Below are 288,358 nucleotides of genomic sequence, written 5' to 3' on the forward strand. Positions count from 1 at the left end.
TTTTACATTAGCTTTTGAATATGTGTACGGATGTTTGTGCTACTTTCTCCAGATTATTTACATCTGACCAGGCACACATAGGCTTCTCCCAGCCTATTAGTAAACCCTTTTTGCTTTGCCATCTCCATCTCATTTCTTCCCAAGTGAGTTCTCCTCCATACACAGGGTAGTCAGTTTTTTCCTCTGGGACCGAGTACCTACATTTAATGTTGAGATTGAACTCATATAGGATCTAGACTTTTTATTTTAGGCTACAGTTTCTATTGATTGATGTTTGATTTTCTGACATTACTAATCGTATTTCATGAATGATGTGACCATTTCAAATTGATGTTTTTGGCTCTTCCTCAATGACCTGCTAATTTGTACATATTGACCTGTATGTTGTTTCCATGCCTAGTAATACCTCCTTGGTTGAGGCTAGCGCGGTCCTAGGAAGTTCTATCTCCAAAATATGGAATGGTAAGCCCTTCCATTTATTTTTATATGTGGCACTCTGGGGTTGGATTTACTGTGATTGCACCGTTCTTTATGATGATTTGCACGTTGGCACTAATTTTTACTTGTCTTTCACTCTCATGCAGGGCGACTGATTGACCAACTGACTCTGACAATTTTGTCTTCAGTTTGTAGGTGACATTCCAGCACTTTATAATTTTTTGAATAGGAGAAGTAGTTTTCTGGGTCCTGACGAAGCATCACGGGACCATTTATTGACCAAAAAAAGACGCAAAAAATGTTAACCATGAATAGACAGGATTAGGTATACTACCCTTCCTTCTTTACGGAGTACAGCGGGACATTATTCCCGCTAAGACTGTGAAGGATTTTAATCTTGGCCTGAACCTTTCTTCTGATTCATTAAAGAGATGTTTTAGGCTCAGAGCTAATTTTATCTTGCTTACACTCTCCTTCACTCACACACCCTTCTCTATCCTCTTAGTCAGTTTTCGTTCCAGACCTCCACCTGGCTAATTGCCTTCGGTTAAGTACCATCACAATTTTTGGGTGGTCTGCCAGACATTGCAGCACCGGTCTGACGAGGAGATAGCCCAATGATGAAACCTGTCACCCTATTGGGTGCTTGAGGGCTCTCCTGATATTAATTATATCCCTGACTCTCTTCGCCCTTATTTTCCTATATAGTAAATAGGTTTGTTGTCTTTTGGAACAGTGTACTTTTCTATATAACAGGTATTTTTGGGAGACCGTGCACTGGACCAGTAATCTCCCTGTCCCTCGCTTGTATTTAATAGTAATAATGATGTCCTGCAACTATTCTGTAACCGAGACAAGAGGCTTTTGGTCACACCTGCAGACTCCAGGCATATGCCTGGAACATCTGGCACTCCAACCTAACAACAGTACCCACTCGACAGCCACTCACACCAGTATAACCAGGGCATGTATATGCCACATACCAGAAGCATCTCAGGACTATCCAAGTATAACAAGTGGTGTTATCCCAAGGGCGTGAATACCTCTAGCCAGCTCTTTTGCATATGTAATGCATCTAGTTAATGCAAAAGCATAAAACACGTGTATCACCCTACAAAGTGACGTATGTGTATGACATGTAATTTTCACTCTGAATGCACAATTATAAATACACACAGTGAAATCTGCTTGACTAGTAATGTGCTCTGGGGTCACTCTGTGAACAAAGTATGTGGGCATAGAGTGAATATGTGTAGCTCTACTCATATTCAAGAACATCCGACACAACAGTCCTACAACAAAAGACATTCTGATACACCAAAACCTCAAGAACGACAGAGACAAGGGAATGTCTTCCAGCAATATGCTTGGGGAAAGGTGTGATGGCACTGAAACAGAAAAGGTTTGAAGATTGTAAATGTGGCTGGACATCATCAAAAAGAAAAGATAATCAAAACATTTCCTTAACAGGGAGCACATAATCCCTTAGGAGAGAGGGAAGATATAAAACTCTTACAAAATAGGTCCGAAATAATATATGTCAAAAATCAAATAGTCCAATAAACCATATGTAACCCAAAAGAAATAACAATTCTGTTTCAAAACAGCTAATGACTTTCATAAAACAATTGTCCAGCATGCAAAGGGTAGTCTGCTGACTGGAAAAGACTCCTTCCTGGTTGTCTTCCTGTTCTTCAACAATAAAAGACACCACATGCTCCGGCACTGGTAAGCTTAAAGGAGAGCAAGGCCCAGAATCGTCCTGAGCTGGTTAAATCACAAATGGAGAGGAGTGATATGTGAAGGGCTTACAAATTTTTGGATGATTGTGGGATTGAGTGATAACAAGAATGCAGTCCAGGGTGACAAGAGGCAAAGTATACTCCTATGACTGACAGCTGGTGACTCTGCATATATTTAGTTTGTCATGTCAGGGTTTTAAATTAGCATATCATTCTAATGCATCGGTGTGAAGTGGACAATGTGTCACAGAATGATGTGTATGGTTTAAGTATATACCGTGTCATCATAGACGCTACACGGTCTGCGCAGTATAGTTCTACCATCAAACATGTACCTCAGGAGAAGTGTGAGATTATGATTTGGTGGAAAGCATGCAGGAAATGGCCCCTGTCTACTGGCATGCGCCAGAGAGCTGAACTGGGTCAAATTTTGGGATCTATCAATGAATTATTGCAAATGCAATATCGTGAAACATGCCATAGGCCAGGATTATCTTGCACGCTGCTTCTGCTGAGTACAGCAGCACTCCATCTGAATTGTTTCTCAATTAGCCAAATTTCCACACTCTGATGCCTCTGGACTGTGAGTGTGCTATGTTGTAACTCAATAGTGGCACAGTAGTGGGACTACAATCCCGGGTCATGACATGGTAAGATACAGCATATGCAGAATTACCTGTAAAGATGACAGTAAATAGGCTTGTTTGCACAATCACATACAGATACCTTCTTCATACACTGTGAAGTGATATCAGGGATGTGAAGGGATGTGTGTTATGATGAGTACCATTCCCGACCATGGTATGCCTCAAGTGAACATCCAATTCCTATGTGGAATTACTATATTAGCCAGGAAGGTTTCTGTAATTCTCTACAATAAAGGGAGGAGAGTTGATTACTGACAGAACATTACGCTATGATATTTTGCACCAAGAAACCTGCCATTCATACATGTATAGTGACTATTGGCATTGCAGAATGCTTTAGCACTGATGGACCGGTCTGCAGTGTCAACTGTGATAAAGGTGTGCAGCATGCTGAGATCATTATTGTGTATTGCGCTGTCAATGGCTCCAAGTACTCATGGAAATGGGAAATGTTATAAAGCTGCAATGGCAGAATTTAACTGTTCTGACATTATTGCATATGATGATGTACTCCTGATGTACTGCTGTAGAATCAAAATGCCTTGTGCAAACAAGCAAGTGGTTTGTCTTGGTTGTAAGATGCCAGCCAAGATGTCTCTGGTTTGCTACCACTTATTACCACATGGTCCACTTTATTTTTAATTACTTATTTTATGTGTAGCTGTTGTGTCATTGACTACATCCTCTAGTCTTTGTGTAATTCTGTTGCAGATACAGAGAGTGGCCGGTGTGAAGGTTGTGACTTACTTCCATGCTCGGCAGTTGTAACTTTGAGCCTGAGTGTCTTGTGGAACTACTTGACCAGATATGGGGTTTTCCATGCTACTTTACACTGTTGTGGGTGTCAAAGGCTTTGGTTGCCCTCTCAGTGGCCATATGTCACATTTCCCCTTGCTACACCATTTTTATGAGGAAGTATTTCCCATTATTAGTTCAAGCACCTGGAAACACCAGCCTTGACACCATGGCTTTCTTCTGCAGACTATTATGCTGAAATGACTGTCAATCCCATGGCAGATGTCCGGCTGCTACAGCATGCCTCTCCCCCAATGGGGTTTAGTGAATTTAAAAACTTTCCATTTAAGATACACTGATGAAGTATGCCAAATGTATTAGCATGCATTGTTAGAATAGGCGCTGTGAATGAGGCAAGTATAGTTACATAACAAAATAGCACCCTAAATGATCAGACGGATTCACAAAGCTTTTTATGTGAACATTTGTATCTTATTTTAGCCTTAGTTCAAAGAATATGGCTTGTGAATCACAAAACGTTTTCCCTTCTGTGGTCATGTCCTACTGTCATAAATGCCTAAGTGAGTCACAACAAGCCAGAAAATGAATGGTGAATCATGCCATGCTATTCAGGTGCAATTTACATAAATGAGAGAGGCAAGACACAAATGCTCCAAAAAAGCACTGAGTTTGGTGCATAGTTGTAGGAGGCTGGCCTGGCTTATAGTGGGTACTTTGTGGTACGTACACCTTGTGCCAGGTCTAGTTATCCCTTATTAGTAGATTAGTAGTGCTCTAGCAGTATAGGCTGATAGAAGTAGCTATAGCAGAGCAGCTTAGGCTGAAGTAGGAGACATGCAAAGCTCCTATTATACCACTTATATCACTTAGCACTATATCATAAGAAAACACAATACTCAGAGTTACCAAAAATAAAGGTACTTTATTTTAGTGACAATATGCCAAAAGTATCTCAGGGGATATACTCCCTTAGGAGGTAAGTAATATACACAAAATATACACACAGACCAAAATCAGGTAAGTAAACAGTTAGAAAAGTGCAAACCCTGTAGAACACAATAGAATGCAATAAGAGATAATAGGCCTAGTATTCCAAAAGTGGAATGCAAACCACAAATGGACCCCAGGCCTAGTGTGTAGAGGGTCGCTGGGAGTATAAGAAGACACTAAGGGTGTCCAAGATACCCCACCCCAAGACCCTGAAAAGTAGGAGTAAAGTTACCCTACTACCCCAGAAAGACAGTAAAGTCGAGATAGGGGATTCTGCAAAGGCAACAACTGACTGCAAAGCACTGAAGACGGATTCCTGGACCTGGGAACCTGTAAAAGAAGGGGACCAAGTCCAAGAGTCACACAAGTGTCTGGGGGGCAGGAGCCCACTAAACCCCGGATGAAGGTGCAAAAGTGCAGCCTCTGGGTGGAAGAAGCCAAAGATTTTGCACCAACGGAAGGTGCCAGGAACTTCTCCTTTGGTCAGAAGATGTTACACGGCATGCTGGAGGATGCAGAGTTGTTTCCATGCAGAAAGACTGCAAACAAGCCTTGCTAGCTGCAATAGTCGTGGTTGAGGACTTTGGGTGATGCCAGGGCCCAGGAAGGGCCAGGAGGTCACCCTTTGGAAGAAGAGATAGAGGGGGCACTCAGCAACACGGAGAGCCCATGCAGAAGCAGGCAGCACCTGCAGAAGCACCTGAACAGGCATTCAGAAGATCTGAGCACGATGGTCGTCTCAGCACAACAAAAGAGGGTCCCACAAAGTCGGAGTCCAACTCAGCGAGTTGGGCAATGCAGGACAGAGTGCTGGGGACCTGGGCTAGGATGAGCACCAGAGAAGTCTTGCAAAAGTGCCCAGGAGCCTGAGCAGCTGCAGTTCACGCAGTACACAGGATTACCGTCTGGCGTGGGGAGGCAAGAACTTACCTCCACCAAATTTGGACAGAAGGGACACTGGACTGTCGGGTACACTTGGATCCAGCTCCTGTGTTCCAGGGACCACACTCATCAAGATGAGAGGGGACCCAGAGGACCAGTGATGCAGAAGTTTGGTGCCTGCGTTGGCAGGGGGAAGATTCCATCGACCCACTGGAGATTTCTTCTTGGCTACCAGTGCAAGGTGAAGGCAGACAGCACTCAGAGCATGCACCACCAGGAAACAGTCGAGAAAGCCGGCAGGATGACTCGCTACAATGTTGCTGGTAGTCTTATTGCTACTTTGTTGCGGTTTTGCAGGCGCCCTGGAGCAGTCAGCGGTAGATCCTTGGCAGAAGTCGAAGAGAGAATTGCAGAGGAACTCTGGTGAGCTCTTGCATTCATTATCTGAAGAGAAACCCACAGGAGAGACCCTAAATAGCCCTCAGAGGAAGATTGGCTACAGAAAAAGGTAAGCACCTATCAGGAGGGGTCTCTGATGTCACCTGCTGGCACTGGCCACTCAGAGGTGTCCATTGTACCCTCACACCTCTGCATCCAAGATGGCAGAGGTCTGGGACACACTGGAGGAGCTCTGGGCACCTCCCCTTGGGAGGTGCTGGTCAGAGGAGTGGTCACTCCCCTTTCCTTTATCCAGTTTCGTGCCAGAGCAGGGATGGGGGGTCCCTGAACCGGTGTAGACTGGCTTATGCAAGGAGGGCACCATATGTGCCCTTCAAAGCATTTGCTGAGGCCAGGAGAGGCTCTCCTCTCAGGCCTTTAACACTTATTTCCAAAGGGAGAGGGTGTAACACCCTCTCTCAGAGGAAATCCTTTGTTCTGCCTTCCTGGGACTGGGCTTCCCAGGCCCCAGGGGGGCAGAAACCTTTCTGAGGGTTGGCAGCAGCGGTAGCTGCAGAGAAAACCACAGAGAGTTAGTTTGGCAGTACCTGGGCTCTATGCTGGAGCCCCAGGGATGCATGGAATTGTCCCCCCAATCACAATTCCATGATCCTAGACATGTTGCATGGCCATGGTCGGAGTTACCATTGTGACGCTAAATATAGGTATTGACCTATATGTAGTGCACGCGTGTTATGGTGTCCACGCACTCACAAGGTCTGGGGAAATTGCCCTGAACAATGTGGGGGCACCTTGGCTAGTACCAGGGTGCCCTCACACTAAGTAACTTTGCACCTAACCTTCACTAAGTGAGGGTTAGACATATAGGAGACTTATAAGTTACTTAAGTGCAGTGTAAAATGGCTGTGAAATAACGTGGACGTTATTTCACTCAGGCTGCAGTGGCAATCTGTGTAAGAATTGTCTGAGCTCCCTATGGGTGGCAAAAGAAATGCTGCAGCCCATAGTGATCTCCTGGAAACCCAATACCCTGGGTACCCAGATACCATATACTAGGGAATTATAAGGGTGTTTCAGTGTGCCAATAAGAATTGGTGAAATTAGTCACTTGCCTGCAGTGACAATTTTAAAAGCAGAGAGAGCATAACCACTGTGGTCCTGATTAGCAGAGCCTCAGTGATACAGTTAGGCACCACACAGGGAACACATACAGGGCACACTTTATGAGCACTGGGGTCCTGGCTAGCAGGATCCCAGTGACACAGGCAAAAACAAACATACATACAGTAAAAATGGGGGTAACATGCCAGGCAAGATGGTACTTTCCTACAATAGTTTTTTAAACCATCCTCAACTTCTTCCACAAAATTAGCAGGAACGTTTGTGTTTGTATGTGCACGTGTATGGGTGTCTGTGTGAGGGGTTTGCCTACATAGATTCATCACAATTCATTTATTTCAGTAAGGAGTGATATTTAGGGCACAGAAAGAGAAGAAATAGAACATGACGATGGCACCATTGTGGATAAAATGCCCATCACAAACTCCTATTAATACCCATCTCTAGATTTTAAAAAAACACTGCAAATTTATCCTACACCATCAGAAGACTATCAAGCATGGATGGAGGAGGGTTATTTTATAGAGTTAAGAATTGTGTGTTAATTATTTATACCAATTTGAAAACCGACGGAGGATGTGTAGACACCGAGCTCCACCTTGAATGGGATTTAATTCACATCTTGCAGAGATTTAAAAGCTGGTTTAACCTTAGCAACTGGAAACCCAGGGAAGGAAAATAACCACACCCTTCCTCTGTGCTTGCTGTCAGAGAAATTTGTCGTGGCCAGTGCTAACTTGAAAGAAGATTTGAAGTTGGGTGCTCTTATCTTGGTGAATGTTGATAGATTCCCACGGTAGAATCATGTGCTTGAATATTGGGTAAAGTAAGTAAAGTCCCTCCTCTATCTATATCTCTAGATTTCACAAATTACCCTTCATGTGAAGTAATTGGCCAAATGAATGTATCAGATATTCCTTCCCAAATCAATGGCCTTATCTTATAATGTGTTTCAACACTTTGAGGCAATATTCCTTACCCAACTTAAATAGATCTACTTGATGCAGTTGCCCTTAACATGTGTGATACCCTGAATGATTGAATTCTGTCAACTCTATGTTTATGCTTTGGCTCTTGTGATCCATGGACCTCACCATGAGCATATTGCATGGGGAGCAGTTACACAAGGGAGACCTATTAGGCCCAATACAGATTACCTTCTGAAGTATTTAGTATCAGATGTGATTCTAAGATTCCAATTTGCTTATATCTTATTTGCATTAGTAAATAAACTGCTTAAACCTATCTATCTGAAGTAATTGTCACCTGAACATTTTAATGTTACAGGTATAGTTATGATTTTGCTACATGTGACCATCCGCTTGCTTGATGTTAGAGATTTCATCATGCCCTAAAATAAAAATAAAAGTTAAAAAGAGGACATCCCTGGATTACATTTTTATTTATTAAGTCACTTAAGTAGTTAAACATGTAGTTTCTCACCCTTTACTTGAAAGAACACTAAATGGCTTTAGATCTCTAGAGATGCAGGAGAGCGGTGAATAGAAAGAAATGTGTAGATCCTATAAATTGGTAGCACTTCTCATGCTAATCACCAGAATTACTAATTTTAAACCATGTTTTTTTACATGCTAGTTACCTTATGGAGATTGTGACACTGATCCAATTTCTTTGAAAATATCATTGTTTAAGTAATTATCACTAGTTAATTTCTAACCAAGTTTTTGATCACAGTGGAAAAGTTCATGATGTTATTTTCAAGCTTGTTTGTGTAGGAGACTCCATCCAAACCTTGAGAACGAGAGTACAGGGAGAAGGTGGAATGAAAACAAAGGCTGGGAAAGGGCAGAGCAGCCAAGAGACAAGTGCTGATAACATAGCTAGAAAATGCCAGAAAGAGATAGAATCCAAGCTTCGAGTTATTTAAGCACTGAAGTCCGGGTGAGGGATTTGAAGCTCGCAGATGGGGTTGTGAAAGCTGCCATCTCCAGACCCAGTGCTGCCTCCCTGTTTGCTGTTCAGAGACCGTGATGCTTGAGAGGGGAGAGGTCCAAGCGGGCGGTAGAGGGCTTTCCAGCATTTTGTGAACTAAGTTAAGTTCCACACAGGAGTGAAAGGCCTTTGTTTCTCTGCTCTATTATTACGATTGATTATTATGCTTGCACTGTGTTTATAATCTGAAGTGTTCAGCTCATTTATATTTTTGCTTTCTGAACATTGTAGTGTGAGCTTGCTGCAGTAAATAAAACATGCATTTTGGTATGCAGTTAATCAAAGCTAATCTGAAGTATTCAGCTCGTTTATATTTTGCTTTCTGAACATCGTAGTGTGAGCCTGCTGCAGTAATTGAAATATGCATTTTGGTGTGCAGTAAATCAAAGCTTATCTGAAGTATTCAACTCATTTATATTTTGCTTCCTGAACATAATAGTGTGATGCATTTTGGTATACAGTTAATCAAAGCTTATATCTGTCAATGAACTCTTTGCTTATATATATATGCATAGATGCTCTCTGTAGTGTACTTATATATAAATAGATGCTTTTCATTGCTATTCTTATTCTACTATTGTTGATGTGCTAAAATGCATACATTTACCTGAAATTCTAGTAAAGCTAAATTGTATTCATAATTTGCTTGTGGTCCTTCATTAAGCTTCCTTATTGACTTATACCGAACAAGTGTCAACCAGTCGCCTGGATAAGACACATGTGAAGTAGTAGCCCAGCGGATTCCTACACTACTGCATTTATAGAAGCAAAGCCAGGGAGATGTGAGGTTCCAGTGGGCGCGGTAAAGTGAGTTGGGCACAAAGTGCTGATGCATTTACAACTAAAAAATGGATATCCGCTTGTCATGAGACCATGAAGTAACACCAGCTTTTTCAATGAGTGTTTGAGTAACATCATCAGAGGTTTGGATTAAGAGGACAGCCTCATAAATGGGTGCCTATGCAAGACATAGGCCCTCATTACAACCCTGGCGGACGGGGGAGAAGTGGTGGAAATACCGCCAACAGGCTGTCGGAAAAAAATGGAATTATGACCATGGCGTTTACCGCCATGGTCATCCGCCACTTCTCCATTCTGACGGCCAGGGTGGTGACGACCGCTGGGCTGAAGACTTCGATCTCCAGCCCGGCGGCCGTCACCATACCGCCGGCGGTATCAGGACCCTGCATACTGCCATGGATTTCGGGTGGTTTGGAACCACCACGAAATGCATGGCGGTAGGCACTATCAGTGCCAGGGAATTCCTTCCCTGGCACTGATAGGGATCTCCCCCACCCCTTCCTCACCCCTAGTCCTTCCCCCACATTCCCGACCCCCCTAGCACCTCCCAAAGGTGGCAGGACCCCCCTCCCCACCCCACTCCATCATTACCACACACACCCCCTCCTCACCCCCACCCCCAACATTAACACACACCCCTACACGCACACATACACTACAACACATTCCCGCACACAGACAGACATTGAAACAGACTGACCCACCCACATTTTCCAGATACACAACACACCCATGCATTCATACACGCACTCATACACCCCCTCTACATATTCACATGCACACCCCCATGCACGCACACAACACAAAACACCCACCACCCCCTCCCCTAACGGACGATCACCTTACTTTGTCCGGTGATCCTCCGTGAGGGAATGGGATCCATGGGGGCTGCTCCTCCACCAGAACACCGCCACACCCAATCCTGGGTTGGGATTCAGTGGGCGGTGTTATGATGACTGGGCGTTGGAGGTGGAGCAGCCTCCACTTCCCCGCTGACCGCCAGTATGGCTGTTGGCGGCTCTCTGTCCGAAAAAGGACGGAGGGCTGCCAGCAGTCATGATGCGCTGTGCCGAAAACCGCCTGCACTGGCGGTCTTCAGCACAGCGGTACCTCGGCGGTCTTGGAAATAGACCGCCGAGGTTGAAATGAGGCCCATAATCTTCCAGTCAGAATTGCCTGTTTAATCCAACTCTTGGAAATCATAGAAGAATCACTGCCATTTTAATAGGCATGAAAGCATAATGACAGGTTACCCCCAGATTAACTGTAGGCTGGAGTATAACTACATAGGAGCCTTTCTGACCTTGATACCTTGAAGAACTGAATCACTGCCGTCAATGAAACGATCCAGACAAAATCTTACTTGAACATCTGGGAATTGCGCAGGTCTTAGGAAAAAGACTTTTGAGTCTCATCAATGTTTCAGAGGAAGACAAATTGCCTGAATGTTACTGAGCAGCAAGATGTGTGAAGCACAAAGTATGAAATAATAAAAGAATAATGAAAAATGAAAAGTAATGATTGATATGCATAGTTGGATACATTCCTGGCAACTTGGGTCTGTTTTACACAGGTTTTGAAGTAGTCACAATTGTAACAACTATAAACCAGAATGCAGGGGCGTAGCTTGGTCAGTCAGATTGGGGGGGGTGAGCTTCATATTTTCCGACAATCAGTCTGACATATAATGTTTAAGTACCTGATAGGACAAGCAGGATGCATGATAAAGGCCTGTGGGCCAATGGAAAGGGAGAGGATGCGGATTGGTAGGAGCACTAAGAGAGAAAATACAATATTTGTAAAATAACTTATATTTCTGAAGACTTTCAAAACAGAGAGAGGGGTAGGGGTGTTTGTGCATTTTTGTCTGTGTGCATGTTAAATTTCTTGGAGGAACCCGACAGATATCTCACCATACCTGACTGAGAGCACCTGAATCCAACTATTTATCATAAAATATGGGGGTGTAGCACACCATGCACCTGCGCTCCCGCCGAAGATACGCCCCTGCCTGAATGGTTTGCTTTTGTTAATTTAAAACACCAACTGGTGTGATTATGGTTGGGGCCATAAGGTGTTATTTCAAAACTTGGTAGATTCTACATTTCTTTTGTGCTTTTCAATTTTTCAATCACCTTCTGGTAAAGAAATAACGATTCGTTTTTCGTATCCGTGGCCTACCACTGCGGCACTTGCTTATCGTGCATATTTTTAAAAAATCTATAAAATGTGTTATACGGAACAAACGATTCGTGTGAGACAGAAGTAGATGTTTTTTTCACTCAAATACAGCCACGCATACGCACGGTCGAGTCTGGTTAAAAATATTTGAGACAAGTTGCATTTTTATTGCAGAAGACATGCTATTGTGGTGCTGCTGATCTCTGGAAAAACGAACTGCTTAAAACTGTACTACCCTGAATGTGTTTTTAAGAAGCATGCTGCATTTAGCAACCGAGGCGTTTCCCTATGTCTCCAAAAGTCCTTTACAAGCCAATATTTTACTGTTTGCTGTGTGGATTCATTATTTTTCTTTCAAAACAATGCATACTATTTCCGCTAAATAATACATTAGTGAAAAGGCGTTGAGTGCAAAAGCTAAAATATTTGAGGGTCTTCATTTCTCCCTGTTGCTATGAAGAAGATGTGTTGACATATTTACACCACGGTCTCAGCAGAACCAAGCACGAACATCGTGCTTGTGGTTAGATGCGCATCGACGGTACTTCCTCTTCTGGAGTCATCAAGTACGAGACGCGGTTAATTTATAGCGATTATAGGACGACAACGGCCATCGTGCTCAAAGAGCAACCGACGCAATGTGGCGGGATAGACAATTTCACAAATCAACGGCTGTCTGGCTATGTTTCACTTTTAACTGGACATTACCGTGAGGTAAGATGCCTTTTATGAAGCCTTCTATTCTTCTGCAGATAAAGATGTAAAGCAACAACTTTTAATACACATAAATAATGTTTGCAGATGATTGTATTTTACACCTAGACTGTGGTATGCATCATTTACTGGAGCTGCTTTTCATTAAATCGGAAGTTGGTTAAAAGTCAAAGTTGATTTGATAAATCATTGTTTTATCTTGCCTTAATATTCAGCGAGTCGAATTCCTCTAATTTAATAATTACTTTTAAATGACAAACTCTGTATTATAGCAATAAATAGCAATGCCGTTGCCGATACGTGGAAGATTGACCTAAACTCCAGGCACTATAAAAACAAGAGTACGATTTTCATGTACACAAGTACAGATGCCTTGTGGAGTTCTCCTACTCTCGCGTTGGAACTAATCCGGGCGAGCCAAAATCGTTTTTTTTGGCTCAGTTTGGAAGTGCTTCCCACTTCAATATATATTTTTTTGTCCCATGAGTTTCGACAAGGCAGATTTATAGGAGGTGCCACGTAACACTTAATTATTTGTAATCCAGGAGATTATATATGATTAAATTGGAGGGGTTTAATAACTTTTTGTGGAGATTAAATATTTTTAATCTCCTTTGGCTGTGCGAATAATACGGGTATTCAAATAAAAAAAATGATGGCAAGTTGGCACCTGCCAACGTTGAAAGTACAGGAAGTGCTGTCATAACACCTTGTTTCTTGAGGTGCTGGTATTAAAAGGGCTCATGTTAATCCAAACTTCCAAAGTTAGAGAAAGCTGGTGCTGTACTGGTTTTTTTCCTGTGTCTATGTGAGATAATTAGCGTATGGCAAGGAGAACAGATAAATTAGGGCGGGTGTGAGGAAGCTGCCGTGAGTAGTTTGCTGAAATATCGTTTTCCCTGAAAATCAATAAGGTATTCACGTTAAAATGATTTCAAGCATTACAAAATTGACATGTTTGCAGAAGTAAACAACTTTGTGAATTGAAGATCCTTGAAAATCTAAGAATTGTAGGACTGGACAGTCATTTGTTTAAAGTAAACTGACAATTGACAGATGTTGTTCCTTTTTGTCTAATACAATTGTGTTCAAAATGTAACACGGAGTTACTCCTCCACAGCGTAATAAAAACACCACGAGAAACGTCAAATTATATTTTCTGATCACGTTACATATCATTGGTGTCGCCTAAACCATTTCCTTATTTATACTTCATACAGTCAGTTTTAGGCAGGAATTATCAAATTAGGAAATACACATCTAAATAGGTCACATCAAAAATACATGCATGAGAAAGTGAAATAAGTTAGGAAATGGTTTGTTGCTGATAAAGTGCATGATAAGGAACGTTGTGGGAAAGTGTTTCGTCATTTCACAAAAAGACCAAGTTTGGGTGAACCACAAAGCCCCTTTTGCAATACCCAATGTAAAACTTTCTTTGGAGAGGGTGTGCCTTCACAAAACGGTATTTACTCACCTACAGCCGTTTCCGCTTTCATATAAACGAGGGGGTGTTTATTGTCCCTGCATATGCTAAACTTACAGAAGCAAGTGAATGGGCAATTAGGCCCTTGGGATGTCCCCCGTGTTGGTGTACTGTGATTTAAGTGTGTGGCAATCTCCTATTCCATGGAGCAATGCCACAGCACGAAAGCATTGAAGCTAAAAGAAAGACTGGGTCAAGGTTTGATTAAAAAAAGAGAATACACACAAATCTGTGTTTTAGGATGAAATTTAAGGGAGACAGTCAGGAGGTGAGGTGGCAAATCAAGCAATTAGCAATGCAATTGGATAGGGAACTTGGGGCCAGATGTAGCAACCCGTTTGCGACTCGCAAACGGCGAAAATCGCCGTTTGCGACTCGCAAACGTGGGTTTGCAATTCAGAAATGCATATTGCGAATCGTTACCGACTCGCAATATGCATTTCTGACTCGCAAATAGGAAGGGGTGTTCCCTTCCTATTTGCGAGTCGCATTGGGATGCAATACCATTTGCGACCGCATATGCGGTCGCAAATGGCATCGCAGTTACCATCCACTTCAAGTGGATGGTAACCCAATCGCAAATTGGAAGGGGTCCCCATGGGACCCCTTCCAGTTTGTGACTGGACCCCAAAATATTTTTTCAGGGCAGGGAGTGGTCCAAGGGACCACTCCCTGACCTGAAAAAAACCCGTAACTAAAGGTTTCGTTTTTTTTTGAAGTGCAGCTCGTTTTCCCTTAAGGAAAACGGGCTACACTTAAAAAAAAAAAAAATGCTTTATTTAAAAGCAGGTCGCTAACATGGAGGTCTGCTGACGTCAGCAGGCCTCCATGTTAGCGAGTGCCTATACTCGCAATGGGGCCGCAATTTGCGACCCACCTCATGAATATTCATGAGGTGGGTCATTGCGACCCCATTGCGAGTTGCAGTCGGTGTCTGAGACACCGTACTGCATAGCAATTTGCGACTTGCAAATTGCGAGTCGCAGGGACTCGCAATTTGCAAGTCGCAAATTGCTTTTTTGCTACATCTGGCCCTAGATCAATGATTACGCTGTGTCTTGGTTGGAGTGTTCAATGGAATAAACCTGAGTGCAAAACATATGATTCGACAATTTATCCAATGTTATGGACTGGAACTCTCAGAAAGTACTAAGAAATCTAGTCTAGACACTGTTGTGAAGCCATCATAAGTTTATCGAGTAAAGATAGTGCAACTTGTAAGCAGCATATGGAGACACCTTATAGACTCCATTTGGTAGGTATTTGAATGATAGCTAAATAGATGAGCTAAGGTAGAGGAGACTTGAAAAGAGTTTGAAATTATACATTGCATTTTTCATATTGTGTTCCAGCACGGCGTTTGTGTTCAAATACATGTGAGAAGTAGTAACTGAAAGTGCTGTAGTTTAACCCCAAATAGTTAGCTGTACACATTAACGATGAAAGGTCTACATAACTTTAATCAGTGCTGTGAGAAATTGGGATGTTGGTTAACTGGAGTGTGAATCCTGGTAAAGGAACAGCCATAATCCATTGCAAGGTGAACCACATATAGTCACCAAATTAACCTGTGCTTAACTCTGTGTAGCTTGGCACAGAAAGCAGTCAGGCTTAACATAGGGACAATGTGTAAAGTATTTATGCAGCACACAAACAATAGTCAAGTGAAAACACAATACAAGAAAAATTCCAAACCAATTTAGAAGAATAGAGTACATTTAATACATTATTTGGCACCAACACAAAAAACAATCCAATCAGTATAACCAGAGTTATGGTTATGGATTTTTGAAGAATCAACTGCAATATAGCACCTAAAGCAGAAACCGCCAACTCAACTATCTGGTCACATTGGACAGGGTCAAAGCCAAAGGTTCAGGCTGACAGCGATGGAGCGTGGGTCGGACACAGTCCTGGATTAATCCAAGTGAAGGTTTTCGTTGTCAGGTTCTGTGGCAAGATTCCTGTTTGCATGGAAGAAGGTTGCGAAGGCAAGGAGGGCGTTGTGGGCGGCAGTTGCCACAGTGCAAAGAGCAGGCCATGCATCTCAGACAGAAAAGTATGGGGTTCACCAATGATATGGAGCTCTAGTCACGAGAGATTATCTGTGGGCTCGTAGACCTCGCTAGGTTTAAAGAACGGGCGGTGTGAGTGCTGTGTAGGGTGAGTGAGGGAAAGGGGTATTTCCTTTATGGACTTGGTGGTCTCACACACTATATAGTGTCATGCTTCCTCATTTGACCACCTAGCCCCACCCAGGTAGGACAGTGCCACCTGGGGCATTAAAAGAACGGGAGGGAGTGCGTAAATATATTAATCTGGAGATAGTGGGATCCAGCTAAACTACGAGAATATAAAAACACCTAGGCAGTTACCTGTGTGTGATCTACACTTTTAATAGTGGTGTCTGCTGGTGTATTAAAAACAATGACGGGACACCTCAGTGAGAATGAGGACTCACTGGGTCACCTATCTAAAAAATAGCCGACATGTTTCTGCCCACTACTACGAGCCATGGAAGGTCTGGGGGCATTCTTCAGGGCCTAGGATCCCTAAACATCATGCAGTGTGCAGATAGATAAATCTCCCCTGATACGGGGGGAAAAGGAATTAATTAGAAGAAATAAGGGGGCCTACCTGTAGCAAGGGACTACCTCGCGGAGGCCTAAAGGAGTAGAAACACGGGTGACGTTAACTCAACAGCACAACACAGCAAAACACACAATAATCAGGGGTGCCACAGCAAGCCAAAGTCATGCAAAAACACAGTGGAAACAGATATCTACCGATGAAATAATACCTTATCCTAATAACTAAGGCTACTGGCCTCAAATACCAGGAGGGGGAGTGTCCCCTTATAGTCACACTCTGGGGAGGGGGAGAGATAAAGACATAGACAGCGTTGGGGGTTATATATCAAGAAAAAAAATCTCAGTCCGAGAGGAGAAACATGCAGTTCAAACATGCTTGGGGGGAACCCAAACAAATAAATAGTACCCTCTTAGCTCAGAAGGGTGCAGTGGGTAGCAAAGTCATGAACCAGTGGGAAGCTGGGGTCAGGAGAAATTATCTACAGTAAAAAACATGGGGGAAATGCACTGCAGGGAGGAAAGTGGAAGCAACCTGATTACAGGAGATAATAGCAAGTGGCACGCAATGCAAAAAAGCAAAAAAGCACAGATGCACATATTACTGCTGGCAACACACACACACACTAATATCCAGTCAACCAAGCGATCTTATCTGTAGCGTGGCTGGAGGTCAAATGGAAGTCCACCAGAAGGAATGGTTGCAAAGTAAGTGCTCCTGCACTAACTACGTCAAAGGAGGCGCTCGCTGTGCACCTAGACCACCCCTCGCTGGACCGCTTAAGGTATGTGGTCCATCGCGGGGCGGCATAAGTAGTGTGGCTTTGATTGGATGCACCCGTGTGTGCTTAGTCGTACCGGCTCCATCCGGAATCGGCAAACCGGGAGCTGTAGAAATGACGCGGTTGTGCAGGGTTCTCAGCGTCCCTGTGGGAGGTGCAGCATCGAGTCTGCGCTGCGGGGGCTGGGGGATATAGTCCCCAGCCTCCGGTAGGCTTACAGTCGCATCACATGACGCGGAGCCGAGCCGGCGCTGGGGAGGCTTGGGAACTGAGTTCCCAGTCTCCAATAGGCTTCGTAACGCATGTAGCGTATGTGCCCGGAAACCTCTCTCTCCCTGGGGAAAGGGAGGGGAAGGTGCGAGGGAGGGGTGGAGGAGGAGGAGGGGGGGAAAAGAGTGGGAAAAAAGGGGGAAAAGGAATAAAGGAAAAAAGAGGAAAAAAAGGAAGGAAAGGGGGGACAAGAAACATGGAAACAACGTCAGGGAAACAGCAGAAGGACAAGCAACAAAAGAAAAGAGGGGGAAAACAGAATAAAGGAAAAAATAATAAATAAAGGAGAAAAAGGAGGAGGAGAGAAAGAAACAAAGGAACAACGTCAGGTAGAAAAATAGAAGATAAGAATAAACAACAGTAAGCCAGGATAAACAGGGGAGATGGATACGAAGGGGGCAATGAGAGGAGAAAACAGCAGAGGAACAGAGGGGGAACAAAAGAAAAAAGGAAATGGGAGACAGAAGAGAGAAAGCAGTGGGAGGGGTGGGTTAGGGTTGGGGGTGGGGAGAGAACTTGGGAAAAGGAGAGCTTGGAGAAATAGAAGGGACAAAAGTAGGGGGAGGGGAAGGGGACAAGGTGGAGAGAGATAGAGAGGGATAGGGAGTGGTCACTTGTTGAGTGAGGACCAAGGGATATCATCATTCAACCCGCTAGTGTCTGTGTGTAATCTCCAGACCCAGCGTTGCTCATAGTAGAGCAACTTCTGTGGCATATTCTTGGTTGTGGGTGGCAGTTGTTCTAACACAGTCCATCTCATGTCGTCAGGGGATTGGTTTTTGGCGACATAGTGGCTTGTGAGTTTTGTAGCGTCCCGTTTGCATCTTATAGTGCTCCTGTGTTCACAGATACGGGTACTGACCTTTCTTGTTGTCATACCGATGTACTTGAGTTCACACGGGCATTTAATCATATAGACCACATTTTTGCTGTTAAAATTTGTGAGTGCCTTTAGAATCCATGGTGTCTTGAGACCGATTTCTACAGTGGTGGGCTTCTGGGTGAATTTACACACACTGCAGTTACCCCCTGGGTGGTGGCAGGCTGGTGGTGGTAACTGCCAGAGGGTCAGCTGTCTGGTAGGGAGTTTAGTAGTGGGTCTGGTGTGAACTACCATGTCACGTATGTTGGTGCCTCTTTTAAATGCGTGCAGAGGTTGTTGGAGAGGGAGACCGCCTGATGTCAAAATCTCCCAATTATCTCTGATGATCTTTTGGATCTTATTAGATAGTGGATTGAATGTCGTCACACACACTATCTGCTCCGTCTTGGGTTTGTTGATCCGGGGTAGCAGTAGCTGGTCTCTGTTGTTATTTCGTGCTCTTTTATAAGCTCTCCTGATCAGGTGTGTGGGGTACTCTCTTTCTTGAAATTTTGTGGACAAATTACTTGCGTGTTTGTTATAGTCAGAAATATTTGAGCAGTTCCGTCGTAGTCGTAGAAATTGTCCCACAGGTAGATTCTCTCTCAGGGATCTCAGGTTCCTTTGTTTCTCTCTCCTCCTCCTTTTTCTCCTTTATTTGTTATTTTTTCCTTTATTCTGTTTCCCCCTCTTTTCTTTTGTTGCTTGTCCTTCCGCTGTTTCCTCTTATTTTTTATTCTTCTTTTTCTGTTTCGTGATGTTGTTTCCATGTTTCTTTTCCCCCCTTTCCTTCCTTTTTTCCCCCTTTTTTCCTTTATTCCATTTCCCCCCTTTTTTCCCACTCTTTTTTTCCTCCTCCTCCTCCTCCCCTCCCCCCTCCCTCGCACCTTCCCCTTCCTTTCCCCAGGGAGAGGATGGTTTCCGGGCACATATGCTACACGCGTAACGAAGCCTATTGGAGACTGGGTACTCAGTTCCCCAGCCTCCCCAGCGCCGGCTCAGCTCCGCATCGTGTGGTGCAATTGTAAGCCTACCGGAGGCTGGGGACTACATCCCCTAGCCCCCGCAGCGCAGACTCGATGCTGCACCTCCCACAGGGAAGCTGAGAACTCTGCGCAACTGAGCCATTTCTACAGCGCCCGGTGTGCCGATTCCGGCTGGAGCCGGTATGGGTAGCACACACGGGGGCATCCAATCAAAGCCACACTACTTATGCCGCCCCGCGCTGGACCACATACCTCAAGCGGTCCAGCAAGGGGTCGGTCTAGGCACACAGCGAGCGCCTCCTTTGATGTAGTAAGTGCAGGAGCACTCACTTTGCAACCATTCCTTCTGGTGGACTTCCATTTGACCTCCAGCCATGCTACAGATAAGATCGCTTGGTTGACTGGAAATGAGTGTGTGTGTGTGTTGCTAGCAGTAATATGTGCATCCGTGCTTTTATGCTTTGTTGCATTGCCTGCCACTTGCTATTATCTCCTGTAATCAGGTTGCTTCCACTCTCCCTCCCTGCAGTGCATTTCCCCCATGTTTTTTATCGTAGATACTTCCTCCTGACCCCAGCTTCCCACTGGGTCATGACTTGGCTACCCACTGTACCCTTCTGAGCTAAGAGGGTACTATTTATTTGTTTGGGTTCCCCACCAAGCATGATTGAACTGCATTTATTTCCTCTCGGACTGAGATTTTATTTCTTGATATATAACCCCCAGCGCTGTCTATGTCTTTATCTCTCCCCCCTCCCCAGAGTGTGACTATAAGGGGACACTCCCCCTCCTGGAATTTGAGGCCAGTAGCCCTAGTTATTAGGGTAAGATATTATTTCATCAGTAGATATCTGTTTCCACTGTGTTTTTGCATGACTTTGGCTTGCTGTGGCACCCCTGATTATTGTGTGTTTTGCTGTGTTGTGCTGTTGAGTTAACGTCAACCGTGTTTTTACTCCTTTAGGCCTCTATGAGGTAGTCCCTTGCTACAGGTAGGCCCCCTTATTTCTTCTACTTAATTCCTTTTCGCCCCCTGCATCAGGGGAGATTTATCTATCTGCACACTGCATGATGTTTAGGGATCCTAGACCTTGAAGAATGCCCCCAAACCTTCCATGGCTCGTAGTAGTGGGCAGAAACATGTTGGACGTTTTTTAGATAGGCGACCCAGTGAGTTCTCATTCTCACCGAGGTGTCCTGTCATTGTTTTTAAGACACCAGCAGACACCACTATTAAAAGTGTAGATCACACACAGGTAACTGCCTAAGTGTTTTTATATTCTCGTAGTTTAGCTGGATCCCACTATCTCCATATTAATATATATTTAAGCACTCCCTCCCGTTCTTTTAACGGTGAGGTTGAGTCCGCCCAGGTGGCACTGTCCTACCTGGGTGGGGCTAGGTGGTCAAATGATGAAGAATGACAATATATAGTGGGTGAGACCACCTAGTCCGTAAAGGAAATACCCCTTTCCCTCACTCACCCTACACAGCACTCACACCGCCCATTCTTTAAACTTAGCGAGGTCTATGAGCCCACGGATGATCTCTTGTGACTAGAGCTCCATATCATTGGTGAACTCCATACTTTTCTGTGTTGACCCGTTTGTAGTCATGCCAAGGGTTCTTGAACCCAAGAGGCATCTCTGGGGGTCACTAACTCTCTGAAGATGGGTCCAGGAGCTTTTGGGGAGTTTTTTATATCACTGAAACTCAGATCAGAGTGTCAGCAGAATAGCCCTTTAAGTCACTCTGGGGTCCAGAGGGGCCTCCCTCGACCAGAAACAAGCATCCTGGGACCAGTTTTTGGGTATCATACTTCTTCAGCCAGGCTAGCTTGAATCTGGTGGCATAGTGAGGACGGGAGCCACATCTGGGCATACCCTTCCCACTAGGGGTGACCACTGCAAAAAGAACAGTTGATGGACGGAATGCAGACCAAATCAAACATTCACCCTTAGTAACAGATCTGGATTTAATCCATCAGTTTTTTTAATAAGACAAGTTATGTGTGTAGAATATGTTGGGGTACATGGTGGTTGTGTTATTGAATGTAGAGTTTGTATCTTAAAATGCCAAAACAGTAAATAGTCAAAACTATGTAATGCCTTCATACTGGTTACTGCAAGTGTGTACATGTGATTAGGTGGTTTACACCATGCAGGTGTAGAAAGAAAAGGTGATACAGGATTGTTAGCATATACAGTATTCTTTGATTAACTCAGTAAAGTCTGACAATCCACGTGGTTACCGTGAAGATGTTTCAAAAGTTTACATAGTAGTTTCATGTGTGTAGTAGCATCTAGGTAAGTTAAAAAGAGCAACCTTAATTTCCTGATATATGGGCAAAGGGTCCAGTTTATTTGATTAATTACATTATCCATACAAAGAATAGGAGAACAGATGGAGAATTCTAACAGGTGCAAGAATCGTATATATCACCTTCACAAGTCCACTGGCTTTTATAAGAAGATCATAGACCAGCTTATTCTAAAGACTGACAAAACAGTTATTCAAAAGAGGAAACTGTTTGCAAAATATCCATAAGTTCAAGGAATTGAAAGGGTACGAAAATGGAGAACATGTGAATGCAGTGAAAAATGTCATTGACACGTGTGTGTGTGAGTAGTGGATGTGATTAAAAAAGATGCAACTAAGCCGCGTAGAAGGATCCATGCAGAAGCTAATATATTTTGTCACAGATTTTTATAGGCGTCACAGATTGAACATTTAAAGCAGCATCCTGCACTGTAAGGAGCCTATTAGCGACCTATGTGGGTTTCAAGTAGGGGTGGACTGAGCTCACAGAATTCTACTCTGCAGAATTCCGTGGAGTTGGAGAAAAACTTCCATGGAGTTTTGCATGCCCCACCGCACTGGCTTAAATGCACCTGATCTTGCAAAGTTCTAAGCAGGGTCAAGCAGCCCAACCCTGCTTAGCGCTTCTGAGATCAGGCGCATTCAGGCCAGGGTGGTATGCTGTAGGAAACTAAAGCTGCAGTTTCAGGCCTTTTGCTCAGACACAGACCACAGGCCGAGAGCCTCCTGCTCTCCAAACCTGCACACTTCCCTTCTTCAACTGCCCTTCTTCACAAACTTGCTACAGAGGGCCAAGCACACCCCCTGTCTTGCACCAGCCTTGCAATTGCTTCCTCTGCACTTACAGCCTTTCTTTGGGGCCTAGCACTAGCAGCAGCAAACAGCTGACCACCAGCAGCCTGGTATTTTCAGAAAGTGCCTAGCCTGGCTTGCCACAGGCTTCTAAGGCACTTTCTCAAGCCAAACACATCTCTATGTGGTGAGGGCTGCTGGTCTACCATTCGGCAGCTGATGCTCACCTGGTCTCCAGCTCTCCCTGCTGGCCTCAGCACTGCATCCCAACCACCACTTCCTTTCCCAGGGACTCCAGGGAGACAGATTCTTTTCAAGTGGAGCTGTGACTGCATGTGACCTTTTTAACAAGCACAGACACCCCTCATATGCAAATACTGTCTGTGCCCAGTGCCGCCCACATGTGCACATAGAAGAGAAAGTGAAATGAGGGTTTGACCTGGGTCCAGGAGGGTCCCCTTTGCCACAGCCTCGCTCTCTGCCTCCCTCTGCTTCCTGCTCCTGGGCTGCAGAAGACAGTGAAAGGATGGGGGTCTGGATCCAGAGCTGGCACCGATGCAGCCCCTCAACAGCATCTTGCTGCGGCTCCACGCCGACCAGCAGAAAGTAAAGCCTGTTATAGCAGGGCTAATGTTGATTTGGGCTGAGTTTAAAGTGCAGCCCAGTTATGGGCCACACAGCACAATCGTAGACTGTCTGAGCTTGCCCTGTGTGGCCCATAACTGGGCTGCAATGCTAATGCTGTTGAGCTCTGCTGCGCTGCCAGGCTAGCAGTGTTTTTGGCTGAACTCCATGCTGCAAGCGGAGCGCAGAGTGCTAAAAAACTCTTTTAACTTTGTCAGTGGAGCAGACCTCCCCGCCCACCCCTAGTTCCAAGGTGTGTCCAGCAGTGCATGATCAGTGCGGAAGAAAGGCATTTAATTAAAAATATTTTGAAGAAGCCAGGTAACTATCTACCCTAATTTGACTAGATATGCTTGACAGAACTGAAGAAGAATAAAAGGTACATTAGACCTGGCTTTGACTTAGGCTGTAGTTGAAGAGCACAGATGTCTGTACAGCAGTACAGAGAGCAAATTTTGAGGTTTGGGGAAATGTCAGTGCGAGTTAAAGAACAGTAGGACAGAACCAAAGCCTCCCTTTGACATGCAATTATGAGGTGGTTTACAGTTGGGTTAGAGAATAAGATAATTTAACTTTGTTAGAAATGGGTGTGAGCATGCTCGGGCCGAGCAATTTGAAAATGGGCTTATTTAGCTTAGCACAGGGGCTCCAGGGGTTGAGAAGGAAGGCCAGAAATTGAGGGTGCTGTGAGGCACGCTGATAAGGTGGGACAGGATATGGTATTGCACATTTATTTCCACATCGCTCTCTTAGTACATGTTCCTTTTTTCACCCAGATGCAACAATTGTTCTCTGTGGTTGTCTGCTCTGAGGCTCTTAAATGTTTCTACAAATGCTGCAACTTTAATCCATATACAATAGCTGACAACATCAATCAATTGTACACCACCTGGTACTTGCCCTGAGGAGTTTTAATATTATGGTGCAAGTCTCCTTTGCTCAGGTTTGGGAATCACACTACTGGCTGTTCTTTGCTTTGTAGCATACTTTGTAGCATACAAGAAATATGCCACATCACTGCACCCAGGAAAATACAAAAATGATCACCACACTGATGTCCTATGCTACCAAGAAGAAATGATAAGAAATAATTTAACTGGAAAATTAATCACAGGACAGAAATAATACAGAACGCCAAAAAGCCAAAAAATGAATAACTGGGACATTCTCCAATGCTGCTTCACCATCTTTGTGGCAAATGTATAACTGATCAGAATTGCATAGTGGGTGGAAATTTCTATGTACAAAAACCCAGCATTTACATTGAGGCAGGAAGGCTGAGTGGAACAGAAAAGATACATTAAGGTTTAGTCTGATACAATCTCCTTTTCTGAAAAATCATTACCTCAACTCTTCATTCTTATGTTTACCACCCTGTTAGTCCTGACCTTGTAATTTTATGAGACCTAGAACTGACAGTGGCAATACAGGTAGAGGAAAGAAGGTCCCAAGTAGTACATCATGCTGGGTCGTTGGAGATGGATTTGATAAAAAAAAGTGCTCCTCAAGATTTTGTGTCTTGTGAGTATGAATGATGGAACCCTTTTGGATCCTGAAGGACTCAACAGCATGATGACATAAGTGGTCAGTGAATACAAGTTTAAAATGTTGAGTTTGCGGTTCACACTGAAAAATAAAGACATGTAATAAATAGCTCTGTGTGTGGCAGATTTATTAGTGGGTATCCAGGCTGAGCAGAACACTACAACTGCCATTGAGATAGGTGATAACTAACCCGAAGATTGACAGTGCTCTCCTGGAGAGTTTGCCGTGGTACAAGAAAACTGCTTGTGCGTGCCACATGTGCCTTTGCCAAATTGTCAAATCGATTGTTGGTGCATGTGGAGTCAAAGTGGAACACCAGTCAATGTAAAGCTTTTGAAGATAAAAAAAAGCTTTACTGAGAAGTCTGTGAATCTGTGGTCAAGAAACTATGCACAATGCCATACAGAAAGGCACCGTGTTACTACACAATAGAGAGCTCTACAGCATACAGAATTTTCCAGCTGAAGGCGGATACAACCAGGTTTTAAAAGTGGAGCAATTAGAACAGCAGGATACGCAATAATACTGAGATCAGAAGTGCTGCAAGGCAGAGCTCACTCAGGTGTTAAAAAAACAAAAAGAGAGACTGAAAATTTGACCCATCAAGTACATGAAAAGTTCATCTGCTTACCTGAACTGATTAAAGACCATCATCATACTGCTACGGAAGGTGATTCTAGGAGAAGTGCTTGGGGTTGTGCTTATGGAGCCGTCCATAACTGCAGTGACGAGAGGTCCAGCAGAAAACCGTTCTGCCAATGGAGATCATAAAAGATTACCCTAAGGCCTTTGCACATTGCAGGGCCGGAGCATGGTCGCGAATGGAACAGATCCTGCTTTCTGGCACAGAGAGAACTCCAGTTGCGGTGTCAAAAACTGTTGTAAATGCTTTCAACTATAGGAATGACATATTGGTTTTCAGAGCTACACAGAAGGAACATGACAAAGCTTTATGGCAAGTGTGTTGTTTACTTGTTGATGCTGGTTTAACACTAAATGCAGAGAAATGTGAATTCAATTAAAAAAAGGTAAAATAATTTGCCCATATCTTTTATGATGGGGGCATGATACCCGATCGAGCTAGGGTACAAGCTAAGGTACAAATGTTTTCAACCACCAGTCCCCCATAAGATGTTTCCATCTTGCGTTCATTTCTTGGCATGGCAAGTTACTGTTCACGATTAGTTACTGTGAGTGCTCAACTGAGAATGTTGATGCAAAAGAATATTCCATTTCATTGGTCATATGAATGCGAGCAGAGTTTTAAGAGCATTAAACAAGCTATTGAAAATGCTACTGAAATGGCATGTTTTGATCTGAAGTTACATACTGAAGTTGTTGTGGCTAACCCTGTCAGTTTAGGCGATATTCTCGCTCAAAGGCATATTCTGACCTATACAAGTGAGAGTTTGTCCCAGACTGAACATGCTTATTCACAACCAGAAAAAGAATGTTTAACAGTGGCGTGGGCTTGTGAACATTTCCATGTACTCCTGTATGGAAAACATTTCTTGCTTGTGATGGATCATCAAACATTGCTGACTATCTTTGGCAATCCAAATGTCAAGATGCCTCCATGAATTAAACGTTGGGGTCTATGACTGCAAGAGTACAACTACAGAACTGTGCATGGCTCAGGGAAAGATCAAAACCCTGCTGACCTCTTCTCAAGAGTGCCTATATATTGACCTGGTATCCCATCTAAGACTGCTGACGCCTACATAAATTTCATTTTGAAAACAGACCAGCTGCCTTTTCATTGGAACAAATTTTCACTGCCATGATCCAAAATAGTGACAGTTGAAATTGAATGACATTAATACCAATAACTCTTGGAATCGACATACTCAAACTCTTACAGTGGCAGTGAGTTTTCAGAAATACAAAAATGTCAAAGATGAACTGTCAGTGACACAAGAAGGAAATATTAGGAGGGATTCAAGAATTATCATTTCAAAGAGTCTGTGACAGCAAGTGATTGAACATTGTGGAAATGTTGCCACTAGCCCGTGGAGATTTCAATCTTGTCATTACTTCTACATCTCCAAGGCATATCATAGACACTCTGATTATTGATTCCCAGTTTCCAAAGACATGATCCAAGTGAGTTATATAAGAAAAAAAAGACTCATTGAAGAATTATATTATGTATATGTTGTAAAAAAATAGCAATTTGTTTATTTAACAGAGTGGGAGATGTTGTGTTTTATGAGTATGAATGATGGAACCTTTTTAGATCCTGAAGGACTCTGTAGTATGAGGACTTAAGTATTAGAATATGGGGCAGTGAATGCAGGTTTGGAATGTTGAGTTTGCTGTGCCACGCTGACGAATAAAGATGTGTAATTCATAGCTCAGTGTGTGGCATATTCATTAGCAGGTACCCAGGCTAGGGAGGACGCTACAATGGAGAGCACAGAAGCAAGAGGGAGAAGAAGTTAGATTTCTGTCTTTAAACATACATACATTGTATCCAGCTAATACTCAGGATATAGGTTCAACTATTGAAAGTTCTCACACTTCTTACCCTGTAAGAGGAGAGGCTACAACCTTCAAAATAATAGTCACTCTTACGAATGGCCAAAATAGCAGAATACTAGTGATAAGGACAGCTACTGCTCCAACTTTCACAATGATTAAATGATCAATGATTAAAGAGGTTTTGAGAAAATAAAAATAGAACAGCTTTACACCACACCCTTTGAATGTGAACCAAATTAAAAGAAAATGCAGAAATAAACTGTGCTAATTTAAATATCAAGATGATGGGGGGTGGATTTATTCTGGCAGAAGATAGATAGTCATTGATTTGGCTCTGTGATGGTAGAGGAAAGAGGATAATATTTGTGTGTGGTATGCATCTGTCAACAGCCTTTAATTTAGGAAATGCATACATTGAATTTAATTGAGTTAATTGAATGGCACGAAGTGTACCCTTAGATGAGAACTCACAACTACTGTTTTAGGACTTTAGGACAGGTGCTTGTTATTTCCCATTGTGTCCTTGTCAAAGCATCAGAATCTACCAGTTGTTTTCTGCAGCACTCCTTTAACTACAAGAACATTTTCATATCCTCACAATAATGAAAGTGGGGGAGGAAAGGAGCGGTGCAAAAATGCCACATCAGATCGTGGGGGACTCCGACCAGCTAGCCAGCCATGTTGGATCAAACCTGAATCCGCCATGGTCCATTGTTCTCTTATTTTTTTGGAGGTCATATCTTAGTGGGAGTGTCCAGAACGAGAGCAGCAGGAGTAGCCAGAGTGAAATCCAACTCCCACCATCGCTGCCATAGTTGTCACATCTCCCTACGTTAACAAGGAAGAAGAGGAGGTGAGACGGGCTCCTTGTAGAGATGCAGAGTGGTGCCACATTTTCCTTCTGCCACCCCCGTCTCGATTGTGAAGGCAGCCAGGTGTTCATGCCACAGTGGGGAAGGGCAGGTGGGTGGCATTCAGACTGCAACATCCAAGCCACCACTCACCATACACTCCCACCAGGAGAGGTTCCTTGATTGAAGGCAACAGGTAAGTCCTGTGGGGAGGAGAGGGGTGGAAGCAGTGGCGGCTGAGGGAGGAGGTGCTGTGTTTGTTGGCTTGGGTGGGAGTATATACCTTGGCTGCCTGTTGTCCTAAATGTCTAGCGGCCAAGTGCCGGCTGTAATATAACAGCAAGGCAGTGACTGCCTAATTACCCCCAGGGTTGTGCGCAGCTGGTCTATTACAACCTGCAATAATAACAATTATACTCATAATCAAATATTTATTGACTTTTAAAGCCCGAAAGCTGCTTGGCAGCGTTGTGTTCTGTTCTAATGAACTAATTATTAATGATTGGGCATGCACTGCCTGGTTGAGCTCAGAGTCGCTCAGGCCATGCGTATGTCCCCCCTTCCAATATTGCACCTGCAATTAACATGCAGACGCCAACCTCTGACAAATAACGTTAAGAACATGAAGCCCGGCTCCACCAGGCAGAAGTCAACTTACCAACACCTTTAAAAGATCATGGGCTCACAAATTTCTCAAACACCTTTTGTCCTTTTCAAGACACGGAGGGTGCCAACTTCAGCACACACTAAGGGGGTCAACTTGCACAGCCAGTTTGACCCTGTGACACAGTCACTCCCCCCATAGCTAACATCCAGGTGCCTGATAACAAGTATGTAGTGGGTCATGGAATGGATCGGGCCCATCTCTACAAAACAGACTTCTAGGCTCCACAAGTCTGGAGCTCTCATTCAGGAAGGAAAATAGGAGCTTGTCTCATTCCAATCTTTATGTGCAACCAGCTAGTATCAATTTTTCATTTTGCGTGGCTTTACTTCCAAACTTTGCGCCATCAGCCCTGCAGTAATTAAACCTTTGAAGGCTGTATCACATACATTGGCGCAGGAAAGCGCCTCCAAAATCCTTAAAAAGTGGGCCTATCTCAGGAAGTGGACTTAATGATAGTGTTCACCAAATTATTGGATCCAGAACAAGTAGCAATTTAGGGTACTCAGATCCCCTATTAAGGACTCTTCAGGCAGTAGTAAAAGCCATAGACTACCACTTGATGAAGCTGGATATCCAGGTGAAACCTACAAATACGCTACCTCATTTTGTCTCAAACATCGACTCAGTATTAGAGAAACTAAATCAGTTTGTCTCCAGAGCAGTCTAATTTTGCAAGCTCTCTCTGGTCCCTAATTATAGACAAATTGAGCATTTTACTTGAGGTGTTCCTAACCACCTTAATGTCGGAATAACAGATAAGTGGGTCTCCAGGCTGCCCAGCTATACATGAAACTCTACCAGCGAGGAAAGACGTACCGCTACTACCGTCCGCAAAAAAACGGGAGGATCCCAAAAAATATGCAACCACAGGGTGCAGCCAGGCCAACATTGAAACACTAACTCACCCAGTCTCAGCCCACACAAGTCAACAGGTTAGACTATGTAAAGAAGTACCCATTTAAATATGCAAATATGAAAGATAGAGCGTGAATCATCTAAAAAGTCCACATGTGGTGTCTCAAGGATTCCCAAGCTGTGGCTGATGACATTCAAATTATTACCGGCTCAGCAGGGAGCACACTCGACAGAACTGAAAGTGACTCCAATGAGCCACACTGTAACAGCATAGCCCCCTCAAAATTGAAGATAGTCCATAAGATGCCGCATAAACAGAGCAAAAATACGTTTTAGCTGCCTCTTGGGCCAAAAACAGCCCCAACTGCAAGTGTTTCCAATTTTTAGCAAAAAGACAACCAAGTTGAATAAGGGAAAGAACGGACCAAAAACAAGAAAAAATTATGCTATTTACAGTTCAACCAGTTCCCAGGCAACTACTGTAGAACCATAGTGCGGAAGACATGTAAATCATCTCCTACACAAACAGAGACAGCGGCTGCTGTTGATACTCCAATTGGCCAACCCACAGTTTCACCTAGGGTAGTACAGAATGGAAATGGCAACCCAAATCTTCTGAATCCACCTGAGGTTTACACAGAGATATTAAGGTTGTCACAATGCGGAGCAAAAATTAACAAGGACTCCCCATGAGCTATACACTACAGTATAATGTGCACCCAGATCGTAGTGTAACAAATAGCAAGGTGATGCATACGGTCTTCATTGAACCGCAGGAAGGGGAATTTTTGAGACAACACCCAAGTACCAGTATTTACCTGTGCAACCAAATTTGACCTAGGCAGTGCCCGGTCAGTCCTCAACTTAAGGAACACGAAACCTGCACTTCAAAATCAGCACAGTTTTCAGGACAGCCAAGCTCTGCCTCTGTATGATGCAGTAGTGAACTGGGTCAGAGGGAGTTCCAGACTCTTAGAGGGTGTCTATTATACACCCCATCTATAAAGGAGGAGACAAGAGTAACCCTAGCAATTATCACTTTATATCCTTGTGAGAAATTGGGTTACTTGTTGAGGGGGATGAACCCTACTGAGCAGGATCCACTATCCCTGTTAGCGTGAATTCACAAGTAAACCCTACAATAACCTGTGCTCATCCCTCGGATAGCTTGGCACTGAGCAGTCATGCTTAACTCAGAGGCAATGTGTGAAGTGTTTGTTCAATACTTCAAACAGTAATTCAGTGGAAGCACACACACAAAAGGATACCATATCAGATTAGAAAACTAGAGTAATGTTTAATAAATAAAACAAGTCCAAAATGACAATATTCCAGTCAGTAGAATCGGAGATATGCAGGTTTAAAGATTTCAGTAAAAATAGCACGAAAAAGCAAAGCACAAGATGTGGCTATCTTGTTGTGTTGGACTGGGACAAAGTCACAATTTCAGGCTGACCCTGGTGGAGTGTTGGCTGGCTACAGAGATCCAGTTAGGCCTACTAAACAAGAGTACCTTAAATCCTGGTTGCAAGCTTTGTGAGGTCCCGCATTAAGGATGTGTTGTGCAGCCAAGGCAATGTGCAGATTCAGAGGGGCTCCAAAGCCTGATGCAAGGCCCTGCTTCTTTATCAAGGAGTCCGTTGAGGGCTTTCAATGTAAAGTCCAGTGTCGAGGATGAGTTGTGCAGTCGAGGCAAAGCATTGTTTCTGAGCAGCTGTGAGGCTGCGATGCGAGAACCTGAGTCATAATTGAAGCTCCCATCGACAAGAGGTTTGTGATGCGAGGAGCTGTGTTGGGAAAGCTTTGCACAGGCAGCAGTTCTGATGTGGGCTGCAAGGTCAATGTGGATTGTTTGCGCTGAGAGAACCCTCACAGCAGAGGCAATGCATCGGTTCTGCTCAGAATTGCACTGTCCAGCAGAGGAGATGCCTTGGTTCTGCTGGGTATAAAGATTAGCTGGCAGAGCACCTTAAGACTGACTTCCGAGGGTCCCAGAGTCTGGTGGCCCTATTGGACAGGGTAGGATACACAGATGGTAGAGTCCAAGTGCTGGGTTCAAAGTTGTTGGAACCTTTTGTCACTGAGCATCTAGTCAAGAGGCCAGCAAGCTAGCCCTTGGAGGCATTCAGGGGTTCTGAGTTCAACAGATGCAGGTCCAGTCCTTCTCACCCAGGCAGGAGAGCTGCAGGCAGCAGGTCAGCACAGCAGGGCAGCAGTCCTTCACAGAATCAGTCTAGCAGACTGGCAGTCCTTTCAGGCAGCACAGCAGTCCTACCTGGCTAAAGTATACACACACTCCAGAAATGTACTGAAGAATTTGTGTCAGAGGTCCAATATTTATACCCAGTTTTGTCTTTGAATTGGAGGAAGCTTTGAGGGGATCCTGTTTGAAGTCCACAGCCTTCCTGCCTTCCCTGCCCTGGCTCCAGACTAACTACAGAGGGTATGTAGACCTTTGTGTTGAGCAGGGCAAACCCATTCAAGTGTAAACAGTGCTGTGCCCAGCTCCGTTCTCACATCCTGCTAGTGATGGCCCATCCAGACACACAAATCCTCTCTATTGTTTGTGGCTGTCTAGGAGGAATTCACACATCCCAACTGTAAGCTACCCCTAGTCATGTGACCCAGGAACAGGCTACAGACACTAAATGAATACAGCAGGAAAATATAATTTTTTGGGAAAATATAATTTTTTTCAATTACAATTCATGAACTGGTTACCGGTTCCCAATTGGAAAGTACAGCTTATTAAATTCGATAATGTAATTCCGATGTTATCCTATGGGAGAGGTATGTCTTGCAGTAGTGAAAAACTAATTTAATATTTTTTCACCATCAGGACATTTAAATCTTTAAATTACATATCCTGCTCTTTAAATACACTGCGCCCTGCCCTCTGGGCTGTCCAGGGCCTAACTTAGGGGCGGTATATGTATGAAAAAGAAAGATTTGGGCCTAGTAAAAGGTTTATTTTGCCAGGTCAAAATGTCAGTTTAAACTGCACAAACAGGCTGCAATAGCAGTCCTGAAACATGTTTAAATGGCTACTAAACCGGGTGGCTCAATATGTGCTGCAGGCCCGCCAATATCATTTAATTTACAGGCCCTGGCCACAGTTAATACCACTTTACTGGGGAATTAGAAGTGAATTTCAATATGTCCATTAGGGATAAACCAATGTAACCATGTTTTAAGGAGTGAACACATGCACTTTATCCCCGGTTAGCAGTGGTGTGCAGAGTTCTAAGGCGAGCAAGAACAAAATCAGCCAAAAGATGAAGGAGGAAGGCAAAAAAGTTTAGGGGAAAACAACCCTAAGGCTGACTGGTCTAAAAGCTCTTCTGGACAATGAGGTAAAGCATTTTGCAAGCCTCCTGATAAAAAAAACTGTGCAAGTGATAATGAAACAGTTTCAAGGAACCAGACAGCTTTCTGTTGTGGATCAAATCTCAGTGTGCTAGCCCTGTGTATGGATTTGTTTTTGCAGCTAAACCTTTATTATATACATCCATTATATACATGTTTTATTGATTTTAAAGCCAGTTTTCACAGTGTGCAAAAATATATCTTGTGGCAGAAACTAGCAGACTGGGACACCCTGATGAAGCTACTCAGGGCTATCCAGATGTTCTACACTTATACCTGCTACAGGTAAAACTTGGCATCAGAAATAAGCTGTCAAGGAGAGTACACAGCATATCAGGCCCAAAGCAGGCTTGCATCTTGACACCTCTTCTTTATAATTGGTTCATTAGAGACCTTTCAAGAAAGCTGAAGCAAGTAAGCATCCACCCACCAAAGCTGTCGGTTAAACTGATTTCAAGCCTTCAATAAGCTGACAATCTACTCCAGATGAGTAAAACTAGGATAGGTTTTCAAAGGTTGCTAAATGGACTGTTGTCCTTCACCACTGCTAATAGGATGGATACTAATCTGAAGAAAACCAAGATGCCTAGAACTGGTAAAAAAAAATAAACCTGTGTCTGGTGCATCAGTGGATAACCAACAGTCAATATAAGGGTTGTAGTTGACACCAGAAAAACCTTTAGTCAACAAAAGCTCCAGTTGAAAGCCAAAGCCTGTTCCCCCAATTCTGCATTTTGTCTCCTCTCAAAGAAATTGAAAGGCTCAACTTCAGGCCCTCTCTTGAAAATGTGTAATGCCAAATTGGTACCTTCTATAAACTATGAGAGTTAAATAATGAGAGGGAAGAGTTCCGACCTCCTAGACAGACTAATAGCTAACATGCATCTATCCACCTTTTGTTTACCTAAATACGCCTCTCAACTGCATGCTCACCTGGAGTTTGGTCTCACCAAGCAAAGCTTGGCCAGGTAAGGAGCATTCCTTAAAGCCTTCCATTAATTTAAAACTTCCTCACATTGAACCCTGAATAATCTGATCTGGCATGAGCTAAACTTCCCTGATGGGTGTCTCACCATATAGAGACAATATGATCTCCTCCCACCACATACTACAAGCATCAGCACTGTTTGCTTTTCCTACTACATGACATTATTCAAAAAGTTTATAAATAGCCAAATCTGCATGATCTCCTTCCTGGATGACAAGAGGGATTTGCCCAGGCAGAAAAACTCCTGGCAAGTTACCAACAATTACCTTTTATTTGGACTGCAGCCATATTTTCCGTGTGTTACTCGCAGTTCATAAAGAGTATTTTCCCCTGAGATATAGGTTTGGGGCTCTGCCGACATTGTATATGTTATCCTCTTGGCTAAAACATCAGAAAACCTGTTATGCCATTTGCGTGGCAAAGTAGAAGAAATCCTGATACATTTACTATGCATTTGCTCTAACCTTTTAATTAAATGGAGACGTTTCCTTGTGAAGCCACTATTCAGGCTAGGGGTCCTCACTTGCAGGCATGCAGTCATCGAGCGTATGAACCCAGCTAACATTAAACTAAATGTAGGGTTCAACAAATTCTTGGCATCATTCCCAGATCTGATTGAGGGGTCTGTTTTAGTAGAACCTGACCCAACACGTGCCGATCTACCTATCAGAGTTGTCTATTTCTCAAGTTGAAGCAATGACAGTCCAGGTGTTAAACCTCCGACTGTAACATTGGATCACTGAATTAATACCATGATGAAAAAAGATCTGTTGGTGGCAGCTTCACCAACTGTGCATTCAACTACCATACAGGAGTAATAGAGGTTACAAAGCTTTCAACCACCCATTCGCCTAGGCTTATTTGTTTACACTTTATCTCCTGTATTTCACACAGCATGACAAGTCATTTTCAACATAGAGAGGAAGTCACTTTTTCTGTGCTTGTTATTCGATCAGCACAGTCCGGGTTCTTAAAGTTCTTAACTTCTTCTATGTTTTGTATTGTTATTTGCACCTTATCTTTCATTTTCTCCCAGCACAACAACTATTTCACTCTGTTTATTTACACCATACATGGGTTTAAAAGATGTAGGGCCCTGAAGTCTACGTTTAGGTGTAAAGTCTCAGTTTAGACCAAAAGTCTAACTTAAACCAAAAGTCCAACTCTACTACTTTTCTACTAGTAACTTTACTAGCAGTGAACGTACTTGTAGTAACTTACCTTTGTGAATACCGAAAAGTAGTGAAGTTAGACCTTAGACTTCAGATGTAAAGTCAGACTTCAGATCCAAAGTTATACTTCAGGTGTAAAGTTGGACATTAGTTTGAAGCTTAGACTTCAGGTCTAAAGTTAGAATTCAGGTCTAAAGCTAGACTTTTGGTCTAACTTTATCTTGGTGAGTCGGGCCCTTACTCTTTTGCATGTTTTGCACTCTCTTGTCTGCACTTTACTCCTTATCGTGACATAGCATAACAACATTTAAATCTAGCTCGTTTATACCATATGGCTTTTTTGCTGTACAGTACATTATAGCACTTCTCTATCTGAGGCCCTCTCGCAGCATAAACACTCTTCCCTTTGGTACTCATACTGGATTGCATGCATCTCTCAGTTGGTAGCAGACAATGCACGAGAAATACTGCTGCAGCACGTAAAAGACCATATGACCTCTTGGCACTCATGCAGTGCTGAGTTTATACTGAAGTTTGCTTATGCAGTACCTAGTAGAGCATTTGTTTGCTTTTCAATAACGGCAGCTCGCTCTCTGTATTTTTGAGTCTCAGTTCTGAAAATCACAGATGTGCTCATGTGTAGCTATACCTGTATCCGACACGACCTACATTGTTTTAAATTGTCTGATTTATGTCTTGTAATAGCTTTAACTATGCATGGAAGATAAATAATTTGAATTTGTATTTGAAAGCCTCCATAATCGTCCTCGGAGAGATGATTTCACTCTAATGTATTGCTTGATCTTCAAATTTTTTGAGCACCATAATCTGATAATGTTAAAGATTTTCTGTGGCGACAACAATAATTAACTGAATGGCTTAGCATTGTGTGTTGAGATAAGAAATTGCTCTCTCCATTTCAAATTTCTCTTGAAAAGCACTAATAATATTTACTGGTAAGCTTATCAGAATGCTGGCTGTAAATTATCTTTGCTAAAACAAGCTATGTTGACAGGAAGGTTTTTCTCTTTATGCACTAATGTGAACTGCTATTTGCCTAATTGAATAGACTTTTTCAATTTGAGCTTCACCCTGTCTGAGTGTCTAACACCTTCCATATTTATTTGTACTTCACTTCCATATATCTCAGTTCCTGTGCTGCAAGATCCTTACATTGATACTCCTGGCACATACTTTTAGTTAATTGCTAAGATTTTAGTAGAGCTCATATACATTCACATACAATTTGCTTCTGCTCCCTAATTTTAGTTTATAAGCAAAACAAGGGCCAGATGTAAGTAGCTTTTTCTTAGTCACAAACGGTCCGATTTACAGAATCGGGCCATTTCCGACCAAGAAAAAGCATTTCAATATGTACAAACACAAATTTGCGATTTGGTAATCTATTTACAGAATCGCAAAATGGGTTTGCGACTCACTGTTAGGAAGGGGTGTGCCAATAGTGTCCCTTCCTAATAGCGGCTTGCAGTGGTATGTATGATTGTTTTGCGACCGTGAATGTGGTCGCAAAACAATCACAGTTACCATTAGTTTCAAATTTGTGGTAACTCATTCACAAAAGACAAGGGGCTCCCAAATGATCTTTTTGTGAATGCATGCAAAAATGTCTTTTTAAGAGCAGGCAGTGGTCCCACAGACCACTACCTACTCTTAAAAAATGAAAATGAAGCATTTCGATTTTTTTGCTTTTTAAATACATCCCAGTTTCCTTTAAGGATCACGGGACGCATTTAAAAAAATAAAAAGATTTACTTTTTGGAGGGATTCCCAGTGAGTCACAAATTGTGACCTACCTCATTAATATTAATGAGGTAGGTCCATTTGCGACCTACTGGGAATCGCAAAAGAAAGTCAATGGAGTTTTCAACATTTAAAAAAGTTTGATTTCCTAATTGTGATTTGCATGGAATTGCAATTAGGAAATCACAATTCTAAACGTTCATACATGTGGCCCTAAGACACTTAAGGCTAGTCACACCATCTTCAGTGTTTTTTTTCAAATACGAGTGCACATTTTTTTATTCTTAACATTGATCACTGTGAACAAGCAATATGGATAAAAACTTTTCCTCAACAGGATCCCCTCTTAAAACTGCCAGTGTTATTACCACCTCCATCCATTACTATGCTGTTATTTTCTATTCCTTCAGGTGTTGTTACCATATTTGCTGCTTCTTGTTCATCACCATGTCTTTTGTTTGATCTCCCTCTAAAACCTGTTCAAAAACTCCGACGCACAATCTTTGTCATGTGGTTTCACCATCCTCAACTACTTGTTTAGGACTTAGATATATCCTTCCTATTATTCATTTATTTTTGTTTATTTGCTTTTGTGCTTCTTCTTTCCTCTCTTCATCTGTTTTTTTTTTCCCGTTTATAACTCATCAGTCTACATTTGAGCTATGTTATTTATTGAAATCTTCAATAATTCTTTCTCTGCTGCCTTTCATTACATTACATTTGTTTTAATTGTAGACTATCTCAGTTTGAGAATTTGGTCATGTGATGTCGCTTACAGTCATATATTAGAATGTCAAGGGGGTGGGTTCTCCTATCAAGAGATGAAGAACTTTATCACATTCATTTCTGTTCAAAGCAGCTGTTGAATTTGTGCAAGGCACTTGCTTAATTAACACTGAAGCTAAAGGGCTGAAAAAGTTTTGGGTCTTTTCCCAGAGTTCAGTGAAAAAAAGAATGGCATTATAATTTCATGCAGCAAAGCCTTTGGTATTAAATTGTTTTCCAAGAAACTGACTACAATGTAAGATGGATTAAAGTTACATTATTAATTAACAACATTCTCTCATCTATCTATATTGAGTATGGTCTTACTCAACATGATAAAGTATTTTGGAAAGTTATGACTAGCATTTAATTGACTTTTTCAGTTGAGTATTTATCTTTGGAAATGATTGTAATCTTGTTATGGATCCCATATTACATAGGAAAGTCTAAGGTTTTCTACACATCAGATGTTATGCAAACCTATTCAACAATATTTTAAACAAAAGACCTCATGTGCATACCTGGAAACTATGTAATCCTTCTCTGGGGAATGGCACCTTTTCTCGCCAGTACATTTTTCTCAATATAGAATTAATTATGCACTTGTTAGCATTGATTCATTTTAACAGATGCTAAAGTTTGCAATTTGTATAAGTTTAACATCTTACAATGCTCCTGTCATTTTAGATTTGGATTTATAACCACCTTCCAAAGATAATAAAATATGGAGATTTAATAATCCTCTTTTATTAGAGATCTCCTTCACTGAAGCCTTTTAACCCTTTACTCATTTATTTTGTTTTTTAATTCTGAAATGTACTACAGACATCTCTGCACAAATCTCTGCACAGATTGTTTAGGGCACTTATAAGGCAAATGCCAAAGATTGTGGTCCTCATTATGACATTGGCTGTCCTAGGACTGCCAATGCCGTGGTGGTGATTGGATTGCCGCACACCATATGGTCCGACCACCGAATTATGACTGCCAGGAACAGCCATGCACGCCAGAAACTTAGTTCCCAACAGGCTGACAGCAGTCGGAGTTGCAGAGTTCAGCCCTGCCGTGCTAATCACAAGTCCAGTTTCCGCCAACCTTTTCATGGCAGGGACCCCGCCATGAAAAGGCTGGTGGAAACACAATGCAGGGTGTTACGGGGGGCCCTGCACTGCCCATACCTGTGGCACGTTGCAGACAGTGTGCACTCCAGCGGTGCTGGTGCCCTAAGCTATTTGCCTTGGCTCCCTTAAGGAAGCTGAGACCAATACCATAGCACTGTTCCCACTGGGTTGACTGGTGGCAAACACGATGTTCCCACCTATCAGCCCAATGGGAACATCATAATACGATGGGGGGAGAGGCAGCCAGGTAAACTACCACCTCATCTCTGCAAATTTTGTGGACGACTCGTCCAGCTGTCACACTCGTAAGCAGGACCTTTATCATTCACTTTTTAGCAAAGTAAAAGAAGACAAGGACTAAAAAAACAAAAGAAATTATAAACAAAATTATTAAAGTACTTACGCAACACTTCAACAATAATAAAGTGAGAACACAACACAAGGAAAATCCCTCACTATTACAGAAAAGTAGAGTGCATTTTATGAATTATTTGACACCAAATTGACAAAAATCCAATTACTAGAGATGGAGATATGCAATTTTAAAGCTTAAGGTAAAAATAGTGCTTAACAGCACTAAGTACCTAATGTGGTTATCTTGTTGCGCCAGACTGGGACAAAGTCACAAGTTCATGCTGACAGTGATGGAGCAGTAATAAGGTTAGTTGAAACTTAGAATTGTACTTTATGTCCTTGATGGGTATTGCACTGCACATCAGCAGTTTCACAGAACAATGCAGTGCCCTGCTTTGAGTTGGGTCATGCTGCATCGGTTCTGATGAGGAACTGTGAGGGCTGCAAGGTGAGGTCTACGATGATTTGTGTTGCGCTATGTAGGTTCCAGCTCAGCTGGAAGAGCACCTTTATCCCTGGTTCCTAGGATAGGACTGGGGAGGCACCATTTGGAGGGCTTGGACTCACAGCAAGCAGAGTTCAGATGAAGGGATCAAGAGTGTTGGAGCTTGTTGTGTCCCTGTAGCTCAGAACAGGATGCCAGCCTCCTCTGGTAGTCCTGGGTTGAAGGTACAGGTCTAGTTCTCCTTTCACAGATATCACAGTAGCAGAGCAGTCCTTCTTGCAAGCCAGGCCGCAGGGCAGTAGGGCAGCTGTAGGAAAACTGGGCTGGTTGCAGAAGCCCCCTCACTTTTTCCCCATTTTTAGCCGATACTGGTGTTTTCTGACTCTGACTGTGCCCTGGGCAGTGCTAACCAGTCCCAGGTCAGTGCAGTGCTCTGGTTAAAATGGTATATGCAAATTAGGCCTAATTGTAATTGGCTCTGACAACATACCTATAAGTCCCGAGTACATAGTAGGGCATGTAGGGTTAGGGACTCCAGTATAGTTAATGTACCCATAGCTGCTCTGTTGTGGTGTCCAGTATCATTTTAAAGGCAGGCCTGCCTTGCTAGCTGCTTGTTAAAATTAACCTCAAAGTTGACTTTGGAATTAAAAGTACTTCCAAGCATTCAAGCTACCTTATTTTCGCAGATAAGTCAACCCTAAGGTCTGCCCTAGGTGCCCCAAGGGTTGGGAGCTAGTGTGAATATAAGCAGGGACTTTATAAAAGATGTTTTATAAGCCCTGGTAAGGGTGAGACAGCTTTATTTTAAAAAGTCTTATTTCCAAAAGATATGAGCTAAATAGATCACGTTTGGTACAAATTAAATGGTATAATAATGCCAACAACTTGCCAATGTTGAATTTAATATAACTAGCATAGGGAAAAAGGTTTTAGAACTCTTTCTGAAAGTTACCAGATTTAGCCAGGCTACCTTAATGAGGTGTGAAGGGTCCTGGGCTGAGACAAAGGAAATATCTGGTGGATGGAAAACTGCTGTAGCAGATGGACGAGGGCTGTAATAGGTGTGTTAAGGGAGACTTAGCCACACCAGTGAGTGAACTCAGCCAGATCTAACCTAATTTTTGCCATCTTGGATTTTTAAAGAACGTTGCTTTCTGGGATTGATTTTGCCACACTTCACAGAAAGTGGTTACCCCAGAGGGTGGTGGCCTGCTCCCAATCGGACAGGATCACCCCTTCCCCCAGCTTTCCACCCCAGGAGCAAGGATAAATATGGCAGAGCTGCCCCATAATTCAGATCCCTGCTGGAAAAAGATACTGGAAAAGAAGGACTGCCCTGTTGAACTTCTGGTCTGCACCTGAAGAACTGCACTCACAAGGACTGCACCAGCTGCACACTTTGAGCTTCACCAAGACAAGGATTTTGGTTTGCTTTGACAACTCCAGGAGTGAACCCCCTGTAAGCTCCAGGTACAAGGAGCGGCCGAGAGTCCCCTGCATCAAGTCCTGCAAGAAGAACCCAGCTGACCAGCGTCCAGTGGCCATTTGAGGATTCTGACTAGGTGTATTCTGGGAACTGTAGCCCTAACTCCCAAAGAACAAATCAGAGTTTCAGGAACCTCAGATCAAGTTTGTGGATGCTTCATGGACACAAAAGGACCTCTAGAAGAAGATGCAGAACTTTGGAGAAGTTTGGAGGAACTGTTGCAAAAAGCTCCATAATTTGAAAAGGTTCATAGTGGGAGTTGCAGTACCAGACCCTTAGATGCAAACCAGAGCTGGTGAACCCCTGGCTGAAGCTGTGGACTTCTTTCCTGAATCAAGAAACACTTCTGAATGTAAGTGTAACAGTGTTACATTGTGGGTGGCCTGAACTCTGGACTTTGTCCCTGTCCAGTGCGACCCTTTTTTTTTAACCCTTTGAGCACTGTTTGCTTCTAAGCACTAGTTTTACTTTCAATCTTTAAAAATTCAGATGTCTGATTCCCTACATTGGATGTTTGTCGTTTTGGTGTCATTTTAAAGATACAAACATTTCCAATTTTTATAAATTGGTGTCAGATTTTTATTGTGTGTTGTGTTTTACTTATCTACTGTTTTGTTGATGTTAAATGCTTTACACACCTGTCTCCTAAGTTAAGCCTAACTGCTCATGGACCAAGCTACTAAGGGTTGAGCAAGGATTAATTTACTGAGACCTTGACTGGACATGGTAAAGGTTTGTGGCCTATTGCTAAGTGTAGGTACCTACCTGCCCTTACCAATAATCCACTTTCGAACAGCGGCATTGCAGCAGAGCAGCTGGGCAGTCCTTCTTGTAGCATAGCAGCAGGGCAGCCGGGCAGTCCTTCTTCTGAGACTTCCACAGGTCCAGAAGTGATCTGAAGAGTGGATCTAAGGGTCCTATTTTTAAACCTAGTGCCCCCTTTGAAATTAGAGAAGCTTTTGGAGTTTCCTCCTACCGATGTGTGGGAAATTTCTTGCCTCTCTGCCCTGGGCCCAGTCTGAAAGGGGGCACAATAGGATCATATGATCACACTTTGTGTGTGATGGGCCAGTACCTTTGAAGAGAGGTAGGCCCCACATCCTGCCAGAGATTCACCGTACTGCCATCACCCAGACCCTCTTGTTTTGTGCTATGTGAGAGGAATACTCAAAAGCAAACTGCCAACTATAGATAGTCATGTGAACCAAGAGTAGGCTGCAGGAACTAAATGGTTAGAACAAGAAAATGCCAACATACTAGTTGCTTGGAATTTCCTGCCTCCCCACCCTGGCTCCATCCTGGCTACAGGTACTAGTGTGAATCCATTGTGTGTGAGCTGGTCTAGTGCCTTTGAAGTCCAAGCATGGTAGGTGAAACCTCTGCCCCTCCATCCTGAAAGAAACTGCCCATGCTGACAACACCCTTTCCCTCTATTGTGATGCTTTCTCGGAGGAATACACAAGGGCAAACCTCCACTCACTCCTAGTCATGTGATTCAGGAACAGGCTGCAGTCACCAGATAGTTGGGACAAGAAAATGCCAACTTTCTCAAAGTTGCATTTTTGGAATTGTGACTTAAAATCCAACTTCACCATTAAGGAGGGTTTTACATTACAAATCCCCAGATACTAACCATGACTTTTCAACCTTTCCCAGTCAAATGTTATCACTTTTTAGATATGATAAGTTATCCCACAATTATTCTATGGGAGAGGTAGGCCTTACAATAGTGCAAAAGGAATTTGAGAGTTTGTCAGTACCAGGATATGCAAAGTACATGTCCACTTTTTTAAATACAATGTACCCAGCCCTATGGGCTCTTTAGGGCCTACCCTGGAGGGGGTGGGGGGACTATATTTGTTTAAAAAAAAAGAAGGTTTGGACCTGTCAAAAGTTTATTTTGCCAGGTCAAAGTGGGAGTTATAAACCGCAGACAGCCTACGATAGAAGACTTACAACATATTTAAAAAGACTACTTAAGTAGGTGGCATAATAGCAGACCCACTAGTGTCATTTAATTTATAGGCACTAGGACATTGTAGTACCATTTCACTAGGGACTTAAAAGTAAATTAAATGTGGCAATTGGGTATAAGCCAATTCTACTATGTTTTAGGGAATGAGCACAAGCATTTTAGCATTGGTTAGCAGTCCCAAGGCCAGCAAAAACAAATTCAGAAAAATAGGTGGCTGAAGGCTTGGGAGAAAACCACCCTAAGACTGGCAGGTTTGAAATCAACAATACCCAGTAAACTGCTGTTCTCATGAATTATTTAAATTCAATGATTTTCATCTTGTCCAGAAGTAACATCATGTGTCAACAGTATTCTGTGAAGAAAACCAAAATCTAATATAGTCTTTACAGACTTTACATCATAAATTATAGATAAGCAGTCATATAAAGAGATAGCTTTGAATGCTAAGTATTCACATTAGCATGGATAATTAATAATGACTCATCCAAATTCAAACCATTTATTACTTTTGCGTCCACTATTGCAATATATTGCGATTTCTGTCTCCTCAAAGTCCATTCTCTGTTCCTATTATCTCTCATTACCTGATCTAAGACAAAGGGGGTCATTCCAACCCTGGCGGTCGGTGTTAAAGCGGCGGCCAACCCGCCAACAGGCAGGCGGTAAAAAAAATGGAATTCTGACCCTGGCGGGAACCGCCAACACAGCCCGCCACTTTAACACTCCGACTGCCACGGCGGGACAAACAAACAGCGCGGCGGTCACCGCCAACAGACAGGCGACAAACAATGTACCGCCCACCCTATCACAACTCACCAATCCGCCACCTTTTCCGGGGCGGGAGCCCCACCGATAAAAACACGGCGGAAACAGACAACGAACGGGAAAACGCTCACCTCTATACACTCCACAAGGAATCTGGACAGCATGGACCCCGAATTAAACATCGTACCAGCTATTGTCTACCTGCTCCTCTACCAGGAGCACGAACGCCGGCGCAGACGACAACGGTGAGTACTGCACCTACGACACAGTGGAGGGGGAGGAGAAAAGGTTACGGGCACACACATACGCGACACACCCACCCCCCCACTCCCTCCCCAAATCCCTACACACCAATGCAGAGCAACAAGTCAGAGTGACACCCCCCAAACCCTACGGAATAATGCAAAGACAAAATAAAATGATCATTAAAATTGAAGTTTATTATAGCACATTTGAAGTTAAGTGAAATATGAAATATATAAATAAAATAAATAACAACATGAACAATATATACATAGCCCAAAAGTCCGGCACATTTTGGCAACCTTCCATTGTTCGTGGGCCAATGTGCATAAACACATGGGCAAAGCCCACACATGAGACCCGATTCCATTGGAGAGAACACTGCTGGGGCATCAGATAATAAAACTACAGGCACCTCAGGGGGAAGGGAAGGGGGGGCACCTCAGCCACATGAGTCCACGACGCCAGATCCACGAGGGGCCTCCATGCCCATTGTACCATCCTGGGGAGTGCAAAGCCACAGTCTCTCAAGTCTCTACAGTGGGTGGATTGCCCACTGCTTTATCCTGGGGAGTGCAAAGCCACAGTCTCTCAAGTCTCCCAAGTGGGTGGATTGCCCACTACTTTATCCTGGGGAGTGCAAAGCCACAGTCTCTCAAGTCTCTGCAGTGGGTGGATTGCCCACTACTTTATCCTGGGGAGTGCAAAGCCACAGTCTCTCAAGTCTCTGCTGTGGGTGGGTTGCCCACTGCTTTATCAATCAATCAATCAATCATATTTATAAAGCGCGCTACTCACCCGTAAGGGTCTCAAGGCGCTGGGGGGGGGGTCAGTGCTCGAAGAGCCAGGTCTTGAGCTGCCTTCTGAAGTGGAGGTGGTCTTGTATGGCGCGAAGGTGGCTGGGAAGAGAGTTCCAGGTCTTCGCTGCTAGGTAAGAGAAGGACCTGCCTCCGGCGGTGGCTTTGCGAATGCGAGGTACGGCTGCCAGGGCTTGTCCGGTCGAGCGTAGGGTGTGAGGAGGAGTGTAGAAGGAGATGCGGTGGTTGATGAGTTTTGGTCCGAGGTTGTGCAGGGCTTTGTGTGCGTGGGTGAGGAGTCTGAAGGTGATCCTCTTGTTGACTGGGAGCCAGTGGAGTTTCTTCAGGTGTCCGGAGATGTGGTGGTGGCGGGGTATGTTCAGGATGAGTCGTGCGGCAGCGTTCTGGATTCGTTGAAGTTTCCTCTGCAGCTTGATGGTGATGCCGGCGTACAGAGCGTTCCCATAGTCCAAGCGACTGGTGACGAGGGCGTGGGTGACGGTCTTCCTGGTGTCGGTGGGGATCCAGCGGAAGATCTTGCGGAGCATGCGGAGGGTGTTGAAGCATGCTGAGGTCACCGAGTTGACCTGTCTGGTCATGGAGAGGGAAGAGTCCAGGATGAAACCGAGGTTGCGTGCGTGGTCGGTGGGTTGGGGAGTGCTGCCTAGGGCGGGAGGCCACCAGGAGTCGTCCCAGGTAGGTGTAGGGCCGAGGATGAGGACCTCCGTCTTCTCTGTATTCAGTTTAAGCCGGCTGTCTGTCATCCAGTTCGCTACTTCCTTCATGCCTTCGTGTAGTCTGGTTCTTGCTGAGGTGGGGTTGTTGGTGAGGGATAGGATGAGCTGGGTGTCGTCTGCGTAGGATATGAGGTCGAGTCCGTGTTTGCGTGCGATGTTCGCCAGGGGGGTCATGTAGATGTTGAAGAGGGTGGGGCTGAGGGAGGATCCCTGGGGGACGCCGCAGATGATCTCCGTAGCTTTGGATCTGAAGGGGGGGAGGCGGACTCTCTGAGTTCTTCCGGAGAGGAAGGAGGTGATCCATTCCAGGGCCTTGCCTCTGATGCCGGCGTTGCTGAGGCGACGTATCAGGGTACGGTGGCAGACCGTGTCGAATGCTGCAGAGAGGTCCAGGAGTATGAGGGCCACGGTTTCTCCTTTGTCGGTCAGGGATCTGATGTCGTCCGTGGCTGCGATGAGGGCGATCTCGGTGCTGTGGTTAGCTCTGAAGCCGAACTGTGAGGGGTCGAGTGAGTCGTTGGTTTCCAGGGCGGTGGTGAGTTGAGCGTTGACGATTTTCTCAATCACTTTGGCGGGGAACGGTAGGAGCGAGATGGGCCGGAAGTTTTTGAGTTCGGTGGGGTCTGCTGTTGGTTTCTTTAGGAGGGCGTTCAGTTCGGCGTGCTTCCAGTTCTCCGGGAAGGTGGCGGTGGAAAAAGATGTGTTGATGACGTCTCGGAGGTGGGGTGCGATGATGTTGTCGGCTTTGTTGAAGATGTGGTGCGGGCAGGGGTCGGATGGTGATCCTGAGTGGATGGAGTTCATGACGCGGGTGGTTTCCTCAGTGGAGGTTGGGTTCCAGGTGTGGATGGTGGTGTTGTCGGTGGCGGGTTCCGGTGGAGGGCTCGTGTTGGTTGTGGTGAAGCTGTTGTAGATGTCGGTGATCTTGTGGTGGAAGAAGGCTGCGAGGGAGTCGCAGAGGTCCTGTGAGTGAGGGATGGAGTTGTTTTCGGCGTCGGGGTTGGAGAGCTCTTTGACGATGCCAAATAGTTCCTTGCTGTTGTGGGCGTTGCTGTCTAGTCTGTTCTGGAAGGCTGATTTTCGTGCTGCGCGGAGGAGTTGGTGGTGTTTGCCGGTGGCGTTTTTGAGGGCAGACATGTTCTCGTCGGTCTGGTTGAGGCGCCAAGTCTTCTCGAGGGTGCGGCATTCTTTTTTGGAGTCCTTGAGGTCGGGGGTAAACCAGGAGTTTTTCTTGTGGCTGTTTCTGTTTGCTTGGGTCTTCAGGGGGGCCAGGAGGTTGGCGCAGTCTGAGATCCAGCTCGTGAGGTTGTTGGCGGCTTCGTTGGGGTCTGTAGTGCTGGTGGGTGGGTTCTGAGAGAGGGTCGATGCGAGTTGTTCCAAGGAGATTCGGTTCCACTGTCTTCTTGGTGGTTGTTGGGCGTGGTGGTGTACGTTGGTCTTCTTGAAACTGAAGTGGACACAGCTTTGGTCTGTCCAGGGGAGTACGGTGGTGTTGCCGAAAGAGATGTGTTTGCTGGAGGAGAAGATGGGGTCGAGCGTGTGTCCGGCGTAGTGGGTGGGGGTGTTGACTAGTTGTTTCAGTCCCAGGTTGGCGAGGTTGTCCAATAAGGCGGTGTTGTTGTCGGTGCGATTCTCCAGGTGGAAGTTGAGGTCCCCTAGGAGGATGTAGTTGGTGGACGGGAGTGCGTGTGGGCTGATGAAGTCTGCGATGTCTTCGCTGAACTTTGTGCGTGGTCCTGGTGGTCTGTATATGAGGGTGCCTCTGAGGGTGGTCTTGGGGTCGCTGTTGATTGAGAAGTGGAGGTGCTCGGCGTCGGGCAGTGAGTTGTCGGTGTAGGTTGCGATGCGGATGGAGCTCTTGTGGGCGATGGCGATGCCTCCTCCGGTGCGGTTGGTGCGGTCTTTCCTGATGATTTTGTAGCCGTCGGGGATGGCTATGGCGATGTCGGGTGCCGAGGAGGGGTTCATCCAGGTCTCGGTGAGGAAGGCGATGTCCGGGTTTGTAGAGTCGATGAGGTTCCACAGTTCGATGGCGTGCCTGTGGACGGATCTGGTGTTGACCAGGATGCAGTCGAGGTTGTTTCCGGGTGAGTCGTTCCTGGGGAGTGCAAAGCCACAGTCTCTCAAGTCTATACAGTGTGTGGGTTGACCACTGTTACATCCTGGGAAGTGCAAAGCCACAGTCCATCAGGTGGATTACAGACTCCACTGGTTAAGGAAGAGGCATGTTGGCCAGAGTGCTTCGTGAAGCCCTGCCCGACACAGATCCGGCCCTGCCAATGGGCCAGCGGTGCTTGAGATGAAGGGCCCAGCGGAGCAGTTCAGAGACGGCGGTGCCCAGCGGAGCGGTGCTTGACAGGAAGGGCCCAGCGGAGCAGTTCAGAGACGTCGGTGCCCAGCGGAGCGGTGCTTGACAGGAAGGGCCCAGCAGAGCAGTTCAGAGACGGCGGTGCCCAGCGGAGCGGTGCTTGACAGGAAGGGCCCAGCGGAGCGGTGCTTGACAGGAAGGGCCCAGCGGAGCAGTTCAGAGACGGCGGTGCCCAGCGGAGCGGTGCTTGACAGGAAGGGCCCAGCGGAGCAGTTCAGAGACGGCGGTGCCCAGCGGAGCGGTGCTTGACAGGAAGGGCCCAGCGGAGCAGTTCAGAGACGGCGGTTCCCCAGCGGAGCGGTGCTTGACAGGAAGGGCCCTGTTCAGCGGTGCTTGTCTTGAAGGGCCCTGTTCAGCGGTGCTTGTCACGGCGGGGCCCTGTTCAGCGGTGCTTGTCACGGCGGGGCCTGTTCAGCGGTGCTTGTCACGGCGGGCCCTGTTCAGCAGTGCTTGTCACGGCGGGCCCTGTTCAGTGGTGCTTGTCTTGAAGGGCCCTGTTCAGCGGTGCTTGTCACGGCGGGGCCCTGTTCAGCGGTGCTTGTCTTGAAGGGCCCTGTTCAGCGGTGCTTGTCACGGCGGGGCCTGTTCAGCGGTGCTTGTCACGGCGGGCCCTATTCAGCGGTGCTTGTCTTGAAGGGCCCTGTTCAGCGGTGCTTGTCACGGCGGGGCCCTGTTCAGCGGTGCTTGTCATGGCGGGGCCCTGTTCAGCGGTGCTTGTCACGGCGGGGCCTGTTCAGCGGTGCTTGTCACGGCGTGGCCCTGTTCAGCGGTGCCTGTCTTGGCGGGTCCCTGTTCAGCGGTGCCTGTCTTGGTGGGGCCCTGTGCAGCGGTGCTTGTCTTGTGTACCTAGGGAACCAGATCTGGCCAATATTTCCCGCTCAGTCGCCATCCGACCTTTCGCTTGCGGGGCCCTCCTGTGCTGGAGTCCTGGGCCCGTGGGTGACCTCCGTCACACCCGAAATGGGGCTGGTGGGGCCCTCCTGGGCAGCTCGCCTGCTGCCGGACTTGTCCGCCCTGCTGCCCTTGCCCTCCTTCGCCGAATCTCTGGGGCCCTTGCCTCCCTTTGTGGATGTGCCAGGTGACGGTGCAAGGGTAGTGTCCTTGGGGGCAGCCGTCTCAGGCCTGTCGTGCCGGCACTTCCCTTTTTTGGTTCTTTTCCCAGGGGGTGGGCTGACTGTCCCCTTGCAGCTGGCCGATGTTCCTGCCCTGGGAGCTGGTGGACTCCAATAGCCCTGACCTATGGTCATAGTAGGTGCATGGCTTGTGGTGGCTGAGGTGCTGTTTGGACTCTTACCAGATGGAGGGGGTGGGTCAGGTGATGCAAAGAGGTTAATTTTGGAGAGGAAAAGTTTTTTAGGAGCAATGGGAAGGGTAGGTGCAGTGGGTATGGGAGTGGAGGAAGAGGATGTGGTTGTAGGAGAGTCAAGTGTGCTGTCTTTGGGTGCAGGTGCTTGTGACGGAGGCTGTCGTGAGGTGGATGGCTGTTGGGTGGGTGGCTGCCTGCGTTTGTGTGGTTTGGAAGAGGGGGTGACAGACACAGTGGGAGAGGACACAGGGGACGTGTAAATGGCAGTGGGGGTGGTGTCTGCATGTGTGCGGAGTGTTCTGGAGGGTGTGCTGGTGATGGACGTACTGGCTGATGGTGGTGTGCATGCAGGTGTGAGTGGAGACGTCACAGGGAGGGAGGAGGGAGACGAGGAGGAGGGGGACACAGAGGAGGCAGTGGCTGTTGGCATGTCTGCATGTGGATGTTGCTTGGGTGAATGCTTGTGTGATCTGTGGTGCTTATGTCTGGATGAGCTGCCCTTGGGTGGTGAGGTGTGTGCAGGCTGGTCTGTAGGTGTGGTTGGGATAGGCAGAGGAACAGGGGAGTGGGACTGGGTGGAGGGAGTTGGAGGAGGGAGGCTGGAGACAGGGACAATGGCTGCCGTCAGTGCTGAGGCCAGAGCGTTGAACGATCGCTGATGGGCAGCCTGACCCGAATGAATGCCCTCCAGGTATGCATTGCTCCGATGCACCTCCCTTTCTACCCCCTGGATGGCATTCAAAAGGGTAGACTGCCCAACAATGAGCGTCTGGAGGAGGTCAATGATCTCCGCACTGAGGGCAGCAGGGGTAACTGGGGCAGGGCCTGAGGTGCCTGGGGCGAAGGAGATGCTCGGCTTCCTGGCCGAGCGGGCACGGGGCGAACGCTGAGGGGCTGCTGGGAGGGCGGAGCTGGTGCGCTGGGTGGCAGCTGTACCTTTTGTAGCGGTGGGCACGGATGTTGCCGCCACCACAAGGGAGCTCCCTTCCAAGGACGTGTCGGTGTCGCTGACGTCTCCACGGGTCCCCGTTGTGGAGCTCCCCTCGCCCTCCGTCTCACTGGTGAACTCGGAGTCGGTTGCATGGCCCTCCGGGGCCATGTGAGATGCAGCTCCCTCGTGCGCCGATGCCACTTCTCCTCCGCCTGATGATGCTAATGCACACATGAACAGGAAAACCCAAAAAAAGGGGGGGGAGAAGAAAGAAAGACATGTTGAGTGCATGCATTGGCGACACTGTTGGCGGAGACGACAGACACAGAAGCCCCCTGCACTACGCCGCGCACACGGGGTACACTACTCAATTATTGTGACTATGGACGACAAATGCACACATAGGTGAGTCCAGGCCATGGATAGCTGTACTTAGCACCCTACAGAGGTGGGGGGCGGGGCACAGGGCCATGCCTTATGGAGGGGCCTACCCTACAGAAACCGCCCTGGCCTAGAGATAGCCACAGCCCTCCTCCCCCACCCAGACACCTCCACTGTGCGCTAATATAGCAGAATGTGCTGATACTCACCCCCTTGTGTCTGCTGTGATGTCCTCACGAGCCCATTCAAATCGGGGTAGGCCACCGCCAGGATCCGGGACATCAGGGGGGTCAATTGCCGTGTGGCACCCCTCCTAGGTTGGGAGGCCATCCCCAGCAGAGCCTCGGCGGTCTTTCTGATCCCGCGGCGGATGTCCTCCCACCTCTTGCAGCACTGGGTGCCCCGTCTGTTGTGGACCCCCAGGGCCCGGACGTCCTTGGCGATGGCAAGCCAAATGTCGATCTTCTGATGGGCGCTGACCTATGTGACATGTACAGGGTGGGAAAAGAAACATCATCACTTTTCTGCATGGTCGATGTGAGTGGCCCCCCCTCCCCAACCTTGCCATGTGGCACATGCTCTCATCTGTCGTGCGATGCATTCCTCATTCGCTCCCCTCCCCACCATCGTTCATTCACCCCACTCAACCCAGCCATTGCCCACTAAGCATGGTCCCAGTGTACTCACCTGTTGGTCTGGAGGACCGTAGAGTAGCGCATACTGGGGGAGGACCCCATACACGAGTGTCTCCAACTCTTCTGAAGTGAAGGCAGGGGCCCTTTCCCCAGTCGCAGCAGCCATTGTCACTTCCAGACCGAGGTCACAGCAGCACTTGCAGTATAGGTCCTCTCCTGTGGATGATCAGGTCTCGAGTGATTAAGCAGATAGAAAATGGCGGTCACGCCCGCGGCGGTGCGTACCGCGGCGGTGCGTACCTTGACCGCCGGCGCACATTCTCATTGGTTCCTGAAACCCATAGGGTTCAATGTTAACCAATGCGGCTTTGCACCGCGGTTTTTGACCGCCTACCTCCACGGTGTGCCACGCCATCGCAATGAGCTCACATCCCATTGTCACACTTCACAGGTCAGGCAGCCGCCATTTCAAAGGCCCACATGGATTAATTTCTACTGCGTCACACAGGCCTAGGCCTTGCATTGCCACTCATACAAGCCATTCAATGCATAGAGAATCGTGTACAGTGCAAGCTGTGTGAACGTACCTGTGGGTTGATTGACTCTGTGCTCCATGTTGTCCTTCCTAGGCACCGTCGGCAGGGACTTGTGAGGAGATAGAGGGCTGTTCCCGTGTACAGACCGCTGGTGGACCTGTCGACAATGGAAGAACGACATGTCATACTCACCTACAGACTTGACCGTGCCACTATACAGGAACTGTGTGCCCAGCTGGAGCCAGACCTGATGTCACCCATCCGCCAACCCACAGGGATTCCCCCTCTAGTGCAGGTTCTGTCAGTACACCATTTTTTGGCAAGTGGATCATTCCAAACAACAGTGGCCATTTCATCTGGGATGTCTCAGCCTATGTTTTCTAAGGTTTTATCCAGAGTGTTGTCTGCCCTGATGAAATACATGCGGAGCTACATTGTTTTCCCTGAGGTGGAGGATTTGGCTACAGTGAAGGGTGATTTCTATACCCTTGGACATATTCCCAACATCATTGGTGCCATTGATGGGACCCATGTGGCTTTGGTACCCCCCAGAGGAAGTGAACAGGTGTACAGGAACAGAAAAAGTTATCATTCGATGAATGTCCAGGTGGTCTGTTTGTCAGACCAGTACATCTCCCGTGTAAATGCCAAGTTCCCTGGGTCAGTGCATGACGCGTACATCATGCAAAATAGCAGCATCCCTTATGTGATGGGACAGCTACAGAGACACCGTGTGTGGCTAATAGGTGACTCTGGTTACCCCAACCTGTCATGGCTACTGACCCCAGTGAGGAATCCCAGGACCAGGGCAGAGGAACGGTACAATGAGGCCCATGGGCGTACTAGGAGGGTGATCGAGCGGACCTTCGGCCTCTTGAAGGCCAGGTTTAGGTGCCTGCATATGACAGGTGGATCCCTAATGTACTCACCAAAGAAGGTGTGTCATATCATCGTGGCCTGCTGTATGCTTCACAACCTGGCTTTGCGACACCAAGTGCCTTTCCTGCAGGAGGATGGTCCAGATGGTGGTGTTGTGGCAGCGGTGGAACCTGTGGAGAGTGAAGAGGAGGAAGACGACAGGGACGACACAGACAACAGGGACACAGTGATACTACAGTATTTTCAATAACACACTGGTAAGAATCAACACCGGCATTTTACAATTACTTACAGTCTCCTGCCTCTCTACTGTCTGTCCTATTCCCCCAGTGTATGTTAACTGAGTTGTGACTTTCCCTTCAAATTTCAGAGATGTGGCCCCCACTGCGTGACCTCTGCTTTGTTTCCCCATGGACTACAGCTGTATGACAGTGGTATGTTTTCATCACTGTGTAACTGGACATTTTGGCAGCATTATGTTTAATACATTTGTTCACAATACAGGCAGACTCCAGATTGTTTTTGTGCAATACGTGTTTTTATTAAAAATTATATTTAGGGACATGGGCCCTCATTCTGACCCTGGCGGTCGGTGATAAAGCGGCGGCCAACCCGCCAACAGGCCGGCGGTCCAAAATATGCAATTCTGACCCTGGCGGGAACCGCCAACACAGCCCGCCGCATTAACACTCCGCCCGCCACGGCGGAACAAACAAACAGCGCGGCGGTACCCGCCAACAGCCAGGCGGCAGACAATGTACCGCCCACCCTATCACGACCCACCAATCCGCCACCTTTTCCGGGGTGGGAGCACCGCCGATAAAAACACGGCGGAAACAGACTACGAACGGGAAAACGCTCACCTCCACATACTCCACGCGAGATTCCGGCAGTATGGAACCCGAGTTGCAGGTCATCCCCGCACTCCTATACCTGCTCCTGTACCAGGAGCACGCCCGGCGGCGCAGAAGACATCGGTAAGTACTGCACCTACGACACAGGGGAGGGAAAAGATTACCGGCACACACCCACCCACCCACACCCACTACAACACACACATCAATGCATTCCCACAGATCACTGTCACAACCCACAAACCCCCCCCTCCTAAATAATGCAAAGACCAAAAGAAGAGATCTTAAACGGGCAGATATATTGAAAAATGGACAGCAGTAATCCCAATAAATAAATAAACTATGTACAAAATATATACATCTACTAAATGTAGTCCAACCACTGTCCGTGGACCACAGGGGTCCTGAGCAAAGGGGCAAAGCCCAGTCCCACGACAAGAACTCCACGGAGAGAACACTGCAGGGGCATCAGAAAGAAAAAAGGACAGGCACCTCAGGGGGAAGGGAAGGGGGGGCACCTCAGCCACTTGAGTACACGACGCCAGATCCACGAGGGGACTCCATGACCACTGGCCCATCCTGGGGAGAGCAAAGCCACAGTCCATACAGTCCATACAGTGGGTGGCCTGCCCACTGGGCCATCCTGGGGAGAGCAAAGCCACAGTCCAAACAGTCCATACAGTGGGTGGCCTGCCCACTGGGCCATCCTGGGGAGAGCAAAGCCACAGTCCAAACAGTCCATACAGTGGGTGGCCTGCCCACTGGGCCATCCTGGGGAGAGCAAAGCCACAGTCCAAACAGTCCATACAGTGGGTGGCCTGCCCACTGGGCCATCCTGGGGAGAGCAAAGCCACAGTCCAAACAGTCCATACAGTGGGTGGCCTGCCCACTGGGCCATCCTGGGGAGTGCAAAGCCACAGTCCAAACAGTCCATACAGTGGGTGGCCTGCCCACTGGGCCATCCTGGGGAGTGCAAAGCCACAGTCTAAACAGTCCATACAGTGGGTGGCCTGCCCACTGGGCCATCCTGGGGAGAGCAAAGCCACAGTCCAAACAGTCCATACAGTGGGTGGCCTGCCCACTGGGCCATCCTGGGGAGTGCAAAGCCACAGTCCAAACAGTCCATAACAGACTCCACTGCCACTGGAGGAGGCATGTTGGCCAGAGGACATCCTGCAGCCCTGCCCGAGACAGATCCTGCCCTGCCACGTCTGCCAAAGGGCCAGCGGTTCCTGCCTGGAAGGGCCCAGTTCAGCGGTTCTTGCCTTGAAGGGCCCAGTTCAGCGGTTCTTGAGACAGCGGTCCCCAGCGGAGCGGTGCTGGAGACGGCGGGCCCAGTTCAGCGGTTCTTGAGACGGCGGTCCCCAGCGGAGCGGTGCTGGAGACGGCGGGGCCCAGTTCAGCGGTTCTTGCCTTGAAGGGCCCAGTTCAGCGGTTCTTGAGACAGCGGTCCCCAGCGGAGCGGTGCTGGAGACGGCGGGGCCCAGTTCAGCGGTTCTTGAGACGGCGGTCCCCAGCGGAGCGGTGCTGGAGACGGCGGGGCCCAGTTCAGCGGTTCTTGAGACGGCGGTCCCCAGCGGAGCGGTGCTGGAGACGGCGGGGCCCAGTTCAGCGGTTCTTGAGACGGCGGTCCCCAGCAGAGCGGTGCTGGAGACGGCGGGGCCCAGTTCAGCGGTTCTTGCCTTGAAGGGCCCAGTTCAGCGGTTCTTGAGACGGCGGTCCCCAGCGGAGCGGTGCTGGAGACGGCGGCCATTCTATGGCCAACTGCTCATTGCCTGGTGGTGCCCTCCTGGGCAGCGGGGATGGTGCTCCTTCAATGCCCACCTGAGCTGTGGGTGGTGGGGCCCTCCTGGCCAGCTGGGCTGGGTCCTCCCTGGGCAGCGGCTATGGGGGTGGTGGGCTCTCCCGGGGCAGCTGTGCCGGTTCCTCCCGGGGCAGCGGCTATGGGGGTTGCGGGCTCCTCCTGGGCAGCTGTGACGGGTCCTCCATGGGCAGCAGGCCTGCTGCCTGACTTCTCCGCCTTGCTGCCCTTGCCCTCCTTAGTCGGGAGTCTGTGGCCCTTTCCTCCCTTTGGAGCTGTGGCTGTTGACGGTGGCTGGCTAGTGTCCTGGGGGGATATAGAACCCGGGCTCCGGCGGCGGCCCTTCCGCCTTCTGCTCCTCTTCCCAGGGGGTGGGCTGGCTGTCCCCTTGCTGCTGGGCGAAGATCCAGACCTGCGGGCTGGTGGGCTCCAATACCCCTGCACCCTTGTCAAGGGGGCTGCAGGGCTGGTGGTGGCTGAGGTGCTCTTCTTACCCCGACGAGAAGGAGGGGGGGGCTCAGGGTCAGGAAAGAAGGTAGCAGTAGAGAGATAGATTTTTCTGGGACAATGGATAGTGGTAGGTACAGTGGGAATGGGAGTGGAGGGAGAGGATGTGGTTGTAGGCGAGACAACTTTGCTGTCTTTGGGTGCAGGTGCAGGAGCGGGAGGCTGTCGTGAGGTGGATGGCTGTTGGGTGGGTGGGTGGCTGCGTTTGTGTGGTGTGGAAGAGGGGGTGACAGACACAGTGGGAGAGGACACAGGGGACGTGTAAATGGCAGTGGGGGTGGTGACTGCACGTGTGCGGACTGGACTGGAGGGTGTGCTGGTGATGGAAACACTGGCTGATGGTGAGGTGAATGAAGGTGTGAGTGTAGACGTCACAGGGAGGGAGGAGGGAGACGAGGAGGTGGGGGTCACAGAGGTGGTAGTGACTGTTGGCATGTCTGCATCGGAATGTTGCTTGTGTGAATGTCTGCGTGATCTGTGGTGCTTATGTTTGGATGAGCTGCTCTTGGGTGTTGAGGTGTGTGCAGGCTGGTCTGATGGTGTGGGTGGGACAGGCAGAGGAACAGGAGACTGGGAGGAGGGAGTTAGTAGAGGGAGGCAGGAGACAGGGACAATGGCTGCCGTCAGTGCTGAGGCCAGAGCCTGGAACGATCGCTAATGGGCAGCCTGACCCGAATGAATGCCCTCCAGGTACGCATTGCTGCGATGAACCTCCCTCTCCACCCCCTGGATGGCATTCAAAAGGGTAGACTGCCCAACAATGAGCGTTCGGAGGAGGTCAATGACCTCCTCACTGAGGGCAGCGGGGGTAACAGGGGCAGGGCCTGAGGTGCCTGGGGCGAAGGAGATGCCCGGCTTCCTGGCAGAGCGGGCACGGGGCGAACGCTGAGGGGCTGCTGGGAGGGCGGAGATGGTGCGCTGGGTGGCGGCTGTACCTGTAATGGCGGGGGGCACGGATGGTGCCACCCCCGCAAGGGAGCTCCCTTCCGAGGACGTGTCCGTGTCGCTGCAGGGTCCAGTCGTCCCCGTTGTGGAGCTCCCCTCGCCCTCCGTCTCACTGGTCCAGTCAGACTCTGTGGCATGGCCCTCCTGGGCCATGTGAGATGCAGCTCCCTCCTGCCCCGATGCCACTTCTCCTCCGCCTGATGATGCTGATGCACACAAGCACAGAAAGACAAAAAAGGGGGGGGGGGAGAGAAATAAAGAGATTTTGAGTACATGGATCACCGGTACAGTTAGCGGACATGACAGACACAGATGCCCCCTGCACTAAGTTGCGCACTTGGGGTCCCCTAAGCATTCCGTGGAACATGCCCTACACGCCTAGAGTTGACAACTGCACCCATGGATGACACGGCCCAGGGATGGCTGTACTGGCACACTACTGAGGGTGGTGGCTGGGGACACAGGGGCTTACGGGGGTGCCCAGCCTACAGATATCGCCCTGGCCTAGGGGGACCCACAGCCCTCCTCCCCCACCCAGACACCTCCACTGCGCGACAACAGAGTAGATAATGCTTGTACTCACCCCCTTGTGTCTGCTGTGCTGCCCTCACGCGCCCATCCAAATCAGGGTAGGCCACCGCCAGGATCCGGAACATCAAGGGGGTCAGTTGACGGCAGGCACCCCGCCTAAGTTGGGAGGCCATCCCCAGCAGAGACTCAGCGGTCTTCTTGGTCCCGCGGCGGATGTCCTCCCACCTCTTGCGGCAGTGGGTGCCCCGTCGATGGTGGACCCCCAGGGTCCGGACTTCCTTGGCGATGGCACGCCAAATCCCGATCTTCTCATGGGCGCGGACCTATGTGACACGTACAGGGAGGGAGAAATACCACGTTCAAGTTTGTCTGCATTTTCGTTGCCAGTGGCCCAACGCCCCCCATCCCCGCCAGGCCCCCCGCTAGGCCAGCCGCCAGGCCCAACATGCCCCCCATCCCCGCCAGGCCCCCCGCCAGGCCCAACATGCCCCCCATCCCCGCCAGGCCCCCCGCCATGCCCCCCGCCAGGCCCAACATGCCCCCCATCCCCGCCAGGCCCCCCGCCAGGCCCCCCGCCAGGCCCAACATGCCCCCCATCCCCGCCAGGCCCCCCGCCATGCCCCCCGCCAGGCCCAACATGCCCCCCATCCCCGCCAGGCCCCCCGCCATGCCCCCGCCAGGCCCAACATGCCCCCCATCCCCGCCAGGCCCCCCGCCAGGCCCCCAAGCCAGCCAGTGGCCCCAAATCCATATTGAATTAAACTCACTTGTTGGTCTGGAGGACCGTAGAGTAGCGCATACTGGGGGAGGACCCCATCCACAAGTTTCTCCAACTCTTCTCCAGTGAAGGCAGGGGCCCTTTCCCCAGGCGCAGCAGCCATTGTCCCTTCCAGACCGAGGTCACAGCAACACTTGCAGTATAGGTCCTCTCCTGTGAAAGTTCAAGTCGCAAGTGAATAAGTAGATAGAAAATGGTGGTCACGTCCGCGGCGGTGCGTACCGCGGCGGTGCGTACCGCCACCGCCGGCGCCCTTCGCCATTGGCTCCTGAAACCCATAGGCTTCAATGTTAACCAATGCGGCTTCGCGCCGCGGTCTTCGACCGCCGACCGCCGCGGTGTGCCACGCCAGCGCATTGACCTCACATCCCATTGTCACACTTCACAGGTCAGGCAGCCGCCATTTCGAGGGACCACATGGCTCAATTTCAACTGCGTCACACAGGCCTAGGCCTTGCATAGCCACTCAGACACGCCATTCACTGCATAGAGAATCGTTTACTGTGCAAGCTGTGAGTACATACCTGTGGGTTGCTTGACTGTGTGCTCCATGTTGTCCTTCCTAGGCACCGTCCGCTGGGTTTGGCGAGGAGACGGATGAATCCTCCCGTGTACAGGCTGCTGGTGGACCTGTCGACAATGGAAGCACGCCACATTATCCTGACCTACCGGCTTGACCGTGCCACTATACATGAACTGTGTGCCCAGCTGGAGCCCGACCTGATGTCCCCCATCCGCCAACCCACAGGGATTCCCCCTCTGGTGCAGGTCCTGTCAGTACTCCACTTCTTGGCAAGTGGGTCATTTCAGACAACAGTGGGAATTGCTTCTGGGATGTCTCAGCCCATGTTTTCGAAGGTGTTATCCAGAGTGTTGTCGGCCCTGATGAAATACATGAGGAGCTACATCCTTTTCCCTGAGGTGGGCGAATTGGCTGCAGTGAAGGGTGATTTCTATGCCCTTGGACATATTCCCAACGTCATTGGTGCCATTGATGGGACCCATGTGGCTTTGGTTCCCCCAAGAGACAGGGAGCAGGTGTACAGGAACAGAAAAAGTTACCATTCCATGAACATCCAGGTGGTGTGTTTGGCTGACCAGTACATCTCGCATGTAAATGCCAAATTCCCAGGGTCAGTGCATGACGCCTACATCCTAAGGAATAGCAGCATCCCTTACGTGATGGAACAGCTAGAGAGACACCGTGTATGGCTATTGGGGGACTCTGGGTACCCCAACCTGTCGTGGCTACTGACCCCAGTAAGGAATCCCCGGACCAGGGCAGAGGAACGGTACAATGAGGCCCATGGGCGTACTAGGAGGGTGATCGAACGCACCTTCGGCCTCCTAAAGGCCAGGTTTCGGTGCCTGCATATGACAGGTGGATCCCTAATGTACTCACCTATGAAGGTGTGTCACATCATCGTGGCCTGCTGCATGCTTCACAACCTGGCTTTGCGCCGCCAGGTGCCTTTCCTGCAGGAGGATGGTCGAGACGGTGGTGTTGTGGCAGCTGTGGAACCTGTGGAGAGTGACGAGGAGGAAGACGACGGGGCTGAAACAGACAACAGGGACAGAATCATTGAACAGTACTTCCAATAGGACACAGGTAACAATTCAAACATAATTTAGTAAATGTGAACTACTCTCCTGCATCTCTGCTGCCTGTCTATTTGCCCCAGAGTATGATGACTGAGTTGTGGCTTTTCCCTCCCTATTTCAGATCTGGGGTCACCACTACGAGTCCTGTGCTTCGTTTCCCCATGGACTACAGCTTTGTGGCAGCTGTTTGTTGACTTCACTATGTACAAGGACATATTTGCACTGTCATGTCAATTACAATATTTTGAAATCACAGTCAGACTCCAGATAGTTTTGTGCAAAATAGGTGTTTATTTCAGTGCTCAAAATGGGATGGGTGGTTTCAAGTGGGTGGGGGCTATGGTGAAGGAATGTCCATGGCAGAATCCAGAGTAACAGTCACACAGGTGCATTGTCCATAGGCCTGTGGAGAGATGGAGCATGGGCAGTTCAAGGATGGACAGGGTGACAATGTGGGACAGTGGGATGACATCAGGTGGTATCCTTTTCTGGCAGGGGTCTTGACATCCTACTCTGTCTTCTTGCGAGATCTCAGGGCCCTCTTGCGGGGTGGTTCTTCTCCTGCAGGAGGTGGGGGTCTGGTGGGCTGCTGTTGTGCGGGGGCCTCCTGTCCACTAGCGCCGGCGGAGGTGGTTGGCTGTTCTTGGTCCAGGCTAGTGGCAGGGGCCCTTTGTTGTTGTTGAGTGTCCGTCCTGGTGTTGATGAGTTCCTGCAGCAGCCCTACCATGGTAACCAGGGTGGAGGTGAGGGCTCTGATGTCCTCCCTGTACCCCCGATAGTGTTCCTCCTGCAGTACCTGGATCTCCTGGAACCGGGCCAGTACCGTCGCCATCGTCTCCTGGGAGCGGTTGTATGCTCCCATGATGGTGGTGAGGGCCTCGTGGAGAGTGGGTTCCCTGGGCCCGTCCCCCCCCTGTCGCACAGCTGCCCTCCGAGTTGCCCTGTTTCCCTGGGCCTCTGCCCCCTGGCCTGTGTGCCCACTACCACTGCCCCCAGGTCCCTGTTGTTGTTGGGGTGGTGGGTTATCCTGGGTGCCCTGTAGTGGTAGACACACCGCAGATTGACGCGCCCTGGAGACAGAGGCATGGGCCCGCTGGGTGGGAGCTGTGCTGGTGTTCCCAGAGGGGTTTGGGTCTGTAGTGGCCTGTGCCTGTGTGAGGGGAACCGACTGTCCAGAGGTCCCCGATCGTCCGGGCTGGTCATCAGTGTCCAGGTCGACAGAGCTGCTGTCATCGCTGACGGCCTGTTGGGTGGGGGGTGTGGAGAATTCTGGGCCCTCCGTGGTGGTGTGTTGACGGTCGGGTCCTGCAGGGGTATAGAGGTATGGTTATAGTTTCAATGTGTGGCATATGGGTGTATCTGTGGGTTCCCGTGTCCCCAAGTGCTGGCATTCGTGTGTGGGGGCTTTGGTGAGGGTGGCTTGTGGGGGGGATGTGTATATGCATTGGGCATGCTTTGGTGATGGGTGTCCATGCTTAGTGGACGCATGCAGGCCTAGGTTTTGGGATGTGTGGGTTGTGATGGTGAGACATAGGCAGGGAATAGGTTTGCTGGGGGTGGGGGTGAGGATGGTGGTGGGGGTGAGGATGGTGGTGGGGGTGAGGGTGGGGGTGAGGATGGGGGTGGGGGTGAGGGTGGGGTTCGAGGATGGGGGTGAGGGTTGGGGTATGATTTGGCATGCAGGTGGGGGGGAAGCAGTAGTGAAGCTTCAACTTACCAGAATCCATTCCTCCGCTGACTCCTGCGAGGCCGTCAGGATGCAGGATGTTCAAGACTTCCTCCTCCCATGTTGTAAATTGTGGGGGTTGAGGTGGGGGTCCTCCGCCAGTCTTCTGCACGGCGATGTTGTGCCTGGATACCATGGAACGCACCTTCCCCCGTAGGTCGTTCCATCGCTTCCTGATGTCTTCCCGATTTCTGGGGTGCTGTCCCACAGCGTTGACCCTGTCGACAATCCTCTGCCATAGCTCCGTCCTCCGGGCAATGCTGGTGTATTGGATCTGTGTGCCGAAGAGCTGGGGCTCTACCCGAACGATTTCCTCCACCATGACCCTGAGTTCTTCGTCTGAGAAGCGGGGGTGTCTTTGGGGTGCCATGGAGTGGTGTGTATGATGGGTGGGGTGGAGTATGTGTAGTTAAGTGTGTTGAGTGTGGTGGTGTGTGTTGTTTTGTGTGTGGATATTGTGTGGGTGATGGTGTAGTGTGCCTCTGTGTGATGGTATTCTGTGATCGCTGATGTGTCTCTCAGTGCTTCTTTTCGGATTTTGGTCGAAGGGGTTTGTGGGTGATGTGGGTGTGTGTTTTATATTGTATTGTGTGTGTGGGAGTGGTGTGTGTATGTGTATCAGGTGTGTGGAATTCAGATCGGCCAATGTGGCTGAGTTTTGTTCGTTTGTGTGTATTCTGACCGCGGCGGTGTGTACCGCCAATGGAAAACCGCGTTTTAAAGACCGCCGCGTGGATTCGTGGGTCGTAATGGCATGGGCGTATTTCTGTTGGCGTGACGGTGGAGGTTTGGTCACCTCCACTTTTCCGCCGACCGCTGGTCTGGCGGTCTGTTGTGGCTGTCGGATTTTCTGAGGTTTGGCTGCTGCGGGTCAGAATGACCGTGGCGGGTTACCGCGACCGCGGCGGAATTATGGAGGATTTCTGACCGGCGGTAGGCGCCTTTTACCGCCGAGGTCAGAATGACCACCATGGTGGGAAATTGGATCGGTGATGGGTGATGGTGGAGGAATGTCCATGGCAGAGTCCAGCTTTTCAGTCTCACAGGTGCATTGTCCATATGCCTGTGGAAGGTGGAGCAGGGGCAGTTAAAGGTTGGACAGGGTGACAATGTGGGACAGTGGGATAACATCAGGGGTTATCCTTTGCTGGCGGGGGTCTTGACATCCTACTCTGTCTTCTTATGAGATCTCAGGCCCCGCTTGCGGGGTGGTTCTTCTTCTGCAGGAGGTGGGGTTCTGGTGGCCTGTTGTTGTGTGGGGGCCTCCTGTCCACTAGCGCCGGTGGAGGTGGTAGCCTGTTCTTGGTCCATGCTAGTGACAGGGGCCCTTTTGGTGCCACATGGTCCCGCAATGTGGTGACAATCTGGTTGAGTGCCCCTACGATGGTGCCCATTGCGGAACTGATGGTTCGAAGTTCTTCCCTGAACCCCATGTACTGTTGCTCCTGCATGACCTGGATCTCCTGGAACCTGGCCAGTACTGTCGCCATTGTCTCCTGGGAGTGGTGGTATGCTCCCATGATGGAGGAGAGGGCCTCGTGGAGAGTGGGTTCCCTAGGCCTGTCCCCCCCCTGTCGCACAGCAGCCCTCCCAGTTCCCCTGTTTCCCTGGGCCTCTGTCCCCTGGACCGTGTGCCCACTACCACTGCCCCCAGGTCCCTGTTGTTGTTGGGGTGGTGGGTTAACCTGGGTGCCCTGTAGTGGTGGACACACTGCTGATTGACGTGTCCTGGAGACAGAGGCATGGGCCCGCTGGGTGGGAGCTGTGCTGGTGTTCCCAGAGTGGGTTGGGTCTGCTGTGGCCAGTGGCTGTGTGAGGGGAACCGACTGTCCAGAGGTCCCCGATGGTCCGGGCTGGTCATCTGGGTCCAGGGAGACAGAGCTGCTGTCATCACTGGTGGCCTCTTCTGGGGGAGGGATGGACATTTCTGGACCCTCCTGGGCGGTGTGGTGGCGTTCGGGTCCTGCAGGGGTATAGAAGTATGGTTATTGCTTCAGTGTGTGCCATATCGGTCAATGGGTGGGTGCCCGTGTACCCCAGGGCTGGCATTCCTGTGTGCCGGCGTTTGTGACGGTGGCTTGTGGGGGAGATGTGTATGTGCAGTGGGCATGCTTTGGTGATGGGTGTCCATGCTTTGTGGACGCATGCAGGTCCAGGTGTTGGGATGGGTGGGTTGTGATGGTGAGCCATATGCAAGGAGTAGGTGTGATGGGGGTGGGGGTATGATTTGGGATGCAGGTGGGGTGGGGGTGGGAAGAAGTAGTTAAGATTTGACTTACCAGAGTCCATTTCTCCGCCTACTCCTACGAGGCCCTCAGGATGCAGGATGTGCAAGACTTCCTCCTCCCATGCTGTAAATTCTGGGGGAGTAGGTGGGAGTCCGCCGCCAGTTCTTTGCACCGCGATGTTGTGCCTTGATACCATGAACGCACCTTCCCCTGTAGGTCGTTCCAGCGCTTCCTGATGTCGTCCCGATTTCGTGGATGCTGTCCCACAGCGTTGACCCTGTCGACTATCCTTTGCCATAGCTCCATCTTCCTGGCAATGCTGGTGTGCTGCACCTGTGTCCCGAAGAGCTGGGGCTCTACCCGAACTATTTCCTCCACCATGACCCGGAGTTCAGCGTCTGAGAACCGGGGGTGTCTTTGGGGTGCCATAGGGTGGTGTGGATGAAGTGTGGGGTGGTGTATGTGTTGTAGAGTGTGGTGAGTGTGGTGATGTGTGGTGTTTTGTGCGTGGATATTGTGTGGGTGATGGTGTGGTTTGCCTCTGTGTGATGGTGTTGTCTAAGCAGTGCTGTCTATCTCTGGCTTTCTGTCGGGTTTTTTTTTCATAGGGGTTTGTGGGTGATGTGGGTGTGTGTTTTATATTGTATTGGGTGTGTGGGTGTGTTGTTTGTATGTGTATCAGGTGTGTGTATTTCAAATTGTCCAATGTGGTTGTGTTTTGTAAGGGTGTGTGTATTTTGACCGCGGCGGTGTGTACCGCCAATGGAATACCACGGTTGAAAGACCGCTGCGTGGATTCGTGGGTCGGAATGGCATGGGCGTATTTCTGTTGGCGTGACGGTGGAGGTTTGGTCATCGCCAGTTTTTCGCTGACCTTTGGTGTGGCGGACTTTTGTTGATGTCGGGTTTTTGGCGGTTTGCCAGTTGCGGGTCAGAATGACCGTGGCGGTTTACCGCGGCCGCGGCGGTGTTATGGCGGTCTTCTGACCGGCAGTAAGCGCCTTTTACAGCCGAGGTCAGAATGACCCCCAAAGTATTTAATCAAATCATTATTACCAACATGATGTTCTTAGAACTGTCGTCTGTCTGGGTAACATTCATTCAGATTTCAAATTTCCCTTTTTTGTTGCAACATTCATTGATGTTCAGGTATAGTGCTACTTCCTACTGTAAGATATTGGATTATTATTTGGGTGAGGATGACTACCCAATGTCACTATTTTAGTTTCAGCTCAGAACCTCTGCAAGTATGGAGCAGAGCAGACAGTCTTAATTTAGCGCAATGTGTAAACTATTGATGGTGGATCAGAACAGTAATAAAGTCAAAACACACAATTAAAACCCCAAACTGAACTAGCAGAATTGAGTAAATAAAATGACACCACATTGATAAAAAAAACAGCAAGGGGAAGTGAAGATATGAATTTAAATCTTTTTTGGCAATTGTAGCACCAGAAAGGGTAAGGAACCAATAGTAGACAATGGTCATAGTAGGCCCTGGACCTAGGTGCAATTTCATGCCGATTGCAGTGGAGCACATGTCAGATGCAGGAACCAGGTTCAACCTATGTGGAGGTTTTACCTTGGGACTTGCTCTCGAAAATGGTAGTTAAATTACTTAATGGGGCAAGGCAGCAGGCTGTAGCTGAAGAGGGCTTCATAATGTTGGATAGCTGTGGGATAATGCTGTTGGTTTTAGACAAAAAGTTCAGAGCAATTTTAGTTTCATACACAGGGAAGTCCTCTCACTGTCCGAATACTGTTGGTGCCTTCGATCAGTCATGATTTCAACTTTCACACATGGTCACTTTTTTTGGTGCTCAGAATCCTTCAGCGGGGCAAGGCTGCAGGCTGTAGCCAAAGAGGGCTCAACTAGGCTCCATACCATCTTCGGTAAGTACTGCTGAACTGGATTTGCTTCTGCAAAGAACTCTGAGAAGGTGTACCCTGATTCATCAGCCCAGGGGAAACAAACATGAGTGAATCAGCTTTGCAGGTTTGTCCTGCTGATCTTCCAGAGGTCTTGTTGTTGAAAGGGTTTCGAAATTCTGGGTTTTCAGGGGTGTTAGAAGAAGACCAATCAGAAACAACCAAGAGTTCCAGGACTCAAGAAAAGCAGATAGGGGTCAGGATTTACTCTAGCAGAGGCCATCAGTTTGCCCTTGTCAAAGTTAGTTGACAAAGGCAAGGGAACCTGCCAAAACGCACTATACCATGGAGAGCCTGCCTTTCTTGAATTGTGGGGAGGACGTTTGAATGTGGAGATGCTGCGCATAGCGTCTCAAAAGGCACCCCCAATGATCAGGAGGCTGACCTGCAGCGCTGTTTAGGAGTGTAGATATATATATCTATTCACTCAATGAACCAAAGGTTAGAGGAACAGTATAGTTAGGCTCACATTTCAAGCGTACAAAGCCATCGAAATTCAGCAGTTATAGCTACAGTTACCTCAAGTAACTATAACTTGTGTCCTGGGGTGCCTGAGGTAACTATAACTCGCGCCCCCGCCATACACAGTTTTTTTGTCAAATTTGTGCAGTAATTAGCGCTGCATGGGAAGGGCGCGAGTTATAGTTAACTCAGGGTACGAGTTAGTTTTATAGTTATAGGTTTTGTACACTTGAAATGTGAGCCTAACTATAACGTCCCCCTAGCCTTTGTTTTTTTTCAGTGAATTTCAGTTTAAAAAAAATCTTTTTCCTAACTATAACGTCCCTCTAACCTTTGTTTTTTTAAGGGAATTTCTTCTTTTTTTTAAAAATATAGTAATTTTCATTACCCCGTATGCGGGGTATGGTGGCAATTTTCATTACCATACGTTAAACCAACCACTGCCATGCACAGGCTTTGGCCGTGCATGGAGGTGGCTGGCCACAGGGCCAGCCCCCTATAAGCACCCAAACTTGCACCATGTACGGCCTTTACCCGTGTGTAGTCGAGGTTGCCCCAAAGACCTGACCTGGAGCCAGTCCCTGCAGCCAACACTCCCTAACCACTCAACTCCATGGTGTACATGGGCCTTTGGCTGTGCACGGTGGGAGTTGGCCGGGGTCTGGCTGTGAGGTGGGTCCTCTGAGCTTCAGTCAAAGAGCCAGGTCTTAAGGTCCTTCCTGAATTGAGGTACGGATGGTGACTGCCTGAGGTAGATAGGCAGGTTGTTCCAGCTCTTCCTCCAGCCAAGGTCTGCCGTATGCAGGGTATGGTGGCAACTGCCTGTTGAGAGGAGCGGAGGGGTCAGGCGGGGGAGTAGAAGGAGATGCATTGGTTGAGGTAGGTGGGCCCCAGGTCATGGAGGGCCTTGTAAGAGTGGACAAAGAGTTTGAAGTTGATCCTCCTTTTGACAGGGAGCCAGTGGAGATCTCTCAGGTGTCCAGTGATCTGTTCGCGACATGGGACATTCAGGATGTGTTGTAGTTTTCTCAAGTTGTTCTTGGTGGTTCTGGCGTAGAGGGCATTGCTGTAGTTGAGTCTGCTGGTAACCAGGGCGTGGGTTACGGTCTTTTAAAAGTCATTTTGGATCCATCTGAAGATCTTCTGGAGGAGGTGGAAGGTGCGGAAACAGGTGGAGGTGACAGAGTTTACTTGTCGGGTCATGGTGAGTGATGAATCCAGGGTGAAGCAGAGGTTACGTGTGTGTGTGTAGGGGTGGGGACTGCCTATTGTGATGGGCCACCAGGAATCGTCCCAAGCTGACATTAAGGGTCGAGGGATGAGGATCTAGGTCTTCTCAGAGTTGAGCTTGTGGCAGCCCTCCTTCCTCCTGATTGCAATGGCTTCCATCCCGCTGCGGAATCTCTTCTTGGGTGTTATAGGGTTTTCAGTCAGAGAGATGATCTGCTGAGTGTCATCGGCATAGGCATCGGCATGTGGCTTCCGACGATGGATGTGAGAGGGGCCATGTAAATGTTGAAGAGTGTGGAGCTCAAGGAGGATCCCTGAGGTACTCTGCTGCTGATCACCGTGGGCTCTGACAGATATGGCGGGAGTCTGGCTTTGTGTGTTCTGCCAGTCAGGAAGGATCGTATCCACTGTAGGGCCTGGTCCCAGATGCCTTCTGCGTGGAGTCTGGAGCAGAGGGTGTGATGGGAGACTGTATCGAAGGCAGCCGATAGATCCAGAAGTATGAGGGCTGCTGTTTAGTAACGGTCAAGGAACGAGCAGATGTTATCTGTGGCAGCGAGGAGGGCAGTGTCTGTGCTGTGGTTGGTCCCGAATCCTGATTGGGAGATGTCCAGCATGTTGTTGTCCTCGATGTGTTTGCGGAGCTGAGCGTTGATGGCTTTTTCGATGACCTTGGCTGGGAAAGGCAGCAGCGAGATGGGGCCATAGTTCTTGCGCTCCATTGGGGGTCAGCCATGGGTTTCTTCAGGAAGGGGTGGATATTCCAGCCCTCGATGAAGGTAGCCGTCTACAAGGAGCTCAGGTGCGATTGAGGTGCTGGCCTTGTTGAAGATTTAGTGGGGGCAGGGATCAGTCAGGGGTCTGGAGTCGTTGCTGCTCACAATGGAGCAGGTCATGTCCATGGTGAGGTGGATCCAGTGGTGCAGGATCTGTGAGGGTTCAGCAGATCTGAGCTGGAGGATTGTTGGTGGGTTAGGAGAGTCTTGGTGTCTGAAGCTATCATAGATGTCTTTGATCTTGTGGTGGAAGAAGTAGGCTAGTCTGTCGCAGAGGTCCTGAGATGTTTGTGGCTTCTATTTGGGGTTTGGCAAATTCTATGGCCACGGTGAAGAGATCTTCGGTGTTTTGTGCAGCGGGGTTGATACAGTTCTACAGGGTGGCTTTCCTTGAGGGTCTGTTGTGATGATGGTGGGATTTGGTGGCAGATTCCAAGGCCCCTAGGTCCTCCAGGGTTTTTCTGTTTCACCACCTTTTTCTAGACATCTGCAGGTGCGCTTGGAGTCCTGGAGCACGGGTAAGAACTAGCTGGCTTTCTTGGTGTTGTGTTTACCTGAGTTCATCCGGAGTAGAGCTAGTGTGTTGGTGCACTCGGAGAGCCACTGGTGGAAGTTTCATGCTGAGATGTTTGCATCTGTGGCACTGGGTACTCTGTGAGAGAGTATGTATTAATCTTGGTGGGTCTCTGAGTAAGTGCAACAGGGTCTCACTGGCTGTGTGAGTGAGTGCTTGAGAGTCTCATTGGCTGTATGAGTGAGTACAGATGTCAGTGAGTCTCTCACTCAGTCCATTAGGGTCTGAATGAATATGTGAGTGAATACAAGAGACACTAAATTGGTCTTTAACTGTGTGCAAACACTATGAGTTGGTTTCTGAGTGAGTGCATGAGATGCTGAATAGGTGTGTGAGTGAGTGTGTGATAGTCTAAGTGTGTCTATCATTCAGTGCATAATGGTATTAGTGAGTCTCTTAGTGGCTGCATGACAGTCTGATACAATCTGTGAGTGAGTGCATGAGAGTCTCACTCACTCTGTGAGTCACTGCATCAGGTTCCCTGTGTGTCTATCATTGTGTAGATCAGTATCCGAGTACATTTGTCAGGGCAAGCATGAGTGTCTCATTACTGCTATCACTAAAGAAAATGAGCTATTTGACGCTTCCCAAATTTCTTTTTTTGTCTCCGTCATTTGCGAATTCATTGCGACGTTACATGGGGGTCCATGCAGAGCATTTGCGACATATTTGCAAATATCCTGTGTCGTCCCAAAAAATATTTATTTCCATATTAACTTCACCTACAAACAGTTCTTTATTATGGCCCAGGGGTCAGACTAACTCCACTCTCACCAATTATTTCAATTTCTAAAACCACTTTTCAGACCCAGGTACTGTGTCCTGGTATATAAAATGATGGCCACAACTTTCTGATCAGGTTGCAGCCAGCTGAATAGAGAACTCCCCTTTTCACATGTATTCATGAATACTTCACGGTGTCCGTGAAACAGTGGGTAAATCGCCGCAGACAGAGATATACAAATTTTAATTTCCCTAAATTTTCCAAAAACTACTGAACAGATTCAAACCAAATAGCCAAAACCGTGATCTGAATACCGACAGCTAGCTTTCTGCCAAATTTAATGTAAGTCCTTCGAGTGGTTCGGCCTGTAGTCGTGTCTAAAAAAGTCCTATAGAAATGCAACCTTTTTTCAGCCCCCTTTTTCTCGGCCCCCATGTGACAGATCACCCTGAAACTTTCCATACACAGCAAGAATTACTGTGACACGGTTTTAGGAACATTTTTGTTAAGATTCATCAGACAGCACCAAAGACATAGGAAAGTCAAAAAGCGCTTATCCTATGAAAACATGGTCCTAACTATATCTACCTACTGGTGAACGCCACTAGGTAATATATATATATATATATATCACCAACACAGGTGTGTGTTTAAATAAGTATGTATATTTACATATATATAGCATTAAGTATTAGTGAAAGAAATTTAATTTACATTATATTCAATGTATACGTTAAAATATTTAACATGTACCACTTTAAAGTATATTTATAATGAAATCAATCAAGGGAGCTTAATCATACGGTATTATCTGGAACATTAAAAGGTTGCAGTTAGAAACCTATCCAGTATGTAATTAGTATTGTAGGGAATGAAAGGGTTTGTGTACACTCATGTCAAAGCTTACAAGTTAGCTGAGCATATTAGTATATGACAATACACCAGAAACAAGGAAGGGGTGCATTTTATTCATTTGAGATTGCCCTATTATAGGGTATGCTTATTTAAGTTTGATTATTTTGTATGTTATGTTAACTTGGTAATCAGATATACATGAGAATTTTGGGTTGTAGGTGTAACTTGATTCTCTAGCTAAGGGTTTTTGTACACTCCTGTCAAAGCTTACAAGTTAGCTGAGCATATTAGTATATGACAATACACCATAAACAAGGAAGGGGTGCATTTTCTAGATTTGAGATTGCCTTATTATAGGGTGTGCTTATTTAAGTTTGATTATTTTGTCTGTTATGTTAACTTGCTAATCAGATATACATGAGAGTTTTTGTTTGTAGGTGTAACTTGATTCTCTAGTTATATATGAAAGGAAATGTTCAAAGTTTCTTAAGGTTGAGGTGGACAGGATGACTCAAAGCAGGAGGGAGGGGGAAAAGCAAAAGAAAAAAGATGACAGAACACCTCTCGTCTCTCACAAGCATGGTGGAAGACAGCAGGTGTTCTGAAGACAGGGGTAATTATGAGGTATGAATTCTTTGAATAATGTGTGCATATAGCTGTTCCAGAGACGGACATCTGGGCAGATCTTCAGCTTTTGGTAAATGTGAGAGAAAACAAATATAAGATGTCAATTAACCTCGTCTCTTTCAAGTAATAGATTAGTGAGACAGAACAAAAAGAACTGTGGTTTTTAATCAATTCTAATTTTGTAATACAGACCTTACAGTCTTTTACGAGACCCATGGCACATGTACAAAGCTTTTTGCACCTCACAAACAGCGAACCTGGCTGTTTGCGATGTGCAAAAAATACTTCCCGATGCACAAACCCAGTTTTGCAATTCTGTAACATTGTTACCGAATCGCAAAACGGGTTTGTGACTCGCAATTAAGAAGGGGTGTTCCCTTCCTTATTGCGACTCGCAGTGCGATGTAGGATTGTTTTGTGACCGTGGTCGCAAAGCAAACGCAGTTACCACCAGTGTCACACTGGTAGTAACACATTTGCAAACGGGAAGGGGTCCCCCTGGGACCCCTTCCCCTTTGTGAATGTCACAGAAAAAACAAATTCAGAGCAGGCAGTGGTCCGAAGGACCACTGCCTGCTCTGAAAAAATGAAACACAAAAGTTTCCTTTTTAGTTTTTGTAATGCATCTTGTTTTCCTTTAAGGAAAACGGGCTGCGTTGCAAACAAAAAACTGCTTTATTTAAAAGCAGTCACAGACATGGTGGCTGCTGTCTTCAGCAGGCCACCATCCCTTTGAGGGCCGCCATTCCCAAGGGGGTCGCAAATTGTGACCTAGCTCATGAATATTCATAAGGGGGGCATTTGCGGCACCCTGCCGAGTCGCAATTAGTGTCAAGGACACTACCCTACATTCGGATTTGCGACTCGCAAATTGCGAGTCACAAATCAGAACTTTGCTACATTTGGCCCCTAATGTACAAAACAGTGTTTCAAAGTTTTTAATATGCAGAAGAGATGGCACACATTTCTTCACTGGATACCGTCCTACTCATTGAGTCCTAATATATTGGGTTGCAATAAGATTTCATTGGGAACACTGACATAATATCGATGCATACAATATCAAAACACAAAATATAAAGAAAATATTGTGAACAAAAATATCTCCTTCCTATACTTAACTAAAAGACCACAAATATCAGGTACACAAATATTGCACTTAACTATATTCAAAACACTAGTAATATCGGAAACAAAGTATTGTCTCTTTTAATAAACATATAATAAGTCAAAACTATTGATTCACACCATATTGGCTACAATACTATCACCATAATAATTGTAATATCATTTATGAATACTTAATTAAACACTTTTTATATAAAGTATTTTTAGAAATAAACATAAAATATTTTATACATGTGTTAAAAGTAAAAATAAACATATTACATCACCAACGTATTAACAATTTCCTCCCCAAAAATGTAACTAAATTCATAACAATGTAACCAAAAGAAATATTGACAATAACTACAAACATGTATACATCAACTTAAATATTTATAAATATGTTTCTAAATCTAAATATAAATATATTCAAAACTATCAAACTTTACAGAATCATATATTTATAAAATCTAAATTAGTGTTTACCATAGAAGGGCATAAATGATAAAAAATATTTCTAACTAAACTCTCCAATAAAATCAAACGATAAACAACCTTTAACCAATAAAATCAGACAAACAATTAAATCAAAAATATAAAACCATGCTAATTTCACCAACTAAATACTTCTAAAATGACAAACACTGCAAGACGATTAAACTCTGCCAGATTCACTAAACAGATCTTTAAATAAAAAAGATACACATCTTGACAACTCCCTAACGAAGTAAGTTAGTCTTATATTTAAACTGAAACTAACCCGTAAATATACCTAAAAATAACAAATAATTAACAAAACACTCTCCAACTTCTATCTCTTTACGTGCAATTTCTAATAGTAAATACTACAGGCCTAATTACCAGTTTGGCGGTCTGAGAACCGTCAGACCCGAGGTGGCGGTTGGACTGCCACACTCCTGGTAGTCAGACTACCAGATAACTACTCTGGTGGTCAGACCGCTAAGGGACTGCCTCCTTCACCAGGATCATGGATCCTAACAGGGTGGCGGCGGTCGGAGTCGTGGTCAGCCATGGCAGCGCTGAGTTCAGTACTGCCGTGCTGATCGCAAGTTCTCTTTCTGATAGCCTTATCATGGTGGGCTCCTTGCCACGAAAAGGCTGGTAGAAAGCTAGTGCTGGGGCCACAGGGATTCCCTGCACTGCCCATGCCTATGGCCTAGTGACCCACCCGGCCAGCACCCTTAGAATGCGCACTGTCTGCACTGGAGACAGTGCACATTGTGAGGGTGCTATTGTGTTACATCATTGGCCTTGGCTCCCTTAAGGAAGCTGAGGCCTATGCTGTGGCACTGTTTCCTCCAGGCTGACCAATACTAACATCGCAATCCGACTGGGGGTAGGCCGCCGGCATGACAGCAGCCTCCTACCCTCGGCTTTGGCAGTTGGCTGGTTGTACCGCCAAAGTCATAATCAGGCCCTACGACTTTGAAAAGTGATAGCCTGCCAGAAAAAAACACCTGTCACAAACCAGCAAAAAGATATCGCAAGATTCATTGATGAATTAGAAACTCACCCCAAAAGTGAGTAAAAACAAACCAAACACCCTCAGCCTCTGCAAACTACCAACATTTTAAATAAACTAACTTATTTTTCCTACAAATAGAAGAGAAAGCACCTGCTGCACATTGCAACATCCCCAAAGGAAAAGCTGAGAAACAGTGTGAAACACCTAAAAAGAAAATTCATATAAGTATAAAAAAAATGGAACCAATTGAATAATTTTTCTGTATATAACAAAGGACTAAACTTAAAAATTATATTTATTTATACTGTTAAACTATTTTCAGATACAATGACACACGAAGCAAAATACATCAAATCCCAGAAAGGAAAGCTATTATTAAGTCATATGGTTTACACATGCAACCAAGAAAGAGTATCAACAGAAAATATTATTCTAATGTATGCTATGGGAGGGCCACCACAAAAGATGATGTTGTAATTCATGTAAGAGAACAAAACCACCCCCGAATATGACAGAAATTAAGAGTAATGGAGGTATTACAGAATATAGGAGATGCAAGCATTAGCTCCCAGGAACCCATGGCCAAAACTGTGAAAGATATAGGGCCTTATGACGAGTCTGGCAGACCAAGGACCACCAGACTCGTGGTGGCAGTCGAACCGCTGCACTCCAGGTGGTCCGACCACCATATTATGATCCTTGTAGTTGGACCACTGTCACTTCCAGGACCATGGTTGATGGCAGTCAGACTCATGGTCAGCCACAGCGGCACTGACCTCAGCGCCACCATGCTGATCACGACTCCTGTTTCCGCCAGACTTTCCATTGCGGGGATCCCGCCATAGAAAGGTCGGCAGAAACACAGTGCTAAGGGTCATGGGGGGGCTGTTGTGTGACGGTTTTGGCCTCGACTCCCTACAACACCGTGGCACTGTTCCGCTGGGATTACCGGCAGGAGCATTGTAATACGAAGCTCGTGCCGGTCAGCTTGGTGGGAACATTGTAATACAGTGGGGGTGAGGCAGCGGGGTTGACGGCTGCTTCATCCTCGCGAGTTTGAGCCCCTTATTGCCTAAAGTCCCATAGCACATCACAGGATAATTACCATCTATACCCACATTAATATGTTTAAGTGCTAGAATGAAAAAACCTACCAGCAACAAGCCTCTTGCCACTAGAAGATACCAGGAGGTAGAATACCTGAACATTTAACAATAACACATGAGGAGCCTTTCCTTTCTTATGACAATCTAAACAATGAGAAACAAATCCTAATATTCTCTATAGTAAGTAAGTTAGTAAGGGCCTCATTACAAGTTTGGCGGTCCATGGACCACCATGGTGGCATTGGCAGTCCGACCGCTGTATAACAAGTCATGCGCGTCTATGGAGCAAAGACAGCCATGGTCCCGCCGGCACTGCGGTTACAAGGCTGTAAAAACAGGCTGGTGGAGCCTGTGGTGCCACCAGAAACATTGTCAGGTTGCATACCGTGTCTGAGCAGGTGGAAACAGGGACTATTGAGGGAGACACTCACCTGCAAGAAGCCTCATATGACCGGTGCTGCTATGGAACCCATCAGACACTTCCTGACGATGTTGTTGTTCATCGATAGAGCACTAAACCCCACCCCCATGGACGCACCCGACCATAAGTGCACACAACTACATATGTCATTACCCTCACAAATTGTTCATCGCTCCGTCAGCCACATCTTATGGTGTTCACGCTATGGGCACCAAATACTCTTGACATTGTGTCCCGGGTCATAATCAGACACAAATAAGGACACATGAACAGTGACAGTACGTCCCCTTTGGGCAGGTCAGTCACACTGCACCGCAACACTACACAAAAACACATGTCTGCTCAACTCAGGCACAGGGACAGTGAGGTGGACACAAAATTGTCTCACACAACACCAATAACACATCAACATCACATCTACAAATAAAGAGAAACAGCCTTTTCTATGTGGGCGGTGGCACGCCAGCTGTAAGTAGACAAAAGCTCAGAGCAGGCATTAAAAGGAGGCTTCCATTGGTTACAATGGGTCTCTGGTTGCTTTGCAGGATTAGCGTCAGAATTTTTTAAGCTAATCCTGCAAAGTGCTGGACTAGCGTAAAAAATTCTGATGCTAGTCCCCTAACTACCGCCATGGTGCATCAGTTTTTAAATATGGTGCACATAAGAGGGTCACTAAGGGGCTCAAGAAAAGTGGGGCTGCACAGGACCAGGGTTTTGGGGGGTCGAGGTCAGGGGCAGGGTTTTAGGGTTTAGGGTGTGGAGAGGCCTGGATTCAGGCTTTGAGGTGGAGGTTTTCAGGGGTGGAAGTAGTTTTGGGCCTCAGGATGGGTGGGGGGAGCAGGGTAGTTTTGAATGTTAAGGGGGGTTTATGACAGAACCATGCATGTGTTTACCACACATACCTTTATTAGCCATGCTTTCACCGTGAAATTCATTGTAAAGGCATACGTGGTAGAGGCATGTGTAGTAAAGGCGCAGTTGTGGTTCAGACTGCGTCGTTAAGCCATGCATGGTTCTGTCATACAACCACAAATACAACTCACACACTCACATTCCTCACATGCCATGGACTGTCACACATTCAACACATGTATGTATGGATGTGACATGGAACACAAACAGTATTACCAGTAAACAGCCCAGCAATGGACACACACATCGCCCACATTGCAACACAATGGAAGGACAATGGGATGCACAATAGACTGAGAGACAAATATCCCAAGCTCACTAGAGAAACAATACTTGCACACTAGGGATGGGGGCATCAGGAGAACTCAGAGAAGGAAGCTGCGCTGAGACACATATCACTTTGCACATGCCCCTTAAACAACATTTGCACAGGAACTGGCCCTACATGTACCTCAGGGAAAAACAATACTAGACCCAAATGACATGCCTATCTGTACAATGTTGAAGTTCAAGTCAACAAAGCACATACAACTGCATGGAGCATACCCCTACATAAAGTAGCTGCAAGGTACACACAGCTAAATGGACACATGCATACTCAAATGCGAAGGATGTTTAGCACAATTGAACACACTCCATATTTGCACAAACAAAACTCAAGCTCCCATACATTAGATGAATCTACAAGCCATAGCAGGGGGACAAGTCTAACACCATACATGCTCACATGAAACAGCACAACATGGAATACATACCATGCCAAACAGTACACAAACGGTACACAATGCCATGACACCACCATTGCATTTACACCCACATATCCATACAGTCAACATAGACCCTTGTCTTGGGGGACACCAGCACTGCCCACAAACTCAGATACTGCAAACAACAGCAAATGGATCAGCAAACACATACAACTATAGGCACATAACACAAGTCACTCAGGAACAACATAAAGGTAGAAAAGGAATTGCAGAACATATGCATACCCAAAAAAGTAAACTGTTTGGGTTTATTAGCTTGAAATTTTGTTAAGTTTAAAGCCATTTGCCAGTCCATATGTTGCTGCACAGGCACATCATGGTGCCGTCACTTGATTCCTAACGGCCAGAGAACCGCTACAGGAAGGGGCATCAAGTGGGCAGGCAGGCACCTCAGGGATCATCTGGGGGGATTGGATTTGGAAGCGGTGGGTTTGAGAGGGGTTAACTACTTCTTGGTAGGGGTGGGCTTCTTCTTGGGGTGGAGGAGTAGGGGTGCTTGCAGGGGGCAGGTGTGACAGGGGAGGACCTGGAGGTGGAAGGGAGGGGGTTAGAAGGTGGGTCGGGCCTCTTGGGTTTGGCACGGGTTGGAGGGAACAGGGGAAAGGTCAAGGTGGAAGGGAGGGGGTTAGAAGGTGGGTCGGGCCTCTTGGGTTTGGCACAGGTTGGAGGGAACAGGGGAAAGGTCAAGGGCAAACAAAAAAACTTGGGTGAGTGTGTACGTTTGTGTGTTTTGGGGGCTGTGAGGTAAAAGTTCTGGGGGTGGAGTGGTGGATGTCTGCGTATGTGTTGGGTTGGTGTCTGTGGGTATGCTTGATGTGGAAGATGTCTGTGTTTCTGTTTGGGTGGTATCAACAGGTATGCTGGGTGTGTCACTGACTGTTGTGGTGGTGCCTGTGGGTATGCTTGATGTCACAAGTGTTACGGTGAGGGTGGTGGGGGTGTCTAGGAAAGCAGTGAGTGATGTGTCTGTGGGTATATGTTATTTGCTTGTGTGCAGATTTGTTTTGTGGTGCTTGTGCCTGTGTGTGCTGCTCTTGTATGTTAAGGTGGGTGGCGTGGATCAGTTTGTGTGCTTTGGGTAGGTAGGGGAGGGGAGGAGATTTGGATTGGGAAGAGGGAGGTGAAGGGGGGAAGGAAGGTGAGCGGTGACTGGCTGCCATTACTGTGGAGGCCAGAGCCTGAAAAAACTATATGTAGGTCAGACATTGCACCATGAATGCCTTCCAAGAATGCATTTGTCTGCTGGAGTTGGGTTGCCAATCCCTGGATGGTATTCACAATGGCTGTCTGACCCACAGAGATAGTTCTCAGGAAGACACTAGCATTCTCACTGAGGGCAGCAGGGGTAAATGGGACTGGGGTGGAGGTGCCTGCGGCAAAAGAGATGCCCACCCTCTTGGGTGAATGGGCACAGCTGACTGGGTGGGGAGCAACAAGGAAGGCGGTGATAGAACAGGGATGGTGGACAAAGATGTTGCAGGGTTATGCCCCAATGGTTCATTCACCACTAGGGAGTGTCCACTGGAGGAAGATTCTGATGATGAGGTTCCGGTCTCCCACGTGCATTCCCTCGCACTCTGGGTCATTGGGTCCATGTGTGTCCATGGTGTTTTCACCCGAGGTCCCATGGCCAGATGAGTCCCCACTCGGCTGTGCCCTGGCTCCTTCGCTTGTCCGTGCTGGAAATACAAAGAGAAATAGGGTCATCACATGTCCATGGTCATACTTGTACAACATCTCTGCTTAGCAAACATTACCGTGATGTCACATAGGCCCCTGCAACAAACTCCACCCAAGTGACTCATACATGTGCCATACCATATGTATGCCTGCCATCTGAACTGTCCAGAGATGCCCACAGGAAAATCAGGATGTCGGACAACTACAATTGCATGGCTGAAGTTGTGCAATCACAGTAACCATTGAACTAGTAGGAGAACTCATCGTCCTCAAAGCTTTACCCCATGGAGCACACCTCAATTACCTGTTGTCATACAACAGTAGGCCAATGCCAACTGTATTCCCACAGATCCCACACAAGGTCATGCATACATCTATTTGTCACATATATAGTGACCCAACAATAAGAAATATTGCTCCAACATCCTGTCATGTTGATGACGAAAGTACAATAACCTGGAGAAGGTGACATGGAAATGCTCATGTTACACTGGAAGCGGTTCTGCAATGTACACTTCAGCAAGTGATATTAGTCCCAATAGAGTAAGGGAGGCAATACTAATGTTGCTCAGATAGGCCACACATTTAGCATGGAAATGGACACTGTAGACATCATGTACAATAATCAGGGAGAGATGTCCCCAAAATCCTCAACACAATGAATAAGCAAGCCCCAGACTAATCGCCACTAATGTCTGGCACCCCTTACAATGACATCCTCTGAGTGTATCAGTAGACACCATTAGTCCCTTGGATGTTGGAGAGGCCCTGAGATTTGCAAATACTTGTTGAAGGCCCTCTACATGTTGCCCAATTTTAAGCTACATCATTGTCTCCATTATTCATTATAGTCATGCAGACCCAAGTATCTGCCTGTGGATGAATGCTTGTACCCAAACACATGTGATTTCAACATATCTGCAAGTCATTCCATGATGCATTCCAACAGTCAGGTTACAAACCTTACACATTACACATGTGCAGTGCGCTTTGCTACATGCTGCCACATCAATGGCACCAGAATGCACATTGTGGCTCAAAACTCAATGCCTACCTGTCATGTCCCTCATTGCTACTGCAGTTGTACATGCCAAATGACATTCTATGATGCATGAGGGGATATATTAGCCAATAAACAATGGTGACACTCCTGTATGTGGCCCAACATGAAATGTACTCCTATTGTAAATGGCTTTGTCCACACGCAGGTTGCCATGCGTATGTGAGGGAAAACAGACATCATCCCATCAAAACAGCAGCTTACTAATGTTTTGCTAATGAGAAAGGGACATGTAGGCACAAGCAATGTTGGCAGATGGCACAGAAATCATATCAATGTACATTCCCCACTTACCAAGGGAAAGTATTGATTGGTAGCTGTACCTAAACTACAATGTATGCTCGTCACATGTATGATGGGCATCTTGACATTACAGACAGTAGTGAGGCACCAGCACCCGTCCTACACTTAAGTCAAGTAGCCTCTGTGTGGCAGATGCCAAAATAGTCATTTGACCAGACACATGGCTGAGAACAGTGATCCATTACACTCACTACAACAACAAGTACTTTATTGACCACTGTACACAGCCATATGTCGTCACTGATGAGCAGGTTGTTTGTGGTTTGTACACAGTTGTGCCCTAGGCCCCCGGATAAATAGGCAAGGCACATCAGTATACAACCCTAGACATGTCTGCACAAACTATCACTCAGGTACTGTGTTACACATGGCTCATCCCTAATCATCAGGGGGAGATGTCAGAACCTAACATAGTCACTTGGCAATGTGGCAGACAGGAAAATGCCCTGTACTCACCCCCTTGTGGCTGCTGTGCAGTCCTCTAATCCCCATCAAGGTCTGGATAGGCCGCCACCAGATTGCTGGCCATTAGGGGGGTCATGATCTGATGGGCACCCCACCCACGTTGGGAGGACATCTTGAGCTAGACCTATGAGATCTTCAGGATCCAGCATCTCAAGTCCTCCCACCTTTTTCTTGCAATGGGCTCTCCACCGGCTGTGGACTCCTAGGGTCTGCACCTTCTCAGCAATGGCTCTCCATAGTTCCTTTTTTTGATGAGCATTGACCTGCATGGATGGAAAATCCAAGGATTATTATCACATGTTTTTTCGCAAATGGTTGAGCCACATACATGTCTGTAACTCCAAGCTCTGATTTTTCTATTTGGCAGCACTCCCCAAGTGTGAAACACACAAGCCAATAAGCACAGGGACATGACTACAGACATATGTATTTGCTTCTGAAGACTACCCCACTACCCTGCTCATGGCCTGCAATAACTAAACAAGCTTACTGAAATAAAGTAGCCCATGCACTAGCAACCTATACTGTTACGTGAGCCACTGTGAAACACTACACACCTATGCGGCTTCTGAAGGGTAAACTCCTTAGGCATGAATGGCCCAACACATTCATACTAAAGTGCCAGAGTACAAACATCAACATTACACATAAGTAACAATCAACGGGCTGTCATGGTGGGTACAGAAAGTGACTTCCTTGTCCATTTGTGGACATGTGGCCTACCAAATGCAAACTCATGCTACTTCAGGGGGTGGGTTCTGTGGTATGTACCTGCAACATAGAACACTCCTTTGAACATATGTATCTATCCTACAGAGATGGCATCTAACAAACAAAGGCATGCATTCTATAGTTTCTGCTTTGTGACCAAACTACTGAATCACAAATCATGGCATCCCAAATATTTGACACAAAGCCTGCACTGTGGGACTGTTAATAATTCAATACGCCTATACAGGACAAATATGGTCTGTATGAAGCATATAACAGAACTATGGGACTAACGGACATCATGAATCTGAGATACACATTGACAATGACGCTAAATGCACATATGGACTAGATTAATGATTTACATCTATACCAATCAATAATCTAGTCAAAGGATTGAGGCATTCAGAGCAGGTGTTGCCACCAGAGCATCATATTGACCAAATTACAGGGTCCTCTGGGGTACAGGGAGTGTGCACAGTGCTACAGTTGCATAGCCACTGTGATTGTCCCACAGCCTAGAATAGGTCCCATACTGGGAGATACATTTGACAGGCCCCGGCCTCAGCATGGTTAGCAGACAGAACCTACTTGAATCTCCATTTCCATCACTTCTATGCATGGCAGTACATCATGTAGCTAACAGCAATTTGGAATGTGGTGAGTAAATCATGATATGCCATCCACACAACAGTTTAGCAAGGCCAGATGTGGGTTGAACAATTGCTCACATTACTCTCAAATGACTCATACAACATGCATACACAGCTGATACTGTCATGCAAATACAGGTTGTCTGACATTTACAACAATCATGAGAATAGAGATGGCAGTGGCTGGCAGTAATGTCATCTTACCTAGTTATGTGCATCTAGTACAAGGAGGATCTACAACCCCAAAAACCTCACACAACACAATGTGACTGAACTTAACATATGGTACTGCCCACCAATACCTGCACATTCTACATCCCATTGGTGCCACACAGACTAACTGGCATACAAGGATGCATTCTAGGCTGTAAGTAGGGAAAGGATGTTGAAGTACAGAGAAAATTGTGCACATGAGTGACTTATCTGCTCCTCTGGTGAGCAATAGAGGTATCAACACAGGGGTAGGACCTCAGATTCCAGCCTCTCCAGCTCCTCTGGTGAGAGGGCAGGGGCCCTATCTCGTGCAGGACATTGCATGACTGTTCCCGGAGGTGGCACACAGCCTCTCAGGTCACGGAGGTGTTGCTGACAGCAGTGTCAGAGGTCAAGTGAGTGAATCTGCAGAACATGGCAGTGACGTCTGCCACATTTGCGGTCATCACCACCGGCGACACAGACATTGGCCTGCAACGGCCACTGGGACCAACGTTAGCTTATTGCTGTGTCTGATTCAGTTGCAACTGCCCACCCCATGACGACTTCCGCTGGCAGTCGCTTACGGTTTACAATGTCCATTGGAGTAGGTCAGGCATCCGCCATTATGGCAGCCTGAAATGCTGTATTGTGCTCTTGAAACTCTGTCACATCTGCCACAAAGGGTTTGTAACCTCACAAACATCCTTATCCTGTCTTGTCATGTAGACTCTACTACTCAAACACCATTGTAGAATGTTGCAGGGCACAGATGGCATCTAACAGTGGGGCACAATCCACCACCGCAGAAGATCATTTTGGCGGTCAAGATTAACAGTCACATTTTGAAGGGAAAATGTGTTTCACATTTCTGAGGTTGGTCCATATCCATGTTGGGTCACAAATGCTTAAGGATGTCCTTTCAGCAATGTTGAAACACCTTCACAGCTATCCGGTTTCCCAGAAGTGTGGATTTAGCCCATGTAAAGGCAGATTTTTATGGTTTTGCACACATCTCACATGTGGTGAAGACCATTGATGGCACACGTTGGCCTGGTCCCACCACAGACCATTGAACAAGTGTATTGTAACAGAAATAACTTCCATTCCATCTACATGCAAGTTGTCTGCTTGACAGATCTCTACATTTCACATTGTTGTGCCCGTTATCCAGGTTCAGTCCATGATTCCTTCATAATGCACAACAGCACCATACCCTAGCTGATGTCACAACTGTACCTAGAGAGGACCTGGCTGGTTGGTAAGTCACATCTATTTTCAAGTGCTACAGTCATGAAGTCATGAAGTCAGTGACTCATTCCTGCACATATGTCCTTTTCTTTATAGGAGACTCCACATATCCAAACTATCCTTGGTTCTTGACACCAGTAAGGAATCCAACTACACCAGGAAGAGTCTGCTGCCATGAGGCCCATGTAAGAACACAGCAGGCAGTGGAACCAGCTTTTGGGCTCCTGAAGGCCAGATTTAGGTGCCTGGGCTGGACTGGTGAAGTCCTCCTTTACTCACCCTGAAAAGTGTATCAGATCACTGTGGCATGCTGCATGCTCCACAACATCACCCTGCAGAGAAATTTTCCATACATTTCAGAGAAGGGGGAGCCTACAGTGCCACCGAGTGAGAATCCTGAAATGCCAAGTGAGGATGACAGTGGTGAAGAGCAAGCAGCTGAGTTTCGGGAATATCTCATCAACAGCTACTTCTCATGAGTGTAAGTATGTCATGTAATATAATGACTATGACTGTACAATGAACTGTAGTTGTGATAATGTGTGGAATTTGGTATATTAGCAACAACTACAGAGCTGACACTTTGCAATATTCTGGTATGTGATGAGGCTCCAGCTGCTGACAGCAACCACTTTAATGTTTGCCTAATCTACAGAACAATGTCTGACAAATCTCTTCCATTCATGGCCTTGGAGGGGGGGCTGTATCTTGGAATATGCACTCTGACTCAGTATGAGTCACACAATCTTGTTTCAAAAAGTCAATACATATGGACAGCCTATGTGCTGTATACTGGAATAAAATGTACTTCTACATATGTGTTTGTGTGAAATGGTTGCAATCCTGAACAGGACACTGTGCACCTGTAACAAATTCTTGCCCAAGTAAGTTCTGTCTTCCTCATATGATTCACATGGTATTGCATCTCTACGTAGCAAAATGTGGAAATTAAGCAAGCAGACAATTAGTTTGTGATGGGTGAATTTATTACAATGCTGATGCAGAAAAAATGGACATTTGAATTGATATGTGGTTGAGGATCAGTCAACAGAGAAAATATGTGGCACACAAAGGAGTTGCTTAAGGAAGAGGTCAGTTGCTGGCAGTGGGGGGTGTCTTGCCATCTGCATCTCCTGGATTCTTTGCTGGACGTCCCCGCTTGCGTGTTGGGGGTCTGCTGCTGCAGAGGCAGATATATCTGTGGCCGGTTCTTCCACTGGCAGGGCCTCCCCTCCAGTGGCTGGCACCTATGTAGATGAGTGACCACGGGTCTGGTGTTTGGAGTTATATATACAGTGCCTGCTGGGAGTTGTGGTCATGTCAGTCCCTGTACTAAACACACTCTACAAATGTCGTCTTCCCAAGTGAGTAAACTTCAAATGTGAGTTGCCAAATGGAGGTTTTTGAACTAGTGGATTCTGGGCTGGTGAGTAAAGTGACAGTAAAAGTGGCAAAATGTGAGCTGTGAGCATGAGTGGCAGCATTTTGGTGACATGTTTAGTGGTGTGACTTACCAGACTCCAATCCCTCAGGTATTCATTTCAAGCCTTTAGGATACCGGATGGCCAAGACTTTCTCCTCATAGGGAAAGAGATGTAATGGGGCACTGGAGGGCCACTGTCAGTTTTCTTGGCCTACAGCTGGTGTCTGGAGACCAGGGAACAGACCTTCTCCCTGGGGTCATTCCACCTCTTCCTGATATCCTCCCTTGTGCATGTGGTGTTGCCTTCAGCATTCACTCAGTCGACTATCCTGACCCATATTTCCATTTTCCTACTGAAAGAAGTGTGCTTGACTTGTGCTCCAAACAATTGTGGCTCTACTCTTATGATTTCATCCACCATGACACTTAGCTCATCTTCAGAAAATCATGGATTTTTGGAATGTGACATGGTGGAACAAAAAAAATACTTGTGACAGTGACTTACTATATAGGGGAAGTGCAATAGTGTGTGAATAGACAAAAGTGTGTGCAGGATGTCGTATGGGATGGTGAAAAAAGCGGTGCCTAGTATTTGCTGTGTGGAAAAAAGTCACCCTGGCTTGTGTGTGTTGCAGTGTAAATGCAAAGGATTGTGGTCTGTGAAGGGGTGTGTTTTATAGTGTCCTTTGTAACAAAATATTTTTAAATAGAAATAATAATCACAATGTTTTATTTCATCAGTCTAAGACACTAATTACAATTATGGTGGTCCACGGACTGCCAGGACTGCAAAACTCACAGTAGTGGTCGGACCTCCGCAATCCCGGAGGTCCAACCACTGGATTACGATCCTGGCAGTTGGACCACCAGGAGACTGGCGCCTCCACCAGGATCAGGAATCCCGATGGGGTGGCTGCGGTCAAAGTTGTAGTCAGCCATGGCAGTGCTGAGTTCGGTACCACCATGTTGATCATGACTTTGCTTTCCGACAGCCTTTCCATGGCGTGGCCCCTGCCATAAAAAGGCTGGCAGAAAGGCAGTGCTGGGGGCCATAGGGGACCCCTGCACTACCCACGTTCATGTTGTGCACAGCACAGAGGCACTTCAGCCAGCACCCTCGGATTGTGCGCTGTCTGCTATGGCAGACACTGCACATTCCGAGGGTGCTGTATGTGACAGCATAGGGAGCCCTGGCCAATGCACTGACACTGTTTCCACCAGGCTGACTAATAGGAACGCCGTAATACAACGTTTCTGCTGGTTGGTCTGGTGGAAACATCTTAATACGACAGTGGTGAGGCCACTGACTTGACAGCCGCCTCACCACCTCCATATTGGAGTTGTGGCGGTTCAACTGTCCAACTTCTAATCGGACCCCAAATACTAAATACAAGTCCAATATTAGAAAAGACTGAGGTTTAATATATATTATTTATATTAAAAGTACAAACCTACCCAACTAAAAATCTCAAATAAACTAAATCCATCACATAAAATAAATACAGTACATAAAAACGACATTTCCAAATATTAATTACATAATATTTACACAAACGATAAATCATAACATTTCCCATCCATATAAAAACTACACAAATGTAGTGTACTGTTCAGTAGCTGTAGATCTTTTGTATCCACATAGTTAAAAAGTAATAACCAACCACAAATGGAAAATATATTACTGAAAAGCCTAAAATAAAGTGCAAGCATTAAACAAATCCAATAAAGTCCGACAACCCAAGTTGTAATGTGGTGGTTGGACAGCCTGGAGTGAGGCGATCCGACCGCCAACGCGAGGTTGGTAGTCTCATGACTGCCAGCCTCAGAAGAAGCCCCTAAGAATGACACAAATAGAATACAAAAAAGGTAGTGATAAAACAAAATAACTGCCAAATAAAGCTAAAACAAAGACTATTGTATAACATGCATACAAACATTATGTTAAAATAATGTACCATATATATATATATAGCAATTTATGATTAATACGTTGAGCATCTTTTATGTAATAATACAAATGTATTAACCCCTTCGCTGCCAGGCCTTTTCCCCTCAGGTGCCAGGGCTTTTTTTGGCTATTTGGGGCAGTTCGCGCTTAGGCCCTCATAACTTCTTGTCCACATAAGCTACCCACGCCAAATTTGCATCCTTTTTTCCAATATCCTAGGGATCCTAGAGGTACCCACACTTCGTGAGTTCCCCAGAGGAGACCAAGAAATTAGCCAAAATACAGTGAAAACTGTTTTTTTCAAACAAATGGGTAAAAAGGGCTGCAGAAGAAGGCTTGTGTTTTTTTCCTTGAAAATCGCATCAACAAGGGGTTTGCAGTGCCAAAATCACCAGCTTCCCAGCTTTCAGGAACAGGCAGGCTTGAATAAGAAAACCCCATTTTTCAACACGATTTTGGCATTTTCCTTTAACATACCCCATTTTTACTATTTTTGGTGCTTTCAGCCTCCTTCCAGTTATTGACAGAAATGGGTGTGAAACCAGTGCTAGATCCCAGAAAGCTAAACATTTCTGAAAAGAAGAACAAATCATGAATATAGCATGGGGTAATTTGTGGAGATCCTACAAGGGTTTTCTACAGAAAATAACAGCTGAATTAAAAAAATATTGAAATTGAGGTGAAAAAAACTGGCATTTTTCTCCATGTTTTACTCTGAAACTTTTTCCTGCGATGTCAGATTTTTTAAAGCAATATACTGTTACGTCTGCTGGACTCTTCTGGTTGTGGGGATATATAGGGCTTGTAGGTTCATCATGAACTCTAGGTACCCAGAGCCAATAAATGAGCTGCACCCTGCAATGTGTTTCATTCCATACAGGGTATACAGCAATTAATTTGCTAAAATCTAAAGAGTGAAAAATAAGTATCAAGAAAACCTTTGTATTTCCAAAATAGGTACAAGATAAGGTGCTGAGAAGCAGTGGTTATTTGCACATCTCTGAATTCCGGGGTGCCCATACTTGCATGTGAATTACATGGCATTTCTCTAATAGACATCATTTTTACACACTCTCTTACATTTGGAAGGAAAAAATGTAGAGAAAGACAAGGGGCGATAACACTTGTTTTGCTATTCTGTGTTCTCCCAAGTCTCCCAATAAAAATGGTACCTCTCTTGCGTGGATAGGCCTAATGCTCGCAACAGGAAATGCAACATAGACACATCTCATTCTCCCAAAGAAAACAGACCTGTTTTTTGCAAATTGCCTAGCTGTGGATTTTAGCCTCTGGCTCAGCTGGCACTTAGGGAAACCTACCAAACCTGCGCATATTTGAAAACTAGACACCAAGGGGAATCCAAAATCGGGTGACTTGTGGGGCTCTCACCAGGTTCGGTTACCCACCTTTGCAAACCTCAAAATTTGGATAAAAAAACACTTTTTCCTCACATTTCTGTGACACAAAGTTCTGGAATCTGAGAAGAGCCACAAATGTCCTTCCACCCAGCATTCCCCCAAGTCTCCCATTAAAAATGATACCTCACTTGTGTGGGTAGGCCTAGCGCCCGTGAAAGGAAATACCCCAAAACACAATGTGGACACATCACATTCTCCCAAAGAAAAAAATACCTGTTTTTTCCAAAGTGCCTAGCTGTGGATTTTGGCCTCTAGCTCAGCCGGTAACTAGGGAAACCTACCAAACCTGTGCATTTTTGACAACTAGACACCTAGGAGAATCCAAGATGGGGTGACTTGTGGGGCTCTCAGCAGGTTCTGTTACCCAGAATCCTTTGCAAACCTAAAAATGTGGCTAATAAAAAACCTTTTCCTCACATTGTGGTGACACAAAGTTCTGGAATCTGAGAGTAGCCACAAATTTCTTTCCACCCAGCGTTCTCCAAATTCTCCTGATAAAAATAGTACCTCACTTGTGAGGGTATACCTATTGCCTGCGAAAGGAAATGCCTCAAAACACGATGTGGACACATCAAAATGATCAAATACAAAACAACCTGTTTTTGCGGGGGGCACCTGTGTTTTTGGTCCTGGGCTCAGCAGCCATCTTGGGAAACCTACCAAACCCAGACATTTATGAAAACTAGACACCCGAGGGAGTCTAGGGAGGTGTGACGTGCGTGGATCCCCCAAAGTTTTCTTACCCAGAATTCTCAGCAAACCTCAAATTTAGCTAAAAAAATCAAATGTTTCGCACATTTCTGTGTAGGATCACTGCACTGAGACACATTTCCTACCACCCAATGTTCCCCTCAGTCTCCCGGTAAAAATGATACCTTACTTGTGTAGGTGGGGCAAGTGCATGTGACAGGGAAGAGCCAAAAACATGTCGAAATTGAGGGGGAACCAAAGTGGGTCCAAAATGGCAGTTTGGAAAAAATCCTTTTTAGGCTGACAATTGCTGCAGAATTTTTACCGGTATAGATGAGACAATGCTGGGTGGTAGGAATTTTGTGGATTCCTGCAGATTCTGGAAGGTTCCATCACGAAAAAGTGGCAAAAATGTGTGATTTCCTGCAAAGTTGGAGGTTTGCAGGGCATTGTGGGTAAGAAAATGGTGTGGGGTGCATGTGAAGTACACCACACTGGAATCACCCAGATGTTTAGTTTTCAGATGTGTCTAGGTCTTGTGGATTTTTCTACATGGCAATGTCCTAAAGTCCAAAAAGTGCAGCCCTCATCATTCCAAGTGGGATGATTTTAAGAGTTAGCGAAAATCTCATGGCCCAAATGTAAAACCACAACCCAAAATAATCAAATGTCCTCTTGCTTGCCTTGGGATAAGATGTTTTGGTGTGCAGAGGGAGAGCTGAAAGACTGTTACCTCCTTCAGTTGGGGTGGGGGCATAACCAAGCCCATACTGGTTGGTATCCACCACCCCACTATTTTATATAATTTTTTAATTCCCTGGCATCTAGTATGCTTTCTGCCCCCCTCCCCGAGGAGTGAACCCAGGGTAATTGCCCCATCTGCCCACCGGTGGGCAGAACAACTTTGGCCCCATTTATTTAGGGTGGGGCTATGGCCATAGCCCCACCCTCCTATTTTAGAAAAAAATCTTCCCTGGTGTCTGGTGTGCTTTCTGCCCCTCTTGGGGCCAGGTGGGCCTTCCAAAAATAGGCGACCTGCCACCGGGGGGGCAGATATGGCCAAAAGTAAGGTGCCCCCCTTGCCCAAGGGCCAGCCCTTCAAACAAAACACACACATGCACACACCAATCCCTGGTGCCTAATTGGTTTCTGCCCCCAATAGAAATAGGCTGATCTGCCCCCAAGGGGAGCAGAAATGGCATAAAATAAATCCCCCCCCATGGGAGCGACTCTTGTCTAAGGTGTCACTCCCGTTGCGTGAAATTGGCGCAAAAGACTTCCCTGGTGCCTAGTGGTTTCTGCCCCCAAGGGGGTCGGAAATCGCCTCATATAAATTTGCCACCCAGGGGAACGACCCTTGCCTAAGGAGTTGCCCCCTTGCATGAAATTGACAAAATAAAATACAAATCCCTGGTGTCTAGTGGTTTCTGCCCCCCTTGGGGGCAGACTGGCCTAAAAACAATTGGCCAAATGGCCTAGAAGTAAAATTGCCCCCAAGGGAGCAACCCTTGCCTAAGGGGTCGCTCCCTACATACATAATACAAAAAAACAAACAAAAAATAAAGATCCCTGGTGTCTAGCGGTTTCTGCCCCCCCCCGGGGGCAGATCGGCCTAATTATAATAGGCCGAAATGGCCTATAAATAAATTGCCCCCCTAGGGAGCGGCCCTTGCTCAAGGGGCTGCTCCGCTTATGCTATAAAAGAAGAAAGTCTTGTGCCATTTCTGCTGCCCAATCGCGATTGGGCAGGAGAAATGCTGAGAGAGACATGAAAGGCCCCTCCACTTGACCATAACGTACATTAACATCATAATCCAAATTTAACATTAATAAAAATATTTTAAAAAACATACATTTTCAAAGTATGAGTATAAATACAAATAAACAAAATAACAAATTTTTCAACAAAAAAATAAAAATGAATTCCCACAACAAGAAAAAATTTCAATATTTTATTAAGAACATTAAATAACTGTAAAGCTATACTTTTTTGGAAAGTATTTTCAAATGTATTTATTTACTTTACATCTATTGGTAATATTGTTTAAGAAATTAATATTTTAATTTTACTATAAATAAGACATTTTAATGAATTATAAATTCATGTTTATAATGGATATTAGTGTTGCAAAACTAATGTACACATTTTAGAACATTAAGTTGTATAGCATTTAAAACATGTTTTAATTACTTTAAAATATCCACTTTTTAAAGGAAATCTCCCCACCTTATCCCCTAACAACCCAGTATCCTGCTAGTAATAATAAATGTAAATACATTATTTTAAAATATTTATTAATGCAACAAAAACACAGATGTAACCAATTTCATGATTACTAGATTATCTTAATAAAAAAGCAGACTTGAAAAAATGTATAATCATATACATACGACACACTACAATAAATTACACAAAAAATAACATTTACAAACACTATTACATACAAGAATATTTCCTAAACCAATATTTTTTACAATATTAAAACTGACTCTTGAAACAATAAATGTACCTTTGATAGTCCTGTTGATAATTTTGACATCCCCGATAGTCTTGACACAATATTTTTGTACTATAATATTTTGTTGATATATTTTCTCTAAACATCTTTCATTGCAAAAAAAGGCAACCAATGATCAAACTACATATACTGTGTTATACTAGAACTACTCTACCATGAAAATTTACAATCTGTGTATGTTTAAGCTCCAATACAGCTTATGTGAATATATATATATATTTTTGTAAAAACAGATGGTCCTAGATAGGAAACATTGTTCCAAAGGGGAAACTTTTAATATTTCTTCTTTCATAGCATAGAAAGCAGACATATACCCTACATACCCACAGAGTGGATACAAATATATTATCACAACAGTTTACAAGATGGACTTCACACCTCCCAGAGCACTATAACCTCCAGTAAACACAATATGACATGTAGCCTAGACCAGTTAACCTGCTTCCGTCGAGGTCATGCATAGTTTGTGTGGACCATGTGAAATATTTAGGGCCTGATTACAAGTTTGGCCATCCTAGGACCACCAGACTCACTATGGTGGTCAGACCGCTGCAATGCTGGCAGTCTAACCGCCAGATTACGACCCTAGCGGTAGGACACCAGGGGACCACTGTCTCTGCCAGTGGTGAAACCATAAGGAGAAGGTTGGCAGAAAGCCAGTGCCTGGGGCCACAGGGACATGGGCAGTTCAGCCCCCCCCCCCCAGCCCAGTACTTTAGGTGTGCTGGTCAGCCCCCTCTGGGCTACGGTATAGGACCCATAAGGGAGCCGAGTCCTTCATTGTAGCATTGCTCCCGCCGGACTGACCAAAGGGAATGCTCTATTACAATGTTGCTACCGGTCAGCCCAGCTGGAACATTGTAATAAGGCAGGGAGTCCACCTGTATGAAGGTGGAGTCCTCCCCACAGCATTGACCGTCGGCTGGTCCGACCACCAATGTTGTAATGAAGCTCTTAGTGGGAGTTATAACTGACCATTCCCCATTGTGTGTCTTTCTGAGGTAGATCAGTGATCTGCCCATAAGGATTTGGAAAATTCCACACAAAAAAAAAAAATATATATACACAGGGATGTGGAATTCCTATTGCCCGACACCCAGGACATCTTGTTTGGGGTCAAGGGCAACAAGTTTTTATGTTTACTTTGTCCTTGGGACAAATAGGCCCAACCCTCTGCAGCACAAACCCTTTGGCTGCCTGTTTACAGAGAGTGGAACTCTCTGCAGTTGAGGTAATGTGTTTCCAAAAGACAATGCTGTTCGAACTTGTATTTATGGTTCATTATTTGAAAGCCTTCATTATTAGGGTGAGTGCTGTAAATAAATGTTTTAAGGTCACACTTCACTACTGACGTTGGTTCCAGTACAAAAAAAAAAAAACGTGTATACACATGTTTGAAAAGTTTAGGCTATGAGGCTAAGTATAATGCTCCCAGAATGCTCTCTGATTAGATGCAAATGAAGTGTCATTTAGTAAAATGTGTTGATGCATGCTAGTATTTCCCAAACATATTTCTAATGGAAAATCAGTGTAACCATTTTCAACACGAATATGGGAAGCATGAAAATAAACAAACACTGACAAAGCCAACTGATCTGACATATTTTTAGAAGTCGTTTAGTTTCATCAATGCGTGTCTTGTTTTGACATGGCTTTTGTAACACTTTATTGTTGTGGAAGCTACCAGGCCCTCAACATTGTAACAAACACTGGCAAAAAAAAAAAAAAAAAAGTTTTTGAACTCTAAAAGCACACATTGCCACCAGTGGCATAACAAAGGCCCCGCAGCCGCCCTCCAGGGGGCCCCTTCAGCCCAGCACCTGCCCTGAGTGAGTCTGGAGAGGGGGCTCCTCCATGTTCTTTGCAAAGGGGCACCCTCCAGTTTCGTTACGTCACTGATTGCCACTGTAGTTCCTGACACTGAACAAAACTACTTTGTGTGCCAATATGCTCCTTGTGGAAGAGCAGAATGCGATCACTCACAGTAAAGCCAGCCGAAAGAGAGAGAAATAGAAGTTTAATAAAAACAAAATGTCCCACTTGTAGGTAGCTTTTTGCATGTCACAAACAGCGACTTTCGCTGTTTGCGAAGTGCAAAAAGCACATTGCGATGCACAAGCCCAGTTTTGTGATTCAGTAACCTGGTTACCGAATCGCAAAACGGGTTTGCGACTCGCAATTAGGAAGGGGTGTTCCCTTCCTAATTGCGACTCGCAGTGCAATGTAGGATTGTTTTGTGACCACGAACGCAGGTGCAAACCAATCGCAGTTTGCACCCATTTCAAATGGGTGCTAACACTTTCGCAAAAGCGAAGGGTTCGCCATGGGACCCATTCCCCATTGTGAATGTCACTGTAAAAAAAAATTCAGAGCAGGCACTGGTCCTGCGGACCACTGCTTGCTCTGAAAAAATGAAACGAAAACGTTTAATTTTTCGTTTTTGTAATGCATCTCGTTAAACGGGCTGCATTACAAAAAAAAAAAAACTGCTTTATTGAAAAGCAGTCACAGATATGGTGGTCTGCTGTCTCCAGCAGGCCACCATCCCTGTGAGGGCCGCTATTCGCAAGGGGGTCGCAAATTGTGACCCACCTCATGATTATTCATTAGGTGGGCATTTGCGAATCACAGATGGTGTCAGGGACACCAGCCTACATTCGGATTTGCAACTTGCAAATTGCGAGTCGCTCTGACTCGCAATTTGCGGGTCACAAATCTGAACCTACCTACATGTGGCCCCAAATTCTTAAAGAAAGTCACAAAAGTGCACCCATGGTATATGTCGTACCCCTATAAAATATTTGTGAACTGTATTTTAGCATGGGTAAATACGCATGTGTAGATTTGCTCATGTGAAAATCTATTGAGCATTTGAAAATTCATTTTTCCTCCGGCCACTTTCTTCCCAACCCTGGAAGAAGTTCTAATTCTGCCATTGTCAGGAGTAAATGTCCAACCTTTCTTATTATGGGAAAATATTAGAGAGAAGCTGGTGAAAATCTTTAAAACATGCAGGTTAGTAGGTTTGCAGACTCAAAGGCATTCCAGCCCTGGAACTATTGCTTACTGCTTCCTCCAGCCCCAGTACGCAGATCTGCAGAAAGGTGGCAAAATAAGGAAATTGCTATAGTAGGGATTGAAACTGCAAGTATTCAAGCCCTACTATGGTAGTAGCCCTGGCATAACCAAAGAGGCTATTATCAGAGCTCTTACATAATGAGATTGCTGCCATAATTTGTAGCCACACTACATGGCACAAAAGGGACAAGTAGATCTTTTTACAGGACTAGTAGATTTGAGAAGCAACCTGTCCCCTGGACAAGTAGATATTTTAATAAATTCCACACCCCTGTATACAGAATAATTAAAGAGAATATTGACATGAAAACACAGTTGTCAACTAAATATGGTAGATATCACACACAGTGATGTCATTGACCATCTCTTAGAGGTTAAATTATTTAAAATAATGGTGTAGCTTGGGAAAAGAGAGAGTATGTGGCTACCAGAAAATATTCATACACTGTAGTCATTGTGATGATATTGAAAGCAGGCATGATGATTACACCACTGAAGTGAGTGACTTATGGGTGTCTAGGGCCAAACTGATAACGTTTTGAAAGCCTCCTAAAAATTGCCCACTTTAATGCACAATAATTGTAGTATAACCCAGGCCAGCATTTTGTAACCTTTTGACTTCAGTGCACCTCCACTGAATCGTTACTGGAATCCAGGGACCCCCCACTGAGTCACTAATAGAAACTGGTGACCCACACCCTAAGCACCTTCCATAATTTGAACCTCGAAACAATAAACAAACAAAAAAAAACATGTATACACTCAACAAAACTCTCAAATGTTGAAATATTTTGTTTAATTGACAAGTATAGAAAAAGTTCTCCCAATTTCAATTTTGCTTCTTCATTTGTATATACTTAACCTGAGCCCTTGGACCACAGGTTAAAAACCTAGGGGATAACATAGACAATGGGGGTTAAAGAATAATGTGGCTATCAGAAGATTAGTTTCATTATTGGTACAATACATGGAGTACCCACTGTGGATCATAAGGAGATAAATAATGTATTTTATGAAAATATCTCTATTCTCTACAGGAATGGTCACAACATGGACTAGGTGTCATTGTATAAACTGATTTACATAAAGGCCAGACTATGATCTAGCGACATTGCCGTTGAGATCGCCAATACAGCAGGGGTGAGGCTGCCGTAAAGTCAGCGGCCTCACCCTGTTGTATTACAATGTTTCCACCGGCTGACTGGCAGAAACATCGTATTACAACGTTTCCATCAATCAACCTGATGGAAATAGTGCAGCAGCACTGGGGAGCCGAGGCCAATGTCATCACACACAAGCAGCCTCGGAATGCGCACTGTCTGCAAAATGGCTAAATGATTCCTCAGCTTCAGGTACTGTTGCAGCTACCCCCACAGGATACAATATCATAAGGAAAGATAGGAGGGGTTAACAAGGAGGAGCTTTGGCATTAATATTTAGAGAAGGCCTACAAATCTCCATTGGTCAGGAGACTACACAGAAGCCCACTGAATGACTGACATTTCATATATGTATTTTAGACGTGGATTCAGTATGTGGTACACTACAATGTAAAACACCAGGGGCCTCGTTATGAGTGTGGCTGTCTTTTAGTAAGACTGCTGCGGTTGCAGCTACCAAAAGACCACTATGTTGGCGGTAATCCAACTGCCATATGAAGAGCCATACTGTGAAGTCCGCCAAAAAACAGCCAAATTCCCAAAACCACCAGGACACTGGAGGATGGAAAAGAGGTGGTTCCACCACCAGCACCGCCAGCCCGACACAAATCCACCCATCAGATTATGATCCACAAATCACAACAGCGGTTCTTCCATGGCAGATAACAAATGGCGGTGCAACTCACTTATGTCAGAACACCACACCACATTGGATAGTTTGATTACCCCACACCTGATACACATCCAAATACCCAACACACTTACTCACTGCACTATATAACACACCCCCAACACAACCCACAATCCTTTGCAAACAAAACGCCACATGCAACCACACACAACCAACATCCCAGAGAGTTCAAAATAGCAAGAATAGACACCCATTGACTCTTCCCTACGCACACATCACACACCTGCACAACATACCTAACACACACATCAGTGCCACACGCAATCCACAACACTCGACACACACTCACATCACAGGACCCACTCCACGTAATTTTTCAAACTCTGCACACATTCACTTAGCACACAACCACACCCTCTGCACAACCACTATAATTTCCCCACAAAACACCCACCTTTCAAGATGAGGGGTTGAGGGTCATGCTGGATGAAATTGTAGGGGGAGAGCCACACCTGTTCGGAGCACAGGTACAACAAACATCGATTGCCAGGAAAATGGAGTTGTGGCAAAGGATAGTCAACAGGGTCAATTCTGTAGGCAGTTATCCACGCACAAGGGAGGATATCGGGAAGAGGTACAATGACCTTAGGGGGAAGGTCTGTTCCATGGCATCCAGGAACCAGCTCGCGGTACTGAAGACTGATGGTGGTTCCCCACCTTCTCCTCCATAGCTCACACCTTGAGAGGAGAAGGTCTTGAAAATTCTGCATTGTGAGGGCCTGACAGGAATACCTGGGGGAGTGGAGTCTGGTAAGTACCAACAATATTCATGTCACCTAATTGCTTTGTCTTGAATGCTCCCTCACCACCTATACCCACCCCAATTAACACTCCACCCCCCACTACAACTCTCTCCTAATCACCTAATACCCCTCCCTGGCATGCCACATGTCCACTAAACACATCTAGCCCCACAGCCCTTGGAAACGGCATGTGAATCACTGGCTAATTATGGTACTACAACTCCCAGAATGCAAAATATCAACATATTCAACACCAGCACACTGCACCAAATATTACTTGTCATGCATGTCAAACCAATATCCGATCTAACCCATCTTGATTGTGCTAGTGTGGAACAGTACATGGCAATGACAGCAATGCAATAGCTCATACACACTAACATCCCAAGCAAAACACAGCTATAGCTGAGTGCCCATATATTATGGCCACAGGTCAAAGCTCCCAAGCTACAAATATATTCATCTGGTTTGGAAAGTCAGATGGCTGAGTGGAAGCACATGCAGTACAACAAGATACAGATCAATGTCTATCATAAACCTCATATACTGTGTTCCTACAAGGATACCAGTGTACATTCTATAGCTCTTTTATGTGTCTGAAATCATGCCAGACAGTTCACTAGGTAACAGAGGTGAACAGCCATGTCAATAATCAGACAATATCAGATGCTAACAACTGTATAATCACTACCAACATCAACATAAAACATGGTGTATGGAATTGAAGTTACAGAGTTTCATGTTGTACCAAGTTACGTAGTGCATCAGCAGTTAATATCATTGCTGGGGATCATGTCAAGGCACTGTCTGCATCTCACTCAACTGCTACAATACCCCCATTGTAACCTGAACTCTGTGTTCCACTCCCTCCACAGGTGACATTGCCATTGTCAGCATGGAGAGGAAGCCAGAAACTGCTGCTACCCCTCTGGATGAAGGCCCCAGTGAGGACAACACCCTTTGATGTCTGGACACTGACGAAGAACCTGGCCCATTTGAGACACCTGGTCAGTCAACAACTGTCACCCTCACCCTGGTCACACCAACCCCTCCTAGCCGTGTTGCTTCTACATCACAGGCAACCGTCCGCCCCCTAACCTGTGTACCAAGGACTGTTTTATCCATTGTGTGCCCCACAGTATATGTACCTGAGTCTCACCTTGCCATCCCTGGCAATGATGGACCTGCCACCACTGGAACTGGACACACTGTGCCAGTGGGACAGGCACGTGGGGGCAGGGTATGTGGTAGGGGTGCTGTGGGCCAGAGGATGGAGTCTCAAAGGGACACTACGGAAACCATCTCTCAAGTCTTGGGAGCCTACCAAAGTTCCCAAAGCATGATGGGCCAATTTATCACTATGTTGGGGAAAATCCAAAAGCTACAGAGAGACAACCACCAGGAAGTCATGCAGCAGTAGCAGGCACAAAATGCCCTCTTGGCTTCTATTGCAGGGGTGCTGAGAGACCTGAATACCACACTGAGTAGGTCTTGTACGCAACATCTGGCCCCTTCCACTAGCAATGATACATCAGGCCCTCTTACATCTGCGGCTGCTAGTGGAATGGAGGCCCTGCCAGGGGAAGGACATGCCTTCTCACCCCACCCTCTATAGCTGAAGACCACCCTGGCAATTTGGACGTCCACCCAGACATCCAGCAGATGCCAAGATGAAACCTGATGTCAGGAAGTAAACCTCTCCTGAACTGGTCCTCTTCTATGCCATAGATACACCCTGTTGGCTGATCTGTAACCAATCTCCATTTTTCTATGGTGCAAGGACACTAGACCTGTGTTTCCAAATGGTGTAGCACCTACCCTGATGATGTCATCCACCACGACTAAACCTATCACCATTTTTTTGTTTGTGTTTAACATTTATAGTAACATGTTTTTGTATTTCCTCAACAAATCACACTTTAACACAGGTTCTGTTTATGTCTCATTTATCAAACATGTACAATGGTTAGGCATGCCAACTCTGGACTGGTCATGTCCCTCTGTACTGTACACCCATTGTAATGGACCTCATACGTTGACTCCATCAGCAGGAGATTCATTACAATAGGATTGTAACAGGACAGATACCAAGTAGGTTGTGAAGTACAACTACACACAATCAGTAAAATATATGCTAACAGCAAAATTAGCATGACTGAGATTAGCATCAGGATGTCTGCTAAGATTGAACACAAAGCTAAAATACACAATACAGAAGTTAGGGTCATGCCACTCTACCAACAACGCTTGAGGTACACAGATTGGTTCTTTGTATCACCTGGCAAAGCCTTATCACATACGCATACCATAGCTTTAAAATATACATATTCTATGGTGCAGACAGAGATCAATAGTCATCTATCCATACCTGGAATCTTTTACCTGCAGTGGTCAAATACCTGTAGGCTTGTCACTCATCTATTTCAGTCCACAGTGACATTCATATTGGTCTGCAAAACAGGAACACACTGACAGCTAGACTCAAGGTAGTATATATAAAAAAGTTACCATTGTGCAGGGATAGGCTATGGTACTACATGTACATGAGTCAGACACATATTTAGACACAAATGACAGCTTTTGACAACCTCATGTACCTTACATGTGACCTTGACGGGAATACATCTTTCCACCCCAGTGTCCTGACAGTCTAACAATGTCAGTCACACTCCACATAATCAAGACTCAAAGTACCCGGTATCAGCCATGTGCACTTCTCATGTCTGTCTGCAATTCCCATCTGCTTCTGACACTGTCTGTCATTTGCCAAGGTTGATCAGCCAAACAGGATCTAGGCAAATCTGTGTTTGAAAGAGAAGGGGCATGAACAGTGCAGAATACACTCCCCAAATCAGAGAAGTCATATCCAGAAGTGTAACTTTGCATCTGCTATATCAATACATTACATGATATTGTAGACCACTCTGTTCTGTACGCAATACAAATTACAGTTTGAATGCACAATTCACACATAAGCATTGGATCTATCTACAACCCCACAGGTGATGCAAGATAGGAGGTGACGTGCTACCCATCTACTTCAGGTTGCAAATTTGAACCACAACATTACATCTATTTCACATAGCTTTTAGTCAGTTGAAGTAATGATTGATGAAATCTGCCCTAGAGTATCCTGCTTCATCTTCCTCTGGCTCTTCGTCACTTGGTAAATCTGCATTTCCACCCACAGCTTCTGCTGGCTCCCCCTCATCTGGTATAAATTGTATCTGTCGTCTCAGGGCAAGATTGTGGAGCACGAAGCAGACAACTAATATTTGACATACCTTGTTGGGTGAGTACAGGAGGGCTCCTCCTGATCTGTCCAAGTACCTAAATCTTACCTGTAGGAGCCCAAAAGTCAGCTCAACTACACGCCTTGTCCCCCTGTGGGCCTTATTGTAGCTGATTTCCCCTGGCATGGTTGGGTACCTCACTGGTGTCAACCACAAAGGATGGTTTAGATGGCCTGAGTCACTGCTAAACAAATTGGTAGAACAACACACAAATATATGTGGGACATCAAACATTGTGATGGCAGAAGACATACACTACAAACACACATTTCAGTTGTAACTTACCAACCAGCCAGGCCCTCTCTGTGTTGAGTTGTGTCATCAGCAGTGGGACATTGCTGTTCTGCATGATGAAGGAATCATGGACTGATCCTGGATACTTGGTACTGATGTGTACTGTACTGGTCTGCCAGACACAACACCTGTACTTTTATGGAGTGGTAGTTTTTCCTGCCTGTTCCTATGTACCTGATCAATGGCACTGGGGGGAACCAAGGCTACATGTGTGCCATCTATGGCTCCAACCACATGTGAAATGTGTCCCATAGTATAAAACTCATATAGGCGAAATCTGCACATTGGAGGAAACCTGATGTAGTCCCTCAAAACCAGACTAAACATGGGATGAGACATTCCTGCAGTTAGGACTACTGTATTCTGAAGTGACCCAGTGGCCAGGAAGTGTAGGCGACGAGATGTGAGTGATGGGAGGTATGCTATAAGGACTGCGAATGGCAGGCATCAGATTTGGCTCCAATTGATCACAAAGATCCATGATAGTATGATGATTCAGCCGATATGTCTGGATGCAATATAGCTCCTGGTGTGCAGGTCTACTAGTGGACTGGTACACTGGTGGTTGTCGTCCTTTTCTCAGGGCAAGAAAACTATGTGAACAAATGACCAATTAGTATGTGGCATGCAGCATGCAGACATCTTGTAAAGTCAGATACACAACTCACACATATCTGCTGTCGAGCTTTGTTACAAACTCAGATATCTACAGTACAGCACATAGGTATGAACCCGAGGACACCCTGCTTGGAGCACATTTCCCCATTAACTATTGACATACACATACAAATTCCTTTGTTACTGTACATGGTTGTAAGTCCAACTGATTAGACATGTCTTACACATATTGTTGCACATTATCAATGTTTTCAAAGCACATAGGAACATCCAAGTAGGTATACATTGCTATCACCACATGTCCTCCAGTAACACAGCATTTACTGCAGTAGGGCACTATTTCACAACTAAACATGAAGGCAGTACTTACAGCTGTACTGCATGATATGGGGTATAGTTAATGACGCAGATGATAAAACTCTTCCATACATGTAATGTGCTTAAAATGGCAGCTGCCTGACCTACTGCACTAGGCACATAGGAGTGACTTAAGTCTGCCGGCGGAAGTCGTCATGTCGGTAGGTAGTCACAACTGCAGTGGAAATTGCCATTGGAAGACATTTCTGCCTTTTGCGGACTTGGGCCAATGGCAATGGTCACCGGCGGTAAAGGTCATGTATGTGCCAGACGTGACCACCATCTTCTGCAGGATTGCTCACGTGACTCCTGACACTGTTGCCAGCAAGATCTCACTACCTGAGCTGCTGTGTACTGCCTCTGGGAGCTATCATGCCACGTCCTGCGGGTGATAAGGCCCAAGCCTTCACCCCTGAGGAGCTGGAAAAACCTGTATGAACACCTATATGGTACACCAGAGGAATAGGTGAATCCAATGCAATAGAAATGTGTGATAGGTGTGGTGAACAATGGTGTATCACAAAAGTGAAGTAGTGAAGGTGTTGATGCATGCAGATGATAATTTGTAAATGTGTGTGAGTTGAGAGGATGGAAAGGATTGCCTACTTGTTGTCCATGAAGTGTACTGTCCACTACTATTGGTACGGTGCATGTGGTCATGACTTTTTCGTTTTGTCTGTGTCATCCATGCAGGCCAATGCCCGTCAGAATAAGGGAATTTTTCAGGCAATCACCAAGCAAGTGCAGACCCTGGAGGTCCACAGCCAGCAGAGCACCCACTGTAGGAAGTGGTGGGAGGACCTGAGTTGCTTGGTCTTGAAGACCACAGAGGCCCAGCTGGGTATGTCCTCCCAATGAGGGATGGGTGCCCGTCTGATTTTAAACCCCCTAATGGCCCACATTTTGGCAGTGGCCTACCCTGAGGTGGATGGGCATTTGGGGGCAGCACAGCAGCCAGAACATGGTAAGTACTGACAGAACCCACAAACTTGCCACTGATTGCTTAGGGTATGATGCCTAAATATTCCAGTTCTGACACTGTGGCAAGTGCTACAGGTATGGTGACGATTAGGAAGACATGGTACTACAGTTGCCAACGTATATACATAGATGTGGCCTTTGTATTGTGCATGGGAACATGTTGTTTACCTTTTTTTACACAATAGTATGACTGTATGTGGAGATGCACATGTGAATGTGTCATATGTGTGACTCTACTCAGCCATACATATTTGTAACCTGCTGTGTCATCCTTCCCACCTAGTGTTCCCAAGTCCATTTACCCAAATGGTTAGCTGCATAGCTCTTTGATCCCTGACAACTCCTATTCCACTGGATCTTCTCTATGTGCAACAGTGGGTCTGACAGATGAGTAACAGGGCCAAGTAATCCTGTGTCCTGTAATAGTTGGACACTTCATGTGAGGCTGTCATTCCAATCAGGCCTTTGGTATGACCAAGTTACTATACCCCCTATAAGGTTTGAGGAGGTGTCCCCATGGTCATTTCAGATTCACACATTTGGAAATGTGAAGTTTGATAAGGGTGGGCATCCCACAATGTGAATATCATGGTGACAATAAGACATTGACATTTCATGGTATTACATTGACATGTGTACAAATACCTTTCATCCTAATGTATTTGGTGTAGAGGAGGTAAGTGGCTAGGCTTCTGATCCCTTTGCCCATGTATATGCTCCATGCTACATAGGGCAATACCATACCTATATGAGTGCAACATATGCTAAATGCTGCCTACATCATGTGTCAATTGATACGTTACGCCTGATTTGATGTTGAAGCCTCCATTTTCTCAGACTTACCTTAGCAAATCTGAGGCTGTTTCGACAGCGTTGGGTATGGCTCTGCGCATTTCTGCTTGATTAAATGGTGTAGCAGGTGTCACATTTCACATATACCTATTGGTATCGTGGGATATGGTGTCATTCACTTTGCTTTACTTTATGTATGTGTCATTCATGGCACATTAGTAATCAGATGTGTAAGTGTGAGTTCTGGACCAGGGCTGGAGGAATCACATGTTTAGGTAGTTGTTAGTGATGTAGGTGTTCAGATATTGTCATTTAGAAGTTTCAAATCAGCATGTATGGTGGGATGCTATGAGCTCTTCATGCACATTGTTTGGTGTCCATTGTACTGTGGGTGTTACTGTGCTCCATGTGGTTGCTTGTGGATGTAGCCAGTGTGCTAGCTAGGCCCCTATTGCAGTGTATAGAATTGTTGTCTATTTGACAATGTATCAGATTAGTGGGTGCAGAAACTCTGAACGTATCTTTTCCTAGTATTTAGATAGATGTTTCAATGACATGCTATGACATTTTCTGATGTACACTGTTTTGTAATGCCACATCTAGTATCTTCATCTGAGGTGTTTGCCATTGTATAAGTTGTGTACAGAATGATCAGTAGAGCATGTGATTGGAAATCAACATAATTTGAAGTGAGATGAGTTTACTTTCATGGAACATGACTACTGGTGATGGACTGGGCAAGTGTAGAGTAGAGGTAGGCATGATACTGTGTTATCAGTCAACTGCATTTCCTTAGACTGATTTGATGATGGACAGTGACGATCTGTATGGGGATAGATTTGAGATGTAGCCAATCCATCTTGTGGATGATGCCTTTGAGTTACAGCTGAATTGATGGGATAGTGATGCAGTGGTCAGATGGTTAGCTTATGTTGTGGGTGAGACTGTTCATATGGGAAAGCTGGAAGTATTGTGTTGTGACATGATGTGGGCAGTGAATGGTTTCTATCTGGGTCATTTTCTTGACAAAGATGTTATGTTACTATTGTGAATGTTGTAATGTATGTGTGTGAAGAATGTGACGACTCTCTCGCTCTCTCCTTCTGTGAATCAGCATTGGCAGGCAAAGGAGACAGAGCACAGCAAAGTGGGAAGGCTGCCGGCCACGGGACCCGGAGTGCTGAGACCACCGACATCAAGGTATCTAGTGGCCCGGGAGGGTGAGGGGAGTGCCACGAGGTGGGGAACAAGATCCACGTCTTCATCATCGAAATCTTCCTCTGGTGGACACTCCCTGGTGATGGCGGAGCCATCTGGGACCACCCAAGCACCATCTCTGTACACTACCCCCCCTACTACCACCGCCATCCCAGTAACTCCCCACCCAGGTGGCCATACCCACTCACCCAAGAGGGTGGGTGTCTCCTTTATCGCAGGTACCTCTTCCCCTTCCCCTGTCAGCCCTGCTGCCCCCAGTTAGGAGGCTACGTGACCTCCTAAGGTCGATCTCTGTGGGTCAGTCGACAATCGTGAAAGCCATCCAGGGACTGGTAACTCAAGTCCAACAGAGTAAGGCGTTCCTGAAGGGCATTCACAGGCCACTGGCTGGCCTAGAGAGGTCCTTTCAGGCTCTGGCCTTCACACTGACGGCAATCAGTCACCCTTTGCCTTCCGTCCCACCCCCACCTTCATCTTCCACTTCCCAAACCCCTCTTCCTTCAACCACCCAAAGCACACAGAGAGACAAGCATGCATCCATATAAAAATCCAAGGATAGCTCAAACACAAGCACCACAAGACACACCACCAGCATGCACACAAGCAACATACACCTGCACACACATCAACAGTCACAACCTGCCCTGACACCCAACATTCACAGATCCAGCCACTACATTTATCTTACCCACAGACAGTACCACAGCAGATCCTCAGACATCCACCCCAATCACCACACTTGCAGACATCACAACCACTGACACTCCTACATGCAGCACATTGACCATACCCCCAGTCACCACCCCAACAGTCACCCACCCACCACAGCATCCCCCACCACCTCCACCCCCTCAGTCCTGTACACATAAACACCCTCACTCACCCACCCAACAGACAGTAGCCCCCATAAGCATACCTTTCACACACGCACACACGGCAACCACACTGACACGTAAGAAAACCACTCCGTCACCCTCCACTCCCAAATCCCCTTCTGAGGACCATCCCTGTGTGTCAAAAAAAGTGTTCCTTTCATGTTTTGACCTTCCCTTCCACCTTCAAGGCCTCCCTTAGCCCCGTTGCAAATACCCATGCCCCAACAACAAGAAGTCTGACCCTCCCAAGAGAACCCACCCTGCCCTAAGCCTAGACCTAAGCCCCTCTCCCAAGCCCAATCCTAAAGGATCCATTCCCAAGCCTAAACCTAACTCCTCTCCGCCTCCTCCTAATTCTCTCGATGTCCCTACCTGTAGAGGTTACATGGCAGTCAGGAGTCAAGTTCGGGGCACCAAGATGTGCATCAAGTGCATGTTCCAATATTTAAAATTGGACTGGCCTACGCTTTGGACATTATTATATGTGTTCCAAATTTTAATATATATGTGGACCAATCAGTTGTTGGTTTCACTGTTACTTGTCTGACCTGGATTTCTTTTCTTAGGGCATATTTGAAAATGGCTGACATTGTGTGTGACTATTTGTATGTAAGTGGTGCTTGTACTACCTGTATTGTCTGGGAAGCATGTGAGGTTGCGTGCAGTGCATTTGTCCTGTGTTGTGTGATGGCCATGTGTATTTTGGGAACATGTTGATGTCATGGTATTGAGTGGTGTTTTTGTTGTCATGTGTTTGTTGCAGTATTGTGTGGCTTTGTGTACTTTGACTGTGCATGTGTGTTTGTTTCATGACTGGTATGTCAGATACATTGTGATGTGTGTTTGCTGGGTATGTCAAATGCTGCATTGTATGGCTGTGTGATTGTATGTGTTTGTTCCCTGTTGGTGGTACGTTGTGTTATATGTGTGATTTTTCAGTGGGTATTGTGGATGCTTGCCAATGCATCAATGGTGTTGCAGTTGTGGTGTTGTAGTGTCAGTTTGTGGTGTTGTGCATTGTTGTGCATGACTGTGCCGGTGCTGGGTGACTGGGAGTACATGTGTGTTTTTGACATGTGTTTGTGTGTGATGTCCGTAGTGTGTGTACTGTGTATGTGCATGTTTGTATGTGGCGTGTCAGTGTCAGGTTACATATGTGTGTCTCCCTCGCCAGCTATTCCCAACTGGTATGTTGTGTGTGCATACGTACGTACTTTCACAATTTACAACAGTGACAGGTAAGGGTGTGTACTTACAATTGCTGTCGTCATCTTTGGCATTGATTCTGGTGTCTCTGGGTGAGCAGGAGTAGCAGGAAGACGTGTAGTTCTGGTTACATGGTGGCCCTGGACGAGCATGGCTTCCTGAAGGTGAGGGTCTCCTTTTATACAGTTGGTTTCTGCCTGGGTTTCTGTGGTATTGCAACCGTGGCAGAAACCTTGGCGGTGTGCAGCCTCATAATCTGTCCAGCAGAAACATGGTTTTCCGCCGGCCTGCAGGTGCTTTGGCTGTTATCTGTTGGGAATACTGCCATGGTCATAGTATGGCGGTCTTCTCCGCCAGCCTGCTGGCGGTGCGATCGCCACTGCCAACATGGCGGTTCTGGGACCGCCATAGTCGTAATGAGGACCCAGGTATTGGAGGGAATTTCTAGCTGAGATGACTGAAACTATTTCCTATTATATGTATAAGTATTGAAAGTTAGTGGTGCTAAGTGATTTCAACTACTGCTTAGAATTAGAAGTGAAATCATTAATTGAATCATTATTGACTATTTTAGTTCCATGGGGATGCCTCAGTTAGTGATGGAACAATAACTCAGTTGTGGCATACATGACATAGGATATTTGCCACACCTAAGTTAATACAAACAGATCAACCACATACTGGTTTCCCGTGGACAGATCACATGATAGTTCCATTCTGCATTAAGAACATAGTAGGAAAGATTGTTGAAAATGGAATGATGGGGAAGAGCAACTTACTTGATTCTAGTCTAAAAATGAAACTGTAGATCTCCAGAGGGCACTAAACAATAGCTGGCAGGAGGAACTTGGCAAAATGGAAGTAGAAACAATCTGCACGTTGAGGCTATGAAATTGTATTATGGCAAGGCAATCCAGACAGTTTGGAATTCTAAGAGAAAGTCATTTTGAGTAGTTAACAAATCTCCTCAACCCACAGAGCATGGTAACAGAATGTGAGCCTTCACTTGAAATGTGTGAGGAATTGTCTAATTTCTTGGAAGAAAAGATCCAGAAACTCTGTCAATCATTAGAAGTAATAGATAACTTCAGAAGTCAATCTGATAGGAAAAAGGGGTGGAAAAAAATAAATGTATGCCTTTGTTTTAGACTACTTTTAGAGGTTTGATTTAAAGAAAACAATGGATTTGGTGGGGTTCATTAAATGAGGCATACCCAATGACCCATGCCCAGCAGCAATCTTTGGAAAAGTAAAGAATGCTATTGCCCTAAACTATAGATCATTTGTAATCATTCTATTGATCTGGCCATTTTTAATGAAGTTTTGGAAAGAGTTCATGGTAGTCCCCCTATGAAAGAAGCCTACAGAAGACCCTGAGAAATTAACCAAGTACTGTTCTGTCTCTTTTTTTACCTTACCCCACAAAGGTGCTGGAAAAAGGAGCTAGTAAACCAACAGAGACTAGTTCTAATTTCTAGTATTGTATATTTGCTGTAACGGATAGGATGAAGTTTTGCGTGCTAGAGTGCATTGGTGAGAACTAAGAGGATTTGGTAGTGCTGCTATTATATGGTCTCCAGGATGGCAGCCAGAGAGGTTGTATGATGAAATATCATCAACAAAAATATCTGTGTCAAAAATATCAGCAAAAAATATTGAGGACACAAATTATGGCTCTACCTACTTTGTAAGCAATTTTGAAAATATCCTTCAGCAAATGTACTTATAATATAAACAAATGTAAAAATATTATAACTCACAAACATAAAAAGTATATATACTTTAAAATAAGTGCAAAAATAAGCATGCTATTCAAAAAATAAACGTATACAAATTATGATTACAATCACTAGACATACATTTAAAAAAAAAACATTAGCATAAAAAATGAGTTTAAATAACTACAAAAAATAAAAGAATGACATAAAACTAACTTTTAGAATTCAATTTAAATATATATATATTTAAACATTTTAAAAATATCATTAGACTGTGAGGGATCCAAATTACTATTTCCAATTCAACCTACCAAGAGTAGGGAAAGTGCAGGACTTTGTAGGGGTAAAATTGACTATTCCCACTCCAATGTAAGCAATGTTAGGAAAAGTGTTGGTCCTTGGACTCTTTAGGGACTTTAGATTTAATATCCCCACTCTTATGTAAGCAACAGTGGGGGAAGTATTAGACTCTGGCGGGTTAGACTTATGGTCTCACTACGAGGCGCGGTGACTGCAACTGTGGCGGTCCAACTGCCACAGAACGACCCTGGTGGTAGGACTGCCAGGAGACCACCATCCCCTTCAGGAACATGGCTCCAGATGGTCCAACGGCGGTCTGAGTTGTACTCAGCCAGGGATTCTGGAAACAGTAAGGAAATTGTTAGTTTGGATGGGTCAGATTTAGTGTTCCCTCTTCAACATAACTAACGGTAGGAAAAGTGTTGACATTTTGAGAAATTAGTATTAGTATTCCCATTCCAGTGCAAGGAACTGTGGGGTAAGTCTGAGACTTTGGAGGGGACAGATTTACTATTCCCACTCAATTGTAAGCAACAGTAAGGAAAGTGTTGGACTTTAGATTGGTCAAATGTACTGTTCCTACTCTAACCTAACCTGAGCAATAGAAGGGAAAGTATTGGATTTTGGAGGGGTCATTTTCTCCCAATCCATTATGAATAACAGTAGTCAAAGTGTTAGACTTTGGATGAGTAACAGTTATTATTGCCACTCCGATGATAGAAACAATAGGGAAAGTGTTGAATTTTTATCTAGTAATTCTAACTCCAGCATAATCAACAGTAAGTAGAATGTCAGACCTTAGAAAGCTCAAATGTAACTTTCCCTATTCTAAATAAATTACACATATATTTAATTAAGGTACATGAACATAAAATATATTTCAATAAACATATTTTTTATATTGTAGAATTTGAACACTTTATTAAAAATTAAAAGCATACAATTAGCATATAATGCTAATAATACAATTATATTAAAAATGATATCAATTAAGAAGATAACAATAGATTTAAAATAGTTCCCACCATATTACCCTATAATTTCAGCAGTCACAAAAACAAATTAATAAAATAAACATTACAAATACACACTATTTTAAAGAATAATAGCACTATAAAATTATTTTAATTACAAAGAACCTTACTCCTAACATAAATAATTAGCATTTAAATTAAGAAAAACAATTAAATAATTAATACAATCAATTTTCATGCTAAGCAATAACAAATAAACAAGCATTATTATATTTGTAATACTAAAATGTACATAAATATAATCAATTTAAATTGAAATGTGTTAAGAAAAATGTATTATAAAAATAAATATTTAAAACAAAACGCCCATCCTACTCCCCTACAAACCCAACAACAGGCCAAAAAATACATAAAATATATTACAAAATTAAGAACACTAAACTAATTAAACATACCTATCATTAAAATATTAACATATAACACATAACAAATCTCAAATTTGATTAATTCTCTCAGATGCTCCTGCTTCCACTACGTAAAGGTGTTGAGGAAAATCCTTTAGTACCAGAGGATAGCAGAAAGTTAGTAATTAGTGCGGTAATTTTATCTCGAGTCGACATATGCAACTCTATACTTTTTAGTACATATATACTATGAACTATATTCAGGACTCAGTAAGAAAGTAATTCAGAGCCTTCAACAAATCCAGATTGGAAGTTATAGGTCTGCTTATTTTGCTGCAGCACAGCAGATTATATATATTCTTCCCAGGGAGATAAGTGACGGATAGTTTGTCTAACATAATCTGTGGGCACTACTGCCAGGATACTTTTATTGGTAGCTGGTATGCTCTTATGCTCCATAGTGCTGGTCTAATTCAAGATTTGTTTCTCCTTTTTGTCACCACTGACTGTAATATAGATTACAATTCTGAGTAATTTAGGGCACAGTCCACATTTGTATGAGGAATTCCACCATACAAATGCAATTCCTCCCACCTGACAGAGAAGAGCACTGAACTTTGTCACTGTGGAAATGTCTCAGAAAAGTATGGTACTCTGTGACACCCATCTTCACATATAACAGAGCCCATGATATTCATAGTCATATACTAATTTGCCCAAAGGAATTTCAAATCAGGGCCTTCAATTAACTGTAAAGAATATATTAAACTGCTTCTGCTGAACAGTTCTAAGTTTGAACTGACCCATGTAGGCAACTATTCAATGTCACTACATTTTTACAAAGGATGATGTATTAATCGTTACCCTACCAATATTAAAATAATAACATATATTATCATTCTAAATTAAATTTCTCCATTTAGAAATAAATGTGGAATATAGTACAATGTTCCATCTGTCACTCAAATGGCAAAGAGACTGTAGTAGTGCCTTCCTTGTCATCTCCCCAAAGAAACCTCTGGATCAACTCCACAAGTTTAAAACATTACTGCTTGGTGATGTGTTAGAGAGCACAAACACTCACAGACTCACAAATGGAAATGACTGGGCCATTGATCATTCCAAGCCATTGGTGCTTATTGACAAAATGATCTCTACATTTGTCAAAGACTGATCATGGACCTTAAAGTATTTATAAAACACCTAAAACCTAAATCTATCCCAATGGTTAGTTCGACTGCTTGGTAGCATGGTGATACCCATGTTTAACAGTGATATAGTTTTACTCAACCTGTAACTGGAATTAGAACAAATCAATAGCTTAGGTGAAATGTTGTCTGGAATTATCTTTCATTCAAGCTGAGAAACTGAAATGGTATAATTGAATTCAGGGAATAACATCAAACAAGGTTGTTATAACCATCTGTACCTGAACATTGCCATCTTCCCTTGCTATTTAAAACCACACTTGGCACAATCTCGTTACCCTCGTAAATCCAAAGACCAATGCTCTTTACACCTTGCACAGACACACCCATGAATAGAGAGATGCTGAAAGACTCCTGACTATTTATTAGTCAACTATAGGGTCTGATAGTTAGCAGCACACTTACAAACCACACTCATGCTACTCACTGAAGAGACGAGTGAAAGGCTAGGAAATGTTGACTGCCATATTAAGTACTTTAATTGACATGATGTTCCCAATGGAGTAATTCTCTGCATAGAATAATTGGAGCTATGCTGCCAGCCAGAGATGTTCTCCCATTCTTGCACGGATTCTACTTTTGCAGATCTGTGCCATGGGACAACAGAACATCAGAATGCAGGGACTGTGACACTGTCAAAACAGTACTGTCATACCAAAATACCTAGCTAACTCACCGTGCCTTACTTGTACTCCTAACCTCAGAGTGGCAGGCAATTGTGGCTACCCAAAAAGCACGGCACTCAAAACCCTTTCAAGGAACCATGGTGAAATAGGACAGTCCTTTGCGTACATTATCTCAATCATACATATCTATAGCAACAGTAAAAAAGACACAATGATAGTACAAAGTATATTTATTGCAACTAACATAGTCTATTATGAAGCAAATTACATGTGATTACAATACTGCCAATAATTTTTTTAAAAACAGAATATCAGTTAAGCCCTATCCAGTTATTGTATGGACAGGAAGACTGTTAATATTATTATTATTAGTCATCACAGGGAGCAATTAACCCCATACGTGTTTGCATAGTCAAGTGGTCCTAACAGGCAAGTGTAAACCCAGTTTACACAGGCTGCATGCCCCAGAGGGCATATGTTCCACAGTCAGGTCAGCTCTGCTAGAATCCTCCTCTCTAAAGATAAACCCTACAATCCTTAATTTATAACATTAGCTTGATACAGTGAAAAGCTATTGTGTTATGTCTATAGGAGCCAGGAAATGATTGCTGGATGGACAGAAAACAACACCTGGCACTTGTTGTGCCCCCTAAGCAGTCGAAGAAGGTAAAAACAGAATCCGAGGAAAGTGGCTGCACAAGTAACATTACAGTGTGTTTCAAAGCAATGACATGGAAGAAAAATGTGCAATATAGGAAAGTGCAGAGCAGGAACACCATAATTACTAGAGTGCTAAGAAATGAGGCATTAGTATAGTGAGCCTATGAATGGGCCTCATTGACCGCCCACCCTTGGACGGGACAACAATATAGCAAACAAATAAAATAAAAACAAAAATAGAAGCCAAGCAAACTCAATGCAATACTAAAACCTAATATACAAAAATCTTTAAAACTATTCACAGAAGAGCCAGTGAACATTAAAAAAAATGGGCCAAATTAGTTGGGGTTGGAGGCTCTCAAGATCTCTTCCACCAAGTCAATGGTTAGTGAATTCAGGACGGATTCCATCCCTGCAGAAGATTGCTGAACAGCCACATTCAATAGATCAAGAGAACATCCTATGTCCAGATATGATCCCCATTAGCAGCCGATGTTGGGGAAATGGACGGTTGTGCTGCCTCTGTGTTTTCTAAGTCACAGGTGAGAAATGCTGGTGCCGATGCATCCCTCACCCCAGTGGGAAGAAACTCATACCAAGCCTCTTGAAGCAAGTGCAAGTTCATTGGACATCTGCGGAAATGGGCCTCTACTGAACTCATCAACCAATTTAAGTCCATCGGAACAGGAGGTTGCAGAAAAGGCATATATCCTGTGTCCATTCAAAGGGACACCATACACAGCGAAACAGGGGTTGAAGGCAGGTAAACTAGGTCGGTCAGAATGACAGTGACCGGTCAAAGTCTAGTTCCTGGAGTAATGGGGCCCCAGGCCACTGGATCACGTACCTACAGCACTGCTGGACTGTTGGCACGTCCAGCATTAGCGGGCTTTGGGCAGGCATATCCTTTGCAGAGTAACAATAGGACAAAAATGCTGCAGATAAGGAATCACACATAGGGAATGCCTCCCCAAAAATTGGAAAATAATGAATGAATAAAAGTCGGTATAATCCCAAATATATACTGGAAGGTAGAGACCAAGTCAGTGAGTGCCTATGGTTTTAATTAAATGTGCCATACCAGCAGTATTGGACCCATTAAAGATGCATGTTACTAACTCACCGAAATGTAATGGGTGGTTCGTATATAAGAATAACTGTATTTCGCTAGACGTCCTTGCGACTTGAAGTTCAAACGTTTCTCTAGCTGAAGTTAACGATACCTCTTTATGAAACAATAAGCATTTGAGTCTGCGTAGCTTACTGAAATATGCCTTCAGATTTGGAATTGAAGCCCATAACAAACTATCAAGAACCGCATGTGTAGGAAGGAAAAGGATATTTTAACAACATTTCACTAGTTGGAAAACCGAAAGAATATATGGGATCCCAGCTTTCATTCTGCAGCATTCCTGATCATTCAAAATTAATTAACTGTCATTGGAAAGAACTATAAGAGTGGGTAAAATTGTGGGAACTGGAATTCCTTTTAAAAAACAGGCCACATTTGGAACAGACACATTACAGTAGCTGTGAATAGTAACTTTGCACGCAAGTGACTGGCAAACAAAGGAGTCACTCCTTTCCAGTAAGGAATACCTCCAGACTTAGCCGATCCCACTGATATTCAAAGGGGAGCCATATCTTGTGAATGAAGCTCCTGTCTACGGCTTCGTATCTACCCATGGGGAAATGTTTCATGAAAGAAGTGAACTGGAATGTTGCAATAGGAAGGGATATTACTCCATGTATTAACCAAACTCTGGATGGTGTTTCTGCAATGGGAGAGAGTAGCTTATCCAACTTCTTGATATGTAACATTGCATATGTGGTGTCTTTTTGAGCCACGAGTCATTGTTTACTGGTCAAATTAAATGGCAGAAATAGGTGACTCAAATTAAGTTATTGCCAAAGTACGCTGCCATTTTTAAGGACTTATAATGTCCAGCTAAATTGCATTTTAGACTTCAGCTTACTTTGCCCGTGGTACAGTACAGGCATATCATTTTGCATAATATCAATAACAGATGATTCAACATATTCAAACTGTAAATTCAAGAAGACAATGTGTTAATGCTATTATCAAAAACATTAAGTACTTTATCCAACTTATCATGATCAATTTGTCTTAAACTTGCAGTGGCTTCCATTTGCGATGATTTCCAAATCCCATTATAGGCTGCATGAATAACTCTTTTTGAACGTGGAGATCTATAACCCAACCCAACAAGAGAACCAGAGAGGTCCATGTGCTCAAATAGGACAGAAAGATGTTGTTTTACTGCAAACAGTGTGCAATGTTCTAACCATTGTTGGCATAACTTCCCCACTGAATACGTGGTGACTATGTCTGAGTGTTGAGATAGGGAATAGCAAGGGTCTGACCTGCTTGCCTTGAACCCCTATGAGGAATTCAAAAAATGAGCATGAGAACCATTTGTGTCCTGTGGCCACAATAACCACCCATTTGGACTTGCAAGTTTAGAGTTAAATGTGCAATTTTGGACCATTTCATTGACCTGTTCTTCAGTGTAATTTCATATATTCTGCCAATTATCGAAATGGCCAATAGAGAGAATATTGGTGACATTCATCCATTCATGTTCCTAATTTTTGCGAATTGCAGACATGTAGACTGTTGAACTGTATAATTCAGAAAAATCATTTGTGTAGTGATTAAACAGGCTCTAAACAAAGTGTCCGCTCCCTGAATCTGCCAAGGTTTGCTTCACCAAATAGATTTCATATCTATCGTTTCTTTCCAATACTCGTAGCCTTCTGCAGCTAATATTGTAACAAAGCAGTCTGTCTGAGTTTGGTTTGTGTCAATATGTATTTCTTAGCTGTTGTGGGGATAATTTAAAATAGAAGGATGTTGGGTCAGTTATATTTGTGGCTGGAAAAATTTTGTTTTTTGTTTTTTAGAACTGCCCTGTGAGGAAGTTGGACAGTGTTCCCACTGTGTATAATTGTCAATTGAACACTTCATGTTAGATCCATGTACATAGTGATGTAAACAATGGTTGTAACAGAGCATATCTCTGTAATTGGCTGAATTTAAATAAAGATCCTCATGTTCGAAGACAGTATATTATTCTAACTCAGACAACATTGCATTAACAGTATCAATATCCCAATCATCATATTGTTACCCAGGCACAATGACGTCACCCAGGGATACTTTGAGTGCATATGGAATCTGCAGAATATCGGTGGGGCCGAAGACATCAAAGGCAACTTTATCCCAAACAATTCCATCCATTACTGGCACAGCTGAAATGTTCACATGGGACAATTCTCTTGTCAGTCTATGGGAAGAACAGCAGTTCTGTGGATGAACGTTCGGGAAATAGTGGCTGTTGATTAACAAGAATAAGACACAAATTCAATTCAAACAAAAAAATAATCAAGACTAGGATAATCCAAATGTATAGCCAAATAACCAAATAAGTATGGTTTAGCCATGAAAAGAAAACACAAACGTTCGTAGGTGGAGTCTGAGACGGTGGAAGGGTCAAAAGGGTATGATGAAAAGTCACCCATACCCACAAAATAACCAAAACTAGTCAGTCAAAAATTAGGAGCCACTGATGGTATTAGAGAACTGGTTGAGTCACCATGGGATGGATCTGTAGAAGCCAAATTATCTTGCAGGAAGTACAGTACTCATGACTGCATTGCAGCTGGTACTCACAGAGGAAATTGGAAGTAACGGAAGTGAATCTAGGATCACCCCCCCCCCCCCCACCCCCCCAGCTGGGCAGAAACAGATTCAGTGGTGCTACATGTTGCAGAGGAATTCCCTGTATGTATGGTAGTGAGAGGAGTTAGGGAATTACTAAGGGCTTTTCATGGCCTACTGTTCAGTATATGCCACATGATGTAATTTGACTTGTTTAATGGAGACAAAATGATTGTCTTTGGAACCAGCAAGAGGTGGCAGAATTACAGTTCTTGTACCTTGTATGCCAAGGACTGGCACAGGAGAACAGTATGCTGGGCCGAACTCCTTCTTCACTGCAACCTTCTTTCTGACGAATTCTCTGACTTGTGGGATCCTGCTAGAAGGCTTTGGTTTCTCCTTGATTCCAGCAGAGGCATATGTCTTCAACTGGTCACTTGCTTGCAAGTCATGGAAGTGTTGCAATTCCTTTGAGACAGCACACAATCATTTACATTGAAGGGCATGGCAGCCACCACATGGTCTAGATCATCAAGGTCTGGAACATACATTTATATATCAAAGTCGAACAGGTATGTAGTCCAACCCCGCCAGAGATCGTTTTGCAAGATTATTAAGCGAGTGTTGGACCCCATAGATGTGGACCCAACTACATCCTGAGACTAAGCCCGAACTTTCATGAACTGCTTTAAGTCTCTGTTCATTCTTTCCATAAACAGAGTTGCCCTCAGGCCTGTATGGTGAAGAATAATGCATCTCTACCCCAAACAAAGCCATGAAGTCCATGTATGCTTTGGAGGCAAAAGCAGAGTCCTGGTCTGAGAGGAAAATACTGCATGCATATGTCTCGACAAAGGCTTTACATCTTTAATGACAGTTTGAGCATCAGCCAAACATTGTGGCCATACCCAGAGGAATCTAGAGTGTGAACCGAGTGCAAAAAGGAAACATTTTAAGGGCACCATCCAATGTAAGAGGACCAGCATGTTCCAAATAAATGTAGCCGAAAGATTTGTTCGAAATGAACAGGTGTGTCCGCGGTGGGCTTGCTCCTGTGGAGCACTAATCTGGTGACAAATGTCACAACAAAGGACATATTTCTTGGCCTGTGTGTATTCGCCATGCCACCAATAATCCTGCTGTAGCAGCAAAATTGGAGCCACCACATCAGCATGAGCAGAAGCAACACCTTCATGTGCAGCTTTTACTAAAGCTAGCCTGCGGTCTAAGTTGGGAATCAGCTTATCACCAACTCCATGGGGTGTAACATAGGTAATATTATGTTCACTTAAATGGTATGTATATTTAGCTGGAAAGCCCTTAGATAAGGGAGAGATGTTGCATGTACCATTTACTGCTTCCAGTATATCTTTGTCAATGCTTGTTTGTGAACATGTAATCACAGCTACAGTAGGTCACAACTGCTTCATCTGCCTAGAAATTCCCTGCAGCGTATGTTCCCACATGTTAATGACCCAATGTATGTACAACATGAGTCAGTAGCAACCTCTCTTCGAGGTATGCCACCTTCACCCAAAGCATCCTGTGCTTGATAGTATTACTTTTAGAGTATTTGAAAACATTCTGCGGCCAGTAATGCAAATTGTCATTAAAGGACTGAACACAAAAATACAAATCACACACTATGATTATGGGGAATTCAGGATTCTTATTTTCCATTTATAAAATCAGAGCTTTCAATTCAGCTAACTGCGCAATACAATCCCCTGGAATTTGTGTTTGAGTTTTCTGTGTTTGAAATTTACCGTCCAACATAACTCCATGAATGGAGGTGCACACCGCCAAATAACTGAGCTTAGTCCCTAAAGCAAGTTGAGCTGAACCATCGGGTGAAACTATACATTTGTACTGTGCAAGAGGCAAAATATCAGTGGCCATGGAGTAAACATGCTCGTATTGCAAAAATTCTTGGGTCTGCAAAGACAGGTCAAAGACATTGTCTACATCCGTAGCTGTTGAGGATGTTGTCCATCTAGGGTGCAGGGCTTTAGCTTTTGAAAGGCTAGCTTTTGTGACAGCCAATAAGGCCGTAACTGGTGTAATGACAATTATGCATTTTCCCTGTGCAAGAGGCCATCTGCACAGCAGTCAGCATTTTCTCAGTGGAAGCAAAATGCATGTCCACATTGAAATATAAATGCAATTTATATGTAATTTCACTGTTTTACTCTCATTGAAGGAAATGTAAGCAAACCAAATGGAACCCACAATTATATGGATGACAAAGTTTGTAGTGTTGATATGTATGTTACAAGTAAGTCAGATTGTAGTGATCGGAGAATGTCAGTGTGGTCAGATATCGAATGTGAACTAAAAAAATATGCATGTATTCATTATTACAATTGTTTTCTGTGTTGAACATAATCCTAAATAAATGTCCTGTCAAAATGAGGGAAACCCAAGACTGACTGTAGTTTCCAAAGAGTATTAGGTAGTTGTATGAGTGCACACTTCTCTAAGAAGTGAGGTGCAAGGCTTTTACCCTTGTTTGAGAGTTCATATCCTAAGAATATGACACTGAAAAATGCAATATGAGATTTCTTAAAATTATATTTGTAGCCAATGGCAGCAAACCGCAAAATAATGTGATCCACTCTGGTTGTGTGTCCAACTCATTGCCCATTAGATAGACATAATCTACAGAAGACAATGTAGGATTGAAACTATACAGACAGCAAACAGTCCTAGACTGTTCTTGTACCCCATGGCCAGGAGCGCAAAGCAACAGTGGAAGCCAAGCTTGGAGAAGGTGCTTAAGTCCCTACTCATGGGTGGATTTTGACTGAAAAAGCCTGTTGAAACTATCCAAGGTCATTTTGTATTTCCTACAGACAATGGGGTTCATTATGACTCCGGCGGTCGGTGTTAATGTGGCGGTAGTACCACTGCCACATTATGACATTGGTGGGTTGGCTGAAGCCTGCCAATGTACCTCACCAACCACCATGACAGTAGTAGCTGCCGGGCTGGAGGGAACAATCTCCAATTCGGCGGTCACTACTAGCCCGCCGGCAGCATTATGAGCCTGGATACTGCCATGGTTTTCTCGACATTCGTAACAGCACGAAAACCATGGTGGTAGGCCCTACCAGTGACAGGGAATTCCTTCCCTGTCACTGGTAGGCGGTCCACCCCCCCAACCCTCCCCATACTACCCTCAACCACTCCTCCTCCATCCACTCCCCCCTTCCAATCCCCCCATACCTGCACATTCGCAGGCACATACCATGCATTCACACACTCACTCACACAGGCATACACGCATTCAAATATGCGTGCATCCATTCATTCACGCACACATCCGTACACACATACAAACCTACACGCACTCTTTCACATTTGCATTCATACACGGTCTCACACATGCACACTCACACGCAATCAACACTACACACTCATGCGCATACATGCACACACTCACACATTCATGCATACACCCCCAAACACACAACAACCCCCGCCACCCTCCCCTGTCAGAAACCCGACTTACCTGAATCCAGGTAAGGGAGGGGACAGGACGGGCCACTGCTACCGCCAGCAGCGCCCGCCAGCAGAACACTGCCAGGCCCTAATATTTCTCATAATACGGATGGCGCCGGCCTACTGGCGTGGCGCTGCTGGTGGTAGCAGCGCCTCCTTAACACCGTTCAGCAGCATGACCACAGCCAGATTTCCACCCTTCTTGTGGCAGAACTCCAGCTGTGGTCATATTATGGCGGACGGATGTTAGCCGCGGCATTGATCTTTTGGCGGCCGTCGCCACGGCGGTAGGCGGTTTTTACTGCCAATGACATAATGAGGGCCATTATTGTTAATAAGAACAGTGCTGTGTGTGTTTTGTGTTGCAAACCTTTGTGTATGACTATTCAAATGTCTGTAGTCTAAGACAATTCTACTTGAATGATCCGGTTTCAAAACAGGAAACTGGATAATGCATTTGGGAGATGCAGGGTTCAATCACTCCCTGGTACTGTAATTGAGATAGGATATCCCTAACAGGGGCTTTCGCATTGTGTTTATTAGGATATTGTGGTTGCACTTGTGGGCTGGACCTTAACGGTATTATATGATATGGAGAGTCCTTATCCCAGACTACATGATTGCTGTATAAAGCTGGGGCTTGTGCAAGAGCCCATTTCATTTCAAAAGCTTGTTTGATTTCCTTAGGACAAGGACAGAAAAGAAGGAAGGACAAGAAGACAAACTCTGGAGGCCAATCAAACTCCGCTAAGAGAATGTCATAGGATAATGTTAAATTGACCCCAAAAAATTACACGTCTAGTGCACAGAATGTCTACATTATAGAGTTGATTGGGATGGGCAACACACCTATCAATAGTTTCAACTGTTAAATATTGATCAGTTACTTTTACTGCCAGAACTTCCTGGAGGATCTGAAGGACTATGGTGACCTCTGGCACGCTGTTGAGGAGATTCATTGTCCATGTCCCATTCAGGAGAAGGGTTGTCAGGATTTGCGGCATGTTTGGCAGTTATAGCCTCAACATTTTTCTTTTGAAACCTGGGTTTATAATGAGGTTTGACCTTCACGTCAGACAAGCGTTGTGAGTCCTTTTTCGGTTTCATGTGCCACTCCTGTCTGCAATCAGACCTTTCTCCTCTCTTGTACTTCTGTCAGAGGAGTCCTGAATTGGAACGAGAAGGACAGGTATCAATGTCCTGCCATCTGACTGGGGGGGTGTGTGATCACGCTAATTATATTTTCTCTCAGAGTTCTCCTTGAGATTTAGCCATTCCTTTAGGTTAAGTTTTGTCCCATTTTTTTTAAACAGGCTCTGGGTTCAGTTTCGCAGAGTCCTTGCTCTAGGTTTTCCAGGTTGTGGTTTAGGTGGTCTAGTCCCCAAATTATTCCGACCAAGTTAAGTATAAACTTCAGCTACAATGGTTTGCAGCTCATGTTCCCGGTCGGCAGCAGTGACTGCGGTGAGCCTCTGGCATACAGCCACAGCTGCAGCTTTGCCTTTGATGTTCGATAAAATAATCTCAGAAACAACAGGAACATTTCCCATTCATTTCATACCCAGATCAAGGGCCAGGCCCGGTCCATACTCATCCTGCACTTGCTTCAGGACATCAACTATCACTCCCAAAGACAGAATGCCATGAGTTAGGTTATTGACAACTGCAAAGACTGTTCCCCGAGTGTTACAGTCTGTTATCTGGGGTACCATCTCATTCAGTAAACACATAGTTAATATTCTATGCTTGTCCTGTGGTCCCATAAGGGGAAACACAGCCTCAATCTGATCTATTTTTTTGGCAATCCAAAAGGGAACTTCTTCATGTACAGTGGGTACTTTACCCATAATTGCATTGATAATTACATGACTAATTATCAGAGCAGCAAGCAACTGTGGTACGCCCGTCACTGCCATTCACGCAGGAGCAGCCATCAAAGTGCACATATAAAACTGAGCTAAGCATCAGTAGAGTCGAACAAGGTTAGTGTATAACTGTTGAAGATCAGCAACAGTCAAGGTATGTAAATCAAGATAAGGTGTATAACCAGGTAAGGCTGCGAAGTGGCCCCTTCATTACTATGGGATCTTGTGCGTACTGGGGCAAGTACATGTTCTAGGATGCTGCAGAACTAATTAGTGTGTTCCCAATGTGTAAGTGGTATCTCTAAGAGTGCATATGCTCTGTTTGCATTAAGTGGTGCAATATTAGTATATTCATGAAAATAATTAGCATTACCATCCACAGCTGGAAAGTTGACCCAAGAATAAAAATCATCCATTCTGTAACCATTGCGTGCCTCAACCACAAAAATAAAACCACTGGCCACATTAGTGAGGCAGTGAAATTTTATTTGTTGATACACAGTCAGCCTGCAGTTTACTGAAATTTGAAATGGTTGTGGCTGAGCCGCCATCTTAAAAACAGAAGTGGTAACAAAGCAGTAACACCAAATATGGGTAATCCTTTTAAAAGCTCAAGCAACCACCTGTAATAAAACAATACAATGTAAGAAAAGTCCCATACACCACGGAAGTCTCCGTTAATCATGTGAGGGCACTTTGAATACTGAGGAGTATTACTCAGGTGACCCATTATATAATTACCAGACACATCGTTGGTAGCACCATGACCCAGGGATTCTGCTTTAGCAGAACTGTGCCATCAGACAACAGAACATCACAATGCAGGGGCTGTGCCACTTCTACCAAATGAATACTGTCATACCAGAATACCTAACTAACTCACAGTGCTTTATATGCACTCCTAACCTCACAGAGTGACAAGCAATTGTGGCAACCCAAAAAGCACGACACTCTTGCCCTGCTCAGGGAACAATGGTGAAACAGGTCAGTCCTTTTCGTACATTATCTCAGTCATTCATTTTCATGGCAAGAGCAAAAAAGACAAAATGAAAGTACACAATATATTTATTGCAACTAATGCAGACTAGTGGGATGCAAATTAGATGTGAGTACAATACTGACAATAATTATAAAAATCAGAATAGCAGTTACAAAACTGCATAACACAAATAGGGCCACCATAATAAAAATCTAGTGTCCTAAGCCTATCCTGTTGTGTTATGCTCAGGAAGACTCTTATTATTATTATTATTAGTCATCGCTGTGAGCAGCGAACCAAATACTTATGTTTGTGTAGACAAGTGATCCTCATAGGGAACTGTAAGCCTAGTTAACACAGGCTGCATGCCGCAGAGAACATCTGTTCCACAGACGAGTCAGCTCTGATAAAATCCTACTCTCTAAAGCTAAACACTACGGGATCTAAATTATAACATTAGCTTGATACAGTAAAAAGCATTGTGTTATGTCTAAAGGAGCCAGAGAACAATTGCTGGATAGACAGAAAACAACACCTGGTACTTATTGTGCCCGTTGAGCAGTCGTAGAATGTACAGACAGAATCCCAGGAAAGTGGCTGCCCAACAAGTGACATTACATTGTGTTTCAAAATAATGACATGAAAGAAAAATGTATAATGTAGGACAGTGCAGAGCAGAAACATCATAATTACTAGAGTGCTAAGAAATGAACCATTACTATTGTAAGTCCATGAACACACGACAACAAAGGAAGATGAAAAGTCAGCATTTGTTATTTTTCAGGTTACCATGTATATCATTAAGGCCCTCATTAGGACATCGGTGGTAAATCCCACTTACCGCCATGCTGATTGCCGCCAACATACCGCCGCCGTGGCAGATATCCGTTCACCATATTATGACACACACACACCAATTTGTCACTATTCAGCCACAGACACAAGTCCACAACACCAAAGGTCAGTGATAAACTATGCAGTACCAAAACCCACACCGTTACGCCAACAGAACTACACCCATCACATTATGACCCACGAATCGCCACAGCGGACATTCAACCGCAGTAAACCATTGGCGGTACACACCACTGCGCTCAAAATACATACACACATAGAAAAACAACACCACATTGGACAATTTGAAACACATACACCTGACACCCATACACACACCACACAACCACACCACTATAAAACACACAGCCACACTACCCACAACCCCTTACGAATACAAACCATTGACATCATGACTACAGACAAGACCAGACCCATGCACCACCATCACCTATACACCACCCACGTACCTTACATCACACACCCCAACACATCACCCTGGACACCCTCACCCACACTGCTCACACAACACCCATAGCACCACAATGACACCCCAGATTCTCAGAGGAGGAGCTAAGGGTCATGGTGGAGGAAATCATCCGGTTAGAGCCAGAGCTATATGGAGCACAGGTCCAGAAGATATCCATTGCTAGGAAGACGGAGCTATGGCGGAGGATCGTGGACAGGGTCAACGTCGGGGACAGCACCCCAAACCAGGGATGACATCAGGAAGCGGTGGAACGTCCTATGGGGGAATGTATGTTCCATTGCAGCAAGGCACCAGATCGCTGTACAGAGGACTTGTGGTGGAACCCCACCTCCTCCCCCACAACTACCAACATGGGAGGAGCACGTCTTGGCAATCATGCATCATGAGGGCCTGGCAGGAGTAGCAGGAGGACTGGACTCTGGTAAGTCAACTCTATACTACTATCACCCCGCTACCTGCATGCCTTCTCATACCCCCACCCTCACTCTCATCACTCCACCACTTCCCACACCCCCACCATCACATATCACTCATCCCAATGCCAAGCCCTGCTCCCCGACCTGCATGGACACTTATCACCAAAGCATGCACACTAGAGAGAATCAGCTAGCCCACCACATAACAACTTACCCAAGTAAAAGCTGCCAAGGAAAATACAACCAAACAGGGCAACCCACTGATGCACAATATGTCACACAGAGAAACAATAACACTGCATTCACATCCCCACAGGTTCCCCAGAAGAGGTGCCAGCAATATCCAGTCCTCCCACAGAAGAGGCCCACAGAAGAGGGCAGCAGTGATGAAAGTGACTCTGGACACCTGGATCTGGATGACCAACCTGGCCCATCAGGGACCTCTGGACAGTCATAACCCAGCCACAGTCACATGCCACCACAGGGCCTCCCCCATCAGGAAACACCATCACAGTACCCACCCAGCGTACCCACACCTATGTCCCCAGGACATGTCAATCAGCAGTGTGTCACCACTACAGGAACCCCAGGGCACAGCTCTCCCCCAATGCAATAAGGGACCTGGGGTCAGTAGCAGTGTGCACACAGTTCAGGGGTCAGAGGCACAGGACAACAGGGAAACTGGGAGGAGTGCTGTGCGCCAGGGTAGAACAGGCCCAGGGAACCGACTCTCCATGAGGCACTCACAGAGATCCTGGGAGCATACCAACATTCCCAGGATACTCTGGGCCAAATCCTGGACAACATGCAGGAGAACAGGCGGCTGCAGGAGGGACTAGGGGATCAGAGAGGACTTGCGGGCCATTAACACAACCCTGGTCACCATTGCAGGGGTGCTGGCAGACATGGCCAACATTATGAGAGAGGCAGCCTCACAAAAGCGTGCTCCTGCCACTAGCCAGACATCTGAACTGCCTTCCACCTCCGCTGCCGCTAGTGGACAGGAGGCCCCACCACAGGACCAACAGGCCACCACCACCCCTCCCCTTGCAGAAGGAGAACCACCCCACAAATGTTCCCTGCGATCCAGGTAGAAGCCAGAGACTATTGCCGAGGCCCCAGCCAGGAAAAGAGACTCTCCTAAATGTTACCATTGTGTCCCACTCTGTCACCCTGTCCACCTTGAACTGCCATTGCTCCCCTTCCTATGTCCCCTTGGACAATGCACCTGTGCTACAAATAGACTGGAACTATACCCTGGACTTTCTTCCATCATCACCCCAGCCCAATGCACTTGCCCCCTACTCCTTAGCACATAAATAAACACCCTTTGAAACCAGATTCAAACAGTACATTACAAATGTACAGTAATGTTCACATTGTAAAGACCTGTAGTTGGCTGCAGTGATCACACCAGTAGCGATAGTGGGGCACTAACATCTGTAAAATTAGTTACCAAAGAGTACAATGAGTGGGCATTGAAGTGGGAAATAACAGTATGTCAGTGACAAAGATAATCAAAATAATGACAATGAAATGTGAAGTAGCACTGTCCTACCTGTGTTCTGTTGTCCTCATCTTCATCCTCTGCCTCCTCATCCTCACTGTCCACAGGGTCCACTGCTGCCACACAGCCATCTCCAGCGTCCTCTTCCTGCAGAAAAGGCACATGGCATCTCAAGACAAGGTTGCGCAACATGCAGCATACCACGATGATATGGCAGACTTTCTTGGGTGAGTAACACAGGGATCCACCTGTTAGATGGACGCACCGAAACCTGGCCTTCAAGAGGCCAAAGGTAAGTTCTGTAATCCTTCTTATACGCCCATGTGCCTCATTGTAACGTTATTCTGCCCTTGTCCTGGGATTCCTCACAGGGGTCAGTAGCCATGATAGGTTGGGATAACCTGAGTCACCTTCAGATATGAAGGGACAACATTCAGCCACACACCATCCCATATGGCCTACACCGTACCCATACACCAACATCCACTGGGTTGGAACCAGGGGTCACCTAATAGCCACACACTGTGTCTCTGTAGTTGGGCCATCACATTAGGGATGCTGCTATTCCTCAGGATAAAGGCATCATGCTCTGACCCAGGCTACTTAGCATTGACATGGGAGATGTACTGGTCCACCAGGCCCACCATCTGGACATTCATGGAATGATAGCTTTTTCGATTTTGGAATACCTGTTCATTTTGCCGGGGGAGGACAAATGCAATATGTGTCCCATCAATTGCTCCAATTATGTTGGGGATATGTCCCATTGCATAGCAGTCACCCTTCACTGTGGCCAAATCCTCCACTTGAGGTAAAACAATGTAGCTGCACATGTGTTTAATCATGGCAGTCAACACTCTGGTCAGCACTATTGAGAACATTGGCTGTGATATTCCTACGGCCAAGCCCACTGTCACTTGGAAAGAACCAGTTGCCAAGAAATGGAGCACAGATAGAACTTGCACAAGAGGGGGGAATCCCATTGGGTTGACGGATAGCAGATATCAGGTCAGGCTCCAGTTGGGCACATAGATCTGTTATAGTGTCCCTGTCAAGTCTGTATTGTTTGGCTAATGTGCCTGTCCTCCATTGTTGCCAAGTTCACCAGGGGTCTGTACACGGGGGTATGTCTCCATCTCCTATTCATCCACAGAGGTTGCAGTCTAAGGGACAAAGGAGTGAGGAGCCAGTCACAAACTGAACATTGGAGCCACAACAGTACAATGCATGATGTGAATTTTAAATGTATATGTGGCATTTGTCTTACATGTCCAATTGTGAACTGTGACGCAGTTATAATCCAGGGCCTGCCCCCCCCTCTGAAATGGCTTCTTCCTTTCCTGTGTGGAGGGACAGGTGGAAGTGAGGTAATTCCGCTGACGTTGGGCACCGTTGCGGGAGGCGGTCAAGAACCGCTGTGTTACTCCTCATTGGATAACGTTGGGCCCTAAGGAGTACAGTGGCCAATGGTGATGTACGTTGATGGTGACGGTATGCACCGCCACAGACATCACTGCCATTTTCTATCTGTTCTCTCACTTGCTACCTAACCTTCAACAGGAGAGGACCTAAACTGCATGTGCTGCTGTGACCTGTGTCTGGGACCTACCATGGTTCGTGTGACTGGGGAAAGGGCCCCTGCCTTCATCTCGTAGGAGTCGGAGTGACTGGTGGATGGGATCCTACCCCAGTATGGACTGCTGTATGGGCCTCCAGACCAACAGGTGAGTACACTGCTGAATGCACTGGAGTGGTGTGTGTGTAGGGCTCGTGTGGGGGTGTTGGAGGCATACAGCTTGTGGGCTGGGCCCTTTGTTTGCAAATGGCGATGTGAAGGGGTATGGTGGGCCAAACGTGTAACAGCCAGAATGGTCTGACTAATGGCTTTCCCTGTGTGTATTTCTCTGCAGGTCAGTGCCCATCAAAAGAAGGGTATATGGCATGCCATCGCCAAGGATGTGCGGACCCTGGAGGTCTACGGCAGGTGGAACACCCACTGTTGGAAACTGAGATGCTGGGCACGGAAGACGGTGGAAGCCCATCTGGGTATGGCCTCCCAACGAGGAAGGGGTGCCCATCGAACCCTGAGCCCCCTGATGGCCTGCATACTGGCAGTGGCCTATCCTGAGCTGGATGGGTGCTTGAGGGCATCACAGCAGCCACAAGGGGGTGAGTACAGTGCCCGTCATTACAACTTATGCCTGGTAGGGTAGTATCCAGGTGGGGGATGTGTGTCAGTGGGTGCCCCTAGGCCAGGCCTGACATTACAGAGTAGGTCCCATGTTGGGCTGAGTTCTGAACAGATATTCCTCCTACCTAGCTTGTAGGTATCCTCTACTGGGCAGGGCGGTGTGGGTCCCAGGTATGCTGCAGTTGGTGGGATGTGTCCCTCCCCATGCCCTGGAGGCTATCATAGGTACTGTTAGTGAACTGCATAGTGCGTAGGGCTTTTTCCTGTGTGTGAGTGTGTTATGTACACCAACGGTGGTGTTGGTGCAGCCATTGACCCAGTGTATCCTTTGTCTCTTGCCCCCCCTTTTTATCCTGTCCTTATGTGCATTAGCATCATCTGACGGAGGAGCAGAGGCACCGGCGATGGAGAAAGTTGCATCCCACAGGTCCCAGGAGGCAGAGCCCACTTAAGGTGAGGTACCAGTGGGAAGGAGGGCGAGGGGAGCACCCCGGCGGAGACAGGAGGGGACAGTTGGGACACATATACCTCCTCCGATGGAAGCTCCCTGGTGGTGGTGGACACTTCTGTGACAACCCCAGCAACAGGTACATCTGCTACCCCCGTACCACCACCGCCCTCCCAGCAGCCCCTCATCGAGTTGCCCGTGCCCGCTCACCCAGGAGGGTGGGCATCTCCTTCGCCCCAGGCACCTCAGGCCCTGCCCCAGTTAGCCCTGCTGCCCTGAGTGAGGAGGCTATTGAACTCCTGCGATCCATCTCTGTAGGGCAGTCAACCATTGTGAATGCCATCCAGGGGATAGCAGCCCAAATGCAACAGACAAATGCATTTCTGGAGGGTATTCACACTGGCTTGGCAGCCCAACAGAGATCAATCAAGGCTCTGGCCTCCTCTCTGATGGCAAACATTGTCCCTGTTTCAACTCTAGCCCCTCCAACTTCCTTTTCCCAATCCCATTCCCCTCAACCCCAACCTATCCCAAGCACACAGGCAGATGAGTATGCACACAGGACAACCCACAAGGGTGGACATGGCAAACACAAGCACTATACATCATCCCACAGGCACTCACACAAACATCATCCAGATGTAGACATACCACATCAACTGCCTCCACTGTGTCCCCCTCCTCCTCCTCCTCCACCTCCCTCCCAGTTGCGTCTACACTCACACCTGCATGCACTACACCATCATCCACTACCAGCATCACCACCACACCTAGCAGAACACACACCTCACTTGCAGACACCACAACATCACGTCCACTGTCTCCTCTCCCACTGTGTCTGTCCCCCCCTCCTAAGGTACACAAATGCAAGCACTCAGACGACCAACAGCCATCCACCTCAGAACAGCATCCAGCCCATGCACCTGCACCCAAACACAGCAGACAGACACCTCCTACAACCACTCCCTCTTCCTCCACTCCCTAACCTTCTCCCTCTTCCCGCCCCAGTGTCCCTAAGCAGCTTTTCTTCTCCACCTTTGACCTCTTCCCTATCCCTCCCCCCATTCTTCACGTCTGGCCAGGGTGGCAAAAACCCAGGCAAGCACATCAGCCACCCAGTCCACGGGCACAGTAGTGTCCACACCCACTCATGATGGTAAAAGATACAGGGCACCTGGCAGCCTCAAGGAAGGGTGCCATCCCCAAGTGCTGCCCAGCAGGGCAAGGAGACTGCCCCAAGTGCTGCAAAGAAGAGCAAGGTGCCATCCCCAGCTGCCGCCAGGTGGGGCAAGGAGCCTGCCCCAAGTGTTTCTAGGAAGAGCAAGGTGCCATCCCCAGCTGCTGACAGGAAGGACAAGGAGCAATCCCCAGCTCCTGCCAGGAAGGGCAGGGCGCCTGCACCAGCAGGAAGGAAGGACAAGGGGCCTGGTGCTGGGACTCAGTCAGAGCCCCCACCACCAACTATGGTTGTGCAGCCATCCGAGGCTGCAGGGGATGGGCTGGAGTTTCCCCCCGCAACCGCCACCACCAGCAGCAGCAGCACCTCCACTTTGGGCAGCCATCTGAGGCTGCAGGGGATGGGTTGGAGCTTCCCCCCACAACTGCCATCACCAGCAGCACCACCAGCACCAGTGGGCAGACATCTGAGGCTGCAGGGGATGGGCTGGAGCTTCCCCCCACAACCGCCACCACCAGCAGCAGCAGCACCACCACCAGTGGGCAGCCATCCAAGGCTGCAGGGGATGGGCTGGAGCATCCCCACACAACCACCAGCAGGAGCATCAACACCACCAGTGGGCAGCCATCCGAGGCTGCAGGGGATGGGCTGAAGCTTCCCCGCACCAGTGCCTGCAGCAGCACCACTGCCACCACTGAGCAGCTATCCCCGCTGGTGGACGGTCTGTAGTCCTGCCTCCATGGGCTGTTGTGCGGCCTGCCTCCTGCAAATCCAGTGGGTATGACATCCAGCTGAGAGACTGTGACCTTGCACTCCCAAGGATCAGAAGCACAGGGCATGATGCCCCCTCCAGAACCAGTGGGTATGCCACCCACTCACCCCATCCTCCCTAGGATCAGAAGCACAGGGCATGATGCCCCCTCCAGACCCAGTGGGTATGCCACCCACTCACTCCATCCTCCCCAGAATCAAAAGCACAGGGCACGATGCCCCCTCCAGACAATGTGGGCAAATCACCCACTTGAGAGACTGTGGCCTTGCACTTCCCAGGATCAAGCACAGGACATTTTGCCCCCTCCAGAGCATGTGGGCAAGTCACCCACTTGAGAGACTGTGGCCTTGCACTCCCAGGATCAAGCACAGGGCATGTTGCCCCCTCCAGAGCATGTGGGCAAGTCACCCACTTGAGAGACTGTGGTCTTCTGGCCTTGCATTCCCCAGGATCAAGCACAGGGCATGTTGTCCCCTCCAGGGCATGTGGGCACGTCACCCACTTGAGAGACTGTGGCATTGCATCCCCCAGAGCATGTGGGCAAGTCACCCACTCGAGAGACTGTGGCCTTGCACTTCCCGGAACAAAGCACAGGGCATGTTGCCCCCTCCAGAACCAGTGGATTTGATTCATCTGCCGGCTGAGGTGCCCCCCGTCCACTGTCCTCCTGAGGTGCCTGCCTATTTTCAATCTGATGCCCCTACAGTGTTCTCTCGGTCTTGGTGCAGGAGACAGGTGGGGCCTTGGACTTTATCATGTGGCCCTGTGGGCCACGCACATTGAGGACTAGGCAGTGTCCCTTGTAATGTACATATGTATATACTTTTGGATTGAATGATCATATTTTTACTGTTTTTATAATTATTACACTCACTTTCATCTATTCCTGTTGTCCTTGCATTATTCCTGATGGGTACGGGGTAAATATGTTGTCTTACTGCATCTGATTGTGTGTATGGTGTTGGGGGTGAGGGGGTGTTGTGCGTGTGTGTCACTCTCTTTTTCCTCCCCCCTCCTCTGTGTGCTAGGCAGCTGTACTCACCGTGGTCGTCTTCTCTGTTGTTGGTGTTTATGGTGGAGCAGGACGTAAAATATCATGGGAAATATTTGCAGCTCAGGCTCCATGGCGTTGTGGTTCTTCCCTGTATCTCCAGCGATGAGTCCGTTCCCTTCTGAGGTCTGTTTCCGCCAGGCTTTTGATGTCGTTGGTACCGCCCCAGAAATGATGGCGGTTTCAGGGGTCATAATATGGTGAGCGGAACACTGACTTCTGCCTGGCTATAGGCGGCTACCGCCGTGGTGGCTGTTTTTTCCACCCTGGCAGTTGGTGTGGTGAAGTGGCTGTCTATCTGAGTTCTCACCGCCATGGTCATAATTTGGTGTAGTTACCGTCAGGCTGTTGGTGGTATTACCGCCGCTTTATAACCGACCGCCAGGCAGTAATCCTGTGTACTGCGTGAACTGCAGCTGCTAGGGCTTCTGTGCACTTTTGCAAGGATTCCTTTGTGCACAGCCTAGCCCAGGTCCCCAGCACTCAGTCCTGCATTGCTCAACTCTTTGAGTTGAACTCCGACTTCGTGGGACCCTCTTTTGCTGTGCTGAGACGACCACTGTGCTCAGATCTTCTGAATGCCTGTTCAGGTGCTTCTGCGGATGCTGCCTGCTTCTGTGTGGGCTCCCCATGTTGCTGAGTGCCCCCCCTGTCTCCTCCTCCAGGGGGTGACCTCTTGGTCCTTCCTGGGCCCTGCCAGCATTCAAAACCTTCAACCATGACTCTTGCAGCTAGCAAGGCTTGTTTGTGGTATTTCTGCGTGGAAACAACTGTGCATCCTCCAGCACACCGTGGACATCTTCTGACCAAAGGAGAAGTTCCTGGCACCTTCCGTTGTTGCAGAATCTTTGGCTTCTTTCACCCATAGGCAGCCCTTTTGCACCTTCATCCGGGGTTTAGTGGGCTCCTGCCCCCCCGGACCCTTGCGTGACTCTTGGACTTGGCCCCTTCCTTTGCAGGTCCTCAGGTCCAGGGATCCATTTTCAGTGCTTTGCAGTCAGTTGTGGTCTTTGCAGAATCCCCTATGTCGTCTTTACTGTCTTTCTGGGGTAGTAGGGTAACTTTACTCCTACTTGAGGTGGGGTATCTTGGACACCCTTAATGTTTTCTTACACTCCCAGCGACCCTCTACACACTACACTAGGCCTGGGGTCCATTTGTGGTTCGCGTTCCACTTTTGGAGTACATGGTTTGTGTTGCCCCAGGCCTATTTTCTCCTATTGCATTCTATTGTGTTCTACAGTGTTTGCACTACTTTTCTAAGTGTTTTACTTACCTACTTTTGGTTTGTGTGTATATTTTGTGTATATTGCTTACCTCCTAAGGGAGTATATCCTCTGAGATACTTTTGGCATATTGTCTCTAAAAGAAAGTACTTTTATTTTTAGTAACTCTGAGTATTGTGTTTCTTATAATATAGTGCTATATGATATAAGTGGTATAGTAGGAGCTTTGCATGTCTCCTCGTTCAGCCTAAGCTCCTCTGCTATCGCTACCTCTATCAGCCTAAGCTGCTAGAACACTACTAACCTACTAATAAGGGATAACTGACACAAGGTGTAAGTACCACAAGGTACCCACTATAAGCCAGGCCAGCCTCCTACAGGGGGGTTTCAAGAATGCCACTAGGAAACCAACAAAAGCATTCTTTACCACCTTTAAACACTTGTGGTAAAACAACCAAATAAAAACCAATTTGCTTGCCTTCTGGGTCTTCATATTAGCGGTTTGATAGTAAATGAAAAGAGTAACACCTTCCTTTAACAATAGAAAACAATAGCTTCTTTCTTAATAAAACAAATAATTTAAAAACACTATATTTGACTCTTCTCTCAAAATTCTCCCTTTATTTCAGGCCCTTACCCTCCTGAATTTCCTAACTTCAACCATGGACCACAGCAAAATACGAAAGGGAAAGGGCAATTTAAAAGTGACAGCTGCATAACCATTGAAGAGGAAGGAAGCTTAGTCCTACCACATAACATTGACAAAATTCACATGAAAGGAACTGCTTAAAAAAACAGTCAGTGAAATTCAGTGACAACAATCTAATACTTCATTTGGTACTTTATAAGATAATCTGTCCTGAAAGTTTCTGATTGTGCATAGATTACATGAATCAGGCATCAGTTATAGGGCCAGATATATAAAGTATTCTTGAGGTCACAAGAATCAGGCCGTTTGTGACCTCAAAAATGTTCAAACTTAAAATTGTAGTTTGGTAACAAGATACTGAATCGCAATTTGGTTTGTAACCAAAAACAGAATCACTTTTTGGAAAGTGCGAGTTCAGGGCGTGCCTTCTAAATAGGGAATCTGAATGGTATGTACTAATGTTTTGCAAAAATATGCGGTTGGAAAACATTCATACTTTACAACCAATTTAAAGTTGGGGTTAACCCATTCACAAATGGAAATAGGTCACCTTTGAGAATGTTTAAAAATATATTTTTCAAGAGCAGGCAGTGATCCCACAGACCACAGCCTACTTTTAAAACATAAACATAAAAATTAAACTTTTCAGTTTTTTTTTAAATGCATACCTTTTCCTTTAAAGAATAAGGGCTACATTTAAAAGAAAGTATTGCTTTATTAAAATTCAGTCACAGACATGGTGGTCTGCTGACCCTAGCAGGCCACCATCCTAGTGGCGTAATGAATCTTGAGGGGGCCTTCCTGCAAATTCCCTGGAGGGAGCCCTCTCCCCCTGGACCCAATCAGGGCCTACCGCCCATGCACAGCGGGGGCTTTGAGGGCCCTTTGTTACGCCACTGCACCATTCCTGTAATGGCAGTGAATACTAGTGAGTCACAAAGTGCAACCTACCTCATTAAAATTGATGACGTAGGTCTATTTGTGACCCACTATGAATTTCTAGTTAGAAAATAAGGGCCAGATATGACTTCAGTACATTAGTAATAACGATTAACAACTAGCGATTCTCTATCTGGTAATCGTTATTACTCTTGTTAGTATATCTGGCCCATTGTTCATTTTGGCCATGGATTATACAGCTGTTGAAAACTTTCTGAAGTTTAATTGCTCCAAAAGAAGAGATTCAACAAATCAGGGACTACCCACTCAGGGATTTATGGCTCTCTTGCTGAGAGAGGCAGTTTAAGGATTTATGGGGTTCTGGGCACAGACATATTTTGGTGTCCCTTTTTCGAGCATTTAGACTTAGGGCCATATATACAATGCATTTTTACTGTCTGAAACAGACTGATTCGCTGTACCTGAGTGCAAAAGCACATGTAATGATTCAGTAAGAGATTACTGAATTGCAATTTGTGTTTGTGATTTGGTATTTGGGAGGGGCGTTCTTCAGGCATCCCTTGCAAATAAAGATTCGCGGTAGTATGTATGAATGTTTGGTGGGCAAATCCGTACCCCTGGACTACTGCCTACTCTTCAAAAACTTACACTTAATCTACCTACTCTTAAAAAAATAAGCTTAAACATTTCAATGTCTTCATTTTTAAGCACATCCCATTTTTCTTTAAGGAAAACAAGTTGCATTTTTTTAATTTCTGTATTAAAAAGCAGTCACAGACATGGTGGACTGCTGACCTCAGTAGGCCACCATCCCTGTGATGGCTGGGATTCCTAATGGGCCACAATTTGGGAACTACCACATTAATATTCGTGAGGTAGTTGGATTTGTGACCCATTAGGAATCACTATCTGAAATTTGAAAAGTTTCCTTTCATTAGTATTTGCGATTTCCCATTTGTTTGTACATATGGTCCTTAATGGCTCAGTTGTGCAGCGGGTGGGGTTCGCCTTGCAAGAATATGGACCTCATTACAAGTTTGGCATTCCTAGGACTGCCATGATGGTAGTTAGACTGCCAACAGGCTGGCAGAGAAGACCAACAAATTATGACTTTGGCAGTATTTCCCACGGAATACAGCCAAAGCACCGCCAGTGTGGTCAGATCACCACGGACAACTGAAGGCACCTGCAGACCAGCGGAGACCATGTTTCCATTGGACATATTTTGAGGATGTATACTGCCAAGATTTCCGCCGTAGTCGCACCACTACGGAAACCCTGGCGGAAACAAACTCTATAAAAGGAGACACTTACATTCAAGAGCCACCCTGGAACCAGAACAAGATGTATTCCCCCTGCTCCTGCTCGCCGAAAGACTTTAGAATCTTCACCACCGACGATGACAGCAATCATAAGTACACACACTTACCTGTTACTGTTGCATCTTGTTAATTTTTCTACACTTACACAACATATCATCAGGAAGGGGGTGTGAAGGCGAAACTCACATGTAACTGTACAATGACACGCAAACTCACCTATAGCCACACAGAAAATCACACATACACAGTACACACACTACAGCCAGCACAAACACGTCAAAAAGTCACACTTATGCACTGCCACACAATACAGGCTCAGTCTCACACAATAACACACAACAACACAAGATGTCACAACAAAGCCACAACCGCACCATTGTCAACACATTGGCAAGCACTCACAATAGACACTACCCAGGCATATATCACACATACAACACAACCTACAACCAACACAGAATGAATACACACAATAATACAATCAGACAAATTACCAATTGAAACACATCACACACACAGCACATCGTACCTGTCATCACATGCACAAAACATGCACACACAGGTAAAGCACACAAAGCCCCATACCACAAACCCATGTCAATACATACACCACTCAATACCATGGCAACAACATGTTTCCTACACACACATGCTCATCACACAACACACACCCTATCCCTGGGGGACAAAAACACTGCTCACACCCTCAAATACTGCCCAAACATTACAGGAAGCAGAAGCAGCACACACACAAATATTCACACATAACCAATGTCAGCCAGGAACAACTTTAACCTAGAAAAATAAATGCAGGACAAAGATCTAACCAGGAAACCGACGACTAGTTGGTTTGAATATGTATTTTAAAAAATAATTTAACAGTCAAAGGCCATAGGGCAGGCCATATAGTATGGTTTGTACACCAAAGGCACATATTGCTGCCCCGAACTTGACTCCTGACTGCCATGTAACTTCCACAGTTAGGGGCATCAATGGGGCAGGCAGGCACCTCAGGGATGATCTGGTGGGGTTGTGGAGGGATGTTTGGGCTTATGTTTGGGGGGGATGGGGGAGTATTCATGGGGGGGTAGACTTCTTAGCGGGGAGGGGCATGGGTGCTTGAAGGGAGGTAGGAGAGGCCTCGGAGGTGGAAGGGTTGGAGAGGGTAACAGCACGTTTAGGGGTTCCACTGGGGGAGAGGAGTAGGAAAAAGGGCAAACTCAGAAAGGAAAACTTTTTTAGACACACAGGGGCAGTCATAGTAAAAGGGTTTAGGTGTGGAGTGAGAGTAAGTGGTATGCTTGTGGGTGGTGGGTGTCTGTTGGGTGGGTGAGTGGGGGTGTTTATTTGTTTTGGGCAAAGGGGGGTAGAGATCCTGGGAGATGCCATGGTGAGTGTATGGCTGTCTGTTGGGGTTGTGAATGCAGTTATGGTAGATGACCTGCTTGTAGGAGTGTCAGTGGTTGTGCTGTCCGCAGTTGTGGTGACTGGGGTGGATGTCTGAGGGTCTGCTCGGGTGCTGTTTGTAGGTAGAATAGGTGTAGTGGTTGGAACTGTGAATGTTGGTGTGGTATCTGCAGATGTGTCAGGTGTGCTGGCTGTGATGTTGAGGGTGGTGGGGGTGTCAGGGCAGGGTATGACTGTTGCTGTGTGTGCATCTGAATGTTGCTTGTGTGTATGCCGGTGGTATGTCCTGTGTTGCTTTGGTTTGTCTAAGCTACCCCTGGGTTTGAGGTGGATCCTAGCCTGTCAGTTTGTGTGCTTTGGCTGAGTCAGGGATAAGGGGTTTCAGATTGGGAAGAGGAATATTGAGGGGGGGGTAGACAAAGGGTGACTGGCTGCCGTCAGTGTGGAGGCCAGAGTCTGAAAGGATCTCTGTAGGCCAGCCAGTGCACCGTGAATGTACTCCAAGAAGGCATTGCTCTGTTGCATCTGAGCTGCCAGTCCCTGGATGGCATTCACAATGGTTGACTGACCCACAGAGACGGAAGTCAGGAGGTCAATATCCTCCTCATTGAGGGCAGCAGGGCTAACAGGGGCTGGGACAGAGGTGTCTGAGGCAAAGGAGATGCCCACCCTCTTGGGTGAGCAGGCACAGCCAACTGGGTGGGGAGCTACAGGGAGGGCAGGGGTAGAAAGGGGGTGGAGGACAGAGATGGTGCTAGGATGGTCCCAGATGGGCTGCCACTGCCAGGGGGTGTCCACTGGAGGAGGATTCCCAAGATGATGAGGTAGAACCGGTCTTCCCTGTGGCGCTCTACTCAATCTGCAGGCCACTGGGTCCCTCGGTGTTGGTGGTATCATGGTTTGAGGTCCTGTGGCCTCAGCTTCCCCACTCAGCTCTGCCCCGTCTCCTTTGCCTGCTGATGCTGAGGCTGGGAAACAGGAAGATAGGTAGGGTCATCACATTCTTTTCAGACACTTACATCACATTGTATACATCATTTACATTACAGCCAGTTGTACTACACCCCCAGGTAGAAACAGGTTAGTGCCAAAACCATGTCACAACAAGCAAATATCTACACCCCTACATGACAATAATCGCACACCTACTATACCATTATATCAGTAGAGCTATCACACTAACCATTCCAAGACAACCTGACTTGGCAGCACAGTTCTGGGTCCCTATCCACAGCAACACAGTCAACCAACAGCCAAGCAATGGGAAATAGTGGTAACATTGATTTCCACATAACACATACACAAAATTCACACATTATCTGATGTCATGTACCAGGAAAGGAACCTTATCATATGCCAAACGCAAAACATCATGTTACATACAGGCCAAAACCATTTCATGTTACAGAGTCCATAATCCTTCACAATTGATAATTGCAAATATGCAACCACTATATTTGGCATTTTCTAAATTTGAGCATGATAGAGTGTAAACATGTCAACAACACATGTACCAATAGTGATGTAGAAAAAGATGATACATATGTTTTTTGTCCTACTCATCTTACTCATTGTACTCCTGTCCAGGGTTCTTCAATGTCGGTCCTGGAGAGCCGAATCCATGCCAGATTTTTAGCATATCCACATTGAGATGAATGTAGTTATCTTTAAATCTGGCATGGATCCGGCTCTCCAGGACCGACATTGAAGAACCCTGCGTAAACAAAGGTTTGAACACTCTCAGGGGGTCATTCTAACATTGGCGGGCGGCGGAGGCCACCCGCCAATGTTCCCCCGTCAAAATACCGCTCCGCGGTCACAAGACCGCTGAGGGTATTTTGAGATTTGCCCTGGGCTGGCGGGCGGCCGCCAAAAGGCCGCCCGCCAGCCCAGGGCAAATCTACCTTCCCACGAGGACGCCGGCTCCGAATGGAGCCGGCGTAGTGGGAAGGTGCGACGGGTGCAGTTGCACCCGTCGCGTATTTCAGTGTCTGCTTTGCAGACACTGAAATACACAGTGGGGCCCTCTTACGGGGGCCCCTGCAGTGCCCATGCCATGGGCACTGCAGGGGCCCCCAGGGGCCCCGCGGCACCCCCTACCGCCATCCTGTTCCTGGCGGGAGACCCGCCAGGAACAGGATGGCGGTAGGGGGTGTCAGAATCCCCATGGCTGCGGAGCGCGCTCCGCAGCCATGGAGGATTCACCCGAGCAGCGGAAAGTCGGCGGGAGACCGCCGACTTTCCGTTTCTGACCGCGGCTGAACCGCCGCGGTCAGAATGCTCGAGGGAGCACCGCCAGCCTGTTGGCGGTGCTCCCGTGGTCGGTGACCCTGGCGGTCACCGGCCGCCAGGGTCAGAATGACCCCCATAGGGGCCTAATTAGCTCATTGCATTTCCCCCCAGACAACCACAGGCAGCATAACTACTCCTTACGTATAATGGACACATGTCATGTGCATGAAGGCTACATACAATACAACATATCATGATGAGTGGTAACAACAATAGCCCAATGTTTGAGCGGGTATAATACTAACCACACTTCAGACATGAGTAATCTTACATCTGTATCGGAATTTGTCAAAGACATTAAATTGCATCTGAGGATACCATGATAGAAACATACACCTTGAGGCTCGCCAAAAGACTGACTACACATACCATTCAACCCACATGTGAATGTGAACTATAACTCCTGCACGACAATGTAGTCAGTGCAAACAATAGGTTTCCATATTAAAAGCAATGAAAACATATCCAATATAGCAAAAGAAAGTATGTCCATGATACATTACAATGTTTATTGATGACAGAACTTTATAATGTACACATGATGTTGGCTAAAACCTGTGAATAATGTAACTGTTATTAAGATGTTTTGGTCTATTTAGCTTGCCCACGACACAATAAATAAGGAAATAGCTGTGTAGCCACTTACCATTCAAATACCTTGTTCATGGTACTAGCATTCAGAGCTCTGATAACAATGTATGTTTTGCAATAGTAGTCTAGCAATAACTCCACGGTTTCCAACAAGTAGGATGTCCACTTTGATGAGACACTACAGGGGACAATGTACAGCCTTTACTTACCAAATGGGTTCACCTCCTAACAGCTCTGAGTAAGTTTAGCAAGTATGGCAAGTGAAATGTCAGATGGACATCAAAGCCTCACATAAAAAGTAGGTATGACTAAAACTTGTCAGACTCTATGTTGCACACAGACATGAATCAAAGGGCATTGGAATAGACAGTGGGCGAATACCTGAACAACTTACCATTATGATGTTGGGAGTATGGATCTGGAGATGGCAAGGGACAAACAGCAGAGTATATACAACAGTATAGTGGTACACATATGACGCAGTCACATGTGCATCATCATATGCTATTGTACAGAAGGGATAACACAGGCGAGTAATATGTCCCTATGCACAATTGTGTAACAATGTCAAGAATTTACATCTTTGTGGTCCTTGGAGATCTTTGACCCTATGCACTTACAACATTGTCACAGCTTAGATTTTATCACTTTATACACTGACCTAGAATAGGGAAGAAAATATTTTAAGCCATTATTTACCCCCTTGTGTCTGCTGTGCTGCCCTCAAACGGACATCCAAATCAGGGTAGGCCACGGCCAATCTTTGGGCCATTAAGGAAGTCAAGGTCCGACAGCACCCCTTCCTCCTTGGGGCAGCTGGGGCACGGTCTTCCAGGCCCACGTCTCAGGACCTCCCACATGCTTCCTACAGTGGGTGCTCCACCGGCTGTGAACCCCCACGCTCCACACTTTCTTGGCAATGGCACACCAGATCCCCTTTTCCTGGTGGGTGTTGACCTGGATAGATGACACAGACAAGAGGAGAAAGTCATGTCCGCATGCACCATCCCAAAACAAGAAGGGTGAAAAAAAAGGTTTGTGCAAATAGCGATACATACACTTCCCCCAACACCCCCTCCTATATGGAATGACCATCTGCAGACAGGCCATGTGTGAATTGAAGTTAGGCACACAAAATGCATATCCAGTACCAGGTCTTGGCTAGAAACATATGACCAGACCACAAGCATATCTTCAAACATGGTATAAGTATAAACCCTTTTAACCACCACCTTTATTTATCATGCTAAACAGATTTTCGGTGGGTCAGGGTACATACATCACACACTCCCTACTATGGATCCGGTATCAAAACCATCTATGCACATGCACACATGTCCATGTATCCACAGATATCATCCCAATCCTTCATTCCCCCACATTTCATCATCATCATACACTCAACATTTCATGCATTGGTATTGGAGTGTACTTACCTGCTCCTCTGGTGCCCCACAGAGCTGTTCATACATGGGAAGGACCTCCTCTACAAGCTTGTCCAGCTCATCAGCCAAGAAGGCAGGGGCCCTATCATCTGCTGGACGTGGCATGATTGCTCCCAGAGGCAGTACACAGTAGCTCAGGTCGTGGAGGTCTTGCTGGCAGCACTGTCAGGAGTCAAGTGAGGAATGAAGCATGAAATGGCAGTCACATCTGCAACGTATAGGACCATCACTGCCGGCGGACTTCCAGTGGCAATGTCCACAGCAGTTGTGACCGCCTACCACCATGATGACATCTGCTGATAGACTTAGGTCATTTCCTGATGTCCATTACAGTAGGTCAGGCAGCTGCCATTTTGAGGCTCATATAGGTACGTGAATGTTTTGAAAGTTGCGTCATTGACTAAGATTCGTAGTTGTGATAATGTGTTAACTGCTGGCTTAATGCAAACATGTAGAAATGTGCATGTAATATGTATAGGATGTTAAAATGAAGTATCTTGAGTTATGTACATGAAACAGTATTGTCAGCAGAGTAATGACAATCTGAACTTAGTATAGGTGTTCCAACTATGTTACACATGTGAAGTACGTTGATGTCACTTTTACAGTCAGTGACATGTTTCTCTATTCAAAGAACATATTAGGGGTGAGATGGATCTGATTAACGTATTTAGTCAAATGTTGCCTAGGTATGTGCTGAGTACAAATATTTTCACTGTTTAATGTGAGATAATGTAGCGTTATCTGTGATGTTGGTGTTTCATACTTATGATGTATAGATTGAGTTATTAACAAACTTTCTGGTGTTGTCCCACATAGTTACCCTGGCATGATAAGAGCAAGACAATCTCCAGTGTGCCGTGCACTTGCAGACCTGCACACAATGGAGGAGCGACATTTCATCCAAATATACCGCCTGGATAGGCAGACAATCATGGATCTCAGTTGCCAGTTGGAGTCTGATCTAATGCTTGCCATTCATAATCCCAATTGCATACCTCCCATTGTCCAAGTCATGTCAGTGCTACACTTCCTGGCCACTAGGTCCTTTCAAAATACAGTGCCCCAACTGCAGGGATGTTTCAGCCCATGTTCAGTCTGGTTTTGAAGGCTGTACTCTCTGCATTGTTGAAACACCTGGACAGCTGCATCTGATTTCCCCAATGTGAGGATTTGGCCCATTAAAAGGCTGCTTTTTTTTTATTTGGAACACATTCCACATGTGGCTGGAGCCACAGATGGCACCCATGTTGCCTTGGTTCCCCCAAGTGCTCATGAACAGATATACAGGAACAGGAAAAACATCCACTCCACTTGTTTGGCTGATCTCTACATTTCACAAGTTTGTTCTAAGTATCCTGGGTCAGTCCATGATTCTTACATCATGAGGAACAGCAATATCCCACTGCTAATACCACAATTATACACAGAGAGGTCCCCCTCTTTGGTAAGTCATATTTGTAATGTGTGTCTGTACCTTTTATCTGCTAGCACATTTGTGGATGTCCAAGATTAATGTTTGGACTGTTGTAACTGCACCTTACAGGCGACACTGACTACCCAAACTGTCCTTAGTTGTGGACAGCAGTGAGGTACCCAACCATGCCAGGTGAAGTCCGCTTCAATGAGGCCCAGGACAAGGCATGTCGTGGAGCAGACTTTTCGGCTCCTCCTCTACTCACCCAACAAGGATTTGTATAAATGTTGTTTGATGCTGCATGCGTCACTACCTTGCCCTGAGACATCAGACACCATTCATACCAGATGAGGGGGAGCCAGCAGATCCTGTGAGTCGAAATACAGATTTGCCAAGTTAGGATTGCTATGATCAGGGTAAAGCTGGAGAAATCAGGGCTGATCTCATCAATCAGTACTTCAACTGAATCAAGGTATGTGATGTGATGTAACAAAAGTGATTCCGTGGGGTACTGGTAAGGTTAAGAATGCCAGATAAGGTTCTTAATATGACCCTCAAATAGGTCATAAGTGGCTCCAAAGCTCAGTTATGCATGCAGATTGTTACTTGAAGAGTGTACAGGGCTGTTAGGTATGTTGTCTGATGTTTTCACAATGCACAAAGTACCATATGTACATAGAATTTAGCAGTGTAATGTACATGTATCAACGAGACCTGTACCTTATGTTTGTCAATTCCTGATTACAGATTGACTGTTTGGCTCATCCTCATTTGGCAATATCGGACAGTGCTGAAAAACTGACATGTCCTTAACTTCAGAAGTCTGTGGGTCAGTAGTGTTTGACACCTATGCTGCAACAATGAAATTATCAGCAGTACTTCACCATGTGGTAATTGGCATTCTCCAAATAAAGATGTGGGAATGTACAATGCAAGTGAGTTGTGTGATGTATATAATGCATTGTGAATGCAATATGTATCCTTGTTACAGTATACAGTACGTCTATAATGATCATGACAAATGTTTTACATTAGAGAGTCACATTTTGATACAAGCATTTCATACATGACAGTTGTATATGGTTGATATATCACACTAACACATGATCAGTGATTAAGTGGTAATTATTGGAGACTACACAGCAAAATGAGAGGTATGAAACTAAAATAACAGATACATAACAGTGAAGGGTTAAGTCATGGTGGATGAATTCACCTGGGTTGCTGCTACATTATTTGGAAACACAAGTCTGGTATCCTTGTACCTTGGGAAATGAAGACAGGTTTCAGAACAGTCAACAGGGTGTATCTGTGCCACACAAAGGAAACCAATCAGTAGAGGTTCACTTCCTGGCAGTGAGTTTGGTCTTGACATCTGTTCCTCCTGGATGTCTGGATAGACATCCACGTTTGTTAGGGGGGTTCTTCTGCTACAGAGGGTGGGGGGTCTGAGGCTTTCCCTTTCCCTGACAGGGTCTCCATTTCACTAGCAGACACAGATGTTGAAGGGCTTGAAGTTTCATTGCTAGTGGAAGAGGCCCGATGTTGGGTATAAAACGTACTCAGGGTGGTTTTCATGTCCCTCAGCACCCCACCAATGGAAGCTAGGATGGCATTTAGGGCCTGCCACTGTTGCATGGCTTCATGATGGTTGTCCAACTGCAGCTGTTGGATCTCCTCCATCATGGTCAGTACCTGGCCCATCATGCCTTGGGTATGTTGGTAGGCTCCCATGGCTTGGGAGATAGTGTCCTGGTCAGTTGTGTACCTTGGAGACCCCATCCTCTGGCTCAGACCATCACTCCCACACACCCTTCCCCCACTGGTGGCAGGATCATCATTGTCAGAAATGTGTTGACAGGAGGCTCAGGTACCTGTACTAGGGGGATTATAATGGAAGACACTGTCCTTGAAACACAGGTTCTAGGGACGAATGGTTGCCTGTGATGTTGGTTCAACAGGGCTGAGAGGAGTTGATGGGGGCAGGGTGAGGGTCACAGTTATTGACTGACCAGGTGTCCCTGATGGGCCAGCTTTGTCCTCAGTGCCCAAACATCCAGGCGTGTCTCCCTCACTAGGACCTTCATGAAGAGAGGTGGTGTCAGTGTCCAGTATCCTCTCCATGTTGAGAATGGCAAGGTTACCTGTAGGAGAAGTGGAACACACTGTTTCTGTAAATGATGCAACAAATGATGTTTAACGTAGACAAATAGACATGCTATTTGACATGCACACACTGCCTTTACTTGATCACCTGATATGACAATGACAGCTGCTTCCAAATCTGGGTTAGAGCAATGTAGGACCCTGAGATTTGCAATTGCATACAACATGATCCACGCTCTTGGAGTTTGTTAGTGTTTAGATGACTGCTGGTACCCTGATTTCTTGGATGAGTAAAGACATGACAATGTACATTTCTCTCCTAGTAAGGTGTATGGCATCACTGATTTAAGAGACAGCTGGACAATGCACAATGGTGAGAGAGCTGGCACACAGTATGGGAGTTACTGTTTGACCTGGCTCTCTGTATGGACGTGTTGCAAGTACATCCAGTTTCCCACTGAGTCTTCCCCCTCAGCTGAGAATATGATATTGGCAGGAAGGTTTTCTCAAAGGCCAGTTTTGTAGGGGACACAGCAGTAGCTGTGTTTAGCTTGTAATCGTACTGGTAGTGGACTGTAAGACAGCTGAGCATTCTGAAGGGGTTACATTGATTATTAGTTACACATCCAAGACATTTTAAAATGTAGTACACTGTTCTGGTTTTCTTACAGGTGGAACAGTGCCTGCTGGCAGTTGTAGTGCTGTCATTCCCTCAACTCCATATGTCAGGTGAGTTTAGTGGACATGTGGCATGCCAGACAGGGGTATTTAGACATTTGTACAAAAGGTTGGTTGGTGGTTGATTTGGGCACTGAGGTGGTGAAAGGTGATCAGTGAGCATGCAAGACCAAAAATGTTGGTGACATGAATGGTGTTCTGACTTACCAGATTCCACTCCGCATCAATTCCTGTCATGCCCTCAGGATGCAGGATGTCCAAGACCTTCTTCTCTCATGATGTGAAAGTAGGGGGAGAAGGTAGGAGTCCACCGCAAATCTTATGGAACACCATCTTATGTCTGGCGGGCTATGGAACGTACCTTCACCCTGAGGTAATTCCACCTCTACCTGAGGTCCTCCCTTGTGCATGGGGAACTGCCTACAGAATTCACCCGGTCGACTATCCTTTGCCACAACTCCATTTTGCAGGATATTGATGTTTGATGGACTTGTGCTTCAAAAAGGTATTGCTTTACTTTGACATTTTTTTCTTTACCATGACCCTCAACTCATCATTAGTGAAATGTGGATGTTTTGGTGGGGACATTGTAGTGGTGAAAGAGATGGTGGGGTAGTGAGAAATGTGCTGGACAATTTTTAGTGATGAGGTGTGGGTGTTGTGATGTGAGTGAGTCACAGTTGTGTATTGTGTGGGATACAAAATTGTGTGTTGTGTCTTGTGCAAGTGTGGGATGAGTTCTCAGTGAAATGTGGAGGGGTGCCTATTGTTTGTTTTGCTAGTTCATCTTTTTCTAGTCTCTGGCTGTGAGTGGCGTTCTGGTTGCAAAGGATTGTGGGTTATGTAGGGGTGTGTTCTACAGGGCAGTGTGTAGGTAGGTCGAGTGTGTGGATGTGTGTCAGGTGTTGGGTATTCAAACTATCCAGTGTTGTGTTGTGTTATGACTGATGTGAATTCAGACCACTGTGGTTCGCACCACCAATGGTCTTCCACTATGGAAGAACCGCTCTCGTGATTTGTGGATCGTAATTTGATCGGTGGCTTTTTGGCACGCTATTGGTTGGACCATCTTTTCTCCGTCCTCTAGTGTCCTGGCGGATTCAGCAATTGCCTATTTTGTGTCAGGCTGAGCTGTGTAACTCTTAATACGGAGGTTAGATGACCACCAACCTGGCCGTCTTTAGGCGGCTGCCACTGCAGTGGTCTTACTGTCAGACTACCAAATTCGTAATGAGGCCCTATGTTTGAGCAGCATATGTAATGCAGTCCAGCCTACAAATTTATGCTGTGATGTATAGCATCACAATAGTCACAAAACCCTGCTTCATTAATGTTTCTTTAAATGCATACCTCAAATTACCCAGAACGAGAAAGTGAATCATATGAGCCTGACCTTGATTAGGGTGGTAGTGGGGTGGTTGCTCCCCCACCAAGAAAATATTTAAAGAGGTCCAGGCTAAGTTATGCATTTTACATCAATATTTTCATGAAAGTCCAAACATTTTGCAAAAAAAAACACAAACAAAAGCTTCCAGTACTACTGTTGGTTGCCTTCCTCAGTCAGGTTGAGTCCCCACTCTCCTGAAGACAACTGTGAGAAACTGGCAGCAAAAGAGTGGCTTTTTAAGCATGCTTGCCATATTGATTAGCGTAAGGGCTATATGTATGAGAGGTGATTTTACACTCTCATGAAAAAGTGTTTTTGTCCCTAAACCTCAGCTTCTACAAGCATGTACTACTGTCACACATGGACAGATTCTGTCATCATCATCTAATACCAAGGATGTTAATTATATGGCATGCATTTTCACCAACACTCTGTCAGGAATATTTGTAGGAACTATGTCCAAAATAGCTACAATAGGTTGAGTACATGCAACATTGTGTGAGAGTAACCATTATTTGTTGCCAGGAAGGTCAATAGTATGTCAAGAATGAGCTCATAATAATAATGTAATAGACCCCATCTAATGCACATGTCATGGTTGACCCACAGGAATGGAGACACTCACTCAGAAGTGTGTACACATGACGAGAGAACCTGTGTAGATGCAGGAGAGTCCATAAGGCATGAAAGACTGACAACCCACACTCTACATTTCTTCACATTCTGACAGGTTTTTGCATGCACAGTTGAACACAATATAATAAGCCTGCTCACATCCAGGAGCCTCCCCACCTCATACGCAGGTGCACTGTAGACCGGGTTCAGATGCCCACTGCATAAGGAGGTGGGTGGACCACCGGAGCCTACATATAAAAATTCCCAAAAACAGACATTCATCTCAATATTATTTTGTGGGTCACTATGTGGAGGCCACACTGTCAAAGTGAATAAGTCCTCTGCAGACCATGCATCAGCAAGGACTTGTGGGCTGAAACTTGGTAGCGTCCTTGAACAGAAAGTTCTAGTTACCTCTTGTTTGGTGCTTGCAATAAAATTAAAATCTAATCTTACATGGATGCGTGCTCTGAAATGGTGGCACCTCCCTGAACATATTGAGTGGCTTTGGCCCTTTTGTATCCCTCACCGACCCTAGATAGTTGTTTATCCTGTTTCTCTCCTGTAGTTTCTTATGCTTCTGTGTTTCTGCTGAAAGAAATTAAAGTGTGAAAAAACACAGGGCTTTCAGCAGTGATGTCAGGTTTTCCAGCTTCCTTCATCCTTACAGAGCTACTTGGATGATGAGAGCATGGTGACCCAACAGTAAGACAATGTTCAAGAACTGCAGCAGCTAGGGGAGACCTGTGATTGGATCAGAAGCAACGGGTGGTAGATCATTATGTTGGAAGAGAGGGTCAGATGGGCAGGACTGCTGACTTCCTTGCACCCTCTCTCCCCTCAGGAGGATAAGATTGTGCTGGCCTGAGTCTGTCTGAAGGGTCGAGGGAGAAAAGTAGACCACCTGAACAACTGCTTTTAGCATGGAGGAGAAATAGAGCCCTTTGCCATGGGATAAAATGTAATATGAGAGGCAGACATGATCTCTGGGAGTGCATCCATGCTACTACACATCACATCAATAGCAGAGCACTTCTTCCAGCACCACAGCTTTAGAAAATAAAGAAACAAATATGAGAAGAAGACTTTGGTGGTCATTACAACCCTGGCGGTCAGTGTTAAAGTGGCGGTAAAACCGCCAACAGGCCGGCAGTAAAAGAAATGGAATTACGACCGTGGCGGAAACCGCCAACATAGCCAGCCACTTTAACACTCTGACTGCCACTGCGGTACAAACAAACACCGCAGCGGTAACCGCCAACAGACAGGCGGAGGACAATGTACGCCCACACTATTACAACCCACCAATCTGCCACCTTTTCCGGGGCGGATGCACCGCGAACAAAAACACATCGGAAACAGGACTTCGAAGGGAAAACGCTTACCTCTACACACCCCACGAGGAACCAGGACACCATGGAACCGGAGCTCCAAATTCTGCCAGCCTTTATCTTCCTGCTCCTCTACCAGGAGCACAAACACCGGCGGCGAAGACAACGGTGAGTACTGCACCTACGACACAGGGGAGAGGGGAGGGAAAAAACAGTGAAACACACACGCAACACACAAAACCCCCATCCCCACCCTCACCCACTACAACACACACACACAAGTACATGTTGATACATCACAGTTACACACCTCAACCCCCCCTGCAACGACAAAAGGAAATGAGTCAAATAATTGTGATATATTCAAAGACATGAATCAAAAATACATACAAATATATACATTTATACATTTATACTACATACAATTATATACACCAAGAACACAAGTCCAAGGGATTCCACCATCATAGTCCATGGATCACTGGGCCCAAAAGGCATGGGCGAGGCCCACACTCAATACCCGATCAAAACAGAGAGAACACTGCAGGGGCATCAGATAGAAATGAAACAGGCACCTCAGGGGGAAGGTGAAGGGGGGCACCTCACCTGGTGGAGTGCACGACGCCAGATCCACGAGGGGGCTCCATGCCCATTGATGTATCCTGGGGAGTGCAAAGCCACAGTCTCATAAGTCTCACAAGTCTCTCACAAGTCTCTACAGTGGGTGGTTTGCCCACTGCTCAATCTTGGGGAGTGCAAAGCCACAGTCTCTCAAGTCTCTACAGTGGGTGGTTTGCCCACTGTTCAGTCCTGGGGTGTGTAAAGTCACAGTCTCTCAAGTCTCTACAGTGGGTGGTTTGCCCACTGGTCAATTCTGGGGAGTGCAAAGCCACAGTCTCTCAAGTGGATAACAGTCACCACTGGTTCTGGAGGGGGCCTTGTGCCCAGAGTGCTTCATCCTGCCAAGGACTGAGGTAGTGGATGCCTTTCTCCACTAGTTCTGGAGGGGGCATTGTGCCCAGAGTGATTAATCCTGCCAAGTACTAGGGTAGTGGATGCCTTTCTCCACTGCTTCTGGAGGGGGCCTTGTGCCCAGAGTGCTTCATCCTGCCAAGGACAGAGGTAGTGGATGTATCTCTTCACTGGTTCTGGAGGGGGCTTTGTGCCCAGAGTTCTTCATCCTGCCCGTGGGGGACTCAGTAGCATTGGAATCATTTGCGCTGACTTGGCTGCTGGGATGCTGGTGGCGGTGTCCTGGGCCGCGGTGCTTGTGGCGGTGTCCTTGGCAGCGGTGCTTGTGGTGGCGGTGTCCTGGGCAGGGGTTCAGCTGCTGGCGGTCTTGTTCTGCCATGCGGGGCTGCTGGCGGCGGTGTCCTGCGCAGCGGTGCTTGTGATGGTGTAATTGGCAGCGGTGCTTGTGGTGGCGGTGTCCTGGGCAGCGGTTCAGCTGCTGGCAGTCTTGTTCTGCCCTGCGGGGCTGCTGGCAATGGTATCCTGGGCAGCGGTTAAGCTGCTGGCGGTCTTGTTCTGCCTTGCAGGGCTGCTGGCGGCCGTGTCCTGGGCAGCGGTGCTTGTGGCGGCAGTGTCCTGGGCAGCTGTTCAGCTGCTGGTGGTCTTGTTCTGCCCTGCGGGGCTGCTGGCGGCGGTGTCCTGGGCAGTGGTTCAGCTGCTGGCGGTCCTGTCTGTGGCAGTGGGGCTGCTGTTGGCGGTCGCTTCCTGGGCAGCAGGGCTGCTGCTGGCGGTCGCTTCCTGGGCAGTGTGGCTGCTGGAGGTCCTGTCTGTGGCAGCGGGGCTGCTGCTGGTGGTCACTTCCTGGGCAGCGGGGCTGCTGCTGGTGGTCGCTTCCTGGGCAGTGGGGCTGCTGCTGGCTGTCGCTTCCTGGGCAGTGTGGCTGCTGGAGGTCCTGTCTGTGGCAGCGGGGCTGCTGCTGGCGGTAACTTCCTGGGCAGCGGGGCTGCTGCTGGTGGTCGCTTCCTGGGCAGCGGGGCTGCTGGCGGTCCTGTCTGTGGTAGCGGGGCTGCTGCTGGCGGTCGCTTCCTGGGCACCGGGGCTGGTGGTGGTCCTGTCTGTGGCAGCGGGGCTGCTGCTGGCAGTCACTTCCTGGGCACCGGGGCTGGTGGCGGTCTTGTCCACCGTGCTGATCTTCCCAGACTTGCCGGTTTCACTGTGCCCCTTCCCCCCCTTGGATGGTGTCGCAGCTGTATCCACACTCCCAACTGTACCCCTGGGAGCAGCTTTGGTGGCTGGTTTCATTCCCCTCTCCCGCCGGGCACTGTCCAACTTTTTATGCTTGACAGGTGGGGGACTGTCAGTGCTCTGGCTCCTTGCCACACTGCCTGTCCTGCTGCCTGGTGCACTCCATAATCCGGTGACTACTGGCACCACTCGTCCCGCTGATGTTGTGGCTGAGGTGCTAGGTTGGGACCTGGAGGGTCAGGCCCTAGTAGACTGACAAGGTGGGGGAGGTGATGGAAAGAGGTCAAGGCTGGCCAGGAAAAGTTTCTTAGGAACACTGGGACGGGTAGCTGGAGGGGGTTTGGGAGTGGAGGAAGAGGTAGTGGTTGTAGGCGGTGTACGTTTGGTGACTTTGGCTGAAGGTGCATGGGCTGGAGGCTGTCATGAGGTGGATGGCTGTTGGGTGTACTGGGGGAGGACCCCATCCACTAGTTTCTCCAACTCCTCCGATGTGAAGGCAGGGGCCCTTTCCCCAGACACTCGAGCCATTGTCTCTTCCAGACCGAGGTCACAGCAGCACTTGCAGTGTAGGTTCTCTCCTGTCGAAGATCAGGTATCGAGTGATTGAACAGATAGAAAATGGCGGTCACGTCCGCGGCGGTGCGTACCGTCCACGCCGGCGTACATCGTCATTGGCTCCTGGGACCCATAGGGTCCAATGTTAACCAATGCAGCATTGCGCTGCGGTCTTCGACCGCCTACCGCGACGGTGTACAACGCCAGCGCAGTTACCTCACATCCCATTGTCCCACTTTAGAGGTCAGGCATCTGCCATTTCAAGGGCCCACATGGCTTGATTTTTAACTGCGTCACACATACCTAGGCCTAGCCTCTACACACATACAGGCCACTTTTCGGATTATGATTCGTGTACTGTGTAAGCTGTGTGTACGAACCTCTAAGTTGTTTGCCCTCTGTGTTCGCTGTTGTACCTCATAGGCACTGTCCGCTGGGACATGTGAGGAGATGGCGGCATCCTCCGGTGTACCGACCATTGGTGGACCTTTCGACAATGGAGGAGCGACATGTGATTTTCACATACAGGCTTGACCGTGCCACAATCCAGGAATTGTGTACCCAGTTGGAGCCAGACCTGATGTCAGCAATCCGCCATCCCACAGGAATCCCCCCTCAAGTGCAGGTGCTGTCAGTGCTCCATTTCCTTGCAAGTGGGTCTTTTCAAACAACAGTGGCCATTGCATCAGGGATGTCCCAGCCTATGTTTTCCAACGTAAAGAGAAGGCCCCAGTAGCCCATGCTAAAAGTGTAGGTAGCAATAAACTGTAATAAACTGGATATTGTCAAATGTTGAAGGTCAGAAGGGGTGGCAATAATGGGCTGGCACATGGAGGGATGCTCAATATCTCATCAAAGAGTTATCATAAAACAATCCTGAAAGCAGTAGGGCAACAACCGTTCCTTCTAACAAAAGAATCTCACCATCTCCTTACATTCTTCCTCAAAGCACCAAACCATGATGACCCATCATGTGAGTTTGTAATCTGTGTTCATCAGAAGCCTAATTCAACAGAATGGGGCTTCCCTGCAGAAGGTGGTGAGGAACCCCTGAGACTCCCCTTTCTCAGGGATATTAATGGGCCTTGGGCTGAATCGAAGCCCCTGAATGCTGCTCCTCTCTGCTCTGCAGGGGTTGCATGGGCCTGTCTTATGCCCCTGGTGTTCATGTTTCCTGGTCTGTGCATCTAAGTGGACGTGTTTAAGACTTAGGGTCTGATCATGAGTTTTGCAGATGGAAGCATCCATCCGCCAATCTCCCGACAGGGAGGTCATTATGGTGCTGGCCACCTCTGTGACGGCCCCATTATGGGGGTCATTCCAACCCCGGCGCGGGGGTGCCGCCCGCCGGGCGGAAACCACCCAAACACCGCCCCGCGGTCAAATAACCGCCGGGACCATTCTAACTTTCCCGCTGGGCCGGCGGGCGATCTTCAAAAGATTGCCCGCCGGCCCAGCGGGAAAGCCCTGGCAAAGATGAAGCCGGCTCTGAATGGAGCCGGCGGATTTGCTGGGGTGCGACGGGTGCAGTTGCACCCGTCGCGATTTTCAGTGTAAATCTTAATGGGGCCCTGTTAGGGGGCCCCTGCACTGCCCATGCCAGTGGCATGGGCAGTGCAGGGGCCCCCAGGGGCCCCACGACACCCGTTCCTGCCAGCCTCTTCCTGGCGGTGTAAACCGCCAGGAGCAGGCTGGTGGGAAGGGGGTCGGAATCCTCATGGTGGCACTGCTTGCAGCGCCGCCATGGAGGATTCCTTTGGCCAGGGGAAAACCGGCGGGAAACCGGCGGTTTCCCTTTTCTGACCGAGGCTTTACCGCCGCGGTCAGAATTGGCCAGGAAGCACCGCCAGCCTGTTGGCGGTGCTTCTGTGGTCGTTGGCCCTTGCAGTCAATGACCGCCAGGGTCAGAAAGACCCCCTATGACTTTTCCAAAGTTTCCACTGGTCAGACCAGTGGAAAAGGTGCAGCATTGTTAAAGTACATGTAGTAGGCAGGTCTGTACTCTTACCTGTGTCTCAATGGAAATATTGCTGGATCACTGAGTCCATGTTGTTCATATCTTCTTCCTCTGCTTCCTCCTCTTCGCTGTCCACAGGCTCCACAGCTGCCACAACACCGCCATCTGGACCATCCTCCTGCAGAAAAGGCACCTGTCGTCGCAAAGCCAAGTTGTGAAGCATACAGCAGGCCACGATCATCTGGCACACCTTCTTTGGTGAGTAGAAAAGGGATCCACCTGTCATATGGAGGCACCGGAACCTGGCCTTCAGGAGGCCGAAGGTCCGCTCGATCACCCTCCTAGTTCGCCCATGGGCCTCATTGTAGCGTTCCTCTGCCCTTGTCCTGGGATTCCTCACTGGGGTCAGTAGCCATGACAGGTTGGGGTAACCAGAGTCACCTACAAATGGTGAGGGACAACTGTTAGACACACACTAACCTGGAGTGATTTCCCCAGACAACCATTCCCACTGTCTTGCTTCCAGGTGCTCACCTAATAGCCACACACGGTGCCCCTGGAGTTGACCCATCACATAAGGGATGCTGATATTCCGCAGGATGTAAGCGTCATGCACTGAGCCAGGGAATTTGGCATTAACATGGGAGATGTACTGGTCTGCCAAACATACCATCTGTACATTCATGGAATGATAACTCTTCCGGTTTCTGTACACCTGTTCACTCCTGTGGGGGGGGGGGCAAAGCCACATGGGTCACCTCAATGGCACCTATGATGTTGGAGATATGTCCCAGGGCACAGAAGTCACCTTTCACTGTAGGCAAATCCTCCACCTGAGGGAAAACAATGTAGCTCCGCATGTGTTTCAGCAGGGCAGACAACACTCTTGACAACACGTTGGAAAACATAGGCTGGGACATCCCTGATGCTATGGCCACTGTTGTTTGAAATGAACCACTTGCTAGGAAATGGAGTACTGACAGCCCCTTCACTTGAGGGGGGATTCCTGTGGGATGGCGGATAGCTGACATCAGGCATGGCTCCAACTGGGCACACAGTTCCTGGATTGTGGCACGATCAAGCCTGTAGGTGATGATCACACGTCTTTCCTCCATTGTCGATAGGTCCACCAGTGGTCTGTACACCGGAGAATGCCGCCATCTCCTCACATGCCCCAGCGGACGGTGCCTATGGAGGAGAACAGCGAGCAGAGAGTCAACCAACTCTGAGGTACGTAAACACAGCTTACTCTGAAAATATTCATAAATCGAAATTTGCCTGTATGAGTGGGTAGGCAAGGACTAGGTATGTGTGACGCAGTCAAAAATAATGCCATGTGGGCGCCTGAAATGGCGGCTGCCTGACCTATATAGTGGGACAGGGGGATATGAGGTAACTGCGCTGGCGTTCTACACCGTCGCTGTAGGTGGTCGAAGACCGCGCTGCAATTCTGCATTGGTTAACATTGGGCCCTATGGGTCCCAGGAGCCAATGACGATGTACGCCGGCGGTGACAGTACGCACCGCCGTGGACGTGACTGCCATTTTCTATCTGTTCAATCACTCGATACCTGATCTTCGACAGGAGAGGACCTACACTGCAAGTGCTGCTGTGACCTCAGTCTGGAAGAGACAATGGCTTGTGTGTCTGGGGAAAGGGCCCCTGCCTTCAGCAAGGAGGAGTTGGAGAAACTCGTGGATGGGGTCCTCCCCCAGTACACGCTACTCTACGTTCCTCCAGACAAACAGGTAAGTACACTGTGAGCATGCTGTATGGGAAATGCCTGTGTGGAGTGGGGTGGATGAGAATGAGATGTGCATGAAACGTCGGTGAGTGCATGTGCGTCATGGCAAGGGTAAGGATGCAGACCAATGACTGTGACGGTGCAGTTGGTAATTACTTCTCTTTTCCCCTCTACAATTCCTGTAGGTCAGCGCCCAACAGAAGAAGGACATCTGGTGTGCCATCAGCAAGAAAGTCCAGACCCTGGTGATCTACAAAAGACGGAGCACCCACTGCCGGAAAAGATAGGAGGACATTCGCCGCTGGAGCAAGAAGACGGTGGAGGCTCAGCTGGGGATGGCCTCCCAACGTGGGAAGGGTGCCCATCGCACCATGACCCCCCTGATGTTCAGGATCCTGGCGGTGGCCTACCCGGAGTTGGATGGGTGCTTGAGGGCATCACAGCAGATTAAAGGGGAGTACACCCTCATTCTGCTGACTTTGCGCACAGTGGAGGGGTCTGGGTGGGGGAGGTGGGATGTGGGTTTCCCTAGGCCAGTGCGAGTTCCGTCGGCAAGGCCCCTCCATAAGACAGGCCATGTGGCACCCCACCCCACCTCTGTAGAGTGCCAAGTACTCCTAGTCATCTATGTGTGCAGATGTTGTCCATAGCCTTATAGACCATTTCCGAGGAATTGAACAACGGAGCCCAAGAGCGCGGCCTAGTGCAGGGGGCTTCTGTGTCTGTCGTGTCCGCCAATGGTAGCAGTAATGCATGCACTCACCATGTCTTTCATTTGTCGCCCCCCCCCCTTTTTGTGGTCTCCCTGTTCTTGTGTGCATTAGCATCATCAGGCGGAGGAGCAGTGGCACCAGAGCACGAGGGTGCTGCATCCCACATGGCCCTGGAGGGCGACACTACGGATTCAGAGTTCACCAGTGGGACAGAGGGCGAGGGGAGTTCCACGGCGCGGACAGGAGCTGACAGCAGTGACACGAACTCGTCCTCTGATGTGAGCTTCCTTGTGGTGGCGGCAACATCTGTGCCCCCCGCATCTACAGGTACAGCCGCCACCCCCCCTACCAGGACCGCCCTCCCCGCAGCTCCTCAGCCTTTGCCCAGTGCCTGCTCACCCAGGAGGGTGGGCATCACCTTCGCCCCAGGCACCTCAGGCCCTGCCCCAGTCACCCCTGCTGCCCTCAGTGAGGAGGCCATTGACCTCCTCAGGTCCCTCACTGTTGGGCAGTCTACCATTTTGAATGGCATCCAGGGTGTAGAGAGGCAGTTGCAACAGACCAATGCATTCCTAGAGGGCATTCATTCTGGTCAGGCAGCCCTTCAGCGAGCTTTTTAGACTCTGGCCTCAGCACTGATGGCAGCCATTGACCCCGTCTCTAGCCTACCCCCTCCAACTTCCTACACCCCGACCCACACACCTGTACCTCAGCCTATCCTGAGCACACCTACAGACCAGCATGCACACACCTCAACACACAAGGGAAGCTCTGGCAAACATAAGCACCACACATCCCACAGGCACTCACGCAAGCATCACACACATGCAGACACACCAACATCCACTGCCTCCACTGTGTCCCCCTCCTCGTCATCTCCCTCCTCCCTCCCAGTCTCATCTACACTCACACCTGCATGCACTACCTCTACAGCCACTACGTCCCTCTCCAGCACACCCAACACCACACCCCGCTCACATGCAGTCACCACCCCCACTACCATTCACACGTCCCCTGTGTCCTCTCCCAGTGTGTCTGTGACGCCCCCTCCCAAGATACACAAACGCAGGCACACACCCACCCAACAGCCATCCACCTCACGACAGCCTCCAGCACATGCACCTTCACCCGAAGTCACCAAACGTACACCTCCTACAACCACCACCTCTTCCTCCACTCCCAAAACCCCCTCCAGCTACCCGTCCCAGTGCCTCCAAAAAACTTTTCCTGTCCACCCTTGACCTCTTTCCCACACCTCCCCCACCCCGTCCGTCTCATAGGTCCAGAACTAGCACCTCAGCCACAACATCTCCGGGACCAGTGGTGCCTGTAGTCACTGGAATCTGGAGTACACCGGCCACCAGGGCAGCCAGTGTGGCACGGAGCCACAGCACAGACAGTCCCCCACCTGTGAAGCATCAGAAGTTGGCCAGTGCCCGGCAGGAGAGGAGGAAGACTCCAGCCACCAAAGCCGCTCCCAGGGGTCCCGGTGGGAGTGTGGAGTTAGCTGTGACACCTTCCAAGGTGGGGAAGGGCCACAAGAAACCCGGCAAGTCTGGGAAGAGCAGCACGGCGGAGAAGACCGCCATCATCCCCGATGCCCAGGAGGCCACCTCCAGTACCAGCCCAGCTGCCCAGGAGGCCACCGCCAACACCAGCCCAGCTGCCCAGGAGGCCACTGCCAGCACCAGCCCAGCTGCCCAGGAGGCCACCTCCAGCACCAGCCCACCTGCCAAGGAGGCCACCGCCAGCACCAGCCCAGCTGGGCCATGAATGACCGCCAGCAAAAGCCCCGCTGGGCCATGAAGGACCGCCAGCAAAAGCCCCGCTGGGCCATGAAGGACCGCCAGCATAAGCCCCACTGGGCCATGAAGGACCACCAGCACAAGCCCCGCTGGGCCATGAAGGACCGCCAGCAGCTGAGACCCTGCAATGGAGACCACCATCTCAAGCACCGCTAAACAGGACACCGCCAACTCAAGCACCGCTGAACAGGGCACCGCCATCTCAAGCACCGCTGAACAGGGCACCGCAAACTCAAGCAATGCTGAACAGGGCACCGCCGTCTCAAGCACCGCTGATCAGGGCACCGCCAACTCAAGCACCGCTGAACAGGGCACTGCTGTCTCAAGCACCGCTGAACAGGGCAACGCCAACTCAAGCACCGCTGAACAGGGCACCGCCGTCTCAAGCACCGCTGAACAGGGCACCACCAACTCAAGCACCGCTGGCCCATGAGCGGCAAGGGCACTGACATCCGTCACGGGTGAATGATGCACTCTGGGCACCATGCCCCCTCCACAACCAGTGGAGACTGTCATCCACTACCTCTGTCCTTAGCAGGATGAAGCACTCTGGGCACCATGCCCCCTCCAGAACCAGTGGAGACTGTCATCCACTACCTCTATCCTTAGCAGGATGAAGCACTCTGGGCACCATGCCCCCTCCAGAACCTGTGGAGAAAAGCATCCACTACCTCTGTCCTTAGCAGGATGAACCAGTGGAGACTGTTATTCACTTGTGAGACTGTGGCTTTGCACTCCCCAGGATTGAACAGTGGGCAACCCAACAATTGTAGAGACTTGAGAGACTGTGGCTTTGCACTCCCCAGGATATGGCAGTGGGCAACCCACCCACTGTATAGACTTGAGAGACTGTGGCTTTGCACTCCCCAGGATTGAAAAGTGGGCAAACCACCCACTTGTGAGACTTGAGAGACTGTGGCTTTGCACTCCCCAGGATTGAACAGTGGGCAAACCACCCACTTGTTAGACTTGAGAGACTATGGCTTTGCACTCCCCAGGATGGAACAGTGGGCATGTGGCCCCATCGTGGATTTGGCGTTGTGCACTCATCCGGCTGAGGTGCCCCCCCCTTTCCCTCCCCCTGAGGTGCCTGTTTAGTTGCTGTCTGATGCCCCTGCAGTGTTCTCTCCGTCATGGTCGGGGATCTTGTGTGGGCCTCGCCCATACCATGTGGTCCCAGTGTTCCACAGATTTTCTTAGAGCACTACCTGGACTACTATGCTTGATATATATTATGTATATGGTGTATATATATATTTCTGCCTACTTGCTTTTAATATATTACAGTGGTTACACTCATTTTCTATTGTCTTTGCATTCTTCCAGGGGGTTTGGGGGGTGTAACTGTGATGTATTGATATGCATTAGTGTGTGTTGTAGTGGGTGAGGTTGGGGGTGTTGCGTGTGTTTGTCCCTGGTTTTTGCCTCCCCCTCCCCTGTGTCGTAGGTGCAGTACTCACCGTGGTCTTCGACGCTGCCGTTCGTGCTCCTGGTAGAGGAGCAGGAAGACTATTGCAGGTAGAATTTGGAGTTCCGGGTCCATGGCGTCCTCGTTCCTCGTGGGGCGTGTAGAGGTGAGCGTTTTCCCTCCGGGATTCCTGTTTCCACTGTGTTTTTATATGCTGTGAATCCGCCCCGGAAAAAGTGGCGGATTGGCCTGTCATAATAGTGTGGGTGGTACATTGTCTCCCGCCTGTCTGTTGGCAATGACCGCCAAGCTGTTTTTTGTACCGCCATGGCGGTCTGAGTGTTAAAGTGGTTGTCTTTGTTGGGGGTTTCGGCCACAGTCGTAATTGCAAACTTTTTAGCGCCGGCCGGTTGGCGGTCTTACCGCCGCTTTAACAGTGACTGCTAGGTTTGTAATGACCACCATAATATTTATACCTGTTCCCAATCAAAAGTTGGACTTATTATTGTAATAAGGTAAGCCAATGTTATCCTATGGGAGAGGTAGGCCTCACAATAGTAAAAAACTAATTTGGATGTTGTTCAATTCCATGACTTGTGAAACTTAAAAACACATGCCTATCTTTTATATACAATGTACCCTTCTGAAATGGACTGTTAAGGGCTTTCTATATGGGTGACATATGTATTAAAAGGTAGTTTGGGCCTGGCAAATAGTTTTGAATTGGCAGTTCAAACTGAACACAGACTGCATGGGCAGGCCTGAGGCAAGTTTAAAGGGAGGTTTAAGTGGGTGGCACAATAGGTGCTGCATTCCCGCTACTTATAACAAGAAATGTTTGGCCCCAAGGGGGAAGTGTAGCCCTTGACTTCCATGGCAATTTTTTTAAAAAAATTGGAAACCTTTTGTCTAAATAAAGTCATTATGTAATATATACCTCTTATTCAATAAGAAGTTTCATATTGATTACCAAATAAAAGCAAGACTCAATATATTTAGGTGCTCCTAACGTGAGGATTCAGTGAAAGTGAATTACATGATAGATAAAGTTCCAAAGTGTTACATACAATATATACAAAGGAGTGGTTACAAAACAGTGTTCTTTCAAAAGACCCCTTCAATCTAGGTGTCCAGAAGTCACTATTTATCTCAACAATAATCAACAACAAATTATGTGGAAGTTTGAACCCCGCATATAAGAGCAAATCAATAGTGGGGCATCATCAGGACAGATAGGGTCTCATTACGAAGTAGAGTCACCAATACTGTGGTCCAACTGCCACATTACAATCGCGGCGGTATCGTCACAGTCGGACTGCCAGGAGTGACAGTTTTCGTCTCCACGATGGTCTGGCAGTGCTAGCAGATCTAATCCACCAGGGCAGCACTGCAAGCAGTGCCACCCTTAGGATTACAATCACATTTCCACCAGCGGTTCATATCGGTAACCCCTGGCCAGCGCCATTACATTGCTACGGGTGCTGGTGCACCTTACGCACTACAACATTACTGCCGGCTCTATTACGAGCCGGAGACAATGCTGTTTCCTGCTAGGCCAGTGGGTGGAAACTGAGTTTCTACCTGCTGACCCGGTGGGAAACTTGTAATGGCCCCGGCGGGGAGGAAGCCACAATGGCGGCAATTCCCTCGTCAGAACTTCAGTGAACAGGCTTTGTCAGTCACCTCCATTACTCATTTCTTTCATACATGTATACTAAGTTATGGTAATTTTCTTATCCATATTTGCGACCAAAAATATTTCTGGTATTTCAAGGTTTCTTAACCATCAATGATTAACTGCTTACTCCCAGATCAAAAATGCTAATGATTTTAGTGTGACTTGCTTTTGACTGATTCTTACGCCCAGTAGACGTCAACCGTCCTCCTATTAAAAAGAAAAAAAAGCCCTTATGTATCTATTATTCCACGGGGGGCAAAATCCCCTCATCCCTTTATATATGTAAACACCCACAGTACAATCACTGGGAAAATAATTTACTTTAACTGGGGAAGCAACATCAAATCACCAATGCCATACAATTCCCTGACAATTATCAGGAATTATAATTGTGGCACCATTCGCAATACAAATCAAAAGTCTTTATGGGGCGCCACATATTTTCCATAATGAATTACTCACAATAAGCCTTTAATTGTGTCTGCATTACCACTACTAGCATTTTCTGTACAGATCCCGAGTACATGTAGTATAACTTTACTAGGGACTTATCAGTAAATTAAATGTGCCAATTAGGTGTAAACCATATATATATATATATGTATATATACTGGTCTGTCAATTAACATGAGAGACAGTGCCCCCACTCATCTTTTCATTCCTTTTCTTCTTCCTTTTACACTCACTTTTTACACATGGTGTTGTTGCGCTCTCAAACCTGTCTCAGGCTTGCTAGCACAGGGCCTGCCTGCGCAGTTTACTGCCACAGGGATCTGGCATCTAAAATTACTTGCCAGGCCTGGAACTCCCTTTCTACTACATGTAAGTCACCCCTAAGGTAGGCCCTGGCTAGTCTTATGGGCATAGTGCTATGTATGTAGAAGGCAGAACGTGTGCCTGGTTATATGGCCTGTCCTGGTAGTGACAAACAGCCTATTTTGTTTCTTACTCATAGGATTGCATTGGAAATGCCCTGCCTTAGGTTCAGTGGGTATTGTCTGATCTATGAGGGGTATGGTAGGCATGTTTGGTATGGTTGTAATGGTAGTAAGAAATGCTGCTTACTGGTGTAGGTAGATTTTTTATTACCATTATAGAAATGTCACTTCTAGAAAGTGAGCATTTCTCTGTGCTTATGACTCTGGTGTTTTGCAGCTTGACTCATATCCATGTCTAGGACAGAGTGACAGCTGGGCTTTGTGCATACTTTCAGACAGGTGGAGGTGTCACAGAGGTGCATCGGCATGCTGAATGGTCTTCGTGTGATGAGAGAAGGGGAGACGGGTTATACCTGCATTTGTAAAGGCTGTACCCTGGCCTCACATAAAGGGCTTGTTTACCCCCAACTGATGTCTGGAGCCTGTGCTGGAGGAGAGAGGGAACACTCGTAGAACCAGCTGTAACTGGTTGGAACCGCTTCTCCCCCCTCTTTGTAAGCGTTGTGCAAAACTGAGTATAAGTACAGGGGATTTTCCCCATGTTTAGAGGCACCTTGAAATCAGAAAAATAACTGACCTGGACACAGAATACTGCTGCAGGGACTCACCAGGAACCGCCTTGGCTTGCTGCTGCTGTGCTTACCTGTGACCTGCTGGGTCACTAGGAGGACCTGCCTGACTGCAACCCACTTGTGCTGGCCTGTTTGGTGGGCCCTACCACCCTGTGTGTCCCTGCAACTACTTATTATTAAGCGTGAAGTCATCGCTGTGTTGGAAGCTCCTGTGCTGGAGCATAGCGCCTGATGAGTACTCTGCTTTATTTACTTAAAAGTGTGAGGAGCACTTAACTTTGTTTCACCAATTAGAGCGCTTTCTTTATCTCCACAAGGAAGAAATCATCGCCGCAACTCGGGCAGGCTGCCAGGATCGAGTGCATCCCAAACGCATTCACCAGAGTGCCCCTGGCGCACCAGAAGACGAAGGCTGAAGAAGATGCAGACCTGCTGGTGCCCCCAGGGCGAAGCGCACTGAGAGGAACACACCCGGGCACAAGCAGGCACCTGCGTTGGTGGGATCATCACTGCAGCCTGTTACAGCGGACGAGAGGAGCTCGGGCACCAGTATCAGGTGGGGGCGTACCGGATTGTGGGGGGTGTGAGACGCCGGGCCCACGAAGGCTTCTGGCACACCCCCTCCCTTTCACTTTGGGGGAGGAGATGAGGTCACGGGAGGCCTCCCACGTCCTCCGGAGAGGAGAGCTGGGCTGTCTGTCTCCCACCCGACTGCAGTAGATGGACTGCAGCTGAGCGGGAGCACAGGATTGTAACCCCAGAACCAGAAGGCTCATTAAGAATTGGAGCCCCACAGAGCTAGGAGGCTCTTGTTTGGAAGGCGGCCCTTGTGTGTCTCCTCCCCGGCCATCGTGGGAGAGGCTTGATTGTGGAGAGCATATTTTGCGGGACGGACGGAGGCCTCAATGGTGGCCCGTTCCACTGAGGCCACAGTGCTTGGAGCAAGAGGGCATCAGAATCGGGACACAGACGTCCCTGTTGCCCCCTAGTGCATGGCAGCCCCCGCTATTAGGCTCACCTAAGCCACCTTGGGAACCATGGTATTTTTATGTGCACGAGGGAGCAGTATGCTGATAATCTGTGTTCCTGACATGGGCATTTATGAGTACGTGTTCCCTATGGCCCATGCATGTATGGTGATATGTTTTTTATAACAAGCCCTTGTGCTCTCTGATGTTCCTTGTATGGGCATTTAGGATGGTATTATTACTCGGGCATGTGTATTGTTGTAATGTGATTACTGTGACCTTACACATTCACGATGATATATGTTTATTATGACATGTACATTCTTTTAGCAATGCTTTCTGACTACTGCTTATGTTGCAGAATCACAAGTAACCTATATGTTTTATGTGACTACTGCTGGCTTTCCCAGAGTAGTAGTGCTGTTTAATGTTCTGAAAACTGCTTGGGTAGCGGGGTATTACTGACATGTTTTGTTTAGTCTAATGATATTGTGTACAGTACAGTTTATTTTTATATAACTTGGTGTTGTGTTTCCTTTGTGGTGGGGATAGTGTGTCACATGTGTTGTATGTGTTGTGCAATCACTTTACACATCGCCTCTGGGATTAACCTGACTGCTCGTGCCAAGCTACCAAGGGGGTGAGCAGGGGTTATCTTGAATATGTAACTTCCTTGCCCTGACTACAGTGGGTGGGTTCTGCCTAGCTTAGGTGCATACCCTAGCCTACCTGAAAACCCATTTGTAACAGGGTAGTTATACCCTGCCCCCTTTTCTTTACTTCGGCAAGGCAGTACCTTTGATATAGGGAGTAGGCTGCAGGGCTTGGCCGCAGATATTCAGCAGTTAGAGCTGCTCAAGTAACTATAACTCGTACCCTAAGGTAGCTATAACTCACTCCATGCACTGCTCATCACCCCATATATTACAGCGCTGATGACATCTTTTATAATATCATTAATAATCAAAGCATATAAATATATCACAAAATGTTTCATACATAAGGAATAATGATTTCTGAATAGTGATTCGGATAAAGTCGCTATTTGGAAGTCGCTATTCCTTCTTTTTGGACACCTGACCTTTAATATCACCATGCATTAAAATGAATGTGGCCTTGTGTAAAGTGCTCCATTAACTTTGGAACACATTCACACTATTCATAAAACTGACATGATCTGACATAAAAAACTTAGGAATTCCTCAACAAACAATAGTGGTATTCCATAAAGTTTGCATCTGCACAAGGAGATTTCAAGGGTTTCAAAATGTAAAATAATCCTCACAGGTAATTCACCTGCACAAAGAGAACTAGGGCCACTAGGGCTTGATTGGCTGTAAAAATGCCAAATAATTTGGTAACTTGTTACTGAATCACAATTTTGTTTAGAGATTCGGTATTTTGATGTGGTGTGTTTAGGGCATCCCTACCAAATACCGAATTGCAGTGCCATGTATAATGTTTATGAAACAATTGCAGTCACAAAACAATAATTTTTTTCTAACTACTAAAAGGTAGTGGTAACTATTCACACATGGGAAGGGGTCCCCACTGCCTAATCTTAAAAAATTAAACTTCGAAGTTTCACTTTTTTCTTTTTTAAACATATCCCATTTTTCCTTAAGGAAAACAGGTTGCATTTAGAAAACAAATTGCTTTATTAAAAAGCAATCACAGTAATCGTGGTCTGCTGACCGCTGTGATGGTTGCAATTCCTAAAGTGCGCAAACTGTAACCTACCTCATTAACATTCATAAAGTAGGTCAATTTGTGACCCAAAGGGAATCACTACTTACAAAATGTACGTTTTTGTACATTTCACAATTAGGAAATGCCAATTCCTAATTCCTACTTTTTGTACTTACAGCCCTCACTGTTTTAGCTAACAAGTGAAAAGTTACAATTCGTCTGGAAGATCCAAGTGAATTATTCTTTCTTTATCATAATACATTTGCAGGACAAATGGATAACAAGTGTATTAGACTCCTGCCTACAATTAATCCACCTCCACATTCCATACCAGTAGACAGTTTTATCTTTGGAAAAAACAGGCCGAAGGGACACTAACACACTACAAACACTAGCCTGACAAACTCATTCTCTTCACTAAAGTACAAAAGCTGGGTTTGTAGTCACTGAAACAGAAGCAAACAATAGCCATCAAACCAACAAACCAGGGTGGAGACATTGCTATTCAAAATACCATAAAAGACAACTCAGAAATTAAACACCAGTTATCCAACATCAATCACTATAAATATGTATCTAGTGACCCATTACCTGCTCTCAAAAACAGCATTTGTAACTTCAGAATGACAGCGCATGGCTCCAGATTAAAGGAACCTCAATGGATGCAAGCTTCAAACGCAACAAGATGAGCATTTGTGTTACTAGTTTTGAGGAAAATTGTATTTACTGTTGCTAGTGCACCTGGTCCTTAGTAAGTAAACTTACAAGGGGACTCATACAGGTCGATTAACCTTTTGAATCGCATGGGGTATCCTAATCATGTAGTGATTACTGAACCAATAATCAATATCAACCACTTAAGGAACCAAAAAAGGATACCATATTAATCAGAAATAACTATCACTCATGAGAAGGTTAATTGTTGTTATTCCCTATTGATTATAAATCTAATCAAAACTTAATTTTGCTTATATTAATCAATCTTCATTAATGCATCAAGGAAAAAAGTATTCTCCAAAGAAAATCATAAGCAATAATACATATCAGTATTATCAGTGATTATCAACATTAATGGAATAATTCAGCAATTCAATTTGTCAGTCATTTGTCACTGCCAACGTCTCCCCTATCAGCCTACCTAAACACGATTAGCATCAGCATGTGGGTCTTCATGCGAAAAACAATTTAGATAAAACATTAATTTGGAAAAATCTATTTAAAGAGAGAAAATCTATTCAGAAACAGGGCAGTTGGCACCTAGAAGAAAAGGCAGAAATTTTGTCAGTCACATTTTCATAGCTACCTATCCAGGATGGATCAGCAACGAGTCAGTCTTCGTCCCCAGGTCAACAGAAGTCAGCTAAGTATCAGGCTCACAAAGTATAAATCCAATTATCAACACTTCGGACAGCGTCTCCTGACGTCATCAACTTTCTTCCCGCAGTTCTGATTTCACTCCCCTTGTCATGACTTTTTATTAGGGTCTCCCAGTCCGTCCCACTAATTGCTAATTGGTCCATCTGTCGGAAGTTATTACTCTAACCTATAGTTTTTGTTTACCAAATCTCTATTTCTGCATTGGCTTCAGGCCCCATAAATTTGATTGGTCCTTCTTGTGATGAGATCATCCGTCTCTTCAGGTAACAAAATTGATGCATACATAGGCCCATATTTATACTTTTTTAGCGCCGCATTTGAGCCGCTTTTTGACGCAAAAGCAGCACTGACTTACAAAATACAATTGTATTTTGTAAGTTTGCTCCGCTTTTGAGTCCAAAAATGACACAAATGCGGCGCTAAAAAAATGTATAAATATGGGCCATAGTCTTTAGTCAGTGCCTCTATTGTTCAAGTCCTGGGAAAGTACATTTAGCCTACACTACAAATAATTGCATCAAATTGTCTTCATAATCTCCTGTCCGCTGGTACATTGCAGAATGTTCTAGCTGAGCCATCTGAACTCTGACTAGTTCAAGGTCCCTTCTTCAAGTTACCAATCGTCTCAAAAGCTTTTCAAAGTCCCCACGTTGCGAACAAGCAAGGCCCAGTGAAAAGTTAAGAATATGAATTAACACAAAACATAGGTTATACATCCAGTTATGATATATTAATCTGTTTTATATAGATCTTCTCATTATTTAGCATCTGTTAATACACATGGTGACCACTCCTGTGGGCACATTTTCGATTATACAAGTTATTTTCTAACATTAATTTCTATACAAATTTTTTGCACTAATAAACATACATTAATCATTAGAAATGTCTTGAATTAGCATATCTGCTCCATCAGTTCCTCCTCTGATGACTAATAATGTCATCACACCCTTCTTGTCAACAAATTTGTCTCAGATGTATTTTGTCTTCTTCTTGAATTTTCCCTAAAAAATTGTCTCCTAGGTGGTTCTTCCCTCCTCTGATAATTTTTACCCCTCTTTAATTTTACCTGTTGCCATATTTTGCATGTACCCCATAATCCTAATATGGAAACAATCACAATTAATATTCCCTGGACAATCTTCCATAATACCCCATTCCAAATTTGACTAAACCAATTTCCTACAGAAGCAAATCCATTCCCAACCTTCTCCCAAACCCTGGTTCCTTCAGTTCTTTCAAATCCTTGCTTGAATTAGTTAAATTAGTAAGTAAGTCTCTTATCTCTTTATCATTTTCAGGTATGAACGAGCAACAATGCCTAGCATTAATCATTTTACAGACTCGGCCGTCTTTTGCTAAAATTATGTCTAAAGCAAGTCTATTTTGAAGAGTCATAGCTCTTGTCCGCAGCCAATTCAGTATTTAACAGGAGTAATGCCCCTGCAAAGTTTGCCAGCATATTATCCACAATAGTAGACAATTTTAGTATCTTGTTTGCATTCAAAAAAACTCCTACAGAAGGAATTATTGCCCCAAAAATATCTGCCACAATTGCAGAAGTGGTTTCCCTCCTCTGTCGCACATGATGTAATTCAGTCACTTTCGGTATTTTCTTTAAATCATCTATCTGATAAATCTTAGGGAAAACTATCCCTGAATAGCATGTCCCATACCACCCTCTAGGAAGACGGTAATAAGCATTAAGTCCACAAATATAATAAATCCCAGGAATCGCAGGATCCGCACCATTCAACATAAAAGTCAATTTATTCTGAAACAAAACCATATGCCTACATTCACTCATTCCCACAAGAGTCAGTGCGTAATTTTGGCCTATATATGCAAAGTTTTCCCACATGTAATGCATCTAAAGCTAATCGCCCTTGTGTTTTAATAGCAGTGTAAGCATAGTCATTTTTATAAGTTCTTTTCTCCAACCCTTTTTCTAATTTCTCTTTTAATGCCTTTCTTCCATCATCAGTATGCCCTATAAAGCTCTTTTCCAACGGAGTTAATAAGCAGGTCAGATTAATACGGTGAGCATAAGCAGTTCCAAAAGTTAGTGTTGGCTCAAAGAATCCTCTAACTAATTAACTAATACTATATCGTGCTCTTTAGCTATTTTGCTCAAATATCTAATGATGGGTACAAAAGAAAACACTAAATCGTGATTGGAGTAAAAATACTGGATATACTCTTGATTATAGAATGTGGTTAGTATCAAACTACAAGTTATGCCGTGTGTTAATGGCAAGCGATGGTATGTAACCCCTTCTTCAACAGAGGATGGAATTTGCGTACACGCAAGACAATTCTTTGCATCCATCGTCTCCACAAACTCACTCAAAAACTGATAGAAAACATTAGAAGAAAGCTCTCCTCGTAAATTACTATAGTCATGCAAATATTTTTCATCTAGCTTGAACCTCTCTAAAGCTGTTAGTGTAGTAGTCTCATGAATAGGAGTGATAGCAGCTTCTTTCATCTCATGAATAGACATACCCACAATCATTATTATAAACACTATTCCACACATAATTGCCATTCCAACACTCAAATATCTACAATATCTAATATTTGTAATGCTATTATTTAATTCAGCCATGATCTGTAAAGAATCAGAAAGCAGAATTAACTCTTAGATAAAGTGCAACAAGGAAAAAATTAAAACTGAAAAATCAAAAATATGCTTCTTTCTCACAATTCAGTTTCATACACAGGAACCATTTTTCTCCCTTTGTCAAAATTGGTTAGCAGCTTGTCACATCCAGGTTTCAAATGTCATATCAGGTTATCAATGTCTTTTCCAGGTTTATTTCAACAGTCTCTTTTTAAATTTTCCTTCAGATTAGCTCAACAACTTAGTATATTGATTCCCTTCAGGTTGCATCAAAGTACTGATTCGGAACTTCTCTGTCAAAGCAAAAGGACATGAACTCATTCTGCCATTCACTTGTTGCTAGATATGCCCACTGAGGACCTACGTATCTTCAACTTGCTACTCTCTTTCATTTCAACCTTCGTTCTCCTGCTAGTTCTCTTTTTCTTAGTTTGTCTTTTCTTGTAGTGTCTACTTCTTCCTCTATTGTTTCTTTTATAACCAATTCCTTCTTCTTGCCTATTTGTGATTCAGGCCAATTGTCTGCTTTCCTTGTTCCTTCTGTCAGTAATCGCTTTAAGATTGGACTCTTCTCTTTCCCTCTATCCATGGTGTTTTCTCTTGATGGACCTGCAACAGGTTCAGGAGGAGTCGGATCACTTTGACTTTGATCCGTCTCAACTCTTTCTGCCTCTTGGTCTGGCACTTGGTCTGCTTGTGCGTCAGCACCATCTACTTCTGGGAGAACCCCTCCTGTGCTTGGTTCTCCAGTCGTTTCCGTTGGGTTAGGCTCTTGCTCCCCTTCTTGTATTCCTGTACCCTCATCTCCTACTGGTGTAATTGACCCATCTTCCACCAGCTCTGGGTCAACTTCAGGCTCAACTTGCTCTGGCTCTGGCTCAGGAAGTGCCACTTGTTTTGCTGCTGTTGGTGTTCTCAACAACACTTCTTCATGATCTTGCAGACTCACCACTCTTTTGGTATGGCTCGCATGTCGTGGTTGTCAGCGCCAGCTGGTATGGGCCCTTCCAACGCGGCTCTAGGCAAGTCTTTCCAACATGCTTTTTGATGACGACCCAATCTCCAGGTCTTAGGTTGTGACCTGGGTCATGGATGGGTGGCAGGGTAACAGCCTGCACCTGCTGAGAGAAAGATCAAACCACATCATCCAGACCTTTGCAGTAGTCCAACACCATATCATCTGTAATATTGACAACAGCATTTGCTGGAATTGCTGGCAGTCTCATTGCTCTGCCCATGAAAATCTCATTGGGTGACAGTCCTGTCAGGTATATTTCACATTGACATTAGCACCAAAGGTAATGCATCTGGCCATTTCAGATTTGTTGGGGCACACATTTTGGCAATTCTTGATTTCAACGTACCATTTGTTTGCTCCACAAGTCCTGATGCTTCTGGACGGTAGCTGCAATGCAGTTTCTGCTCAATGTTTAATGCTGCACATAAGAGTTTGATCACTTCGTTATTGAAGTGAGTTCCCCTATCTGATTCTAAAGAGATCGGGAATCCAAACCGTGGTATTAATTGCAACTGTGAGACTATCATTCCTATGTGTGGGGTATGCTTCAATCCAGTGACTGAACACACACACAATCACCAACACATACTTCAGTCCACCACACGCAGGCATTTCAATGAAATCCAACTGCATTCTGCTGAATGGTCCTCCTGCTCTTCCGATGTGGCTCAAATTCACTACTCTCCCTTTCCCCACATTTAGTTGCTGACAGATTACACATCTATGACATACTACCTCTGCTGCTTGTCTGAACTTCAGATTAAACCAATCAACTTTGAACAATCTAACCATGGCATCTCTTCCAATATGTGCTTGGCCATGATAGTACCTGGCCATCTAAGTCAATAAACTGTTTGGCAGTACCATCTAGCCCTCCTCGGAAACCCAAATCTCATCTGGTCTTTGAACACACTTAAACTTCAACCAAAGCCTTTTCTCTTCCTTGTGTGCATTTTCCTGTAACATTTTCAATTCTTCTAAAGTGTCAATTATTTTCAAAGCAAAACTTGCACAATTTGTTTCTTCTCCAGACATTAGTTCTCACTTATCTGTAAACGATATACAGTTCAATGAGCAAAACCTTGCGACTTGATCCGCATATCCATTTCCCAAAGAAATATAATCCTGTGTCTTTTGATGTGCGCTGCATTTTACCACAGCAATTTCTTCAGGTAACTGAATTGCGTACAACAACTCTTTTATCCGGTCGCCATTTCTCACTGGAGTTCCAGTTGAGGTCATAAAACCTTGCTGTGACCACAATTGGCCAAAATCATGGACAATTCCAAATCCATATTGACTATCAGTGTAGATTGTGACTCTTAACCTTGCAGAGATGTAGCAAGCCCTAGTAAGAGCTACTAGTTCTGCCACTTGTGCAGAATACACACCCGGAAGCCATGAAACTTCTAATGTGCCTGTAATTGTGCACACAGCATATCCTGCTCTCAGTGTGCCTGTCCCATCTCTGAGACATGAACCATCTACAAAAACAATTTGGTCGTTTTCCTCTAAACACATGTCTCTGATATCAGGCCTCGGTTTTGTACACAGTTCAGTTTCTTCAAGACAATCATGTTCAATATCTTCCTTCTTTTCAATTTCAACAGTATCACTTGGAAGTAATGTTGCTGGATTCAGCACTGTACATCTTTTCAATGTTACATTTGGAGCTCCCAATATGCTTGTCTCATACCTTGTCATTCTGGCTCCCATCAAATATTGTGTTTTCATCCTTGTCAGTAAAATCTCAACAGAATGTAGTACCATTAATGTCAAAGGGCATCCCATGACTAACCCCTCACACTGGGAAAGACTTTGACCAAATGCGGCTACTGCGCGCAGACAACTTGGTAAAGCTGCTGCAAACGGGTCCAAGGTAGCTGAAAAATAAGCTACTGGGTGATAAGCACCTCCATGGACCTGTGTTAAGACAGACAAAGAACAAGCATCACGTTCATGACAAAACAATGTGAAAGGCTTTGTGTAATCAGGCATTCCCAATGCTGGAGCTCTGCACAAACTCTCTCTCAATTCGGTGAAAGCTTTCATCTGGTCTTTATCTAGGGCAATAGGATCTGTAACTTCCTTATGTGTCAACTGCTGTAAAGGTTTGGCTATTTCAGCAAAATTTGGAATCCACTGTCTACAGTACCCCACCATTCCCAGAAACATTCTGCCATCTCTCTGTGAAGTCGGGGGATTTCTCTGCAGAGTCATAGTGATCCTCTCTCTGGAAATTCTTCTCAATCCTTTCTCAATCTGATGTCCCAAATATTTCACTGACTTTTGACAACACTGTAATTTCACAGGCGGGACTTTGGCAATCATTATGAACACGGCGGGAAACACCACCGACCGCCGTGGCGGCGGTGAACAGAAGTCCGCCGTTGGCGGTGAATGGAAACCCGCCATATAATGAATGAAAATCCCAACCCTACCACAAATCACCAGACCACCACTCCCCGCCATGACCCTGTCGGCAGGAATCCCAGACCTCCCCACCCCACCACCGCCGAGCACACCCACATCCCGCCCTCCAAATAATGATGCACAAATCACCTTGGCGAACAGTGGAGGCCGGATGACCATTGGCTGTTCCGCCCGCCACGGGCGGCAAGTGAACTTAACAGCAAGAAGTGCACACATTGGATAAGCGTGCAACCCACACACCTGACACACATCCATAACCCCATAAAACACCCCTAGACATACCCCACAATCCTTTGCAACGAAACCAGGCCAAGAAGACGGAGAGCACCAGAGGCAAACACCGAACGCCACCATACAGGAGACGTACACCGACCCACAGAAGAGCACCCTCACCGCATTCCCAGCCCCAACACCATTCACCACACACACCATGTCAACCCCCAAACATCCACGCTTCACAGAAAGGGAGTTAAGGACCATGGTGGACGAGATCCTGAAAGTGGAGCCACAAATATTCGGGCCGAGGTGCAGCACACACCCATCGCAAGGAAGATGGAGCTATGGCAGACCATTGTGAACAGGGTCAATGCAGTGGGACACCATCCACGCACCCAGGACGACATCTGTAAGAAATGGAACGACCTGCGGGGGAAGGTCAGGGGCATGGCATCAAGGCACCTTATTGCAGTCCAGAAGACTGGGGTAGGGCCGCCACCAACACCACCAGAATACACAGACTGGGAGGAAAAGGTACTGGCCATCTTGCACCCTGAGGGACTCACTGGACTCACTGGAGGAATGGACTCAGGTAAGTCATCAACATATACCCCATATACACCATACCTGTAATGCATGCACCACCCCACCCACACCCACCAGGACCAACACCCCACCCAGGTAACAGTCACTAAATCCACCCCTGCATGACCACAAACCCACTAACAGGCCTACATCCCTCCCCCTGTGCAAAGCCACCTACCCATGCAAGTACCCACAATGAAACAACACCCCCCACCACAATGCAACCCCACAGTCGAAGCTAAATGCGGTGTCAACCTCACAAAGGCACCCTGTAAGGCCACTGAAAGTAACCCCAGCACAAAATAGCCCAGTCCTGTTCATATCAAACGTTCATGCAGCTGTAACAGACATGTCTATGTCCACCAACAGGCACCACCACCCATTCCACCATAACGGACAGGACAAGGAGTGGCAGTGCCCCTCGGGAGACAGAGGCACCTCACAGGACCCTGGTGAAGGATCCCTGGACACAGATGAGTAGGGAGGCCTCTCACACAGTCCTGGACTGTCACCATGCAGCATCCCCACCCAGGAAACCACTGTCACCCCTACCTCCCAGTCAAGACCAGCAGCCCAGGGCAAGCATCCCCACACCTGTGTATCCAGGCCACAGACTGGTGGAACACAGGTACAGAGGCCACAGTCTCCCACTCCCAACATGCAAGAAGGTGAGGGCCCCAGTACAAGTGGTACTACCAGACCTGTGCAGGGGACACAGGCACAGGGGGCTAGGGCAAATGCAAGGGTGTCAGTGGGCCAGGGGGAGGCCACAGGATGGATGCAGCAGCCCAGGATGTGATTTCAGAAGTATTGGGAGCCTACCAGCATACCCATGACAGGTTGGCACAGATAGTGTCCACCCTGGAGCACAGTCAGAGGATGCAGCAGGAACACCACCAACAGGCCATGGAGCAGTGGAAACAGCACAATGCCACAATGGCCACCATAGCAGGAGCACTGCTGCAGCTGGTACAAACCCAGTCTGAGACCCACACAGGACAGGAGGCCCCCACTAGAGCACCGGATACCCACCATGAGATTACACCATCAGCAGAAACATCCCAGGAACTTCCCTCACAGGAAGCCCAAGGGTTTACCATGTCATCCCCTGAAGATCAACAGCAGGTGCCCAAACGGACCCTCAGGCCAAGATATGGCACTGGAACCACGGTAAAGAACAAGGCACTCTTCTAGAAGTAACTCATCAACAATTGTCATAGCAACCATCCCACTCAATCAGCCACCACGCATTGCTAAGAGGCAATATGAACTAATGTAAGAAATGATGGACCCATCAATACTACCAACAAGGCTGCCACCATGTTGGCTTTGAGGACACCCATCCCTTACGACTTGCCATCACTGTAAATAGCACTATTCACTCCCTGCAACCATTAAAACACATATCATACCTGTAACACTGTCCCCTGTGTTAAATTGTTAACAAAGTGAAGTATGGATGCAACTGGCTGATAACTACGTTATTGTCAAATCTTTGCATGTGTGCCTAAATGTGAGCCCTAAGTAAATGCAGAAAATATCAATCTGTAACATGCAGGACTGGACCATGTTTCACCTATCATTATCAACCCTCCATATGACTGAGCATACTGACAGTATGTGTTACAAACCCCAATGTCAGCCCAAAGTACCACACAGTTACTGGAAGTAGAGTTGTATCAGTTGGGTCCTGGAATTGACATCTTCCCCTTCCTCATCATCACCATCACTCTCCTCCCCTCTCTGAGGTAGCTGGTCAGAACATACAGCACCCTCCACCTCCAAGAGGGGGGTAGAATGTCTCACTGCCACGTTGTGCAGCATGCAGCAGGCCAGCACTATTCTACACACCTTTTCAGGCCCATAGGCCAGGGAACCCCCAGAGATATGTAGACAACATAATCTAGCCTTCAGGATGCCTATTGTGTGCTCTATCACCCTCCTAGTATGTCCATAGGCCTCATTGTAATTCCTCTCTGCATCCGTCCTAGGATTCCTCACTGGTGTCAGGAGCCGACGCAAGTTTGGATAGCCAGAATCAACTAGAAAAAGGTGCAATACAGAGTAGTCATTGTTAAGCCCCTTAGTCAGACAGCCTGGCTGTCTGCTATGTGTCAGTTAGTGACAGACATACTTGCCTATGATCCACCCTCTGTCCACTTGGAGTTGTTCCATCCTCTGTGGCACACTACTGTTCCTCAACACAAAGGAATCATGGACTGAACTTGGGAACATGGCATTCACATGTGAGATGTACTGGTCTACAGTACATACCAATTGGATGTTCATGGAGTGAAAGCTCTTTCTGTTTCTGTACACCGGTTCACTGACTCTTGGGGGGATGATCGGTATGTGGGTGCCATCGATGGCGCCTATCACATGGGGTATGTTGGCAAATGCATAGAATTAAGTACTTTGGGGAAACCTCACATAGGACTGCAGGTGTCATACAAATGCATTTAGAAATCTTGTCAGTACCATGCTGAACATTGGCCGTGAAAATCCAGCACCCACGCCCACTGTCACTTGAAATGACCCCGTGGTCAGGAAATGGAGTGCGGAGAGCACCTGCACTTCAGTAGGGATGGGATGCTTATTACGATTTCCCAGAGTTAGTGCAGGATCCAGTAAAGCACAAAGTTCCTGAATTGTTGCACGTGTGAGTCGGTAATTGATTATGATCTGACGCTCCACCATGGTCCTCATATCCACAAGTGGTCTGTACACCGATGGTGCCCATCCTGGCCACAAGGGTCGGTACCTACGAGGGGTATCAAAAAGGTGTGATGAACACACATACATAGGCACACACTGTCATCAATTGTGCACTGCATATTTCATTGTAGTGACTCACATTAACTGCTTCTTGACAGATGTACATCTACACCTCAATGAGAGAACAGTGTTTTTCATGTGTGGTATTTTACGGAATGGTCACATGCATAGGTGCTTCATGTGGCTCGTAGGGCCTGCATTGTGCACATTTTTATTTATAGATGCGTGGGTCCTGCCAAAATGTCTACCCACTGTAATCCAGGCCTTTCGGTGTGGAAGTGACCTCATACCGCTAGGGGTTGAAGTCACAGTGTAAGGCAGTGTTTACCGCTGTTCGCACTGTCAAAGGTTAACATGGATGCCAATGGGGAATCCTGGTGTATCATGATCGCCGCCGGAGGTGACGGTGCACAGTGCCACGGTACGTATGCGATTTCGTCATCTATTATTCACTTGACTCCCTGATCTCGTGCGGACAGGTGCTCCACTGTGTGTGCTACTGTGGCCTGCCTCTGGCAATGGATGTGGCTCGTGTTGCAGGGGAAAGTTCAGAGGTACAGGTGAGTCTGAGTTTGGGGGGGCACTGTTTGGGTGTAATAGATGGTGTTGAATGGACATATGTGTGCACCTCTGAGCCTGCATGGGCTGTGGTGAATGGCATGCTGCGTGCGTATGGCCCGCAAGTCTGAGATTACTGTCCGTCCCATAGTGGACAATTAGCCAGCTGTACCTATCTTGCAAGTGCCTGACCTCTGTGTTCCATATCTGTGTCACCCTTTTAGGTCAGCACCCACCAGAAGAGGGCACTTTGGCATGCCAACGCCAAGGAGGTGCGGACCCTGGGGGTCTACAACCGGCGGAGCACCCACTGCAGAAAGAGGTGGGAGGACCTGCGGCGCTGGGCATGTAAGATCTGTGAAGCCAAGCTGGGGAAGTCCTCCCAACGTGGAAGGGGTGCCCATCGGGCACTGACCCTCTTCATGCGACGGATCCTGGCGGTGGCGTACCCAGACCTGGATGGGCGCTTGAAGGCTGCACAGCAGTCACAAGGGGGTGAGTACTCATGTCACAAACTTCAGTCTGGAAGGTTGTCTGTGTGTGCATTAGGGTTCATGCTGCTTAGAGGCAGGAACTCGGACTGGTGTCCATGTACATTATGGTCCCTAAAGGGTGTAGGGGTGTCTTTGTCAGGTCTCCCACACCTCGCCTCCTTAGGTAGTTCAGGGGATGGGTGTAGAGCAGTATTCTGGTCAGTAGTCAGGGGCATAGCCATGGGCATAGTGAACAGTGTTGCCTGTTTGGTGTGTCTTCTGGGTTAGTGTATGTCTGGCCATTATGTACCACCATTCAGCTATTTATAAGTGTCTCTCCTGTTTTGTCTCCCCATCCCTGTTCTCTTGTGTTGGTTTGGTACAGCAGCAACATCTGGCAAGGAAGCTGAGGCACCGGCAAGTGGGGAAGCAGCAGCCCACGGATACTCGGAGGCAGAGACATCCGACGCCCAGGGGACCAGTGGGTGGAAGGGCGAGGGGAGTTCCACGGGGGAGGCAACTACCACTGGAGGTAGTGACTCCGAGACCTCCTCCGATGGGGGCTCCCTGGTGGTGGCGGACCCTAGTGGCCACACCACTACAGTGACATCTTCCGTCACCCCATTCCATCACCGCCCTCCCTTCTGCTCCCCACTGAGTTGCCTGTGCCCACTCACCCAGAAAGGTGGGTGTCTCCTTCGCCCTAGGCACCTCCTCCCCTGCCCGAGTCAGCGCTGCTGCCCTCAAAGAGGAGGCTATTGACCTCCTGAGAACCATCTCTGTAGGGCAGACAACCATTGTCAATGCGGTGCCGTGTCTGCCCTACAGAGATCTTTTCAGGCTCTGGCCTCCTCTTGGACGGAAGCCAGTTTCCCTGGCCATTCCGTCCCCCCTCCAACCTCCTCTACCCCTTCCAGCGCCCCACTCCCTTCACCCATCCAAAGCACACATTCAGACACGCAATCAAGCACATCAACACACAAGAAGCACACTTCTAAACACAAGCACCACACCTCCCACCACAAGAATTCACACAGCCAACAGACACATGCACACACAACAACATCCATTTCCGCCAGTATGCCCACCTCTTCTGCCTCCCTGTCTGTCCCCTCTACATCCACACCCTCATGCACTGTTGCTGCTCCTCTTACTGCACTCACCACAATAGCAGGCATCCATACATGCACCCCATACACCACACCTGCACTCACCACAACTACTGTAGTTGACACATGCAGCACACTCACCAGACTTGCAGACACCCACACAACATACATCCACACTAGCTGCCTGTCTTCTCCCACTGTGTCCACCACTCCTCCAAAAACACACAAATGCACCAAGACACCCACCCATCACACATCCACCACACCACAGCATACTGTCCAGTCACCTGCACCCACTACACGCACCCCTACACCACATACATCCATTGACTTTGCCTCCACTCTTACGCCCTCATCCAGGACCACCCCAATTGCTCCGAAAAAACTTTTCCTCTCCCGTGCTGACCTCTTCCAACCCACTGGCCCACCCGGTCTTGTTCCAAAGCGTGCTCACCTCCTTGCCCTTTCTACTCCTTCCACTTCACAGCCCACCCCTGTCTGCCCTTCACATTCCTGTGCCCCTTCCCCAGGGAAAAAAGGCCCTTGCAGAGCCTAGTCCATCTGGCTCCACCCACTCAATACACCCCCCCACCTCCAAAGGACAAGCCCACCCCCTCAAGCTTCCAAATGAAAGTCCAAGGTCCACCCCCGTTTCAAATCCCACCAACCCACCACCCCTGCCCCCGTTCCGTGAGGTGCCTGGATGCCCCTTTGTTGCCCCATTAGGTAGAGTACCGTGCACTTTTGGGAGTCAGGTTGGGTCCGTTGTGGTCCATGGCCCTTGTAGCTTTATGGACTGGCCACTGGCCCTGTTTGGAGTATTTGGCTCTGTGAGCTTTAATAAAATATTTCCGTGTGGCCTGTGTTTTGGTGGCACACTGTTGAATTGTTCTTTTGTTTAATTGTTTATGGCATTTGTATGTACTATGGTCAAGTTGGATCTTCCTTGTGTCGGGTAAGTACCTCTTGCTGTGGGGTGTATGGGTTGTGCTGCTGTGAAGAGTTAGGGGGGCGTTGCAGGGTGGGTGGAGTGGGTGGTTATGTAACTGTGCCCTTTCCTCCCTTGTTTCGTAGGTTGCGGTACTTACCGTTGCCGTGTTCTTCGGCGGTCTCAGTCGTGGAGGTATTTGGAAAGGAGCAGGGCTGGCATAATCTGCAGCTCTCTATCCATGTCTGCTTCGGCGCGTTGTGAGGGCCTCCGGTGAGTGTTTCATTGGATTTAGTTCATTTCCGCCTGGCTTTGCGTGGCGATGGTTCCCGCCCCGGAGCTCGCGGCGGACTGGTGGTTCATTATTTGATGGGCGGGTTGGGTCTTTCCGTCAGCCTATGGGCGGACTCTGCCGTCGTCGGCGGCACTCCTCTACTGGCGGTGGATGGTTTTCTGGATGCCTGTGTTTCATTTGGTTCATTATTTGGCGGTCTGGACCGCTCCTCTGTTGGCGGTTTTTACCACCACCGCCGGCGGCACGGTACGGACCGCTGTGTTCATAATGAGGGCCTTTATGTCCAATCTTGCAAGAAGTCTACACACACAACTACTCCTTGGTTGACCCCTATTTGGTCTACTTACATGGATACCAACATCACCTATTTCTTCCAAACTCTACTGCACACCATGACAATCAAGCCCATTCTCAGCACACAATTCTGCATTGTCTCTCAACATCATACCACTTTTTCTCTACCAGGTTCCCTAGTTACAACACAGTCATCTTCTCCCTAATGCCAGGTAACCACTCTCATTCTACCTTAGAACACCCTTCAAATTATTCATTTTCTTACTTCCAAGGGATCAAAATGTTGCATTTTTCCCTTATGGGCCCTTTACCCAGTTCCCATTGCAAAACCATGCTCTTCTCTCGAACACTTCCTTCTTTATCACTACACATCCATACCCAATGTCAAAATTCAAACAAACCAGAACTAATTTGGGCTGGGTTCTTTCCTTTTCTCTTGGCATTGATTCTGACCCAAGACAGCATTATATGTAGTGTGATAAGCAAATAACATATTTTCAGCTGCCTCTTTTATGCCGTCCTTTCCATTCATAGACAATTTTATGGTTGCCTTATTTATTCTATTCACCCATACACAATCCCATTTGAATTAAGGCTGTATAATAACATTCTAACTTGACAAACTCCACACTCCTACAAAAACTCTTGCATTTCATTAAACACCAACTGCATGCCATTCTCAAGCACAAGTATGTCTAGGATTCCTCCCCACAGACAGTGCCTGCAAGACATTTATAATAGACCTGGTGGTAATAGCATGTATGAATTTTATTTTCAACCTCCGAGCATAAACTTCCACTACCAAATTTTACTCTTCTTTTCTAAATGTCTTCTCAACAGAAAATGATTCACCATCATGTCCTCCTTCCATAAAATCATTGTGTTTTACTCCTGACTCTAGTTTCACTCCAATTCTACATATTAATCAGAAACATAAATCTGCTCCCCTTTTTCTCCACTAATTCATGTGACACTTCCATCAAGATTACATTAGTGCTGTGCAGAGTTCCCCACAGTGGACAACACAACACAGCAGGGATATGATCCCCTGTGCAAACCAATACTGGGGCCTATTCACAAGGATCAGTTCTGTCGCAAACATATGTTTGCAACACCATTTACCTTACTGTCATATTTCACAAGTGGATCCCTGGCAGGTGTGAGCCCATTTATATTTGCAGAGATCTCTACAATGAGGATGGAGTTCTATGCTCCATATATTTTAGTCTGAGGGTAGGAAAGTGGACGTTTTAAAGTATTTAGCCCTGGAAGTTGGTAAACACCCATAAACATTGACAAGTAAATGTGTTCAGCCATGATTCAAGGGATCACTTCGTGAATTCATGGCAGGAATAAGTAAGGTACATTTGGTCATAAACATATTTACACACAAACTTCCCATTGTTAATAGATCCCTTACTTGTCAATTTTTGCTAAGGTGCTCAAGACAATCTAAAATGGCCCATAAACAAATCAACAGTGTGGAAAAATGTCTCTTTTTGCATTATCAGCCACATTTTTTACAGTCTGTCGTTACAGTACAGCTGTTGCTAGACAAGTATGTGAGCATTACTAGAGAGGGGCTTTGGCTCAGCCCACATGAATGGAGCCAGGAATACATGTTTAGATTGGGCAGAAGTTGTGTGCATCCACAAAAAAGTTATTGCCCTCCACCCAGTTGTGATCATGTTTCTTACTTATCCAGATGCCTGAGTTTGAGCTTTCAGTGGCACACACATGCCTTTACAATACTATTATGGTTTTTAGATACCTACATAATGTATGGTGTTTTCTCTGATAGTAGCACACATGGGAGTAAGCCAGTTCTTACCCAACATGAATGTTTGGGTCTGGCTTGACATTACAATTGTCACTTGATCTTTCAACCTACAATTATATTATTCTACAGTTCTTTGCTTCCATACATGTATATCTCCATTCCCATGCTATTTACTTACAATGTTTCACATTTCCATCCAACATTCCTTTAAAGTCCATTTGGAATTGCCAATGCTTGTTTGGACTGATGCTGCTGTTTTTTTTTTAATTTGTGCACTAGGACTCTGCTGACAGGCTCCAGTGCATGTGTTCTGGCCCTTAAAAAATGCTGAAATCGGCCATACTCCTAATTGACATATGTAATTTACCTATCAGTGCGCAAGTAAATGGTACAAAGGGTACCCAGGGCCCTATATCTAAATGTCACTTGTGGACTGCAGCACAAGTTGTACCATCCCAACAGTAATAGTGCAATCCGGACTGCAGGCCTACCACTATAGCTTTTCAGTGCAGTCTTAGAACTGCAATTTCAACTAGTCGAAATAACCCCTTTTGACAGGCCTAACCCCTTCTTCTACATATTAATGTCACACCTAAGTAAGTCTTAATGCACATAATGCAATATGCATGGTATTTAAAAGTAGGCCATTACATTAATGTGTCCTTTCAGTGACAATGCCCCAAAGACCATTATCACTGTAGCAGGGCTAGCTGTTCTATAAGAAAAGCATTGGCATACAATATTAAATTTAACAAAGTTATCTCCACTTATGAAACACCCACAAACTTAATTCTAGGGCTGTTAAAAATATATATTAAAAGACCAATTCCCTGGTAAAGTGTGATTTATATTACACATTTTTCAAAATGTATTTTTTAGAATGTCCCCTCTTCCCAGCTTAAAGTCTCTTTAAGCTCATTTGCAGGATTACCCAGGAGCTGAATATGTCACTTGATGAGGTATAAACGTGCTCCCAGATCTGAGAAAAAGGCCTTGGGTGTGGGGAGATGTGTTGTTCCTCTGGCAGGATGGCAATCTGAAGTGTGCCCAAAAGCTTAATCAACTAAAAATAAGCCTACCCTGTCACAAGGAGACGTAGCTAACACCTAGGCCTACCATCTACTTTGTCCTTGTAGTCAGCAAAGCACCAATATCAGTGGTAGATGAGCTTCCCCTACAACCGGTTTTGTGAACACACAGGAGGGGTTGCTCCTTTTCCTGGCCACAACTTTAGGTTGGGCACAGGAGCTCTGCACAATGGGAGTGAGGTTATGTCATGTTGGATTTAAGTAGAGAGGGGCACTGTGGTATTGCTTGTAGTAGGGCACAAAGGAACTGTTGAAAACATGATTAGGGTTACCCTGGGAACCTTTCCCTTTTGGCTACAGAGTGGCCAAGAGTTTCCCCCACCCACAGGCTAGCACTGGGCATAAATTGGCAATCCCACTATCCTCTTCAGATCACTTCTGGACCAGTGGACAAACAGAAGAGGACTAGACCTACTGCCTTTGACCTGGTAAGAGCCTTGCTGACTGGGCCTGCTATCTGCCTTTTACCTTGGACAAAGAAGTGTACTCCAAGAGGCATAAGGCTGACCTCCTGTTTTGTCTACAGGGACAAAACAACCTCCAAGTGGCCTTTTTCCTGCATCCCCCGCTAACCAGCTCCAACTTAACCAGCCAGGACCTTGCTGCTGGACTCTGCTGTAGTGAGACTTGGCCCCCTGGTGCTTCCTGGAGTCCTGTACTCCTCCTGAAGTTTCCTGAAACCAGGGACTTAGAAACTTTTTGCCAACTTTTTGCTTTGAGAGCTGATAGATGAACAAGGCCAATTTACGAAGCCAATCTGACAAAGGTGCATCGCCGCTAGGCCAAAGGTCTATGTTGCTCTTGCTATGGTCTTACCTGCAGCAGTGAATCCAATTCACTGGGACCTCGCAGACAAGGTGTGTGGCCTTGTGAAGCCCTTTTCGACTTCAGCATGAGAACTTTCCCTGCTGGACGAATCCAAGCTCCAAAAAAGTGACTAAGGGGGTCATTCCGACCCCGGCGGGCGGCGCCCGGCGCCCGGCGGGCAGAGACCGCCAAAAGACCGAACCGCGGTCAAATGACCGCGGCGGTCATTTTGACTTTCCCGCTGGGCGGGTGGGCGACCGCCAAAAGGCCGCCCGCCCGCCCAGCGGGAAAGCCCCAGCAACGATGAAGCCGGCTCCGAATGGAGCCGGCGGAGTTGCTGGTGTGCGACGGGTGCAGTGGCACCCGTCACGATTTTCAGTGTCTGCTTTGCAGACACTGAAAATCTTAAAAGGGCCCTGTTAGGGGGCCCCTGCAGTGCCCATGCCAGTGGCATGGGCACTGCAGGGGCCCCCAGGGGCCCCACGACACCCGTTCCCGCCAGCCTCTTCCTGCAGCGCTGCCGTGGAGGATTCCCTGGGGCAGGGGAAAACTGGCGGGAAACCACTGGTTTCCCTTTTCTGACCGCAGCTTTACCGCCGCGGTCAGAATTGCCCCTGAAGCACCGCCAGCCTGTTGGCGGTGGTTTCTCCGTCCCCGGCCCTGGCGGTCCATGACCGCCAGGGTCGGAATGACCCCCTAAATCTGAAAGTAAAATTCTTCTCTCTGCAAAGGTGCGAAAAGAATCTGAGCAGTGAAGGATCTTCTGTGGTTGCAATATTCAAAGTTCTGCCGCTCAGAGCTTTTCTACCAAAAGTCAATTGCTTCACCATGACCTCATCCGGTGGCTATCCTACAACTTCAAACTCTCTTTGAAAACAGTCTGCTGACTCGCCCCACTGAAGACTTTTGCCTTCCTTTCCAGACACTAAGGGCCTGATTACGACCTTGGCGAAGGGGATTACTCTGTCTCAAATGTGACAGACATCCCACCCACCGTATTACAAGTTCCATTATATCCTACGGAACTTGTAAAACGGTGGATGGGATATCCGTCACACTTGGGACGGAGTAATCTCCTCCACCAAGGTCATAATCAGGCCCAAAGTCTAAAGGTACAACTTTTCACTGGGACCAGTTTGTGTCCCTATTTCTGATCTTTGCTTCATCTGGTTGCCCTTATCTTTTGACTTTTTCTTAGTCAAACACAACAGATGACCGTGGTTGGCGTTCAGCACTTTTTAGTGCTATGTTGAACTTTAAACTATAAAAGTTCATAATTTAGGTTTTACTGATTGGATATTGTTGTTTTTGTTTCATGTTATTTAATACATTTTAATCTACTTTTCTAAATTGGTTTGTGATTTTTACTGTGCAGTGTTTTCAATTTATTATTGTTCGAGAACTGCTTAAATACTTTGCAAAGTGCCTCTAATTCACACCTAAGTGTTTTGTGCCACACTACCAGAGGATTAAGCACAGGTTTATTTAGCGACTTTTGTAGTTCACCCTGACAAGGATTGTGAATATAAATTGAGGTGCATTATCATCCCCTAACCTTCTACTCCAGTCTCCTACAGCAATCATTAAAAGTTTGGAATGAGCATGTGGAAGCCGCTAGAGAGCAATCTGGTATCAGACCTCTTTGAGAATTGAGGGAATCAGAAAATTAAGAACGTCTGGGGTTTTAATCCTCTTGTAATTGAGGTTCACTTGATTTTGGCGTCCTCTGAGGGGTGGGAAGTGCAGTAGGGCACCCGTTGTTTATCTAAGGTGGAATCCTTTAGTACCTGTGCCTCCTGATAGTGGGAATCTGTTGCTGATGTGTATACCTCTATGCCCAGTATTCTGAACCTATTACTGCTGATGTTCCCTTCTTTGAAGATAAGTAACCTTTAGTGAATTAGACCATGTTTGTTAACTTAGTTTTCTATTTTATTTTAGGATTTTGTTTTTGTCAGCAGAAGTTTCGCACAGTGTCGGGATGAAAAGTAACGTCTCATTGGATAACTGCAGCTCTTCGAGCCTGACTTTTCAGTCTTCTTTGTATGCCACCATCTTCACCGTTATTTTCATACCTGGCCTTCTGGCGAACAGTGCTGCATTGTGGGTATTATGCAGGTTCATCAACAAGAAAAACAAGGCAGTCATTTTCATGATAAATCTGGCCGCGGCGGACCTGGCCCATGTGCTCTCCTTGCCTCTGCGAATCTATTACTATATAAACCATACCTGGCCCTTTAAGAGTACGCTCTGTCTGTTGTGTTTTTACCTGAAGTACCTCAACATGTACGCAAGCATTGCGTTCCTCACATGCATTAGCGTTCAGCGATGCCTCTTCCTGAGGAATCCTTTCAAAGCCAAAGGCTGGAAGCGCAGGTATGACGTAGCCATCAGCGCCATAATCTGGATCATTGTCGGTGGGACTTGTTCTCTCTTCCCAGTCATGAGAAGCTCGCAGCTGAAAACAAATAGCTGTTTCGCAGACCTTGGCATGAGGAAAATTACCCTGTTGGAGTCTTCGTTTATGCTCCTATTACTTGAATTGGCGGGTTTTGTGTTTCCTGTCGTTACCATTTTGTACTGCACTTGGAAAACAAAACAATTTCTTCAAAACAGAGAAACGCATGTTCAGTTTGCCAGAGAAAAGTCCCGAGCTCTGAAACTGGTCGTGATGTGTTCAGCGGTTTTCTTCATTTGCTTCGCCCCATATCACATAAACTTTCTTTTGTACATGCTGGTCAACTTGGACGTCATAACAAATTGCTCAGTACGCAGTGGCATTTTAAGGTTTCACCCCTTCTCGTTGTGTCTCGCCAACTTCAATTGCTGCCTCGATCCCATCCTTTACTATTTCATGGCATCAGAGTTCCAAAACCAGATCTCGAGGCATGGTTCCAGTATCATTCGGGGTCGTCTAATGAGTAAAGATAGTGGCTCATCATAATTGTGCATCTTCATCCATCAGCAGAATTTTTTGGGGAACATCTTCTACTGAAATGCATTGCACTTCGGCATGGGGTGTGGCGATGTGAGAGGTACAAACATGTCATGACATGAAGAAAAAGATGGTGTGAGAAGAAATTAAAGAAAACATCCAAAATAGTTTGGCATAGCATGATTGCCAGGGGAGGACTGTGGTCTGGAAGGCTTGGAAGGAAGGCTATAAGACTGTCAAGTGAGGGATGTAATGTCTAATGGAAGCAGGAGAATAAGGCACTCAGACATTGGCAGGTGGCAGAAGGAGACACTCCAAGATACAGTGAACTTCTGGGTGAACTGCTCAAGTAAAGAGACAAAGGACAGGGCACCTGGACAAAGGACAGAAACGAGCTGGCAGGTGGTCTCTGGGTGTAATGCATGGTTCTCCTGTGATGAATTAAGCTCTGCTTAGTGTGCTGAATTTAGATTTTAGTTGGTATTACTCTTTATGATGTCCCTGCCCTTTACGTAGATACCTACACCAGACCCAGAATTTCTTCAATAAAACCATGCACATTGGAACTTAATTAGGGTTGCCAAGGAGGTATCAGTGTGGGCATCTGTAGCAAATATACGGTCACCATTTGTTCATCTTCACTGCTCAGGAGTTCTGACCGTGCCGTGTGGCCTATTTATGTGGACTTTGCTGCCATCAGTGTTGTTTGTGCTTCATAATAATTTCTGCATAGTGTCACAGTAGGTCATGAATGAGTGGCATGCATCATCCGTGACCAGGAGTGTGCAGAGCTCAATTGAGTACATGCTTACCAGAAGACATATAGGGCCTCATTACGACCCTAGGGGTCTTAAAACCTCCACTGGAGCTGGCGGTCCTAATCCATCAGGGCAGCATTGGCCTGGGAATTATAAATCCCCTCTCTGCCGTTGGTTAAATGGTGGTAGCCCTGCCATGTAAAGGCTGGCGGAGACGGGGTGCAGGGTGTCCTGCATGTGTGCAGCCCCACTGCGAATAAATCACAATGGGTGCTGATGCACCCTATGCACTACAGCATTGCCACTGGGTCTATTATGAGCCGGCGTCAATGTTGTAGGCTGTTTCCCGTTGGGCCAGCGGGCAGAAACTGTTTCGCTCGCTGACCCAGCAGGAAACTCCTAATGGGGCCCATGGGAATATGACCGCACAGGCGGTAATCTGACAGCAGGAATTTGCCGGACGGCCTTTTCCATCTCCCAAACACATAATGCAACCCATACTGTAGTTGCAGGATTCCCATTATACATGGAGTGTGGTTAGAGGCAGAGAGTAGAGGAATGGCAAGATAGAGCTAAATTGGGTCTGATGCAGATTGTGATGTGTGTAATGTAGGCAGGCTTCCATTTCTCACAATAAAAAAATGGTGGTGATCTTGGCCTGATGGACATTTAATCTACATTCATGGGATCAAGTGGAAAAAGTTGACATTTTCAATAGAGTTGTTTCTCTGCACACCACGTTGACCTTGAATACTTTAGATAAAATAACGTGCAAGACAGGGTGAGAAATGTAATATATTTACTAGGAGTTGTCTTTGATATTCGGATGGCCTAATAACACAAAGATACCCAGCCCAATGTGAAAAAGAAATGCACAGAGATGGCCATGTTATACTTAGGACCTCTTAAGTGCTGATGAAACACAGAAAACAGCCCGCTCCAGTAAGTAAAGGCAACAAAATGGATTACCTTGTATATTAAGTGCATGCATGCAATGAGGGATTGCAAGTGATAAATAGTACCTAATACATTCTAATTGAAGTACACCCTGTGAGGCAGAACGATCTATCAACACAGTCAGCAGAATTAAGGTGAGTTCAAAATACTTCTCTGGACTAGTCCAAGATGAGACTGATAATGTCTCAAGTCAGTAGCTGAATGAGACTCGTCCAAATAAGTCAATTGTTAGAGGGAGAGGATCCATTCCATCCCCTGTGTATGTTGTAGGCAGTAGATATTGCAGTCAGCAACACCCACCAGGTCACACCTAAATCCAGAGTCTTTGAACAGCTTGGTGTTATTGTTCTAAATATCTAATAAAAGGCATCTTGATATTTTAGCCCATGATGCATGTAATAACTCTTCCGCAAAGATAAATCTGTTCTATCAATAATAAACTTCTATTCAATGTGTGCTACAATCTCATGAGATATCTTATTAGATGTGATTACTCTGAAACCAATGTAGTAGCGTACAACAGCAATAACAATGAAAGGATCAGAGTACAAATAACCTTGAAAAACTAAAATGTATTGACTATTATTACAAAGTAAAGACGTAAGCAGTCACAGCCATCTTAGGGTCAATTGTGGTACACTTTTCCACTTACTTTTGTTGGCTAATGGAAACATGTAGTGGCTAGATTGCTTGCTGTAGTGACAGGTTTATTTGCAGCAGTGGTTAGTGTTTCATCCCTTTTTTGAGACATATTACATTGTGTAAAAGTTGTGAATACTCTAAGTAGAATCAGAATATTTGGGTCACTAAAGCCTTTTTAGAATCGCATTTTAAGCAGATGTCTGACTTTTCAACACTTCATTTCACAAAGCAGTCAAACTTTTGCATACATTCCATAATTTTAATGCAGTAATTGACTCTTGTTGCTGACTTAACATGGAAAATTTATGATTTTTCTCTGTTCGTTGTATTAGCACAATTCTCATCCAGCCTCAAAGAAAGTGGTTGTACAGTCTGAATGTTGAAATGAAATCTTGCCACTGCTCGCAGATGTCAGCATGAAGGTCCTAAGTAAAGCATAGTGTATTACCTCCTCGTCTGTCTTAGTTCAGTCACCCGTGGCTGGATTGGTTTACACCAAGGAGAATGCCCTTCTTTCCCACTGTTGCAGTCTAGTTCTATCCTCGAGGGCTTGGCCAGTCGTTGCTCTGGCTGTTCCTTTGCCTAGGGGTCCCTGTATTGTTTTCCCTATCCTTCTTCTCTCTTGGGTGCTTTAGAAGGTGGTTCAGCACCAGGTGGAGATTCTGTTGATTGCCCCGGCTCGGGTGATGCTCCCTTGGGTTCCTTGTCTGTCATGCCCCATTGGATTTTGCTGATATATTTGTCTACATCAGCTGCTTCTTCCACTGGACACTACACAGGTTATTGCCTGAGGTTTGGTATTTGAGCGGCAGTCCCTCCTAGCTCAGGCATATTTTTTGGATGTGGTGAAGTTGATTCAGCATTCACAGTGACCATCTACCCTTAAGGCTTATGGCCGTCATTGGTGGAATTTTTCCTTAAGGGTTTGTCTGCTTCTTCTTGTGATCCTGTGGCTGCGTTAGAGTTCCAATGAGACAGTTTTCAGCTGGATTTGGCTGTTTTTACCCTCCGACATCAGTGGGTGGCTGTTCAGGCCTTTCGGGGGGCTAGTGTTTTAGCTGTTGCCCCTCTGGTGGCTTGCTTGCTGCAGAGGTTTCTTTGGCAACCTGTTGTTCATTCCCCAGGGCCTCTTTGGGACTTTCCTTTAGTTCTGCGGGGCTTGCAGGGTGCTCCATTTGAGCCTTTGGACTATGCTGACTTTGTTTCATTCAGTCAAGGTGGCTTTTCTGGTGGCCATTTCCTCTGAGAGATTGGGGCTTTGTTGTCCTTCCCCCTTTCCTTCATTTTTTTTCTGAACAAGGTATTGCTTCGTCCTAGTCTGGCCTGCTTCCCTAAAGTGGTGTACCATTTTCAATTGGATTCTAATATTGTTTTGCCTATCTTTTGTCCCTCTCCAGTGTGTGATGAGGAGGTGTGTTTGCATTCCTTGGATGTGCATCATGCTGTTTTGGAGTATTTGTAGTACACTGCTGGATTTCGCAAGACTGATGCCTTGTTTGTCTTCCATAGTTTGGCAAAGAGGAGCCTCAAGACTCTCTACGTTGTCTGATGCTTTGAGTTGGCTATTTCTCAATCCCATTCCTTGACTGGCCAGCCAGTCCAAGAGTCGTGCCCTGGGTGGTCTACTAAGGTTTTTTCTGCCTCATGTGCAGCATTTCAGGGGGCTTCCATTCATGACTTTTGTTTCTCTGCCACTTGGACTTGGCCTCACACTCTTATGACCCATTATTGTTTGCAACTGGGCTGAGATGTTTCCTCTGACTTTGGTTCTGCTGTTTTGAGTTTTGTGGGTTCTCTTGCAGAGTGTTGTCTTTGCATTAAATAGCTTCCCTTTTGCTACCCTGATGACGTTGTGTTTTGTTTCGAAATCAGTTGTGTGGCTTGGTTATGTACACATACACAAGGGCTGTGAGATGAAGACGGATGAGGAGGTAATGCCTGGTCACTCACCGGTAAGTTTCATTGCTCCAAGACCATGTCTTTCTCGTCACAGTCCTGACTTCCGAGACACTTCTCCCTGTGTTCAACTGATTTCGTTCTAGGCTTTATTATTTTAGGAAGTCCTCCCCAGGAATTGAGGTATCTGTATTACCCTTTAATGGGGCCTTCTTAGATTGGGGAGGAAAAGTCAAGTTTGGTAATTAGGTACCACGTGGATGGAGATAAACTCATACATGAGAACTGTGACAAGGAAGACATAGACTAGGAATAATGAAAATTACCAGTGAGTAACCAGACATGGTAAACCTCTTCAACATGGCTTTGAAATAATCTACAAACCATCTCCTAAAATATGATTCACACAGGCCAGTAGTGTGACATTCACTCATAAACAGAGACTCTTGCTGCTGCTGGAGCCCCAGAAAAGTCTACTCTCCAGTTCCGGGCTGAGCAACCACCAGTGCTTGGGTGAGACACTATCACTAATCTCACCTTTAGAGGTCGACTGAACCTTTAAAATTGGTGAAGAGTGTAGTGGTCAGAATGATTCAATCACAAATCAATTTCCAAACTGAATAATGTTTCAAAATGTTATTACAATCCCAAAATCAATGTCACAAATATGGTGTGCAAGACTAAGTTATAAACATACATGGAACCAATAGGCTGACCAAAACATCTGAAAAGATTCAACCTACTAAATGTTGAAACCGTTAGACACTCTAAAAGAAAAATGTAGATTAGCAACAATACAATGATGGTGACATCAGTAATTCATCAAAATGCAATTTAACTTTCAATTTCAGATTTCAGGTTTGAGAGCTGGGCTATTCCTAACGCTAGCACAAATTTGGAATTGTTTGTGTTGGAGTGGGCTAAAACATGCGAACAAAAGCAAAATAAAGGAAAGACAAAAATAATTTGCAAAAAAAAAATCTAACTAGAATAACTCACTATAAAAATATGCTGGTGTAAGTTACTAACTGAAAAGGAAACAAAAAAACACGCTTGGTTATACCTTTCCTCATGGGACAGCAGACAGTAGCAGTTCATCAGGCAGAACAATCAGTTTCATCTGGTGTCAGTTGACAGCAGCATTAGGATGGTGCAGAACACGGGCTACACATAGGACACATCAGCAGTATGGACTAGTTGGCCTTATTAATACTGAACCATATAATAAAATGGGGCAGCTAAGACTATGATGAGGAAACTCATCAGGGGACTTAGAAAATAGGATAATGACAGCAGATTTAAACATACTCCAACAGAGTTCTAAACAGCAACTAAACAGCACTGATGCAGGCAGGGGACTGACTCTGTGGCTTCTTCAGGACCAACTGACTTCAATTTTAAAGTTATTCACTAATTAAAAGTAGGCACGATCCATTCATTGGCCTTTCACGTGGGTGCATTTCGGACATAAGATTCAGCATTCAGTCACTGCAGATGGCACCACCTAATTCTGATACTTTCAAAAATCTTCTCAGCAAAAGTGCATTGTCATCTTCCCAACTTCTTGTTTTTCCCCCCAAATATTACATTTTCTAATCATTTGTTACTTGCAGTTCCTTTCGTATGACACACAATAAACTAAACTAACATTCTTTCACATGAGCTCTGTAAGCTTCCTGTCCCATTCGACAGCTAGAACAAATAATATAACATTGTTGCATCTGAAACATGTTTCTTGCCTACAATGCAATGGGACATTCAACATTCACATTAACAGACTAGAGAATGAATTCAGGTTAGAAGGGACAGAATAAACAAGTGATTTGCTATTACTGCTACAAAATGAATTTTCCTCAGGTCTAGTAAGGCCAAGGAAACGTTCATACACATTAATACATTTAATACACGAATAAACCTTTTGCACACCTTTCAATTCATATATGCAAAGCAAATTATTTAATTGCAAACATTATTCAAAACATGTTCAAGCTAATTTAAACATGAATTTATTTGTCTTCACATGGGTAACTTATAATAATAAAATTCATTTAATTTGCTATAAGTACAATTAATTCATATTCATTTAATACTTCAATTATTAGTCTTCATATTAATAAAACATTTTTAATGTTAGCTCAGTTTAATATTTTCACGTAATAAAATGAAAAAACTGTCATGTTAAACTGTGGTGCACAGTATAAATGGTGGCCATATGGCTCACCATAAATCAACTAGCAAGTTTTATAATTCATATTATCAGCTCTGTTAGGCAGTTACACGACGCTTAATTAATCACCCTATGCTAACTTCTATGCTACTAATATGTCAATGAAATTTGATCGCTCTCACTCTTCTCAGGTGTTCGTAAGGAGAAACCCTCTAGTACTTTATTGTGTCACTATGGGGGTTATTACAACTTTGGAGGAGGTGTTAATCCGTCCCAAAAGTGACGGTAAAGTGACGGATATACCACCAGCAGTATTACGAGTCCATTATATCCTATGGAACTCGTAATACGGCTGGTGGTATATCCGTCACTTTACCATCACTTTTGGGACAGATTAACACCTCCTCCAAAGTTGTAATAACCCCCTATATTCTTAGAGATGATTAAACTGGAATAAATATGCAAGTCAGAAAATTAAGGTTTTTATGCTCAGTGAAAGACTTTGTAAAGCCGTGTGGACAAAGCGAGCACTGTTTCCCCACTCAGATACTCTAACCAGTAGTTCTTAATTTTTATTAATCAATATTTGATCACCAGTCTACTGAACTTGAACTGAAAAATCTCCGGTTTGAATTAGAATTATTATAAAAACATTACCATAGAATGGAAAAAAAATCAAATTCTGGTTCTGTCAACAAAAATACATTTTTCAAACTCATAAATTATTGGATATTATAAAAATACATTTTAAAAAGTGAATAGATTTTCCATAAACAATCACAGACAGATTTAAAATGATAGAAAAAACATCAGATCACAGCAAGACAGTGAAGATACAGCTGGTCAGAATGAGATGCAGAAAGTTGTCAGGCTATAAAGAAAAGAGAAAAGGAAAAGAGAATGGGGAAGAGAACAGGAGCAGCTTGTGAGAGGAAAAAGGGGTGGGGCGGCGCGTGGTTGGGGGGGGTGAGGAGTGACCCCCCCAAAAAAGTACCTTTTTTCTGCATCGCTCAATCCGCATCTGCTCCGCTCCGACGTTACAGGCACAGGCCAGTCCTGACACTGTTCAAAGCAGCGTTAGGATGGGCTGGGAGTGCCCAGCCAGGGTGCTTCCAGGCAGACTGGGAGCCTCTGCCTACTCTCTCCAACCCAGCTGGGTTGGAGAGAGCCTAGTGCGCATGTATGTTTGGCTGGCCCAAGACAGCCAGCCCCCCGTAATGCCTGTGGCCCGGCCCAGTTTTTTAGCAAAAACATAATAAACAAAGTTTATTATATTTTTACTATAAAAGTTTTGCAGCTCCTGCCCTAGCGGAGGAGCCGCCCCTGGAAGAGAGAGGTATTCTAAGGAGAAGCTTTCCCCATTAAAGATTAAAGGTGATTGAGGGGAAGACGGAAAGAAAAAAGCAGAGGATTGGGTCTTCCCAATTAAAATAAATTGTCTATGAGATCCTGACAAACAAATAGTTGGAGGAGCATTGTCAACAGGAGTGTTATTTACCAAATCGATTTAAAAACCTTGGAATGTTATTCAGTTCTAAAAAGTTGTTGGAAATGTTTTTCCCGTACATAGGTCACCTGCATCACATGTACAAACAACCCTTCTTTACTCTGAAAAGAAAATGCGATTTGAGAAGACGTCATGCTTATACACACATATGTATTCACAGACATTCTAGAGGATTTGAATATTGCTTTAAAATGCAAATTAATATTGCGTACCTAATGCACAATCATTCAGTTATGTCAATGTGCAACTGTTTTCTGTTAGCTGTAAAATACCCGCATTACCAAAATATAAACATGGTCAGTGTCTGATAATAACTGCAACCAAAGGTTTCAATGTGAAAAGCTTAATTTACAATAATTGGATGATGCTCAGGTCTTGGATGTTTATGGCGTTTGTGTGATCAGTTTCATAAGCTCTGGCCCCGGTCTTGTACTTTGCAGGATCTCTTATTCCTTATTGTAAATTTGTCAAAAATAAATAGTTAAGAGCAGAGGATGATGGGTTCACATTGTGTTAATAAACGCAGAATTAGGACTGTGTACTATAAAAGGCTAAGAGCCAGATGTACGACCCTCAGTGTTTGCGACTCACAATTTGCATTTTTTTTTCAACTCTCAAATTGTGAGTTACAAACACTGATGTACAACATTGTCTGAGAAGCTGTATGTGATTCCCAAATGGGTTGCAAGGGACCTGCCTCATTAATATTCGTGAGGCAGGTCGCAATTTGCGACCCATTGGGAATGGCCACCACTCAGAGGGCTGGTGGCCTGCTGGAGTCAGCAGACCAACATGCCTGTGGCTGCTTTTTAAGGCGTTTTTTTTAATGCAGCCCATTTTACTTAATGGAAAACAGGATGCATTTAAAAAATAAAACTGAAAAGTTTTCTTTTCATTTTTTAGAGTGGGCAGTGGTCCATGAGGCCAGTGCCTGCTCTGAAAAAATGTTGTCACCCCCATTTGAGAATGGGTTACTGTCTCCTTCAAGGAGTCCTTAAAGTATGAATTTATGAATGTTTTGTGACTGCATTCTCTGTCGCAAAACATTCACACATACCAGTGTGACTCGCTATTAGCAAGGGACACATTTTAAATGTCCCTTCTCAATAACGATTCACAAGTCCTATTTTGCGAGTGGGTAATAGCTCTTGACTTACAAAATGGGGTTGGTAGATGCCACAATGCATTTTACTGGTTGTAAACGGGACCCGTAAACTGTGTCGTACATCTGACCCCTAATTACTTGATTATTTTGCTTCTTATTTGACTGATATATTAATGTTTGAAGTTATATTAATTATTATGACATTTGTTTTTCTTATAAGGTCACTGAAGATACATTGAACTCCATAAATTATAAGAATGTCATAAAAGCAACCAAAATACATTCTGTAGGGTAAATCTCTAAGAGTAGGTCTTTCACATGTAAGGTTAAATTCTTGAGTTTGTTAAACTGAAACACGGAGTGCTCCAATTTCATTTTTTTTTCATGTTTCATTCCCTTTTGTTAGTCCTCTCACATAAATACTTCATGATATTTCTAATTGCCTTGAATCTTTTTCCGCAGTTCTATCCTCATGTAGGCTCAACCTTACAGGATGTTGTTGGACCTTGAACTTTTTGCAGGGTCTCCCCCAGATTTTTGCCTTCTGTTTCAGAACCCGTTTTTGTTGGCATCCCCCTTTTTTCCTGCTAACCACTGGAGTGTTTGCGCTCACTCCCTAAAACATGGTAAAATCTGCCTAAACCTGATCACCCAGACAACATTCCACGCACAAAACACCACACACCACTACATAGCACCACACACATCAACACTTACACCACCCCACACATCACCCACACCACCCCATGTCACGCCAAAGACACCCTAGGTTTTCAGAGGAGGAGCTCAGGGTCATGGTGGAGGAAATCCTACGGGTAGAGGCACAGCTATTTGGCTCACAGGTGCAGCACACCTCCATAGCCAGGAAGGTGGAGCTATGGCGCAGAATCGTGGACAGGGTCAACGCTGTGGGACAACATCCAAGAAATCGGGAGGACATCAGGAAGAGGTGGAACGACCTACGGGGGAAGGTGTGTTCAGTGGTCTCCAGGCACAACATCGCGGTACAGCGTACTGGCGGCGGACCCCCACCTCCTCCCCCACAACTAACAACATGGGAGGAGCAGGTCTTGACCATCATACATCCTGAGGGCCTCGGAGGAGTCGGTGGAGGAATGGACACTGGTAAGTCAAATCTTAACTATCATATCCCCCACCCTACCTGCATGCTATCACACACCCCCACCCTCACCCCCTCCCCTATCACTCCAACTCCTCACTAATGTACTAATAACACAAACCACACATCCCAACACCAAGCCCTGCATGACACAACTAAGCATGGACACGCATCACTAAAGCATGCTCACTGTACATACCCATAACAACCCCCTAGCCATCCTCACACAAACACACACACAGGAATGCTTGCACTGGGGTACACACACACATACCCATTGCACACCATTACACACACACATGCAATAATCATGCTCTTATACCCCTGCAGGACCACTACCCAACGTCACCACACAGGAGGGTCCAGACATCTCCACTCCACCCACAGAAGAGGCCCACAGTGACGACAGCAGCTCTGTCCTACTGGATCCTGATGACCAGCCCGGACCATCGTGGGCCTCGGGACTGTCGGTTCCTCTTGCACAGGCACAGCCCAACACTGACCTTCCACCCTCTGGTAACACCAGCATAGCACCCACCCAGCGGGCCCATACCTCCGTACCCAGGACACGTCAATCAGCGGTGTGTCCACCACTACAGGGAACCTAGGATAACCCACCACCCCAACAACAACAGGGACCTGGGGGCAGTGGTAGTGGGCACACGGTCCAGGGGACGGAGGCACAGGAACACAGGGGAACTGGGAGGGCTGCTGTGCGACAGGGGACGGACAGGCCAAGGGAACCCACCCTCCACGAGGCCCTCACCTCCATCATGGGAGCATACCACCACTCCCTTGAGACAATGGCGACGGTCCTGGTCAAGTTCCAGGAGACCCAGCGCCTGCAGGACGAACAGTATTTGGGCTTCAGGGAGGAGCTCAGAACCATCAGCTCTACCCTGGGCACTATCGTAGGGGTGCTGAAGGACATACAAAACACCATGAGGGACACCGTGGCACTCCAAGGGGCCCCTGACACTAGCCTGGACGATGAACTGCCCACCACCTCCGCCGGCGCTAGTGGACAGGACGCCTCGCCACAGGACCACCACACCAGCACCCCACCCCCTGCAGATGGAGAACCACCCTGCAAGCGGTCCCTGAGATCCAGGAACAGGACAGAGCAAGATGGTAAGACCCCGCCAGGAAATGAGATCACCCTGATTGTCATCCCACTGTCCCACTTTGTTACCCTGTCCAAACTGAAACTGCCCCAGCTCCACTTCCTATGACCATATGGGCAGTGCACCTGTGTGACCAATAGACTGGACTCTGCCATGGACATTCCTCTACCGTCCCCCATCACCATTTTACAACCCCCCTCCATTTTTGAGCACTTAAATAAACACCCTTGAAGCACAAAACAATCTGGAGTCAGTCTGTGATTTGGTAAATTTGTATTATCAATGACAGTGTCAAAATGCGTTCTCAATTGTAAAGTCAACATACCTATGTCACACATCACAAGTCCATGAAGGATGCAAGCAGATGACACACGTTGGTAACCACACCTGTGAAGCCATAATGGAAAGGTACAACTCAGTTACCAAATACTGCTACTAAATGACAGACAGGATAGAGGTAGAAGTGTGAAATTGAATGTAATAGTAAAATAAAATGTTCTCATCTGTGTGTCACTGGAAATATTGCTGTATAACTGACTCCCTGTTGTCTATGTCTTCTTCCTCAGCTTCCTCCTCATCACTGTCCACAGGCTCCACAGGCTCCACAGCTGCCACAACACCGCCATCTGGACCATTCTCCTGCAGAAAAGGCACCTGGCATCGCAAAGCAAGATTGTGAAGCATCGAGCAGGCGATGATGATCTGGCATACCTTCCTTCGTGAGTAGAATAGGGAACCACCTGTCATATGGAGGCACCTGAACCTGGCCTTCAGGAGGCCGAAGGTACGTTCGATCACCCTCCTAGTCCGTCCATGGGCCTCATTGTAGCGTTCCTCTGCCCTGGTCCTGGGATTCCTTACTGTGGTCAATAGCCAGGACAAGTTAGGATAACCAGAATCCCCTAATAGCCACACACAGTGCCTCTGGAGTTGACCCATCACATACGGGATACTGCTATTCCGCAGGATGCAGGCGTCATGCACAGAGCCAGGGAACATAGCATTTACCTGGGAGATGTACTGGTCTGCCAAACATACCATCTGTACATTCATAGAATGATAACTCTTCCGGTTCCTGTACACCTGTTCACTCCTGTGGGGGGGGGGCAGAGCTACATGGGTCCCATCAATAGCACCTATGACGTTGGGGATATGTCCAAGGGCATAGAAGTCACCTTTGACTGTAGCTAAATCCTCCACCTGAGGGAAAATTATGTAGCTTCTTACGTGTTTCAGCAGGGCAGACAACACTCTGGACAACACGTTGGAAAACATAGGCTGGGACATCCCTGATGCCATGGCCACTGTTGTCTGAAAAGACCCACTTGCAAGGAAATGGAGCACTGACAGCACCTGCACGTCAGGTGGGATTCCAGTGGGATGGCGGATTGCTGACATCAGGTCTGGCTCCAACTGGGTCCATAGTTCCTGGATAGTGGCACAGTCAAACCTGTAGGTGATGATCAAATGTCGCTCCTCTATTGTCAACAGGTCCACCAGCGATCGGTACACCGGTGGATTCCGCCATGTTCTCAAATGTCCCAGCTGACGGTGCCTAGGAAGGACAACAGCGACCACAGAGTCAACAAATTCTCAGGTATGTCCCCACAGATACACAGAACACTACACAAAACACAAAACAGTTCCTGTATGTGTGTTGAGTGTAGGCCTAGGTATGTGTGACGCAGTAGTAAATGAAGCCATGTGGGCCCCTGAAATGGCGGCTGCCTGACCTCTAAACTGGGACAATGGGATGTGAGGTATCTGCGCTGGCGTAATACACCGTCGCGGTAGGCGGTCGTAGACCACGGCGCAATGCTGCATTGGTTAACATTGGACCCTATGGGTCCCAGGAGCCAATGATGAAGTGCGCCGGCAGTGATGACACGCACCGCCGCAGACGTGACCGCCATTTTCGATCTGTTCAATCACTCGATACCTGATCTTCGACAGGAGAGGACCTACACTGCAAGTGCTGCTGTGACCTCGGTCTGGAAGAGACAATGGCTGCTGCGTCTGGGGAAAGGGCCCCTGCCTTCACTGCTCAGGAGTTGGAAGAGATAGTCGACGGGGTCCTCCCCCAGTACACGCTACTCTACGGTCCTCCAGACCAACAGGTAAGTACACAGGGAGCACGTTGTATGGGCTATGCCTGGGTGGAGAGGGCTGGATGTGAGTTGGAAGGGGGCAGAGTTCAGGGAACATCAAGGAGTGTGAATGCATGTGCTACATGGCAAGGGTAGGGATGGGTGCCACTCACATCGACGGTGCAGTTGTTAATGACTTCTCTTCTTCTCCTGTGCATGTCATGTAGGTCAGCGCCCACCAGAAGAAGGACATTTGGCGTGCCATCGGCGAGGACGTCCGGACCCTGGGGGTCCACCAGAGACGGGGCACCCACTGCCGTAAAAGATGGGAGGACATTCGCCGCTGGAGCAAGAAGACGTCGGAGGCTCAGCTGGGGATGGCCTCCCAACGTGGGAGGGGTGCCCGTCGCACCATGACCCCCCTGATGTTCCGGATCCTGGCGGTGGCCTACCCGGAGTTGGATGGGCGCTTGAGGGCATCACAGCAGACACAAGGGGGTGAGTACACTCTCATTTTGGGGACTTTGCGCGCAGTGGAGGGGTCTGGGTGGGGGAGGAGGGCTGTGGGTTTCCCTAGGCCAGGGCGAGTTACATAGGCTAGGCCCCTCCGTAATGCAGGCCATGTGTCACTCCACTCCACCTCAGTAGAGTGCCAAGTATAGGTATACATGCCCCTGTGGCATCTATGTGTGCAGATGTCCTCCATAGCCATGTAGGCCATATCCCAGGAATTGCATCTGTAGTGGCCAAGAGCACGGCATAGTGCAGGGGGCTGCTGTGTCTGTATTGTCCACCAACGGTAGCGGTAAGCCATGCACTCAACCTGTCTTTCTTCTGTCGTTCCCCCACTTTTTCTGCTCTCCCTGTTCTTTTGTGCATCAGCATCATCAGGCGGAGGTACAGTGGCACCGGAGCACGAGGGCGCTGCATCCCACATGGCCATGGAGGGCCACACCACAGATTCTGAATACACCAGTGGGACGGAGGGCGAGGGGAGCTTCACGTCGGTCACAGGATCACCAAACAGCAACACAGACTCGTCCGCCGATGGGAGCTCCCTTGTGTTGGCGGCACCATCTGTGCCCCCCACTTCTACAGGTACAGCCGCCACCTCCCCTACCAGCACCGCCCTCCCAGCAGCCCCTCAGCATTCACCCGTGGCTGCTCACCCAGGAGGCTGGGCATCACCTTCGCGCCAGGCACCTCAGGCCCTGTCCCAGTCACCCCTGCTGCCCTCAGTGAGGAGGCCATTGACCTCCTCAGGTCACTCACTGTTGGGCAGTCTACCATTGTGAATGCCATCCAGGGTGTAGAAAGGGAGTTGCAACACAGTAATGCATTCCTGGAGGGCATTCATTCTGGTCAGGCTGCCCTTCATCGAACCCTGCAATCTCTGGCCTCAGCACTGATGGCAGTCATTGTCCCTGTGTCTAGCCTCCCCCCTCCAACTTCCTCCACCCAGACCCAATCCCCTGTATCCCAGCCTATCCCAAGCACACCATCAAACAAGCATGCATACACCTCAACACACACAAGTAGTTCAGGCAAACATAAGCACCACACAACCCACAGGCACTCACACAAGCATCACCCACATACAGACACAGCAACATCCACTGCCTCCACTGTGTCCCCCTCCTCGTCATCTCCCTCCTCCCTCCCAGTCTCGTCTACACTCTCACCTGCATGCACTACATCTACAGGCACTAGGACTCGCACCAGAAGACCCAGAACCGCACCCCGCTCACCTGCACTCACCACCCCCACTACCATTTACACGTCCCCTATCTCCACTCCCAGTGTGTCTTTGACTCCCCCTCCCAAAGTACACAAACGCGGCCACTCACACACCCAACATCCATCCACCTCACGACAGCCTCCAGTACCTGCACCTGCACCCAAATCACCTAAAGTTACACCTCCTACAACCACCTCCTCTTTCTCCACTCCCAGACCCCCTCCAGCTACCCATCCCAGTCTTCGTCAGCAACACTTCCTCAGCAACGTTGACCTCTTTGACCCCACCCCCACCCCCACCCCTCCAATTGATAGGACCCGTAGTAGCACCTCAGCCAAAAAATGTCCAGTACCAGTGGTGCGTGTCAAAGGTGTGTGGAGTGCACCGGCCACCAGGGCAGCCAGTGTGACACGGAGCCAAAGCACTGCCAGTCCACCCCCTGTAAAGCACCTCAAGTTGGAAAGTGGCCGACGGGACAGGGTGAAGACTCCTGGCGGAAAACCTACTCACAAGGGTCCCAGGGGGAGTGCCGAGTCAGCTGTGACTCCTCCAAAGTTGGTGAAGGGCCAGAGGAAGTCTGCACAGTTTGGGAAGAGCAGAGCGGCGGAGAAGGGCGCCATCCTCCCCGGCGGCCGGGACGCCACTGCCAGCACTGTCGTCACTGGTCCTGAGACCACCGCCAGAGTCAGTGCCTAGGAGGGCAGCACTATCGTCACTGGTCAGGAGAACACCGCCGGAGTCAGTACCCAGGAGGGCAGCAGTATCGTCACTGGTCAGGAGACCACCACCGGAGTCAGTGCCCAGGAGGGCAGCACTATCATCACTGGTCAGGAGACCACCGCCGGAGTCAGTGCCCAGGAGGGCAGCAGTATCGTCAATGGCCAGGAGACCACCACCGGAGTCAGTGCCCAGGAGGGCAGCATTATCGTCACTGGTCAGGAGACCACCGCCTGAGTCAGTGCCCAGGAGGGCAGCAGAATCGTCACTGGTCAGGAGACCACCGCCGGAGTCAGTGCCCAGGAGGGCAGCAGTATCGTCAATGGTCAGAAGACCACCGCCGGAGTCAGTGCCCAGAAGGGCAGCAGTATTGTCACTGGTCAGGAGACCACCGCCGGAGTCAGTGCCCAGGAGGGCCCCGGCAGTCACAGCCCCACTGGGCAATGAGGGACCGTCATGCCACACACCAATGCACAGGACAGAGACCGCCATGACAAAGCACCGCTGAACAGGGAAAAGACCACCATGGTGAAGACCGCTGCACAGGGCAAAGCACACGCTGAACAGGTCAGAGACCACCATGGCAAAGCACCGCTGAACAGGGAAAAGACCGCCATGGTGAAGACCGCTGAACAGGGCAAAGCACCGCTGAACAGGTCAGAGACCGCCGTGGCAAAGCACAGCTGAACAGGGAAAAGACTGCCATGGTGAAGACCGCTGAACAGGGCAAAGGACCGCTGAACAGGGCAAAGCACTGCTGAACAGGTCAGAGACCGCCATGGCAAAGCACCGCTGAACAGGGAAAAGACTGCCATGGTGAAGACCGCTGAACAGGGCAAAGCACCGCTGAACAGGGAAAAAAACGCCACATCAAGCATTGTTATCCCATGTGCAGCTGGGACAGTGACGGAACAGGAACCGTCACGGGGAGCCTGATGCAGTCTGGGCACCATTCCCCCTCCAGAACCAGTGGAGACATGCATCCACTCCGTCTGTCCTTAACAGGATGAAGCACTCTGGGCACCAGTCCCCCTCCAGAACCAGTGGAGACTGTTATCCACTTGAGACACTGTGGCTTTGCACTCCCCAGGATGGTACAGTGGGCAAACCACCCACTGTAGAGACTTGTGAGACTGTGGCTTTGCACTCCCCAGGATACAGCAGTGGGCAAACCACCCACTGTAGAAACTTGTGAGACTGTGGCTTTGCACTCCCCAGGATGGTACAGTGGGCAAACCACCCACTGTAGAGACTTTTGAGACTGTGGCTTTGCACTCCCCAGGATACAGCAGTGGGCAAACCACCCACCGTAGAGACTTGTGAGACTGTGGCTTTGCACTCCCCAGGATGGTACAGTGGGCAAACCACCCACTGTAGAGACTTGTGAGACTGTGGCTTTGCACTCCCCAGGATACAGCAGTGGGCAAACCACCCACTGTAGAGACTTGTGAGACTGTGGCTTTGCACTCCCCAGGATACAGCAGTTGGCAAACCACCCACTGTAGAGACTTGTGAGACTGTGGCTTTGCACTCCCCAGGATACATCAATGGGCATGGAGCCCCGTTGTGGATCTGGTGTGGTCCACTCATCCGGCTGAGGTGCCCCCCCTTCCCTTCCCCCTGAGGTGCCTGTTGTATTTCTATCTGATGCTCCTGCAGTGTTCTCTCCGTTTGTGGACAGGTATCTAGTGTGGGCCTCGCCCATGCATTTTGGGCCCAGTGGTGCACGGACATTGATATGTGCATACCTGCACTACTTCTCGTAATGTATAATATTTTGATTGTGTATATATATCTGTATATATTTGGTAACTGTATTTTGATACATTACAATGTTTGAACTGATTTCCTTTTGTCTTTGTATTCTTCCGGGGGGGTTGTGGGTTGTTACTGTGATGTTTGGAAATGCATTGGTTTGTGTTGTAATGTGTGAGGGTGGGGGTGGGGGTTTTGCGTATGTGTCCCCCTGACTTTTGCCTCCCCCCTCCCCTATGTCGTAGGTGCAGTACTCACCGTTGTCTTCGGCGCCGCCGTTGCTGGTGTTCGTAGACGAGCAGGAAGATAAGGGCAGGGAGTATTTGTAGTTCGGGATCCATGGTGTCCTCCTTCCTCGTGGAGTGTGTTCAGGTGAGCGTTTTCCCATTGCAAGAGCTGTTTCCGCCGTGTTTTTATCCATGGTGAATCCACCCCGGAAAAGGTGGCGAATTGGCAAGTTGTAATACTGTGAGCGGTTCTTTGTCTTCCACCTGTCTGTTGGCTGTGTCCGCCGCGCTGCTTGTCTGTACCGCCGTGGCGGTCGGTGTGTTAAAGTGGCTGTCTTTGTGGGCGGTTTCCGCCACGGTCATAATTCCCTTTTTATTTCCGCCGGCCTGTTTGTGGTATTACCGCAGCTTTAACACCGTCCGCCAGGGTTGTAATGACCCCCTTAGTCTCCTCATGCAAGTCAGACCAGGCCCTAATGATTTAGTTCAGATGTCTGTTAAGTTAACATGGTGGAGTTGACATTGAGTGTTTGGGTTTGTCAAAAACTTTACGTAAATGTCAATAAAACATTTCTTAAATTTGATTTAATCTAGTTGTTAAAACCAGGAGGCTGACCAAGGAAGTTTGCTTGAAGATTGGAAACTTTTGGTTAGAATTCTTGGTTAGTAGCTTTTAAAGAGATTAAAAAACCCTCAGTGTGATAAGCCAATTTTTGTATTGGCATTGATAATTACTCACACAAAAATCCCTTGCTGTTGCTCAAGATTCCAATTGACACTTTTCAGGAACGTGATATAATTCCGACTCAGTGAGATTTGCTTTGATGCATAAGAAGCCAGAGAGCCCGTTGAGCAAAATTCAAGGTGACGTCAACTTTGATGTGGATGTCAGAGCTCTGGTGGTACTAGTGAAAACTCAATTTGGTAACCTGTCCAGCCCAGAGCACTAAAAGGACATTCCATGCCCATCTGCTACACAAAAGGTAAGGACTTTGTGGGTTACATGGAGACAAACATTCCTAGTACAGAGTACAGACAAGAGCCGAACATGATATGCTGCTTAATGCATTTTTAATGGTTTCTGTCAGGGCTCCAAAATATGCATGCCATCAATTCCTTTAATTTTGCAGACTGGCTAATAATATTTATTCTTTCCAGCACATAGAAACAGAAAAATAGAGGTAATAATAACAATAATAATAATAATAATAATAATAATCATGGATTGTTGTTATTATTAACCCCTTGGGTGCCTAGGACGTAATGGTTACATCCTGGGCAGCACCACTCGGGTGCCCAGGACATAACCGTTACGTCCTGCACCTGGCCTAGGGGGAAGCGCTAGCGCTCCCCCCAAGGGCCTCCTACCCCCATCTCATGGGTAGGAATGGAATGGGAAATGCTTCACCTTCCACCCCGACCCCCCTGTCACCCCTCAGAGTGACATCCATTCGGGGGATGGAGCAGGCAGAGGCATGAAAGGAAAGGAAAGCCCTTGCCTTTCATGTCTTTTTGAGCATTTACGATCGGGCTGCCGAAATGCTCACTAGACACCAGGGATTTTTATTTTCAGAAAGTAAGCAATAAAGGGGAGCAACTCCTTTGGCAAGGGTCGCTTCCTTGGTGGGCAATTATTTATGAGGCCTTTTCTGCCCCCTCCCCGGGGAGCAGATTGGCCTATTCTAATTAGGGCACTCTGCCCCCAGGGGAAGCAGAAGTCACTGGGCACAAGGGACACTTTTTATTTATCTTTTACAGATGGGAAGTGACCCCTTAGGCAAGGGTTACTCCCATGGGAGGCAAATTCTTTTTAGGCCATTTCTGCCCCCATCGGGGGCAGATCGGCCTATTTTTATTAGACCAGTCTGCCCCCAAGGGGAGCGGAAACCACTAGACATCAGGGATTTTGTTTACATCGGTTTCACACAAGGGAAGCAACCTCTTAGGCAAGGATCGCTCCCCTGGGGGGTAAATTTATTTTAGGCCAATGCTGCCACCCTTGGGGGCAGTTTGGCCCATTTTAATTAGGCCAATCCCTCACCAAGGGGGACGGAAACCTCTAGGCTCCAGGGATTTTTCTTATTTTTTAGAGATAGGGAACAACCCCTTAGGAAAGGGTCTCTCCCCTTGGGGGAAAATTTATTTTAGGCCATTTCTGCCCCCCTTGGGGCAGATCGGCCTATTTCTATTAGGCCGATCTTCCCACGGGGGGACAGAAACCACTTAGGCACCAGCGAATGGTGTGTGTGTGTTTTTTTTGGGGGGGAGCCCCCTAGGCAAGGGTCGCTCCTCATGGGAGCACAGGGATATATAGGGCTTGCAGGTTCATCATAAACCCGAGATACCCAGAGCCAATAAATGAGCTGCACCTTTCAATGGGTTTTCATTCTGTACCGGGTATACAGCAATTCTCTTCCTGAAACATAAATAGTGAAAAATAGGTATCAAGAAAACCTTTGTATTTCCAAAATGGACACAAGATAAGGTGTTGAGAAGCAGTGGTTATTTGCACATCTTTGAATTCTGGGGTGCCCATACTCGCATGTGAATTACAGGCCATTTCTCATAAAGACATTTTTTTACACACTGTCTTACATTTAGAAGGAAAACATTTAGGGAAAGACAAGGGGCAATAACACTTGTTTTGCTATTCTGTGTTACCCCAAGTCTCCCAATAAAAGCTGTACCTCACTTGTGTGGGTAGGCCTAATGCTCGCGACAGGAAACACAACATGAACACATTACATTTTTACATTTAAATCTGACGTGTTTTTTGCAAAGTTCCTAGCTGTGGATTTTGGCCTCTAGCTCAGCCAGCACCTAGGGAAACCTACCAAACCTGTGCATCTTTAAAACCTAGACATCTAGGGGAATCCAAGATGAGGTGACTTGTGGGGCTCCCACCAGGTTCTGTTATTCAGAATCCTTTGCAAACCTCAAAATCTGCCAAAAAAAAACACGTTTTCTTCACATTTTGGTGACAGAAAGTTCTGGAATCCAAGAGGAGCCACAAATTTCCTTCCACCCAGTGTTCCCCCAAGTCTTGCAATAAAAATGGTACCTCACTTGTGTGGTTAGGCCTAGCGCCCGTGACACGAAATGCCCCAAAACTCAACATGGACATCTCACATTTTCCCAAAGAAAAAAGACTTGTTTTTTGCAAAATGCCAAGCTGTGGACTTTGGCCTCTAGCTCAGCCGGCACCTAGGGAAACCTGCCAAACCTGCACATTTTTTAAAACTAGACACCTAGGGGAATCCAAGATGGGGTGACTTGTGGGGCTCACTCCAGGTTCTGTTACTCAAAATCCTTTGCAAACCTCAAACGTTGGCCCACAAAAAATACTTTTTCCTCACAGTTCAGTGACAAGAATTTCTGGAATATGAGAAGAGCCACAAATTTCCTTCGACCCAGCTCTCCCCCAAGTCTCCCAATAAAAACTGTATTTCACTTATATTGGCAGCATTAGTGCTCGCAAAAAATGAAATGCCTCAAAAAACTATGTAGGCACATCAAAATTATCAAATACTAAACTACCCGTTTTTTGGTCCTGGGCAGCCATATAGGGAAACCTACTGAACCCAAACATTTGTCAAAACTGGACACCCGAGGGAATCCAGGGAAGTGAGACTTGCGTGGATCCCCCAATGTTTTCTTACCCAGAATCCTCAGAAAACCTCAAATTCAGCTACAAAATCAAAATTTTCCCTTATTTCTGTGAGGGATCACCACACCAGGACTAATTTCCTGCCACCCAATGTTCCCCTCAGTCTCCCGGTAAAAATGATACCTCACTTGTGTAGGTGGGCCAAGTGCCTGTGACAGGAAAGAGCCAAAAACATGTTGAAATTGAGAGGGAACCAAAGCGGGTCCAAAAGGGCAGTTTGCAAAAAAAACATTTTTAGGCTGACAAGTGGGGCAGAATTTTTATCAGTATAGATGAGACAATGCTGGGTGGTAGGAATTTTGTGGATTCCTGCTGATTCCGGAAGGTTCCATAACAAAAACGTGGGAAATATGTGTGATTTCCAGCAAAGTTGGAGGTTTGCACGGCATTGTGGGTAAGAAAATGGTGCGAGGTGCATGTGAAGCACACCACCCTGGACTCACCCAGATGTTTCGTTTTCAGGTTTTTCTAGGTCTTGTGGATTTTTCTACATGCCAGCGTCCCAAAGTCAAAAAAGTGCAGCCCTCACTATTCCAAGTGGGATGATTTTGAGAGTTAAACAAGCTCTCATGGCCTAAATGAAAACCAAAACCCAAAATAACCAAATGTCCTCTTGCTTGCCGCGGGATAAGATGTTTTAGTGTGCGGGGGAAAGCTAAAAGACTGTTACCCCCTTTCAGTTAGGGTGGGGGCATATTCAGGCCCATATTGGTTGGTAGCTACCACCCCACTATTTTTTTTAATTCCCTGGCATCTAGTAGACTTTCTGTCCCCCGGATGTGTATCGGGGGTAACTGCCCCATCTGCCCACTTGTGGGCAGAACAACTTTGGCCCCATTTATTTGGGGTGGGGGTATGGCCATACTCCCACCCTCTTATATTGATAAAAAAATAATCTTTCCTGGTCTCTGGTGGGCTTTCTGCCCCCTTGGGGGCAGATGTGCCTTCCAAAAATAGGCCGATCTGCCCTGAAGGGGGGCAGATATAGCCAACAGCAATGTGCCCCCATGGGGAGTGACCCTTGCCCAAGAGGCTGCCCCCCAAACAAAACACACACATAAACAGACACCAATCCCTGGTGCCTAAGTGGTTTCTGCCCCCAAGGGGGGCGAAAATGGCCTAAAAACAATTGCCCCCACCCTGGGGAGCAACCCTTGCCCAAGGGGTCGCTTCCCTTATCAATATGAATAAAAAATTTCAAAATCCCTGGTGTCTTTTGGCTTTTGCCCCCGGGGGCATATCAGCCTAATTAATATAGGCCAATCTGCCCCCGTGGGGGGCAGAAAAGGCCTAATAAAAAATTGCCCCCCAGGAAGCGACCCTTGCCTAAGGGGTCACCCCCTCATCCATTTAAATAAATAAATAAATCCCTTGTATCTAGTGGCTTCTGCCCCCCTTGGGGGAGATCGGCATATTTAATATAGGCCGATCTGCCCCCGAGGAGGGGGGCAGAAAAGCCTAATAAAAAATGTGCCCCCTTCGGAGCGATCCTTGTCTAAGGGGTCGCTCCCCTTATCAATATAATTTTTAAAAAAATCATCCCTGGTACCTAATGGCTTCTGCTCCCCCTGGGGGCAGATCAGCCTAATTAATATAGGCCGATCTGCCCCCAGGGGGGGCAAAAAAGGCCTGATAAAAAAATTACCCCCTGGGAGTGACCCTTGCTCCCCTTATCAATATGGAAAAAAAAAAATCCTGGTGCCTAATGGCTATCAGCCTAATTAATATAGGCCAATCTTCCCCTATGTGATAGTGTGGCAGGAATACACAAAGAGACATGAAGAGGGAAGGAAAAGCCTTTTATTCCCTTTTTATGCCTCTCTCCCTCCCCTGCCCCCCTACTGAGGACAAACTAATCAGTTTCTCCTCGGGTTGCGCTGGGACGGGAGTTGACCTCTGGTGATGTCAGCGCGCGTTGTGCTCTGGTGTCATCAGACGTCAGTGGGGGTGTGGGGGTGGAAGGGGAAGCCATGGCGGGTAAGGGGTTAATAGCTGGCAATAGGCTTGAAAAATTACATTTCGGCCAAATGTATATTTTAGAAGAGATGGGGTTCCAGGCAAGTCAGTAAACTGAGTCTGTGTCCCACTAGACTTTAATATCTGTGAGGAAAATAATATTTGACAACAGACACATAACTCAACAGGCATGTAGCTACATAAGACTAGTCCTGTACTTGCACAGATGGCTTATAACGTGCTAGTTATCAATATTTGATATCATAGTAGAAGATAAGTCAGAAATCTGAAGAAATGAACAGCACCTTTAGGGAAATGATTATATTTTATTAGATATAATTCCATTCTAGCTGTTTTACCTTTTACAGAACTTCCAACATGACAATCAGTTGGGTAATAAGTCATCAGTTGGTTTTCAGTGTCAGGTCACACCACTGAACTTGGATTGTAGAAAATTGACTAAGGGCAGTACATAGGAGGCAAGGAGACAAAAATAGACTTCGTGGAAGTAGCCTAGGTAATAGCTGTGGATTTCTGTTAGCTAAGGTCCAGACTGGTGTATGAGGCCAATGCATCTTAGAAGTGTAGGGAAGAGAAAAAGATAGTAATCTAGTGCAGAACTGTTCTTATATTTGGAGAAGGAAATAAAGTTAAGGGTGAAAATGAAAAAGCAAGAACTCAGGCAAAACAGGGCGATGTTTGTGCCAGATGCCACCAGCTAAAGTGAACAAAAAGAGTTGTGTGAAGACTGTTGCCTGTCAGGAGAGGGCAAAAAGTTCAATAAAATATGCAGCAAGAATGTTGCAATGTTGCAGTCATTTTCTCATGCAGTCATGCCAGTTTTTGCAACTAAAGTGGTTTGTGTGTGCCACCACAGAGTTTCACCAGATCTCACAGGTCCCTCTTAATTGGCTAATTGTCATAATGTTTTTAGACAATTCTTCATTACAGAAACAAAATGAGACATGGCACCTCATCATTTTCAGGAAAAGTTGGCAGAAGTAACCTTGAATCCACAGAAGGGTCTAGGCAGGGCCCTGGGGACAGCATTTGGGGATGAGTGGGCAGATGTTCTTTCCTCTAGGCTCTTCTCAGATCACAGACATCAGGCCCTGTCCTCTTCTGTTCTTCCACAGGTCCAGAAGTCCCAAGTGACATCCCAAGTGACCCTTGGCAAATAACCCGAGTGGTCTGTCAGCCAAACCTCTGTTTGATCTGTGTTTTAATTCCTATTGGAAATTGCCAATTTTGCATAATGTGGACTCATCGAATGGACCAATTAAACTATTTTGAGTATTTTTTAATTAGGGAAAAGACTTGTAACTTTCAGTGGCAGACCTCTCTTGAATCTTTTTATGTTAACTTGTTCCTTTGGACGTATCCTGATTTTCATGTGCAGCCCGTGTTTTGCATTTTCCCCCTATGGTGCTTCTAGCAGACTTTGCTGATGATCTACATGCTTTTCTGACTAAACTGAATTGAAGGCTGAACTTACAAAAGGCATATTTTAATGCAAATGTTGTGTTCCCCTGACCTGCTTTCCTGCAGAGTAGAATTAGCATGCTGACACCTGTCTTTTATTTTCTTAGTTAGTTAACTTAGCTGGGATAGATGTTTTCCAAATTATTTTTGACTTTTCTTTTTGAATTTCGCTTGCATGTGTAGCCCGCTCCTACACATGTTTTTTTTGCTTTTGTTAGTACTAGGGAGAACCCATGTCTAAATCCCTGAATTCTGAATCTCTTGACCAATGAATTCTAAACTGAAACATGATTCTGTCTCACAAGCGATTGCATTATTAACATACATTGTTCTTCTTGAGTGCATAATGGTGTTGATATTGAGTAGATTAAACTTGTTTCGTAGGTTTAGTCAGCCTCTGGTGTTCATTTATTTTTACAGTTTGATTTTGTGCACAATTTATGTGACTATAAAATAAAGCTTTGAAACTTTATTGATCGGAGTGGACACACCAGTCATGTTGCTTGGATTGTTGCTTGGTTTTAATTGATTGTAAATGGTTACCACAATCCTCACTGTGCGATAAGATCTATCAACCTAAGTGAAAGGAAGCGTTTTTCAACCCATGTGAAGTGTGAGGGAAAACAAGTTAACATTATCATTAGGAACTGCTCACTTTGATCACTAAAGCACATCATTGTGTACCCTGACATTGACACTCAGGCCCTCATTCTGAGATTGGTGGTAAGCTGACTGCCATGCCGGTGGCAGTCTTTTGACTGCCGGCAGCGTGGTGGTGCAGACCGCCACATAACAAGTAAGGTGGGGAACCCAAGGCAACTCAGACAACTCACCGCCAGCACCGCCACCGCCAAAGAGCAGCATCTGGTGGCAGAAGCCAACTTCATGGTGGTGGAAGCCAATATCCCGCCCACCATATTCCGAGTCACCACACTGCCAGGATATCCGGGAAGGGCTGGCTGCTACGAAAAAGCTGGCGGAAACAGAAAGCACAAAAGGAGACACCCACCTCCAGGCACAGAGACACGTCCGCGGCCGCCATGGCAAACATACTGCTAGTCTTCCCAGGGTTGTATCTTGCCATACACCTTCAGGGCCACTGACAACGACAAAGATGACAACCGTAAGTGTGCCTAGCACAGAGGGGAGGAAATGGCAGTGATACACACCCCCACATAGCACACATTTCCCGAACAGACAGCAAAGGTGGCATACAGGCACACACAATATACGTCAATGCCAAGCACCCAATACACAAAGCCAAGCAGATACATGCCAAACATACAGCACAATGCACACAAACACCACCAACACACCCTATAACCACACAATGACAACTAGACAAGAAACACCTCAACGCAGGCATAAACAGGCATGTTGTGCAATACCACACATACACACACACTATGAACCGTATGTAGCAATGACACACAATCAATAGCAGTGAACACACTTCCAAAAAATGACACAGGTGACACATCACGTACAACTGACAATCAAGGAAATCCACACATGCAGCACCATACACACGGATGCACACAACACCCCATACAATCCAACAAGCAAGCAGTCAGACACATTATAACATGCCCATGGCACAACCCATCTACCCAGCGCATGCAACAACACAGACACAACCCATTAACAGACCTCACACACTGTTGTACACAGATGTCACACCACCATGTAGAAGGAAACCAGGAAAAGCATCTCATCTTGCCAACCACAGCAATGTGGATAGATGTAATATAAATATAACAACAAAATATGAACTATGTACAATATGTGCCAAATGGCAAGTCCAATGTCCTGAAACGCAGGACACATTGTCCATATATCATGTGCCCAAGTTGACTCCTGACAGCAAATAGGCCTCCATATCATAGGGGCATCAATGGGACACAGGCACCTCAAGGGTGTGGGGATGGTGGGGAAGGCATGGATGTGGAAGGGGCATTTTTCGGTTTGGGCTTGGGAGGGGTGACTTTGGCACTCAGAGGGGTTGATTTCTTGCTGGGTGGAGGAACAGGGGAAACACCAGATGGGGCACCCAAGGAATGGGAGATGGAAGGGCCGGGCTGAGTGGGTGCATGTGCATAAACTGGGAAGAGGAGGAGTAGAGATGCAGGGAAAGGGAATGGGAGATGTGTGAGTGAATGTTGCGGTGGTATGTGCAAGTGAGGTGGATGTGCTGCAGGTGGCAGAGACGGTATTGTGGTGAGTGCGGATGTGGTGTGTGGGGTGTGTGTCTGTGAGTCTGCTGTTATGATGATTGAGGGTATGACAGGAGTGATTGCAGGACCAGTGTGTGATGCAGTGCTGGCAGGTGTAAGTGGAAATGTGACTGTAAGGGAGGAGGTGGAGGGGGAAGGGAAGTGTTTGTTGTTTTGTCTGCACATGTGTGTTGTGTGTATGCATACCTATGTGAACATTTGTGATGCCTATAACTGTCTTTGCACACCTTGTCTGTTGTAGTGGGTGTATGCTGGTCTGTAGGTGTGCTCTGGGCGGGTGTAGGGATAGGGGTTGAGGATTGGGAACAGGTAGCTGGAGGGGGGACAGAATATGAAGGGACACTGTCAATGAGGAGGCCAGAGCCTGAAACGATCTATGTAGGCCAGACAAGGCACCGTGAATGCCTTCCAGGAAAGCAATGGGCTGCTGCATCTGGGATGCCAGTCCTTGGATGGCATTCACAATGGTTGTCTGCCCCAGAGAGATGGAACTCAGGAGGTCAATAGCCTCCTCATTGAGAGCAGCAGGGCTAACTGGGGCAGGGGCAGAGGTGCCTGCGGTGAAGGAGACACCCACCCTCCTGGGTGAGCGGGCACGGGCAACTGGGTGGGGCGCTACAGGGAGAGCGGTGCTGGTAAGGGGGTTGGCAGATAAGGATGGTGCTGGGGTAGTCCCAGGTGGGTCCGCCACTGCCTGGGAGCTGCCATCAGAGGAGGGATCTGTATCAGATGTGGTGGTTGCTCCAGTCTCCACTATGGTGCTCCCCTCATCCTCCATCCCACTGGTCCCTTCGGCGTCACTGGTACCAGCCTCCTGGGTCCCCTTGGCTGCTGCATCCCCACCGTCCGGTGCCTTTCCTCCTTCACCAGATGATGCTAATGCACACATAGACAGAGGTGGAGAGAGAAAAGGAGTGTGGGAGAAACTGAAATGGAGGATATGATGATAACCCTCCCATCCACTTCACATACAAACAATACATATTACAGCCCCTGCCGGGCAAACAAGAGACCATTCTGCAATCATTTACAATTGAGTCATGCAAGCGACACTCAAACTCATCAGAGATCACCTCACCCCTGCAGCCTAAATACCTGAATGAAGACCACTACATGCCTATCAACTGCCTAAATGACTGATCCAACAATCCAGCACAGGAACATACCCAACCACATATCAGCCATTACAGGATGAAACAAATCTGAGCACAGAGGGACTGAGCACACTAACTAACTGACAGGAATGTGTGGAATACATGTGGCAAAGAGGTCCATTGATGTAGCAAGGAAAGCAATTGCAATGCTCACGTAACATGCGTGTCATCAGCCATATACAGTGCCAATATGACCACCTTGTACTACTACAGTATACGCATAGATGGAGGATGCACCAAGTGACATGATAGCATTCTAGAGTGACCCATACGGACAGGTGAACGTGTGTCACAGTACCACCACTTCTTTTCCTGCATGGGTCAACATAGCTAACATGAGACACTCCTACATGATTGGTGTAACAACCAGGACTTTACATTCCCTAAATCTCATCTGACCACAAGAATTCCAAGTCAAGTGAGGGTCACAGTACACACTCCATGCAGAAGTCATCTAACAGTCAACACTTACCCCCTTGTGGCTGTGCTGCTGCCTTCCAGGGCCCATCCTGCTCTGGATAGGCCACTGCCAGTATGCGGGCCATTAGGGGGGTCAGGGTCCGACGGGCACCCCTCCCACGTTAGCCATCCCCAGCTGGGTCTCTGCGGTCTTCCGGGCCCAGCATTTCAGGTCCTCCCACCACTTCCTGCAGTGGGTGCTCTGTTGGCTATGGACCCCCAGGGTCTGCACTTCCTTGGCAATGGCTCTCCATAACCTTTTTTCTGGTGGGCGCTGACCTGCATGGGAAACATCCCTAAAATGGGGACATGATGTAAATATACAAATACAGCTGTGACCTCTAGCCACATACAACAAACACGGACCATGCACACTGCCAATATCCTACACATATCATGTGCATGCAAAACACCTGATCAGTCATGACATGTCAATGTGCACACACAAATATTGTCAAACAGCACCCGACAGGTGGGACAAAGGATGTTGTACTGATCTGTTGCCCTGGAGTTCCATACAACCGCTCATACAGGGGTAGAACCCCTTACACATGTTTCTCCAGTCCCTCTGCAGTGAAGGCTGGGGCCCTATCCCCTGCAGTGCATGCCATCATTGCTCAAAGATACAGGACACCAGAGCACACAAAGTGGAGGTCTGCCTTGCCCGAATGGCAGGAGTCAAGTGAACTGGCCCATACAAAATGGTGGTTACGACCGCAGCGGTCAAGACCATCACCACCGGCGGCAATCTTCGTTGGTCCCAGTCTCTCTCATAGAAGTAAATTTTAACCAATGAGGAGTTGCACTACAGTTCAGACTGCCTTCTGCCATGATGACTTCCGCCGGCGGAACAAAGTCACATCAAGCTGTCCAATGCATGCCAGACAGGCGGATGCCATATTTGTCTGTAACATGACTGTCCTCGGTTCACAATGCGTAATTACCTGCACGTTTTCACAAATAGAAACATTAGGTTACACATTGTGGATAATGACACACGTAATGAGTGTCCATTGTCACAGGGATTATATGCCATCATCTGGTTAGGAATGGAGTGTGGAGTAATGTGTCTTCCCACAACATGACAGTCAACTTGCATGAATTCAATTTCGTGACTGTTGTATGTCATACTTGGTGCCCTACATTGTGAGAGGTTCCCAGATTTTTGCTTGTGTATCCGCACATATATCGCCTCTATGGGGTGATGAGGAATGCACCAGTTTACCGGCCACCATGATATCATTGAAGAGCGCCACAACATCCTGACCTACAGACTGAACCGTTTGTGCATCAGGGAACTGGTCGCCCAGTTGAAGTCTGACCTCCTGCCGGGTTTGAGAAATCCCCATGCCATTCCTCCAACAGTCCAGCTGTTGTCAGTCCTGCATTTTCTGGTGAGTTGTTCTTTTCATGTTACAGTGGGACTGGCTGCAGTTTACACAGCCCCGGTTCGGTAAGGTGTTGCAGGATGCGCTGGATGCACTACTCAGGCATGTGCACAGGTACATTAGGTTCCCACAACCTCCTGAATTGCCCACTGTAAAAGCTGCCTTCTACAAAGTATCAAATGTCCCACATGTAATTGGGGCCATTGATGGGACTCACATCACCTGGGCACCTCCGAGGACCAATGAATAGGTCTACAGAAACCGGAAGAGTACATATTCGATCAATGTACAAGTGGTGTGTCTTGCAGACTAATACATTACACATGTCACCGCAAAATTCCCAGGATCAGGAAATGATCCCTACTTCCTGAGGAACAGCAGTGTCCCTGCAATGATGTCACAGCTACAGGTAGAAAGGGCCTGGCTCATAGGTATGTGTACTGCTTTCCATGTCAGATGTTTGTACCACTCACAACACAATCCACACTCTGCCTAGCATTGTTACCTATTGTCATGTTCACTTACCCACACAGGTGACTCCGGATACCCCAACCTGCCCTGTCTCCTGACACCTGTGAGACATCCAACTACAGGAGGGGAGAACAGGTACAATGAGGCACATGGCAGGACCAGGCGAGTGACTGAGTGGACTTTCGGACTCTTGAAAGCTAGATTTCATTGCCTCCATGTGTCCGGTGGTGCCCTACAGTACCTGCCAGGGAAAGTCTGCAAGATCAGTGTTTCATCCTGCATGCTCCATAATCTGGCCCTCAGAAGGTACATCCCATTGTTGGAGGAGGGGGATATTGATGCTGGAGCAGTGTTTGGGGCCAGTGGCTCTGACGCTGAGGGGAAGGCAGACGAGTATGAGGCACTTGACCACAGGGCTGACCTGATTCGTCACTACTTTCAATGATGTAAAGGTATGTGTGAATTGTATGTCATCTGCACATGGAAGATGTAGTGCTGAAGCCAGTCTGTAGACAGTATTTGCATGCATTAAGGTTTGTGGGGACTACAGCATTCCATCTTGCCTTCCAACCCAGATAGGTAGATGATTTACCATGAGGGGTAGTGGAAATGCACTGCTGCCAAGGACATGTGTGGAATGCTGGTGCCATTGCGTTACAGCCTTATAGTTGTTCCAAAGGTTTAGGGTCTTCAGTCTGCCTGTTTGGGGAAATGTTAGGGGGACTTATCAGTCTTGACCTACTGCATAGGCATGTCATGCTGCATTATCAGCTGCTGTGTGGCAAGTACCTGTTCCTGACTACCCAGGGAGGTGAACAATAGAGGATGTTACCTATGTTACCTCTTTCCTGTCCCATACGTGTGTGAGTGCCTATGCAGGCCTTTACATATGTCGTATCATAGCTGCTGGGCTAGTCATCCAGTGTGTGTTCAAATGCTGTGGACGAATGACTTGGTTCACATCCCTTACAACATTGTGCCTGATTCCATTTCATTTTCCCTCTTCGGGTCACATCTCTGCAAGCTGATCACTGTATTGTCTGTTGCCATCGTTGACACTAGATTTAATTACAATTTGTATGTACTTACACACCTGCTGGGGTGTACTACTACATCTTTCACTTCAACATCGTTGTGGTGCCAACATGTGTATAAATTTGCTGCTTGGAAACAGGATTGCCACTACATACAATGAAGAGACGTGCACCATGAATTGTGTGAATTTGTGTTTATTAAGTGCATGACATCACAGTCCAGTGGAGTGGGGTAATGGTCTGGGTGCTGATCAGAGTGGGTGGTACAGATGTGTGTCTTACAAGTCCTGTATCCATTTGCCCAGTATGATGTGAACTTGGTTTTGGGCAGCCAACAGGGTGTAACAGTGGCACATAAGGGTGACAGTTCAGAAGAGGGATCACTTCCTGGCGAGGGGACTGGTGTTGGCCACAGGTCCTGCAGGATGTCTGGATGGGCTCCTCTTTTATGGGGGGGGGGGTCCTCAGCTGCAGGGGTAGGTGTGCTAGTAGCCTCTGGGTCCTCCAGCTGGGCCTCAATTTCCAGTAGCAGGTGCTGATGTTGGACCGTCATTTTCTTTGGTTTGCACCGTTGACTCCTGCCCCTGTCCTGTGGGGCACACCGATGTTTGATGTGACCTTGGGACACTGGTAAGGGAAGGTGGGCTCTGCTGTGCATTGGCTGCCACAGTGGAGGTGGTTTCAGTTGTGGGCAAGGTGAGGCTGGTGGTGGTGGACTGGCCAATCATGCCTGATGGGCCAGCTTTGTTGCCCACCTCCAGACTTCCAGGGGAGTACTCCCCTATTGGACCTGCTTCCAGGACTGGGCTTTCTGTCACTGAGATCCTCTGCTGTGTGGCAGTACTTAGGAGACCTGTGTAATGAGAGTCATTTTGTCAGCTGATGGTATTGTAGCACTGACACCCATGATTGTTTGCCATCATTGACTGGATTTGCAGGGCAGTAATGGCATTGACAGTTACCAGTCCACTGCCTGTGTTCCCATTGGTGGAATGTTGCAATGGGCCTATTTTGCAGAATAGTTAATGTTTGTCTTGCTGCTGTCATTGCCATGTACTGATGTGAATTCCTTCTACTTATTGGTGATGAGAACTGACGTGGCTTAATATGCAATTGCAGCAATGTGATATGGAAGTAGCAGTAATACAAGGGTAGGGAGTGGTGCATTGTAGTAGTTTTGGTACTTGCTGCAATGTGAGCTATCCATGCATTAGGTGGGCCTGTAAGGGAATAGTGTCAGTAGGGTGCTGCTGCATGCAAGGGTGGGAATTAGGTCCATGGTGGGGTTGTGCATGTTAGGGTGGTGTGATGGGATGAGAGGGTGGTGGGGTACATGCTGTACACAGGGAAATGTTGTCCGGGGAGTACAGTTGACTTACCAGTGTCCAGTCCACTAGGTATTCCTGTCAGCCCTTCTGGATGTAGAATAGCCAGGACCTTCTCCTCTTATGGTGACATTTCTTGGGGAGGTGGTGGAGGCCCACCACCTGTCCTCATGATGGCAATTTGGTGCCTGGAAGCCATTGTCTGTACTTTCCGCCATAGGTCATTCCACCTTTTCCTAATGTCATTCCTAGTGCGTGGATGGTTCCCCACTGCATTCACCCTGATGACTATCCTCTGCCATAAGTAATTCTTCCTGGCTATGGATGTCTGCTGGACCTGTGCTCCAAACAGTCATGGCTCCACTCTGACGATTTTGTCAACCATTACCCTCAGTGCCTCTTCTGTGAATTGTGGGTTTTTTGTGGTGCAATGGTGGTTATGTATTGGTGGGGGTATATGTTGTGCAGGGATGCTGGGTGTGCTGTTTTTTGGTGTGAGTTTGGATAGTGGTATATGTGTGTGATCCATGGTATTTGTGTGCAGTGGTGTGTTGTGTGATGCGTGTTCAGTGTGATGATGCCTGTGATATCTAGGTCTAGGTCAGTGTGCTCTTGCCTCACTCTGTCAGAGTTTCTGGTTCCAAAGGGTTCTGGGTATGTGTGGGGGTGTGTTTTGTACTGCTGTGGACAGGTGTGTGTATGTGTCCCAGGTATTGGGTAATGTATTGTTCAATGTGGTGCAGTGTTCTGGTGGTGGTGCCTTTTTTTCCCACGGTAGTTCAGACCGCCAATAGATTGCCACCGTGTTCGGACCGCTGTGATGATTTGTGACTCGTTATTTGGTGGGTAGGATGTTCTCAGCGTGGCAGTTCTGGTGGTGCAACCACCTCCTTCACGCCATTGTTTCAGCCGACTGTATCATTTTTTGGGTGTATTTTGGGCGGTGTTGTGTGGCTGACTCGTAATGTGGCAGTCTTCACACCGCCATTACTGGCGGTCTTTCAGTAGTCACTTGCACGCCGTAATTTGGGAATGACCACCATACTCAGAATGACCACCCCAATCTTTTGTGCATTTCTGTGCATTCTAAACCAAGCATATACTAAGGAAAGGATTATGGGATTCACCCTTCTGCAAGCTTTGAATTACCAACATAAAAAAGGTTTAGTCAGAGTGAAGAATGGCTCTGGCTAAAAGTGCCCAGATACATTTCCCTCACACAATGGAAACATGTACACAGCGTAGGCAATGTGATATGAGATAGGTGAAGATTGACAGCCAACATGGTTAAGTAAAGTTTTGAGTAAAAAATTTGAACAGGTGTTTTCAAAATTATGGCGCTCGCAGAGTCACACCAAATATGTGAACATATGGATCTGTACAACGGTGCTCCTGGTAGGGGAGATCCACTCAACTCCCCCCAACAACTCTTAAAAATGGTACAACAACTTTATATAATAGTCAAAGGCACACATTCCAAAGTTCAAACAAAGTCTAGGTCAGTCTTTTTTGTATTCTCCAATTCCATCTTGCTTTATATTCCTGCTTATGGAGTTCTCTTCGGATCAATACAATCACACTTCCTCACAGTTTCAGCCACCATTTCAGCCAGCACGTGTTTTGTCAAGCAAGAATATTCACTGATACTTCGTCAGGGCTAAAAGGTAACATATATAACTGCCATTGTGACCTCTGTATGCAATCTAAATTGATATACATTCCATTCACCATTTTTGTGCCAAAACAAATACACGTGATAACCCTAGAGGACCCATGAAACAAGTGTTAGTCATATCATCTGAGTCATCAACAACATACCAATATGCATTTATCACTGATATCTAAAAGAGTTATTTTACTACTCTGGGAGAGGAAAGACCTGTGTAGGTGAAAGTTTACCCTGAAAAAGTGAATGCCCAAATGTGCTGTTCCCATTGAAGATGAGTGACATCAGACCACATATCTGCCTCCAGTACGTGCAATTGTCATCCATATTATAAACCCTGTAAAATGTTACTTGCCTATTATGCATATATTAGAGATTACAAATCATAATTCATTGGAGATCAGATTATTTTAAAATTCCTATATTTGAACCACAAAAGTAAAAGAAAAAATAAATTAAAATTCAAATTACATATATCAAGAAAGGAAAGGATACGATTATGTGACCCATAGCAAGCAAAACATAAAATAGAATACCAAATATAATAATAAGTGTGTTTGCTAAGTGAAGCTTTGAGCCTTTTAACCTGGACCTTGATCCACCCAAAACAAATGATTTAGGGGGTTATTCTGACCCTGGCGGCCGGTGGCCGCCAGGGCCACCGACCACGGGAGCACCGCCAACAGGCTGGCGGTGCTCCCACGAGCATTCTGACCGCGGCGGTTCAGCCGCGGTCAGAAGCGGAAAGTCGGCGGTCTCCCGCCGACTTCCCGCTGCTCGGGGGAATCCTCCATGGCTGCGGAGCGCGCTCCGCAGCCATGGGGATTCTGACACCCCCTACCGCCATCCTGTTCCTGGCGGGTCTCCCGCCAGGAACAGGATGGCGGTAGGGGGTGCCGCGGGGCCCCTGGGGGCCCCTGCAGTGCCCATGCCAACTGCAGGGGCCCCCGTAAGAGGGCCCCACTGTGTATTTCAGTGTCTGCAATGCAGACACTGAAATACGCGACGGGTGCAAACTGCACCCGTCGCACCCCTGCAACTACGCCGGCTCAATTCTGAGCCGGCGTCCTCGTTGCAGGGGCATTTCCTCTGGGCCGGCGGGCGCTCTTTTGGAGAGCGCCCGCCGGCCCAGAGGAAATGTTTGAATTGCCGCCGCGGTCTTTTGACCGCGGTGCGGTCATTTGGCGGCTCCCTCCAGGCGGGCGGCTCCCGCCGCCCGCCGGGCTCAGAATGAGCCCCTTAATCTTTCCATCAAACGTTTATAGCAAATCCCGCGACATCTTCAAAGGTGTCATGAGGAATTTATGGTGTTTGGATAAAATATTGAGTCAAGAATATTGAGGAAAAGAATATTGTGAAGGTAAGTTTCTATGAGAAAGCAAAGTTTTACTATACTTAACACTGCAAAGTACACATATATTTACACACTTGTACGAACCTTCTTGATATTTCGGTCCTCAATATTTTTTACAAAATACTCTGTGCACACAACATTTTTGTCCTCGAGATTCCGTCAGTGATCCTAAATTCATATTTAAATTGAGGGGTTATATAATTTTATAGCTTGTATCGTTCCCCTCATTGAGATTTGTAGTATATATCAGACTAAAAAAATAGTTGCTATCTTAATCCAAAATAGCACCAAATTATCTAGAACCATGTTTTCCAATCATTTGTCAACTAACAGGCTCAAGTATGTCTATCTGATTGGCATCCATGTAAAAGGCATAGTACCCAGAGAGGTTGCTGTGGAGCTTGTCAGCAGTAAAACCTCACATTTCAGCCATTTTATCCTACAGCGAAAAAAGTTGTGAGAACAATGAGATTTGTGACATGAGAACTGAGGTAGCAGCATCCAGTGTCACTAATGTCACAAATAACTCGTCTGCATATAATGTATTTTCTCCACCTGCCACAGAATCCTCTCGATGTATAGGTTCATTGGTGTGAAGCACTGTGGCTAACATTTCAAATGTAAGAAGGATTAAGAGAGGAAGTAAGGGCAGCACAGTCTAGGGCCTCTCAACACAGTGAAAAAATGAACTAGAAACACCCCCCACAATTAATTGTGGCTCTGGGTTCCTGATAAAGCCTTGACATTTATCAAATATAATAAACGAGTTGCTCCACTTCACACAAACACCATTCCTGACATCTAAGAATATGGCCATTTTTTCATCGGGTATCCCTTACATTGCAAGAGAACGAGTAGTTATGTTCTCAGATGTGGACTAGAAGAAAGACACAAGAATAACCAACATGGAGTGGTTAATATAAATGCACTATAAACTTCTTCAACCTTTTAGACAGGATCTTGGCAAGGATTTGTTTGATAGATACTAATGAGATTGGTCAAATACTGGCACATTGCAAGAGATCTTTGCCACATTTAGGCTTATTGTTATTGTTAAAGCTTATTGTGAAGGACCACACCTGGACCGCACCTGGACCGTGCCCAGCGCCAGAACCCCTGGCCCTCCCAGACACACCTACTCCCCCCTTACCCTCCACTCTCTCAACCCAGGCCCCCAACCAGCATGCACCACATCTAGCCCCACGCACACTCATGGCCCCCTCACCTGCCACACCTGTCACTTCTCCTGCTCGTCATCCCTCACACCACACACCAACCATAGTGACCCCACCTTCAACAAACACAACACCCCCAACACAAGACTCACCCACCCTGCCCCCACCAACCAACCCCGCAGCACACCAGCACACAACCAGAACACACCCCACAACAACACCCTCACGCACCACACCAACGCCACCCACCACAGCCACCTGAACTGCCTGCTCCTCAACATCCGCTCCCTTCACAAACATGCCATAGAACTCTGGGACCTCATCACATCACACTCACCTGACATTGCCTTTCTCACAGAAACCCAGACCAACCCCTGCTCAGAACCCGACATAGCCATAACCACCCCCAAAGGATACAAACTCCAACACAAAGACCGCCCCAACAGGCCAGGCCAGGCATTGCCATCCTACACAGAGACACCATCAAAGTCACCACCAGCTCCCAAGACACTATCGGCAACACTGAACAGATGCACTACTTCATCCACATCAACAACTCTACCCTCAGAGGTACACAGAGGTACACTAATCTACAGACCACCCGGACCACGCCCCGGCTTCTGCGACACCATCGCAGACAGCATCAGCCTGTATGCCCTCACCTCCACAGACTGCATCATCCTCGGTGATTTCAACTTTCACTTAGAAAACCCACAAGACCACAACACTACCTCCCTCATAGACAACCTCAACAACCTCGGACTCAAAAAACTGGTCACCGCACCCACCCACTCAGCAGGACACACACTGGACGCAATCTTCACCTCAAGCCAACACATAGACTACACCCACACCACCGAACTCCTCTGAACTGACCACTGCTGCATCCACTTCTCCCTCACCAAACCGCATGTGGGACAAGATCCCCACAGAACGACTAGACTCCCAACTAGCCCATAACCCCCCCACACCAACGACCCCAACGCAGGAGCACACAACCTCTCCAAATGGAGCACTACCTGCGCAGACACACTAGCCCCCTCAGAAAACACATCACCACCCGCAACATCAAGAACGCCCCATGGTTCACCCCTGAACCCCAAGACTCCAAGCGCAAATGCCACCAAGCTGAGAAAATATGGAGACTAGAACCTTCCTCAACCAACTTCTCCACCCTCAAAAACACCATTTGCACCCATCACCAACTCATACGCACCGCCAAAAGAGATCACTACAAGACACACCTTGACAACAACTCTCAAAACAGCAAAGCAGTCTTCACCATCATCAATGAACTTGCCAAACCCAAAGCCAGCAACATAGACCCCACACACACACAACCCCTATGTGACGCCCTTTCCAACCACTTCCTCCACAAAATCCGGGACATCCACAACAGCTTCATACCACACACACCCACCACACATACCCCTCTCTCACCATACTCGACCCCCACTCAAGACCCCCCCACCACAATATCCACATGGACCCCCACCACACACAAAGAAACCGAAAAAACCATGAACTCCATCCACTCCGGTTCCCCCTCCGACCCCTGTCCACACCGCATCTACAACAAAGCTATCCCTACCATCGCCCCCATACTCTATAACATAATCAACTCCTCTTTCGACTCTGCCACCTACCCAGACCCCTGGAAGCAAGTGGAAATTACCACTCTACTAAAAAAAAAACAAGCTGACCCGGAGATCCTCTCCAACTACCGTCCCTCCTCCCTTTCCCCGCCAAGGTTGCAGAGAAATTAGTTAACATCCGCCTATCCCACTTCCTCGAAGCAACCAACACCCTTGACCCCTGACAATCTGGGTTCCGCAAGAACCACAGCACAGAAACCGCCCTCATCGCATGCATTGACGACATGAGGACCAAAGTCGGCAAAGGCGAGACCGTCGCACTCATCCTCCTAGACCTCTCCTCAGCTTTTGACACCGTCTGCCACCACACACTCCGCACACGCCTCCACAACATTGGAATCTGCCACAAAGCCTTAGACTGGCTCACCTCCTTCCTCACCGACCGGACCCAGAGAGTCCGCCTTCCACCCTTCCACTCCAACACTACCAAGATCACCTGCGGAGTCCCCCAAGGGTCCTCCCTCAGTCCCACACTCTTCAACATCTACATGAATCCCTTAGCCAACATCCTCTGAGCACACGGAATCACTATCCTCTCCGACGCAGATGACACCCAACTCATCCTCTCCCTCACCCGCAACCACACCACTGCCAAAACCAACCTACACGCCACTCTCCTAGATACCGCCAACTGGATGACCACTAAACACCTCCAGCTCAACTCAAACAAAACAGATCATCATCTTAGGGCCAAACAAAACCACATGGGCCGACTCCTGGTGGCCCACTGCCCTAGGCCCCGCACCCACCCCCGCAACCCACGCACGCAACCTCTGCATCATCCTCGACCCCTCCCTCTCCATGACACAACAAATAAATGCTCTAACCTCCTCCTGCTTCCACACACTCCGCAGTCTAAAAAAATCCTTCAAATGGATCCCCCCAGAAACCAGAAAGACAGTCACCCACACACTCATCAGCAGCAGACTGGACTACGGTAACACCATCTACGCCGGCACCACACTCAAACTCAAACGCAAACTCCAAAGAATCCAGAACACAGCCGCGCGCCTCGTCCTTGGCCTCCCCCGCCACAAATGAATCTCACCACACCTCAAATCCCTTCACTGCCTCCCCATAGACAAGGGAATCACATTCAAGATCCTCATCCACACACACAAATCCATCCACAACACCGGCCCAACCTACCTCAATGAAAGAGTAAACTTCCACACTCCCACACACAACCTCCGATCAGCCAACCTCGCCCTAGCCACAGTCCCCTGCATCCAGCGCACCACCACAGGAGGCAGGTCTTTCTCCTTCCTCGCCCCCAAAACCTGGAACTCCCTCCCCACCGACCTTCGGAAAACCAATGACCTACTAGTCTTCAGAAAGAACCTCAAGACATGGCTGTTCGACCAGTGACCCTCCCTGACCCCCCCCTGGTTTATCCCCCCAGCGCCTTGAGACCCTCATGGGTGAGTAGCGCGCTCTACACATTTGTTTGATTGATTGATTGATTGAAAGAGATCCTAGCCCTGTTAAAGACTGGGATCAGGCTACTTCATTCACCCACATTCCTGAATCCCTCAATATTTTTCTCTTGATATAGACATTCCCTACTTCCCATAGGCTTTAACCAGAAGATTCTGAGCCTTTATTGTAATCCAGATACATCATCAGAAAATACAGAAAGTCTTGCTTATCAACAGGAAATGTATATAATCTGTTCTTGTAGTACATTCCTATAGGTGGTGCTGTCAGGTTCACATCGATTTGCAGTTCCATCAGGTTAATGCCTGAAATAGTGTCTGGGACGAATGAGGAAGAATAAACTTTTTTAGCATCAGAGCAGTGTTAATAAAAAACTTAACTGAAGAAATGAAGTGTAGCCTCTTTCTCCCGGAGGGGTCAACCACAATGGTTTTACATGTGTATGATAATAGTCTTATCTCTTTATATAGTGTATTGTTGTTAGGTTATTTTAACATCATTTTATGGGCACATTATTTTAGCCATAGGTGTGCAGCTTGTGCCTTTTAGCCTAGAAAACAATTCATTTTATTATTTTAGCATTAGCCTCATTCTGTGGCGATATTTTTATTCCTTTATCTGTTGTCCTTTCATGCAGAAATTATTTTAATTTCTTAGCACAGCATCTTCACCCTGTGCTTGCTCGAGGCTGTACATGATAGTGTTGTCAGGACAAAGCAGAACATTACATTCTCTGGTGTTTCAGGGAAACATATGTATTCTTATGTGAGGGCAGTATTCTCAGAACATTTTACAATTTAAAGGAAAATGGGCTGCATTTAATGAAACTCTGAAACTTCATTTATTAAGAGTCGTCCATGGGACCACTGCCTCTTCTTAAAAAATATTTTTATCAACATTTACAAAGGGGAAAGGGTCCCATGGGGACCCCTTTCAATTTGCGAATGCATTATCACCAACTTTGAATTGGTAGTAAAATATTAAGTGTTTGAGACCGCATTTCGGTTGCAAAACCTCGGACCAGATATATGACCTTCAGTGTTGTAACTCGCAATTTGCATTTTTTGCAACTTACAAATTGCAAGTTGCAAACGCTGATGGACAACAGTATCTAAGACACTGTTTGCGATTCCCAAATGGGACGCAAGGGACCTGCCTCATTAATATTCATGAGGCAGGTCGCAATTTGCGACCCATCGGGAATGGCGGGCACTCACAGGGATGGTGGCCTGCTGAGGTCAGCAGACCACCATGTCTATGACTGCTTTTTACATAAATCAGCTTTTTAAATGCAGCCCATTTTCCTAAAAAGGTAAACAGGATGCATTAAAAAAATGAAAAGTTTTCTTTTCATTTTTTTAGAGTGGGCAGTGGTTCGTGGGACCACTGCCTGCTCTGAAAAAATGTTGGCTCCCCCATTCAAATGTCTTACTTCCTCCTTCAAGGATTCAGTAAAGTATGAATGTTTTGCACCCCCATTCCCGGTCGCAAAACATTCATACATTCCAGTGAAATTCGGTATTTGGAATGGGCGCCCTAAACACACCCCTTCCTAATACTGGATTGCAAAAGCAAAATGCGAGTTGGTAAGAAAATACTGACTCACATTTTGCCTTTGGTATATGCCAAAATGCATTTTACCAGCCACTAACAGACCCATGGGCCATTTGTGACTGGTAAGATGCATCGTAAATCTGGCCAATCAAAACATGACACTGGAAGTAGCTATTTGGAAGGGACGCCCTGAACACGCCCCTTTCAAATAGCGATTTCTATACCCAAACTGCGATTCTGGAGAATCACAGTTTGGGTGTTTGTGCACCACAAAAAGCATTTTTGCTGTCACAAACAGCCCGATTTATGTTAATCGGGCTGTCTGCGAGGGCAATAATGTTTTGTACATATGACTCCAAGTTCGACTATGACTCTAACAGTAAGTCAAGAAAAAACAGCAATGTCCAAGTACATGAAAGCATTATTGTCTCAGGAAGGAAGAAGAGGTGCAAATGTATCAACCAACATATGCAGTATCAAAAAGGTAATTTGTCCCAAAGAAAGAAAACGAAATGAGACAAAAATCGAGCCAAATCAAGGCTCCAGTTGGTTAGCAGACCAGCGATACTGTAACAGATGAGTCGCCATGCAATTTACCAGGTCACTCCAATCATTATAGGCCAGGGAAACACAAAAACAAACATATTTTTTCTGCTACTGATATAACATAGTTAGATTACACATGAGGGGCGAGTAGAGTACTAATTAGTAATGTTCGAAAATAATGACTAGTTAACTTCCCTCTAAATTCGTCATTTTCACCTTTAAAAATAGATTGCATTTCTAACACAGATATACTAGACTCGGATAAGGACATATTGGACTCTTCAAGAAGCCAAATCCTGCAATTCTAAGATGTATTGGGCAGGCTTGTAAGGAAAACCTGGACTGGCATTCAAACTGCACGGCTGGAACAAGGGATCTGGATTAGCATTTGGTAACAGCTAGAAAAAAAATCATGATCTGTTCTGGAAAAAGCAGAACTGGGGCTTGGATTCATGGTAAACTGGATCATGACTAGTGCCACTAGAATTAATTTTCTGCATAGTTATTGATTAGCCACATTTGCCATATAATGCAAAATCTGCAGATTTCAGCCCAAAAAAACATGGTTTCTAGCTCAAACGGATCAAAATTTACTAAAACTATAGCAACACGGCTTGTCACTCTGGGGAAGGCCCTTCACAAAGGTTGACTGGTCACCTTTCTGTTTCTTATTTCTGTATTAGAGAGTCAATTGGTACTAATGAAGTGAAACCGAAGTGAAACCATTGCCCAGATAGTGTTAACACTTGTAAAAATGCCCCAAATAATGAGGTAATAACAACACACAATGTGCTGCATTAGGCCACACAATTTGCCATTTCTTGATGCATAATTTAGTCCACCCAACAGCATAAATTATTAGACCTCTGCCGTATAATTCCAGGGATTGTGCCTGAGAAACAAGCTTAAGGAGGTCTCAGAATTTTGTGGCTCATTACGAATTTGGTGGTACCCGGACCAACATGTTGGCAGTGGCACTCATACCACCGACAGCCCAGCGGTGAAGACTGCCAAATTGTGACCATGGGGTTCTTGCCAACAGTTTACAGCCAATACACTGCCAGTACGGCCAGTGTGGTTAGGCAATTGCGGACGGAGGTAGGCACCTACGGACCCTTGGGACCATGTTACTGCCAGACACATTACGAGGCTATACACCGCCAAGCTTCCCACCACAGTCGCACCGCCACCAAAACCCTGGCGGAAACAAGCTCAATAAAAGGAGATATTCACATTCGGAACCACCATGGAACCAGAACTCAAAGCCCTCCCACTGCTCCTGCTCGACGAAGACAACTACCATAAGTACACCCACCTAGCGCACACTGGAGGGAAAGCCACTAGAACACATGCACACACAACACACACACAGCCGGGACAGCCAGAGATGGCCACACACACACGCAACCACACACCCATACCAACACACACAAAGTTACATACACACACACACATACAAACCACACACGCACACCAAAAATACACAGACCACGGCCAACACGCAGGTGCTAACCACATACCTACCCCACACACACATCATCATCACTGGCTAACACACACAAACACCACACCACTGAGTCACACAACAACATCACAACTGCAACTACACAAGCCAATGCACTTCACAGCTACACATGATAACACATACTGACAACACTGAACAACAACTCACAACCAATCAAACCGTCACACACCCTTACAACGTACCATGTGTCACACCACGCCCACACAACACACAACACATATGACATAGCCATCACCAAACACATTGACACACACACAAAAACATATAATGGCACATAACATCAGCACAACATATTGCACCAGGAACAATACACAATTTAGCTACACACATGCATGTAACTACACAATCATATCCCACCCACAATACACACCCATCAAAGCAGGACTGATGGCAGGACCTCATACACACATGCAGGCCATGTACAACAGCACGCACAACCAATACACACACATGCCACACAAACACAAAACCGACATGGAGAAAGAAAGGTAGGACAAGTAGTGTTCGATGGATGCCAACATCTTGTTGGCCCAGATGTATTAAATTGTGTAAATAAAGAAATTTATATTACCTATGAACAAAATAAGCCATAGTCCAGGTCTATGTCAGAGGTGCCAAAGGGGGCAGGCAGGTACCTCAGTGGCAAGGTGGGGAAGGTTGGAGGAGGCTGGGCTTGGGAGGGGGGTCCTTGGATTTGGGTTTGGGCTTGGGAGGGGGTCCTAGGCTCTTGGCTTAGGGGGGTCCATGAATCTGGCCTTGAAAGGGGGGTCTTTGGCCTTGGGATGGGTCAATGTTTTGGAAGGGGAAGGGGCATGGGCACTAGCAGGGGTGGCAGGAGAAGACTTGGAAATGGAAGAGCTGGACTTGAGGAGAGACACAGAACGCTCAGGGTGTCTCACAGGGTGGGGAACAGGTAAAACTCATACAGGAAATGTTTCTTTAACACATAGGGGCGATTATGGCAAAAGGGTTTGGGAGTGGAGGGAGAGTGAGTGGTGGAAAGATGTGTCTTTGTGGGTGGCTTAGGTGCAGGTGTTTGTGTGGAATGCTTGTGTGTGCTGGGTGTCTGTTGGGTGAGTGAGTGAGTGTGGGCATTTAGGTGTTTTGGGAGGAGGGGGAGGAGGTGCTGGGAGATGCCATGCTGGATGGCTGACTGTTTGTTGGGGTGGTGTTTGTAGATATGGTACATGAGCTGCATGTGGAGGTGTCAGTGGTTGTGGTGAGTGCGGATGTGGTGACTGGGGTGGATGTCTGAGGGTCTGATATTGTGATGACTGTGGGTAAGATGGGACTGGTGGCTGGATCTGCAAATGATGATGTGCTGGCTGCAGGAGTGTCAGATGTAGTGTCTGTGAAGGAAGGGATGGTGGGGAAGTCTCTGCAGGGAGTGGATATTGTTGTGTCTGCAGATGTGTGTTGTCTTTATACATGCGAGTTGTAGGTCTTGTGGTGCGGGTGTCTGTCAGTGCCAACCGCGTCTGTTGAGGTGGATGCATGCCTTTGTGAATGTGTGCTCTGGGTGGGTGTGGGGAGCGGGCTTTAGGATTGGGAAGAAGTAGGTGGTGGGGGGATGGTAGACAAAGGGACACTAACTGCCATCAGTTAGGAGGTCAGAGCATGAAAGTATCTCTGGAGACCTGCCATGGCACAGTGAATGCCCTCCAGGAACACATTGCTCTGTTGTACTTGGGATGCCAGTCCCTGGATGGCATTCACAATGGATGATTGACCCTCAAAGATGGACTTCAGGAGGTCAATAGCCTGGACACTGAGGGCAGCAGGGCTGACTGGGTCAGGGGCAGAGGTGCCTGTGGCGAAGGAGATGCCCATCCTCTAGGGGGGAAGCGGGCACAGGCAACTGGGTGGTCCTCGAGGGGTCTGCCACCGCCATGGAGTGTCCACTGGAGGAGAATTCCAAAGATGAGGTGTTGGATCCAGTCTCAACCATGGCACTCTTCTCTCCCCACGTCCCACTGGGTCCCTCAGGGTCAGTGGTTCCACCTTCCTGGGTCCCCACTCGCCTGTGCCCCTTCTCCTCCGCCAGACGATGCTGATGCAGACAATGAGAGAGAGAGAGAGAGAGATGGGGGGAAAATGGTTAGCATACAACTCCCATTGACACAGCAACACATGTACATCTGTCACAATATATATCATGGCAAGGCAATCTCGTTTACAAGGACACATTACCTACATCATGTCATGTCACTACTGCCACACCTACAGCAAAACCTATTTTGGACTGCACTACTAGACTTACCCCCATGGTGCCAATTAATCCCCTCTTCAGCTGCAACAGCATGCTCTGTATGCACTATCAATACTATGCCTAAATACTCATCTTACCTCCCCAATCACCTATCACCCATTGAATGTGCAGCTCACACAACAGAACACTGCAGCCCTCCACAGTGACAACACCTGTTTAGTCCATATCCTCTGGAATATGTCCAATGACAGTGAAGACAACTCCACTCACTAAGCACACACCACCTATATCTCCTTACACATGGCTGGCCACTCAGTATGATGCTTCCATACCAGTCAGACACCGAAACACTTCACATCAGATGTGTACTATGTGAATGTGTGGTTTAGCCATGTGAGTAGTCAGAGCCCATCACAGAGCTGCTGCACAAAACACATATATCACCACTCAGCAAACTGCTGAGTGCATCCACAATGGGCCATGTATCACATGTAAAACAAACTATCAAATCCACTGAGTGCAGTGTCACAACAGATGTACCTCTGTAACACACATACCACATCATGGGCCACTTCCCATGCCACCACACATGCAGTTACACCAGTTGGACTTCGCACTATGACAACTCCACCCTCACACAACAATTGGCAAATCCTGTCACTGAGGCACACATGGACAAACACCACTGCCAGTACACCTAAGACACATCCCACTACCACATAGGCAGCCTGAGCAGGCTGATTGCAACAGTTCAGTCAAATCAACACGCCATGTTTCATGCAATACCCAAGACTAATCTGCCACAACCTAATAGCCAAGCCAAGCTCTAAGAGTCACAGGTCATCTGAAGTGCCCCCAACTATCCATGTCGACATGATGTAGGCAGTCAGTCAGCAATGCAGCAGAGGACAAGCTATGGCTTTGTCATACATGCCATATGCACACCATGGTGACACATCAGGAATCTCCCAGGGCACTTACCACCACTAGTACCAACCCATAGTTAGGAAGGCCACATCCCCACAAGTATTGCTCCTAGGAATGCAGCATCTGTGGAATCAGACCACACCAAGTCTACATGTCTCAGTATTCCAGACTGCCTACCTATACATACCCATCAGTCAGCAGATCGCCTATGTATGTCTAGTCAGTTCCCAGGCCAGTAGTCCTGTCCCATGAAGGCCTGTTCTGTGGTGGAAATGTAATGCCTGCCCCACAAGATACCCATTCCGCAAACAGTATATGATTCACATAGTCCCAGTGATATACAAAATATACTCTGCTAAGGTTTCTATTGCCAATTTCCAAATGTTGATGCACACATAGCATTAAGTACAAAGGCACTTTGCCAGCATTGAGGCACCCAATCCCAATTAAGGCCAGGCAAATCCCAGGATCAAGGCAGTACTCACCCTCTTGTGGCTGCTGTGCTGCCCTCAAACGGCCATCTACCTCAGGGTAGGTATTAGACCTGACAGCCTTAGGGTGGTCACCCCTAACATTTTGTCTGCCTCCCTCCACTTTTGAGATACTGTTTCTGCTGGTTTTTAGACTCTGCACACTTTACCACTGCTAACCAGTGCTAAAGTGCATATGCTCTCTCCCTTTAAACATGGTAACATTGGATCACACCCAGTTGGGCAATTTGATTTACTTATAAGTCTCTAGTAGAGTGCACTATATGTACCCAAGGCTTGTAGATTAAAAGCTACTAGTGGGCCTGCAGCACTGATTGTGCCACCCACTTAAGTAGCCCCTTAACCTTGTCTCAGGCCTGCTATTGCAAGGCCTGTGTGTGCAGTTTCACTGCCAATTCGACTTGGCATTTAAAAGTACTTGCCAAGCCTAAAACTCCCCTTTTTCTACATATAAGTCACCCCTAAGGTGTGCTCTAGGTAACACCTAGGGCAGGGTGCTGTGTAAAAGGCAGGACATGTACCTGTGTAGTTTACATGTCCTGGTAGTGTAAAACTCCTAAATTTGTTTTTACACTACTGTGAGGCCTGCTCACTTCATAGGCTAACATTGTGGTTGCCCTCATACTTTGTTTGAGTGGTAGCTGCTGATCTGAAAGGAGTAGGAAGGTCATATTTAGTATGGCCAGAATGGTAAAAGGCAGGACATGTACCTGTGTAGTTTACATGTCCTGGTAGTGTAAAACTCCTAAATTCGTTTTGACACTACTGTGAGGCCTGCTCACTTCATAGGCTAACATTGTGGCTGCCCTCATACTTTGTTTGAGTGGCAGCTGCTGATCTGAAAGGAGTAGGAAGGTCATATTTAGTATGGCCAGAATGGTAATACAAAATTCACTATTTTAGAAATGCCACTTTTAGAAAGTGAGCATTTCTCTGCACTTAAATCTTTCTGTGCCTTACAATCCACGTTGGCTGGGTTTAGTTGACAGCGCCGCCTGGAATCGACGCAGCCCCTTTGACTTCGCTCCTCAAGCCCAACATTCCACGCATCGTCCCCGGGGCATCTGAAAACCCCTCAACCAGAAGAGGATACAAGTCCGCGCACCGGAAATCGATGCAACGTCTTCCCCGTGTGGAAAATACCGATGCAAGTCCGTGTGCAAAGGGGCAAAACTGACGCACACTCACCGTTTTCCACGCATCTCCTCCTCTGCGGTCCCTTGCGAGGATTTTTCAATGCAAACCAGGTACTTTACCCTGCAAGAGACACTTGTTTCTAGGAGAACTTAAGACACTTTTTATTGCTTTTACAGTAATACTTTAACTTTAAAGACACTTGATATCACTTTGAGTGATATTCCTACCTTTGCTTATTTAATCTTTAATCATTTTGACCTGCATTTATTCAGATAAATATTATATATTTTTCTAAACACTGTGTGGTGTATTTTTGTGGTGTTATATTGTGGTATTGCATGATTTATTGCACAAATACATTACACATTGCCTTCTAAGTTAAGCCTGACTGCTCAGTGCCAAGCTACCAGAGGGTGGGCACAGGATAATTTGGATTGTGTGTGACTTACCATGACTAGAGTGAGGGTCCTTGCTTGGACTGCCAACCAAAGACCCCATTTCTAACAGTAGATCACTGCCAAAATGCGGGCCATTAGGGGGGTCAGGGTCTAACGGGCACCCCTGCCTTATTAGGAGGACATCCCCAGGAGCCAGCATCTCCAATCCTCAATCTGCTTGCAACAATGGGTGCTCCACTGGGCATGGACCCCCAGGGTCCATACTTGCTTGGCGATGGCATGCCAAACCCCCTCCTTCTGATGGGCATTGACCTGCATGGTGTGACACGGACAGAAGGAGAAAGTCATGTACACTGGCCCCATACCAACAGCAGTGCACTCTTAACAGCAGACTCATTACATGCCCACACATACCCACCTCATGGTTCACACGCCTAAACTCCATGCCCCCTGCATGCATGTAATCCCTGACAGGTACATGTATTCCATTCACCCCGTTACATCAGACATGACTATGGCATTGGGCTCACCTGCTCCTCTGGTGCCCCATGCAGCTATCCAGACTGGGGTAGGACCCCTTCTACCAGCTTCTCCAGCTCTTCTTGGGTGAAGGCAGGGGCCCTATTACCTGCCACATGGCATTATGGCTCCCAGAGACAGTACACAGCAGCTCACATAGTGGAAGTCTTGCTTGATGAGTGTCAGGAGTCAAGGGAGCAAGGTGGCACAAAATGGTGGTCACGGCTGCAGCATACAGCAGCGTCACTGCTGGAGGTGATCGCCATTGGCCGCAGTCCCACATAGTCAGCAATTTTAACCAATAAGGAGTTGCATGGCGGTTGCCACCGCCTACTGCCATGAGGACATATGCTCGTGGTCTTTGGTAACTTCCACCTGTCCTGTGCAGCAGGACAGGCAGCTGCCATGTTAGGCACATATCATGCCTTGATGCAGCAAAATAAGTGCGCCCTACACCACTTACGGTGTTATGCAGAGTAGGCCTTAGTTGTGTCATCATGGTTTGGCACATACATGTGACATGCATGACACAGTGACCTAATGTGGCTGCCTGTCTAATGACCATCATGTCCAGTTACAAGTCGCTGATTGACACTGTCACTGTATTGGTAAACGGCATGACGACATACATGCTCAGGATAGGTCAGTGTACCACATATGGAACATGACACATGCAATATTTGTCAGAAACTATAGATCAGGGGCAGTAATGTGCATCAAGGGTGAAGTCCATGCCACTTCAGCATGCCCAATATACTATGTGTCAGCAGTGTGCGGCATGTCTACAGTGTTAGGTGTGTGCTATTTTGATATGTTCTGCTAAAATGTGTGGTGTTCATATCACATTGTGCATTCTTTCCTCTCTATCTTAGATACCCTATCATGAGGATAGTGAGGCATGCACCAGTGTACTGTCTGCTAGTGGACCTTGCAACTCTGGAGGAGAGGCATATGATTCAGACCTCTCATCTGAATCGTCAGACCATCATGGATCTATATACCCAGTTGGAGCCAGATCTATTGCCTGCCATTTGTAATCCCGTTGCCGTCCCTGTCAGTGCTACACTTTTTTTGCCACAGGATCCTTTTAGATTACAGTAGGCTTAGCAGCAGGGATGTCACAGCCCATGTTCAGTCTTGTGTTGAAGAATGAACTGTGTGCTTTCATGAAACACCTGGACAGCTACATCAGGTTCTCCCCACAAGAGGATTCGGCCAATTTGAAGGCAGACATCTCTGATGTGGGACACATCCCTCATATGAGAGGGCCATAGATGGCACCCATATTGCCTTGGTCCCTCCCAATGCCAATTAACAGGCATATAGGAACCACAAAAACTACTACTTCATTAATGTGCAGATGGTGTGTGTGGCAGACCAATACATCTCCCAAGTGACAGCCAGGTTTCCTGGATCAGAGCATGACTCCTACATTCTGACGACCAGAAATGTCCCCCACATGATGGCACGACTACAGAGAGAGAGGGCTTGGCTCATTGGTGTGTATGCTTTCGGATGTGTGTCATTGTTATGGCTCCTGTCATCTCATTCTTCCCTATGTCTGTACCTGTATTGTAACAGATCCTACCTCTGTGCACACAGGTGACTCTGGCTATCCTAACCTTCCCTGACTGTTAAGACCGGTACCCTGCCACTGAAGGAAAACTCTGTTTCAATGAGGCCCACGGCAGGACAAGCTGTGTAATAGAAAGGACATTTGGCCTGCTGAAGGCCAGATTCAGGTGCCTGCACATCTCTGTAGGTGTCCTCCTCTACAGTCCCCAAAAAATGTGCCAGATCCTAGTTGCTTGTTGCATGCTCCACAATCTGGCCCTGCAACATCAAATACCCTTACTAGGTGATGAGGGAGAGGCAGCAGGACCAGTGGCTGGTGATATAGAAGTGGAAAGTGATGAGGAGGTAGATGAGGAATGTGCAGCTGACTCCAGGGCAGAGCTCATCAGTTAGTACTTCCAGTAACATACAGGTATGCTGTGTGTGTATTTGCATGTGTACTATTTCAACATAGTTTGCTGTCAATGGTCCTCTTAATTTGGTTTATCAGTGGTAGTGTACTGTGTACCTATCACTATGTGTGTGTTGTGGGGTGACTGAATGCATGCAAGGTGCTGTCTGTAAATGTATGATCTCTACCATGTGTACTCTCTGCAGGTTGAAAGATTCACATTTCCTATGGATAGGCCTGTATTGTAGTATGTGTCCTGCATTTTCCTGTTCTCATGTCACATCTGTTGTGGCCTGTTTAGATGGCCATCTACACTGGACCCAACAACTATGGACTGCATATGTGCTCTGTGTGGTGCCATACCTACACTCCTGATGGTAGTCTCTGTCATGTTCTTTTTTCAGGTTGTGTATTTGGATGTACTCTGGTGTGTGGCTGTATTAGTGACTCCCTTACATCTACCCTGGGACATATCTGTTGTACTGTGTCTACTACGGAGGATGCCTCCCTCTGCAGTCCATTACACTGCCTGTTGGATTGTGGCGCTATACCCACATGACATTTTGCAGACCAAAACATTTGTATGTGTACAAATAAAGACACAACATCAGTAGCTGTGATCAATAGTGTTTATTGTGAATAGAGTGACAAACAGGTGATGAGTGGGGTCATGGTAGATGGAATCCTCAGAGTAGGTGGCAGTGCTGTAGATAGAACAGGCCCAGTGTCAATGTGCCATTTGAAAATGGAGTAATATCATTGAACGGTCAACAGGGTGTCTCAGTAACACACAAAGGAGTGTAATCAGGAGAAGGTCACTTCCTGGCAACAAGGTTTGTCCTGGTATCTTCTGCAGCTTGATGTGTGAATGGATGTCCACATTTGCGGCGGGGGTTCCTCAACTACAGAGGGATGTGTGCCTGAGGCCTGTGGTTCCCCTGGCAGGGCCGCCATTCCACTAGCAGCTGCAGATGTAGATGGCTCAGGTGTGATGTGGCTATTGGAAGGAGCCTGCTGATGGGTGGAGGAAGCACTCATGATGGTGGTGAGATCCCTGAGCACCACTGCAATGGAGGCCATGGTGGCATTGTCGGCCTGCCACTGCTGCATGACCTCCCAGTGGTATTCCCTCTGCAGCCTCAGGCTTTCCCCCAACATGTTAATGATCTGGCCCATCCTGGCCTGGGATAGTTGATATGCTCCCAGGACTTTGGAGATGGCTTCCTGGTTAGAGGCCTGCATTGACTGACCCATCCTCTGGCCCACAGGTTCCCTCCCACGGCCCCTGCCCCCACGTGCCTGTGCCCATGGCACAGTGTGCCCTAACACAATTTCAACAGGACCTTAATAGTCTTGGGAATGGGGGGGTAGACTAAAGTCCCTGTACTGTGGGGCACACAATTGATTGAACAGTCCTTAGGGCACAGGTTTGGGGATGAAGGATTGGCTGAGATGCTGTTGCCACAGGGTGTGGGGGGTTTGATGTGGGCAGGGTAAGGCAGGAACTCGTAGACTGACGAGGGGTCCCAGATGGGTCAGGTAGGTCATCAGTATCCAGACATCTAGCAGCGTTGTCCTCACTGGGGCCTTCATCCTGAGGGGGGCTGGCAGTCTCTGATAACCTTTCCGTGGTAGCTGTGGCATGGGTACTTGTGGATGGAGTGAGAGAGAGTTAAATATTGGATGTATGTATGGTTGTCTGTTAGTCAGATGCATACAGTGACCTAACTTGATTTCCAGCAATGGCATTGACAGGTGCAGCACAGCTAGCACTGTTTGTGGATGGTGGATAGTGACATGCGTACCATGCTACTTGGGGTTGCTGTGAATCAGGCTTATATAAAGTACAAGAGGCAGGCTTGGCCACTTTAGCTGGGTGGGTGGACTCTGTTCCTGTGTGATAGTTCACATGATGGGTTTGTCCTGTAAGCTAGTGGGCATTCTGTCTTGGTATATGTTAGTGGGAATGGCTGTACATTCCAGCATGGTGTCCAAATGAAAAGGGGCATTGTGTAGTGCCATTGCATTGATGTCATTGCATTGCCATGTAGTGGTCCTCAGTCGGAGCATCCTAGTTGTTTTAGCTATTGCAATAGTCAAACATGCCAGAGGTGTGATGTGATGTGCACATTGCAGGTTTTGTTGTGGATGGGCTAGTGCATTGTGGGAGTCGTAATGATTGTACTTGGCAGTGCTCTCCGTGCACTTGGCAAAGACTGTGTGGGCATTGGGGGTCGGTGGTGGTGTGGCATACAGGAGAGGGACATTAGGTGACTAGGTGGGAGGTGTTGTGGGAGATGGGCTGACTTGGGGAGTGTTCGGGTAGTGAGGAAGCATGCTGACCAGGATGAATTAGTGGCAGGGGAGTGTTAGATACTTACCAGAGTCCAGTCCTCTGGGTATTCCAGTCAGGCCCTCAGAATGAAGGATGTCCAAGACCTCCTCCTCCCACGATGTGAACTCTGGGGGATTAGAGGGAGGCCCATTGACAGTATTCAGTACCGCCAGCTGGAGCCTGGACACCATGGAATGCACCTTCCCCTGTAGGTCGTTCCACCTCTTCCTGATGTCGTCCCTTGTGCATGGATGGTTGCCCACTGAGTTGACCCTGTCAACTATTCTCTGCTATAACTCAATTTTACTAGCTATGGAGGTTTGCTGTACCTGTGCTCCTAAGAGCTGTGGCTCTGCCCTGATGATTTCATCCACAATGACCCTCAACTCATCATCAGTGAAGTGTGGATGCTTTTGACATGACATGGTGGTTGTGTTGTGGGTGGGGTTGTGTGTGCAGGGTGTAGTGTAGGGTGCTTGGTGGTGATTGTGGGTGCTGGTAGGTTGTGGTGTTTGTGTGTAGTTGTGATGTGTGTATTGTGTTCGTGGTGCAGCTGTGTGGTGTGTGGTGAGTGTGAAGTGTATATGTGCCTCTAGTGTGTAGATGCTAGGTTAGCGATTGTGGCTGCTCTTGTCTCTCGAACAGTGTTTTTTTGTTGCAAAGGCTTGTGGGTTGTGTGCGGGGGTGTTATATAGTGCTGTGCGTAGGTGTGTCTGGTGTGGGTATGTGTGTCAGGTGTGGGGTCTTTGAACTGTCCAATGTAGTGGTTTGTTCTGATAGGAGTATGTTCTGTCCATGGCGGGTCAGAAGCCAATGGTTTTCTGCCATGGAAGGACTGCTGTGTTGATTTGTGGATCGTAATATGGTGGGCAGAAAGTTGTCGGTATGGCGGTGCTGGTTGTGGAACCGCATCTTTCCCGCCCGCTAGTGTCCTGGCGGTGTCGGATTTGTGGCTTTTTTTGGTGGTCTTCATTGTGGACTCTTAATCAGGTGGGCGGGATACCGCCAACACTGGTGGTCTTTTGGCAGCTGCCACCGCAGAGGTCTCGCCAAAAGACCGCCAAACTTGCAATGAGGGACTATGTCTGGACAGTCGACTAACTGTCAGAAATTGGCATGTAGAGTTAATAGGAGATGAAACACAGTACTTGGTTTGGGAAGCACACTGACATCTGAAAAGGATAGGTAAGGGAAATATAGGGCAAATACTAGCCTGGACTAAGGAAAGAACATATATAGCAAGGGGGTCAAGTCTGCAGTGCTGATAAAATACTGATGTAGAATAGACCAGGAAGCATGTCCATGTAAAATCTAGAAGACACCAAACACCTCCAGTGAGCATAATAGCTGTGAAATGTGCCAGTACAGGAGATGGTGAGGGGAAAGAGCAGCAGATCAACAGAAGGGGCTTATCATTGAGACAGAGAGAAATTGTAACACTTACTTCAGACTTAGATAGCCATCCAAATAACAGCAATTAAGCAGAAATCTTGATCCAGACTAACAGAATTTACAAAGGAAGCTCAAGGTAGGTATGAGGGTATGGTTGAGCCATAGAACATCAATGGCTCTAACGACCATCTCCAATGCACCTGAAAGAATACATTTTGCTACGTAAGCCCTCTCAGCTCTTTTTTTAAAGGGCCTTCTATGGGGCATTGGTTGTAAACGGGCACCGTCTTGTGGCCTCATATAGTGGCAGCTACTTGGAGACGCCTTAACTGAGCACTGGCCTTGACAAGGACGTACATGTATTATTTTTCCTATTTGAAAATTTCACATGGATTGTTTGCAAGAGCCAGGCCTGTTACTCATTTAGGTGCGTTGTAGACATGTGTAAGAGTAGATGCAGAGTTTGGTAATGAGTCAGGCTGAAGGTTAGATTGCTTGTGGCAGAGTGGCAGAATAGAGTTAGGCAGGTTGCCAAATTATACCATTCGTGGGATGCCCAGCACTGCTGCGTTTCCAGGAGAACACCACCATACCGTGTCAGACGAACTCAACTTCAGATCGTGTTTAAAAAAAACATTTCATATTAGAAGTCTTACTGGGTTCAAGTGGTAACAGTGTTGCTCTCTTGCATTCCACCTGTGCTGTTGGGATAATTGTTCCATATTTGTAGATGGTGACCAGTATGAGGAGGCCGAAGCCTACGTGCAGCTCTTTAAAGATTCAAAATGGCATAACACTTCCAATTCAAACTAAACGGGAATGCTATACATTGCACAACACAACAGAAAAAACACACCTTGCAAAGAGCTCCAGCTTGTTTTTATCCCCATTTTTTTTTGGTTTTCTGTAGTTTTATAATGTTAAGTAATAAATGAAAACCATGGAAACACTACTGTAAATAGTAAAATATGTAACTAAGCACAAATAAATAGAATAATCACTATCAACGTAATAAAGAACATTAACGTGTGACTCTAGATAACCTATAATCCTTGACAATCGTCCTCCAGGACAGACCAAGTGATATCTCCATGAAAATAACTGAAAGATTGGTCTGTTTTCAAATATTGTGTTGTAATTGCAGTTAGATAGTGTTTTATACCCTGTTTATTGCTGAAGTGCCTTAGCAGACATAACATAACTATCTTGCGGACTTCATGGATGGAAGAGTGTTGAATTGCAATGTGGACTATTAGGAATCTTTCAGTGTTGCACATGAGTGCCCAGAGTGGTGCTCTCTTTTTGTTTTAAAGTTCACAAAAAGTGATGGATGAAATGCTTGAATTAATCTCAGCCACCGGTAAGTATTCAGGCTGCATCGCAGTCCATTGTTATTTTACACATCATGCCATCTCAGTTTGGATCCAACTATATCAAAATCAGTCTTGACCCTGATAGAATGGAAACAGTTCAGCCCAAACTACCATGCCATGTCCCCCCTGAACCAGAAGACAAGCAACCCAGGAAAGGTTTTGCCTTAGTTAAGGATCATCAGACAGGTATAGTTTGGTTCCACTGACATACTGTGCATGAGCCCCGCATCCGGACGTATCTGTCCCACCTAGGGGAACATGCTAAAGTACATAAAAGTAATGGATGTAATGCTTGAATTAATCTCAGCTACTGGCATTTACTCATGGCTGCATTTTCATTGCAACATTATTTCCTCCACCATGCTATCTCAGTTTTGACACAACCATATGTAAATCAGTCTTGACCCTGCTCCAGTGGGAACAGTTCGCCCGCATTGCTAGGCCAGGTCAAGCTTGAACCAGAGCACAAGCAATCCATCTTGTTTTAGGTAACTGTACCTATGCATGCAGTACTGAGAAGAGGTGTGATGGATATAACACAGGCATTTTGATTTGATTTGATTACCTTCAGAGATGTCCACAACCAGCAAAGATAAAGGATCTAAAGTCCATCTATTAATGTTAAAGATTAACACACAGGTATGTGCAGGAGAAATATAGTCACAGTAAATGTTCACTAGTTATTAAGCAAGAGCAGAACAGGCGTGACCCATAGGAGTGCACTAGTTTCTGGCTCAAAAGGCTAAGGTTCTGCAGGATCTACTACGGAGGAAGAGGTGAGTGATCTACGAACCTCTAGTGCCCACTCAAGACCAGTTTCCGGCATGAAAAAGCTTTAGGTAGCCACTGTAAATGACCAAAGGAGTTTGTTCGCAGTTAATTAACAGTAACCTACACAAATGTACATGAGAAATGCAGCCATAATGACTGCTGTCTAGACTCTACCCAGGTGTGCCAAAAGGGGGGCTAATGAGGCACTAGATTTTGCAAGCAGCCAGAGGGGAAAGTCATAGTCGGACATGCATTCTCACAAAGAATGTTGAAAAATAAGAAAAAAACTTGAGGAGAGACACAGATTAAGGAAGCTATGGGGCAATGGTCAGCTTCTGCTAATGATAGTGACACATTTGTCATTGAGAATTAGCAGTGCCAGGCAGATTTCAGACTTTGCTTGCAATGATCTAACTAACAGCACTAGGTGTGCAACGAAAGGCACACACTGGTTGCAAGTGAAATTATTGCAACAAGATATTTTTTTTTCTCATATGTCTCATTAGTAAATATGCTTTCATCTCAAGGGTCTCCTATGTGTTTTCTTTCACAACACAGTCCAAAATGGATCAGTGGATAAAAATCAATTGGAAAACACATACATCAATACCAGGTAGTACTTTTAAAAGTGGATCAGGATCTTGACAATATATTATTCTGAAATGTGAAGAGTGTGATTGGGGTGCAAAGCTGAAAAGCACTCATGATCACAAAATATAATGAAAGCAATTATTCACTCAAACAGAATTTTACACAGTGTTGAGGGGAAAGGTAAAGAAAACACGGTGTCATTTTTTTGGTATTCAAAGCAAGTAGCTGGGATATAACTTATTGTGCCAGATGATGTAATTGGTGTGTTTCAACCCTATGGGAATTATTGATAGGTCAGCCTCAGGGGATTGTGAATTAATAAATGAACATCTGTAGATGGACCACCTAATGTTGTAGGGGGAAATATTAAAGCTCTTGCTAAATGTCAGCAGTTGGATCGCTAAAAGTGCCTGTAGGCTGGTTTGACACAAGCGTAGATCGAACTTGATTTCAAAGTGATGTTTACCTATGTTCACCCTATTCTGTATTCACTTTTGGCATATATATTCAGACATTTTGATGGGTTTAATATACATATGTGAGTGTATGCAGCTCCTCTGAAGAACGTGAATATGTTCTGTACAGCTTATTAAGTGGTAAACATACAAATTGACACATCATGAGAAATCCAATTGACAGACCTTTTCATGCATGTTCTCAGAATTCCTTCCTTTTCAGGTGACCATCTGTGCCCCACACTGGAAAGCCATATAATATTGTGGAATTGGACATGTGCACAGTTCTCATGTACCAGTGTTTTGACAGTACGTGATGATGATTTTAGATTATCGATTGTTAGAAGTAAAATAGGAGATGGTAGTTTAAGGAGTAAACTTAATGTATTCATTAGAAAATATTTTTAGGGTGAATTTAATCTAATATTAACACACACAACATATTCCACCTGTCACTACACTGTTCCATGGCAAAGTTGGAAACATTTTTTACAGTCTTTATTCAATCAACATGTGATCAGAGAAGTATCATAAAACCATTAAAAGTGGGAAACAATCAGATATCCTCATGGATGTAAAAAAAAGCTTCAATATCTTCCAATGGAAAAGAAACAAAGTTACATAGAGTTAATTACACATCTACACAACATAAAAGAAAAACAGGAAGACAAAAAAGAAGCACATCATGTTTTCAGTTCATAGAAATAAGGCTTTTTGGTGGTCATTACACCCCTGGCGGTCGGTGTTAAAGCGGCGGTAAGACCGCCAACAGGCCGGCGGTAAAAAAAATGGAATTACGACCGTGGCAGAAACCGCCAACATAGACAGCCACTTTAACACTCCGACCGCCATGGTGGTACAAACAAACACAGCGGCGGTCACTGCCAACAGAAAGGCGGAGGACAATGTACTGCCCACAGAATTACAACCTACCAATCCGCCACCTTTTCCGGGGCGGATTCACCGGGAACAAAAACGCAGCGGAAACAGGACTTCGAAGGGAAAACGCTCACCTCTGCACACCCCATGAGGAACCAGGACGCCATGGAACCAGAGCTCCACTTTTTTCCAGCCATTATCTTCTTGCTCCTCTACCAGGAGCACGAATGCCGGCGGCGAAGACCACGGTGAGTACTTCACCTACGACACAGGGGAGGGAAAAAACAGTGACACACACACGCAATACGCAACACCCCTACCCCCACCCTCACCCACGACAACACACACTCTAATACAGCATAATACATAACAGTTACACCCCCCAACCCTCCTGGAAAAATGCAAAGACAAAAGGAAATGAGGTGAACGATTGTAATATATTAAAATTCAGCATTCAAAAAATATACATACACTATTTACAAATATATACCAATAATATTAGTCCAAGGTATTCCACCATTAACGTCCGTGGACCACTGGGCCCAAAATGCATGGGCAAGGCCCACACAAGATACCCGAACAAGACGGAGAGAACACTGCAGGGGCATCAGATAGAAATAAAACAGGCACCTCAGGGGGAAGGGAAAGGGTGGGCACCTCAGCCGGTTGAGTGCACGACGCCAAATCCACGAGGGGGCCCCATGCCCACTGGTCAATCCTGGGGAGTGCAAAGCCACAGTCTCTCAAGTCTCCACAGTGGGTGGGTTGCCCACTGCTATATCCTGGGGAGTGCAAAGCCACAGTCTCTCAAGTCTCTACAGTGGGTGGTTTACCCACTGTGCAATCCTGGGGAGTGCAAAGCCACAGTCTCTCAAGTCTCTACAGTGGGTGGTTTGCCCACTGTCCAATCCTGGGGAGTGCAAAGCCACAGTCTCTCAAGTCTCTACAGTGGGTGGTTTGCCCACTGTTCAATCCTGGGGAGTGCAAAGCCACAGTCTCTCAAGTCTCTACAGTGGGTGGGTTGCCCACTGCTTTATCCTGGGGAGTGCAAAACCACAGTCTCTCAAGTGGATAACAGTCTCCACTGGTTCTGGAGGGGGCTCTGTACCCAGACTGCTTCATCCTGCCGAGGACAGAGGTATTGGATGGGATACTCCACTGGTTCTGGAGGGGGCTTTGTGCCCACAGTGCTTCATCCTGCCAAGGACTGAGGTAGTGGATACCTTTCTCCACTGGTTCTGGAGGGGGCTTTGTGCCCAGAGTGCTTCATCCTGCCAAGGACTGAGGAAGTGGATGTATCTCTCCACTGGTTCAGGAGGGGGCTTTGTGCCCAGAGTGTTTCATCCTGCCAAGGACTGAGGTAGTGGATGTATCTCTCCACTGGTTCTGGAGGGGGCCTTGTGCCCAGAGTGCTTCATCCTGCAAGGACTGAGGTAGTGGATGTATCTCTCCACTGGTTCTGGAGGGGGCCTTGTGCCCAGAGTGCTTCATCTTGCTTGTGGCGGCCTCAGTAGCGTCAGAGCTTTTGGTGCTCATGGGCCTGCGGTGCTTGTTGCGGCGGTCTCCTTGGCAGCGGCGCTTTTGGCGGCGGTGTCCTTGGCAGCGGTGCTTGTGGCGGCGGTGTCTTTGGCAGCGGTTCAGCTGCTGGTGGTCCTCTCTTGGGCAGCGGGGCTGCTGCTGGCAGTCCTGTCTTTGGCAGCGGTTCAGCTGCTGGTGGTCCTCTCTTGGGCAGCGGGGCTGCTGCTGGCGGTCCTGTCTTGGGCAGCGGGGCTGCTGCTGGCCGGCTCCTTGGCAGCGGGGCTGCTGCTGGTGGTCCTGTCTTGGGCAGTGGGGCTGCTGGCGGTTGGCTCCTTGGCAGCGGGGCTGCTGCTGGCGGTCCTCTCTGGGGCAGCGGGGCTGCTGCTGGCGGTCCTGTCTTGGGCAGTGGAGCTGCTGGCGGTCGGCTCCTTGGCAGTGGGGCTGCTGCTGGCTGTCCTGTCTGGGGCAGCGGGACTATTGCTGGCGGTCCTGTCTGGGGCAATGGGGCTGCTGGCGGTTGGCTCCTTGGCAGCGGGGCTGCTGCTGGCTGTCCTGTCTGGGGCAGCGGGACTATTGCTGGCGGTCCTGTCTGGGGCAGTGGGGCTGCTGGCGGTCGGCTCCTTAGCAGCGGGGCTGCTGCTGGCTGTCCTATCTTGGGCTTTGGGGCTGCTGGCGGTCGGCTCCTTGGCAGCGGGGCTGATGGCGGTCTTCTCCGCCGTGCTGATCTTCCCAGATTTGCCGGTTTTCTTCTGCCCCTTCCCCACCTTGAAAGGTGTCTCAGCTGACTCCAACCTGTACCCCTGGGAGCGGCTTTGGGGTCTGGTGTCTTCCCCCTCTCCCGCCGGGCACTGCCCAACTTTTGATGCTTGACAGGTGGGGGACTGTCCGTGCTGTCTACCCTGCTGCCTGGTGCACTTCATAATCCGGTGACTACTGGCACCACTGGTCCCGCCGATGTTGTGGCTGGGTGCTAGGTTGGGACCTGGAGAGTCGGACCCTAGGAGACTGACGGGGTGGGGGAGGTGAGGGAAAGAGGTCAAGGCTGGCCAGGAAATTCTTTTTAGGAACACTGGGACGGGTAGATGGAGGGGGTTGGAGAGTGGAGGAAGAGGTAGTGGTCGTGGGAGGTGTATGTTTGCAGAGTTTGGGTGAAGGTGCATGGGCTGGAGGCTGTTGTGAGGTGGATGGCTGTTGGGTGGGTGTGTGGATGCGTTTGTGTACCTTGGGAGTTGGGCTCACAGACACACTGGGAGAGGACACAGGGGATGTGTGAATGGTAGTGGGGATGGTGACTGCACGTGAGCGGGGTGTTGTGGTGGGTGTGCTGGTGATGGACGTAGTGGCTGAAGATGTAGTGCATGCAGGTGTGAGAGAAGACAAGACTGGGAGGGAGGAGGAAGACGAGGAGAAGGGGGACACATTGGAGGCAGTGAATGTTTGTATGTCTGCATGTGTGTGATGCTTGAATGAGTGCCTGTGGGATGTGTGGTGCTTATGTTTGCCAGAGCTTCCTTTGTGTGTTGAGATGTGTGCACGCTGGTCTGATGGTGTGCTTGGGATAGGCTGAGGTACAGGGGTGTGGGTCTGGGTGGAGGAAGTTGGAGGGGGAAGGCTAGAGACAGGGACAATGGCTGCCACAGTGCTGAACCCAGAGTCTGAAAAGCTCGCTGAAGGGCTGCCTGACCAGAATGAATGCCCTCCAGGAATGCATTGGTTTGTTGCAACTGCCTCTCTACACCCTGGATGGCATTCAAAATGGTAGACTGCCCAACAGTGAGGGACCTGAGGAGGTCAATGGCCTCCTCACTGAGGGCAGCAGGGGTGACTGGGGCAGGGCCTGAGGTGCCTGGGGCATTTTCACCCTCCTGGGTGAGCGGACACAGGGCAAAGGCTGAGGGGCTGCTGGGAGGGCGGTGCTGGAGGGGGTGGTGGGGGCTGTACCTGTAGATACGGGGGCACAGATGGGCCCGCCACCGCAAGGGAGCTCCCATCAGAGGACGAGTCCGTATCACTGGTGTCAGCTCTTGTCCCCGCCGTGGAGCTCCCCTCGCCCTCCGTCCCACTGGTGAAATCGGAGTCCGTAGTCTCGCCCTCCAGGGCCATGTGGGATGCAGCTCCCTCCTGCTCCGGTGCCACTGTTCCTCTGCCTGATGATGCCAATGCACACAAGTACAGGGAGACCACAAAAAGGGGGGAAAGACAGAAGAAAGACATGTTGAGTGCATGCATTACTGCTACCGTTGGCGGACACGACAGATCCAGAAGCCCCCTGCACTATGCCGCGCACTTGGGGTCCACTATTCAATCCCTGGGACATGGCCTACAAGGCTATGGCCGATACCTGTACACATGGATGTCACAGGAGCCTGACTAGGTGTAGTTGGCACTATACCCAGGTGGGGTGGGGTGCCACAGGGTCTGCCTGAAAAAGGGGACTTAACTACCACACTCGCCCTGGCCTAGGGGAACCCACAGCTCACCTCACCCACCCGGACACCTCCACTGCACGCTGAATCAGCAGAATGAGAGTGTACTCACCCCCTTGTTGCTGCTGTGATGCCCTCAAGCGCCCATCCAACTCCAGATACGCCACCGCCAGGATCCTGAACATCAGGGGGGTCATGGTGCGACGGGCACCCCTCCCACGTTGGGGGCCATCCCCAGCTGAGCCTCTGCCGTCTTCTTGCTCCAGCAGCGAATGTCCTCCCATCTTTTATGGCAGTGGGTGCTCGGTCTGTGGTAGACCCCCAGGGTCTGGACGTCCTTGGCGATGGCACGCCAAACATCCTTCTTCTGGTGGGCGCTGACCTACAGGAATTGTACAGGGGAAAAAGAAAAGTTATTACCAACTGCACCGTCACAGTCATTGGCCCGCATTCCTACCCTTGCCATGTGGCACATGCACTCACCGTCGTTTCATGCACGCATCATTCTCCCCCCCCCATCTTTCATCCACCCCACTCCACACAGGCATTGCCCATACAGCATGCTCACAGTGTACTTACCTGTTTGTCTGGAGGACCGTAGAGTAGCGTGTACTGGGGGAAGACCCCATCCACGAGTTTCTCCAACTCCTCCGAAGTAAAGGTAGGGGCCCATTCCCCAGAAGCACGAGCCATTGTCTCTTCCAGACTGAGGTCACAGCAGCACTTGCAGTGTAGGTCCTCTCCTGTCGAAGATCAGGTATCGAGTGATTGAACTGATAGAAAATGGCGGTCACGTCCGTGGCGGTGCGTACCGTCACCGCCAGCATACATTGTCATTGGCTCCTGGGGCCCATAGGGTCCAATGTTAACCAATGCAGAATTGCACCGCGGTCCTCGACCACCTACCGCGACGGTGTACAACGCCAGCGCAGTTACCTCATATCCAATCGTCCCACTTTACAGGTCAGGCAGCCGCCATTTCAGGGGCCCACATGGCTTGATTTTTAAGTGCGTTACACATACCTAGGCCTTGGTTCAACACTCATACAGGCAAATTTTGGGTTATGAATAGTTTTCTGAGTAAGCTGTGTTTCGTACCTCTGAGTTGGTTGACTCTGTGCTCGCTGTTGTCCTCCATAGGCACCGTCCGCTGGGACAGGTGAGGAGATGGCGGCATCCTCCGGTGTATAGACCCCTGGTGGACCTGTTGACAATGGAGTAAAGACATGTAGTCATCACCTACAGGCTTGATTGTGCCACAATCCTGGAACTGTGTGCCCAGCTGGAGCCAGACCTGATGTCAGCTATCCGCCATCCCACAGGGATCCCCCCTCAAGTGCAGGTGCTGTCAGTACTCCATTTCCTTGCAAGTGGGTCATTTCAAACAACAGTGGCCATAGCATCAGGGATGTCCCAGCCTATGTTTTCCAACATGTTTTTCAGAGTGTTGTCTGCCCTGCTGAAACACAAGCAGAGCTACATCGTTTTCTCTCAGGTGGAGGATTTGCCAACAGTAAAAGGTGACTTCTATCCCCTGGGACATATCCCCAACATCATAGGTGCCATTGATGGGACACATGTGGCCTTGGTCCCCCCCGCAGGAGTGAACAGGTGTTCAGAAACCAGAAGAGTTACCATTCGATGAATGTGAAGATGGTGTGTTTGGCAGACCAGTACATCTCCCATGTTAATGCCAAATTCCCTGGCTCAGTGCATGACGCTTACATCCTGCGGAATAGCAGCATCCCTTATGTGATGGGGCAACTACAAATGCACCGTGTGTGTCTACTAGGTGAGCACCTGGAACCAAATCAGTGGGAATAGTTGTCTGGGTCTGGGGATATCCCTAAGAGTTAGTGTGTGTCTAACAGTTGTCCCTCGCCATTTGCAGGTGACTCTGGTTACCCCAACCTGTCATGGCTACTGACCCCAGTGAGGAATCCCAGGACAAGGGCAGAGGAACGCTACAATGAGGCCCATGGGCGAACTAGGAGGATTACAGAGCGGACCTTCGGCCTCCTGAAGGCCAGGTTCCGGTGCCTCCATATGAAAGGTGGTTCCCTATTCTATTCACCAAAGAGGGTGTGCCAGATTATTGTGGCCTGCTGAATGCTTCACTACTTGGCTTTGCGACGACAGGTACCTTTTCTGCGGGAGGATGGTCCAGATGGAGGTGTTGTAGCAGCTGGTGATCCTGTGGACAGTGAAGACGAGGAAGCAGAAGAAGAGGACATCGACAACAGGAACTCTGTGATCCTGCAATACTTCCAGTGAGACACAGGTAAGAAGACAAACCTGCCTACTACATGTACTTTAACACTACTACCTCTCTACTGTCTGTCATTTTCACCCAGTGCATGGTCACTGAGTTGTCACTTTCTCTTACGATTTCACAGATGTGGGTCCCACTGTGTGACATCTGCTTTGTTTCCTCATTGACTATACCTGTGTGACATAGGTATGTTGACATTACCATTGAAAGAGCATTTTATCACTGTAATTGCTAATACACTAATTAGAAATCACAGACAGACTCCAGATTGTTTTGTGCTTTAAGGGTGTTTATTTAAGTGCTCAATATTGGAGAGGGTTGTTAAATGTTGAGGGGTGATGGTGGAGGAATGTCCATGGCAGAGTCCAAGCTATTAGTCTCACAGGTGCATTGTCCAAAGGGGCATAGGAAGTGGAGCTGGGGCAGTTTGAGGATGGACAGGGTGACAAGGTAGGACAAAAGGATAACAATCAGGGTGGTCTCATTTCTTGGTGTGGGTCTTGGCATCGTTCTCTGTCTTTGTCCTGGATCTCAGGGACCGTTTGCGGGGTGGTTCTCCCTCTGCAGGGGGTGGGGTGCTGGTGTGGTGGTCCTGTGGCAGTGACTCCTGTCCACTAGCGCTGGCGGAGGTGGTGGGCAGTTCATCGTCCAGGGTAGTGTCAGGGGCCCCTCGTAGTGCCACAGTGTCCCTCCTGGTGTTGATGAGTTCCTTCAGCACCCCTACAATGGTGCCAAGGGTGGAATTGATGGATTTGAGTTCATCCCTGATCCCCAAATACTGTTCCTCCTGCAGCCGCTGGGTCTCCTGAAATTTGGCCAGTACTGTTGCCATAGTCTCCTGGGAATGGTGGTATGTTCCCATGATGTTGGAGAGGGCCTCGTGGAGAGTGGGTTCCCTGGGCCTGTCCTCCCCCTGTCGCACAGCAGCCCTCCCAATTCCCCTGTTTCCCTGGGCCTCTGTCCCCTGAACCGTGTGCCCACTGCCACTGCCCCGTGGGCCTTTTTGTGGTTGGGGCGGTGGGTTAGCCTGGGTTTCCTGTAGTGGTGGACACACTGCTGATTGACGTGTCCTGGGGACAGAGGTATGGGCCCGCTGGGTGGGTGCTGTGCTGGTGTTTCCAGAGGGTGGAAGCTCTGTAGTGGGCTGTGAATGTGTGAGGGGAACCGACTGTCCCGAGGTCCCAGATGGGCCAGGCTGGTCGTCTAGATCCAGTTGGACAGAGCTGCTGTCATCACTGTGGGCCTCTTCTGTTGGTGGTGTGGACATGTCTGTCCAGTGACGTTGGGTAGGGGTCCTGCAGGGGTGTAAAGGCATGATTATTGCATCTGTCTGTGCCATGGTGTGCAATGGGTGGGTTGTTCCACCTCTTCCTGATGTCATCTCTATTTCTTGGGTGTTGTCCCACTGCGTTGACCCTGTCCACGATTCTTCGCCATAGCTCCATCTTCCTAGCTATGGAGGTGTGCTGCCCCTGTGATCCGAATAGCTGTGGCTCTACCCGGATGATTTCCTCCACTATGACCCTGAGCTCCTCCTCAGAGAACCTGGGGTGTCTTTGCCGTGCCATGGGGTGGTGTGGGTGATGTGTGGGGTGGTGTTTGTTGTGATGTGTGGGGTGATATTTAGTGGTGTGTTGTGTGAGGTGCGTGGATGTTGTGTGAGTGATGGTGTTGAGTGCCTGTGGATGCTTGTTTGTAGATTGTGGTGTCTGCATCTGGCCTTCTTTCTGATTTTTTTTTTGTGGGTGGGTGTTTTATATTGTATTGGGTGTGTGGGAGTGGTGTGTGTATATGTGTCAGGTGTGTGTATTTCGATTTGTCCAATGTGGTTGTGTTTTGTAAATGTGTGTGTATTTTGAGCGCGGCAGTGTGTACCGCCAATGGAATACCTCGGTTGAAAGATCGCTGTGTGGATTTGTGGGTCGTGATAGTGTGGGTGTATTCCTGTTGGTGTGACGGTGGAGCTTTTGTTTTTGCCAGTTTATCACTGACCTTTGGTGTGACAGACTTGTGTGGGTGTCTCAGTTTTGGTGGATTCCGAGCAGTGGGTCATAATGACCGTGGCGGAATTCCCCTGCCGCTGCGGTCTGCACGGCGGTAAGCGGCTTTCACCGCCAATTTTGTAATGACCCCCTCTGTGTTATATTAGGGGAAATATCAATGATCTAAGAGCCAGAACTAGGTCTCCAAACAGAAATCTGGTGAAGATGTCAACACTTTGGTGAGCTGTTTCATAGACACAATCAAGGGGGGCAAATGTAGATATATAACTGACCACAATATTACTCAAAGATGTAAATATTGGTCACCTACTATATTGTTGTTCATAACTCAATTTCATGTGATTTTGTACTACTTCCCAAAATAACAGATTAGATTTCTCCAATATAAATAAAAATGATTCAAATCAAATCTCAAAGAACACTCACCCCAACAATTTTACTGACTAATTATGATGAGATAACATCCTACTATTTAACTTATACTTGAATTTCAGTTACTCAAGATCTATCATCCTGCCAAACAAGACACACTTTGAAACTACCAGCCTCCACCCACATGTTTATATCATTTGTATTGCAGATATGCCCATAATGAAGATTATTTAATTAATAAGAATGTATTATGTGTTATGATTCCTCAGGAAGTGCCCAGCTGCTGACTTCTCAAATTTATGTCAGTTCGGATGACCGTCTCAGTTTCAATTAGCCGGTACTCAACAACTTAAAGATGGAGGCTTTATTATACCTCCATATATATTTCTACGACCACTGCATCTACTCTGAGTGTTCCAAAAAGGAAGATAGTATGAGAGCTCAAGATTTTTCATTTTTTTTTCCAAACATTCCTGTAGGAAACTGGGTTATTGGTTGAGACAGGTAGAAGCCCAAACATGAAAAATGTTTGAGACAAGATAATGCTAACTTTCTAAAAAGTGGCATTTTCAGAGTTGTGATATTAAACCCGACTTTACAATTAAGGAGGATTTTGAATTACAATGAATTTGGGTGTAAACAGCATATTCCCACCTACTCCAAAATCGGCACTTCTAAAATGTAAAAAGGTTATTCAGTGTTAGTCAATTGGAGAGATGACTTTACAACAGATAAAGCAACCTTAGGGATTTTTCACTGCCAGGACATGTAAAATATGATCTCACATGCCCCACTGTTTAAATACAATGCACCCTGCCCTGTGTGGGTTTAGGGCCTATATTAGGGGTGACTTATAAGTATTAAAAAAAAGTTTAGGCCTGGCAAAATGTTAATTCTATGAGGACAAAATGGCAGTTTAAAACTGCACTACAGTCTGCACTTCTGTGGCCTAAAAGCTAATTTAATATGTGGCACAGTGAGTGCTGCTGCCCACCAGTAGCATTTAATGTACAGATCCTTTGCACATATAGTACCATTTACTGGACACTTATATGTAAATTAAAAGTACCAATCAGGTATATGCCAATTGTACCAGGTTTTAGGGTGAGAGCCCCAGCATTTTAACACTGGTTAGATTGCCAACAAAAACATGTTCCGCAACAGAACTCAAAAATCTGGGCACACCCTTCAGAAAGGCCCAACAATTCCTAAAAACTTTGTGAATAGAATTAGCCTCTTTTATCACATGTAGAGGAGATAACATTACAAATAAGTATAAAAACACATGACAAATAAACATCAAGGCATTGATTTGATCCCTGCTGGTGAAAGTGAAAAAATCCCATCTCCTACAATGGCTTTTTCTTCAGCCAGGGACATTTGTCACTTGTTAAACCTGCCTTCAAATTTTAACTTCCATGTTCTTAGTGTCATCCTTTGGCCAATATACACTTAAATGGAAGGACAGACACAAATGGTATGAAAAATGTAATGGAATAACTTCTGTCTTATCAATTTAATCTTGTGACTAAAAAGCATTTCCATTCTTTTCTAATGATTAAGCCACCTATTCGTAGGTCCACTTAAATCTGCTAAAAAACAGTAAGGGGCATATTTATACTCCGCCTGCGCCGAATGTGCGTCAAAAATTTTGACGCACATTTGGCGCGAAACTTGCCCCATATTTAAACTTTGGCGGCTGAGCCCGTGGATGTCAAAATCCCGCTGTGTGCGTCATTTTCTGGATGCGGGAAAACGCCTTCCGTTAATCATATGCAAGGTAGGCGTTCCCGTCCAAAAAATGACTTAAACAGCCGTGCTTGGTATTTATGCTTCCGGGCAAAAATGCCGCACCGCCGGGAGGCAGAGTCGGAAAATGATGCACAGCCCGATTTGCGTCAACAATTAACGGCTGGGTCAGGGCAGGTGTTAAAATGGGGCAAGCACACCTGTATTTAATCAGAACACACAGAAGCAACAGCAGAGCAGCAAAAGGGAGACATGGAGGTGCTTCTCATCCTGCGTGCACGCAGATGCAGAGCCCAGCAACAACAACAGCAGCTACCACAACACTAGCAGGGACCCTAAAGGCAGCGCAGAAGGCAGGAGAGGATATTCCGCACCAGAACAACCCTTCACGGCCTCAGGGAACATGACATCATCCAGAGGTACAGGTTGAATTGGCAGGCCATTCAGCAGCTGCTGCGCAACATAGAGCCACAGTTGGCACCCACCTTGCTCACACCCCGCACCATCCCAACAGAAACCAAGCTGATAGCTATACTTCACATGTTGGCAAGTGGCTCCTTTCAAAGCACTGGCGCCCTGGTTGCCGGAATATCACAGCATCATTCTCTGCCTTCTTGCCCAAAGTACTGGATGCCATCATTGGACTCACAACCCACCACATCTGCTTCCCAAACACACTGCAGAAGCAGCAGGAGACAAAAGAGGGGTTTCACCTCATGAATGGATTCCCACACGTCCTTGGTGCCATTGACTGAACACATGTACACCTTGTGCCACCTGCTCCAACTGAACACCTCTACCGCAACAAGAAGCACACACACTCCATAAATGTGCAGGCCATTGTGGATCACCAAGGATTGTTCACCAACATCGTGGCAAAGTATCCTGGGAGTGTCCATGACTCATTCATCTTCTGTCACTCTACCATCAATCAACACTTCCAGGATGGACGATATGGCAATGGACTACTTGTTGGTAAGTACAAAAACCTACTTATATACACACTGCAAAGCAAACCTCTAGGACACACAACACATACACCACGACAGCAACATGTGGACAGGAACACACTGAGGTCGTGACATCGCTAGCCATGTTCTCTGCCCCTTCCATTTACCCAACTTTCCTTGATTACTTAGTGTTAGACCTGACATCCTTTGTGCGATATTCCCCCTAGCGTTTTGCCTTCACACCTCCTATTTGCTGAATTCATTTTTGTTGGCATTAAGAATCTCCACACTTTACCACTGCTAACCTGTGCAAAAGTATGTGTTCTCTATCCTTCAAACTTGGTAAAATTGTCCTGTACCTAAATGGCACATTTAATTTACCATAGTAAATTGTATTATATATACCCAGGGCATGTAAATTAAATGCTACTTGTGGGTAGCAGCAGTCATTGTGCCACTCATTGAAGTAGACGTTTAAAACATGTATAGGGGCTGCCACTGGAGCCTGTAGTACAGTTTTAAACTGTGATTTGGACCAGGCAAAATAAACCTTTTATCAGGCCTAACCCTCTCTTTTTATTACTTCTAAGTCGTATCTAAGGTAGCCCTTTAAGACTCATAGGTCAGGTAGCATTGTATGTAAATGGTAGGACTTGTGTACTTAAGTTTGTACTAGTGAAAAACTGTTAAAGTAATTTTTCACTGTAAGACCTATCACTCATGTTGAATAACATTGGATTGCCTTATCACATTTAATAAGTGCCAACTTTGGTTTGAAGCAGATAGAAATAGGCTGATAACACTCAAATGTATTGTAATTTAAAATCCTCTTTAGTAGTAAAGTTCGAAGTCACAGTTCTGCATATATCACTTTTAGATAGTTGCCATTTTCCTGTCCCATCCACTGTGCAATCTGCCAGTGCCCTGGTCACATGACTATTCCCAACCCCACTTACACTTCAAATGGCTTGGCTTCCTGCACACAAAGAGGAATCATATACCAGATCTGCCCTGCCTTTTTTCACCCACAGACAGTGACCACCCCAGATAGTTTGAAGCCTTAACAGGGGAAGTACTTTCCAGTACCAGATATGTGGATAGGACAGGGAAGCCCCCCACATAAAACCTAGCACCAGGCATAAATATTAGATTTCTAGAGCCACTCTTCATAACACTCCTTGACCTGTGGAAGCTACAGAAGAGGGACTGTCCTGCTGTCAGAGGACTGCCTTGCTACTTGAGGGACTACTTGCTGTCTGATAATAAGGAAGACTGGACTTGCTTATCTTCATCCCAGACTGTCGAGACAAGGGCACTCACCTGAAAAGCAGGATGACTGCAGGGGCGATGGTATGCCTGACCTCCTGGAACACCCCTCAGTGCTTCCTAGTGGACACAGAAACCCCAGCAGGTGTCCCAAAAGGAAAGGGGGAGTGGAAGAGAAAGACAAAAAACTGCCACTACTTGCCGGTCCAGCCAGGCACCCTGTATTTTCGGGGGCGCACGTCGTTGTTGACAGAGTGATAGTAGAGTTAGTGCACTCAACTTCCTTGAAACTGAATCTCTCTTTCTGATATGGTCACAGGAGCGTTAGAAGAACACTGGGATGCTCCAGCCCTTTTCTTGGATAATAATAACTGTTGGCACAATTACTAACACTGCATTACAAAAAACCCAAACTGAGTACCATAACAATAAGTACTGCGACACTAGGGCTGGCTTCACAGAGATTCACTGTTGCACACTACAATTAGAACTGTGGTTGCACTTATCATGCACAAGAAAGACAAACAAGGGCATTCATTATATCACATATAACTTTCCTGCATGCATAGGGTTAAACTAAAAGGAACAAAAACAATCCAAGAAATACAAATGTCCGCTCTGGGTTTAAACAGTTAGGGTGGCACAGTTTGGTTTGGTTTCACTGTGTATGTGAAAAACCCTTCAAAAGCAAATTTCTCAAACCTGAAACACAGGCATGAATGACACAATTTAAATCAAGAGTTATGCTATTAGAGAAAGAAAAGTCATGTAAATGCTCTTTTAAAATTGCACTGTCACTTTTTGTAGAACTTGAACTCAAGCAGATTTCCTGAAGAACATTTAGGCAAGTAACTGCAATAATAATGTAGAATGTTCAGAAATGCATTTGTCTCTTCAAGATAAGCACTCTGCCAAAATACAAGGTTTGAAACACACCAGCTGTTCTAGGAAAGTGCGGTGCTGAAAGAACAAACTCCCTGGAGAATACTAGCCACTTATCTGCAGTCTTTTCGGGAGTGCTGGCGGAATGCCTGCTGTCAGCTGGTACAGAAACGAAGAAAATAATTGCCTCAAAAGTCCTGAATACGAAGATGACAGCAGGGGCAGGACTGCCAAATCAGATACTGAGATCAGGAAGCAAAACAAAGCCAACCAGGGAGGCATCTTCACTCTGCTATTTATAGCCAATCAGGAAAGCAATTGAGTTTCCACATGTGGATGAGTCACCACACCCAATTAGAAGCACATGTCTACACCACTCCCAATTAGAAGCACATGTCTACACCTGCTCACATTAGCAAACAAGCATTGGTAAAACAAGCATTGATAAAACCAATTGTGTAACACAGCACATTATGTTTACTTAGAAACATGAAGGTTTAACCAAGAACGGAGATATGATTTAACCCTAATCCCTGGGGATGCTGACAGATAACGAAGGAGGCACCTTCGGGATTCCTGACACAGACTAACCAGAGTAACTCCAAGCGTCAGTTGGCTGACCTCCTGTGTGAGCTGCAAGGACACAACAAGCTTTTTAAGCCACCCTTCAACTACCGAGCTGATCTGCTCTAAATGAACCTGTCTGAAACTGCAACTGGACCTACCTGAGCCCTGATGACCTCCACTGTAGTGAGTAACTGATACACAAGAGGTGCCTCCCCAAATCCTGTATCCTTGGCTGGTACTCAAGTGTACTCCCCCCTCAAGAAAAGATAAAAGTCTTGAAGTTTGGGCTCCTTGTGACAGTGAATTGTCCCATTCACACCAAGACTCTGCCGCCAGCGATGTGAATCCTGCTCTCCGTACTGATAATGACAGTGAGTGCTAATGCAAGACCTGCACTTTACACAACAGCAATATCAACCCGCAATGACCACAAACGTAAAGCTATAGCAATAACAATATGACACTTAACTGGAGCTTTGCGCTATAGCAAAGGCCATCCATGAGGCCCAACTTGCTATTTGTGCTACAGCAACAACCATCTGTGATGCTCAGCCTGCGCCTTGCTTGCCTATAAGTGAAGCCTGACTGCTTTGTGCCAAGCTACCGGGAAAGCACAGGTTAATTTAGTGACTGTTGTGGTTCATCCTGACAAGGACTGTGGTTATTACCTTAGTGGGAATTTAACCTCTCTCAACCAATAACCAAGCTTCTTAGACTTAGGGTTCCTTAATTATCTCCCTGTTGTCAATTCCTGCAGAGAATCCCTTAAAGAGTTCATGTGAGCCCTCTGCATAGAAAATGTTGATACCAGACTAATTTCTAATGAGAAAAATGCTACGATCCTGCATGATTTCCTGGACCTTTGAATTTGTAGGATGCTGTGGACCCTTACTGACAGTTGGCATTTGCTCAACTGCACAATTTAGGGAACATAAACTGAATCTGCCCAGCAGGTCTCTTGAGCATTATAATGAATTAGGTCACTGGAACATCATAATGAATTGGGAACTATGTGAATCTCTTTGCTAAATGTGAACTCTACGCTATTAAGCCATCATCCTGCCTAGGACCAAGTTTGTGGCCCTATGGAAGCTCTACTTGAATGCCCTGCTGCTGCTGAGCTGGCAGTACCTGGAATCCTTTGAGACAACTGGAGAAGTTCAGTGCTCCTAGTGAGAGCCTGAGCTTGACCTACCATTGATGCACCTTGAAAAGGGCCACTGAACATTTCACCTTGACAGGAGATTTTCACAAACATAAGCTTAGCACCTCAAACCTTGCACCAATTAAACAGCTTGCTTAAGCAATCAACTGTTGCAAATGTAAACAAGGTAGTAGTGCCTGCACAGCTCTATGCACCAACCTTTTGTTATTTTCATAAATTTTCGTTGTTGTCCCTCTGACCTTGCTGAACTTTGTAGTCCTGCACCCTGTTGATTAACTAGCTGGATACAATATATTTTGTGGTCAGAGGTGTGCCCTCTGTGCTCCAAGGCTGTTAACAAAATCCTGAGATTGCTGTTCTGCCTCCTGTTTGCAGTCAACACACCCAAAGGGCAAGAGACTGCGTCCTTTCTTCGCTGGAATTCTTGACTTGATTCTTGACTTCTACCTGCACACAATCACAGATACCCTATCTGCCTTCCTGGCCACTGAAAACAAAAGACCAATTATTAAATACTAAGGTATTGTATATGCTTGTGTGTACTGAGTACCTAATGGTGCGCTGTCCAATGAACTCAGGCCTTATCTTCTCATCTTATTATATTGCTGACTGCTAAGGCACTGACACCAAGTTGTTAAATATTGCAGTAGAGCTCAGGACTGCCAATAAGATGAACCAAATTGGCCAAAATAGTGGTCCTGTAAGTGTATCAGATGGTGATACCAGTTAGATCTGGCATCGTTGGCGTGGTCTTCCCTAACTTTTTGCGTCTGCTTCTCAGATTGTAGCTGTGTGCTGGACTCTGTTTTTGCTGTTTTTGCTGTTTTTGCTGTTTTTCTTGCTCTGGGGATTTTCCCACTGCTGACCACTGTTAAAGAGCAAGTGCTCCTAATGTGTAAATTGTATGAGTAATTGGCTTTTCCATGATTAGCATATTTGATTTACTAATAAGTCCCTGGTAAAGTGCAGTAGAGATGCCTAGGGCCTGTAAATCAAATGCTACTAGTGGGCCTGCAGCACTGGCTGTGCCACCCACATGAGTAGCCCTGTAAACATGGCTCAGACCTGCCACTGCTGTGTCTGTGTGTACAGTTTTAAACTGGCAATTAGACCTGGCAAGTGTACCTACTTTCCAGGCCCAAACCTTCCCTTTTTAGGGTCAAGCACGCGCATGTGCTCTGGCCCCTGATGTAATCTCTCTGTGGACTTTCAACCATGCCCATGTCACGGCCATCAGGTTAGTTGGTTCGTGGGCTTGCCTTTTAAAATCTGCTTGATTTGATTAGTGAAAGGCATGCATATGTCATGCCTTTTCCAGTGTTTAGCCCTCCACGAGACAACTGGTAAACTACTGAAAATGTACAAGGCTCAGTGTTTTCTGAATGGCTTCTGCACTACTTTTTCTTTTTATTTCCTACCCAGCGTGATCTCGCTGGGCAGTAGTCAAGCACTTTGCATGACATCGACCCTGTTATATGAATAATTCTACTTTTGCTGGTTACATGGATAATTCTACTTTTGCCAGTTACATGGATAATTGCACTTTTGCCAATATCTTTCACTGCGAGTGAACTTCTGTGTCCTTTTCTGTGTCTCCTTCACGCTAATGGCGACCATCTGCTCGCATATGTGAAACTGTTTTACTTTTCATTATTAATTTATGTGGCAAGAAAAGTCTGGTTAGGAGTTTACAATGCTAATAGCTCTAACTCGAGCAAATGCATGACCCATTGCATTGCAAATGCTTGTTATACATGTAAGGCACCCCTACGGTAGGCCCTAGGTAGCGCCATGGGTAGGTTGCAGTGTATGTTAAAGGTGGGACAAGTACTGATGTGTTTTGCATGTCCTAACAGTGAGATACTGCCAAATTCAGTTTTCGTTGTTGCAAGGCCTATCACTCTCATAGGTTTACACGTGGGCTGCCTTTAAATATCCTTAAAGTGAAGTTTCCCTTTGAAAGCAGATAGAGATGTGGACTTTGGGGTCTCTGAACTCACAATTTAAAAATACATCTTTTGGTAAAGTGTTTTTTGAAGTTGTCAGTTTGAAAATGCCACTTTTAGAAGGTGAAAATGTTCTTGCTTAAACCATTCTGTGACTCTGCCTGCTTGTGTATTCCCTGTCTGGGTCAGACTGACAGTTGGGCTGTTTGTGAATCCCCTCTAGACAGTGACACAATGGGGGCTGGGGTATAGCTTGCACATCCTGATGGGCCATCTGAGCTAGAGTGGATGGAGGAGTGGTCACTTAAACCTGAATGGGCTGTGCCTTGCCTGCCCTCACACAATACAGCCTCCAACCCTCTGGTGTGAGTCTGGAGCCAGGCCTTGGCAAGGCAGGATCTTGTGAACAACAGAGACTTTCCTTTGAAGTTTGCCAACTTCAAAGGCAGAAAGGGGTATAAGTAGTGGACCCAAAACCCCAGATTTTCAGATCACTCCTGGAATCGAGAGGAACCTCTGCCACGGAGAAGAGCTGAAGAGCTGGAGGAGGAGTACTGCCCCTTTGTCTGTGACTGTGCTTTGCTGGCTTGTTCTGCAGTTGCTGCTTCTGCCTCAGAGAGGACAAAGACTGGACTTTTTGGTATATTCCTGCTTGTGAAGAATCTCCAAGGGCTTGGCCTGAGCTTGCCTCCTGTTTTGAAGTCTCAGGGCCATCAAAGACTTCCTCTGCCAGTCCTTGGACTTTATGCTGAGACTCCTACCCTGTCAAGTGGTGCCCTATTTAGTCTCTGGGCCCTTGAGAGGTGAAGTTGGCAGAACATGGACTGAAATCCACGCACAGAACACCGTGCAGGGAAAATGTTGATGCACCACCAGCAAAAAGGCTGAAAAATGATGAGCCACCCACTTTGCGGCTAAAATTGACGCTCCACCTGCATCGCGGCTGGGAGATCAGCACATCATGTTTGGAGAAACAATGCAACACCCGCTTGCGGCTGCTGATAATGACGCAAACCCCACTACCCTGCGACCGGATTTCTCACACATCATTCCTGGGTGTCAAAAATCAATGCAAGGCTGCACGGATCCAACACACCTGTCTGGAAATTAACGCATCACTGTCTTGTGAAAGAGAAAAACAACGCATCACTGACCTGACCGGAGAAGAAACGACACACGGCAACAGTAAGGAATTGACGCATCGCTGACTTTTTCAATGCATGCTCGCCCGTGAAGCTTTATTTTTGATGCAAACCAGGTACTTTGTGTAAAATCAACATTTCCATTGTTTTCAATGGAGTAAAACCCTTATTCTTTAGAAAATTCATATCTTGACTTGTATATGTTGGATTTTTGTTGTTTCGGTCTTGTTTGATTTAGATAGATATTACCTAATTTTCTAAACTGGTGTGGTGTCCATTTTGGAGTACTTTCACTGTATTACTGTGTGTGTTGGTATAAATACTTTACACATTTCCTTGGAGATAAGCCTGACTGCTTGTGCCAAGCTACCCAGGGGGTGAGCAGGAGTTATCTAGGAGTGTATCTCTATTGTCCTCACTAGAGCAAGGGTCCCTGCATGGACAGGGTGCAAACTGACTGCCAACCAGAGACCCCAGTTCTAACTACCCAAATTTCATCAAGTAGTTCTCTGTTTTCCAAGACACTCACAAGCAGGGAGAAACCTATGAGTAGTGGCCCATGTTTAGTATTTAGCCTCTAAGCAATAATACTCAAAGTACAGGCCTCATGCAGTCCCATGTCAACAGCAGCACTGGATTGCTATTTACTAAACTCAGCACTGAATGTTAAAAAGGTTCTAAGTAAACAGGCAAGCTTTTATTTGAATGCTAATCGATGTTAAAAAATGAATTAACTAGGTAGTCCTGCACTTAAGAAACACCTTCATTTTTCATGACATCATGCAGCAAAAGTGTAAAAATATGATAAAGTCTCTTAAGAATCCAAAAAGTGCAATTTATTAACACACAGAACCATTTCACCTTAGTACATCAGATTGTATCAGTGCATTTAGATGTTTCTTTTAAAAGCAATAGTTTTTCAAACATAAATTTTGAACCATTGATTTTTACCACCACCCTGACAACAGTAGCATTAGTGAAATTAGTGGTAAGACAGGTGCCAAGTTGTTATGTGCACTCTTTGGGTCGCCTGGGTTCTTAATATACATGAACAACACTATTCTTTATTAAATCAAAAACATGAAAAGGTTGTGTACAGCACCCATCCTTCAGTCGAACTACCCAAATGTCATCAAGACACTCACAAGCCGGGAGAAACCTATGAGCAGTGGCCCATGTTTAGTGTTTAGCCTCTAAGCATTAATACTCAAACTACGGGCCGATGCCTCATGTGGTCCCAGGTCAACAGCAGCACTGGATTGCTATTTACTCGACTCAGCACTGAATGTTAAAAAGGTACTAGGTAAATAGGCAAGCTTTTATTTAAAGGCTAATTTATGTTAAAAAATGAATTAACTAGGTAGTCCTGCACTGCTTAATGTTAGAAACACGTTAATTGTTCATGACATCTTGTAGCAAAAGTGTAAAAATATGATAAAGGGGGTTATTACAACTTTGGAGGAGGTGTTAATCCGTCCCAAAAGTGACAGTAAAGTGACGGATATACCACCAGCCGTATTACGAGTCCATTATATCCTATGGAACTTGTAATACGGCTGGTGGTATATCCGTCACTTTACCATCACTTTTGGGACGGATTAACACCTCCTCCAAAGTTGTAATAGCCCCCAAAGTCTCTTAAGAATCGAAAAAGTGTAATTTATTAACACACAGAACCATTTCACCTTAGTACATCAGATTGTATCAGTGCATTGAGATGTTTCTTTTAAAAGTGATAGTTTTTCAAACATACATTTTGAACCATTGATTTTTCCCACCACGCTGACAACAGTCGCAGTAGTGAAATTAGTGGCAAGTCAGGTGTTAATTTGTTATGTGCACTCTTTAGGTGGCCTGGGTTCTTAATATCCAAGAACAACACTATTCTTTATTAAATCAAAAACAAGAAAATGTTTTGTACAGCACTCATCCTTCAGTCTTCTGTTTCGAGGTCCTATTACATATGATAATGAAGAAAAAGGAGGAAAAGTGAAATAAAACAATTGCCCAGGGTCACACAATTTGGTAAATTGAGGAAGCTGGAAGTAATATCAGGGTTTCTGGTTTCTCGTTGTGGTATTCAGACACTAGATATACATGCTTTACTTTCCCTACGTCCACTCTACTGGCAAACACTTCGCCCAGCTACCACTGCTGACATCAATGCAGCCTCGGTCACACCACAGATTAAACGTTTTGACCCATGGGAAAACTTTTGGGAGTACCCATGCTGTTAACCATTTCTCCGAAAGGGTAGACAAAAAGAAAATAACAAACAAACATAAAATCAACTGTCCCCATTGGGACAAGACCCATCAGCAGGCTTTTTTGAGTGCCTTGAAAATCTCCTAGAAGTCTAAACATTTACTGCAGTTTTTGATGTGAAGCAAGCACAAGAGCTCATACCCATTGAAATAGAATTCATCTCCATGGAGGTTTAGGTTGAAGACCATTCTCCCTAAACTTTCACCATCTCCTGCATATTTTGATCTCTGGTGTCAGAAAGGTGACTGCCTACCAGGAATCTGGAGCTATCTGCACTGTATAAAATTATTGTTAAGATAACAGGGATACTGCAGAGTAGCCTGCAACGAGGAAAATAGGAATCAGAAGATGCCAGAAGCTTTCTGCATCTTACATGATAGGAACTCTGCCAGTGTGAAGGAGAGCGTGAGAGGCAATCTGACTTTAAATTGTCTCTTGAGCAATAAGTTTATTGCCTTGTCATTGGTGGAGGGTGAGGTGCTGTGTGAGCCTGCACCCCCACAAGACTGCATCAGCTCGAGAAAGAAAACCTCAACTATTGTAGCTCTCTGCCAATGGGAAGTCTCATGACATTTTCTGGGAATACTGCTTGGATTGAGGAATCCATCAGCCACTTTTCAGAGGTTAGTAGATCATGCCTTGGTTGGCCTGAATGTATTCCCTCTTATCTATTTGGAAATTACAAAGAGCAGAGATCCCCAGGAAGTTAAGGACTTGCCAGATTGGGCAAGTTCAGCAGTCTCCTTTAATCAACAAATAAGTGGAAGAAATTTGAACCTCTAAAGGTCAAGCTATAATCATCATGGATTAAGAATCTCCACCACCTCACCTCAGTTTTGAGCATTCCTGGTCCTCCATGTTACTGCAGAAACATCACAGGGGATTACAATTCCATTGTTAAGCCTGTTTCTGCACAACTGGAGTGGTTTGCAAGGCACCGGGGTTGAAGCCCCCAAACGTAAGTAAGCACCTCATTCTTCAGCATGTAGACTCAGATAATGAGAATCATGCCATCATCTTTCACAGTTTCTCATCTAGCTAGGTATCTCAAGAATCCAACATCCTAGGGATTCTAGAGGTACCCAGACTTTGTGGGTTCCCCTGAAGGAGACCAAGAAATTAGCCAAATACAGTGACATTTTCTTTTTTTTTTATAGGAAAAAAGGACTGCAGAAGGCGACTCGTGTTTTTTTCCCTGAAAAATGCATCAACAAAGGGTTTGCGGTGGCAAGATCACCATCTTCTCAGCTTTCAGGAACAGGCAGACTTGAATTAGAAAACCCAATTTTTCAATACAATTTTGACATTTTACTGGGACATAAGCCATTTTTACTATTTTTTGTGCTTTCAGCCTCCTTCCAGTTAGTGATCGAAATGGGTGAGAAATCAATGCTGGATCCCAGAAAGCTAAACATTTCTGAAAAGTAGATAAAAATCTGAATTTATCAAGGGGTCATATGTGTAGATCCTACAAGTGTTTCCTACAGAAAATAAGAGGTGAAATAAAAAAAATATTGAAATTTAGGTGAAAAAGACATCCATTTTTCTCCACGTTTTACTCTGTAACTTTTTCCTGCAATGTCAGATTTTTTGAAGCAATATACAGTAGCTGGACTCTTCTGGTTGTGGGTATATATAGGGCTTGTAGGTTCATCAAGAACCCTAGCCAATAAATGAGCCAATAAATGAGCTGCACCTTCCAATGGGTTTTTATTCTATACCGGGCATACAGCAATTCATTTGCTGAATTATAAAAAGTGAAAAATAGGTATCAAGAAAACCTTTGTATTTCCAAAATGACCACAGGATAAGGTGTTGGGAAGCAGTGGTTATTTGCACATCTCTGAATTCAGAGGTGCCCATACTAGCATGTGAATTACAGGCCATTTCTCAAATAGACGTCTTTTTTACACACTGTCTTACTTTTGGAAGGAAAAAGGTAGAGAAAGACAAGGGGCAATAACACTTGTTTTGATATTCTGTGTTCCCCCATGTCTCCCAATAAAAATGGTAACTCACTTGCATGGATAGGCCTAGCACCCACGACAGGAAATGCCCCAATACACAACGTTGACACATCACATTTTCACAAAGAAAACAGATCTGTTTTTTGCAAAGTGCCTAGCTGTGGATTTTGGCCTCTAGCTCAGCCGGCACCTAGGGAAATCTAGCAAACCTGCACAGTTCTGAAAACTAGACACCTAGGGGAATCCAAGATGGGGTGACTTGTGGGGCTATGACCAGGTTCTGTTACCCAGAATCCTTTGCAAACCTCAAAATTTGGCCAAGAAAACACTTTTTCCTCTCATTTCGGTGACAGAAAGTTCTGGAATCAGAGAGGAGCCACAAATTTTCTTCCACCCAGTGTTCCCCCAAGTCTCCCGATAAAAATGGTACCTCACTTGTGGGGGTAGGCCTAGCACCCCTGACAGGGAAATGCCCCAAAACACAACGTGGACACATCAAATTTTTCCACAGAAAACAGAGGGGTTTTTTACAAACTGCCTACCTGTGGATTTTGGCCTCTAGTTCAGCTGGCACCTGGTGCAACCTAGCAAACCAGCACATTTTTAAAAACTAGACACCAAGGAGAATCCAATATGGGGTGACTTGTGGGGCTCTGACCAGGTTCTGTTACCCAGAATCCTTTGCAAACCTCAAAATTTGGCCCAAAAAACACTTTTTCCTCCCATTTCGGTGACAGAAAGTTCTGGAATCCGAGAGGAGCCACAAAATTCCTTCCACCCAGCATTCCCCCAAGACTGGCGATAAAAATGGTACCTCACTTGTGTGGGTAGGCCTAGCGCCCACAAAAGGAAATGGCTCAAAACACAACGTGGGCACATCACATTTTTTCACAGAAAACAGAGGTGTTTTTTACAAAGTGCCTACCTGTGGATTGTGTCCTCTAGCTCAGCCGGCACCTGGAGAAACTTAGCAAACCAGTGCATATTTGAAAACTAGACACTTAGAGGAATCCATGATGGGGTGACTTGTGGGGCTCTGACCAGGTTCTGTTACCCAGAATCCTTTGCAAACTTCAAAATTTGGCCCAAAAAACACTTTTTCCTCTGATTTCGGTGACAGAAAGTTCTGGAATCAGAGAGGAGCCACAGATTTTCTTCCACCCAGCATTCCCCCAAGTCTGCCAATAAAAATGGTACCTCACTTGTGTGGGTAGGCCTACTGCCCTTGAAAGGAAATGCCCCAAAACACTATCTGGACACATCAAAATTATCAAATACAAAACTACCTGTTTTTGCGGGGGCACCTGCGTTTTTGGTCGTGGGCTCAGCAGCCTTCTAGGGAAACCTACCAAACCCATGCATTTCTGAAAACTAGACACCGGAGGGAGTCCAGTGAGGTGTGACTTGCGTGGATCCCCCAATGTTTTCTTACCCACAATCCTCAGCAAACCTCAAATTTAGCTAAAAAATCAAATTTTTCCCACATTTCTGTGTGGGATCACCACACTGGGACACATTTCATACCACCCAATGTTCCCCTCAGTCTCCCGGTAAAAATTATACCTCATTTATGTAGGTGGACCAGGTGCTTGTGAAAGGGAAGAGCCAAAAACATGTCAATATTAAGGGGGAATCAAAGGGAGCCCAAAAGGGCAGTTTGCAAAAAAACATTTTTAGGTTGACAAGTGCAGCAGAATTTTTATCAGTATAGATGAGACAATGCTAGATGGTAGGAATTTTGTGGATTCCTGCAGATTACGGAAGGTTCCATCACAAAAACGTGGGAAAAATGTGTGATTTCCAGCAAAGTTGGAGGTTTGCGGGGGATTGTGGGTACAAAAATGGTGTGGGATGCATGTGAAACACACCACCCTGGAATCACCCGGATGTTTCGTTTTCAGATGTGTCTATGTCTTGTGGATTTTTCTACATGTCAGCGTTCCAAAGTCCATAAAATGCAGCCCTCACCATTCAAAGTGGGACGATTTTGAGAGTAAGCCAAGTTCTCATGGCCCAAATGTAAAACTAAAACCCAAAATAATCAAATGTCTTCTTGCTTGCTGTGGGATAAGATGTTTTAGAGTACGGGGGAGAGCTGAAAGGCTGTTACTCACTTCAGTTGAGGTGGGGGCGTAACCAGGCCCATACTGGTTGGTAGCCACCACCCCAATATTTTGTGTTTTTTTTTTTAATTCCCTAGCATCTAGTAGACTTTTTGCCCCCCTCCGGGGTGTGGATCAGGGGTAATTGCCCCATCTGCCCACTGGTGGGCAGAACAACTTTAGCCCCATTTATTTGTGTTGGAGGGTATCGCCATGCATACACACACACCAATCCCTGGTGCCTAAGTGGTTTCTGCCCCCATGGGGGCAGATTGGCCTAACAAAAATAGGCCAATCTGCCCCCAAGGGGGGCAGAAATGGTCTGAATACAATTAGCCCCCCAGGGGAGCGACCCTTGACTAAGGGGTCGCTCCCCACCTCTAAAAAACAAAACAAAAAAACATTTTTTTTTATCCCTAGCACCTAGAGGCTTCTGCCCCCCCTGGGGGAAGATGGGCCTAATAGCAATAGGCCGATCTTCCCTCGGGGGGCAGAAATGGCCTAAAATATATTTGCCACCCTGCCCCCGCCTACCCCCACCCCCTTCGGGGAGCGACCCTTGCCTAAGGGGTCGCTCCCCTTGCTTGACATTGGCGCAAAAAAAAAAGATCCCCGGTGCCTAGTGTTTTCTGCTCCCCTTGGGGGCAGATTGACCTAAAATCGACCGATCTGCCCCAAGGGGGGAAGAAATGGTCTAAATACAATTTGCCCCCCCCAGGGGAGCGACCCCTGCCTAATGGGTCACTCCCCATCTCTAAAAAAACAAACAAACAAAAAAAACACAAAAAAATAAGCCCTGGTGCCTAGAGGTTTCTGCCCCCCCTGGTCGGCCTAATAACAATAGGCCTGGGGGCAGCAATGGCCTAAAATAAATTTGCGCGATGGGGGGAGGCCTCTGTGATGGTCAGCGCGCGATCGCGTGCTGATGTCAAGGGGGGGTAGGGGGGTCAGGGTGGTCTTTTGGGGGGTGGAAAGGGAAGGGCTTCCCCTTCCATCCCTGCCTTTGAGGGGTGAGAGGGAAGAACACAGAGGGATCCGTAGCGCTCCCTCTGGGCTCTGTGCCCAGGATGTAATGGTTACGTCCTGGGCACATGAGCACTGTGCCGCAGGACGTAACCATTATGTCCGCGGCACAGAACCGGTTAAAAACTACAGAGCTTATTAACAATCCCCTTGCGCCACTTACGCGTCACTTTTTTTATATGGGAAAAATGATGCACCAGTGGCACAAAGGGCTTGTAAATAAGCCCATATGATTGTTTGTTGCAGCCCAAGTTCCAGACAGGTAATGCCCCTGACACAGTGTGGTGTAAAACAATGCAAAGAAATATTTGCGCTGAAAAAAATGACATGTTCCAACACATAATACATTCTGAGCTGGAAAGTAAATACCATAGCAAGAGTTTATGATGAATTGTGTCACTTTGCGTGACTTAGTGCTAGTGTAAATCTTTAATAATTTTGCCTCTTGAGCTTTCCTTTTTTTCTATGGCACTTGACCAACAAACCACGTGGAATATTATGATCTTGGAGTGTGTGGTGTTTCAGGCTTGTGTACATACATTTTAAGCAGTAGAGCATTATATAAGGCATACGTATTCATTCAAAAATATTGTGCATCGATTTGTAATATGACTTGTAACACTGATCAGAATATGTGTGATGAATCAAATCAGCTTCCAAAAAAGTGTAAAAGTCTGCACTCGCTTCTCTGTTTACTTGATTTTGATTGAGCAGATTAAAGTCTGGCTGTTGGTTGAACTGTGATGTACATCAATAATCAGGTTTTACGGCTCATCAGGCCTCTAGGCCCTGCTGCTACAGCACCCATTGCACCAATGGAAGCTACGCCCCTAGTCTTCAGAATGCTTTTATGAAAAGATACTCACAAATAGATTTTAGGAATGTGTTGTGCGTATTGTACAGCATAAAATTGAGTTTGGGAATCACCCATAAATCATATGCGCCCTGTCTATAAACATAGAAAGCAAATAAAATTTGATAATAATTATGAATGGCTTTATCTGAAAACAGTGTGTGAGCACTGCTTTAAAAGGCCAGAACTGTCCGGTACTGAGCAACTGCACCTTTTTAATTTGAAGAGAATAGCTCTACTTCTCAGCACTGCTGCAGTACATTTAATGGTGGAGTACTGACACTCATCAGGAGCAAACAGGTACTCTAGATAGTGAGTACCTGCACTTCTATATTTCCATTTCAAGGACTGTGTGCAGGTGTAGGAAGATGGGTTCTGGTTGCAGTACCTCCCCCCACTTTTTGCCTGTTTTTTTATTCAACTTTGAAGTACACTGGGCTCCTGCTAACCAGGTCCCCAGTGACAGTGTTCCCTCTCTAAAACAAGAAACTGGTCACCTGATCCCAAGTGACCAAGCCCTGTAGCAGCTCTGTAAATCCCTAGTAAATAGTACCACTGGTACCTAGGGCCTTGTTACTTAAGAGGGTCCTTAAGAGCTGCAGCACAATTTTTGCCACTCTAAGGGACCTAGTGCCAACCTCATGCAGGCTGCCACTGTTAGCTGCATGTCAAAGGTGCTCCAAAAAGTGTAAACACAACATGGCACACAGCCTGGGTGCCATGTCCCTTAAACACTGCATGTATTATTTGACTGTCACCCTTACGGTAGGCCTTAGAGCCCTAAGACAGGGTGCTACTTCCCTGCGTCTGCAGGCAACCCAAGGAAAAAATGAGGACCAGGACCACCAAAAACCTGACTCCGGACAGCACCAATGTACCCGAGTCTCCAAGTCCAAGCTGAAGTGGGCCAATGGTGCCAGCATGGTTCCCAGGCCCTCCATAGATGAAGCCCACCTTGAGCTGTCCCACTGTGGTCCTCCTGTGGGCATCTTCAGACTGTGTCTGCAGACCCCTCCACAATCTTCAACCACCTCCGGTGATGGAGACCCAACAGTCTACTGCACCTCCTCACCCAGACACCCTGGATAAACAAGAAGAGGACCACAGGTGTCCCAAGTCTCTGAGACTCATGAGACCTGAACCGACTCATTGGTTCAGTTGCACTGGACCACTAGTCCACGCCTGCAGCCTGATTCTGTGGAGCCCCCATCTATCACAACCACCCTGGTGATGGAAAACCCAACTGTCCAAACCACCTCGGCACCTGTATGCCTTGGACCGAAGATAACAGAACTACTGGTGTCCCTATGTCCCCAAGCATCACAAGACTTGAACCCCCTTGGTGGTTTGCCCAGACTGCTCTCTAAGTCCTGCCGTACAGCAACTTTGTGACTGGACCAAGCCTGATAGATTTACACAGGGCATTGGACGTTGAACTGCACCACTGCAACCGTCTGCCCCAGTGCCGCCCGAAGCAACCTGTTGGTCTGGCCTTGGACCTTGCCCCATACTTACCTTAAGTCCAGGAGATTGGTCCCATAAGCCGTTGTACTATATCTGTATGTAGTGCTTCTTTGTCCTCCATAAGATAACATTGCTGCATGTGAAAAATGCACTGTATCAACTTTTGCAAACTCTAAAAATTCATAACTTGAAAAGTACCCACCTGGTTCCGGTAATTTTGGTATTCAATTTATGTAAAAGTATGTGTTATTTTTATAAATTGGTGTCTGATTTCTTTATTGAGTGTGTGTCTCACTTACTGCCTAATTGTGTGGCTTGCATGCTTAGCACTACCTTCTGACTGCTCACCCACACTACCACAAAAGAGAGCATTTGGGATGTCATTTGAGCCTCTGTGATACCTTTGGAGTATGCCTGGACTCTGCACAGTGTACCTCTTTTTGCTCCACTCTATAAAGAGTCATTTTCCAACAGTGGACCATCATGTCTATGCTGCATATGCTCACAAATGATTTAAATAATTACTCAAATGAGACGTGCTGCATGACTGAATCTATAGTGTTGGTGATTAAATGATTCAACAGTAAATGATTTTACCGAAATCTCAAATCCATGAACAAAACAGAAGGTTTGTTCTTTAAAAAACTATTGAAATGGGAAGAAATAGTCACGAAACACCAGAGTATTTGTTTGAAGGTGTATGCATGCTCTGCTATACAAGATTAATTTAACAAAGATGGTATACATCTATATTCAGTGAAAATTAGGTGTGATTTATGAATCAAAGGCCACATCTACTAGCATGCATGGGGATGAGATTATGCAGAGTTCTTTGTCTGACAACTGATAATTAATTTCCTCCTTAAGATTCCTACAGACCACCCACTATGCTAAATACCAGGACTGATGAATTACCTATGATAACCCTGTGTGTGGGATTAGTGCTTGCACATAGAGTCCTGCCGTGGATATTTATTCTAGATACTGGCTATTAGAATTTGCTGTTTTTCTGTACTGTGTCAGAGGTTGGAGCAGGCGTCAGAAATCATGGTGGACAGAGTTTCAGAAATTACTGGAATCTTGACAGGGCAGGTTTATCTAACAATGGAGACAGAACCTTAATATGGCATCCTCTATTTCCATTTGCAAAAACAAGTTTCCTGTGTTCATCTTGAATAAAGAATAGAAATGCTGCATTGTTCAAATGGCGGCCATGCCACCGGCTGGTGCACTGCTACTGATCTTCAAAAACTAAGAACACGTTTAAAGCCAACTGGCAAAGTAAGCCTGCCTGTTAGACCTGGCATCCTCGTAGTGGTCAAACCACAGACTTTATGCCTTCCCCTCCTATTTTTAGCAGTATCTTTTTGTTGGTCTCAGGGCTCCGAGCACTTTACCACTGCTTACCAGTTCTACAGTGCATGTGCATCTCCCCTAAACATGTTAAGACTTATCCACAATTGGCATATTTAATTTACTGATAAGTCCCTTGTAAAGGGGTCGACCATATACCCAGGGCCTGTAAATTAAATGCGGCTAGTGGGCCTGCATCACTGATTGTGCCACCCACTTAAGTAGCCCCGTAAACATGTCTCAGACTTGCCACTTCACAGCCTGTGTGTGCAGTCTCACTGCCACTTCGACTTGCCATTTCAAACCTCTTGCCTAGCCTTAACCCCCTTGGGCGCCAAGGATGTAATGGTTATGTCTGTGGCAGCGGTGCTGAGGCGCCACGAACGTAACCATTACGTCCAAGTACTGGTCTTCGAGGGAAGTGCAAGCTCTCCCCTGAGGGCTGCGCCCCCACCCCCCATGGCAGGGCTGGAAGAGGAATTGCTTCCCCTTCCACCCCGACTATCCCAGTGATGTCTGATGACGTCAGCAGGCAATTGTGTGCTGACCTCATCAGAGGTCATCTCCCATCTTCCCAAATTCTCAGCATTTCTCTTCCACTCAGGAGGAGGGGCCAGGCAGAGGCATGGGAGGCAATGCGATCAGGCAGCAGAAATGCCCACTGGACACCATACTTACTCATAAGGGGAGCGGGCCCTTGGGCAAGGGCCACTCCCCAGGGGGCCAAATTATTTTCAGGCCATTTCTGCCCCACCAGGGGAAGATCGGTTCAATATAATTAGGCCGATCTGCCCGGGGGGGGGGGGCAGAAACCCACTAGACACCAAGGATCATTTTTTGGTTCATTTTCTTTTATATGTGGGAAGTGCCCCCTTGGGCAATGGTCGCTCCCCGGGGGACAAAATTACTTTTAGGCCATTTCTGCCCTCCTGGGGGGCAGATCGGAATAATTTTATTAATAAACCACTAGACACAGGGATTTTTTTTTAAATATACTTACGCATAAGGGGAGTGGCCTCTTGGGCAAGGGCCTCTCCCCAGAGGGGCAAAATATTTTTAGGCCTTTTCTGCCCCCCCAGGAGCAGATTGGCCTATTATAATTAGGCCGATCTGCCCCCAGCGGGGAAGAAACCTCTAGACACCAGGGATATATATATATTTTTTTAATTTACTTTATGTTTTTATTTATGGGGAGCAACCCCTTAGGCAAGGGTTGCTCCCCTCGGGGGCAAATTGTATTTAGGCTATTTCTGCCCCCATTAGGGGCAGATTGGCCTATTTTTATTAAGCTACTCTGCCCGTAAGGGGGGCAGAAACCACTAGACACCAGGGATTTTTTTTTTATATACTTGTGCATAAGGGGAGTGACCACTAAACACTTTTTTTGCACCAATTTCACGCAATGGGAGCGACCCCTTAGGCAAGGGTCACTCCCCTAGGGGTGGGGGGGGGGATTTATTTTAGGCCATTTCTGCTCCCCTTGGGGGCAGATTGGCCTATTTCTATTAGACTGATCTGGCCCCGGGGGGGCAAAAACCACTTAGGCACCAGGGATTGGTGTGTGTGTATGTGTGTGTTTTGTTTGGGCAAGTGTCGCTCCCCATGGGGGCACATTATTGTTGGCCATCTCTGCCCCCCTTGGGGGCAGATCAGATGATTTTTGGAAGGTCCATCTGCCCCAAGGGGGGGCAGAAAGCCCACCAGAGACCAGGGAAGATTTTTTTTCAAAACAAGAGGGTGAGGGTATGGCAAATAAATGGGGTTAAAGTTGTTCTGCCCACCAATGGGCAGGTGGGGCAATTAACCCTGATCCACACCACGGGGGGCAGAAAGTCTACTAGATGCCAGGGAATTTTAAAAAATAAATTGTGCCGTGGTGGCTACCAACCAGTATGGGCATGGTTATGCCCCCATCCCAGCTGAAGGGGGCAACAGTCTTTCAGCTCTCCCCCGCACAATAAAACATCTTATCCCACGGCAAGCAAGAGGGCATTTGATTATTTTGGGTTTTGGTTTTACATCAGGGTGAGTCCAGGGTGGTGTGCTTCAAATGCACCCCACACCATTTTCTTGCCCACAATGCCCTGCAAACCTCCAACTTTGCTGGAAATCACAAATTTTTTCCACATTTTTGTCATGGAACCTTCCAAAACCAACAGGAATCCACAAAATTCCTACCACCCAGCATTGTGTCATCTATACCGATAAAAATGTTGCCCTACTTGTCAGCCTAAAAATGTGTTTTTTCAAACTGCCCTTTTGGACCCGATTCGGTTCCCCCTCAATTTCAACATGTTTTTGTCTCTTCCCTGTCACAGGCACTTGGCACACCTACACAAGTGAGGTATCATTTTTACCGGGAGACTGAGGGGAACGTTGGGTGATAGGAAATTTGTCCCGGTGCAGTGATCCCACACAGAAATGTGGGAAAATTGAGATTTTGTAACTAATTTGAGGTTTACTAAGGATTCTGGGTAAGAAAACATTGGGGGATCAACGCAAGTCACACCTCCCTGGATTCCCTCAGGTGTCTAGTTTTCAGAAATGTTTGGGTTTGGTAGGTTTCCCTATATGGCTGCTGTGTCCAGGACAAAAAACGCAGGACCCCCCGCAAAAACAGGTAGTTTACTATTTGATCATTTGGATGTGTTCACCTAGTGTTTTGGGGCATTTCTGTTCACGGGCACTAGTTCTACCCAAACATTTGAGGTACCATTTTTATCGGGAGACTTGGGGAAGTGCTGGGCGGAAGGACATTTGTGGCTACTCTCAGATTCCAGAACTTTCTGTCACCAATATGTGAAGAAAAAGTGTTTTTTTAGCCAAACTTTAAGGTTTGCAAAAGAATTCTGGGTAACAGAACCTGGTGATATCCCCACAAGTCACCCCATCTTAGATTCCCCTTGGTGTCTAGTTTTCAGGTTTGCGCAGGTTTGGTAGGTTTCCCTGTTGTCGGCTGAGCTAGAGGCCAAAATCCACAGCTTGGCACTTTGCAAAAAACAGCTCTGTTTTCTTTGGGAAAATGTGATGTGTCCACGTTGTGTTTTGGGGCATGTCCTGTCATGGGCGCTAGGCCTACGCACACAAGTGAGGTACCGTTTTTATCAGGAGACTTGGGGAAACGCCGGGTGGAAGGAAATTTGTGGCTCCACTCAGATTTCAGAAATTTCAACAGTAACAGTATATTGCGTTAAAAAAATTGACATTTCTGGAAAAAGCTACAGAGGAAAACGTGAGGAAAAATGGCTGTTTTTTTTACCTCAATTTCAATATTTGTTTATTTCAGCTGTTATTTTATGGAGGAAACCCTTGTAGGATCTACACAAATTACCCCTTGCTGAATTCAGAATTTTGTCTACGTTTTAGAAATGTTTAGCTTTCTGGGATCCAGCATTGGTTTTGCACCCATTTCTGTCACTAACTGGAAGGAGGCTGAAACCACAAAAAATAGTAAAAATGGGGTATGTCCCAGTAAAATGCCACAATTGTGTTGAAAAGTTGGGTTTTCTGATTCAGGTCTGCCTGTTCCTGAAAGCTGGGAATACGGTGATTTTAGCACTGCAAACCCTTTGTTGACGCCATTTTCAGGGGAAAAACCACAAGCCTTCTTTTGCAGCCCTTTTTTCCCATTTTCTTTAAAGAAAGGAAATGTTCGCTGTAATTTGGCTAATTTCTTGGTCTCCTTCAGTGGAACCCACAAAGTCTGGGTACCTCTAGAATCCCTAGGATATTGGAAAAAAAGGACGCAAATTTGGTGTGGGTAGCTTATGTGGACAAAAAGTTATTAGGGCCTAAGCGCGAACTGCCCCAAATAGCCCCAAAAAAAGGTCTGGCACCTGAGGGGGAAAAGGCCTGGCAGCAAAGGGGTTAAACTCCCCTTTTCGTACATGAACGTCAGCCCTAAAATAAAGTAAGCCTTAGGGTCTTCCTGGGGAGGAGGCTGGGAAGGGCTCACATGTACACTTAAAAGACTGCTTGCAACTCTCCTGGTGCTTTGGACTATGCCATCTGTGAGTCATACCCTCGCCTGTAGAGCCCTTCTCCAGTGCTACCTGTGCCATCCTACACAGCATTGCCACCAGACGTGGGCTATATCTCACCCCTGAAGACCCAGATATGTAGGATGAAGAGCAAGAGCTACCACACCGACAGCCTGAGGATAGAAGCATCGCAGTGGAGGGCAGACAGAGATGGAACCACATTGCAACCCACTACTTTGGCAGGTACGTGGCAACTGTGACATCAATCACTAATGTAAGACACACATAGCCCAGTTGTGTTGTCAAACAAACTAACCCTTTTATTGCAGGACCATAATGTTGAAATCATTGTGAACTATGCTACAGTATGGGAAAAAAAACAGTAAAATCGGACACATTATGTCCATGTGCCTCTGTAACAGTACGTGTCAGTAGCTTACAGCCTCCTACGACTGCAGCCACCATGGCTCACTCCAGCTTGGTCCCCTGAGCCCTGCCGTGCATTGCTACTCCGCAACATACGTGCATCAGTGGCAGACACACTACTCACAGTTGAGCCCTCCTCACTGTCCTGCGGGGTATCCCCAATGCCCCTGGCAGCCTGTCTGGTCTCCAGCAGATCCACCACATGGCTGATGCGGCCAAGTCCACGTGCCTCATCTCCTGCAAAATGCCCCAGTTCTACTTGCAGGCTGACAGTGCGCCTTGACAGGCAGGTTGTGTTGGTTGCCAGGCGCCCTATGGATGCACCTAGCCTGTCTAAACGGGCAGCAGTGTTGCGCTCCCTGTGCCGTGCCTGTACCCTGTCAGCCACCAGTTCCCTGACCAAATTGTCAATGGAGGTAGTCAAGTTACCCAAATGTGTGTTCATTGTTGTGAACTGGTTATCCACATTTGCCAGCCCATGTGTGATAGTGGTCTGCAGTCTTGAGAGGTTACGTTCATTAACCTCATTTGTCTATTTTGCAGGCACTGACTATGCAATAAGGATGCCTCAAGTCCCACAAAATCAACATCTGACACATCCTCACTGCACACAGACTGCATTGTGCGTCGTCATCTACGCACTGCGCCTGATGATCCATGTGTTTCTCTTTCCATAGGCATTGGCCCTGGTGTTCCAATGGCTGCCTCCATACCCAGAGCAGGATCGTCCATGGTCTCCTGTGCCAAATCCACGGGTGGTGTTGTCCTGCACTCCCCTGCGGTTTCTGTGGCAGCCTCCTCCTGTGTGTCTGTGCCATGTTCCTCTCCCTGCACAGTGGCACAGATGGGGGGGCCTTGTGGGAGACCTGTGGGACATAGGGGATACACTGTCAGTCTCGCACATATGTTTGATGCCTCAAAATAAACATTTGCCTATGTTTTGACTACTGTACTACATTGCCCATAATGCACTATTCTATAGGTTGCTAAACTGTGAATGGAGCTAGTCTGGAGGTGCCTACTGATGTGTACTGAGATATTGTGCATAGTGCATATGCGGGTGTGAATGCATAGATTTTGGTACTTACTTTTTGATGTTCCTGGTGCAGAACTGTCTACGTCTCCAAAGCCCATTACAGCCTCCGGCTCCAGAGTTGTCTCCACCATGCTTTCAATGGCTGTAGGGGTGGAACAGTAGATGGCCCTCCTCCAGTGCCATGCATCTCCCTCATGCGCTCCGCCACCCTCTCCTTGGTCCTGGAGCGACGGTCATCTCACCTTTTGCATATTTCATCCAGGGTGCGGTGGCTTACACCAATGGCATTGATCTTGTTCTGGATGTCCTGCCAGATCTTCTTTTTCTGGGTGTCAGGGACACTCATTGCTGCCTTGCCAAATAATTCTTCAAGGTGCAGGCAGCACTCCTCGGTCAGCACCTCCAACTCCTTGTCAGAAAACTTGATTTTGCATTTTCTGCCTCCACTGGGTGTCTCCTTCTCCTGTCTAGCCATTGTTGCTGCAGCTTCTCTCACCTGGGTGTGGCTCTGCAGTTTGAGCTGGGTGGGTTCCTCCCTCCTCCGTGTTCCATGTGGTTACTTCCTGGTTCTGATGTCATCACTCTGAACCAGGACTTGGGTATTTCAAAAGTTTAATTCCAACTGCAGGCAATTTGTGAGTCAGTCGCAATTTGAGACACCGGACCACACCATTCGTGCTTTTAGCGAGGTTGGAAAATGCAGTGCGACTCGTTATTTGGAATAGCGATTTTTACTGGAATATCATTTTGCAAGTCGGAAATAGCGATTCGCATGGAGTTGCTATTTCCGACTCGCACATTTTTTTCCTACATCTGGCCCTTAGGCTTTAAAGTATTCATATCTCGACTTCTACTTATTAGACTTTTGTAATTTTGGCCTTGTTTTATCCAGATAAATATTCTCTATTTTTTAAAACCTGTTATGAGTCCTTTTGTTATGTTTTCCTTTAGTTACTGTATTTCAAGTGTGTTTCAGAAATGCTTTACACATTGTCTCTTATGTTAAGCCTGATTGCTCTGTGACAAGCTGCATGAGGGTGATCAGAAGTTAATTTAGGGAGTATATCTGACTTACCCTGACTAAGATTGTGGTAACCACTTGGAAAGGGTGCATACCTCTCCCAATTAGAGACCCAATTTTTAACACTGCCCATGACTGCCTATTTCCAAATGTATCTACACAGACAAAATTTCCTTATACTGAAACAACGCAGGAACAATGTTGCTTAGATTTCACAGTTTTGACTTCTGATTCAGTGCTCCACAAAATTATGCTTAGCTAATGAGATGTTTCTTGACTAGAGGGCCAAGTGCAAATCAGGAGCTGATTCGAGCAACTGAGTGGGTTAAAGGACTTGTGTTATAGACGTTCTGTGACCCGTGCCTTAACTCTGCTTGTAAAGACTAGCATACAAGTGTTATGTGAAGGTTTAGAATAGGAAGACAACCGTTAAGAATCAATGGGTTAATAAATAATCAATTCAGGGAGCAAGGAAGTTGCTTCCACGAACAATTGTCACAATGTCACCAAGTATGATTCAAAGCATTTCATGAAGATAGGTGCAGAAGTGAGAATCAGTGATTACACACTGAGTGGTATAAACATTTGCAGAATGTATATATACAAACAAACCTTTGAATTAGTATTATGTTTACAATGGATGATTTTATCACACAGTAATATGAATATCACAATGATGATTATTCATAATGTGCTATAGCGTTGATAGTTTATCAAATCCTCTAATTTAATTCCTCTGTCAGCATCAAGATTTAATTAAGTAGACTAAGGACAGGATGACAATGGGCAATTGAATTGGTTGAAAGATGCATGCCAGCTTGCAACACCGGCAGTTTGTGGGCAAGGTCTGAGAATATGTGTGGACAAGGATGGCCAATTCTGCAATGCAGAAATGATTGTGGTGGCCTGATAATGTCTTGGTGCTATCTGAAGAAGTCAATGTTCCTGTTCCAGATCGGAGCACAGTTGGCAGGTTCCTGACATGTTCAATTGGGGTTGCTGCTGTCATATAATACTCAACCTGCAGAATTAGCCTTATTCTATATTCCCTTGACCATTGAACCTCCACTATTTTGGAAACAACAGCAGAACGGACAAGTCAATAAATATTATAAGCTAACAATAATTAAGCCCTGGATGAAATTTGCCTTATGCAGACGTAATTTGAGTCACCTTGGGAATTTTATATTCTGCTTGTTACATGAAATTCCCAAAGTTACACAATTAGGCCACATCACGTAATCGCATGCCATTCGTGTTAAATATTTACTGCAAATGCCAGCAGGTGTTCTCTAAGGTATTATTTGCATTCTTGTTTTAGCACAGAGTGCCTTCATGTCAATCATTCACAAAAGGATGCATTTTGTGCTTAAATATAGCACTAAACAATTGCTTTTCATTGTGCTTATTTTACTGAAATGTTGTGTAATTACATTAAATCATATTACACAATTTTTGCACACTCCTACTTACAATAACAGAGACAAGATACATCATCTGAAGAGGCAAACATCATTAATTAGTAACACCTATGAGTTAAAAAGTTTATAAAAAGTACCTTAGATTTAAATTAAGATTTACAAAACTAAGGGGCATATTTACAAGAAATTGAAGCATCACTGCTGATGAGACAGTTTTCTTGCGTAGCCCCTGCCCCACCTAATGACACAATTCAGTGCACTGTGGCGGTCATTAGGCCAATAGCATCAAAGCATTTGACGCTATTGTGGGGCTGTGCTGCACTAGCATCAAACATCAAACATCACATCAAAAACATTTACACTAGTGCAGCAAAGTGCAAGGATGTGTGTGTGTCATTTTTAAGCCTGCTTTGAGCAGACATTAAAAATTACACCAAAAATGGTGCAGTGAAATCTTGTTGGTTTCACTGTGCCATTTTTGCAGGCCTCATAGCCTCAGAACGCCCCCCTTGCATACATTATGCCTGGCCCCTCTTCACTCCTCACCTCACTTTTAGAAAGCTACCTCTTCCCTTTTTATGAAAGGGAAGAAGGACAAGGAGCATATAACCTCTCCTCTCTCAAGGAACCATCGGTATATCACGAAGCATTAAAACACCAGCTTATGAAAGAACAGGGAGGGAGGGACGTACGGAATGGGACAAGGAAGTAAGAATCGGAGTAATGAAGATTACCAGTAGGTAATCCGAGCATTACCTCATCATTGTCCTTACTCGTCTCATTCCGAACGAATGAAGGAATGCCCAAGCAAGACCACTTTCAGCAGCCACACGAAAGAACCAAAAGCGACCAAGACCTCGGAACCAAAGGACAATTCAGAACCCTGAACAACGTGAAACCTGTAATTGGTAATAAAAGTGGAAGCAGAGGACCAGGTGGCAGCTTTACAAACATCTGGGAGGGGAACCCCAGACCATTTAGCCCAGGAAGCAGCCATTCCACATGTGGATGGGCCTTGACCCCACCCAGAACCTCCCGGAACAGGTCCTGATAAGCCGAAAAGATGACAGTCTTAAGCCAACGGGACAGGGTGGAAGAAGAAGGCCGTCTGCCCTTCCGCATTGGCCCAAAGCTGACAAAAAGCTGGTCACAGAGACAGAACTTGGGAGACCTAGATAAATAGGTCTTCAATGCACGGACAACATCCAAAAGGGACAAGGAAGGATTAGAGACCAAAGCCTCTGGAGGCAGGCCAGGGAGAACAACATCCTGTTCATGATGAAAGGAAGAATTCACCTTTGGGAGGAATTTAGGACAACCGGTCTTCAAAAACTGAAGGTATGGAGGGCAACAACCAAAATTATTAAGCTCACCCAAACACCCTTGACCCTGCTTTAGCAGGCAGGCCGCTCCCCGCTCTGCCGGCCAGCACCACCTCCTCACCGTCCTTTCCTTCTCTTTTCCAATTTCCCCAGCCACTGCATCCCCTGCGGCCACTACCACCTCCCCCCTCCTCCTCACCGTCCGTTGCTTCTCTTTTCCAATTTCCCCAGCCGCTGCGCCACCTGCGGCCCCTCCCACCTCCCCCTTCTCCTCACCGTCCGTTCCTTCTTTTTCAATTTCCCCAGCCGCTGCATCCCCTCGAAATGGATCACTACCTGCGCAGACACACTAGCCCCCCTCAGAAAACACATCACCACACGCAACATCAAGAACGCCCCATGGTTCACCCCCAAACTCCAAGACTCCAAGAGCAAATGCCACCAAGCAGAGAAAATATGGCAACAAGAACCCTCTACAACCAACTTCTCCACCCTCAAAGCCACCATTTGCACCCATAACCAACTCATATGTACCGCCAAAAGAGATCACTACAAGACACGCCCTGACAACAACTCTCAAAACAGCAAAGAACTCTTCACCATCATTAATGAACTAGCCAAACCCAAAGCCAGCAGCATAGACCCCTCACACACACAGCCCCTATGTGACGCCCTCTCCAACCACTTCCACCACAAAATCCTGGACATCCACAACAGCTTCATACAACACACACCCACCACACACACTCCTCACTCACCCAACTCAACCCCCACTCGTGACCCCCCACCACACTCACCACCTGGGCCCACACCACACACGAAGAAACCGAAAAAAACATGAACTCCATCCACTCCGGATCCCCCTCCGACCCCTGTCCACATCGCATCTACAACAAAGCCAGCCCAAACATCGCCCCCATACTCCGCAACAAAATCATCTCTTCTTTCGACTCTGCCACCTACCCAGACCCCTGGAAGCACGCGGAAATCACTGCTCTCCTAAAAAAAAAACAAAGCCGACCCGGAGACCCTCTCCAACTATCGCCCCATCTCCCTCCTCCCTTTCCCCGCCAAGGTTGCAGAGAAACTAGTCAACGCCCACCTATCCCACTTCCTCGAAGAAAACAACACTCTTGACCCCTCACAATCCGGGTTCCGCAAGAACCACAGCACGGAAACCGCCCTCATCGCATGCACTGCCGACATCAGGACCAAAGTCGACAAAGGCGAGACCGTTGCACTCATCCTCCTAGACCTCTCTGCAACCTTTGACACTGTCTGCCACCACACACTCCGCACACGCCTCCACATCATAGGAATTTGCAACAAAGCCTTAGACTGGCTCACCTCCTTCCTGACCGACTGGGCCCAGAGAGTCCGCCTTCCACCTTTCCACTCCACCGCTACCAAGATCATCTGCAGAGTCCCCCAAGGGTCCTCCCTCAGCCCCATACTCTTCAACATTTACATGATCCCCCTAGCCAACATTCTCCGATCACACGGAATCACTATCCTCTCCTATGCAGATGACACCCAACTCATCCTCTCCCTCACCCGCAACCCCACCACTTCCAAAACCAACCTACACGCTGCTCTCCTCAACACCGCCAACTGGATGACAACTAGCCACCTCAAGCTTAACTCCAACAAAACCGAGATCATCATCTTCAGCCCCAACAAAACCATATGGGATGACTCCTGGTGGCCCACTGACCTAGGCCCCGCACCCACCCCCGCAAACCACGCACACAACCTCTAGATCATCGTGGACCCCTCCCTCTCCATGACACAGCAAATAAATGCTCTAACCTCCTCCTGCTTCCACACACTCCGCACTCTGAAAAAATCCTTCAAATGGATTCCCCCAGAGATCAGGAAGACAGTCACCCATGCACTCATCATCAGCAGACTAGACTACGGTAATGCCCTCTACGCCTGCACCACACTCAAACTCAAACGCAAACTCCAGAGAATCCAGAACACAGCAGCACGCCTCATCCTTGGCCTCCCCCGCCACGAACGAATCTCACCACACCTCAAATCCCTTCACTGGCTCCCCATAGACAAGAGAATCACATGCAAGATCCTCATCCACGGACACAAATCCCTCCACAACACCGACCCAACCTACCTCAATGACAGAGTGAACTTCCACACTCCCACCCACAAACTCCGATCAGCCGACTTCGCCCTAGCCACAGTCCCCCGCATCCAACGCACCACCACAGGAGTCAGGTCCTTCTCCTACTGTCAGAGTCACCAGATCCTCGGGGTCTGCGCACGTTCCCAACACGTCCACCACTGAACAGCTCCAAGACTCTGATAGATGAATCACAGAGGCTAAGAGAGTTCTAGAGGGGAAGAGGGGATTAGGAAGGGGACAGCTGAGAAGGAGACCTGTAGGAAGCAAAAGTTAAAACAGCACAACATCAGACTTAATAACCATATTTAGACTCATAAAACCTCTCTGTTGGATCTAGGGTTCAATGATACTTGGAACATGAAATAATACTCTATTGAGTCCAGAGTTCTATGACACTCAGAACATAAATTAATATTCTGTTGAACCTAAAGTTCAGTGATACTTGAAACATAAAATAAACACACTGTTGAACCTAGAGTTCAGTGATACTTGAAACATGAAATAAACACTCTGTTGAGTCTAGGGTTTAGTGATACTTGAAACATGGAATAAACACTCTGTTGAGTCTAGAGTTCAGTGATACTTGAAACATGAAATGAACACTCTGTTGAAGTCTAGAGTTCAGTGATACTTGAAACACGGAATAAACACTCTGTTGATGCTCGGAACACAAAATAATACCTAAAGCTAAGCAAACATGAAATGGTCTAGAACTAGAGTCTGAGTAGACCTTACTAAATCTAGGTACCTGGAAAAGATTCATAAATGGTTAGTACAATGTTTCATATGGAATTTTCATGAATTGAAAACATACTGTTCTAGGGATACCTTCCTGAATAATGTCCCAAAACAAACACAGCCTCATTACATGAGGATAAGACTCTCCAAACATTCCTTGTAAAATAATAGGAATTGTACTAGAGACCCTACTTGCACATAGAATATAATATCCAGAATTCTAGCACGTTAGATCTTTAGAATTCCAGAACATAAATTGCGCATATCGCGGATTTCCACAAGAGTTTTGTAAATGTCATGAAATAGTTGTGCACAATGAATAACATGAATTAAGCACAGGAAACAAATCGCGCGTCTTACCGATTTGAAGGCAACTTTGTAAATGCCAGAAAATGGTTGCGCACAATGAATATCTTGATTTGTACACAAGTAAAGAATTGCGCGTCTTGCCGATTCAAATGCAACCTGGTAAATGTCAGAAAAAGGTTGCACACAATTAATAACTTGATTTGTACACAGGTAAAGAATCGCGCGTCTTGCCGATTCGAATGCAACCTGGTAAATGTCAGAAAATGGTTGCGCACAATGAATAACTTGATTTGTACACAAATAAAGAATCACGCGTCTTGCCGATTCTAATGCAACCTGGTAAATGTCAGAAATTTGTTGCGCACAATGAATACCAAGGGTTAAACACGGAAAGCGAATCGCGTGTCTTGCCGATTCGAATGCCACCATGTAACTGCCAAGAAATGGTAGCGCACAATGAATAACATGCATTAAGCACGAGAAAAGAATCACACGTCTTGCCAATTCAAATATGCACATGTAAATGCAATGAAACGCCCAAGCGCACATTCACATGCACTAGAGTCCAATCACTTATCATGCAAAGATTAGGCCCAAGAACTCGAGCATCATTGATAATGGAGTCGGGGGCCCAGCCTGACCTCTGTCTTTCCGCCCTGATCAAGACTCACTCAGCCAAGTGAAAGGGCGAGGCCTGGAAGATCAAAGTAGGCCACCGGAACAGAAGCTCAGGAAGTTCCTGCTGCTCTGCACTGGGACCTCTGAATAGTGAGCACGTGGAGCTTCTAGAAGGCCCTGGAAAAGGACCACACCCTGACACACTATGAAAGCCTGCAGCAATACATTGCAAATTAACAGTATTTACGAGCACCTTAAATATAAGTCTTCAGGATTAAACTCTGCAATGCAAAAGGTTAAACAACAGCATATCAACATAATGCATGAATTACATCATCTCATACGTGCTGGGTTTTTGCATTCCAGTCGCCCGTAGAGCGCGCACTGCCCAGATGTTGACACCTACCTCACCCCCAAAACCTGGAACTCCCTCCCCACCAACCTCCGCAAAACCAAAGACCTCCTGCTCTTCAGAAAGAACCTCAAGACATGGTTGTTTGAACAGTGACCCTCCCTGCCCCCCCTTGACCACCTCCAAGCACCTTGAGACTCTCACAGGTGAGTAGCACGCTCTATACATTTTTTTGATTGATTGAAACACCTGGCAGTGGTAATGGCAACAAGAAAAAAACATTTCAAAGTCAGGAACACACTACAGTGAGGTCCCAGGGGTGAAAGGGTTCCGAAGGGGTGGACAAAGCAGGCTGGCACCTTGGAAGAATTTAGAGGCTATGTT

General features: G+C 46.5%; 1 protein-coding gene across 1 annotated transcript; it reads left to right on the plus strand.

Moving 5' to 3' along the window:
- The first annotated feature begins 12,506 nt into the window (after positions 1 to 12,506).
- P2RY10 (P2Y receptor family member 10) lies at positions 12,507 to 186,094 on the plus strand. The gene is made up of 2 exons (XM_069212569.1): positions 12,507 to 12,622; positions 185,005 to 186,094. The coding sequence occupies exon 2, from the start codon at positions 185,045 to 185,047 to the stop codon at positions 186,005 to 186,007; it is 963 nt and encodes a 320-aa protein (XP_069068670.1). The 5' UTR covers positions 12,507 to 12,622; positions 185,005 to 185,044; the 3' UTR covers positions 186,008 to 186,094.
- Positions 186,095 to 288,358: the final 102,264 nt, after the last annotated feature.

Source organism: Pleurodeles waltl, chromosome 2_1, assembly GCF_031143425.1.
Source record: "Pleurodeles waltl isolate 20211129_DDA chromosome 2_1, aPleWal1.hap1.20221129, whole genome shotgun sequence".
Lineage (NCBI taxonomy): Eukaryota > Metazoa > Chordata > Amphibia > Caudata > Salamandridae > Pleurodeles > Pleurodeles waltl.

Bases quoted from the DNA above. Each gene is read 5' to 3' on its own strand.
- P2RY10 (XM_069212569.1), top strand. From the start codon at position 185,045: ATGAAAAGTAACGTCTCATTGGATAACTGCAGCTCTTCGAGCCTGACT.